Here is a 280,855-nt window from a genome sequence, read left to right as displayed (position 1 = left end):
CAAGTATCAGTTAAGAACTTCACTCACAATTTACAGTATTTGCCTCTGTCTCACATACATATTTTGTAAAAAATGTCACAAAAGTGTTAACGTCATTTACTGTCTCAAGGTGTAAGACTGCAATATAAGGCCAAGATTTGCTTCAGGCATGTAATCATGTTGAAATGAAAGATTATTTTTGATGGATTGAACTCTGCTTGTGTTTTTGCTATAAGCAGTAGTCTCACTTCCCATTCAGTTAGGTATAGGAACATATCTCTCATTTTGACTGCTTTCAAATTTTTAGTGCACACAGGAACAGTGATTACACATTTACTTATTAAGTTCAAACAATGAGTAAATTGCTAAGTAAATAGTAATAAATCACAACCTTAACATAAATTTTTGTCTTTTTTTAAAGAAAGTAATGTTATTAAATAACCTTTTTTTGTAATTCCCCAAAATGTAAATAAATCAGAATTTAATACATTTACTAAAACTTTCACTTGGGCTTTAAACATATATCACATGATGAAGTTGCAATAACTTATTTTCATTCCACCTTGAAAAGTTCAGAAAGGAGTAAACTCTCAACCTGTTAGAAATAAATAGCTGTTAAATTCCCCTAGGCCTCACAGTCAGGCCATAATTTTATTACAATGATTAAGATAATGATGATGATGATGGTAGCAATAATAATAATAATAATAATAATAATAATAATAATAATAATAATAATAATAATAATAATAATAATAACAAGAACAATAAAAATGGTAACTAGACCCTGTGAGTAGGGTAACTGGGATACCTGGATAGTACTGGATCCGTGGAATGAAGTGTAGTGATACTACGCGTGTCGGACTTGTATACTGAAATAGTGAGCTCAAGTCTGGCCAAGGGCATACACCTGTCTCAAAACATAGGCATGCTATGCATGCAAGAGTTATTTTTTGTAGGGTGGGTGGATTACTTGAAACATTGTAAGTGGTCTACATTCTTACAAAAGGAAAGAAGATTATTAACGCGGGAAAGAATGAAAATGTCGAATTACCTCACACACAGGTATTTTGTGGTAGATTATGTGTGTTGTGCGAATAAATGTAACCAAAAATAAACTGTATTGGTGCCACGGATACCTGTTAGTACAAAATGTAGACAGCAGACTGCAGACCGGATACAAAATATAGACTGCAGAGTGGGTACAAAATGCAGACTGAGAATCTGAAGAGTTTTTACGTCAGGTATATAATAACACGTCATCTTACAGCTTACTGAGCGTCACGCAATCGCTTTTCCGCGATCAGCCTTCACGATTATTTGCACTATTGTGGAAAATTCCTGGCCCATTTCTTGATGAAAATCGATCTTAATTTCAAGCCTTCAACATAGTTGGTTGGTGTGATGTCTGTACAGATTTTACCAATGTAATAAAAGTAGATGACGTGAATAATAGTGATGGTAAAGCAAGCTTAAAACGGCAACAATCGCCAGAAACTACAACGGATACACAGGGTATGAGTAAGTTTCATTGATTTTACGAGAAAAATCTTCATATTTCGAAATATTTATCGTTGTAAATCGACCATATTTCGTTCTCTATACTATTCCTTATAACGTGTTCAAATTTTCAACGGTTCCCAGCATAACTTACTCTGAGTCACACAACGCGTGACGCGTTCGTGAATTAATCGTTGACTCTTTCTCGAGACGTGACCTTGGGTCGCCTGTGACAAGACAATTGCGTAAACAATACTTAACATAATAACATTATACACAAAAAACACGGGATTTTGGAACATGTATTTATTAAAAAAGAATATCCATACAACTACAATGAAAAAAATATAAGATTCACCATTCTGATCGTGAAATTAATACCATTCGCACTGTTATCGTAGCTACGTTCCCTAGCATCAAGTGAATCCAGCATGGCGTTTTTTTTCACAAGCAGTTTGCATCCATTTAAATTTTGTTCTTCAGTCTCACGGTAGTAGTGTTGTTCAATAGATTGCATAGAGTATATGCAGTTTGGTTTCAGATTTCAGATTTTGCTTTTTACAACGAGTTAACGTTTTCAACTAAGACATTGGCATACTTAGATACAAGACATACAAGGCATTCAATGCTTTCATGGCTTTCAAAAGTTCGCGATTCAGTCCGTTCCAAAATTACCGCTCAATAACATCTTTTTGTGTGGATTGGCCGCGAACAATACGACTTGTGTCTGCGTTTATAAGTATTTTGAGCGTTTGCGCCATAATGCTCCAGATGATTGTAATCCAAACACATTGAAATACAAAATGACTGACAAAAGAGTTCTGTGGGCAAAAATCTCGTGTTCGTCATGTGACCCGGCCCTGTCTGTGCATGACAACGTCAATCATCATCAAGACAGCATGCGTGATCAGCATGTGAACACCTCATTGGATCACAGTTAGTTGTCATGGTGTTGAGGGCCCAATGACCTCTGGGTACTATTGCGCAATTTTTCCATTTTGTGGCGGAAGGAAAAAAAAAAAAAGACCCTGTGCGCAGGGTAACTGTGATACCTGGATGGTACTGGATCCTTGGAATCAAGTGTAGTGATACTACGGGTGTCGGACTAGTATACTGAAATAGTGCTCTCAAGTCTGGCCAAGGGCATACACCTATTTCAAAACATAGGCATGCTATGCATGCAAGAGTTACTTTTTTGTAGAGTGCGTGGATTACTTGAAACATTGTGAGTGATGTCTACATTCTTACAAAAGAAGAGGAGAATATTAATGTGGGAAAGAACGAAAATGTCGAATTACCTCACTCACAGGTATTTTGAGGTAGATTATGTGTGTTTTGCGAATAAATGTAACCAAAAATAAACTGTATTGGTGCCACGGATACCTGTTAGTAAAAAATGCAGACAGCAGACTGCAGACCGGATACAAAATATAGACTGCAGACTACAGAGTGGGTACAAAATGCAGACTAAGAATCTGAAGAGTTTTTACGTCTGGTATATAATAACATGTCATCTTACAGCTTACCGCGCGTCACGCAATCTCTTTCCTGCGATCCCCCTTCACGATTACTTGCACTATTGTGGAATATTCCTGGCCCATTTCTTGATGAAAATCGATCGCAATATTATTTCAAGCCTTCAATATAGTTTTCTTACTTTGCGCGCGAGTTGGTTGGTGTGATGTCTGTACAGATTTTACCAACGTAATAAAAGTAGATGACGTGAATAACAGTGATGGTAAAGCAAGCTTAAAACAGCAGAAATCGCCAGAAAATACAACGGATACACAGGGTATGAGTAAGTTTTATTGATTTTACGAGAAAAATGTTCATATTTCGAAATATTTATCGTGACGCGTTCATGAATTTAATCGTTGGCTTTTTCTCGAGACGTGAGCTTGGGCTGCCTGTGACAAGACAATTGCGTAAACAATATTAAACATAATAACATTATACATAAAAAAACACAGGGTTTTGGATCACTCATTTATTAAAAAGAATATCCATACAACTACAATGAAAACTAACATCAGAATCACCTTTCTGATCGTGAAATTAATACCATTCGTACTGTTATCGTAGCTACGTTTCTTGCCATCAAGTGAATCCAACATGTCGTCTTTCTTCACAAACAGTTTGCATTCATTATAGTGATGTTCTTCAGTCTCACGGTAGTAGTGTTGTTCAATAGATTGCATAGAGTATATGCAGTTTGGTTTCAGATTTCAGATTTTGCTTTCTACAACAAGTGAACGTTTTTCAACTACGATATTGGCATACTCAGCATACAAGGCATTCAAGGCTTTCATGGCTTTCAAGCGTTTGCGACTCAATCCGTTCCAAAATTACCGCTCAATAACATCTTTCAGAGTGGATTAGTCGCGATTAATACGACTTGTATATGCGTCTGTGAGTATTTTGCGCGTTTGCACCATAATGCTCCAGGAGATCGCAATCCAAATACGTTGAAATACAAAACAACTGACCAAAGAGTTTTATTAGCAAAAACCACGTGATTTGTCATGTGACCCGGCCCTGTCCGTGTATGACAACGTCAATCATCATCAAGATAACACGCGTGATCAGCATGTGAACACCTCATTGGATCACAGTTAGTTGTCATGGTGTTGAGGGCCCAATGACCTCTGGGTACTATTGCGCAATTTTTCCATTTTGTGGCGGAGGAAAAAAAAAAAAAAAAGACGATAAAAAAACAAAGGCATTTTAAGACTGGGCTACCACAGGTATCCCAGTAAAAAAAAAAAGACGACAAAAAAACAAAGGCATTTTATGACTGGGCTACCACAGGTATCCCAGTAATAAGTGCTCACTTTTATTGCCTGTGAGCACCATATTAATTACGCATGAGTGAACTTATGTATTCTTTGGTTTTTTTATAAATGAAACAAGAAATGACTTATGCAGGTTGATGCATGAATTTTCTTCCCTTTGTTATTGATTTCCTTTTCCATTCTAACAAAATACCAAGCGACTTGTTTCATTGTTTGACATTCAAATGTTAGTTTATTCTACTTAGATAATAAGTAAACAATCTAATCGGAGAAACTAAATAAAATCATTTGGCTCCAATTTTCCAGCTCGCTCTGAGCTTCCATCAATTCTTTGTAAGCCATAACTAAAATTATAAAATTAAACTTCTCGTTTTGCCTTTGGGCGATTAGTTTAAACAATTTACTTAAAATGCATCGTTCTGCTTGTAAAAAATAACACAATTTATCGCATTGAAAATTAAAGGAGAAATCTCGGAAAATTAACTAATATCAAGACTAAATCCCTGCCATTACGGCCAAAATCTGTCATTTTAAGTCCAGATAAACCGAATTCTGATCGGAAGAAACTAAATTTAAGTACCAATGACTGAGTATAAATCTTCGAAAAGTTCATCACCATTTTTTATCTGACATAGACTATGATAATCGAGCAATCGGACAACTTATTATTCTCCAGTTCCTATGGAAATTCTCTACACACGCATGTAATAGCTTTATATCACTCATGAGACTAAACTCTGTTAAAAAAAACTCTGGAAAACGTTTTCAAGACGTTTCAACTTCGACGTAAATGTAACGCCCAAATCCTCTCAGTAGAAAATACTTAGATCAAGAATAGCTTCTCACATAGCTAGTCATGATAATTTTAAGACACCATATGAAAAAAAAAACAAACAAACAAACAAACAGTAGTTTGAGAAGGATATCAAAGATTAAGCTCGTAAAAGCAGTTCAGACAAGCAAACAGGCAACTTTCTGAATCAATGGAAAACTGTTCTCTTGTTAAACGTGACTTTGGCCGTCTTTTGCTCCTTCCTGCTTTCAAAAGAAGACTCTTGACAAAGCTTTCATCGGTAGCTTACTGGTTTCTGGTCCAAATATCAGCATTTGTAGGTATCCGAAAACTCCCCGGGATTCCAATGCTCACTGCCTTAACTGAAAAATAAAAGAATCTAAGTTTAGGGAGGATAGTTGAGTTGCCATGAAATATTTCTTAGCACATGAAACGATACATTGCACAACAGGATTATTTTAAAAGAAATTTGCTATTTTACTCCTATCGTGTTTCCAAAAAAGAATGTCATTATCGTAAACGTGTCCACTTGATTGTCCTGCATCTCAGTGTGCGAAGAGAAAAATAAATTCGTAACCCAACTGAAAGGAAAATAACACGCACGTATCACTGCTTACATATGAGCAAAGGTTATGATTTAATGAAACTTTGTATTGAATAGAATTTATCAACAGAATTATTACTTACTGCAGCCTCTAAATCTCACTGAAATCCAGGTTGACGTCGTCACCAATGAGTACAAATGGTGCCCAGTAAATCACCTCTTTGAACTTTTCAATTTCCCTCGTACACTTCATGGCCTGATTGAGAGCTTCACTTGCCTTCTTGCCTTTGGAAAGTGCATCGTAAAAGAAACTCATAAACTCCAGGGTTCCCTCGTCGCCAATCGCCCACAAGGTTACCACAACAGATCTGGCACCGGCACCCAAAAGTGCACGCGCCATGCCGACCACACCCTCGGCCATGACCTCCCCACGAGCAGTGTGACAGCAGCTAAGTACCACCAGACGTGCTCGCAACCCAGCTTCTATGACATCTTTCATCGTCAGTAGATAGTCTTTCTCTAACGGCTGAGGGTTATCTCTTGCGGTGTTTGGTGCCAGAATAACTTCTCCAGTTTCCATTTTACCGTGCGCTGCTATGTGAACTAAGGCCACTGATGATATTCGTTTTAACACTGCATCTTTTGTGGCCATTTCTCCAATGAGAGGGGAGACATTGAGGATACGTCCGATCATCTCCACTTCTTTTCTTCCTTCTGGAAGTTGCATCAAACGTCTTCCCTCATAGATGATGTCTTTGAAACATGGGTCGCCGACAAGCAATGCACCAGTCTTCATATGAAAGTCAGCTGGACAATCATGAATTAGTTGCAAGGTCGTCAGAGAGGGAAGCACACGAATTCTGAAAGAATCACTTAGATAAGACGAGTTGGAGTCCTGCAACGCTGCATAAGGTACAAGGCAAAATGGCCCATCAGGAACGATTGTGATCTCGTCGTTGCCTTCGATGAGGTCAGCAATAGGAGTAACGATGATGTCATGCAGCTTCTTTAAAGCACTTGATTGGGAGTGCCTCACATCAACTCGGATCACGTCATTGGCCACTTCCTCGTCTGTCCGAGGCGAGTCAAGCGGAGGATTTTCGATGGTAACAGTATCTCTTTTACTGATCTCCTTAAGAACAGTTTTGTTCAGCAGCTGGATGAAAAATTCCAATTCATCCCCATACTTGTATTTGTTTACGTGTACTCTTCTCATCTGGATATTATTTTCACTAAGGCAAACCCAGAAGTTAACGTATGGTCCATTAATAGCTATGAAAACTGTGCTCAATGGAACCCACCTCAGAGAAGTGCGGGATGCGCTGGGCGTTAAAGAATCTCCAGGCTGATATTTTGTGACCATGAGATCTCTCAGAGCTTGGGCACGTCCTTTCTCTGAGGCAAGAAGAGCCTTCACAACTTGACTTCGATTGAGATTTATACGCCACAAACCTTTGTATGCTCCTTGGTGCTGATTACGATAACAAATCTTCCACTGATCGTTGAGTTGAAGACTGGCCCTGATATCATCATACAATTCTACACTCGAGTAATAACAGTCAAAGGCCATCATAAGATTTCCTTGGCACTCAAAACTGATTCCAAGGGAACAGAGTGAGCACGCCTCTCCAGTCTTATCTCCCACTTCTTTGGATATTTCTAGGTGACGTTGAAAACACTCAATAGCTGTTTTCAACTCTCTTTGACCTTGATGAATCCTACCGAGAAGGCAATAACTTTTTCCCTCTTCAGCCTTGTCTCCCACTTCTTTAGCAATTTCTAGATGACGTTGGTGGTACTCAGTTGCTGTTTCGAACTGTCGTAAACGTTCATAAGCGTTGCCGAGGCTGCCATAACTTTTTCCCTCTCCAGCCTTGTCTCCCACTTCTTTAGCAATTTCTAGATGACGTTGATGGTACTGGATGGCTGTTTTGAACTGTCCTAGACCGTCATAAGCGTTGCCGAGGTTGCCATAACTTCTTCCCTCTCCGGCCTTGTCTCCCACTTCTTTAGCAATTTCTAGACGACGTTGATGGTACTGGATGGCTGTTTTGAACTGTCCTAGACCTTGATAATCGTTGCCGAGGTTGCCATAACTTCTTCCCTCTCCGGCCTTGTCTCCCACTTCTTTAGCAATTTCTAGATGACGTTGATGGCACTGGATGGCTGTTTTAAACTGTCCTAGACCATGATAAGCGATGCCGAGGTTGCCATAACCACTTCCCTCTCCTGCCTTGTCTCCCACTTCTTTAGCAATTTCTAGATGACGTTGATAGTACTGGATGGCTTTTTTGAACTGTCCTAGACCGACATAAGCGTTGCCGAGGTTGCCATAACTTCTTCCCTCTCCGGCCTTGTCTCCCACTTCTTTAGCAATTTCTAGATGACGTTGATGGTACTGGATGGCTGTTTTGAACTGTCCTAGACCGACATAACCGATGCCGAGGTTGCCATAACTTCCTCCCTCTCTGGCCTTGTCTCCCACTTCTTTAGCAATTTCTAGATGACGTTGATGGTACTGGATGGCTGTTTTGAACTGTCCTAGACCGTCATAAGCGTTGCCGAGGTTGCCATAACTTCTTCCCTCTCCGGCCTTGTCTCCCACTTCTTCAGCAATTTCTAGATGACGTTGATGGTACTGGATGGCTGTTTTGAACTGTCCTAGACCTTGATAATCGTTGCCGAGGTTGCCATAACTGATTCCCTCTCCGGCCTTGTCTCCCACTTCTTTAGCAATTTCTAGACGACGTTGATGGTACTGGATAGCTGTTTTGAACTGTCCTAGACCTTGATAATCGTTGCCGAGATTGCCATAACTTCTTTCCTCTCCAGCCTTGTCTCCCACTTCTTTAGTAATTTCTAGATGACGTTGATGGTACTGGATGGCTGTTTTGAACTGTCCTAGACCTTGATAATCGTTGCCGAGGTTTCCATAACTGCTTACCTCTCCGGCCTTGTCTCCCACTCCTTTAGCAATTTCTAGATGACGTTGATGGTACTGGATGGCTGTTTTGAACTGTCCTAGAATTTGATAATCGTTGCCGAGGTTGCCATAACTTCTTCCCTCTCCGGCCTTGTCTCCCACTTCTTTAGCAATTTCTAGATGACGTTGATGGTACTGGATGGCTGTTTTGAACTGTCCTAGACCTTGATAATCGTTGCCGAGGTTGCCATAACTGATTCCCTCTCTGGCCTTGTCTCCCACTTCTTTAGCAATTTCTAGATCACGTTGATGGTACTGGATGGCTTTTTTGAACTGTCCTAGACCGCCATAAGCGTAGCCGAGGTTGCCATAACTTCTTCCCTCTCCGGCCTTGTCTCCCACTTCTTTAGCAATTTCTAGATCACGTTGATGGTACTGGATGGCTGTTTTGAACTGTCCTAGACCGCCATAAGCGTAGCCGAGGTTGCCATAACTTCTTCCCTCTCCGGCCTTGTCTCCCACTTCTTTAGCAATTTCTAGATGACGTTGATGGTACTGGATGGCTGTTTTGAACTGTCCTAGACCGTCATAAGCGTTGCCGAGGTTGCCATAACTTCTTCCCTCTCTGGCCTTGTCTCCCACTTCTTTAGCAATTTCTAGATGACGTTGATGGTACTGGATGGCTGTTTTGAACTGTCCTAGACCTTGATAATCGTTGCCGAGGTTGCCATAACTGATTCCCTCTCCGGCCTTGTGTCCCACTTCTTTAGCAATTTCTAGATGACGTTGATGGTACTGGATGGCTGTTTTGAACTGTCCTAGACCGACATAAGCGTTGCCGAGGTTGCCATAACTTCTTCCCTCTCCGGCCTTGTCTCCCACTTCTTTAGCAATTTCTAGATCACGTTGATGGTACTGGATGGCTGTTTTGAACTGTTCTAGACCGCCATAAGCGTAGCCGAGGTTGCCATAACTTCTTCCCTCTCCGGCCTTGTCTCCCACTTCTTTAGCAATTTCTAGATGACGTTGATGGTACTGGATGGCTGTTTTGAACTGTCCTAGACCTTGATAATCGTTGCCGAGGTTGCCATAACTGATTCCCTCTCCGGCCTTGTCTCCCACTTCTTTAGCAATTTCTAGATGACGTTGATGGTACTGGATGGCTGTTTTGAACTGTCCTAGACCGACATAAGCGTTGCCGAGGTTGCCATAACTTCTTCCCTCTCCGGCCTTGTCTCCCACTTCTTTAACAATTTCTACATGACGTTGATGGTACTGGATGGCTGTTTTGAACTGTGCTAGACCGTCATAAGCGTTGCCGAGGTTGCCATAACTTCTTCCCTCTCCGGCCTTGTCTCCCACTTCTTTAGCAATTTCTAGATGACGTTGATGGTACTGGATGGCTGTTTTGAACTGTCCTAGACCGTCATAAGCGTTGCCGAGGTTGCCATAACTGCTTCCCTCTCCGGCCTTGTCTCCCACTTCTTTAGCAATTTCTAGATGACGTTGATGGTACTGGATGGCTGTTTTGAACTGTCCTAGACCTTGATAAGCGTTGCCGAGGTTGCCATAACTGATTCCCTCTCCGGCCTTGTCTCCCACTTCTTTAGCAATTTCTAGATGACGTTGATGGTATTGGATGGCTGTTTTGAACTGTCCTAGACCGTCATAAGCGTTGCCGAGGTTGCCATAACTGCTTCCCTCTCCGGTCTTGTGTCCCACTTCTTTAGCAATTTCTAGATGACGTTGATGGTACTGGATGGCTGTTTTGAACTGTCCTAGACCTTGATAAGCGTTGCCGAGGTTGCCATAACTGATTCCCTCTCCGGCCTTGTGTCCCACTTCTTTAGCAATTTCTAGATGACGTTGATGGTATTGGATGGCTGTTTTGAACTGTCCTAGACCTTGATAATTGTTGCCGAGGTTGCCATAACCTCTTCCTTCTCCGGCCTTGTCTCCCACTTCTTTAGCAATTTCTAGATGACGTTGATGGTACTGGATGGCTGTTTTGAACTGTCCTAGACCTTGATAATAGTTGCCGAGATCGCAATAACTGATTCCCTCTCCGGCCTTGTCTACCACTTCTTTAGCAATTTTTAGATGACGTCGATGGTACTGGATGGCTGTTTTGAACTGTTCTCGTCCTTGATAAGCGTTTCCGAGATTGGAAGAACTGTTTGCTATGACTATTAGTTTAGCATTAGTTTTCCCTAGTAATTGAAGCAAACGTTGGTCGTCATTTTCAATCTTAAAACGTGTCAAGGGTCGATAAATCAGCAGATTTACGAAAATGCAATGGAAATGTGTATTTTTAAAAAACAGTAAGAGTATTAGATAGAACCTTAAAACTGGAATGATAATTCGAACGTGGGTTTTGTTAGGGATTTGATTTCAAGTTATTGGAGAGTTTTGTCTAGCCCTGAAGCGTATTTATTGGTTTGGGTTCGGTCGTCATGGTGATGCTGGTCTGAAGACGAAAAGTGAGGGGTATTCAGCTCAAACTCTGGGAATTAATTAATATGGCCTCTTCTCTTAAGTAAAGTTTCGTGGAATAGTCTAAAATACTCTTTAAGAATATTCTAGCTTCTTTAAACTGCTCAGTGCAGTATAAGATAACATTGCTTCCATTATGTGTTGAAGAATCTCTCCGGAACGTATTGATTTCCCTTGAAATATTACTCGTATTGCATCTCGTATGACCTTTGAGACATTCGTTAAAGGATACGGCCAATCCCATATGCAACCAGCTCCTTGCTTCTTTATACAAGCCAAGTTCGACACAAGCTCTGGCTCCTGAAAAGGAGAGAATAATTGTTGGTACGAGGTATTCATCACTGTTAAAGTATAAACGTATTGATAAAATGGACTTAATTTCCCATTTAGCTAGGAACAAAAATTTTGATAATGAAGGAAATTGAACTTGTAGAAGAACTGAAAATAAACAATAAGGAGCTAATGGAAAGCGGCTACCAATTAAGCTTCAATTGATGATGATAACGATAAATTTATCTCGCACATTCTTCATTTAAATGTGCTATTATGCGCTTTTCAGCACTTTTCGAGGAAATTTTCGGGCAGACTGCATTGAGCAGTTTATAATTTTTGAAAGGGAATTTTTCAGGTGCCTCCTTTGAGTTACAGAGAAGATGCAAAAAACGAGGCTTACGGTTTTCCGTTCTTATCCGGGACTAGAATATTAAACCATTTGCAGATGACACAGCTTAGGCGGCAGCACATTGTCCTCAGATATTTAAGACTAAGAGAGATGGTCCGGTCTAGGGCTTGAACCCTCGACCTCCGGCGCTTTACAACGTGAACTAAACAGGCGGCGGTATTTGAGAGCTTATTGACATTCTCTTATGCTTTTTACCCACATTACAGACATTGGCACACCAGATACAATTGACACCTGGGGAGCAGTAACCTGCCACAAACCACACAATCCTCTTTTGACGAAATCAGAGAATAGAATGTTGATGGCTCGTGTCTGAAAAACCCACCTTTCTTAATAGCTTTGATTAAAGTGGGTTCCAACTGAACGACAACTGTTGCATCATCGAGACATTCCACATAGTTTGCTATGAGATTCAGGAAATAAGGCTTAAAAAAGTGGTCATCATATGGAATTGCAACAAAGAAGCCTTAAAAAATTACAATTGCTTAAAATGTAACGAGGATCATTTCTTTGCTTAATTTTCATCCGCTACAGGGCGAGTTATGTTTGTATGCTACTTTTCTACATTTGCTCAATTTTTTCTTTTCTTGATTCAGATTGTGTATTCCGCTATCTTGTAACGCTGCGCGACAGATTTATGTTTACATATGAAATTGTTACCCAAACGGAAATGAGCTGTTGCCCTGTTGCTGTAAAGCTTGGCGTTCAGTCGTTTATCTTTGCAGTTCACTCGAAGTCCTTCCGTGTACGAGTTTATCGCGTTATTAGCTTCTCCTTGTCTGTATTCTTTGTTACCTTCCTCGAGACAAGCTTTCGCTATTTCTAAAAACACAACGTTTTAGTATTAATGATTTAGTAATGAGTGATACGACCCTTGACGGATGGTGCCAACTCTATATATCCAAACGAACTTTTAAGTTAAAGGAGCTTAGAGCTATGAGAAAAAACAACCAGAAAAGTTTAATATCTGTGCATTTTGTTTGTGTGCAAGCTGTTGGGAGTCTGGGCTGTAGCTTGGCTATTACCACAAGTTTATCAATTTACATTTAGGTCGAGAGGCTTTCCAAACTCCTTTTACACCTGGCTTACGTTTTCCAAAATATCACAAGTTTCACCGGAAGATCCTATCTTAACTCAACTTTGTTTACAATCGCCCTTCAGGAGAGTTTATCTGTGTATTTTGTTTTCTTTAAAATATGCAAGCTATTTGGAGTTTTAGCTGTAGCTTGGCTATAACCACATCAAGTCTGATCGGTTTACATTTAGGTCGAGAGACTTTCCAATGACCCTTTTACACATGGGCTACGTTTTTCAAAATTTCACGTTAGAATGTAAAACCACATAAGTTATTGCATAGAGTAAAGCAAAGCCAGGACCGAAAAAGGTCAAAACTTGTGAATGTTCTGATAACGAAAAAAGGAACATCGCGTTGAGAGTCTGAGAGTGACAAGAGTTCGTGGTTTTACCATCGTTCAGAAAAGTGCGCTGGAAAAAGGTTTTTTTGTCTTTTTCTCTTTATCGCTTGGTTTTTCTCATACATGTAATTGTCTATTGAGAACATATTCGAAGAGGCTAACTGGAGAAATTTGATTGGGAAAGTATCACTTTCCCGCGAAGTACCATTTTGCCTGTTGTGAAAGTCAGCGGCTCCACATTTTGTTGGCTAGTGGTTTACAGAGTGGGCCTGGTGTTGACATAACTGTCTAAAGGGGCGTGAAATATTTAGAGGACCAAAACAGGCGATACGGCCGAGACAAAATGCTTCCTCTTCTCCTTAGAATTCTCAAATTGCGTATAATTTCTGTCAAACATGTACTGAACAATAAGGGACAAAAATGTGTTAGCGTAAATGCTTTCCTTTTGGCGGCCTCAAAAAGTTATCCGTTTGTAAAATTTTTCAAAACTTCGAAAATTGGTATTCGTCCACGGATACCAACAGCTCTCTCTTGCCGAATATGACTTTCACACTAAAAATGATCAAATTTACAATATTTTCAAGTGCAAAAGGATAATACTTTTACACGCAAATATCCTCCATTTTAGGTGCAAACTGTAGATACACCGTTAATCTCCAAAACGTTGTGTGTTGATTTACAAGTAAGCACTTCTAAAACCCAGAAAAACCGAGTTTTACAAAGCCTAGTAGGCCAATTTTGGCCCATTCTTCTTTAATTTAGGGCAACTTGTTTTTTTTCCTTTGTTTTTTATTTTACTGGTGACAAAATCTGAAATTTGAAGAAACAATCTTTGCTGTATCAAAAACTTATTCATAGAACATACGCAAATTTTGATGTAAAAGTGAAAAACTTCATGGGGACTTCTTTCAAAAAATCTTTTCTCACCTCTTAAAATGTCATCGTCTACATTCAGTTCAGCGTCACTTGACGTAACTTGACTTTTCTCTGTCCCTGAAATTACTGAGAAGATATTTCAACTTTGTCAGTGATCACAACTATGTGCAATTACAACTAGCGTTCTAATGCTGGCGTATTTAATTAGTGGATTCCTAAAACCATCAAGTCGAAGTAATAAAAAATTGTACATCAGAATTAAGGTATACTTCATCAACAAACAGTATAAAATTACCATAAAGAAGTCTTTCCTTGTTGCCCTTTCTTACCTGTAGCTGGAAACTCATTTTTCACTCCCAGTTCTTCTCCCGTTGTTGGGAGGTTGCTTTCTGCCATAGCTAGAAATAAAATTGAATCGATTGCATTGCGCTACATCGTTAAAAATAAAAAAGAGGAGACTCAAATGAAAGTAACCTAGAGGAAACGTTGTATACTTAATCATAGAGGATGAACGAGAATCTGAAAGTTCCCTCCGTCACGCTATTGTGGTTGCGTGACAGCTCCAGTCAAGTTTAGCGGGTTGTGTCATGTTTGTGTTTTTCATTCGTTTGTTTGTTTGCTTGTTTGTTTTTTAGTCTTTTCTTAGGAATCGTTATTCAAGGCTGTCCCTTATCAAAATGCGTGAGTTGCAATAAACAACCCAATTGTACCCGGTAGGCATGGATAAACACAGATAAAATGTTATGCAATAAAAGACTCTTTCTCTTATTCCTTCATTTCATCGCGCGTGGGGCCGAGAGAATTCGCAAAACTTATTCAAGCCCAAAACACCTCCGAAGGTCTACGTAACTGTCACGAATTCTATCAACGCACCGCGAGCCTATTGCGTAACAAAACACGTTTATCGACCCGTGGTAGCGAGTGTAAGATCTCTGTTCTTCTACAAAGTGCATGTATAAAATTTCCCTCAAAGCTATCGAAAACCTCTGGAAAAAGGTTCTTTAACAAATTCATAAGTTCTAGTAAATAAAATATTCCATTCGAATATTGTTGTCAGTCGCAGGGAAATTAAGATTATGATCTTTCATTGTAAATAACATGAGCTCTACAGCTATAATCAGTTGCAGAATGAAAATTGGTTTGTACCTGTTAAACTGTCGTCCTCTAAATCCCTCTGTTCTCCAAACGATGTCATTTGTTAATTCTACATGCCTGAAAATATAAAGAAAAGAAAATATTAAGAATAATACTTTGCTTTACAAAAATTTCGATAAAAAAATGAAGGTTACATATTCACGAGTTTAGAAGATCTAACCTCGTCTAATTCCCAGTTTCGCGATCAAAATTGGTGTTCTTTTTAGTTATTGTGCTTGTTTTTTTCTTTGTTTTATTCTTCTATGGTTATTATTTGTTTACATGTTTCTGCATGACTATTAATTGATTCAGTTTGTAATTTAATGCAGCTCTTTCTCTTTTAGTGCGAAATACTCGCAATCCGCAAAATCCCTTTTCTCTTCAGAGCAGGAAATGTTACATTCTGCCATAACTGAATCGATAAAGATGAATTCACACCGTGAGTTATATTGTACCAATGCAATTTCTCTTCAAGTTATCAACTCGATATATCCCTCGTTCAATGCGCTCTCTATGACAATAGTAATCCCATATCAACAAGCAGCCAAGTATTATTTTGTTTATTATGTAAACACCATAGGCATTTGCAGACAACTTGAAAGGCGACTTTATTTAGGAATGAGAATTTGCCATTCATTCACGAACGTAATAAAGTGGCGCGAAAAGCGGTTGACGTCCAGCAGTTGATTGGCGATACCAATCAGCGTATTTTATATGATAAAAATTTGTTTTTGGTCATCTTCCCTTTAGCGTTACAGTTCTCTCAAATTTTTATTTTCCACTTTCACCGTGACAACGTTTCTAAATATAATAACGGTCAACTTTTTTTTACCGTAAACAACTCTCGCCAATTCTGCACTTAATATTTTTGCAGTCAAAAGCGTAAGTGTCCAGTGAAATTCAGAAGCGCTTTGGATGTCATCCCGATACAATCAGTATTTGAATAATAAAATCTGTTCCTTCCTTATATGAAAACGATGCTGATTCACAAAATCAAGATGAGTTTGTTCGTGTGTAGTCGAGTCCCGAACAAGTTAAAATGAGCATCCATCCCTCAGTTGTTTTCATTCACTGGCTTTCTCTCACATGCAAAGAAAATTTAATGTCATACCAAGATACTTCGCTATAAGCGATAACTTTCTCTGCTCTCAACGAACACCAATTTTTTTGCTGGTTGTTGCGTTGATATCTACGTATACTTTGTAATAACAAGTTGCACATATTCATCACCGGAGGGAGATACAAAGTTAAAGAAATCACACCAATGATATGTATTCTTTATGTATATTTTTTTCCAATTTTCATGTCTTTCGATTGTAATATGCAACATATTTCTTCATTAGCTTTCCTCACCTGAAGAGTACTTGCAATAAATTTAACTCCAATAAAGTTCTTTTCCAAGAAAAATACTTGACTTCTCGTTGTATCTAGAGAAAAGCATATTTAAATCGTATCGCGTGCTATAAAGAATTAAAGCGAATAATTGTATAATAGTTCCCTACGGATATGTGACGCACTTGATACTGGAATCAGAAATGCCGCAGCTTCGTAAATTCCTCATGGGAAGATAAATAAGCCACCTCAAGGTCTGGTATGTTTATTTACATGTCAGCATTGATATTTAATCTGTCGTTTAACCTGATCTGACGGATAGGGTTTTTTTTTTTCGGTCGTTGGTTAAAAATGATTTTTTCCTCTGTCACGAAAGAGCTTGAAATTTCCTTTCTATCATTATGTAATTTAAGACATGAAACTTTCGACATTGATGATCTAGGCAGTATGCAGGATGATCCTTTATGTATCCGCTGTATGTCTTGGCTCATTAACGAGAAATCCATAGCTATATGTGAGAACTTCAACTCGTAAAATCCGATGGTCTAAGATTCGATCCTGCGTTCGTGACGAGTAAATAAGATCGATATTTCTTTCATTCTAGTGTCTCATGTCTCAAATTATTTCTATTTGTATCTTTAGTCAATACCCGTTTATCTCATTCACTGCATTAGGTCGCTATGAACTTATTCTGTCCTCACCTTAGCTCCTATGAAAATGTGATTTGCCCCACAAGTGTGTAACAAAACGGTGCACTTGGTCACACCAGCAGTATTGAAAAAGCTGAATATGAACTCATCGAGCTCGAAACAGAAAATGGTGTATCATTGTTTATTTCGTGATCCATGATTGTATTTTGGAGCTATGCTGTTTCACTATTTATACGCCAAGTTTGGACAGGGCCTCATATTACATTTTTTAACTTTTCATTTTAATTAATCCGGAGTATAGCACGATGACATAAACATGCTATTTTTTCAATTTAATTTTATTTTTGCTGATGTGATGGTCGTTAAACCATCGCCTGCTTAGGTTGATCGAAGGGCGCTGGATTGCCATACGAGAGGTCCTGAAAGGACTGGGGAGAATGAGAAACACTCGTACTGAAAGCATAGTGAAGGAAATTTTCTTATTAAAGATGCGGGCGATTTGTCGGCCTGGAAACAGGAAAAGTTGACTAATAGTGCTGTAATTCGACGGGTGAGTGAAAAGAGATGACAGGAGGCCAAATTTAGCAAAAAGTTACTGTATAACGAATACGACTAAAAATGTAAGGAAAAATTAAATCTGATTTTCTCCGACCGGATAACGTGGAATTCTCGAAAATTGGGAAATTTCCGTCTGTTGGAATACAAATGGTAATGAGTTTTTTTTGGTTTGCCTAATCGAAAAAATTTCCAAAACGTGGCGGAAAATAATAAAAAACACAAAGGTATTTTAACTTCCCAATTTCTCCTGGCTACTACTATTGTAGGATGGAAAGTGGAGAAGGTATAGAATTAGAGGAAAAAAAAGAAAGGTGGTGCGGTGGATTAAAGCTTTCATTTAGCTTATTTTTTGTCAACAAATTAAACATTCCCATCCATAACGATCCAAACTAGCACAGAGATGACATCCCAACACTTTAATGTGAGCTGTGTTGAAATATATTACTGAAATGGCGTTGATGTTCAAAACTGAATGATAATAATAATAATAATAATAATAATAACAATAATAATAATAATGATAATATTAATAATAATAATAATAATAATGCAAAAGAAGCAAAAAACAGATTGATGTCAAAAGCACTTTGATATTACATCGCCGAACTTTCATATTTTATTTGATCTGTTGTCAATGCAATAAATTAACTACAATGGAAAATCAGTTTAGTAAGACAGGAGAATGAATGAAGCATCTTCATAATAATATCAAAGTAATTCCAAATCTTACAGAAATTTGACAACCTGTCAGAAGGCCATCCATGGTTTAATTGTTCAGTGAGTGAGAAATGTGTTCTTCCAAGGTCTTTTTGCTCTGTGTGTCACTGGCATTCATTTCAGTGTACGTAAAACCAAGCTCTTCACAAACCAGTTTTGCTGATGTGGTTTTACCAACTCCTGGGAAACCGGACACAAGAGCTGCCTTAAAGGACGACCCATCTTGGTCTTTGTTGAAAAAGGAAGCTGTACAAAATAAAAATACTTACAATTGTGATTCCATTACTAACATACTAACTACATGTATAAGTGACTGTCAAGTGAAATAAATTCATCAAAGTTCATAAGTTACAGCTCTTTAAAAAAATGTATCTCTGAATGTGGGAATTTAGAAACAATCTGGATTCAACTCAATTTAAGGTCTTCTGTAAAATATCTGTAGATTAAGGTTAGGTTCATGCACTAAACCCTTTTACTCCAAAGAGCTCACTATTACTTCTTACTGTCTGCCATCAAATTCATATGATTTGGATAATTTGGTATTGTATCAACTAATAATCCCCTAATTAATTTTTTTTATTCTCATAACTTGCCTGCTCAATATTGTATTGATGTTGTAAGGAGAAATCCTGTCTTGGTCTCTTATGGGAGTTAAAGGGTCAAAGGTAAAGTCAGCACTAGAGCCAGAGGACTAATCTTGTCAAAGCTTAAATTAATTTCAGTAGCATCAGGTGACTAGGAGAATTGCTACTCCCCCCCCCCTCCCCCACTAGAATGGTTCCCCTATCTGGTTACAACCCAAACTTTTTCATCTGCTTTCTGCGTCAGTTTGCCTGAACCGTTTGCATACTTGCCTGAAGAGAAGTTACATGTACATGTATTTGAGGGAAAAGCATCTTGACAATCAGATACATGTGTACTCACATTTAGAGGCTTCTTTCTATTCTTTTCCCAGTCTCTCAGCCAGTTCATCAGCTTTCTCATTTAGCTCTTATCACTCTGCTGACCAATAATCTGCTTCACTGCACAAGGTTGATATTTGTCTACCCATAACAGATTTGGTTCTCCTACACACTCACAAAAAAAATTACCTTTACGGTCAAAATTTCTGTAGATTAAAAAAATAAAGCAACAAAAAACAAAAAAACTGTACTTTCTTGTAACTCAATTTAAGTAACACAAACAAGTCTACAGGTGGAAGTACAGTAAAATGATCCAACAGATGAACCTAAAGGTGGGATTGAGTAGTGGTAAAACTGACAGGTGGGTGACTGGACAGAGGAGAACAAGGAGAAGAATTAAACCAGATGATTCTCCACAGCAATATCTTGATGGATGATACCTCTCTTTAACTTGCTGAACCTCTTTAGAAGCTACATTGTCTTTTTGTTTTGCAGACTCTTTAATTTGCTGGGTACAACTTCTTCCTCATCTGTAGAAACCACATCAAAATATAACTCAAGTGCTATAATATTCAAATTCTGTTCTAGGCAGAGTGGTCCAATGGTAAGTGTGTTGAACCCTGAATGAAGCAGATGGATATGTTTTCTTTGGCAAGCTAATACATAAGCAATGTTAAAGGTGATGCCATGTTAAAAAAACTGACATCATCTTACTGTGCCTCAAGCTCACCACACACTAAATATTTCCCTATCCAGCCCTCCCACTCCATCAATAAGCAGAGTCTGCTAAAAACCATTGTGCTGTACTTAGTCACATAAAAATATTTGGCCATCTTATTCATCATGAAAAGTATCCAAAATTTTTTCACATTCACATGAAATTCAAGACCATCACATTTCAAGATAAATAAAACCAAAGAAAAAAATTAAACCAAATTCATTATTTCACTCTTTCCAACTCGTTAATAAAACTGTTAATCCTATAAAAATTAAAAATATACATAATTATACAAAAGATGAAATCACAATTCCTGTGAAGATAAAGTCTCCACATCACCTTTCATGTAAAAAGTATAGGATACTCTCAATAAGTAGACATAATTTCTTTACCTGAGTCCAAGCTGATTGCGACTTCTACTTTTCTTAGCTTTTGAACTCTCTTCCATCTTTACTGATGTGGCTTTTCTGAAACAGAGATGAGTGAAAGAGAACCAGGTTCTGAATACAACCTGACATCAGTATCCATATTCTCCATACTGTTCTCTATGCATATTCTAAGGTATTGACAAGGAGAATTTATTTAATAATCAAGAGCTTCTATAGTTGGTGATCATATCCTTGACTCTTGACTCAGGGGTGATATTAGGGTCAGAGGTTAATTACAACTGTATAAAATGGAACAAAATTGAAAAAACAAATCACATACCTACGTAAAATAGGTATGTATTGTATTGTTATTGTATTGTACCTTATTTTTGGAGGAAGAGGATCTTCATCAGAATCTAACAGAGATGTAAGATTAATCTAGAAATAGGGTCAGGACATCATTGTGATGTTGTACATATCATTATGTGAATCTTTTTACATCATGTTTTCGTAATAATGCAAATTGCATTTGGAATTGACGAGGACACTGTACAGCACAGTACACCATTAAAACAAAAACAGAGGTGTAATAGTTTGTGTGGAGTCTCAACATCTGTTCCTTTTGAAACTGTTCATGTTCACCCTAAGGTAATTGTGAAGAAGAGCTCCCCAAAAAACCTATCGGCCTACCTTACCGACAGTCTACCGACAGCTAACCAACAGGTTACCGACAGGTTAAGAAAAAAGAAAATTGAAATTGTTGGTGTTCACACTAAAACATTACCTGAGTCAATACTGTTTTTTCCTTTCTTCTTCGTCTTCTGATTTTCTTTTGATTTTTGTTTTCAGGCAATGTCATCATCTTCACCTCTTGATAAACTCTGCCCAGCAAATTAACAATCACAAATGTGAGATAAATTAGCTTCTTTGGACCTAACAATGACAACTGGATAAGATCAAGAGGGGAGTTGTTCCTTGGAGCACAACTTTCTTACAAGACATTTTCTTCCAACTCAGAAAATCAAGAGAAGACACCAGGTGTAGAAACCAATCCCTCCCCCCCTTAAAGCCCCAGTCCACGCAGCTAGCCATGTAAGTTTTACTTTCCCACAGATCATGCAAATAAAAAAGGTGTGAGCTTGAGTTAAAAGGTAATTGCTAGTACATTGTTATGACAGCCATATTCCAGAATTGTCAGGTAAATTGCTCTTTTGTCAAGTGACCCATGTTTCATATATTATTAATATTGTCTATGTTATACCTATTTCTTGTTATTTCTATTTCCTATCTTATTTCCAATCTCGTAATTCGTCATTCCGTTCTTGATGTATTATGTTTGTAATACTTTACTTAGAAACCACTGGCAATGGCATGTAGATAGAAGAGTTCAGTCTAGTTATCAGGAAATTAAACTCATCTAAAATTTATTACTGGCATGTTGGTTACACCAGGCTTGTGGAAAAAATAGTCTGGGTAAGGTGAAGCCTCAAGGTTTCTTTATCAATCACCTTTCAAGTTGATGAACAATTTCATTTTCTCTTCAGTCTGAGTAAATGAAAGATTAACTAATACTTGTCAAAATTGTGAAATAAGCATTAGAGTTGCAGATTGCAACTACTCTGCAGAATTAGTAAGCTGCAGTTTGAACAAATTTGTGGGGAATGCTCAAGTCCTGTATATTTCGAACTTCAGTGAAATTTAGGTAGCAGTGTATCACATTACGCTGTTTAACCCTTAAACTCCCGTGTGATGTGATTTACATGTAACTTCTCCCCAAACTATTTATACAATATCCAACGAAAGAGTAGGTCGTTATCTTGATCTAACAACAAATTCCTATAACAAATGTACAAGGAAACGTCTAGAAACTAAAGAGGAGAATTAGCAAACAGATCTTGGGAGTTAAAGAATGAAGACAAAATTGCTTCATGTTATGACCTTGTTTAAGATAAAAAAAAAAAAAGGCAGAACATTGTAACTTGTCAGCCTCACTCAGCTACCCTGACATACTCAGGCAAACTATTGAAAATTATACCTACAAAGTTAGTTAACACACAGTACCATACCATTTCTCACATTTCAGTAAAGAAAGATACCTTGGGTTAGATATATGTAGTTGAATGAAACTCTTGGTTAAAACACGCCAGTGTGCTATTAAGAGGCCGCCATATTTAAATCCGAGGGGGCTCTGGAGCCGGCGGCGTGCGTGGCTAAAAACTGTTGGGGTGTGTTAGGGGGAGGGGACGGTTACATCGAGCTTTGAACCTTTCTTTTTGAGAATAATCTACTTGTTTTAGCATGGAGCCCGTTTGTTTTCTTTTAGAGAGCCAGTATGTTTGTCCATTTGAGTAATTTTGGGGAGATCAATGCATATCTTGAGCCGCAAATGCCATGATGATTGTGCAACGAAGCAGGTTGTTGTTGTTTAGAGTATTACGTCACTTTGTGCCCCGGTCTACCCTCTCCTCTCCTTCCAAGATGGCGAACGAAGCCGAACAAAAGAATCTCAAACCTTTTCCGCATTTCGGAACTTTGGCGATCCATGCTGGCCAAGAACCCGAACAGTGGAATTCTAGGGCAGTTGTGCCACCGATTTCGATGGCTACAACATTTAAACAGGATGACCCAGGAGTTCATCGTGTGAGTTTCTCGTTATCTTACGTGAAAAATTCGCAACGATCAACGCTGCTGTACCTCTGATCTTTCTGCTTCTTCTAGGGATTCGAATACTCGCGGTCGGGGAACCCTACCAGGAACTGCTTTGAGGCTTGCGTGGCGGCTTTGGAGGGTGCCAAGCATGGTAAGGAAATATAGCCTTTATCCTCCACGTGAACCCCACACGTGGATACAATTTTTGTTTTGGTTACTTATAAGGACATCACGATTAGTCCACATTATAAGCTTTAAAGAAAACAGAAATAATTGCTGGAAATATTTTGTCAAACTGGTTTTCAAAGTGATTTCTTCTAATGGAAAACGAACAAACATGTTTCTTGCCCCAGGGTTAGTTGGAATTGCTTTATGAGAAATCCTGGCCGGGGTATGAAAAAGTTTGATGGCAATCCCAATCGTTTTCATAAAAGAGCAGAGATCAGGAAACCCTAACAAATAACCTCAATTGTGAAAACTCTATAATACCTTTGTTATGCTCTCTGACCTCTCTCTTCAATAAACACATCACGTTTCTTTTTTGGGATTTGATGATTCTGGCAAGTTTTGAGACTCCCCCCCCCCCTTCCAATCTGGTGTTTCTGCTGACTATCCTAGGGGTGGGTAACAAGACATTTCCTGAACACGTAGTCCTACTGATGAATGTTACTTATGCAGTTGAGTGTACATGTGAACAATACAGACTTTGGCTTATTTATAAGAACTTTCAATGTGTCTGGTAATTCCACAACTAGAAATAGTCAGACTTAGGGGAGTATAGAGGGGAGAATGAATAATGAGAACTGACTAAGAAGTACCAGTATGTGTTACAAAATTATTATGAAATGTGCAAGTTGATATTAATAATTACTAATGGCACGACCTCTCTATTTCGACACATCCTTAGGCTTGGCTTCCTCTTCTGGTCTGTCAGCCACTATGTTATTGACTCACTTACTTAAGAGTGGGGAACACATTGTTTGCGTGGATGATGTATATGGAGGTATGCAGTGATTGAATAATATTTATATGATACTTAATAATTATTGGATAGTGTTGAGCAAAATCTTGAGATTTGGCAATGGGGAGCTGATAAATCATTTGCTTTTGACTGGGAAAAATAATTGTTTTTTAACACACTGACAATTCACAATATTTCAAGATTATGATGCTCAATAATTGTTTTACCATCAGACAACTGTTTTCAGGAATCACAACTTAAAGTTGTATTGTTAACAGCAAGACACAATAAATCTGTTGTAACTATCAAGAGTGACTTGCATCTTATTTCTACTTACAATATCACCCCTGAATCAGACGTCAAGGTCATGAGAATAAAGGAAATGACCACAAACTAAAGAAGCTCTTGACTGTTAAACAAACTCCCCTTGTCAGTACCTAGAAAAATATATAGAGAACAGTTTGGAGAACATGCATACTGATGTTAGGTTGTAAAGGGTTAAGCATGGGAAAACCATGTTGTAAAGTAGAGACAATGTTTTACCATTGATGATTTAAGGTTTTAATAACTTGATTCCTAATTAAAAAAGTACAAGAGAGATACACAAAAGTTACTGATTAAGCTGTAAGTGAATAAACACAGAAGACATACACAAAACTATTTATTATTATAATAAAGTACGTAAAGTATGCAGATTACGTAAAGTTAATGCTATTTAGGCTTAAGGTTGGAGTTCCTGTGGCATTCGTGAAATCCAAAAGGAAACCCATTTGTCTTACAAGTTTAATGTCTCATGTCACTGAATGCCATGAGTCTTTGTTTATCCTTTTCTTTCAGTTATTTACACTTGCCAAGAGTCTAGGTGGTTTTGAAAGCCTGACAGAATTACCCTTGCAAAATGGAGTTTGGAATTCCTAGGAATAAAGGTGTGAATTTTCAGAGTAAATTCGGACTGGGAATTCCTAGGAATTTGCAACCATAACAACTCTGGTTCCAAAAACCTAGAAATTCCTAGAAATTCCCAGAAATTCCAAGTTTATAGCCAACAGGACTTGGAATTCCTAGGAATTCCAACTCAGAGAACCAATGACTCTCCCTGAAAAGCTGTAAATCTAAAAAATTCCAAGGAATTTCTAGGAATTTTTAGGAATTTTTAAGAATTATTGAGAATTTTAAGCAAAAATTTGAGGCTAACGATAAAAAAAAATACTTTAAATTAAAAAAAACCCAGCTAAAATTCAAGTATTCAATGAAATTTATTTACAAGCTTAATTAAGGCTTACATGTAAAATATTTTTGATTAATTATTAACATCAACATGTGGTAATATTTGGATGGAATTTGATTTATTTTTCTTTACTTGAAAACTTCATACAGATTAATCCTCAACTACAGCTATTCATATAAAATATCCTAATCAATCATTAAATTTGGTTTGACACAAATTGTGAATAAAATCTGTTGATTCTTTTCCATAAAATACAATATCTTAAATTATATTTGAAAACCAAGCACTCCAGGAGTGAAGGGGTTAATTACAGATAAATAAAATTGATTTTTTTAATTAAAATCTTGTTGTAACTGTAACAATAAATTAGAATGAAGTTATCCTAAACTGCAAACTTAGCTGCTATTTGTATTTTTTTCCCTGGGCTCACAACGAGTTGGCCTTGAATGAGGTTGTCTGCAAGAAGCTTGACCATTTTGTATCTGGATTCCATGACATCTGAATTTGAAAAAAAATAATATATATAAATATATATATTTAAAGCTCAGACCAGGCCTTTAAGATGGCTATAAGGAAAAGGGCATTCATTGGATTTTCAAATCAAGAAATCTCTGTTATATTGAGTGACTTTTATATTGGAGTTAGTACATCTCTCCCATAGATTTTTACTAAAAAAAGGGCTGAATACATTATTTTGTTTTTACCAAGGAGGGCTTCTTTATGTAATAAGGTTTGTTTAATAACAGTTCCTATTATGAATCTTGAATGTTCCCAAACGTGACTAAAGGAATCTTGAAACCTTACTGATAGATTTATTTCATTGTAAAGCATAAGCTTAAGAAACTGCGGCATGCAAGTGACCGATTCGATTCTCAGAATTGTTCTAGTTTCAGTTGCACCGAGCGTTAGGTAAGCTTAATTCAACCCGTTACATCTATTCTTTTATATGATTTTGATCACGTAACGAATATCGCAATGTTTACTCACCACAAACTTTCAAAATCGTAGCTTTACAGATGGTCACTCGACCCTTGTTTGTACCAGTCAATATGTCAACTGTTGTCCCTTCTTTTAACTCCACGGCACCAACGGCTTTCTTATTTGTTTACAACACTCACGCTGTTCTCGTTTTCCCATTGAACCAAAATAAAAGCTATCTTTAGAAATGTTATACTAAGCAAAACAGTTGAGAAAAGCGATCAACCGATGAAAAGTAAATTCAAAGATGAGCGCCAAATGGAGTCTTCTTTGTTTCTGACCACGGGCATGATCACGTGGATCTTTTAGAACTTGTCATTGGCTAGCAAAGTGAATCCGCTGGCTTGCCGATTGTTACAACTTCATTCTGACTTCTAAGACCGGTTCTCTGCTTCTAGACGATGGATACCTTGGTGATATAAATAATGATGTGAGTTCACTCTATGTGGAAATAATCGACAAGAATCGATCGTACTACAAATGTACGATTTGTGGCCGAAAGTTGTCGAGGAAACAAAGACTCGAAACTCACTTGAGTTGTGTTCATGGCAAAGGTGAGAAATAACACAAGCCAATCACAGTTTTGAATGCGACTACAAATTGTCTTTTACCCTCACATTTATAAAAGAAGGATACCACATTAGGAAGTAAAAGAGATACATAGATGATCCCAGTGTACCAGTGCCTAAATCTACAAAGCTTGACCGTAGCAAGCGTTCAGTAACACGTTCCAACACCGCCATCTCGATTCCTCAGTCAGTCGTTTCCACTGAACTTAAAGCAGTGGTGACAACAGAGTAGAGTGCGTCTTATAAAGGAGAAACATTTGTTCAAGAGACAGAAGTAACTATATGCGATTATAGAGGTGCGTTGGAACTCTAGTCCAAAAATAGTTATGCACTGTCCGAAGTATAAAACAATTTTGTTGATAGCTGACAGACAGAGAAGAACAACAAGTAAACTTAAGAGCTGTTATTATTGAAATATATAAAGAAGGACTTGTATTTTGCACCAAAAATAAAAAGATGTAATATTTTTTGGGAGATCCAGTGATTGAGACATTTAAGAAATTAAGTTATGAAAGGAAACTTGGTATGTACTTCTCACTACTAACAAGTCTTGTTGACAAATATTTTCAGATCAGAGTTTCAAATAAAGTAAATTGAAGACGTCATTTAAAAGGTGTTTGTTCTAAAAGGGAACATTGACTACCTCTGTCTTGTCTGCATGCCAAATGTTTGCAAAGTGTGTGGATGATCCACAAGTATTGGAACTCTTACAAAAATGTTTTGCAAGAATAAAAACAGCAAAACAAATTACAGCAATTAGTCCCGAAAACAGAGCACAAAACCAAAAAAAAAAAAAAAACAGCAACAACAATCATGAAAAAAGAAAGATTAATTAGGTGTTGAATTTGTTTGTCTAAGGCATGAAATTTCTACTAAAAATAATATCAACAAAAATTCTCTGACAGTGTTTGAGGCTACTGAGCTTGACTGTTCCAAGTTTTTCTAACAAAGGCAACCAGTAATGTAGGTTAGGGAAGTAACTTATGTTCATAACTAACAAAGTTCTTTAAGTGTAGATAACAATGTAATTATTGTTAATTATTGTGGAAGTTGTGTACCAAGGAACAGCTAATGAATGTTTGATGATTTTGGCACATCAGTGAACATGAGACATTAACTTGCATCACAATAAAAATATTTTATGATCATGGAATCCAAGAGTCCTTTGAGGTTAGAAAGCAAATCTGTGATATGAGTACATTGAATTAATTGGCAATTTCCATTTAACATAATTGATTGCTGGTTCATGAGAAAATCAATATCAATGATTTACTAAAACTTAGTTTGATTAATAAATTTCATGATCTTTAAGTTATAAACATATACATGTATGTATATCTCTTGGTAAGTTTTGTATAGCATACCTTTTATTGAGCCAAAGTTTAAAGCCTCTGAAATTACTCCTTTTCTTGAAACCTTCGCATTCAAGGTATTGAGAATTTCTTAGAATTTTTGTGGACCTCAGGGTATTTAAATTGCCTCAAATTCAATTCCCAGAAATTCCCAAGAATTCCACCCTTCTTAAATTTTAGGTAGTTTGTATAGCTGAGAATTCCTAGGTATTCCTTGGAATTCCAAGTCCTCACAAAACTGGAGTCTTCCTTTCACAGAAATTCCCAGTAATTCCAAGCTTTTTAGATCAAAGTTAATTTGCATAGTTGGGAATTTTTTAGAATTCCTAGGAATTCCTAGGAATTCCCAGAAAACTGGGAATTCAGTTTGCAAGGGTACTATAAGTTCTGCATGCACTTAAAACAACTAGCAAAGACTGTAAGAATGATTGGTTGAAAAGATATTGACTTGGGAATGGAAAGAAAAGTTCATGAAAATCATGGATCTTTTGTTGGTTTATTTTCAGGGCAATAATGACCCATACATCAGTTCCTGCAGATCAAAGGGAAGTATTAGGAATATCAGAAACACTGGTGAATATGATATCACTCATGGTCGGCATGGACAGCAATAGTTATTTTGTTTAAGAATCTGAGACTGCCGGCAGTCTCTTTTTCTCTTGTTTTGGACCAAGCTTTGGGCAACAAGAGAATTGGACTTGAAACAACAAGTCTGGTCCCAAGGAAAACATTGATAACATGTTTCATTTTATCAATAGTTTGATACTGCTGGCAGACTTGTTTACTCTTGCTTTGCATTAAGCTGGTCCCAAAGAACACATTAATAAGTTTTGTTTTATCAAGAGTCTGAGACTGCTGTCAGTCTCTTTCTCTCTTTGCTTAGACCAAGCTCTTGGTGAGAAGAGATTTTTCACTTGCCAGTGACAAGTCTTGTCCCAAAGGAAACATTTAATAACAAGTTTTGTTTCATTAAGAGTTTGAGAGTGCAGGCAGTCTCTTATCCTCTTGGCTTGTACCAACTGAGCTCTTGATGAGAAGAGATTCACATGAGACAAAGGCAAGAAAAAGGAGAGTTCTTGTCCAGATGATAACTATTTGTGAATTACCATAGGAGTCCTCTCTAGTTGTAAAATATTATAAGAAGATAAACTGGTTTCTAGTCGTTTTCAAGAATCCTAATATTTCCTGAGATGGATGGAGTAGCAAAGCGTTACATAAGTATGACTAATTACTTCTTTTCCTTCAGCAAAGTAGGAATAAAAGAAATAGGTATTCCTCACAAGCTCCATTTTGGTTTAAATTGGCTGGCTTCGCTGAGATGAGTTAACTCTGTGACCCCTATGAGTGACTAGCAACTTATTTTATCCCTAAAACTAGACCCTGTGAGCAGGGTAACTGGGATACCTAGATGGTACTGGATCCTTGGAATCAAGTGTAGTGATACTACGGGTGTCAGACTAGTATACTGAAATAGTGCGCTCAAGTCTGGCCAAGGGCATACACCTATTTCAAAACATAGGCATGCTATGCGTGCAAGAGTTCCTTTTTTGTAGGGTGGGTGGATTACTTGAAACATTGTGAGTGATGTCTACATTCTTACAAAAGGAGAGAAGAATATTAATGTGGGAAAGAACGAAAATGTCGAATTACCTCACTCACAGGTATTTTGTGGTAGATTATGTGTGTTTTGCGAATAAATGTAACCAAAAATAAACTGTATTGGCGCCACGGATACCTGTTAGTAAAAAATGCAGACAGCAGACTGCAGACCGGATACAAAATATAGACTGCAGACTGCAGAGTGGGTACAAAATGCAGACTAAGAATCTGAAGAGTTTTTACGTCTGGTATATAATAACATGTCATGTTACAGCTTACCGAGCGTCACGCAATCGCTTTTCTGCAATCCGCCTTCACGATTATTTGCACTATTGTGGAATATTCCTGGCCCATTTCTTGATGAAAATCGATCGCAATATTATTTCAAGCCTTCAATACAGTCTTCTTACTTTGCGCGCGAGTTGGTTGGTGTGATGTCTGTACAGATTTTATCAACGTAATAAAAGTAGATGATGTGAACAACAGCGATGGTAAAGCAAGCTTAAAACGGTAGAAATCGCCAGAAAATACAACGGATACACAGGGTATGAGTAAGTTTTATTAATTTTACGAGAAAAATGTTCATATTTCGAAATATGTATCGTTGTAAATCGACCATACTTCGTTCCCTGCACTATTCCTTATAACGTGCAGTTCCTCTCGTAACTTAACACAGAGTCACACAACGCGTGTTGAATTAATCGTTGGCTTTTTCTCGAGACGTGAGCTTGGGCCGCTTGTGACAAGACAATTGCGTAAACAATATTTAACATAACATTATACACAAAAAAAGCACAGGGTTTTGGATCACGTATTTATTAAAAAAGAATATCCATACAACTACAATGAAAACAAACATAAGATTCACCTTTCTGATCGTGAAATTAATATCATTCGTACTGTTATCGTAGCTACATTCCTTGCCATCAAGTGAATCCAACATGTCGTCTTTCTTCACAAGCAGTTTGCATCCCATATGGTTATGTTCTTCAGTCTCACGGTAGTAGCGTTGTTCAATAGATTGCATAGAGTATATGCAGTTTGGTTTCAGATTTCAGATTTTGCTTTTTACAACAAGTGAACGTTTTTCAACTAAGACATTGGCATACTTAGCAGACAAGACATTCAAGGCATTCAAGGCTTTCAAGCGTTCGCGACTCAATCCGTTCCAAAATTACCGCTCAATAACATCTTTCAGTGTGGATTAGCCGCGATTAATACCACTTGTATATGCGTCTGTAAGTATTTTGTGCGTTTGCGCTACAATGCTCCAGGAGATCGCAATCCAAATACGTTGAAATGCAATACAACTGACCATAGAGTTTCATGAGCAAAATCTCGTGTTCGTCATGTGACCCGGCCCTGTCTGTGCATGACAACGTCAATCATCATCAGGATAACACGCGTGATCAGCATATGAACACCTCATTGGATCGCAGTTAGTTGTCATGGTGTCGAGGGATAACACGCGTGATCAGTATGTGAACACCTCATTGGATCACAGTTAGTTGTCATGGTGTTGAGGGCCCAATGACCTCTGGGTACTATTGCGCAATTTTTCTATTTTGTGGCGGAGGAAAAAAACAAAAAAAAACAAAAAAAAAAAGACGACAAAAAAACCAAGGCACTTTATGACTGGGCTACCACAGGTATCCCAGTAATAACATTTTCAGTTTGCAAAACTAAAATGTTTTTTCAGTTGTAAGAACTGTTATCACTCTACTCATTTTCCAACTTAAATTATGATTATTATTTTGAAACCATCTATATCTTTCTTTTAATGCATTTATCTTTGCCAAAATCTGTTCTGTATGAATGAAGAATATCTTATTTGTGGGTAAACCCTCGAAAAAAATTCCCCTGAACATACCTTATTTCTTGAATCAAACCTTACTTGAGTTTGGATTATGAAATCAGTGGTTTATAAAAGTCTGGAAAAGATTTTAAAAGATTTATTAAGTAGTTCATTTTTCAGTGACTGGTAGACCATCCCATTCCAAAATTTATCCAATGTGAATGATTAATAATTTAATGTATAATTTTATCTTGCGAAGAAAATCACAGAAAAGGTTTAAATACACACATAAAAAACAACCTCTGTTCAAATACCTTTTTTCCACTTGGTTATATTCAACTGCATTACATTAGTTCTTCCTTTGATTTCCCTGAAGGTACCTCCACAAGAAAATCAATTATAAAAGCTGACACCAAATTTGATTGGATGTATCCAATTGTGCTGTTTGAAAGCTAGAATCTTGGTCAGAATGAAAACAAACATTATATCAGGACTCTTCCCTTTCACACAATGATTTTGTGTTCACTCCTAACCATCAATTAAAGATTGATTGATTTAACCCATTTACTCCCAAGATCTTAATAGCAATTCTCCTTACTGCCTACCATACAATACTGATGTGGTCAGTTTTGGGAATTTGGTTTAGGATCAACTAATAATCCCTTAATTGATACTTTTCTTCATTTTCATCACTTTCATCATGTTTGCCTGATATTGTACAGACATTCTGTCTTGGTCACTCATAGGAGTTAAAGCATTCATAGCTGATTTATTGATCCGTTATTGTAGATCTGCAATATTTTCTGGCATATATCATAGTTATGATTTTATTCAATGTTTATTCTCAAAATTTAAAGTACTCTAACATCATATTATGTTAACATTCTTTATTAATTAAAATTGATAACTTCCTGCTATGATCTAAGAGACTGTCAGAGCCTTGCCACTTCCCTCTTGATCATCTTTATGCTGTGAGTGTTGTGTACTTTGTTGCATGTCACTTGTGGCTGATAGAACTTCTGGATCAGGTACAGGACTGCTGTGACCAAGCATACGGCTGTACACATTGAATGCGACTATCAAACAACAAAGTATTATTGGTCCCATGATGGCTCCCTCCAGCCCAACACAATAGATACCTCCAACCACAGCTAAACCAGTCAAGTAAGGGTGACCTCCACTGTTAATGCAAAGCAGTCATGAATTGCATCAAACAAACATAAAACAGACAAAAAACATGGCTTGTGTTTGTGATTGAGTGTCAGGACAGAAAGGGATAATGTTTGGTTCTCAGTAATGATGTAAGAACCAAGCCCAGAGGTCAGTAAGTCATGACAAGGAGCCAAATATTTTCCCATTTGACCCCACCTAAATGAGACAAAAAGTATTTTTCATATGACTAAAGTAACTCCTCTTTTCTTTTACCCCTGATTTTGCATGGCTGAATGGCCTTTTCTAGCCCAGCCTATGCCATCAAGTAAAGCCCTCTTGAGCTTATGTTTTAGAAATGTTTTCACAGGTCATAAACTGTGTCATATCATACACATGGGCCATAAGAAATATATAGTGATGTAAATACAAATAATGTTGAAGGTCTTAGACCATGTTTAGATTTACTACTCAGGATAGATAAACCACAAACTAGGAGTCTTACAATACTGTTAAAAAAGGAAAACATTCAAGAAATTGGATAGGAGCAGGGAGTGATTATTTAAAGAGTTTCAAATATCAAATATAAGGTGGTAAATATGCTACCATTAGTTAAAAGCAGCATAGGGTAATCAGATCTTATATATGTATTGGGATGAACATGTTGGAATTGCATTCACAGACCATTTTGCATCAGGAGAGAAATGATGAATACAGGAGGTGCAAATCAGTTTAAAGTTTTATTCAAAAATCTGTTGTTTGATAGTATTGTTTGTCAAAAATCCCTGCCCACTAGAAGTCTTCCCTCCCTCTTTATGCTGACAAGATACATCACTTTACACAAAAAGAGCATGTAATCTTCAAATTAAAGCTTCTAAAAGATACATAGCACATACCCACTGATCTCACTGTAGATGGCAACATCTACAAAGTACGTGGGTAAGAAATGACAGACTGCTAACACAGCTGCCATTATTCCTTGTCCCTGGATTAACCACAATTCAAGTACAGCTGGTACTGCTGCCCAATAAGTGCCAATAAACGGAACAACGGCTGTAATGGCTGCGATTGCTTCAAAAAGATATTCGCCATATGTTAATTCTAAAGTTTTACTGATAGAGGCTTGGGTGGGAAATTGGTTGTGACACACTAAAGGAACAATTAGCTACAAAAAATGTTTTGGAAACATTTTAAGGGTTGAAAATGTTGTGGGCATTTTAAAAAAACATTGTGCTACTTTTACTTCATAGAAGTGCATCTTCTTGGGACATTTATGTTATAAATTAGATTGTTTTCATTGCTCTTTTGTCTGGCTTCCTACCTGATGGGATGTATATAATGTTAACACCAAATGTGGTGTGGGTCAACCAGGTGTAGACACCATAAAAGGCTGCCATTTTAATGGCTGCTCCAAATACATCCCTGGAAAAACAAAGTAATAAAGATCACTCTCATGTCAGTTAATTGTGATTTTAGTGAGAAATTTTACCTGTTGCCTAAAGTTTGTAACTATACTCAAACCAAGAAAAATAAATAATTGCAAGTTGACCTGACAGAGTAAAATAAAAAATTTTGAAAATTCAGCACTGCGGCTCACATTGTCGTCATTTTCCAACCTTTTTCTTTGCTTTGGCCTTAGCATATTTGATAGCTTGGGGAAGGAGAAATAAAAAATGTTAAAAACAGTAATTTAGCTCACTTTCTTTGTTTCTAATCTCATGCTTCAAGAAACAACACCACCTTGAAAAATTTGATAATACTTGACCATACTGATTAAGGTTATCTTGTTAAAAGTCTTTCTCACCTTATTATGTTCTAAACTTGAGATACATTAGGATTGTCATAGATTGCACAATTGCAAGGCTTGTATTAGCTGCCAGTCATCACTTACATATCCATTTGTAAAGTCAGACTAACCTGATGGCTCCATAAGCAGAATCTCCAAACCCAGATGTACCAGTTGCTGTAAGTTTGCCAAACCACTCAACAGGCTTGTACTGTTCACCAGAGGTACTCAACAGGTAAAACAATGCAGTGACAAAAATAATCTGGAACAGGATGAGATTATTACAATTCTGTTGCTGAAAAGCGGTTAAGTTGTCAAGCAGTTATATATAAGAGAGTAAGTGGGGTGTGATAGCTATATCATAATTATTGGACACAATAAGTATAAACTATTAGTACCATAATATGTAACAAAATGTTGAACTCTTTTCTGGAGTATCCAAATTATACGAGAGGATATGAAACTGAAAATTTCAAGGAAGTAGTTCTTCCCTGGATGTGTGATCAAATTAAGTAATTGAACCATTAAACCCATGATTTTAGTGATAATATCAGTAGTTGTACATTAAGGATAATTGTCTGTATGATCAACTTTACAATGTTATTACTCTCAATATTAACATTGATTTAACTACTACATATAGTCAAAATTATGACAGCATTAGCGATTTCGTTTACCATTGATATGCCAGTGTTCAGAAGGTATGCACCGCTGAAGAACACAATGGACAACATTGTAGTAACAAGGTTAAAGGCAAAACTGATGTTTCCCTTGAAAAACATCCAAACAGACTCCAGTAGCTGAAAAAGATGTCACAGTAGTACACTGTCATTTAGCTTTATATTAAAATACTATTTACAAACTCTTCAAACTGCTGCAGGTGTGCTTTACTAATTATTGTTAAATTACATAAATCACTATCTTGTGCCATTGCAGAAAAGTGCCTGTTTTGGCCTATTAAGGTTGATGATGAAAAAATCAGCGAGATTTCAAAAGATATTTATGCACATGTAAGACAACTTAAAAGGAGCAACTTGTTTAAAACAACTCAGTAAAATATACCTTGTCAAAAGAGAAAGCCAAAAATGGATTTTAAATGCTATCAACTTTTGACAAAAATAATGCTAGTAACAAAATTTACTCACAGAAATGAGAGTGCCAAGATTTTCTCTGATCAAGGAGAAAGATACTCGAAAATCAAACACATTAAAAATGTGCATGACATTTTTCCAGGAGATAGCTGCACTCATGTTATTGTGGCTTGGTATGTCTGTTGTAAGTGTTCCATTCTTTGATAATTCCTTTGTTGTAGAAGTATTACCCTAGAAGGACAAATAACGTGTGTACTTTTGTATATACTGATTATTTTTTCATTGTACACATAATTTATACAAAAGCATTGTGTAGGGTATTTTTGAGGGATGCAAGGTAATCCTTTTTATTTTTTTTTTAGTTGAGGGAGGGGGAGGTCACTTGTTTTTCTGATTCATTCCATTTTAACAACCGATCTATATGATACAGGTTTTTAAATTAGTTTTTGTGTTAACTTTTCATATTGTATCCTTCCAATGAATTAAAAATCAATCTACATGATTTCATTTCCAAGAAATACTATATGGTCTGTAATATGCTTCATCTCTTCATCTCTTTTTTTAACCTTGGTGACATTAACTTAACATTCATAACTCGCAGTCAAAGTAGACTTACCCAATTAATCCATGAGTGATAAATGTGATCAGTAAAGTCTAGCACTTCCTCTTGGAGTGCACTGGAATTGCTGTCACCAAACATGGACTGAACCTAAACAGTGGCAACAATAAGGTATTCTACAACTACTAAATTAGGAAGATGTGAACAAAATCAGAGAGCAGAATCACAACTACATCCTCACTTTATGTTGAAGGTACAATGTGAATCCTCTTGTCCTTCTGATCTCTCTAATGAACAACCAGCATTTTGGATCTACTATTATTTAAATCTTGGATTGAAAGGGAATTTCATGGCTTTGGTGACTGTTGTCATTTTTGTGATCATTTGTCCTCAGCAATTCCTCAGGATTCTGAGATATTTAAAGTCCTAGGTGGAGAGAGGCATGTACTGCAAAAATAAAGACTCTTACCCAAGAAAACAGCACAATAACCAGGCAACTGAATGTCTAAACACAGAATCCAGCATGCTTGCCATTAGATTTGACTGTAACTCACATGTACCTCTAATACTTTCCACAAGCCTGCTCATTCCTATAAAGTATAACATATTTGCATGCACCTTGGCAGCAATGTACTTTCTTCCATGCATGTATGATCTCTCCACAGTTGATCCCAATGTTTTCTTCAGTTCCTCATTTTCCTGAATCCAGCTGTTTGACAGGTAACCAAATTTAATCTCAATAACATTAATAATGAACAAATGTGTGAACAACACGAATACTTTATTATTTCTACTTAACCAAAGGAATCATTGCACCTACTTGACAAGCTGAGGATTGTCAGCCATCACTTTGTTCACTAAGTTGGCACTTACAGACACCAGTTGTGCACTCTCATGGTGAACCTGATGAAAGACATAAAGTATTACTTGTCAGTTTGTAGCATATTTTGTTTGACCCAACTCCACCAGAAACTTAAGGCTTGTCATGGAATTTTAGAAGTGGTCAATTGTTCACATGATAACACTTTACAAACTAAAATAAAACATTGACCATAGATATATACAGGCCAAAAATACAGTATGGATGATTTTTACCCAAAATAGCATAACTTTAAAAAAACGAAAGGATTGCAGAAAGACAGGAAAAAAAATCCTAATTTATCTGAACTCACACAGATATTGTGTGATATACTATCTCTATTGTCTTAATACTTCAGCATTAAAATGGAATGCATCACTATCATATACTAACTTATACTGTTGTCTCCTTTGCAGATGTTGTTTGGTCTCGTCACACAATGCCCTCTATTTCCCATTTGGGAGAGTGTGTGTTGTGTGACAAGACCACATAACAGTTGTAAAAGAGACTACGCTTACTGCCATTACTCCAGCAGAGAGAAAATCAAAATTATTTGTCTACAGTTAGTTACCTTAAAAATATGATTCTGCATAATTTTACTATGAAAGGCAAACTGAAACTCTGTTGTTCCTCTAATAGACCCTAACCAGAGCTATATTGCAATCTCCAATAAGTGAAGATACATTGATCAAGAGAAAAGGATAATATTTCAAAGAAGGCTCCTAATTGGTTGTTGCCTATCTGGACTTTGCCCTATATGTGAAATGGGTGATAAAATGTAGGTTGTTTTACAATGAAATTAATACACAATTTGGTTAAGTCCAAGGTAGCTTAAAGCGACTTTAATTTGTAAAAAAAGTCAAACGCGGGAGAATTGCGTGGAAAACTCAATATCAGTAGCATTTAATTCCATGTGAATTTTTTTCAATAGAGTTGGACAATGCAGTTAGAACACATAATAAAATGCAGGTTGTTTACAAGAGAATGACATGTGACAGAGCAAAGTCCAATGTGGCAAAATGAAATTTGATTGGTGATAGTCAATTCAAGCACATGGAAAATTGCCTGATGTTCATGTAGTGCAATGATTAGGTCTGTTCTGATCAGACTTTGGACATTGTTTTCATGGTACGCAATGGAATGTAAGTTGTTTGGCATGTATGTTGTGAGTAAAGGAGTGGAAAAAACATTATTAACTTAAAAATTTATGTGTACCTTTCATATACCAATAAATCTCCACTTTAATCGGTGAGGCCCTCGCAAAGGCCACAGACGATTACACTTATCAAATGAGCTCAGAATTTCTGGTCAATGTCATTCTTAGTGCACAGCCCTGTGATCCATGACATCATTTACAAGAAAATGATACCTAAACACTGTGATTGGTGCAGGATATTCAAATGCTATGATATGATGCAGCAATATAAATCTGATTGGTGCAAGATACATGCCCTAAAGCAACAATCTGATTGGTGTGAGATAATACCCTTATGCTGCGATCTGATGAGTGCGAGCAACATACCACTATCTATGCTAACATAAAGGGTTTTTTGGGGTTTGGAAAAAAAATAACTCAAAAATGAACAAAAAATTGTTGGGGATTTGAGTATGTGTTCATGCAATGCTCTGGTGCATTGTGAATGATGGACATGAACTTACCTTCACTGCAAAAAAGGCTGTGATGACAGAGAATGCCACAAAAAGGAACAGCACCATAAAGATACTTATTATGTTTTCCATTGATTTGTCCATTATGTTGTTGATCTAAAATGCAACATAATTGATTTCAAATATAAATCACATTTGTGAACAAGAGGAGACAGATTGAGCAATCATTCTTACTCTTAAAAATGTTCTTGAAAAAATGTAGCCTTCGGTGCTTCTATCAATTGTTTTTGTTTTGCATTTTTTGATGAAGTAATATTTAAATTTATTTGCCAATTAACATGCAAATAAAATGTACCATTTGTGATAAAAATAAAAGACAAATAAAAGATGGGAAAACTTCACATTTTAATGAAAATGTAATGTACAGTATACAAAGCAGTTTCATTAGTCACCAAAAGAGACATTATAGGTGGTCTGACAGTGGATAAAGTGGTGCTTTCAAAAAGTTGATAAAAAAGCATTCTCGTATATGTACTTAAATATATGGATTTTATATCGTGGCCTACAGCCAATGAACACCACCTGCTATTTCTTTCAATAGCCATTGCACATGCTGCAGGTTAAAATGGAATTTAAATTAAAATGATTCAAAATAGGCATTTTTCAGTGTAAGGATTAACAGTAAGACAATGAATTCAGAACAGAGAAAAATACAGATCAAATTGAGACCTAAATTCATGCTTAAGTTTAACACATGGGGTGTAATCTACAGAAACACAATTATATACCTTTTTATTACTCATATTAAGTAGAAGTACATGTCTAGGATGTTGGTAAAAGTTGTAAACTTACAGCACGATCTACTTTCATTCCTCCTTTGAACAATCCATTAAGTGGGGTTGGAACCAATGCTGGTCTCCTCTCATCAGTCCAACTTTTGAAATTTTTCCATAGAGAATGAAGATAGAGTGCTGGAGAACTTGAACAGATTGAGGAGCTCCAGTAAGCCAGAAGCTGCTTTAAACCATACAGTGTGACTGGTATTATGAAAATCATAATAAAGTCCCAATGAAGCCACAGTCTTGAGAGAAAAATTCCCCAGAAAAGAGCCACAAAATAAACATGACTTTTTCCCTCACAATTTGCTTCTTCTTTAATCTTAATTGACTGCTTTGGTCTCCAAATCTTAGCCCTTCGAAGCTTTGAAGAGACTTTTCCGTCTACAGAATCCTGACCATTTTCATCACTATTGGGGGATGTGGCTGACGGAGGTGTAGTAAGGCTTGTAGATGACCCTCTGCTATCCTTATTATAGGATTCATTAGAATCTGAGGTTGGCAAAGAGGTAACCAGAGCAGCAGCTGCCACTGACAGGCGTCTCATAAGATTATGTCTTTTACTTTCCCCAACTTTCTTACTATCAACTGGAAAACAAAAATAAAAGACCTTTAATGAAGTCAAACCTTTAATCACACCCTTCCTGTTTGACTTAACTCTTTCCACTACATGAGGTAGTTCCATCCAGTCTTTGACTGTTTAAAATATCTAATCATTGCACATTATATGATACCCTGAATTTAGTCATCCTGCATTAAATTTACTGAAACTACATAATTTCAACAAATATCATGAACAGTTTGAATAAAAATATAATTAGTCAATGTCACTGATAGTAGATGATAATTGATGATAGCTGAAACTGTCATCAACTATCATCAAGCTGTTATAACAGTTTGAACAAGGCTATATTGTGAAAAATCACCCTCTCAAATCTGGTCACCTATCAGGGTCCAGAATTAAATATATTTTTTAATCACCTTTTGGTGTCTACATAGGAAAAAATGGTTGAAATAATTAACATTTTCATCACCAATCTAAAATCTGCATCTGTAAGTACCTGTAAGTAATAAAGTAAGTAGCTAGTTGAAATTCTGGGTCAGCCTTAAAGGATCCTAGTCAACTACCAGCCATTGCATGCTTAGTTCACCATTATGTGAAATTTCCACTGTGGGCTATCATCCAGGTGCATCTGAGCGATTTAGGTATGTTGAGTTCATAAATTGTCCTAGCAGTCTACTGAAATTATCAGTCATTTATGCTAAGTACAATTGAACCTTGATTATCTGGACTTGTTGAGACCAGACAAAATAGTCCAAGGATTTGTTTGTACCAGCTGCCTTTTTCTCTCAAGACAGAAGAAAAACTTGACTGTACGAGGTTTATGTTTTAATTCACCAATTCACCATCTAGTCACCAAGGTGGCAACTTGACCAGAACTTTTAGTCACCAGGAGGAAACTTTCAGTCTCATAGGCACCAGTATTGTTTCCAATCTAGAAGCCTGCCTATGCAATGTTTTTCATTAAAGCAGTTGTATTACACCTACTAGTAATGTTGATTCATACAGATAGTAATAATACAATCCTTGTTCACTCTCTTAGTGCTTGTCTGCCTAAAAGTAAATTAAGATTGCCTCTTCTTAAACATTGCAAATATAGCAGAGGTTGTTTTTCAGCAGTTGTAAGTGGTTTTGTAGGTTTTTTGCTCTCAACCATCCAGCCCCACCCTTTTACTATTCTAATTACTATTGACCAGTTCCTGATATTGGAGGTTATTAATGGGTTGCGAAGATTTGCCAGTCAAAATGAGGTTTTCAAGGTTGAGGGAGCTGACTGGACACAGTGAAAGTTCTGGATACCCAGGTACACATTTCCCTTAGTAGAAGAGGCTGTTAGTCAAGAGGATGAACAATTACCATGAGATAGTTGAAAAAAAAAATTATCTTACCTTGATCTTGCCCCTCTGAGACTCCTGTAATACATCCAACAACTGAACAGATTACAAGAAGCATAAAAAATAGAATCCTGTAAGATCCAGTGAGTGATACAAGATGAAGCAGAAACATAATCCACACAGGAAGAGAAAACATTGAGATGACCCCAGAGGAGCTTGGTGTCCAGAGGAATATCAGACTTAAAATGTAACCAATTATAACAGTCCAGACCTAAAATACAAGATAGATAATTTTGTTAATGACAAGGTTGGTGTCCATAAGACAAAAGCAATAGAATAAAGAAGTAAGATGAATTGTCCAGAATTAAATATTTACATTTGTTATTCCAGTATTTGGGTAAGAGAAGAGTGAACAATTGATAAGGCACTTGTCAATGCCAGGTTGCTTGGCGAGATTTTGACTGGCCTCATCTGTGCTCAGCACAATTGAAGACCTTTGTCATAATATCATGTGTATGATTTAATAATAAGGATAAAGATTATGTGGTTTCTGGAGTAGACCTATCCTTTAATTTCACAAATATTTCCAGCAAATGGTACAGGCATAAAATATAATCTGGAAATAATAAAAATTTTCTGTTAGTTTTGTCTCGGTTCAGTGGGTTATTTTCTATGCAAACCTCGACTAAAACACCTTGCAAGAAATAAAGGAGGAAAAACATAAACCAAGAACAAAAACGAATCACAGCATGAGCAAAATTGCTCACCAGATATGGATTATAAAAGAAGTCCAAAAGGCCATGAACAGCTGTTCCAGATCCCTTTAAAATCCACACAATCTCATAAAATGGCTTAATAATGTACAAAACATAGGCAATAACTGCAGTTAGGCAAAATATGGCAAAAATACGGCTCCTTCGTACGACAAAAGACCCAACTACGTCTGACGATTTGTTGGCCAACTGAAAAGGTATCACCATTGCACCAAGCACTAATGGAGTGTGAGATTCTCGCAAAGAACGAAGAAATCCTCGAACTATCTGCGTCAATTTCCACTTAAAAGGATATAAAAAAGCGCCACACAGCCCAGCCCATAGCAGAGGACGTAAGAAAGGTTCTAAAACATAATAAACTGCAACTGCAGCACATCCACTAAGGGACACGAAAACCAGAGCAGCCGTGTTATAGAACGCAAGTTTCACAGCTTTTTCGTTTTGTTGCGCACGAACCGAAGTGAAAACGGCAGTAAAAGAAGAGCTCATCGACTCAAGACTCCTTTGCTTATGTATTCCTCTCAGAGCTGACATTTCGTAAATTTTAACCCGGTGTACATTAAAGGCATGAAACACCAACAGCTGATGCAAACTGCGCGCCACCCTAGTGTATGTTTTTTCTGTCTCGCCATATATGGCTATCTCCTTACGTCACAAAGACTGGCTCTCGTGCCCATTTTCACTACAGCGAGAAAACTGGTATCTAGTATCGCAACACAAGTTACAATGGCCTACCACTCGGCTAAATCAGTGGAAGATCTGCGCTTTAAAGATGACGGTCTTACGACTATAACCTCCGAAGAACAAGAAAAGGTGGAAAACTCGGTAGCAAGAAATTATTTAGCCTACATGCGAGTCTCCAATCTTGATCCCGACCTATCACTGTATCGCCAGAAGCATGTTCAGTACCTCAAGAGAGGCCTTCACGATCTCTCTCAAAGTTACGAATGTTTGGACGCCAGTCGACCTTGGCTATGCTACTGGATATTACATGGTCTTGAAATGTTAAACGTACAACTAGGTGGGGAAGAATACGCTCAAACGGCTGATTTCCTCAAGCGTTGTCAAGATCCGTATGGTGGCTTTTGTGGGGGTCCCCAGCAAATACCTCATCTGGCCCCCACTTATGCCGCTGTGTGCGCGCTATGCATCGTGGGAACAAGACAAGCATATGACGTCATCAACAGGCCCAAGTTGAAGGCATTTTTGGCAAGTTGTCGCACTGCAGAAGGTTCCTTTACGATGCATCAAGATGGTGAGGTGGACATTCGTGGTGCATATTGTGCAGTAGTTGCAGCACACTTAACTAATATTATGACTCCAGAGTTGTTTGAAGGGACAGCAGAATGGATTGCTAAGTGCCAGACCTATGAGGGTGGATTTTCAGGTGAACCTGGACTGGAAGCTCATGGAGGCTACACATTCTGTGGCTATGCTGCATTGGTGTTGCTAGGCAAGCACCACTTGATTGATAACAAGCGTCTGCTCACATGGGTCACTCGGCGTCAGATGCGGTTGGAAGGAGGCTTTCAAGGAAGAACAAACAAATTAGTTGATGGTTGCTACTCATTTTGGCAGGGAGGGGTGTTTCCTCTTCTTCATACAGTCATTGATGCTAGTGGCAATGGGCATTTACTTAGTAATGAGAAATGGATGTTTGATCAGGTAGCCCTTCAAGATTACTTGTTAATGAATTGTCAGCTTCATCATGGAGGACTTGTTGACAAACCTGGGAAATCACGAGACTTTTATCACACCTGTTATTGTTTGAGTGGGTTATCTGTGGCACAGCACTTTGTCAATGAGTATCAAACTAAACTAACATTAGTGGGAGGCCAGGATAATAAACTAGCTCCTGTACACCCAGTGTATAACATTGGAGTCCAACATGCAGCTGATGCTCTGAAATACTTCAGAAAGCTGCCTCTTATTTGATTATTGTTGAAAGGCTTGTTGAAGCTTTAACCCTTTGCACCCAAACATCAGTATGCATATTCTTCACACTGTTTTCAATAGGTTTCCTAAGGTTCTATACTCTTGCATGATACTTAGGTAGGATAATTCTGAAAAATAGACTTTCTTTGTGTATTAATTTCTCAAGCATTTGAAAACTTTTTGTTTCTCTGGTGGAAGCTAGACTCCAATGTATAGCAAGCATAATTCAATTTATGCCAAGCTGAACTTGTACACAGTGCAATGGAAGGAATGTAGTGCAAATAATGTGCCCATTCTCAACTGAAAGTAAACTTCTTTAATTTATTGATCAATATTTGAAGTAGTGATTTGGTTGTCTGACTATTTCTCAAAAACTTTCTTTTACAATACAGAATATGTAGTTCATCATTAAGTATCCCAGGTTTAATGTTTAATGTATACTGGTCTTCATTAAAGTGCCTTAAGATGGCTGTAGAAAATTGAAAAATTGTTATAAACAGCTGTATATAATATACTGCAGAAAGGTATTTTATTGTTAGTAGTAATATTAGGGCCCTATTCCATATTGAAGGTGCATTGTATCTTGTTTAAAATGCTTGTTCAGGAGAATAAACCATGTGCACAGTTTGTGCATGTTGCAAGGAGAATCTTTCAAACACCCCAAAGATTGACAGTAAAGTTTACTGTAGCTTATCTGAAACATAGTTACTAAGACACATTGACATCAATTGCAGCCTCATAGAAGAGAATGATGCTATGAGATTAAATGTTTTAAGTAGGATTGTTGCCATGTGGGACATGTTACTTAGTTTGTCGTGCATCAAGCATTTTTAATTTCAGGAAGAGCACAAAAGACTTCTAATCTTTAGGAAATGAGTAATTTGCCATTAATGCAGTCTCCCTTGCAAGGGGTTTAAGTTCCTTGCGCTGACTATACTTGAGACAATTTATTCACCATATCTTATTTCATTTTGCTTTATTTAGATAAAGAAGGTAGTCATACTTCAACTTATTGCATAGCTTTTACTTGAACGACATCACAAAGTGGTATGGTGAAAGATTCCTAAAAGCAGTATTGATCAAGTGTGGGCCAATATGTCGACCAACACTCGGTCGTTAAGAAGAGGACTACCTTCACCAGGAAGATGGAATTGTAAGACACTCTTGATTATAGTCAGTTATACTTCTTTTACAACAATCCATCGAAACGGCCGATAAATTCTTTACTGTCGTCTAAATTGACTTGAAACGATCAGCATATAATTTTTATGGTTGTGAAGCCACTCGACTAAATACCTTCCTCGTTGTTTAGGACATGTATTCACAAACCGAGCTCTACGTATTTCGACAAAGATCCCTTTAGGAGAAATAAAATGTGTCAAATCACCAAACTGGACAGCCAAGTGGACGAAATGGTCTCTGCATCTTATCCGCCATTTGTAAAGTGACGTCAGATTTCTCCCGGCGTCTCTTTCCTTCCTGATGTCAGACTGTAGCGCATTGTCCAGAAATTTCTGGCTTGACCCAGAACTGCCCAGAATACAATCATTTTCGTTCAGTCATAATCAGTAAGCAAAAATTTGCCTTTCGCCAGAATGCAAAGACGCTTACGAGATCCTTCATTTTAGCAACAATAGATCATTCTAGAAGCAAGACAACAGGTACATAAAGGTGGTTTTCGCAGAGCAATCAACAGTTCGAACAGAAAGATTCTGAGATTCAGGAAGAAAGAGGTTCCTAAACACGGAAGGAAGCCAAAGAAGAATTTCAACCTAAAAAAAGTGGTATGGCTCTAGTTTTCGGGTTTCCAACCTATCGTTCGTGCAGGTAAGTTTTGCACATGAACTTCAGAGGAAGTTTTGACGAAAAAATTTCACAAATTTATTTCTTTAAGCTAAATGCTGCCCTTTGGGGTTAAGTACAGCGAGAAATTTTCAGCTTCAGCCTAATCGATAGGCTAGGTGGTATCAAGGTAAAAGCCCTTACTCTTTGATGATTTGAAGCAGTTCCCTGTGTGAAAAGTCACCATGATAATTCCCTGGAAAGAACAAGGCCTGTTTTGGACCAGATTGGACAAGAGTGGAATACTTTTAAGTTATTTCTGTACTTCATAGACGACTCTGCTCTTTCACTCATTCGGAAATAAATAATTTTCTTTGCGTTTCAGTTACTTAAACCGAGTACCTAGAGGCTACGATGTTTTCCACAATCTATGGGCAGAGATGGCCTTGGCTCAGGGGCAAGAAGTCGGCAAGTCATACCGTCGTAGGAGACGGGAACTGTCCCCTAAGGGAGCCGTGAAGATTGCTTTTGTTCCACTTTATCACTACAAACCTGAAGAAATCACTCTTGAAGTTGATAATGACAATGTGATCCTTCATGGAAAGCATCGATCAGAAAGAGAAGATGGATTCGATACAAGCGAGTTCAAGAGAGTCTTCAAACTACCACAAGAAGTCGATCCAACTGCTATTACGTCACGCGCTACCCAAAATGGCGACGCCCTTATAATCGAGGGCACAAAACGAGTGGAGGGGAAAACAGAAGAAGGAAAATTTGAGGCAAAGTTTGATTTCAGTGGGCTTCAAGCCAGAAGAGATCAAGATTCAACTCCATGGTAATAAGTTGAGTATCAGCGGGAAACACACATCAGAAGATAGCGGAAATTACCGGTCACGTGATTACAGTCGCACTCTCCTGCTTCCCGACGACATAGTTGTCAGCTCCGTGACTTCATGCCTGTCAAAAGAGGGCCAGCTGACTATTGAAGCATCACGCGACCCTGCCTTGTTGCCAGGCGAGAGAAACGTTGACGTCATCATGGAGACAGATGAAGCACGAGAGGCATTGACAAGCACTCAGTCGGGAAAAACTGAGAACTAGTTAGATCTTTCCGAAAAAAGCGAAGACGGTCCGTGAGAATGTGAATCAGTCGATGGTTATTGTAACTTTAATTCTATGTGACATTAATAACAAAAAATGCTCAACTTTACTTGTTAGGTTGATTAAAGTTAGTATTATTTGAACTTTAGCGTGAATGTTATCATAATAGGCAAATGGTAATCCATTAAGAAAAAAAAAAGTAAGTGAAGGCATTGCCGATAAAGGTGATATAGATTTTTAGTGGCATAACAAGCTGTATGCTTTACTGCTATAAAGAAGTGGAATTGTGTAATAAATGTCCAAAATCAAAATTGTAATCGCTGTCTTGGTCTTCATATGATCGAATCACAATGTGACATGTTTCTAGTCAAATGCGCTTAGTTTTTGTAACAGGGTCTCAATAATAGAAACAAGGGAATACGTTAACCCACTGCTATTTTTATTATTTGTTACCAAACAGTTAGTAGTCTCCCTATTCGTTCCATCATCGACCATTCATTAAAAAAGGCCAAAATCACTCTTAAAACGACAAAGGCGCTCTTTGGCATCCAAACCCTCAGAAGACGAGTATTTTTCGGTGTTCTCTTCCGATTTTTATTTGGCCTCCGATCTTTACATTATGTCCCTGTTTCTTTTTTTTCTTCTCGTGTAAGCTGACGTTCATGCTATCGAGTTTGCACGCCGACCGAATGAGAGTGAACACCTGTATCTAGGTAAAGATTCATTCAGCGTTCATCCGCACATCGACCGGTTACGCCGCTCACTATAACGATTATGTGAACGGAATGTGCGAAAAAATAGAAAAAAGAAGAAGATCTTTAATTTAAAAATCAGACAGTAGAACTTCAAATTGCAAATTTTAAATCGTTTTTAATACTTTTTTATTATAACACAATAGTCCTCCTAGATTTGAAAATGTAAAAGAAATGTGCTCACATATCTCTTGTCACATCAGCGCAAGTTAGCGGTTTCAGATGAACTTAGTTTCCCGAGCATGAAATTTACAGCCGAGTATCTGATATAACTTCACGAACACCGTTGCCTTTCGAGTGTTTACGAGATCCAAATTTAGCGGGAAGGGATACCTGAGATCGTTTAGATTCTGTAGAAGAACGAGTGGAACGGAAATGTTTCCGCGCGCGCGATTTTTTCCTCTTAGCCACTCTTCTGTCGATGGCATTTACCGCTTCCATAGTGACGGGAAATACAAACGGCTCCTCAGACTCCATTCCAAAGTCGATACTCACGCAAAAACTTTCAGTATCTCCATTTAATATAGTATAGCCTTCTTTCCCATCATAAGGCAATGTAAAAGTTTCTAGAATGTCTGTGTCCATTTCAGAAGAGCGTGGGGTCTGGAGCGAGCTTGGCATCTCAGTTGTGGTTGAGCAGTGGTCAAGATATGTCGCCGTATGATCCATGGAATACATTTTGCAGCGTGATCTCACGTTATCATCTGAGAAACAGCTGTCGTCATCGTTTCTAACAGCACTGAAAGAAGAATTTGGCTCGAAACAATTAAAACTTATCATGAAAAGTCCTACTACCCTTCAAACCGGTCTGATATTTAATTATACTAATCGGGGTTTAGTCACTCCTGTTTTCCCACACCTCAAGCAGTTTGCCTGTTTTCCCTCACCTCAAGCAGTTTGCCTGTTTCTATTGACAATGGCAATACTTTAAAAAAAGAGAAGGAAAATGAAAAATTGTAAAAGTATCTCTCGAAAGGGGATATTCTAGAGGTTAACCCTATACAAAAGATTCCCCGAATAAAAAGACCAAAAACATTATACAGATAATTGAAAACTGTCTACCATCATCTCAATCAATATTTATGTAAATCTTTAGTCTGTTACGAAATAAAGTCAATGATCCTGCGTGTACAATATCTTTAGGCAAATTATTCCACATATTAACGATCCGTACAAAAAAAGAAAATTTATAGCAATTTACGATAGCTATTTTTACGTAGAGCTTATAATTATGATTGGCTCTCGTTCGATTACATTTAGTAAGTTCAAAAACGTCCGAAAAAGGAAGACTATCTATTCCCAGAACTATCTTGTAGCACTGGATCAGAGATAAAAACTCTCTTCTTTAAGTTCTCATTAGCTCCGTATGAGACATCTTCCTTCGTCGCTGAAATCACTTTGGTTCTGAACTAATGGAGGACTCAGGCTCTAAACCAGTTTTGGTCAGCGGGGAACTAACAAACCACTTCATATGAAACTCTAAAAGAGTGGTATGAACCTATCACATCTTCTTCGACACGTTTTTCTGAACTTACCGAGCCAACATCATCCTTCTCTTACGTATGTGACGCCTAGAAGAAAAGAAAATCCACATTAATCTTTAACCTGAAATACACTTTACTTAGTTCCTTTTTTTGGCGGCAATGCTCACAAAATTTCTCAAATATGAGAAAATTACGAAATCAGGGGTCTTTGGGATGTGCAAGGAGTTGTTTTTCGTATAACAATGAAACACCTTTCAATTCAAGCTGTATGAGTAAATATATAACAAATGCCATTTTGCGTCCTAAATTTCCCTCTCTCGTGGAATGCAGACTTCAATATCTTAAGGAGAGAACGGTACTTTAGCACAGGTTCCCTTTCCTCTCAGTATGAGTTGTTTGTGTTGTTGTTATGTAGCAGAATAAAAGCGTTTTATATGAATAATTCTGACTCTGACCCTCATTTCAGTTTTACAGTGTTCATTTCATTATTGTTTATTTTTCGTTTTTTCGCTCATGAGATCTTTGGATTTTTCCCACAAGAACGCCATTTTTACGCAGCTACAATTACAAAAGGAAACATGGCGACGGACATCGAACCAGTTTAAGTAGAGAGGTAGACAAAGCGAACATTGAAATTTAGCCCTCAGTTTTAGACGATGGATAGACCCTGAAAGTTCCTCATAAAAAGGGATGATTGAGGTAAATATGTCTTCCAGAAATAGTTACGAGCTTTCTTGTTTCTGTTCACAAAAATCAATTTTAAAATTAGATGTTTGCCAAAATGGATAAAAGGGGAGTGATGATCTTACGCAACACGTCAGCGGCAGGTTGCCGAGCAATTGTCAAAATGGCGTCTTCCGTGGTCACCTTTTCTAAGGATGATTTTTAAAAAATTTTGGAACAGTCAGGCTGCTCTCTAGAATCTCAAAATACGATCAGTATTCTCTTAATTTCGAAAGTGTTAGCAAATGTTACAGAAGTTTTAATTATATTTTAGGCGTCTTAAACACACGCTTATCTACTTTTTAAGAACGAGAATGATTCTGTGTGTTAATTTTTGGCATACTTTGTTTAGCGTTGGTATTTTAAGATGCTAAATGAAGATATGGGATGGTCTTTTAACTTTAACTTAAAAAAGAGGAGTTAATGCTCAGAGGGGAAATCTGAGAAAAACTGTTTCCTTGCTCTCTCTTAAAACATGTCAAACATGGCCGTTGTATCAATAATCTACGTCACATAAGCGCCTTTCTGGTTTACGCGACTTCCTTAACTTACCTTCCCTCTCTCCATATGACCAGAGTAAGGATGATGGCAATGATGAGTACAAATACACAGATTATGATTATTATTTTTTTGTGATCTGAAAAAATTAACAGAAAAATTAATCTGCCGGAAAGACGACGAGTTAAGGCATTTTGAAGGTGGGCGGGGGCACGCGCGAAGCGCGCGAGGCGACATGAGAGAGAGAGAGAGAGAGAGAGAGAGAGAGAGAGAGAGAGAGAGATGGAGAGTAATAAGAATAAAGGGAGTGAGATGGAGAGAAAAAGATAAGAAAAAGAGAGAGATAGAGAGAGAGAGAGAGAGAGAGAGAGAGAGATGGAGGGAAAAAATAAGAAAAAGAAGAGGGATAGGAAAAAAAAGAGATAAGAAAAAGAGTAAAGGTGGAGATGAAAAGGTTGAACTGCATTTGTCAGAAGGTGAAAGAGAACCTTCGCCATAGCCAGCTTCTCTAGCAGAATCTGTCATCGCTTTATTCATGTAGTTTTATAAGCGATAGTGGTGACGGGGATCCAAATGAAACTTTCTACAATATTGAAGTTACTCGGACCCTGCTTAATCATTTGTCCTTACCGTAGGAGATTATGGTTTTGTGCTGATTTCTCATAAATTCTCATAATATCTGATTACGTTTCCAAAAATAATCCGAAGTTTTATGACAGAGCAAATGCGTGCATACCTTCTTGTGACACTATCGCAGTGATTGTTGGAATTCCTAAAGCAGTTGCATTTCCATTCCCAGTCTCAATGAGCAACGAAATTATACTAAACAGTGGCGGACTCCCGTGATCCATTGCACGCACTGTAACATTATAGACACACCGAGCAGCTAGCTTTCTAGCCACTCTCAAGGTTCCCGTATATGAATTAATTCTAAATGTCCCGTACGACTCGTTGATACAGTGAAAAGCCTCTTCGTCATTTGAAACGCTTGCGCCCGCGATATCGAGGATCGTGTAAGTTACTTCTCCTCTTAGCCTGGTGTCTGGGTCAGCAGCGGTTAATGTTATTAGCTCTGAGGCTATAGACATGTCCTCTGAAATGTGGATTGGAGACTGGAGACAAGAAAACATTTTGCTGTTGATTACACATATCATACATACGTGTGCATACGCGGCCAAAAACTAACGTAATTGGTATTTACTTTCAAATGAAATAAATCAAATTTCAACCTGCAGATGATGCACAAGTGAAGAAATGATTTGAAGAAATACAAGAACAAGAAACTCACTAAAATTTTTCTCACTCCTAAAATGTGGCTTCTAAGCTCAGATCGTTTTAGCGCCCAACTCGTATTTGGGAAGAACAGGTTTGAGTCCTGTCTGTATCAATGTACGTTTACTGACTTTTACCTGATATGCCGTGGGTTCAAACACAGGATTGTTATCGTTGACATCGATCAGGGTCACGATCACCTTTGCAAAACCTTCATGAGGCACCTTTCCACCATCCCTTGCAATCACGGTGAACTCATACACCTTGCAGAGAAAATATTGCATGTTCATGTTTGCCGAGAAAAAAAGGATATTCGGCAGCAACTGACTTATACCCTTCATACTTCATGCTCTCAAGCTGGAATATTGCATAAAGTTGCACGATGAAACGAAATTTTTTCAGATTCTGTATACTTCTTTTTTCACCAGAAACCGACGAGTAAAGGCGAACAGTGTCCTCCTTAGCGTGTACTAAGCACGCCAGCGGAGCCCTATGCTGAGAAAATGAAGGAAGTCGTCACACCGAATAGAATTGACTGACACTTGCGTGGGAAATGCATGATGGAAGTTTCTAATCATTATAAACCTTTGGGAATTTGAATAAAGCGAATTTCTAAACACAAACTCAGCTAAACCTATAGATTAGCGTCTTAGGCTGGTTAAAACAGAATTTGAGCCATGGGATGGGATGAATACTTCAAGGTTTACAACTAGTCCAACAATTTATCATTAATTTTTTTTAATTTGTTTTCAGATATTTTAGTTAAACATACCTCTTGTTCTTCTCGGTCAAGTGCCCTTGTTGTAAAGATTGTTCCAGTATTTCTGTTAACCTCAAATCTGTTCCTAGCCTCTGGATCGCTATTCGAAGCTATGGTATATGTTATCCTCTGGTTGAAAGAGGAATCCCTGTCATTAGCATGAACTGTCAAAATAGGAGTCCCGGATGTAATGTTCTCATAGACTGCTACAGTATAGGTCTCGGAATCAAACTGCGGTAGATTGTCATTTTCGTCATAAAGAGCGATAGTGACAACAGCAGGCTGTTTAGCTATGAGAGGGGGTATTCCCTGATCAGTAACACCGATGGTCAAGTGATAACGTGACACATTCTCATAGTCAAGGTTTCTTGCCAAGAAAAGAATTCCCGAGGTTTCGTCCAATAGGAAAATGGGATTTTCAGTTTCCGCCGTTATAAAGTAGTTCAGAGCTCCATTTGACGTGCTGTCTTCATCCGTGGCTTGAACTCTAAGCAGCTCCCTTCCAACAGATGTTGCCTCAGAAATTGATACGTTGTAAAGAGAAGGATCAAAGACTGGAAAGTTGTCATTTTCATCGGAGACCTTAATGACAATAGTAGTGAAATCCATGCGCGAGTCAGCTATGCTGACGTCCCGCACAGCCAACTGAAATCGGTAAACCTGCATCGTTTCAAAGTCCAGGGATTTTCGTACGAAGACAATACCTGAGGTTGAGTTCACTACGAATTCAAAGTCCTGGTCTTCATTTATCATGGAGAAAGCTATCTCACCGTTGGAATTCGATAGATCAGCATCTACAGCATGTACACGCAAAACAGCCGTGCCGGGGGGCGTGGATTCTGAAATAGTTTCTTCGTATGACGAGACCTCGAATATTGGTGAATTGTCGTTCATATCTCGAACGGAAATGTAAACTTGAGCTGGTTTCTCCGCGAATAGTTGCATTTCTCCTTTATCGCGAACAGCTACTGTCAGATGATGCGAGGAGTTCATTTCGTGGTCCAAATCTTTTACAACTTTTAAGATACCATCGTCGTCAACGCAGAACAATCTATGAGGATCTCCAGCCACAATTGAGTACACAAGCTGACTGTTAGTCCCAGCGTCCTTATCAGTGGCAGTCAGTTGAAGAATTGAGGTTCCTATCACTGTCCCTTCAGAGATTGACACGTGGTACCTCAGTGGTTGGAAAACTGGTTTGTACTCGTTAACATCAATCACTGTTATTAGAACTTCAGAGAAAGCTGGGTAGTCAGGATCGTGGGCTGATACAAAAAGTGAGTACGCTGGTCGCGTTTCACGATCCAGTAGTTCAATGAGGGTTACTTCACCTGACATTCAGAGTAAGAATGGAAAATTTATTTGCCGGCCCCTGGGAGATGTAACTCGTGCCTTATGCGCGCGACGAGCTTTCGCCTCGTTCGTTATTTGCTTACTTCCGAAAAAATTTACAAAAACGCACGTTTAATCAAGTCACGATTGGGTTTCTTTTTGAAATTTTGTTGCCTGAGATTTTCAAATACAAATCAAAGACCGTAAGGAGTGCTCTGGACCGAGTGCCGTAAAACTAAAACCAGAGTAACTACAGCAGCCAATCGGAAAAAAGAAAGATGTCACAACAAGACAATGACGTGACTGATTCCGAGAAAAAGTAAACGAAAACCGAAGCAATTACTTTCGATACTCAATTAAATTACTCTCGATCAAAGCAAATGTAATATTAGAATCTCAGTTGAAAATAATGGTATTCACGCATTTTTTTCTAAAACGTAAACACTTGCTTCGCCAGCGTAACATTTTTTCTCTAGGAAATTATCATCACCTACCCGACAACTTGTTTAAGCTGAATGTCTTTGCTCCAGACCCTGCCAGAATTGTATAGGTCACGTGTGCATTAACACCGACATCCTCATCTCGGGCATGCAATTGCAGCAACACATGACCGATGGAAGCGTTCTCGAGAAGGCTAACTTCGTATACCTTTTGGCTGAAGATAGGTGCGTTGTCGTTGAGATCACTTACAGCAATGTTTACAGCGGCAACAGATTGAGGCGCATGCTCATTTGCATTCATAGACTCAAGATGTAGCTGATATGTTGATATATCTTCCCGGTCTAATGGACGAGTAGTGTAGATTCCAAAATAACTTGATGTGCTGTTTGGCCGCAATACAAAGGAGTTGTTTACGTTTCCTGAATTGAAACGAAATAACACACTTTCATAAACAATAATCATTCAGTTCAACTAAGTGTTGTAAAATCAAAACCAAATTAAGACTACAACCCATCAAAGAAAAGAAAAATAGAAAAGGAAATGTTACATGTTCTGGTGTCGCATCGAACTGGTTGAGAGGGTGGGGCGAGTTTTCCAAACAAATCCCTGAATCAAAACTGGAGGCATTGGGTTATTAATAGCCCTCAAATGAAATTTTTCTCATTATAACTATACAATTTCAGTGAATGTGATTGGTAACGTGACTTCGTGTCGTTCAATTCGGTCTGTAATCATACTCGTAATTGACAATTTGATTTGATTTGATTTTATCAATTGCTCGTATGATTGGAGAATGAGTTGGACTCCACGCGGTCCAATTACCATCATTGGTAAGAATAATTCTCTCGAAATTTAAAGCAAAATTATGTATTTACAAATAAGTGACACTACTTACAACAAACCTGAAATGATCCTGAGAAAAACTTTTGCATAAGTGCTATGTTTGCTCTCTGCTCTCACTGAAATGTTCAGAATCAGTTGTGACGCAGGTCCGTTTTCATTTACAGATACCGTGTAGTTGAGTGACTCAAATGCTGGTTGAGGATCTGAAATTTAACCTGCTAGTTAGCTTATGTTCAAGTAAAGTTTCTTTAGTAACTCTTTGGGGTCGAAAATTATTGCCGTGGGAGGTTGTTTAAATTATATTTAAGGATGTTTTCCAAAGGCTGTATACATTAATCAATTGTATGAAGGTTCCGTGGCAATTCTCCACCGAATCAGCAAAGTCAGCATTAAAAATTTCCTTATATCATGCGCCGTGATTTTCCTATGCTACTGACTGATCCTTGCGGAGAATTTTGATTACACCTAAAGTATGTTTGGAATAAGCTGTAAATACGTGCTGGGCTACCGAATGGGTACTATTGTACAGTGTCAGTGATTGTACCACTTACCATAAACGATCAAGTGAGCGATGTTTGAGCTCACCGTTAGGGGAGATATCTCGGCAACGCAGGTGTATTCTCCGCTGTCCTGTACAGCTCCATTAATGATTGCTAACGAGTTAGAAGTGGCATTCGGTAGCACCTAACGAGTCAGATTGAGATACCTAGTCAGCGGCATTTTAGTAAAAAGCCAATGTGATTAAATCAACTCAGGGTGAGTGGATCAAATGTTGTTTTTAGGAAACACTAAAGGGGAACTTACCTTTTACGAGGTTTGAGGCGAACTGGGACGGTTTTCCAAACTTATTTTTAACGCAATCTAGAGAACCTAATCCCAAAGGTGAAGTAATTTTCGACTAGATGTCTTGACTTGCTTTGAATTTTTAAACCAGCAGAGTGGTACAACAAAGTTCATTTTAACTAAGTTTCCTTTCTGCAATCGATAGATGTCATCTTTTTCAAAAGTTTTCTCTTAAGTGATAAGTTTCTCGAATAACCATGAACGTAATGTCGTGTCTTAGCTACCTGGTAATCTTTAAGCCAACGGTAAAGTGGTGAAATCTCTCCGACAGCTTCACATGACCACGTGACTGAACTGCCGACCTTTGTTCGGAGGTAAGCAGGAGTCAGCTGTCGGATGAGGGTGGGTCCATTGTCAGGGCATAGCAGAGGACCGCCTGCAGAGGCTACAGTGAAAGATATGAACACAATAAAAACAAAAAAAAACTCGTTTTCCTGTTCAAGGAGTATCTGGGTATAAGCTAAAATCTTAAAACCAGAACTTCTAGGAAATTGTGTAATTCACTTCTTTCATAACGCGGCTTCAGTCAATAACCTGTAATTTTCAATCAGTTACTTGCACTTCCAAAGAAAGATTTAAGAGTTCCCATCATAAACATACCATGCATTACAACTGAGAATGTGCTTTCCTCGAGGACTTCAAATGATGAATCTGAGCGGACAACTACTGTAAGTGAATCCCAGTTAAACAAATGAAGCGCAGTGATTATGTTCAGTGTGTCAACGCCTAAAGAGGACACAGTCTGCCGGGCATACAGACCAGAGCTGAACGAAAGCCTTCCGTTTAGAGCCACAAGCATTTCCAAGTCACTACGAAACAAAAACAGAATGGAACGTGATGTAAAGTTGCAGAGGCGAATTCAAGGGAGGGTCCGAGGGGTCCAGACTTCCCCCCCCTTCTATTTCACTACTTTTCCGCAACCAAAATTATACCAATGACGGGATCAGTAAACTTGTATAAGCATAAGTGTTTATAATTCAATTATCTAGGTTCTGGTGTAAAAGAAACCGTTATGTGTTTTCCGAATCAAAGTTCCGACCTCCCTCTGGGTTGCCATTAAGCGTTGAAATGGGATAAAGCATATGAGAAAATGACAGACCATGGTCACAGACAGAAAGCGTGATGATGTACTATTCCAGAAGAAGTGAAAAGTTCTTGCCGGTCTTCAGTCATTTGAATTTTTCTTCGCGTAGCTCAGTAATTAGGTCCGAGTGATTCAGAACTGCTTTCATTAATTCTTTGTTCCTTAACATTTATGAGGTATGGTTGCTGCAGATATATCAAGACATTCACTTACCATTCCTTTATTCCAGTGCATCGTGAAATCAAGTTTATTGTTACAATATAAACACCTGGGTTGAAGACAACAAAGGCTCCGTTTCCGCAGAAGCCGCTTATCGTTGTGAAGAAGCCAGGACGCTCGGTTATGTTCCAGTTTCCAACTCGCACCCATTTGGCAAGTCTTCTGTCAGGAACGGAAATGTTCGACACGACGCGAGCAAGAAATCCTTGCACGAAAGCTGATGGGGGAACTGGTTTCAAATATAAATTAGACTTGCTGGATTGCCTTGAGACTATCCAGCGGTCTTCATCATTTGAATAAACCTGTACTGACACAACTGTGCCCTTAGTGAGTACTAAAGGAACAGCGAGGTTTAATGAGCAAACCTCGCCAGTAACGCATGTCTTCTTGGATACAACCGCTGTGTCATTTCCGTTGTTGATAACAATAGCAATGATGACCAAACCATCAGTTTCTAAAAGCTGAATGTTTCCTGTGGCAAAATAAATACCACTTTTAGAAACCCAAAACCTGTCCGTGGTCTGATGAATGGATCCAACTTGAAACTGGCCATTCACACCTGTAGTTCTCCAGCTGACGAGTTCTTTCCATCCATTCGAGATAAAGGAGACATCACTGTAACGATCAGCCATGTTCCCTTCTGTTTTATCGCCCTTTGACATAAAGCGCATGGTGAAATAACTACCTTCACTTATTTGGAAAGAGGAATTTTTCGACCTCATCATTACATTGATAGTCATACCTTGTAACAGTTTCATACTACCACTGACCGCAACAACTGCATGAGCACCGCGTTTGATAAAACAACTCGACACCAGTCCACCATCTGGGGAAGTTTTACCGTTCACTGTAATCTGAAGAAAAACCATTTCAGACACCTGGGCGTATTTTATCACCAAACTTGCTGAGGCAAGATAAATTCCTGATAATGGAACCTTAAAGTTGCTTGCAAGAGAACTGAAGCCACGCCCATCGCTATGAAGACCACTGACACCAGATGTTTCCCAGCCAGTTATTTCTTCCCAGCCGGATTGTCCAGTTGTTCGGAAATTTCTTATGCGGGCGTAAAATCCTGGTTCTTCAATTGGGTAGATGAGCCGTGCAACTGAGAATCCGCTGCCCTCCCACACAGTAAATGGTGCAACACTACCTGATCTTACAGCTAAATGAATTCTCCTGCCTTTTTTGAGGAAAGCAGCCCCAGTGATCAACAAAGTGTACTTGCCTTGTGACTTAAGTTTGCGTTCAGCTGCTGCTGTGAAGCCAGTTATGAGATCTTGTAGATCCCTTCCTCTGCTGTCAGAGACCCTAACAGCCACTTCACATAATTCCGGAGTATTCGATACGATGATGTTTACTGATAAGAAGTAAATCCCAGCATGGTTTATGTTCAAGTCTCCACTAAGTGCCTCATAAGTAAAACTACCATCGTTTTTAAGAAAGAGACCGTTTGTGAGGTCAGACTGTGTTGCCCAGCCACCAATTTTAGACCACCTTCTTAGACCTACACTCTTAATCCTTGTGTCACTTTTTCTGGACAAAAATCCAACGTTTCCATATGAAATTTCAGATGGACTCACAAGAAACATTGACAAACTGCTGGTACCTTCAACTTTCCAGTCAGAATCCATATTGGCGCGTGCGCGAATCACAGTATAGTCTCCACGCTTTAGTTGCACCATTCCAGAGACTGTAACGGTTATGACGTCATTACCCATCGGCGGTACTTTCCCCTGTAAGTAATGAGTATTTTGCAGACCATTGGTAAATGATGTTTGGCTATGGCTATTCACTCCAACATAAACTTCAAAATAAGAACTGAAATTGACAACATCAAGATCCTTTATGACGAGCACACATGATATAAAGTAGATACCGCTGACAGGGGCTACATAAACTCCGCGGACGCTGTCAAATCCTTCGCCATTTTCAAATGCAGCTTTTTTCTCATTTCCGGGTTTTGACCACTCATCGATTTCTACCCAATTCGTTGTTCCTATTGTTGACTGACTGCCTTTAATTGCATGAAAACTTGGAATTGCGAAAGATTTACCAATAAAAATTACAGAGAACCCGCTCCTTTCTAAGACTTCAAGAGTGCCATTGTTTTCCACGCGGACGTAAACCGATATCTTTTGTCCATTTTCTAGGTTAAGCGAGCCAGCTATATTAAGTGTCAGCTGGGTTGGTGGATAGGCGTGAGTTGCATACAATCCGTTATCTTCACCTGGTTGTTCATCAATAGCGATTGCAGCCGAAACCTGACAACCTGCAGTGCGCATGATCAGATTTGTGGAAACAAAATAAACCCCAGGAGATGTGGTCAGGAACCAAGAGCTTTTTTTTCGAAAATTTGAACTAAAGGAGAAAGCTCCTTCGCCAGTTTGTTTCCAGTCTCTTATCTTATTCCAGGCACCTCCCTCAGTCACATATCTTCTATGAAGAAAGCTATTTGCCGCCGGCCAATAATGGCGGGTTTTCATGACAGACACTCCACTCCCTTGTTCAATGAACCAGCTCTCAGGAAAACTTGAATGAACGAAAACCAAAACATGTTGACCTTTGCTGAGTTCTAACAGACCTGAAAGGGACAACGAAATGTATGTGGATGTTTCAGATTTGTAACTAGTTGTGTACAGGCCGGCATGTCCGTCCAGTTTGGAAGTGCCACTTGATTTGACCAGCAATTCAAAGTTTCCTCTACCTCCGTGAACAAGCAGAGACACCTAAGATAGAAATATAACACTTTTTTATTGTAGTTTATGCCATGTTTTAAAACGATTCAGCTTTTACCTTTGTTGTTTCAATAAAAATTCTAAACTATTCATATGCCTATCAGACAATCGATATTCCCGCTAAAAACTTACAAAACTATGAGGCGAATCAGCTCCCACGTTTATTTTACACTCCTACTATTGATGTTGTTCGTATTACGAACCATATATACGAACCATTGTTTCAAACTGATTTGATTTGAATTAAATACATACGACGAAATGACCAAATCAGTTTACGAAGTCCCATCCCGCTGGATTTAGCTGTGGAAGAGTTATAGTTTGCTGGTACATTAGTTCTCTTCAGAGAAGGGGGGTATATAACCATTTGGTACCCAATTTAATTTTTTTTACAAGTATAACTCAGGTTACGCCATAAGTGATGATTAGAAAATTGAATAATAAAGAAAGAATAGAACCAAGAGACGAATACTTACAGACACGTAATATATTCCTCCCTGGGTACAGCTGAATCTCCCTCTTTGAAACACTTTTGGGTTGTAAAACTGAACATGTGCATTCAGAGGAATGGCCCAGGTAGATATTTCCATCCAACCAGTACCTGGAATTTCATTAGCAATTTGAGTAACAGTCGACACGCCCTGAAGTGAGCTCTGATTGAAGGCGTCAATGTAACTAAGTGAAAAACCGCTGTTCGGATGAATCGAGAGCTCTGTACTTTGATTAGAAGAGTTGATATTAAGTGAAATTTTGTCTCCTTTTTTGAAGTAAAACGCCCCTTGTAAGTTCATGGTGAAAACTGCATCAGCACCAATAACACTTTTTACAAGAAACGGATCAAGAACGTTGCCGCTGACCGACAAATACAGTTTGTACAAGCCCGGTCCAGCTTGCACCCGGACATTCGAGGCTACAAAATATATACCGTCGCAAATTGGCACAAATTCTCCAGTGGATGTCGAAAATCCAGTGAGGCTTGCAAACAATCCTTGGGAACCACTTGTCTCCCAGTTGCGAATAATTTGCGAAAAGGAAAATGGACTAAACGGGGTTACACCGTCTTTTATGGCGGAAAATGCCGGGAACGATCCAACAGAACCAGAATAACGTAAGGAAAACTGGCTGTCATTTTCAATGAACCAATCTTTGTCCTCTTCCGAAAGAATGAAAACTGAGATTTGATCTCCTGATCTCAGGTCCATGAATCCACTGACAGTCAAACTGAAGTCTGCTCCTGGATGACCTTGTTTGACAGCAGTCATTGCTTTGTTTCGTTTGTCTATCTGTCCATTTAGGATGAAAGCTGCGTGGAACACTCCTATGTCCGCTTGAGATAAATGCACACTCAATGAGGTAAAGTAGATTCCCGACTTTGGCAGCTCAAATCTTGATTCCTTGTTTACCAAAGGTGCCCCAAACAGGAAGTGCCCTGTGTCCGATGACTGAATATGTGTCCACCCACTGACCTCTGACCACCCACTTGTTGACTGAGGCATTCGTGCTCGTAGAACAAGACTGATTCCAATCTCGGGAAATGCTGCAGAGGAAGAATTAGTTGTAATGTGGAATAGCCTTTCCAGATTATAAATTTTGAATGTGAAATATAGCACGCAATTTTTAGCTATGAGCTTAAGAGCTAACAAATAAGCCTAGGATATCTATTGTGAATGCGAGTAAATTCCAGTTGGTTCCGCTCTGTCGTTTGTGGTTCGTAATAGATGGATGACTAAGAAAAAACTTAACGTATGGTGAATTGATTTTCCTAAGAAACGTTGCGGCAGTTACTTTAACTGATATTTCAAACCAACTTCTGGTTCACTTGAGATGTATCGCCTGGCGAAAATTCCGTAAACAGGAAAAGATAAAACTCAATAAAAACAGACGAGTAAATAAAAAAAAACTCCAGAATAAAATGAAACAATTTAACGGCGGCATTATAGGGACATTTCGTTTAATTGAATGCACTGTGTAGACCCTGGGTAATGTCACTTAAATGATGCATTCGGTGACACTTCATGTTCGTGAGTACTCGAAATTCACAGACATAAGGCGAGTGTTGTTTGACTACGCCATTCAGACAAGCCCAGTTTTCAGTCTTTTTCGCTTTAAACAGCTGACTGCAAAGGCACCTATAGATTTAGTAGCCTCGCACGCGCAATATATCTAAGGAAAAATTGCCGTCCGTCGAGAAGGAAAAGTAACCAGTGCTCATTCTTTATTGAAGAATCTTCATATAACAAGACTGAGCACAAACATCTCGATCTGACTATTTCGACAACGCTAGCTTCACAAACAATAAAGATGAGAAATACAATATCCTTTCTACCGGAGCTCACCTGGAATGAAAATCATGAAAATTTACTCTTATCAACGCAAAGCTGTGTTTTTAAAACTCTTGTTATCATCTGATGGTACATGTTATCCAGTAATAGTTTACTTATTAGCAAAGTAATGGTTTTTTATATCAACAAACTTCTGTGGTTGATGAAATAACAAATTATCAACGAGGCATGGTGCGAAACATATATACGAAAGATAAACATCAGATATTTTTAACTGGAGGAGCTATCACAATGTCTTGTTAATTTTTTTATCTAACCTTCTGCCTAGTAATAAATCATTTGCTTCCATTAACATTATCACAACAAAACTTTAAGTTATTCTGCCGAGGAGGAATTCCTCATAGAACGTGCAAGAACGCCCGTTATTTCACTTTCTTATCTCAGTACTGTATTTCATGACAAGAACTCGAACGTTCATTCACGCTTGAACACGGTTGTAGGAATATTTCATTATCATTGTTCTCACGCGGATGGACCAAAGAACATCAAGTGAGAAAAGCGGTGAAAAACTTTGTAGGTGTTACTTAGAGTCAAGTTAGGAGATTACAGGACATAAAAACAAGTCAGAATCTGTCCCACCTGTTAACGTTATGAATTTGCTCAACACAAAAACTAAATACGCGACCAAAATTGATCGTAAGCAGTTATGATGCATTTTCATTCGCTTTTACTGCAACAGCTGTTCTCACTCTCCGTTAAAAGTTCAGGAATTCGAAAGTTTCCCCGCCATCTTCTGGCCAGCTTCCGCCACGATTATCCCATAAACGTTCGAGAGAAGTTATGTTAGAAGATTTCAGTTTTTTTTCGTGCGCGTGCAATTGTTTAGCACAAAGACAAGCCTTCGTTCATTTTTAAAACAAGACCACTTGCCGATAAGTTGCAAGTATTATTCATCAAACGTCAAAATATCTGTACAGGGAGTAAATGGCTCTAACTGAGTCAAAGCTAAGCTTTGAAAATATTAACTCTAACTTCTGCTAATCTAAGTAGTCCTTCGCCAGTAACCATTCTGAAAAACTTCGTATCTCATGGAACAAATTGAATTTAGTTAGTATTCAATCAAACATTTATCTTCTCCATTTTAGAAAACCCGTTATCTTTGAAATGAGTTTTATAATTAGGTTGTTTCGTAAAACTTACATTACCTTTTTTATTTGCAGAAAAATATGTGCGTTTTATGGTTTTGGTGTCTGCATCTATTACATGGCCTGTTTCAAATGTGTGGGTATCTCTAATGCTGCTAAATTTGCTCGCCCGTTTTTCAAAATAATGTCAGTTAAATTAAAAGTTACGTATATGGTTAATTATTGCGAGTAATAGGTTGCAAGCAAATATTTTTGAGAGCCAATCCGATGGATGTTTTGACAAAAACATGCACGGGTAACTAGATGTCCTAGATTGATTTTTCTGAACACTGAGTCACGCAGTTTTGTGGCACAGATCTTTTGTTTCTCTCCTGAAATTAACCCTATTGTTTATAAATGTATCTGAACTTCAAATTTTCAACTGAACAACATCTGCCAACGCTACTTTAAACAAACTCCTCTCGGAAACAAAAATGGGCTCTCTGAACCCTGCCCCGAACGTTTATACAGTACTCACGAAGCACCTCTAAGTGGTGTATATACGTTGGAATAAACAGTTAGTTAGTTATGCAACACGGTCAAGGACAAACAGCAGTGTCTTGAACAAAAACAGTGGTTTGAATAAAAACAACGAATTTCCAACTAGATTAAGGCTTCAATTTGAATTACAAATTCGAATCACGCTGATGAAAACATCCCTTCTTTGATATGTTTTCACAATATGGATCGATAGAGATTTCACCTGCCTATGAAACTGGGCGCGGTACAATTATTCCTAAATCTCTGTTTAAAACTCAAAACAAAAAAAAAACAAATAATACGCAAGTACTGTAAAAAGGAAACGCACAAAATTTGCTAGACACAAGGAGCAGCTCTGCCCGATGTTATGATTACACCAAGTCTTGCTCGTTTTGGATATAATACTTGCCTATGATCTTTTGTCATCTTTCATTTGAGAACTACTAAGCTATTCTTCCAACTTTTCATAGTAGCTCCGCGTTGAAAAAACGCCAATCGATAAGGGGGACCTCTTCTTCATTATCTAAGTTTTTGCTTTGTGTTGAAGATTTTACGAATCGCGCAGAAGCACTGAACTGAGAGGCACTGATGAGAGTAACCTGTAAACTTGCCTAAAATCCTACCGGTTTACAAATTCTGACACTCACCAGGCTCACTCAAGTTCGAAAAATCTGTCACATACTAAACTGGTATTCAAACATATCAACAGAAAGGATAGTACCTTGATTCGAGAACCGCGCGGAAAACTGATTTCTGTGAGAGAGACCTAATTCCAAAAGTCGTTAAATGTCATTTTAATAAACTCACCTCGGTAGTGATCTGCCAAAAGTGGCGATCCTGAGACAGCAAACATTAAATTCAATATTGCAAAATAAGATGATACGCATAGAGAGGACGCACATTGAAAAAAAGCCATCTCTACCAATTTAGAACTTAAATATAAAAACTTCCCCTTCCGAAAGTTATCCCATATAAAAACACCTTGATGTATAGGTTTTGCTCCTTGTGCTCAATCGATTGAATCCAATTAACCAAGCCTTATCTACTTAAGGGAATATCAAGGATTGTCCTTTTCAGTAGGAAATAACCCCATTTAAGACTTTTAAGGGCGTGTCCGTCATTGTAGTAATATGGTTAATCAAATGTCAACTTCTGTAAGAAATACAAATGACACTGTTGGCATCGAAAATTAATTTAACTGGCGTATTGTACTAAAGGATCGTTTGCTTGACATCGCAAATTTCTATTAAGGGATTTTGTGCGTTGATTAAAATCAAGGACAAAGACTGTTTTTTTCCTAGGTTATTATTGATTTTGATAGTCTCACCGACACAAAGAGGGGTCAAGAAAAATAGAGCCCAGTTGTTCAAAGGGAGGATAATGCTATTCAAAGGATAAATCACTATCCAGCGGATAAGTTTTCACAAAACGTACTGCGTTATCCACCGGATAGCGATTTATCCAGCTAGTGGATAGTGTTATCCACCCTTTGAACAACCGGGACCAGCTGTTTAATGTATTGGTGAACAAAAGTATTGTGGAAGTGTTGGTGATTGCGTTTGGTAAGGCAAACTTCCTTCTCCTCGTCACACTCAATAAAAGAAATAAACGAAAAAGATTGGGAGAAACGATTGAAACTCGTACATAAGCCTCATTCAAATCTTTAACAGCCAATCAACTCTAATGCGACATGGTAAAGGGAAAGGAAAGCTTGTAAGAATGACAGTTCATCCTTGAACGCCGTAAAGATTAAATTTCTAAACTGTTTGACATACTCTTCAGGGTTGAGAAACAAGGAGGGATGTGCTTAGAGGCTTAAAATGGTTGTCTTACAAATTTACAGCTGAAAAAAAGTCAAGACTAAGAAAGAGGACGAACGCATTTGCCTTTTTCAGTTAGGGACCTAGCAACTGTCGTAACAGTTTTTATATTTATCCCAGTGTGATTTGTCTCTGAGATTAGCGGGTCTTGCTAAAATTTAAAGTTGTTTAAAATCTCTTCATCTATCGCAAATTATTCCTTGCTTTGAAAAGGAAAAAGATGGTTAAATATTTTGTTTTCTCCAAATGCAGTTAGAAATTGAGCACGAAGGAACAACGAACTCGCCTTACTTCCTTTTGCTCCTTGCGTGCGTTAGTTTTTTGAAACCATCAAATAATCATATTCTTGACAAGAAGAATTCGACAGTATTTTCTTTTAAAGCCCTCAGATCTGAAATCAGACTTCACTCGAAAGCTAGGTTATCTTAACCCAGCTTTGAACAACCCGGCCCTGGGCTTTGCATCATTGTTGACTCTGATTAATACCTTCAGGCTGACAGACAAGAGTGGATTGCTGATTTCTCATTCGATTCTGTGCCATCATAACGTGTTCCGGCAACAGAAACCTCGGTAATTACAAACATGATGAAAATTTTGAAAAGTAAAATTGAAAGTAAAATTGACACAAGGATCAATCATCAATTTGTCCAACTTGTTGACCTGATCACCTATCTCAAGATTTTTTAATGTCATCGGATAAAACATTCAATACAACTTTTAATTCGTGATAAATAATTTCATATACTTAAATTAGGCGGTAGTTTGGGAGAAGAGTCGATTGATTCTTTGAAACGACCCCTTGATGGATCCTAAATGCTATTTCACTCTATTTAAAAGTGGATTATTTTTCCTGGAGTCGTTTTTGTCAATTATTCGTCTCTCGATCTGTAGTTGATAATTATTACTCCTACTACCGCCATGAGTCAGTACTAGTGCCCTCTGACTACCCTGAGCCAGCACCAGGTCATTTTTGACCAGCGGTAAAAGCTTTTCGGACGATTTTGAGGCAGGTGAAGGAAGAGGTATGGGTGAACCACGGGGCGTGGTGTACGGTGATTGTTTTCTCGATGATGGACTCCGACCCCGACTTGATGGATTTATAGCAGAACAATCGGAGCTGTGTGGTCTTGAAGTCCTGGCTAAAATAAATTAAATGATGTTTACTAAATCGCCAATCATCAAACTAATTGCAAACTCACTCACTCCTCCTTCAAAGAATAGAAATATTAGAGGTGATCCATACATCTTCATATCTGTCGTCAATAACGACGAGGCAATTAGCGCTGTCCATAGACTGCGTAATTTTTAATTGAGTAGCGCAAGAAATTTGGCATGGCTTTAGTTTTGCTCTACTTCTTCATGTGATCGGTCTAGAGCACTAGCGAAACTTTCTCGACCATTGAGATTCAAAACTTTATCTAATCACGACTTGGTCACTCGAGTTTCTCGCGCTTCGGGTATGTTGCGAGTTTGATCTTTGAGTTCTCATTGTCTACTCATTATCTTTTCCGTTCCCCTGATAGGCAGTCGTTATTACCTTTATTCTAGTTATACGATACTTGAAATACGCTCCAACGAAAATACAAAGCTTAGCACTACTAACCGTCAACAGCTGGTGCGTTGACTTGTGCAGACTCCCATCCTGCGTCTAGGAAGTACTCCCACTTGGAATTTATAGATGGCCACATTTTTACCGAGCCCAGCGGCGACGGGACTGGGGATGATCTGACCTTATGTGAGCGAGCAGATCCTTTAGCTGTCTCTAGGCGAGCAATGTGCCTTACCACAACATTATCTACAACATTCTCTCTGTATGTCCTCCAGTCGCTCTGCTGAAGATATTTCTGACACAAGAAGCTATCTTTAGGATAAGTGGTTGTTAATTGTTTAAGTTTATCAAGAGTTTCAGCGTCTGAATATTTGAAGAAAACTTCTTTGGCTACTTTGACAACTTCACAGCCGGCACTGACCAAAGTAAAGCGTCTGTCCCTTAGTTTATCCTCCTTAGTCTGCCTTTTAATACTTTTCTTGTTATGGCTGGTCAGGTCTCGTTCATTTTGTTGTGAAGGAGAGTTAGCCTTCTCAGCCGCAGGCAAGCAATGGTCCTCTAGCTCCAACAAAGACCACGCACCCTGAGATGGTGAATAACAATACGATTGTGACGAATTTGAAATAAAGGAAAACAGATTCAGCAACTGAAACAGATCCATATTCAAGCTGTACAGCATCAGCAGGTTTTGCAGACACAGACACGAGAGGATACCATAGGACAAGGTCAGGTTTTTAGCCATAAGACAATTTTACTAGAGCATGCCCAGGCTCAGAAACATGACACCCTAAGGATTTGATGTCAGTCCAGCGCTGGAATACCCTCTACAATTCTTCAAGCTTTGCTGACTGTTTTCAATACCCATTGAAAGCGTTTTGCTAAAGGGCACAACACAGGGACACAACCAGAGCTCAAGCCCGATTCTTTTGTTCCAGAGTGCAACGCACAAGGAAACAGGCCAGCGTTTCTAACACTCATTCGAAAAATAGTAGTGTCACTTTTAAACTTGGGGCATTTGGTCTGCAAGGAATAATGAGAATTGTAGCTTGACTGGTGGTGATGCCACATGAAATGTATATGGCCGGCGGAAGTGGTTATTTCCACAACCTTCTGGGATCTCCGAAAACAGGGGTAATCTGAACATTACTCAAGCAAGTTTTGTCAGTCTCCTAGGTTGATATCCACACGCTTCATAGTTATTCGAGACATGACATGCCCATGATGAAACTTTGAAAATGAATTGGGGCTGCCACAACTCCATATTTACGCTAACCACGGTACTTCAATTCTAGCTAGTTTACACTAAATGTATTATTCACCAGAATAGACGAGGAAATGAACTGACAATGTTGGGTAAGGGGTTATACTTACAAAACATTGACCTGGTCTCAATCGATCCACCATCATATAAACTCCAACACCAACATTCTCATCCATAGCGCGTTTCTCATGGAATCTCTCCTCCTTCTCGTTAATTTGGTACAGCGAGCCCGAGGGCTTAAGAGATCTTGGTGGATTTTCGGAAGGTTGCAAAACTTCTACTTCTAAACCGGGTAATTCTCTATGTTTATCCTGGAAACTCACTAGACCCCTTGGCGATTTTCTTTTTGAGCTTCCCAAGTGTAGGATTCCTTTAGTAACAGGCCGAGACGCTATCATTTCTGACTGATGCGAGCCTGGGTTTGTGTTGGGAGGAGCCGATTTCGCTTTTTCTCGCACCCTTTTTACCGAGCTGGTTGCAGTGGAGTTTTCCTCGGGGCTCTCAGATCTCGGAAGTAATCCTCGTAAAACTACTGAGCTTACAGAGATGTCGTCCACAAAAGGGTTGTAAATTGTTGACCCATCTTCTTTTATTTTCCCCATCCTATATTTCAAGGCGTGGTCGATGTATTCCTTACAGTCACCGAGGTCTAACAGTCTTAATACATTGCACTGACCCTTGATAAAACAATAAAAAAACAGACTTTGAAACCTCTATAGTTGTTTGCCTAATGAATTTTTTTTATGTCTCTATTTAGAAAAGTTTTAAATCCATTATAAATTAAGAACTGATAAACTTTGTGGTTCCCGGAAATAAATTTTCGTATAGCAAGTGAATAATGCGTATATTTTACTTATGTGCTTTTCAACAGTTCTGTTAAGGAGAAAGAGTGAGCAAGGAATGCGTTAACAAAGAACTGCACCCTTGATTCGGCGGAGCCACCTTAAATAATCCAGATTTAGATGTGGAACGATAAATTTTAGGGTCAAGAGCGCAGTTCGATTAAAAAAGAAGGTCACCGAACTTAAAAACAGGTAGAGCTGAAGCTAAAGGTGCCCCTAAGGAAGTGTAGAACCACTAAGATGACTTATTACTCGAGCAAACGACCCTTAACATGATGATGGATTTAGCATACGTTGATGAAAAGACAGTCACAGTCACCGATAAAAGTCCTTTTAAAAACCCTTTTGTACTTAACTGGACTACTATCGGCTAGAAGATCGGACTATTCGATTTACTGTTATTTCTTGTTAAATAAGAAGGAAATAGAACCGTAAAGCTCATTTTCGCTTGATATGCACTCTTTAGAGGCCAAAGTATTCTTTCACGTACTCAGTTTTCATAGAGAGCTACAAGACATTTATTCCCATCACGAAGGAACGTAAAAGGGTACCTTTGGTACATATATGATAAGACACAGTCATGAAAAGCGTACACAGAGAGATCGCCAATCATGATGTGTTGATTGCTTACCATTTTTCTTAGATATAGAGCTACGCTGCGCGCACTATGCGCGCTGTAAACTCCACTAGATAGAAGCAATAAGTTTCTGTTATCGTCAGTTGTAACGATTTGACTTATGAACCAGCAGAAAAGATCAAAGACGATGACCTTAAACTACTTACTGATGACCTTAAACTACTTCAGGTTACCGCGCCAGCCTCCATTCCATGTCCCTAAGTTCTTACCTTAGTGACGAATACTATGCAATGCATCTTAGACGAATCACGAATAATCACTTCATCACTATTGTAGTCCTGAAGTATGCTCTCCTCTGCAACCTGTTTCACCACATCTACAGGCCACGTGCTGAACACGTGATGCTCCCTAAGAGAAAAAAAACATCAGTTAAATAAAACACAGCTGGAATGTGAACAGATGATAAGCATTTGATCGGTGGCGACAGAGATGAAAGAAGAAAATGAAGAACGAACACAGGTGAACAACGTACTCTTTCCCCGTTACGGAATCTGATCGAGTTCACCACTAGGGATAGGTTCTAGATAGGTTATTTTTTCATCCAAGGGTCAAATAGGATTTCTTTAAGTTACTCGTGTAGATGAAAATACTCGATCACAAATTTTTTGTGTCTTATAATCAATTGGGTAAGGATGTTTTGCAGGAAGTATTTCTATTTCTTCAAGACTTGTTAAAACGTTTTATTGAAATGCTTTTGTGGGTCATTTGCGTTTATACCCTTAATCTTAACTGTGGCGTAATATAAACTGAAACACTACTCCTATTGAGACCTAGAAATACACTGAGAAGAGCATTGTCAAAGTTGTCCATCTTAAAAAAAGCTTTGCCAGTTCCGAGTCGTCATCTGGAATAATTGTTAATTTTCACCATTCAACCTCGAGCCATTTGGCATATTTAGACGGCCCTGATGTTTTTCTACATTGAAATACGATCATTTCAGGCTCTCTTTCCTTTAAAATGAAGTTCGTTGTGACTTGGAAAAATGACCCATGGTATAAAGACGCAGCTCTTGCAATTCTTCTAGATTAAAATTACTTGATTACGACAGTAAGTGCATCCTCCTAAAGATTTACACCATGCAAACGTATACTGATGCATATTGTCTTATAAACAGATTATCTGCGCGATGTCTCGAACATAACTAGCATTTTGATGCCTAACGTGTCATATCCATTATTCGACGATTCATTTTCCTTACTTTAGGAGTGCCACTCTCCTTTGCATATCCGCGTTGAAGGACACGTCAATCTTAGCGGAAAAGAAATCTTCTCTCTCCACGGACAGTAACTCAGTTCTTTCTAGACAAACTACTGTGGCTGCCCTTCTCAGTCCACGAATAAAAGCGAGTTCCTGTTGAAAAGAAGCGTTAAATAACGAATTTTGATAATAACAATAGTTTTTGAGCTTAATAAGGATGACATAAAACAGAGTAACGATGGCATGAAGGAAGATAGACCCTAAATTACAATCACACGTGGTGAATAGCTATTTACCCACACTGTTTTACACTATCTAGTGTTAACTGAAGATTCAAAAGCCAAGAAAGACTCTCACAATGCATTATCACGCCAAAAGGGCCTATCTTTTACAAATTTTAGAATTTTATTCGGCCTATTTAACTCTTAGTGGCATACCCCAAAGTGATCCCCTCTTCTGAGCAAGGTAGTTGGTTTAACAAATGCGCTGTGTTCGTCATCATCGATTGTCACACACACTGAGCCATTAAATACAAAGTAGAACCGTTGAGCAACGTGACCTTTCCGAATTACCACACGACGTCGTCCAAAGCTGCGAAACAGACATGCCATTTGAATAGTATTACATTCATGTGCAATGTTGTTCACAGCAAAATGAAATTACCTCAGGACTACTTGCGTCCTTTAATTTTCTATCAACCTCTCATTTTAATTTGAGCGATGTCGCATTAACTTGAACACCAATGAAACTTTGGCTGACTTGATTTGCTTTCAAGAAAACAAGAGGTACAAGATTAAGGGAAACGCTTGTGTTAGTGCTTCAGAAAACAGATTTGATTCCCTCGTAGGGTTGTGAACGAATAATTCAAATAAAAGACATTCATGGTACAAGCTGTTTGTACGATGAAGAACTCACACAATGGGCAAGAACATAATCCCATGGGAAGCATCTAAGCTGGAGTATACCCAACAGTAATTTTTTAATGTGAGTATTCAAATCTTCTTGCGACGAACGAACAGAACTCTAAATTTTAATGGCTGTTTCTTATCGTACCAATCGTATTTGAGTGCCGCACAAATCGCTTCTTGTATCTTAAAGCTGTATCTACGGAAACCTTTGAGTTGCTTCATAAGTTGAACGATGGAATGAATTTCTTGCTTAGTCCTTTGCTGCGGTTCCTTGAGAGTAATTTCCTTGGCCCATCTTGGTATTAGAAACTGAAAGCACAAACGTAATTGTATTCTAATAACAGATAAAAAAAAGTCCAACAACATTCAGGACCTTTCCTCTATGAACGGATAAAATGGTTGGATCATCAATAAATTGCCGTTTCGTTGGGGTATCTACGCCCTACGAAAATTACAATATCATTTTTGATGATTTATAGCAGTTTTCTCAAAACTTTATTTTTCAACAATAACTCTCGCTCTCGTCAAGATCTTTCCCTTTCTTTACTTTTACTTCCCCGGTGCTTATTCATTTTGTTTTCAGGCTTGGCTTGTTACAATAGTTGTTAGAATTCTCTCTCTTATTTCGAGTAACTAGCGATGTGATTATGTGTAAATATTGTTGCACGATGAAATTCTAGTAGATCGTCAGAGAGCAACCATTTAGCTCCTAGTTTATGTCTTTGCATGAACTTTAGCTACCAGTTTTGGCATAACAAATTACGGAAAAAGATTTCACAAGTCACCTCGTGGTGGCATTTGTAATTTTCTGGATCAAACATTAGATCCTCCACAGTTCCCTGGGCGGCGGCACTTTTCAAGCTAAGTGTGGCGTCAGAAGTAACTTCTTCATATTGGCCTTTCTCTACAGCGTGATGTACGATGCTCCGAATTGAAGTGTTGAGAGTTTGAACCTACAACAAAAACACGAGAGGGGCAATACGACGTGCGAGTTTGAATCACATGATTCCAATCAGTAGTCTTCTCGGTGGAGATGGGGCAATTCCGAACGTAAATTGCATTATAGATAAAAACCCGATTATGGTTCGATTTTAAAGCAATGAATCGCACTTTTTTATCGGTTTACCAGCGTAATAACCCATACGGGATGTCAAAAGAATAAAAGAAAAGTTCTTTAAACTTTAAGAGAGTTATACTGACAAATGAAAAGTGTTATGACCGCGGTAAACCGAAAAGAAGTGCAGACCCTTGCCTCTCTAAGGTCGGTATAGTAAACAATAAACAACTCTAACTAACCCAGTTCGAGGTCTGAACTGTGAGTTACGGACCGAATTTTTCTGCTCAAGGTTTCGTAAGTTGCAGTACAGACCGAGTTAACGAGGTCTTAGGAAGATATTTATCATACATCTGGGTTCAAATAGAAGGGTAAGATTTCAATTCAAACAAATTCTCGAATTTAGCGGCCGTTTGATGAAATACGGCCTAATACATTCTCAAACGCACGTACTAACTGAAAGATATACATGTAATAAGTATAAGTATAAGTAAGCTATAATCCATTACATTTTCATCCCAGCCATTAAATACTATAAGTAATGACTCACTTCTTACACCGATTTGAGACTTCTGAGATTAATCTAATTATTCAAAGATTCTCTTCGAATGTGCTGCTAATCGTACTATGGCGTCGCTATTTTGAGAACAATTCTGTAATCTGGCCGCACAAGCAAAACCACGACGTGCAGTTCAAAAATAGCTGGTTATCGCACAAAATGTATCACTTGGGTCAAGAAGTCCTCCTTGTGTAGCTCCTGAATCATACTGATGACCAGTATGGACACATGGGAATGCAAATTAAATAAGTCAGTGCATCATCCCTTGGTCACTGGTAAGCGGCCGGGTTGTTGAGCAGGATTCAAAATGCTGGCTTTCACATTTGAAGAAATTTTTCGAGATTTTAAGTTACTTTTCGGTTGTGAAAACTCGAGTAGTGTCACAGTTTTATACATAATTTTCAGTGGTGGGGATAAGAATCACTTAGCCCGATGAACCAAACGATTTGAACGTGCACATCGACTGCAAGTGATCCCAACTTTAACACAAAAAAATTGGCTCAGTTGCAGTGCGTTAAAAATTTGAATTTCATATTCTTTATTTGTTAAGGGAAAGGATCGTGTAGGGCGGATCGAGCACGCCAAACTTAACCATCGTTAGCATGGAACAACACAGGTATATCTGCAAAAAATGACTTAGAGGCATTTTCAACAGAAGCTTTCACTCAAATGTGACGTGGATAACAGCAACAACAAAAATAACAGCAATAGCTGCGCTATAGGCAAAGATCATCAGCGATTATATCATACTTACCATTCTAACAGCACGTCGAAATCGATCCAGAGGCTGAAAAATAACATACGAAGAACACAGTGGGTCACTATGGCCTTGGGGAAGTCAAACGCGATAAAACCCCAATTCAATAGCGAAGTGATTTTTAAGGTAAGCGTATACTGCAAGCTATGTTGGTCATCAACGTTCCTCATCAAGTTTTTCCCTTAGATCACGGAGGCAAATTTTAGAACACTCTCAGCTTGTCTACAGTACTTTACTTCTTAATGCTGACTCCGAGTACTGCTGATGAAGGTCATCTCGTGCTTGCTCGTGGCGTGAACGTCATAAGCGAGCCATAAACAACATAAACAACAAAAAAACCGCAGCAAACTTTTAAGTTTGTGACAGGTAAAATGTTTTTCTTGTTTCTCTTATTAACAAGAAGCAAGGAAAAACATTTCTACTTGTAACAATTAATTCAACCATCAAACAGGCCAAGCGAGGATCTTTTTAAAATGGATTAACCTCATGACATGCGTCCTATTTTCTATCTTTCCTCTCCTCGCTGCCAATTTGGGTTTGCTGAGGAATTTGTCCGCAAGTTGCCCATTGTTGTTTTTCCTGAAAAGCAGCCGGGCAAGGAAAGAAAGTGGCACATGTCCAATATTCATCCTTTCAGTCCCACAGTATCTTTTTTCAAAGTAATTTTTCTATTGAACTGGGCTCAAGCGAAATGTTGAAGAAGGAATCATAATGGTACTCGAATAAATCAATTTATCAATTGATGAACTACCATATGAGGAAGGTTTTTTCTTTTTTTTGCAATGCGCAACAAAAATGACAAGTATTATTAGTATCACTATTAGAGCGCTTTTCGGTTTCGAGTTGTAAAACCAAACCCAAAGTAAAATATCCACAACGAGCCAATAAGAACTAAAAGTAAAAGAAAGTCAACTGTCTGAAGCGCGGGAAAATGCGAGTGACCAAGTCGCCGGTGGTTTTAGTTTTGAATCTGATTGTTTGAGAAAGTGGCAGGAGCTTTCTGGACCAATCAAAGAGCAAACTAAAGTAAAACCAAAGCACTCGCGAATTACTTTCAACGCTCAATTGAAAACTGCTTTATGATTGCTATAATAGCTATTATTGTTGGTTCGTTGTCTTAATTTGATTAAGAGTTCTTCACAAAATTTTCAAAAGCACCGTTTCGTGTAGTCCCTCTTAGAATGATGTTAGTTTTTTTAAACACATGCACATTTTTTGCAATTTGTTTTGATCAAGCGTTCATATTCGCCGATATGGTTTTATTGCTTATCAGTTTGGTTTAAAGTGTTTTGGTTGGTGCAATTCCCAACCGATATCAAGTAAACGATACTTCAAGTTCTACATGGCATTTGACTGCAATTGTTTCAAAACAGGAAAACTCAATTTTACCTACCTCAAGCTTTACTTTAGTTTGCTTCTGAAGATCTGCCTGTGGAGCAAAAATGACACTGATGGCGCGTTATTCAAACTGAACCACTGAGATCAAACCTGTACCACAGGTCACCCAGAGATAACGATTGAGTCGGTTAAACAGGACTCGACTTAATATGAAAACTCGCCAGCTGAACTGAAGAGTGATTTAAGATGGACAACGATTGGATAATATTTGTGCGAGAAAACATGTACTCATGTTTGTTAAGAAAGGCAGAATTTTCTTAAGCCTACGATTCTATAGCATTTTGTGAGCTAGAATCAAATATTGTATTATTCAAAATGGAAGGTAGTATTTGAGGAATTTGCCAGTGTTGACCTTGGTAAATCTCTTGGATGGCGTCTTTAATTAACACAGGAAACAAATTTTATCTACCCTGATCTATGGTAAGCACTAGTTCAGACATAACTAAGTAAGATAAAACAGATTACCCATAAACACAACAATGCTAATGCGGAATAAGTGGGCAGATAAGGGAAAGCATTTTTATCAACAATTACATCGTTAAAACTGTAAAAAGCTTTGCCAGTGATCAACGCAGTATTTTCTTTTAAAACTTAATCACGTCGGGCCACAGCTTTGTGGCATTTGCCATACAATTAACCTTAGAAACTTTTATGCAGTTTCCGGCTTTTTGCAAGCAAGGCAGCTTATTTCTTTAATTAAATTCTCAGCGGGATTTTCACAGTTTGGGTTGGCAGACTTCTCTGGGGGTTTGGACTCTTTATCTGATAAACGTTTTGCAGTTGTTGAAAGAAATCAGTGATCAGTATCACAAATTCAAAGGAAGAGTGAACAGCAACACGTATTCAAAGGTTCTTTGTAGCGGAATATCCAGACTTTTGTTAAGTCGTTTCATCTGCAATGAGCTGTATAAAGCAACTATTTGAAGTATGTGCTCATCCATCCTTATTATGACTTTTATTAAATGCTTTGTCATGACCTTGCGCATTCTTCTAAAACCAGAAACAAGTGCGCCATCGACCGGCAATAAAGGACGGGATAAAATTCATATAGCCACCAATCTCAACGAATGTATACATTCGCAAATCAGCAGATCTATTTTTTTTAAGGTAATGAGAGAATATTGGATTGTGGTACCAAATTTTTTAAATAATTAACGAATATTTGTCACGCGATTACCTAGGTTACTCACGCGAGCTAAGTCTACAAAACTTAATAGCCCCACAAAAATCCGAGTATAAAAAATCCGCGTATATTAAAATTGAACACAGAAATAGCCTGGAATAAAAATGAAACAATCAAATTATCTTCGAGCACTGTATAGAGATGCATATTAAGGAACTGACTGAATAAAACGTAGACGTGATCTACCAGGTATTTGAGTTTACGAGTGCGAATTGTTGCTTAGAGATGCGGCTCACGGGCTAAGGGTCTTGCAAGATTCTTGAAAGCTTAGCATTAAAAAAATAAACTGAAAAATCTCACCTGCTTTTTCTCATAGTCTCTTAGCCATTTCTTGGGTACGTTCATCTTGATGTAATCCCCTTGCCATCGCCCAGTTTTGTTCCTGTCAAACGGATGTCCGTTATATTTCACACGATGTGATGGCCTGTGCTTATCAAACGTAGCTTTAGATGACTGCGATCTTTTCTCGACTGGCAAGAAATTTTTTCGTAATGCTCCACTTGCCCACGATTTATTTCGTGTCCTTTTCCTAAGTTTTAAAAGATTATCGGCCGAGTCTCGAGGAGTTGTTTCATTCGGCATCTCAAAACTTGAACGACGATCAAACATAAAAGCAACATCAACACTTTTGCCTCGCTGCTCACGTCGCTTCGCTTCATTAGTTTTTTCATTTTCCATATTAAATCGGTATTTTTCTTCGCTGTTGAACCATAATCCTTAACTGTTCATGAGCCCTCAATCTAAATTTCGCTTCATTGTCTCGGGGCGTTAACAAGGGAAATATTAGTACTCAAAGTAACTCGCTATTGTTTCCTATGTTTGCGGAACTGTTTTTTTTTTTCAAGCTCGCGTGGTTTCTACGCAACCACTGTTGCTTGTATATGAGCGCGCGCTTGACGTAGGACAGAGAGGACCACAATTTCAAATTTCAAAGTCGATCGAAACTAATGGTTCATACAGTTGAGATTTTCATACTGACTGATCTTTCACATGTACATCTTATTTTCTTTTTCTCTCTAAGTCAATCTAGCGCCCCATATTCAACAGTTGTTCATCAACTGACACTTAAGTTAAGAAGGTCAACAACAGTGAAAGATCAAGATCAACAAAAACCTTCTGTTATCAGAAATAACGATATCATACTTAAGTCCAGTATTTGGGTAAAAGATGACTTGATTACGGGTAACGGAGAATTTCCTTCGGAAACCATATATCAAAAATAATAATAATAATAATAATAATAATAATAATAATAATAATAACGGTTTAATATCAGTACATCCATGGTATGGCTCTTCGCCTGATATGAGATAAAAAGAAAAATAAATAAATAATAAATAAAAATACATAAATCTGAATTATGAATTTGTAAAAAGCTAGGTAATAAACAGTAAAATGTAACTATGCAATATATACATTATTTAAAACTAGGCAAGAAATTATTCCGCCCTATTCCGGAAGCGCTCCCTTAAAATACATAATGTTTTCTTACTAAAGGATTTAAAATTATCACAGCATTTAACATTGGATGGCAGAGAATTGAAGAGGGCTGCCGCGCTATACTGAAAAGTGTCCGAGGCATAGGGAATAACTAGATTTATAGTACTTGATGGTCGTAAATTTCTGGTATGTTTTACTTGCTCAAGCTGAAGGTTTCTGGGCCAATCATAAGAGTATATAGCTTTGTGTGCGGCCTTTAGAACGTGCCATTCTCTACGTTCTTTCATAGGCAACCAGCCTTACTTAAAAATAGAGTCAATATTGTTCACATAGCGTCCAAAAACAAAACTGGTGGCCGCAAACTGGATACGCTTTAACCCTTTAGAAGGTAATCAGTAAGTGGATGGAATATTATATCACTAAAGTCTAGGCGAGATAGAACCAGACATTCAACTAAATGTTTTCTAAGGTGGTAGTTTGTAAAGTTCTTGATTTTCCTCAGCGCAAGTAGGACACCATAGCAAGATGAGGTGAGATGCTCAACATGATCATCCCTTTTCAAGGTGTTAGTCATGTGAACCCCAAGTAATTTAATAGAGTGAACACTCTCGAGGGGTTTATCTCCTACAGATAAATGTATAGGACGTTCAGCCAGAGAATGGTAAGACGATATCTGAGGAGTTGAGAACAACATACACTTAGTCTTTGCAGGGTTCAGCGCCAAGTTGGAGTCCTGGGACCAGTTTGTGATACTTACAAGAGTCTCATTCACGTCCACAACTCTTGAGTCTAACTCCTTGACATTAAAATAGCTGTACAGTGAGGTGTCGTCCGCATACTGGACGCATTCCATCAATGATGGAGTGAACTCGTATAGATCTGATACATATAAGTTAAAAATCATCGGTCCTTGGATGGACCCCTGTGGAACGCCTTACTGAGATGACTGGTACGAGGACTTCCTATCGTCGATCTGGACGAGCTGGGAGCGGCCAGATAGATAGCTCAAGAGCCACTTGAGAAAGGGTTTTGAGAAACCGAGCTTGTAGAGCTTCACGATGGTCGCGCTAAAGGATATGGTGTCAAAAGCCTTCGAGAAATCGGCTAACACCATAAGTGTGACCTCTTTCCTTTTCATGGCATAGCGAATATCGTCTCTAACTCTCAACAAGGCTGCAGTGGTGGAATGCCCTTTACGGAAAGCAGAGATGCGATCGTGAAGAAGATGAGCGTGGTCCGCATAATTCGTCATTTGAATAGCCACAAGCTTCTCGAAGACCTTGGATAGAACAGGTAGAACTGAGATGGGCCGGAGTTGATCGTTAGAAACTGGGTTGTCAATTTTTGGAACTGGAGACGCCCGAGCAATCTTCCATTGCTTTGGAAAATAAGCTTCCGTAATGCAACTGTTGATGATAGATGTCAGGGGGATTGCCAAGCACTCAGCAACCATCTTGATGAAGCGTGTAGGTATCTGATCCGCGCCCGTAGAACAATCCGATCGTAGATTCTTGATGATCTGGAGAACGTTCTCACTGGTGACAGGTGACGGCTGAAAACACATACCCCCAGAGGGGACGTCAGGCAGGTTACCTATCAGGCACGTGAGATCCTCTATTGGGGTCGCCCGAGTCTCTAGTGTTCTCTGAACAGTCGTTGCGAAGAAATCGTTGAAGTTCGTCCCGATCAAACCGCAGGGGCCTTGCACTTGGCTTTAGCACTCTTCCGCAAGGGGACGTGTCTCTCAAGACACTAGGAAATTAGTGTATTCGGTGTCTCTAGTTGTTCGTCTGGATCATCTGAGTAGTATATAACAGACAGAGGAAGAGTACGAAAGTCATCTTTAAACACGTCCTCGTTAAAGTTCCTAATGTCCCTGATAAATTTATAATGAGGCTGGAACCGAGGGAGCCGTACATTGACGCATGCGTAGATGGCATCGTGGTCACTTACAATAGAGCATGGAATTATACCAGTGTTGGTCACCTTTGCGGATGGTTGGTAATAAAGTGATCAATTAGGGTTTTGGAGGTCCTCGTAGCACGTGTGGGCCGTTCCACAATCTGTGTAAGCTCAAACAAATCCAGTATACCTTGATACCTTTTTGTCAGATGGTCAGAAGGACGAAGCATATCGATATTGATGTCTCCTGTAAGCATTAACATGCCATCCCAATACACAGTTAGGTATCCAAGTAAGTTATCTAAACTATTTAGCCAATCAGAAGGACTAAGCATGCGCTCGGAATTACAGATCAGACCTACAAGAGCCCTACTATACTTATTGCGGCCAGGCGCCTTTATCCATAGGTGTTCAAGTTCTGGGTGGGCATTTTCAATGTCATGACGGCGCTTATAATTGATATTTTCCTTAATATAAACACCGACGCCACCTCCCCTTATACCTTCCCTGTTCCGGAATTCCGCAACAGAGCCAGGGATAGAAACAGTCCAATAACTGGGGTTGATCTCTAAGCCAGGTTTCGCTCAATGTTATAATGTCCAGTGGATATGAATTGACAACGAATAAAAGTTCATTAAATGTCGAAACCATGAACTGAGTATTAAGATGCATTATTTTTAATTGGCCTGAGTTAGAGCAGAGCAGATGAATATCAAGGCCAGGATCAAGAGGTGTGGACAAATCGAGTGTATCATCCAACATTTTCGCTTCAGAGCACTTGTAAAAGGGCAGGGCAAATCCCAGACAGTTACTGCATAACCAGGTAGAGGAGGAGGCTGTCAGGCCGGAGCATTTCAGGTGGAAAGAGCCAATACAACCACAGCAAGTTATGCTTGCTTGATTTCTTCTTATCGTTTTCTCACAACAATCAAATTTCGTTATGTTTCGCTTGGCATTTGTTTTTTGTTTTGACTTTTGGGTGCTTGATGTCGCTGTTTGTACTAGCCTTTGTATTGCAATGGAGTTGCTGTAATAAGCAACCGGCGTCTTGTAATATCGCGGACGCTTGTTCCTTTGTTTACATCGATGAGAGCTGGACCATATAGAATCCATTGTAGCGAGGGCTCCGCCATCAAAAATTATTGAAAAACTTTTACTACTAGCCGCATTTTAGATTTCACAGAGCAATGTAAACGTCTGAGAATTGTCTTGAAAAGTAGGAAAAAAAATTAACCATTTTAAAAACAATCCAATAAGCTCTGTCTACGCACGTAAAACCAAGACGCGCGGTGTCCAAGCAGCTGTTGCTGTGGTTATCCACCCAAAAGGGAACCATGACCATGAGTTACTTCAAAGAAAAGATAGTGTTATCCTGTAAAGAGGTAGAATATTGATATTTCCTTCTTTTTTAGAAACGTATGTAGAACTGTTGATACGTGTGCAACAACTTTAATCTATAAAACTAGATAGAAACCAATGATGTATAATATATCATGACATCTCGTATTATTGGTAAGACTGACTGTTAACTAGCTGTAGCAAAAGGTATCAGTCAATAGCCGATTATCATTCATTTTTTTGATAACATCATTCAATGATTGATTTCCGTTTATCGTCATTGTCGGTTTAAAAATAAACACCGACAGACTTGTTGCTCATTTAAATGTTTCATTTTAGCCTGTAACTTATAATAAAAATATAAACCGTCTTGTAACAGATATGATTTTTTTTTTCACCTTTGTTATGACGACTATTGAATGTTTAACAGGGAAGTTTAGTATTATCAACTGAGTTGATAACGTAAATTGACCACCGTAAATAGTTGAAAAGCTGGTCTTTCGAACGTTAGCCCCTCGTTAGAGCGATTGAAAGAGTTCTGGGTTGCGTGTGGGTTTATATGGAGAGAATGGAGCTACGCTATTGGTGGGAATATGGTCGAAAAAAATTTTTCAGTCAATACAACGCCCCCAAACCTGAACTCTACGGTCGCCACATTGACGACTGCATCGGCGTTACCTCCCCTACCAGAGGAGGTTTTCACTTAGTTTATAACCGCTGTCAATTCCTTTTACTCGGCTCTGAAATATACCAGGGAAGTTTTCGACACCTCTTTAGCTTTTCTAGACATCAAAATTTCAGTTGAAGGCAGCGGTTTATGTTTTAGTGTTTAATACAAACCTACATAATCACATAGTTACTTATTGTATCTATCTTCACATCCATCATACGTCAAGAATTCCATACCCTTTTCCCAATTTCTCATACTTCGTCGTTAATGTAGTGACGACCCTTATTTTTACGAAAAATCAGAGGCAATGTGACAGTTTTTCGATAAACGGGGCTATCCTGTGTCTGTCGTTTAAGTGGGCCACCACCGCGCCCAACAAATTGATCGAAAATCGCTAAACACTTTAATCTCTTTCATCATTCTGAATGAAAGGTGCCAGGAACCTCATTTCAGATAAAATATTCAATGGAAGAAATAAATATTAAATGGCTTTTGGAGCATACTTCTGTAAAACTAAAATATGACCGGCCCCTTTTCTGTGCTGTAAAAAGTTGTCTAATTCCTCTCATTGTTATCCATGTCTTAGCGAATTGTTTGAACCATCAAGAGGCACACAAAAAGCAGTTTTTAATAAGCACAAAACAAAACTTCCAACGGTGGCCAGAAATTTTTTTTATGAGCTTTTTCCAGGATATCGTCTGTGTGCGGTCAGTTTCTTGTGAATTATTTTTGATTCGAATTTTAGTAGTTAGACAATTTTCACACGCACAGTTTATTCTTTGAAATCTAACAACACGTTGAAGACTAAATTCCGTTATAAAATTTCTAATGGTAGAGATGAAAATCATTATGTTTTTAGAACATACTTCTCCTAGGCCCGTGATTAACCTGTCGTTATCCTGTCAATATCCTCAAACAAGTTGATGGTTTATATTAAAGTCCACACGGCAGCCAGGTGGACAACCAGACATGGTTTGATGCTACTCTGGTTTACAGATTTAATGAATGTAACCGAAGAAGTTACAATTCATAGACCCAACGTTTCGACACCCCTGTATAGTGCCTTCATCAGGGGTGATCTAAACGCTGCAACAAGAGGTCCTTTTAAATTATCACTAATTAGCTGCCTTTTTTTTTTTACCAACGAGGTGTAAATAGTAGATGATAAGTGGATGGTTGATCGCCACGTGATGGTTGGGAGACTAGGTACTAGTGGTGGGCCGCCAGCGGCCTTCTGTAGAGACCAGGCGCACTATCGTTTGCAGTGTCATGGCGGATAACCTATAGAAGATAGTTAATAAAGCTTATTTCAGTGGAAAAAATTTTAAAAAGGTTTGTTTTTAAAAGATTCAAAATGGCAAAGGCAGACGTAGAAATGAAAGAAGAACCTAAGCAGAACGATTCAGCAGAATCAGAAGAACCGAAAGCGGAGGTCTCGAAGGAAGAAAAAGAGAGACTCGTTTTGGAAGGTAAGTTTTAACACTGAGTCCAGATGTCCGGCAGCCGGACAGGTTTTTGAAGTTACTCCGTGTTCAGCAGCCGGACAGGTTTTTGAAATAACGCCGTGCCCGCCAGTCGAATTTATAACAGTACAGAAGTAATTTTAAAATAACGAAAAGGACTTTCTCGTATGAGCATTTCTGCGGCCATTTCAAATCGGTGAAAAACGTACGATAGTCTGTTGAATGACCGTTATTCTTTAATGTTAGAGTAGGACTTGAGGATTTTATAAGGGTTAGTTAAGGATTATAAACTTTAAAGATAATTTTACAGATGAGAACTTAAATTTTTGTAATTGTAAAAGAGAGAAAGTCGACGTATAATCAACAGCGATAAAATTTACATTTAGTCGTTTGATTTGATGTGTAATTGTCTTCATGTATTTCTTTTGGTAGATCTCAAAGATCAGGTCAAGTACATAGAAAAGTCAGTGTCATCCAAGGAACCACGGTTTCTAACCCGTGTTCTAAGAGCCATTCCAGCAACAAGGAAGAAGCTTACTCACCCAATTCTCAGAAAGCTTATTTGTGGCTTTTTTCCCAATTGTAAGTAAAGAAGAACAGCTGCAGCCTACTTGAGGCTTTCTTTTACCGATTGTGATTAGAGAAAAACAGTTGATTTATATCACAAACTAAAATTTAGGACCTGTACCTAAATACAGAGATCCAGACAGAGATTATTTAGTAACATTGATTTATTTTTCTTGGAATTCTCTAAAGATTATCTTTTTTACAGCATCAGTTGCAAGAGATGGCTTGTTGGCTTTTCTTGATGAGGTTAGTTGTTTTTTCCCAAAAGTTTTTATAATGCATTTATAAATGACTGTGAATCTTGGTTTTAGATTTTGAAATTAATGTATGAGACTCAGAAGGCAGTTATTAAAACAAAGTTTAGCCACTGTTCAATAAAACCATATTCTTGAATTTAGCTGAATCATTAAGGAACATTAATTTTTGTGAACAGTGTCAAAGGGTGTGGAGAGCTAGCAGTGGAGGGACATTCATTTAATGAAAGCAACTATCTTATAGAGAATACGTTAGCTCCACTCCTTGCATAAATCAGTGATTAAGGTTTGACCTCATGTGTGTAACTGGCCCAGAGGGTCTTTATTGTTTTTGTTGACTGTAACAACTTGATAACAGTGGCAGTATTATTAACAGGTGCCAGCTAAATCTAAGAATGCTATCATCTTTGAAATTAGATTTCAGATTTCTTTATTAGCTTATATTGATTATCAAACCTTTATTTGTATAACTTCAAGTTTATGAAACATCCCTTTACTAACTGAGTTTGTGTTGTATTGTGTGAGTATTGTTATGTGAGATGCAGGGTCAAAAAAGCTTCACAAATTCTTTCAGAGTTGTTTGTTTCAAACTGTTTGTTTGTTTGTGAACCATTTTTCTTTCCATGATGGGCTGAGGAGATCACTGATCTGTGTAGGAATGTGAAAATGACCATAGACATCAGTACAGGGCACAAAATTAAAAAAAAAGACCTTCTGCTTCCAATTTTTGGGTTTGTGGCCCAGAAGTCTGTAATAAGTTGTTGTACCATAATTCCATTCCATCTTGATCAAGGTAGTCCTTATGGAGCTCTAATAAAAACTGTGTAATGCAAAGAATAATCAATTATGAAAATAATGGAAATTTAAGACCTAAAAGTGACAGAATTAGCTTTGGAGTAACGACAAATGCAACTCTTAAAAGCAACAAGGACTATACAAGACTCTACAGCATAACAGATCAAGGCTTTGGAAAATGGGATGGAATGGAAACTGTTACAACTTACTACAGTCTTATACACAAGCCCACAAATATTTGAAACAATAGATTTTTGTTAATATTTTGTTGTTGGGAATGCCTATGCTCATTTTCACATTCCCACACAGATCAATGATCTCCTTGGCCCATCAGGGAGAGAGAATAGGTTTGGCAACATACAGTTTTCAAAGAATTTGCAAGGCTTTTTTGGCTCTGCATCTTGCACAACAACAGCAAAGATTGAGACTGTGTGAAACATGCCCCATGGGGGATCTGGTGAAGGGTTGTTAAATCCCAGCATTCATTTAGACGCAGTATTAGCAAAGTTGAACACTCAAACAAGCTTTGGAATTTGGTGTACTATAAAATGAAATATGTCCCACTAAATTGAGCAATCATGGCATACATACTAACTGAGAGATATAACACAATAATTTCTATGTGTTAGAGTACCAGCAGTGGTACTACAGAATCATTTTAGTGTGTTAAGTTATAGATCTTGTTTTGTGTTTCTAGCCAATGGAATCAGAACCTGGAGTACCATTCAGACCACGTAGTGCTCGGTTGATAGCTGCTGCAGCATTACCTGAAGTTGAATTTTATTTTCACCTGTTGGTTTTGATTCATCTTATTGATACAGAGTGTTACAAGGAGGTAAGACTCCTCAAGTAATTACAAATCTTGATTCAATTTAAATTAATTTAAACATTTTCCTATGCTAAGAGAGTACTGTTAAAAAGTATTTTCACAGTCTTTTGAAACTCAATTGATGTTTCTCCAGAACTGTGAGGATCAAGGCTGTGAAACAAAGGACCTTTTTCCTGTTTAATTTTTCACAGTGCTAAAAGCTTCCTAGGTTTATGTCAATTTCATGGGGTAAGAAATATACTTTTATATTACTTCACACCTGATAGAAGTTTCTCTCTTCAAATGTAATATTTATTGGTGGCAGATAAGTATTAAAAATTGTATGTTACTTTGGTACTTCTCACAAATATTACTAGTTTCAACCTTAGTCTTTTTATTATTATTCTCATTTTTAGATATGCTGAGTTTTATTGTTGTCATAATGATGGCTTGATGTTCTGGGAGCTTTTTTCAAGGGCTTTCCTTGTCAGCTGACTTTGCATCATGATTAATACTTATGAGAGGGTCAGAAAACACACATAACCACCCCTCAGAAGGTTCCAGAAATTCTGAATAGGGGGAGAAGGGATGCCTAAAAATGAATGCGTTATCTGTGTGATGATTAAGGATAATTTGAGTTATTTCACTCAAACATGCTACAAGAATTGAAGGACCAGCTGGAAGATTGAGTTAAATATCAAGGCTCTTTTCTGTAAATATAAAGCATTGTGAAGGATGCCACAGTAGAAAAACCTTCCATAGGAGAGAGCTAGATATCTTGTTAACCACTCAAAACTTTTTTTTTTGCATGACTGTTTCAGGCTGTTAAATGTTCAGAACTGCTGATGCAGCGATCTTTAGGACACAACAGAAGGACGTTGGACCCCCTTCTTGCCAAGTGTTATTTCTATCATTCTCGTGCTTATGAACTGGTTGACAGACTACAAGAAATCAGAAGGTACATACACAGAAGTTGCAGCTTAAAAAATTAAAAAATTTTTCTGTTGTCATGCTGCAAAAATAAGTCCCACCAAAAGAAAATTCCATAAATTGAAATGCCACAAAAAATTTACGGTGATCAGTCAAATGAAAACTTTGCTTGTGAATCAAGTGTTAATTGGTGTTCTTTGTATTTGGACTCAGGCCTCCAGGGAAGCACATTTACTCAGAGCATATGCACTGCCTGTACGCATATTTACAGCTTTACCTTTTGAACAGAAGAATCTTACTAATACAGTAAAATTCAAATTTATGTACAAATTTACTTTGGGTAACAACATATGTGTTGGTCCAGAATTAACCTGTTCTTTTTTTTCTTTTTTTCCTGTCCCAGCTTTCTACTAGCAAGATTGAGGACAGCTACTTTAAGGCATGATGATGAAGGACAAGTGAGTACTCTTCATTATATAAACAACAGATGTGGAACTGTCTCTGCAGTGTGCACTATTTCAGAAAGCCTTTACCACAAAAATGCTGTTAGTAGGTTTACTGTGGGTTTTTAACTTGTTAACTCCAAGAAGTGATGGATATTTAACTTCTCCCTATAATATCCAAGCATTATCCAGAAAACAGGTAATGAGAATACCCAAACTCATTAGTCATAAGATAGAGGGGAGAATTAACAATCATATCTTTGCATTGGGTCAGCTGGGAGGTAATCAGAAAGTTTGTTTACTATAAAGAAAAATGTTGACCTTTTTCTGGAGCTTATAATTCATTATCTTTCCAGGCCATTCTTTTGAATCTCCTCTTAAGAAACTATCTTCAGCTGAACTTGTATGATCAGGTAAGAAGTAGAGCAACCTGATAAAAAACTCCATTAAACATTCATGACACTAGAAAGAACACTGCAGCATTGCAATCCAATTGGTTTTTTGTCTGCTAAATTTATGTCAGCTTTTGTCCTCCTTTGTCAGAGCTTCATCAACTTGTGCTAAGTAACCACAACAAGTTTATTAAATGGTCCTCCAAGCTAGTGGTGAAGATACCAATTGAAGCAGATACAATAAACATCTCTCTCTTCAGATTAACATGAGGATCCCCTTTACTTTTTACGTGAAGCATGATCAGGCTTTTTTTTTTTTTCTTTGTGTGAATCATCTCTGTGGTTAGGTCTTGACCAGGGTTTTGACAAGAGATGGACTCCAGATGGATCAACAAAAGTCAAAAACAGACCAGTAATGATTCTTGAAAAAATGAGATAAGACATCATGTCATCTTTTGTAGCATAAGACTGGTCAAGACTAGATAAAGTGAATTATTAATTCAATGTTATTGTCTTTAATTTTGTGTGAAGAGAAACAAGTTTTTGGTATTTTTTCGTGACACATGAAAAGGTCCAATATTTTTTCAACACAACAGAGTTTTTCAAAGGGGTATAGGGGACCCTCTAACATTCCATTCCCATCCACATGTAAAAGAGTCAACTTTTCAATTGTTTAGGCTGAGAAGTTAGTGTCCAAGTCATCGTTTCCAGAGACAGCCAGCACAAATGAATGGGCAAGATTTCTGTACTATACTGGTTGGTGAAGTGTACACATGTGCAAATTTATTAATTTTGTAAATACATTTTTCCTTGTAAGCTAGTGTGAAAGGTAACAATGATGATTAGATAACTTTAACAGGGCGTGAAATTAAATTTTTTTTTCTGATAGCCACTTGGTTCCTAAATTCTTCAAAGTGTTAGCCAATTAAAAAAAAGTTGGTCGCCATTTTCAAAGACAAACAAAAGCTTTTTTTACGCTGTCAGCATTCTAGATAGACCCTCCAAAATTAAGCTAGGGAAAACATCTTTCACGTTCTACAAAGTAGACACTAGGATGGATGATATACAATGATCAAGCTAACCCAATGGCTTCTAGTTATCGATCGAGATGCAGGTGTTGCGTTTTGGAAACAAACTTGACAAGGAAGTTTGCTGCGGATTTATCTTTTCAAATCTTTTAACGCACTATATCTCTTGGTTAGGTTATGATGAAACATTCCAGGGTTTGGTCACAAAAGTGAAAAGTTTAGTCACATTAGTGCCTGTATTAGGTGCAATTTCACGCCCTGTTTTATGTTGGTTCTCTGACACTTTCCTTTTTCCTTGAACCCCAGGCATTATCAAAGCTATTCAACTTGACTACTCAGAGGCTCACAAAAATCTTCTGCAGGCCATAAGGAAAGCTCCACAGCAAGCTGCTATTGGATTCAAGCAAACTGTGAGTAGATGGAACCAATGGCAAACAAATTTTTTTTATTTTTTAATGTGGTTATTATCATTACAATAGAGTTACTTATAGAAACTTATTTTATGGTATGAAAGTAAAGGCAGATGCTATATTAGGACCTGCAGTTACTGAGTGACAAAACAATAGAGACACTGAGGACAGCACACTGATATCTTCAGTTGCCAAGTGTTGTAATCCTATATCTGTTAAAGTCCTTGGTTGCCAACTTTGTGTTAATATAAATTTTATTCAAAGAAAAATTTTCCGTCTGGCCAAAGAGTATATGACTTACAAAGGAGTCACCTTATTTCAGTCAATGGGTATCTGTTGTTTAGGTAAAAAAAAATTAAAAGTGTTTCCAACTAAAAATGTAGTCATTCTTGTATTTTGTGTTTTGAGCAAAAAAATACCAATGTTACTTTTTTAATATAAATATTGAACTTTAAATTATTTTACCAACATCTAATTGTTGTGTGAGACCTGCCTCATTTCCTGTCTGTGCAAGAGGTCTTAGTTTGCTGGTACCTGGTAGTCCTCATGTAACAATGAATTTTTTCATGTAGGCACACAAATTTGCTATTGTTGTTCAACTGCTTCTTGGTGAAATACCTGATAGAGCCACTTTTAGAGAACCATTTCTGAGAAAAACTCTTGTTCCTTACTTTCAACTTACACAAGGTGAGTATGCCCTGTCGATATGATATAATATGATGTTATATGGTATTGATAATAAAGCACTGAACATGTATGTGAAGTAGTGATTTTAAGTCTTGGGATCATTGAGGGCAGGTATTGAAGCTTTTGTTGTACTCAAGCATAATAGTCAAGATATAGTTGTGTTCACAACTAGTACCTTTGGTGTGATAACAGAAGTTCTCTTTCCGTTCTTTCATCCTTTACTTCTCTCTTTACTTCACTCTTTCCCTCTATGTCAGAGGGTCACACGCTACAAGGTTTGGATTGATATTTAGAATTTGAGCCCTTAAAAATGCTTCTTTGGTTTTCTTTTTGGGGTCAGAGTTGGTTCCTTAGGTGCTCTGTAAAAATTCTTGGGAACAAACTTGCCTGAATTTATCATACCTCATGATTCAAACCAGAGGCTCTAGAAACTTAAGCAAGTTTATATAAGTTTCTCTTTGTAGAATCAAACAATTATCTGCCTCAGGCTCTGTGAATATTGTTAAATAATCCCCAAGAGTAGGGAAGTATTCATCAATATTCACAGAGCCTGAGGCAAGTAATTCTAGTACAATTGCTCTAGTACTTTGAATTCTGTTGGAAATCCATTTTGTTGTTGAAACCATTCTGTCATAATTGTTTTGATTCCACATATCAAGATGAGCAGCTGGTTTTAACTAAAATTTAACAGGTTTATTTAATTCAGCAGGCAAAAACTTTATATCTTTCTTTTGAAAAGGGTAACATCAAACTGAATAGCACCTTTTGTGCTCTTCAGAATTTTGTTTTTTCCTATTGTGTTAATAACTTCCAGCACAGTCATTTTGTAATTTAGCAACCTTGCTATAATCACCCTAGGAGAGGTGATTATAACAAGATATGATACAATCCTTGGCCAATCAGAGTGCACACATTTCTATAATCATTGGAGCAATAATACTAAAACATCTTAGACAAGCCAGGATCCTGACTGCATTATGTTAAATTAGTTGTCTCCCCTTGTCAGAGTGTATGAAGTGACCAGCTCGTGAGGTACACTTTGGGTGGGGAGAAAAAATGATTATTGCTTTCCATGATGAGCAGGCAGGAGATTGTTTCTGTGATTGCCTTTTTGATGGATAACAATACATTTATCTCAGTTAATTCAATAAATGAAAGGTGTTAGGAGCAACAAGTGTTAGATTGTCTCTCTAATTTATAAGCAAATGCTGTAGTTTGCCCAAGACTTGGAAGGGTAATTGAGAAGTTTATCAAAAGTAACTCTGGGCTTCATTGGGTATTGATATTCCTTTTTCCTTATGCATTTTCATTACTCCTGAGTATGATTATTTTTATTTTGTTAACAGCTGTACTGAATGGAGATTTGAAGCTCTTTAATCAAGTTGTGGACAAGTTTAAAGAAAAGTTTCTCTCAGAGAAAACTTACACCCTAATCATAAGGTCTGTTTTTTGTTACATTGTGTCTCAGGTTTTTATCTGTGATAATTACAAGCATTTGTTGCTATGGAAACTATCAATCACAACTTAGTTTTTTTCATGAATGGTTTGGTCAATAGGTTGCGGCACAATGTGATCAAGGCAGGGGTGCGAATGATTAACCTATCATATTCACGCATTTCCCTGACTGACATTGCACAGAAACTGCAGTTGGATAGCCCTGAAGATGCTGAATTTATTGTTGCTAAGGTACTTGTAATTTGTTTGATTTTCTTCTTAAAAGTGTTTGTAACACTTTGTCATAAAGCTGTTCTTGTTCTGTTCATGTTAGTGACCTTCTGTATCCTTGTTTACTTTGAAATAAGTACTCACATAAATTGGCAGCCAGAAACAGCTACCGGTATGTTGGCTTTGTTAGGACATGTCAGCATGTTAGAGCTAATGTGACTGCTCAGAGTTCCCACAAAGAAAGGTGTAAAGATATCAGCATGACATCAACATACATGTAACCATGGGAAAAAAAGGATGAAATTGCTTTAGTACTTATCTTTGGAATTGCTGACTCTTAGTCAAAGCTGTCATCATTTAAAAATAAGGCACAAGAAGTTAAAAAATGAATACACAATGTTCTCTTGGCAGGCAATTCGTGATGGTGTAATTGATGCCACAATAGATCACGAGAAAGGCCATGTTCAGTCTAAGGTAAGGTGTATTCATTTGCTGAGAATAAAATTAGTAACTTTTAACTCCTCACCATTGTATCTTTGTATCTTTCAACGTTCTTATTTTGTGATATACAAGTTACTTCCAAGAAGAGCTACAACAATTGGGGTTCATTTTTAATCAACGTACTGTAACTATGGTATTAGGGTATTTCATGATATATGTAAATTGTCTTTACAGGAAAATGTGGACATCTACTCTACTAATGAACCACAAGGAGCTTTTCATCAGAGAGTTAGTTTCTGTTTGGATCTTTACAATCAGTCTGTCAAGGTAAGCAGTCAATGTATACTTAACCAATAATATAATCAGCCCGTTGGTGATACGAGAGCTTTTTGATAGGATTTGGACATTCCCACGTGCCCGTTAATGATTGTATTCCTTACATGAGGATTGATATTGAACGTGTAACTTCAATCACGTTCTCTGTTTCTAGCCAAGGTCCACAATTTTGACATATAGCGACATAAAATAATCATTGCATTTTTGAGCCCACCTCAATCAATTTTCTGAAACCTTCAAGATCGTCCCCGTGCTCATCATAATAAAACCCTGGAGATTTTTAGCTTATTGCTCTGTAAATTTGTAAGAATGCTTCTATAGAACAGTAATCACCTCCACATTTTACTGGTATAAATTAATATTGCCTCTGTTAGTTAACATTGTTGTATTTGTTACTTTGTCAAGAGATATTTCTTTACTTCTACCATCAATGTAGGCCATGCGATTTCCACCAAAGTCTTATAGCAAGAATTTGGAATCACTCGAGGTATTGCTTGCATTTTTTAATTTCTTCTTGTAAGAATGATAGTTAATATCTGAGTAAATAACGGAAAGACTGTCATGGAAAGGGAGATACTTGTTCTCTGAGAACTTAAAATACATTGTTTTCAACTTAGCGTGTTTTCTCTCTCTATTCCTTCGTTAGGAGCAACGGGAAAGAGAAAAGCAAGATCTTGAACTTGCCAAGGAAATGGCTGAAGATGATGACGATTTTCCCTGATTTTCCCGATGAGCTATTGTCTGTAACCCATGTGGTGGTACTTTGGAGCCAATAAATGCATTTCTAAAGAATTAATTAGCTTTGCCATCATCTCCACTTAAATGAAATGGAATAGTGTTATACGATCTCTGACAGGCTTTGAAAAGTTATTATAAATGAAATGCTGGTTTGGTCAATGATGCGCTCCAACAAGCACACAACTAAACTCCCCAAAATTTGTTTGAAGCTCCTATAAACTAAGAAGCAGAAAAAGTTTGATAGACCCTTACAAAAATAAGAAAAGGTTTGGATAGAAGTCGGAAAACCGGGTTTGGGCTGTTTACAAATTGAGTGACGCTAACCCTGGGTTGCCTTAGGAGACAACACATTGTTATGGCGTTTCGAGTGTTAGCCCCTCATCAGAGTGACTCTGACGAAAGGCTAACGTCGGCCTAGAAACTCTTTACGGTGGTCAATTTACGTAAACCTCTCGGTTGACAAAACCGAATTATTTTGTTGTACTCTCACCGACGCAGCTCCACATTTCCTCTAGAAACTTATCTCCTTTATTTATTTGCGTTGCCAACAAGATTGGATTAGTACTTATCGCCTTATTCTCGCCTTGGCCTCGGACAGGAATTAGAGGAGAAGGGCATTAAACAAAAATTTTCTTAAAGGGTTTCTTTTAATTTTGAAACAATCGTATGAGATAACAAATTGTACACAAGTCTCCGAGGGACTTCCTCAAATTTTTATTTGGAAACACGTTCCATTCGGGTGTTTCAGTAGAAGATGCATCTTAACATGTTTTGCATTGCTACAACACTTGTAAAGTAGAATTCTAACCTTTATAAGGCCTCGTATAAAAACAAAGGGGTTAGGGAAAACTCAATACAAATATGACCCCCCCTTCCATACAGGTGTTATGTTAGTATCTCGTACACTGTTAGGGTTCTCTTTTGATGGCTTGCAACGTTATCTCGTGTACTGATAGGATATTCTTCGCGCTCTTATTAGGAGGGGTTGTTACGTAAATAATTCGCCCAGTGTTACGATTATATTTTGTGGTTGTTACGTTGAAATCTCGCGCACTGTCATTATTCTCTAAGGATGGGTTCCTAGGCTAGTTTCACGTACTGTTGGCGTTCTCTTTCGGTGGATTGTTGCATTAGTATCTCGCACACTGTTAAGAATCTCTTCTGATGGATTGTTACGTTAGTACCTCGCCCTCCTTTAGCATTCTCTTTTGACGGATTTTAGGTTAGTCTCCTTGTGTATACTGTTAGGATTCTCTTTTCCAAGATTGTCACCGACGTTAGTAGTAAATCACGTTAGTATTGCAAACACTATTAGAATTCTCTTTTGATGGATTACTACATTAGCATCTCGTGCTCTGTAAGGATTCTATTTTGTTTTGTTGTAGGGTTCTCGTTGTTTCTAATTTGCCTCGCACTACGGGTTCGTGGAAATACGGCACAAACCGTTAAAAATACGTAGCGATACTACACACTAAAACGTCTAATAAGATATATATCTTGCGCAATGTTAGGACCCTCTCTTGAGGGTTTGTCACATTAGTATCTCGCGCTGTTTTAGGATTCTCTTTTGATGGATTGTTACGTTAGTATCTCGCGCACTGTTTAAGGATTCTCTTCTGATGGATTGTTACGTTAGTATCTCGCACTGTTTTAGGATTCTCTTCTGATGGATTGTTACGCTAGTATCTTGCGCACTATTTTACGATTCTCTTCTGATGGATCGTTACGTTAGTGTCTCGCGCACTGTTTTAGGATTCTCTTTTGATAGATTGTTACGTTAGTATCTCACGCACTGTTCTAGGATTCTCTTTTGATGGAATGTTACGTTAGTATCTCGCGCACTGTTTATGGATTCTCTTTTGATAGATTGTTACGTTAGTATCTCACGCACTGTTCTTGGATTCTCTTTTGATGGATTGTTACGTTAGTATCTCACGCACTGTTCTTGGATTCTCTTTTGATGGATTGTTACGTTAGTATCTCACGCACTGTTCTTGGATTCTCTTTTGATGGATTGTTACGTTAGTATCTCACGCACTGTTCTTGGATTCTCTTTTGAAGGATTGTTACGTTAGTATCTCGCGCACTGTTTATGGATTCTCTTTTGATGGATTGTTATGTTAGTATCTCAGGCATTGTTCTTGGATTCTCTTTTGATGGATTGTTACGTTAGTATCTTGCGCACTGTTTTAGGATTCTCTTCTGATGGATTGTTACGTTAGTATCTCACGCACTGTTCTAGGATTCTCTTTTGATGGAATGTTACGTTAGTATCTCGCGCACTGTTTATGGATTCTCTTTTGATAGATTGTTACGTTAGTATCTCACGCACTGTTCTAGGATTCTCTTTTGATGGATAGTTATGTTAGTATCTCATGCACTGTTTTAGGATTCTCTTTTGATGGAAGTTTACGTTAGTATCCTGCGCACTGTTCTAGGATTCTCTTTTGATGGATTGTTACGTTAGTATCTCACGCACTGTTCTAGGATTCTCTTTTGAAGGATTGTTATGTTAGTATCTCACGCACTGTTCTTGGATTCTCTTTTGATGGATTGTTACGTTAGTATCTCACGCACTGTTCTAGGATTCTCCTTTGAAGGATTGCTACGTTAGTATCTCACGCACTGTTCTAGGATTCTCTTTTGAAGGATTGTTACGTTAGTATCTCACGCACTGTTCTAGGATTCTCTTTTGACGGATTGTTATGTTAGTATCTCATGCACTGTTTTAGGATTCTCTTTTGATGGAAGTTTACGTTAGTATCTCACGCACTGTTCTAGGATTCTCTTTTGATGGATTGTTACGTTAGTATCTCACACTGTTTTAGGATTCTCTTTTGATGGAGTGTTTCGTTAGTATCTTGCGCACTGTTCTTGGATTCTCTTTTGATGGATTGTTACGTTAGTATGTTGCGCACTGTTCTAGGATTCTCTTCTGATGAATTGTTACGTTAGTATCTTGCGCACTGTTCTAGGATTCTCTTCTGATGAATTGTTACGTTAGAATCTCGCATACTGTTCTAGGATTCTCTTTTGAAGGATTGTTACGCTAGTATCTTACGCACTATTTTACGATTCTCTTTTGATGGATCGTTACGTTAGTGTATCGCGCACTGTTCTAGGATTCTCTTTTGAAGGATTGTTACGTTAGTATCTCACGCACTGTTCTAGGATTCTCTTTTGATGGATTGTTACGTTAGTATCTCACGCACTGTTCTAGGATTCTCCTTTGAAGGATTGTTACGTTAGTATCTCACGCACTGTTCTAGGATTCTCTTTTGAAGGATTGTTACGTTAGTATCTCACGCACTGTTCTAGGATTCTCTTTTGACGGATTGTTATGTTAGTATCTCACGCACTGTTGTAGGATACTCTTTTGAGGGATTGTTACGTTAGTATCTCACGCACTGTTCTTGGATTCTCTTTTGATGGATTGTTACGTTAGTATCAAACGCACTGTTCTAGGATTCTCTTTTGACGGATTGTTATGTTAGTATCTCATGCACTGTTTTAGGATTCTCTTTTGATGGAAGTTTACGTTAGTATCTCACGCACTGTTCTAGGATTCTCTTTTGATGGATTGTTACGTTAGTATCTCACGCACTGTTCTTGGATTCTCTTTTGATGGATTGTTACGTTAGTATCTTGCGCACTGTTTTAGAATTCTCTTCTGATGGATTGTTACGTTAGTATCTCGGGCATTGTTCTTGGATTCTCTTTTGATGGATTGTTACGTTAGTATCTCGCACACTGTTTTAGGATTCTCTTTTGAAGGATTGTTACGCTAGTATCTTGCACTGTTTTAGGATTCTCTTTTAATGGATTGTTACGTTAGTATCTTGCGCACTGTTTTAGGATTCTCTTTTGATGGATTGTCACGTTAGTATCTCGCGCACTGTTCTAGGATTCTCTTTTGATGGATTGTTACGTTAGTATCTTGCGCACTGTTTTAGGATTCTCTTTTGATGGATTGTTACGTTAGTATCTCGCACTGTTTTAGGATACTCTTTTGATGGATTGCTACGTTAGTATCTTGCGCACTGTTTTAGGATTCTCTTTTGATGGATTGTTACGTTAGTATCTTGCGCACTGTTTTAGGATTCTCTTTTGATGGATTGTTACGTTAGTATCTCGCACTGTTTTAGGATACTCTTCTGATGGATTGTTACGTTAGTATCTCGCACTGTTTTAGGATTCATTTTTGATGGATTGTTACGTTAGTATCTCGCACTGTTCTAGGATTCTCTTTTGATGGATTGTTACGTTAGTATCTTGCGCACTGTTTTAGAATTCTCTTCTGATGGATTGCTACGTTAGTATCTCGGGCATTGTTCTTGGATTCTCTTCTGATGGATTGTTACGTTAGTGTCTCGGGCACTGTTCTAGGATTCTCTTTTGATGGATTGTTACGTTAGTATCTTGCGCACTGTTTTAGGATTCTCTTTTGAAGGATTGTTACGTTAGTATCTCGCACTGTTTTAGGATTCTCTTTTAATGGATTGTTACGTTAGTATCTCGCACTGTTTTAGGATTCTCTTTTGATGGATTGTCACGTTAGTATCTCGCGCACTGTTCTAGGATTCTCTTTTGATGGATTGTTACGTTAGTATCTCGCACTGTTTTAGGATTCTCTTTTGATGGATTGTTACGTTAGTATCTCGCGCACTGTTTTAGGATTCTCTTTTGATGGATTGTTACGTTAGTATCTCGCACTGTTTTAGGATTCTCTTTTGATGGATTGTTACGTTAGTATCTCGCACTGTTTTAGGATTCTCTTTTGATGGATTGTTACGTTAGTATCTCGCACTGTTTTAGGATACTCTTTTGATGGATTGTTACGTTAGTATCTCGCACTGTTTTAGGATTCTCTTTTGATGGATTGTCACGTTAGTATCTCGTGCACTGTTCTAGGATTCTCTTTTGATGGATTGTTACGTTAGTATCTCGTGTACTGTTTTAGGATTGTCTTTTGATGGATTGTTACGTTAGTATCTCGCACTGTTCTTGGATTCTCTTTTGATGGATTGTTACGTTGGTACCTCGCACTGTTCTTGGATTCTCTTTTGATGGATTGTTACGTTAGTATCTCGCACTGTTCTTGGATTCTCTTTTGATGGATTGTTATGTCAGTGTCTCGGGCACTGTTCTAGGATTCTCTTTTGAAGGATTGTTACGCTAGTATCTTGCGCACTATTTTACGATTCTCTTTTGATGGATCGTTACGTTAGTGTCTCCCGCACTGGTTTAGGATTCTCTTTTGATGGATTGTTACGTTAGTATCTTGCACTGTTTTAGGATTCTCTTTTGAAGGATTGTTACGTAAGTATCTCGCACTGTTTTAGGATTCTCTTTTGATGGATTGTTACGTTAGTATCTCGCACTGTTTTAGGATTCTTTTTTGAAGGACTGTTACGTAAGTATCTCGCACTGTTTTAGGATTCTCTTTTGATGGATTGTTACGTTAGTATCTCGCACTGTTTTAGGATTCTCTTTTGATGGATTGTTACGCTAGTATCTTGCGCACTATTTTACGATTCTCTTTTGATGGATTGTTACGTTAGTGTCTCGGGCACTGTTCTAGGATTCTCTTTTGATGGATTGTTACGTTGGTATCTCGCACTGTTCTAGGATTCTCTTTTGATGGATTGTTACGTTAGTATCTCGCGCACTGTTTTAGGATTCTCTTTTGATGGATTGTTACGTTAGTATCTTGCGCTCTATTTTAGGATTCTCTTTTGATGGATTGTTACGTTGGTATCTCGGGCACTGTTCTTGGATTGTCTTTTGATGGATTGTTACGTTAGTATCTTGCGCACTGTTTTAGGATTCTCTTTTGATGGATTGTTACGTTAGTATCTCGGGCACTGTTCTTGGATTGTCTTTTGATGGATTGTTACGTTAGTATCTCTGGCACTCTTTTAGGATTCTCTTTGGATGGATTGTTAGGTTTGTGACTTGTGCACTGTTTTAGGATTCTCTTTTGAGGGATTGTTACGTTAGTATCTCGCACTGTTTTAGGATTCTCTTTTGATGGATTGTTACGTTGGTATCTCGCACTGTTCTAGGATTCTCTTTTGAAGGATTGTTACGTTAGTATTTCGCGCACTGTTTTAGGATTCTCTTCTGATGGATTGTTACGTTAGTATCTCGCACTGTTTAAGGATTCTCTTTTGATGGATGGTTACGTTAGTATCTTGCGCATTGTTCTAGGATTCTCTTTTGATGGATTGTTACGTTAGTATCTTGCGCACTGTTTTAGGATTCTCTTTTGATGGATTGTTACGTTAGTATCTCGTGCACTGTTCTAGGATTCTCTTTTGATAGATTGTTACGTTAGTATCTTGCGCACTGTTTTAGGATTCTCTTTTGAAGGATTGTTACGTTAGTATCGTGCACTGTTTTAGGATTCTCTTTTGATGGATTGTTACGTTATATCTTGCGCACTGTTTTAGGATTCTCTTTTGAAGGATTGTTACGTTAGTATCGTGCACTGTTTTAGGATTCTCTTTTGATGGATTGTTACGTTAGTATCTTGCGCACTGTTTTAGGATTCTCTTTTGATGGATTGTTACGTTAGTATGTCGCACACTGTTTTAGAATTCTTTTTTGACGGATTGTTTCGTTAGTGTCTCGCGCACTGTTTTAGGATTCTCTTTTGATGGATTGTTACGTTAGTATCTCGTGCACTGTTCTTGGATTCTCTTTTAATGGAGTGTTTTGTTAGTGTCTCGCGCACTGTTCTTGGATTCTCTTTTGATGGAGTGTTTCGTTAGTGTCTCGCGCACTGTTCTTGGATTCTTTGTTGATGGATTGTTACGTTAGTATCTCGCACTGTTTTAGGATTCTCTTTTGATGGATTGTTACGTTAGTATCTCGCACTGTTTTAGGATTCTCTTTTGAAGGATTGTTACGTTAGTATCTTGCGCACTGTTTTAGGATTCTCTTTTGAAGGATTGTTACGTTAGTATCTCGCACTGTTTTAGGATTCTCTTTTGATGGATTGTTACGTTAGTATCTTGCGCACTGTTTTAGGATTCTCTTTTGAAGGATTGTTACGTAAGTATCTCGCGCTGTTTTAGGATTCTCTTTTGATGGATTGTTACGTTAGTATCTCGCGCACTGTTTTAGGATTCTCTTTTGATGGATTGTTACGTTAGTATCTCGCACTGTTTTAGGATTCTCTTTTGATGGATTGTTACGTTAGTATCTTGCGCACTGTTTTAGGATTCTCTTTTGAAGGATTGTTACGTTAGTATCTTGCGCACTGTTTTAGGATTCTCTTTTGAAGGATTGTTATGTAAGTATCTCGCACTGTTTTAGGATTCTCTTTTGATGGATTGTTACGTTAGTATCTTGCGCACTGTTTTAGGATTCTCTTTTGAAGGATTGTTACGTTAGTATCTCGCACTGTTTTAGGATTCTCTTTTGATGGATTGTTACGTTAGTATCTCGCACTGTTTTAGGATTCTCTTTTGATGGATTGTTACGTTAGTATGTCGCGCACTGTTTTAGGATTCTCTTTTGATGGATTGTTACGTTAGTGTCTCGCGCACTGTTTTAGGATTCTTTTTTGATGGATTGTTACGTTAGTGTCTCGCGCACTGTTTTAGGATTCTCTTTTGATGGATTGTTACATTAGTATCTCGTGCACTGTTCTTGGATTCTCTTTTGACGGAGTGTTTCGTTAGTGTCTCGCGCACTGTTTTAGGATTCTCTTTTGATGGATTGTTACGTTAGTATCTCGCACTGTTTTAGGATTCTCTTTTGATGGATTGTTACGCTAGTATCTCGCACTGTTCTTGGATTCTCTTTTGATGGATTGTTACGTTGGTATCTCGGGCACTGTTCTTGGATTGTCTTTTGATGGATTGTTACGTAAGTATCTCGCACTGTTTTAGGATTCTCTTTTGATAGATTGTTACGTTAGTATCTCACGCACTGTTCTTTGATTCTCTTTTGATGTATTGTTACGTTAGTATCTCGCACTGTTTTAGGATTCTCTTTTGATGGATTGTTACGTTAGTATCTCGCACTGTTCTAGGATTCTCTTTTGATGGATTGTTACGTTAGTATCGTGCAATGTTTTAGGATTCTCTTTTGATGGATTGTTACGTTAGTATCTCGCACTGTTTTAGGATTCTCTTTTGATGGATTGTTACGTTAGTATCTCGCACTGTTTTAGGATTCTCTTTTGATGGATTGTTACGTTAGTATCTCGCGCACTGTTTATGGATTCTCTTTTGAAGGATTGTTACGTTAGTATCTCGTGCACTGTTCTAGGTTCTCTTTTGAGTGACTTTTACGTGAGTTTCTCGCACACCCTTATTTAACCTTTGATGCGTTCGGTGCTACGCTAGTATCTTGAGCACTGTTAGCATTCTCTTTTGAGGGATTGTTACGTAGGTATTTCGCAAACCGTTGGGATTTTCTTGTAATGGAATGTTTCGTTAGTATTTCGCGCACTGCTAGCATTCTTTTTCGATGTGTTGTTATGTTTGTATCTCGCTCACTGTTATCCATCTTGTTTAATGGATTCAACGTTATGTTCGTATCTTTAGCACTGTCAGCTTTCTCGTTTGAGGGATTGTTACGCTAGTATCTTGAGCACCGATAGGATTTTATTTTGATGGAATGCTTCGTCATTATTATTCAGCTGCACTAGGTAGAGTACAAATATCCTGCGATATTGCACAGTTATTTGGACAGTTGGTTATTTTGTACTGAATAACACATGTTTAACCAGTCGGCTTGTTAAACCGACAACAATACTCAGCGATACTACACACCAGAACGTCTAGGCATAATAAGATGTGCGTATTTCGCGCACTGTTGGCCTTATCTTTTGATGGTATGTTACGTTGGTATCTCTTGTACTGTCAGGATTCTCTTTTGATGGATTGTCACGTTAGTATCTCGCGCACCAGTAGAATTCTAACCTTCGTAAGGCCTCGTCTGAAAATGAAAAATACGAAAACCCCCCATACAGGCGAGGGTTTGCATAACTCTCAACAATTCGTCCACCACTTTGCGCATCAAGATTAGGCTCTTTACATCTTGAAAACTTCTCCTACTACTTACTACAAAAACATTTATCAAAAAGAGGAAATCTTCACTGCTATGCCTATGTACTGTTATTTAAACATCTATTAATCAACGAGAGCCTGAATACTAACTAAATATTAAATTTTTTGAAATTTTAAAATTCTGTAACTGCTCTGTTTTGTGCAAAGAAGTTCAAGGAAAGAATGAATTCATCACTTCTTTTAATTTAACTGCAAACAGAAATTGGTTGTCAGCTTGGATTAAATTCTACCTCTCATGCTATAACTTTTCAGGGCTTGTTATCATCCCATGAATTCGCCCCGTGGATGGAAGTACTTTCTCCCAATGACAACATTTTCATCCCCATTTGGGGGCGTGTTCATGCTGGGTATCATCCTTTGTGTGACATTAAGTACTTGTCTAATTTCTTTCCTTGTCAGTACAGTTTCTTTTCAGTGGGGGATGCTCTGAAATTTCCTGTTCAGTGGATGGCTGAGAAAACCCTGAACCAATATTTTCAGATCTCACTGTTTCATCTAGTACATAACTGCAAGAACTAGAATTGCAATTCGAGTTTCTCTCCATTTTGACTGTCTGTGTGGTCTTCAATTTCTGCTGTTCTACACTTGGAGACTTCAAGGGCAAGTTAATTGTTTGGCAAATTCCAAATTTTTTGAGAGCTTGAGACATCATTGCATTGATAACCTCAGGGGATGTCATGCAGTTTATGAGATCATCTGTAGAAAGTATATCACTTTTATTTTGATCAGTGTATCTAGGTTGTGTCCCATCCGAGTAAGATGTGTCGACATCACAGCTTGTCCTCTGTTTCATTGCACACAATGCTTGATACAAGTAACTCATGTTTTGTGCATGTGTTCCAATTTCCTGGAAAGCAAAGAACTCAATGCATGAATGCAAATCTCACTTCTAGACAAGTGCACAGAAAGATCTGATTTTCACTTTTTTGTAATAATGATTATGTTTGCATGCAGTGAGTGTAGTTCATTTCATGTTTAGACAAGAACAGCAACATAAATTTCAAGTCTAATTCAATGGTCACTGTTGCTTGCACTGATGTTTAATAATTAGTCAGAGCTCACACAAAACCATATGTTAATTTTGCTGCCTATATTGAGTACACAATTTGATCACATAATGTGCACAATTCCCCATAAGACATCAAGATAAATGCATAGAAATTATTTGAATTTTGAGATAACACAGAAGTCATAGTCACCTCTGATGGGTTCAGCCATGTTACTTCAGCTGCTCCCTCCTCCTTCTTTAAGGCAGACACCTTGAAACAATGAATAAAAGAGGCTATTTTAAGTTTAAAAGGCACTTTACTCCTGGATTATCAAACATGACCCTGTACAACAATAATTCTTTTTGATAGTCATTTCTTCAAATCACAATATTGTTGGACAAATCAAGGGTTTAAGGTAAATCCATAAACATGTTTCTTAAAAAACAAAAAACAAAATCGGACTGTAAGGAGTATATTTTCTCTTTTTTCCACTAAATTCATTCTACTATTACAGTTCAGGGGGGGACTATCATTTTCATTTAGTTGGTGATTTAACAATTTGCAATTCAGATTTGTTCCAGTATCCTTACACTGCAAACCCTTGAAATAGCCCCTCTCTTCAATTAAGCACCTGACCACAATGACAAAACTAAATTAGCCCCTCTCCTTGGTTAGGCACCCAAGGTGTTGCCATTATCAAGGGTTGCTTAGTTTTAAACATGCAATTCTTAGCAACAATACTTAGAGAGCAACAAAATAAGTCTAGAATATAAGACATTTGAACTTCTAGATATGCATTATGGCAGAATACATTTCTACAAACAATTCTCCACCCACCAGAGTTCTGATAAGTGCCTCTTTGACTCTCTCCAAGTGATCACTTTCCTTGTTACGTAAAAAAATAAAAAAACATTGAAAAAGAGGTGATTAACAATATTGTTATTATTTACAACTTTGTGATCACATATCTTATATAACTTTGGTAAATAAGAAAATTCAGACTTTCTGTGGGGAGAACTCGTGTATGTTGGATGCCTGATTTTCATTTGCAAATTTGTTTGACAATAAACATTTGATTACAGTTGAATCACTAAAAATGTATGTATCTTTAAGTTATAAAGTGATGACAGTTTACAGTCATTTAGTCAAAATTCAAAAAGGTAAGACTTCATCTATCATTCACAGCAAGACATGAAAAAAATTGACATCAAATAACATATCATAACGGCATTCAAATATTATATGTTGAAAATCAATCATATCTAGCATCACTCAAAGTTAATTACCCAACTGAAGGCTAATACAACTTTTCCCATAATATTGCACAGTTTGAGAAAGCTTCAAATGGTATAAACATTTCCACTTATGAACCATCACTATTATGATGGCATTCAGATAAAGAGACTAGGGAGTAGTATAAATGTACATGAATGGATCAGAGTAAAATAACCTGTGTTGTTCATACACACCAGTTCAATCCATGTGTTGATGCTTATTGATGTTTCTAATGATTCCACATAATGCCACCACTTCTTAGGCACAAACAGAACATCACCAGGTTTAAGAATTATCTACAAGGGAAAATAACTTTATTAACTCTGACACTAGCAGCCTCTACTTTTCCTTAGCACTTTGTATTGTACAGACATTGGACTCAAATGGGATGTATATCAAACAAAGAGGCTGACAATGACTCTGTGAAAACAAGCTCTCCCATCTCTTAGATATGTGAGTTGTCACCACCCTCCCCCTCCTCTTACATTATAAGCCACAGCATTTTTCTCCACTTACAACAATACGGTGTTGTTGAATGTAACACAAACCAAACCAGAGCTAAGTGGGAGATTTGAGGGGAGCTCAATTGTTCAAATTCAGGACTTAGACAACTGACCCCCTTATACTGGGTAACTGTTTAATACAGTGCCACTTAACCCTTTAACTCCCAAGTTCTGATTGCAAATTCTCCCATCTAGCTTCTACACATTTCCTTGTAAATTAGTGATGAGAATTTTGTGTCAGATCAGGATAAAAATTTCTACCTGATACATTTGAGTGCTGTTGTTATCTGTTTGCTGGATAATGTATGAATATCATGGGAAGAAGTTTCATGTTAATCACTTCTAGGAGTTCAAGAGTTAATACAGGTTCAACAGTAATTAGCCCAGACAGAAGAACAACAAACTACAAATGAAAGTTTTTGTTTAAAGGAGCTAGTTCTAGATAAAGGAGGGGAGGGGGGGCACTTTTTAGGGAGGCTTTAAGAACATTTACTGTAAAAAAGGCAAACACCTCATATTGAAGAACATTTTCAAAGGCTGGAAACCTTGTTAAATCTGGATTGGTGATGTTAACTTGACTAAACACACTGGATTCCTCATAAGGAATTCTGGTTGGATACAAGTTGGAGGTTTCACTTGGTGGAAAGAGAATCCATCTCTTTGTCCCATAGATCTGTGCAACTAAATTACAACCATATGTATCAACATGACATGGAGTTGATGCTTCAGCACTTCCAATCCATATTGTTGATTCATCACCACTTCTCTCAGGAAAACCAAAGCAGCTCCAGTCAACAGACTTGCGTAAATGAGGAAAATCTTTGAATAATTCAGCCATATATTTGTAATCTGCATAGCACCAATAGTTTTGTCTAAAAAGTAAACAAAAAAAAAATTAAAGCCTCTTTTACATCAGTATCTTGTCACACCTAATGATTCATTGTATTTGATTCAAATTTGTTTTCTAATAAAGGTACAGGCTTGATCGTGTATTTGTAAAAACAACTAAAACAAATATATACATTTTCAAAAATGTTGTAAAGTTAAAAATAAACTTAATTTATATGTGCCTTTTCTTTTCTCATCAAAAAGAAACAGTTTTTGAATAGAACAGTAAATATATATATATTCAAAATATATTTTAAACTTTGTAAAATTTTGAAAAAGGGTGTATATATATATATATATATATATATATATCTGGGTATATCATGCCATATATTTTGTACATAAATATTTTTTGGCACCCAATGGAGGATCACATTCTTGTGACCAAAACTGACATAAATTTCCACTAGGTACTACTTTAGGGTTTTACAATTCATGCGTTATTCATGCATCCTATTCAAGGAATGGCAATACTCCTAGTTCTCATTTATTACACAAACCATCATAAATTACAGTTAGATGGGCCACTTGGCTCAGGTACAGACTTCACCTTTATTATTTTACAAAATAGTTTTTCATGTACAGATATTAAAAGTTACTTTAAAAAATGAATAATATGAAGTGACACTTGATTCCCATACAGGGTTTGCCACTTGACTGAGAGAAGAATATAAATTCTAAATGGTATATGCCTGCCTATCTTTTGCTATAATTTCCTTTCATGTATCAACCGAGCAAGCAAAGTCAAGGATAACAAGATCATCCCAGTGGTTAAATGATAAAAGAAAACTTGTTGAAAAAGGAAAAAATAACATGTATGAATTTCCACCAAACACCACAGCTTTATGCCACATTGTTTTTGAAGCCTCACATGGAGGGTAAGTGCCTTAAGACTTCATAATTAAGAGTGAGTGACTTGAGTAGGACCTCTCAGACAATAACTCCTATGTATAGGTCCAAATTAATTAAATATTCATCCAGAGACAAGGACAAGACAAAGAACAGCCACCATAGTAAACTAGATGCATTTACTGTGCTGATAGCAACTGCTCTTGTCAAAGAACTCCCCTGATTTGATGCAATTAACAACCAAACCCTGGAATAAGTTATTCTACTTAGCTCCTTAGGTATCAGTTAGGATATAGAAGTTGTCAAATTTCATCGACAAGAAATGCTATTAACATATTTGATTTTCAGTTACAAAAATAGCGTCATTTATTGTTCTAATAAAAGGTAAAAAGAATGTTTGACTGAGTCAGTATCCACCTCACAACATGTGTTTGTTTAATGCAAATATTTGAGCTAGTCAAATGATTCTAACACATAGATTAGGAAAAGGGGAGGGCTCATGCTGATTTTAATCTGTTGTTCAAGACATCATAGGCTGTAAGAAAGAAATATAAATGTGGCAATTTGAGAACAAAATAGGAAAAATAATGCAGGGACAACTTCACTGAATGAGTAATTTGAAAATGAAAGTATCTTGATGTATCGTGTCTGGTATCCTTGTAAGGTTTTATGCTGTTACAGTTGTTTTTTGTTTTTTTTCTGTTCTGTTTACTTGTCATTAAGGTAAAATTTCCGCACAGCCCCATACTATTGTAAAACAAATCTGTTTTCCCAATGGCAATGTATTGTTTTTGTCATTGTTTTCTCTATTCAAGAACTGAATGCATAATGTAGTATGGGGCTGTACGGAAATTTTACCGGCTTCGGTCGTAAGTATGGTAAGCTTTGACTTGAATGCTTAAAGTTCATGTCCTGAATTAAATATAAATAACAACCAAACCGATCACGTTCGGAGCAGAATTCATTCTTGCCGGCTTTGATTCACGTGAATGGAACAATAGAATTAGGACTACGGTCAAAACAAACTTTTACTCGACCCTTCCATGGCGTCTTATCGTCTACCTGTCCACTCTTGTAACGTTTCAACCAATATCTTTGGTTCTTGTTGCTAATTTGCATCTGCGGTTAAAAACCATTTCCTTTTCGCTGGCGGTGTTGTTGATCTCTCCCACTCAGTCAATATTTCACCGATCATTAAAATGATTAACAAGAGAGGACTCAATACACAAACCTAAAGCCGTATTTTTGGTGGCACGTTTATTGTTCTCTTGAGTGCCGGATTATAATTTGTTTGTTTATGTTTGTATTGGCAAGGTCAAGAGCATGGCCAGCCATGATTGAGATTGGACCTGTGTACAATATGGCGCGACACACCCGCTTTTTCCATATTAGCAGTAGGATACAAGTTATTATCTATCATAATTGGTCTTTATTACCTTTGAAAACGAGACAAACATCCCGATCTTTCTGTGCAGCCATTCAACCATTGACAAAACTCGTCAAAGCTTGCTTTCTCAAATTCACAGTCTGTTTCCATAATGGTTTTCTTACACGAATTTCCATTGACAGACGGGTTCTGTCTCGCACAAAATCGAAAACTTGTTCGAAGATCGCGAAGTTCCTGAGCCAGAAATTCTGGTGTCCAGTTACAACATACCCACTGCCTTGCTGCGCCATCAAAAACTGCCGGATCGTTACGTTCTAGTAGATGGATGCGAAGCTTTTCAGGGCAGGAACTAAGCGATAAGCTTTGCACTTTGCGGTGGTGAGTTTTGTTTATTTTCAAACCTCTCTCGTCCGCCATGTTATATGACGTCGCAGCAAGGATATTCCGCTGTACAATAATAACCACAGATAACAAAAATACCGGAAGTTGTTATGACGCGTATGCGGGGGCATATTGGGGGCGTAGTTACATAGCGTCACGCACGTACAGTTTCAAACAAGAAAACCATCGTTGAACTACATGTCACGATCAAAGGAGTTGTTTTATTCTGTCAGAAACGCAAAATTCCTCGACAGATTCCACTCCAAGATTTCTTAGTATTATTTCTATGATGGCTTTTGGTCTATTATCTTTCCGTGCTGTTTGTTTTCTTTCTTTTTAATAAGATTCCCGGCATGTGATCATATTGTGATATGGAATTTACTACTAAGCTACGTGCAGTTATGTTTGCGTTATCCACTAAAGGACAACGACTTTAAATACAAGCATGGTATCATGGATGAAAATATCATTTCCCACTCTCCATGTATTGGCGGTAAAATGTCAACAATTTGAACAAACGGCGATGTTACACTCAGCTGAAGAGGAACTGAAAAACACGACGTCATTATCAATGGTGCGACATGCTATCAAAACCAAAAGAATGCGAAACACGCGGCTCACGGAGAGATCTAATATGTTATATTTTAATATACAGAGATAAATATAACAAATTTGATCACTATGTTGTTACGAGAAGCTATAGCAAAGATCACATGGATCAGTAGAATACTGTTTCAGCTTTTAAAGTCGTCTGTCAGTTCTGTTTTTAGCACTTATCAGTTCTTTTCTATTCGCACCTAGTTTTCCGTTTTGGTGCGGAAAGGTCGAGGGATCAAGAGCTGTAGCACTCTTGATCATATCAATCCGCTTAAAATCGTTTGGTGAAAAAATTCTTAGGTTTCGGTTTTCTTCGGCCGTAGCATGACGCTTCTTAATTACTTGTACTATGTTACTAAACTTGTTCGCAGTCGGCCGAAAACTCCTATATTTCGGTTGCAGGACAATTTCGCATGGCAGGGTCTTGTTTACTGAAAACGGGCGAGAAAAAAATGGGCTATTAACATTTTTCCATGCCTGTACGAGTAATTTTCTTTCGGTATCGATTATAAGATTAAACTCTCAGAACCGGAAAACAGCTCACTCATTTCTCAGACGCTGATCATAAGGCAAAGTTGGCTATATACCCAAATAAAGTTAAGGTTCTTTGTGACTGACGTTTTTCCTCTTTTAAGGTCTTGCCATTACCTGACTGATGACTTCACTTGGCATTTGTGCCTGATCGAACCGATTTCAAGCCAAGTTTTCGATCGTTTACTCTTACCGTTTTCGTAACGGATGTTTTACTACTTTTAGACACGTGTTAACCCGTTGCTACATTTGAGAAAAATTTGCGCAAAATGAAAGAGAAATCATTTCACTAGAAACTCCCGACCCTAAATAAGAAATCAAAGAGAGCGAAAACCCTTTTTTTTTCTTCCCAAAGGTACAGTTTGGTTTGAGACGAGGGCAAGCATATACAAATTTACTTAGTCATGGTGTACTATGAACGTGATTCAATGTCGCGTTTATTTTCGGTGAGTTAGCTCGATAAGACGGCTGTTTAAGTTGTTGAAAAATTTCGCTTTGTTTTCGTTTTGCTGTTATTTTTATCGTTTTATGGTTTTGCGGTTAAAAAAATCATGTAGACATCTTCAGTTTTTTTTTATTGTGTTCTCCTTCCGAATTGACGGTAAACCTCCAGTGCAGAAGAAAAGAAAAGTTAGTATTTTCCGTTTTAGCCTATGTGTGGGAGTAAGGCATTTGTTAGAAATGGTAGAATTTACAGAGAAACAAAGCTGGATGGTAAACGACGAGAGCGTCTCTAGTCTTCTGCTTTTGTCCGCAACCGACAGCGAAGTTGATCATCGATTTTTTTACACCGAGATCAGGAAATTGAACCGCGCTTTTGGACAGTTTGTGGTTGTCACACTGACTGTCGAACTCATGGTTATCTTTAGAAATCAGCGACTTATGAACATTATTTTATTTTGATTCATAAGAAAACCACCTTAAAGGCATACGTTTAATGAGATCGGATATTATCTCAATATTCATTGCAAAGCATTTCCTAAACTATAGATTTGAAGATGTTATTTAATCACGTGCGTTCGTCAAACTCGGAGGATTAAGAACAATTTTTGTCAGCTGTTGCCATGAATTTCAATCTCCGTTTCCAAAGAATCAAAAGTATCAACTTTGAACATTTGCGCAAATTTTCTGTTTCATTTAGGTAGGACGATAGTAAAGAAATTGTTGTGTTGGGGTGTGGTCAATAGGTTTCCGTTTTAGCGGTACTCTCTTGAGATTAACCGCTCGACTAAATCCGTCAACGGAAGTCGCGCGCGGGAACGTGGTAGCAGCCGAATCCTGTAGCTGACGCTACGGCAATTGTTGACTGAGATAAAGCTGTAAAGAAGAGCGTTTTCAATGAATATATTTGTGTCAACTTACCACTAATGATGACTGTTTTGTGGGGAAGGGTTGTACAATCCCCTCAGGCACTTCATTTTCGTCGTTCTTTCTCAGGTGATTGGGGTTTCCATGGCACTGGTTCAGTGATTAGAAAAGCCAAAGACTGCAATCAGGCCATCTTTTTGTTTCACTTTTCACCTGACGAAAAAATGAAATGTTGACCAAGCTAAGAAAAAAATAATTGAGTTTTCATAACGGCTGCCGGCTTCACCACTTCGCCGGTTTATAATAAGGTAATCATGATAAAATAGTTTTATTTTACAGTGAACCGTATTTGCTCAGAAGTTTAGAACCTTTCAGATCTTTTCTTTACGCTGAAGCTTTGTTCGGCTTGAAGCGTTGGGTAAGAATAAAAGCTATCTTTGCGGTTCTCTCTTTCTGTTCAAAAAAATATGGTTATTCATATTAAAAACGACGTTGCGAAACTTAACGAATATGCCTTCCTAAGCTTTTTATCCTTTTCAGTTTTAAAATTGGTAGCAGCCAATTGTAATATTTTTTTTTTTGGAAGTACACAATCCACTTTGAACATTGGAAGTCCGGTTTCCTTCTTTAGTGGGAAGCAAGCTCCAAACAAGGTCCTTTTAATTTCATGCTTGACAGCCGATACCAAAGGTTTTTAGCGAAGCCGTTTGGCAGCTGCGCACACCAGTATCAACGAAAGCCTCAATAAGTTGGTGCTCGCATTGCCAATGTCGACTCCCTAAGGTCGGCCATTAGTCATCTCAATAGCTGCCATCATTACGCATTTATCAAATGGCATGACGTCACGTGAATGCGTTAAATATTAATGGAACGTGCCGCGTTTGCTCTTGTACTTCTCTTACCGGGCTGAGTGATGTATAACACAATTACAGCCGTGTTTACAATACTAACGACCTTTGGAGATGCAAATTCTCGGCCACTTTATCTGCTAAAATTGCACAGCAGTTAGCGTTGTTTTGAACAGGTATCGGCTGTAAGCAATTTTTGTATTTTCGTTTATCAGCCGTGCGACAAGTTGGAAACGTCATTTGCATGTTTGGCTTAGCCACCCTGAAAGAGGGTTTGTGTTTGAAGGTCCAAGCCTCCCATTTCAATGATAATCAAGCCTTTGTTCCCTGCCAAGCCCACGACAGAATACCATATTTAATTTTGCAAATTATTTCCCCTATGTTTCTCTTTTCAATGGCGGCTATGTACCCGTTTTCGTGACAAAAGCTCAAGCGAAAGGCTGTAGGCGCAGCTGCTACCGTGATGGAAAGGGAAACCACGTGAGGGGTTCATTGGCTGTGCTTCGACAGTGGTATATTTCGGCGGTTTTGGTGGCGAACAGGCCGGTTTAGCTAATTGATGCAATCTGTCATTGGCCGGTCAGCTAACTCGAGGCAAATTTCCACGAACACTGTTCCAATATAACGAGTGACAACGTCGAGGGAAGTAATTAAAATTTCACTTTTCATTTATTAGCTGAACAAAGACTAAAACCACAATGGAAGGCCCGTCAGCTGCCTGATTGGTTCAGGTGTTTTTGAGCGAATCATGAAAGACGAATTCAATTTTCTGTTTGCTAAGAAAATTTTTTCCTTGCTAAAGCTGAATGTTCGCGCTGATCACGATCCGACTCGCCTTAGCGCGCGCGTATTGTCAAGCTTTTAGCTGAATGAGCAACATTTCAAGTGCGGTTAGAACTTTTGTCAAGAATATTGGAAGAATTTTTCAATTCAAAAGAGCCTTGAGGCGAAAGGTGGTGATATTGTAATTTACATTCGCTTTCTGTAGTTGACTCAATATATGGTCAAGCTTTCCTTTTCTTGGTGGTGTTCTCTTGTTTTGTGGGCTGACTCACTCATGACAGTTTGCGATGTTTCCTATAATAAAGATTTGCGTGGAGTCGGATATATGTAGTTTGACGTCATCGATAGTTTTTGCCAGGAGTCCGTGTCCTTGTTCTTTAGCCCTGTGCTTTTTTGCTCCTCTGATTTATAGGACATTTAGTCGTCAAAATATCGAAAAGAGAAAAGCAAGGTTAAATGCACGTTGCTTTTCATCCAGTTGAGTAACTAACCAAATAAACAGAAATTTGGCCCATGAGGCACATGACTAGTTAGTGAGGCTCAGGGTATGAACTTGGTTGCGTCGCAACCAGTAACAGCATTGCATCGATGTAACCGAGGCACCAAAGCTACCCGTTTCAGTCGACAGAAAAAAAAGCAAATAATAATTGATCTCCTTCTGTAAGCTATTCTTGCGTCGAACTATGACCAGTGATTGACTGTTTCGAAACGAAGGAAATTAAATAAATTATAAAGGGATTATGTTTCGGGGCGAATGTCACAGATATGTGGTCCTGGCTAGTAATCTTCTCAAGTCGAGTTCTTTCTCGATTCGACAAGCAGATTGTGACGCGAATCAGCACGCCTCAAAGGTCAATGGTTCTTCACGCTGTAGTGCCCTGTTCCGCTTGCTGTAGTCTGTTGTTCCGCTAGCTTTTGCGTTCTATTTTCTCTTTCGAAGAGATAGCTGTGATAATTATGTTTTATTACGAACACCAGCCCAACTACCAAGAATTCTAAACACGCGCCGGCCACGCTGATTGGCTCGGAAGATGTCATGTCCTATGTGAGCATGCGTAATTCGACGGGAAATGCACGTGTCAAAAGAATATATAAAAACAACAAAGCTTCCTTCTTAGTCTTAGAGATATTGTGTCACTAGCAGGGAGGTATCCTTTATGTTTTTCTATTTATCTAGAGCTTTTATGTCGGCCGCAGTCATTTGGGTCCCTTCGTAAGTGTGGTCCGTTGAGAATAGAATGCCATCAAGCATGTTGGACTCAAATCTTTGTCCACCAAAGGCGAAAAAATTCGCCCATAGTTGCCGAAACGCCAGCTCAGGGAGGCTTACATACTGCGTACCGCCTCAACATAAATTATCAACCAACACAAGGATTTTTCAACCCGAGGAAATGGAGTCTAGGATTATTTTACCGCCATCGTTGTTGACTCATTTAAGCGAAGAAGTTCTTGTGCTTATTTTGGAGTATTTGGACTTTAGGAGTCTTGTAATGTTGGGCAAAACTTGCCGACTTTTTCATCGACTCTGCCTCTCAGATCTCATATGGCGTCATCGATGTAGGGTAAGTTAGTGGTATTTTGAGTTTCTTTGTTAGTTTCGAAGAAGCGAGTCATTGTTTTAATACTTACATCGTTTGGTTACGATTTTCTCTGTAGTTCTGCTTATTTCCTTTACTCTTCCGATCGCCACCCCTAGCTCGTGAAGTTTTAGAAATTCTCGTTCCACGAGTTGCTCTCTTCGCCCGGTTATCTTACTAATGATGTTTGTTAGCCCGCTAAATTTTTAGGACTCTTTGACAGAGTTTCAGTGTAAAATACAGCGGGAAAGAATGAAATAAGGGTGCTGGGTTTGCTCTCCTTACTCTCCTTTGTTTTGTCCGCCTCGGAGGAGGCAGCGAAATGTTTTACATTTCCATTTCCGATCCATATACCATGCGGTAGTTTTACCCGTTCGGGCAGAGTATCTGACAGAAATTTGCTCTTTCTTCTCTCGGAGTGTTTTGAACTTATCGACGTAGTTATTGCTATATACAGAATAATCCTGTTTTTGTCAATCTGTCGCTAGGTTAATGATGGTTTCGTAGAATTCGTGCGTTATAAACATTCGAGTAACGAAGAGGGCAAGTGCCTTCACGAAGATCTAATATATTATTCAAGATATGAAAGCTGCCAAGAAATTCGAGCTTTATTTCTTTTGGATATTTTTCTTTTAAGACTAAGGGATGAAAGTACGATAGAATCTGTTGATTAGGGCGCGAGGAAGACTCGTGGAACGGCTAAAACAGCCGAGCCTATTCACCGCCTGCTGTATCCGGGTTGGGAGGAAAGAGGGTGTTTCGCGTTTCTATTCGTCGGCGTGCCTCGTTTCATGTAATGATGGTGGGTTATTGAAATGGTAATGAAGAGATCGATTTCAGTGAATACAAGTGGTTGGTGTTCAATAGACGACTTGTGTTGAATTCTGCGAGAGAAGAGTTTTGTTCTTGTGATAGTTTATAGCGCGTTTGGCATATTTTACGGACGTGACAATGTGCCCCCATTTCCCCTTTCAACTCTATATGCCTTCGCTACCGAGACATGGGCTTGGTGATTTTCACCATCCTCCGTAAACACGGTGTTGATTTTGTTTGGTACAAGAGCTTATCCAAGTGCTGAAATATGCACAGCTTTTTTTCAACAGAAGACATGAATAAATAAATTGAGGCTTTTTGAAAGGAAATTTTCGCGATATTATCGCGACCGGAATCAATTGTTTTGTGTTTCTTTGGCCAGGTCTATAGCAGCTGCACCGTGTTTAGCCATCGAAATAGAACCTATGTTTTCTCTCTTCAAATTCCCTGCTTGTTGTTAATTACACATAATTTTTTTGTCCTCAAAAGGAAGGAGGCAATTTTCATGTTTATCTTAAAGGCAATCTCTCTTCGTAAGCTGTCTTTTAAGAGCAATGAAAAGAAAGGGTCCTCGTGGAACCGTTTTCTACCTTTAAGGGTTTTTCCCAACCTCCACTTTCGCACGGAAAGCTCTCTGCGCTAAATTTTCTGCGGCTGTTCAAGATATAGAATTTCCAGGTTTAAAAATTGATTTAAAAATCACAAATACAAAGAACTTTAATAATAAAACTTCTCATGATGAAACTTGCCAATTTTTGTAAGAATAATCTTGGGAAAGCAAAGTTAACTTTGAACTGAGTAGCACAACAAAATTTTGCTACAATGAAAGTAGTTTTACCTCACTGCTCATCACAGTAAAATATAATACTAGCTGAATTATAAAAAATTTCATACTCTCATATTTATTATGGAAACATAAACATGGCAAGTAAAGAACTCTTCATGGATGTTTAGGATTTTGTGAAAGGAGAATTTGAAATATTATCAAAAGTCAAATTTGCATTATAGTGCAAAGAGAGTTGTTGAATTTATGAGGAAAAATGTGAATTATGAATTAAAGAAACTTACCAGCAGTATCAGGATCTGGGGCATAACTACACTGATATTTCAAATAGTTTTGGGTTTTCATGTTCTTTGTTCTAAATAAACTACAGTTGTTTTTCTCATAAAAGATCTGCTCTTCTTTGATATTGCAGACTTTTCCTTGCGCTGTCAATCAAAATAATTGAGAGTCAAATTTATGAAACAAATGAAACTTGTAAAACTTGAAAGATATTGTTTTCACCAGGGAACTGAGCTTAGATGTGGTATTACATATGCTTAAGGGTGTAAATCTGTGTATATCACAATAGGCATGGATTGTTTCAATCAAGCTGTTTTGCTGTTGTTGCTCTTTGGAATTCTAATGGTACATTGGTAACTGTGCAATTTTCTTATCTTATGTTAGTTGAAGTGCAGTCAGTCTAGTTGATTTGTTCATGTTTGGGCAAATGTTGTTTATATTTAAGGAATAAATTTTGCGCTAACTTCAATGGTAGACAACTCATATTGGTGGAGCCTTCATTGCAATCTTTTCAATTATTTGTTAATTGTACCTGGAGGATGTGGTCAACCATTTATGGTAGATTTTGTCTAGAACCATGGAAGAACCCTTAAATATATTTAATTTTGATAAAGTTTAAATAACCCCTTTATCTTCTATAAAGTAAATCACATCTGTCAAGTGGTGGTTTTGTCACACCTAAGAATCTTCTATTGGTAGGTTGTTCTTATTACATGCACTTGGAAGACATAAATATGTCATAAGTACCAAAGTAGAATTTATTTGTCTCGAACATTCATGTCATTCAAAATTTGGTATTTTCTTTTACAGGTGGATTTTGGTCTCAGAACAAGATGGCCAGAGTACACTTTCATTTACCTCTACGAAATGTTCTACAAAGCTGAAGTACTTAAAAATGATCATAATTTTTTCAGACCAGTAAGTCAACTTAAAACATCTGTTATTGTTTGGTATCTGTTGAATCCTGTTCCTCCTTCACAAAGCGTGAGCCATTTAACTGCAAGCCAGGCCAAGTCAATATGGGGATTAACAGATGAGGAACTTGAATCAAATTACCATGACACAGACAGAGGTAAATTTTGCTTACTTCCTAGACTTCTACTTATAATAAAGCTTGTGTTAAAAAAGTGGACTCTCTTGATAACATCCTAGGATGTTTAAGTATGTGTTGACTGGTATCCACAGCTTAAATACTCCTTTAATCATGCAATGCAAAACATGTTTTCTGGTTTTTTGCAGACAAGCACACATGCTATAATTTGTTTTTATAGAGTGTTTTTGCTCAGTGATAGCCGTTAACCAAATCAGTTTTGTTATTAGCATGTTCATTTGTTAATTTTAGTATATTTCTGTTATTTTCTTTTGCAGAAAGAGCAATGCAAGAAGATTTTCCTTCTAATTACTATGAATGGACTAGCTTATACAAACTTTTTGTTCGTAAACATGATGGAATCAGACAAATGCAGACTTATGTTCTTAAGCGATGTCTGAGAAATCGGCAAGCCCTTGAGGAACACTTTCAACTTTCTTTGCATTCTTCACGACAACAGAAATGGTATCAATTTTTAGAGGACAGGGATGCTGGAAATAGAAAGGCACTTAAAGCCTTAACAGAGCACATGCCAAGGGTAACTCACAGCTACATGTTACATCAGGTATTACCATTAGAAGGGGTGATACAGAGAAAATCAGTGCTGTTGGAAAAGTTGGCATAGGCATAATATTTGAAATCTTCACTTTTAGTGGTAGTGGAGTCCTCTTTTGTTACATTAGGGAATCATAGCCTTCAATTTTTTTACAATTGATGGTGTATACAAATCTTAGATTTGAACTTTTACTTTTGCCTGCACTATTATTATAAATTCAGCAACAATACAAATGTACTTGTTACATTTTCTTTCATTTTATTGATTGATTTCTACATGTATTTGATTGTTGGACAAACAAACTCAATACCAAAGGGTGAGTGAGCAAAAAGAGTCACTTGCTCAGACGGTGTATCTACTTGCCCTGAAAAAACTGGATATTGTTTCTTGTGCCTTGAATGGTGGCACTTGCTGGTATTGCTTATGCTGCATCTGTCTTTTTTTGTGTACTTCAGATCACAGCAATGTATATAGATGGACACCTCAAAGGTGGTTTTCAGACTGTAGAGGCATATGCTGGATTCTGTGGCTACTTCAAGAACTGGCTGGATACCAAAAGCATCAAGCTAAGCGTGCCGCGCCAAGGGGAATTGGTGGCTGAAGATTACAGAGCTTGTCTGGAGTATGTCAACAGTGAGGTAACTGATGTTTTGAACATACAAATCTTGTGTCAGTATTTTACAGATCAGATTGCTCATTTGAAGGATTTTTACTTTAGGTGGAGATTTTGTTTTGTTCTGGATGTGAAAGGAAAAAAGTGCCATAATGTATTCCTCGGGGAAGTGGTCTCTCTGATAAATGCAATTATCAATAAAAACAAGTTCTATCTATATTCTCTCATTGTCCAAACCAAGCAACATTTGTGCTAAACTGAGATATTATAATTCACAATTTAGACAAGTTCTGGTCAATTAATTTTCTTCGAGGTTTTTAACTTGCATTTTTCAATCTGTGCATGCATGTATGTGCATTAGCAAAGTTGGTGCATACAAAAGAGGATGTTTACTGAATTCACCTATATTTCACAGCTTGCAAAACATGCAGAAGAAATAGAGTTGACTGTGAATGATTTTATGAGTAAAGCCAAGCCATATGTGGAGAGACTTCATGAAGTATGGATGTGGCAAAACCAGAATGACACAGGTTACAGGAAGGAACACAGACCCTCCTCTGTGGTGAGGCGCCACAAGTGTTACAGGTAAGGTGCAAACTAACACACAAAACATAACTTGTAGTAAGGGGGGTATGTTTCTATAAAAACTGTGGTACTGCATCAAGGGGGGTACCATAAGATAATCTGGTTTTATCAAATGAGTAGAAAATGGAAATTGGCCACTGTAAATAGACGGTGTTAGCTGTTTGCTAAAACAAATTACTCCTAATGGCATAGTTTCTTAATTTAAGTCAGTGTGGCTTTCTTGGGTATTTGTTTACCACAAGCAAAGTCAGTTGGCACAAACGGCAAAGTTTTGTGGCAGGTCCTTTTCTTGCATTCTTATTTAAGTGGCACTATTATTTTTTACCAATTTAAATTGGACTGTAGAGGTTAGCCCAATTAAGGAATTTCATTAAATGTTTCTTTGCTTTGATGAGAAGTTCTGCTATGTTGTGGTCATTTTCTACTGCTGTTATGCTTCAGTGAAATAGAATTCTCCCACAGCAGTTTCTTATTAGTTGGTTTTTCATGGATTTCTGTAGCTTCTTAAGCAATGGATCAAATAAAGTAGGGACTACCAAAAACAAGTGAAGTGCTCTCATTTGACATTTTAGAGATCTATTGCAAACACTATGAAGCATATTTGATGTTTTGTGAAAATCAGACCACTAGTATATGAATACAGCTGGCTGTCCATGTACATCACTTTCACTGATAGACAGTAGTAGAAAGTCCCCTTTGTTACCCAGATAACAGCTCTAGGTCCTACAGCGACCTTAATCAATAATGATATTGTGTTCATAAGTAACAGTGATAATCTTTGCAATTCCAAACACCTCCCATCGGTTACAAATTGAAAATATTTGTCTGGCCTGTTTCATACCAATATTGTAGTCTCTTTAATTCTTTGTGGTCAAAAGAACATGGATAGGATCGTTGTGGAAATTTCATATGACATGAGTTCACTTGTTTTTAGTGAGTCTATTTTCCTCTTTGAGCTTCTGTTACTGTGTAATTGTTTTAGTTTTGTGAAATACATCAAAACATTGCCCTCGGCTAAGAGCGGTATTGGTCGTTGAAGGATGCCGTGCTCACAGCTTACTTCAAGTAATCGTTAGTTATTTGCCATTATCAAAAATAATTTGATGGTATTGTTGGTACAGCTGAAGAGAAATCTTGAGATTTTTTAAAGAGATTAGGTAGTTCATTCTGCCCGGTAACGACATCCCTCATGGATTATGAATTGAACAATTATGATCCAGACACCAAATACATTCGCGTAGTTTGTCTGTCCACTTATATTGCAAAACCTCGAGGCGGCCGATGAAAGCTTCGTCCGTTCACTAGGGGCTACATGCCTTTGGTGATTTTTACCGCAATCTGTAATTAACACTACAAACATTGTTGGTGTTTCTAAAATAGTTCTGATGAGGAGAGTATTGAGATTGTGTCGTTTTTGTTTTAATTAATGAGCCACTTGAAATATAGTGAAGGTGTTCTTTTATGTTTATTCACAAGGCACGTAAGTACTTCATCTCAATAGCTTTTCGCTTATAGCGCTGCTCTTTGTTTCGTGGCGGTGGGTCAGTTCATTAGGTAGAGTTGGACAACAGAGCCCAGCTGTTTACCTCTTCACACGTGAAGAGACCGCATAGCTTGATGAAAATGTTACTGGAGTACTTGTTGTCGTTTTTTAGAAGCAACCATGTCAGCATGTTAATTGTAGCTTTTTATGTTACTAATTCCATTCAATGACAGAGTATCGTTACGTTATACAAGCAGTGGTCTTTGCGGAAGTTATTTGGTTTCAACAAACACACATATTGCACGAGCAGTTCATAAGTTCGTCACTTGAACGTATTTGCTTTCAGTCGTGTGCTAAACAACAAGTATCACCAAACCCAACCGAACGTCGTCTCGAGTGCCTATCACTTGAGTATTTTGATGATCCCTGATATTTTAACTTCTGACCACAATCGAGCGATAATTAGTGATATTAGACCTGCATGACAAAGCCACAAGACCAACATCGCAAGCGGACGTTCATACCTTGCATTCAAATTATGGAATTAATACCCAAGGTTCGCTCCCGGCGTCAAATGTGAATGTGAAAGGATTTATTGACCTGAATGGTGTGGTGAACAAGCGCCGCATTCCCCGCAGATTAAATATACTCACCCGCATAATCGTTATTTAATTTTGCCATTCAAGTAGAACGTCTTTTTTCAATTCCGATTCTTTAATATCAAAAGGTTAAAAATGCATTAAGCTCTTATCTAGATAGTTCGATATTACTAAGAGCGGGATTTGAAGTGTTTTCCTGATCACGTCCTCGTAGTGCTCACCATCGTGTTTCAAATTCTTGCGAATTAAAACGTGTTACTTGTATTTGAAGTGTCTGTGTATCATCTACTATAGTTTTTTATTTTCCTATAACAAATAGGAAAGATTGGTGGCGGATGGAAAATTACCTGTTGTCTTCTTTATTACAGAAATCAGACTAGTGTGTCTCTTATTTAACTCAATTAAAATATTTTGCTTCGTTTATTGTTAGAGAGCAAGAGAAGTTTTAACAATCCCTTGTAAATTTGGTGCAATGCTTATCAGACTTGCTTTTTTTTAAAATTTTTCAACTCCGCCTCAATTATTTCCTTTCAAACATTTCGATGTTTACAAAATGTTCACACCTATTCTTTTCCCTAAGGGAATTTCTGGAGAAAGGAAATATGGAGGATTTCAACCGTCTCAAGATGTACTTTGAAAGAAAAGAGATCGTTGTAGCGTGGTTTAAGGACAACAGCTGGTTACACACTCTTCTCGGAGATTTTGTCATGAGACCTTTGAGGCCGGCGTGTTTATCATCAGACCTATCGTCTTCACACTTCTCGTCCGATTGCGTGTCTGGGCTGGTTCAGAGGTAACAAATTCTTAACAGTTGTTCTAGTTTTTGGAATGGGCGATCAATTAAGAATTCTTGATCGTGCGAATCTTGAGTGAACGATACGAAAATGCTCTGGAGTCCGGTCGTTAACCCCAAACCTTCCGCTGATAACATGCGCACATTCTTTTGGTTACTTAGGCCGTTTTAGGAATTTGTACCACGGCTGATTCGTTCTTTATGAAAACATTCGGAATGCGTGGGATATTGGTCACAAGTACCAAAACTTCAAAAGTATTGATGGGTGATCTGTGGCACAGGTGACACAGGTGACTAGTTCACCTATGCCGGTTCACAATCATTGATTGGCGCTAACTAAGCAAATAAGTTCTACCCTTTTCAGTAGATCTGTGCCTACAATGCCACTTTACTTGTGGTTTCCCTCTCAGACTGCCGCCCCACACCGCTAGGCTGGGTTACCTTGTGCTTCTTACCGCCTGGCACTGTTACAACTTGGCCTTTTTAGCTTATCCTCTTTGTGCAATTTTCGTTCTTGTTCCTAATGGCTTATACGTTTGCTTCTCTCAGGTTTTTGGAGACTGGTTACCGTTCAGACTTCAACAAAATCCGAATGAAATTGTCCGAAATGGCTACACTTCAACTTCAGAATCTTGTGCGAAAATCTCGTCAGCTGCGAGACTCAATTCAGCAAGACGTCATGAAGGACGATTGTGTTTATGTAAGCGACTACGAAGAAAGAAACCTGATGAACTTTTTTGGTAGAGATCCGTTTTCAGAATATGGCCGACGGAGAATAGAAGTAGTCACCTTAGATTAACTATATAAAGTTTCATTGAGTACCTTGATTCAGTGTCAGTGAGCTAGAATCTATTCGCGCTTTATTTCAAGGTGACCTTTGTGTGGTGTTCCTATGCTTCTGTGCAATTCCCTTATGCGGTTTGATTTTTTGATTCGATTACCCAATTCCTTGTTACCCTTTCATTGCAGAAAAAAACTATATATATGTATAGATATAGACATATTCGAATTGTGCTCTTGCAAAGTTTGTACGTGGAATCGAGACTCTTTGATTAACTTTAGTTCTTATTATTAGTCAAATTCTTCGACCAGAATTCTGCATAAATTCAAAACGTTTGTTTTTTCCTGTTTCATAATCAATTGTGTATTTAGGTCCAAGATTGATGAAGGTTTCTTTCTGTAGATTTAAGTGAATTATTTATTATTTCAAGTCGAACTTATTTTGTACAGTATTGTTAGCCTCGAAATGAAAAAAACTAGAAAAAGAAATATTTCAAAGCAAAGCATCTAGTAGCCATATTGCGACTATACTGTTGTATTATAGGACGTCAAAATTAACTTGAGGGGAGGGGGGGGAGTCGTGATTGCATGTCCAATGTGGATGGCCCTCAATGACTCACTTACACTAGGCTCTATTGCAAAGTTACGCTTTGTATACTACTTGTGTCGTTAATTTTGTACGAAATATTTTTACACGGAGTTGATATTTTCGGAAGACTTGTATTATAGAATATTTAAGCTTATCGTAATTTGTTGAGAACTTCCGTTCAGTTTTTGAGAGAAAATACTAAAGAAACGTAATTTTTTTTTGCCGACCAAGCGGTCATGATAATGTTGAAAAAGCGTACGAGTTATTTATTATCCAAAGGAATACTATTTAGTAAATTATCTGATTCACTATATGTCATGAAGCTTTAGATCGTGGTATATATATACTACACAATGCCAAATCTCTTTCAAATGAGCAGAGCAGAATGCTTGATTAAAGAACATTGCCAAAGTTTAATTGGAGTGTTGCGTTTATTACTTAATGAAGTGCAGATACTCATCAACCTTTAAAATTCTTTATGCGACAAACCAGCTCACGCTGAAATAAGAATCAACTCATTTACTCTGAAACACTCAACGTGGAAATGTGGTAAAACTGTGTCGAAAGATGGCCAGTTCACGAGGAGTGTTTTAAAACAGACTTACTTGCGCACCCTTCTCTTCCCCTCTCGCACCAGGTGAAATTTGCGTAAAAACATTGAAATCTATCATGCCATCAATTTTTAATCTTTGTAACTCCCCGCTACATGAGAAAGATGTACAACTATATCAACACTCGAAATTGTGAGTTAATTCGCCAACGATTTCTGTCTTCCTTTTGTGTCTCTCTAACTGACTTTACTTTTCTCAGTACCAATAATTAACATGCATATTTTGAACCACTTTCACCAATACGAACGTGAACAGAAAAGCCTCTGATCTCGTTTGCTGGTTACCGAATTTTTCAAAAGATCCAAAAAATAACACGAGAAAAAGTTCTCTCTTCAATGCCGATAAGTATTGCTGAACCTTTTAAATCCTTATTAAGAGTGACCAGCGTCTTCGTTCTTCTCATAGTGACACCACTTAATAATTTACTAAGATCATGACTAGAGGAAATGATCGCCAACCCTAAAAGCTATTGGCGGTTTGAAAAATTCTTCAGTATGGAGAATATTCCTGCTAATGTTAGTGGATAAAGGGTTGTAGCTTTTCAGCAAAAGTTTAATCTTAGCCTGTTTGTGTCGGTGTAAGGGTCTTTTCCCAGTTTATTAAATACTGATCTTTATTTCCGAGTATGCAACGGATTATTTGGTTGCAACTGGTTATCAGTGTACGTATTTACAACAAACTAAAGTGATTACAAATTAGAATCAAGCAAACCAACGGTAAATTCTCCGAGCGGAAAATAAGCATCGCCAATGATACCAAACCAAATTTAGAATTTTTAACACCAATGTCAAAGCAGTCCTCCTCTATGGCTCAGAAACGTGGAGAACAACTAAGCAAACGTCCCAGAAATTGCAGACCTTCGTCAATAAGTGCCTTAGGCGAATCTTAAAAATCAGTTGGACTGACAGGGTAACGAACGAGATGCTGTGGGAATTAGCAGGCGAGGAACCAATCATAACTCAGATCTCAAAGAGAAAGTGGAGATGGATAGGTCACATCCTAAGGAAACCGGCTAACAACATCACCCGGCAGGCACTACGTTGGAACCCCCAGGGCAAGAGAAAGAGGGGTCGTCCCAGGAACTCCTGGAGAAGAGGTGTAGAGTCCCAAATGAGAAACTGGGGCCACACTTGGGCCACTTTAGGAAGATTTGCCCAGGACAGAACCCGATGGAGGACGGAAGTGGTTAATGGCCTATGCTCCAACCGGAGCTAAGGGAATATATATATATATAATGATAGTATCAGTAGCAAAGCGTGCATAGTGATAAGTAACATTTTGACTTTTTGACAACTTGGCCAGTACGTTATTCATCCTGAACCATTACATGGTACCTAGAAATAAGACTGATCTAACGAGTAGATCAAAGGTCAAAGCGCATTATTATGGCCAAAAAAGCGCTTCACCTCAACCTCCATGAACATAAATTGCCCGGCGGCGATGGAATCATCGTTAATTATTGTTTAACGTGAACCTCATTTCAGTTAGAGTAACAGGTTTACAGGAGGTGGAAAAGGTCAACGAAGTTTTGATGTGATATCACTTAAGTTTCTGATTCAGGCTCGTAGACTATCAACCTGTCACTCATGCACCACGTATTCACCAACATAGATTCTGATTTCAAAATGATATTGTTAGTGTTCGCGCCATCAGCGAAGATTTTATCTATGATAATCAGCAATTATGACCGGATCACCCCAAGTAAGCGACTCAGGAAGATCATTTACAAAAATTAAACGTAGTTTAGGCTTAAAACTGAACTATGGGGTCCTTCAAAAAAAAAGAAAAAAAGGTTATGGGCTCGAATCTGTTTCCTTGTAATTGACCAGACCTAACTGTTTGCCGGTGAATATCGTCAGCAAGCTCACTGATTGGTCGCTAGGTTACCTCATGTAGCAACAACCTTTAGGTTGTAATAAAGTATGTGTTTATCGTTCATCGTGGTGTACTATGGATGAACTTTATTCGTATGTCTCACGATGAAGTCAATTTTGATGTTAATCGCGACGTTTCGACTGTGATACTTCTGGTCTTCATCGAGTGATGAGATCGATTGTTTACGTGTCGCTATTTTTAGCACGTTGGTTCGCTGCTATTGGTGCATTTCGATGTTCATGATTATTCCGATCGTTAGATGATGTTCCCTCATAGGTCCTCATTGATTGACTGTTGTGTTGTTTGATCGTGGGTATCGAAGCTTCGGGAATTTCGATTCCACTACCCCTATTGATATTGTTGAGATGTTGGCAGTATTGCAGTCGAAACGTCGCGATCAAAATCCAAAGTGACTCCATCTTGAGACATGCGAATAAAGTTCATCTCCAACCTTTAGGTTTACTGGAGAGATGTTATGGTTCACAGCGCCAAATGCTTTTCACAGGAAATGGTCCAAACTGCACCTTTTTATGTGACTTGAAGTGAAGTACACTGAAAGAAGTCCACTAAATAATTTTTAAGCCTCACTTCTTCTGACTAACGGGCCTTGGGACTCTATGAAATTGTTTTACGAGTTACTGACAACAACCTCCTTGGTCTTTCCTGAGATATGGAGGAATGTTAGTCTATACTTATTTGTAGCAATAGGAAAACCATTCTTGAACATCGCTTAATCAGTTATGGTCTATATATGACAGTATCACCAACCATTAAAGACATGAAACTCAGGACCAGTGGCCTCGTCAGTCGATGGTTTTAGACTAGATAATTTCTTTACCTGATGATTCTAACGACACAAGTGTAAGGAGGGGGTGGGTGGGTGTCAAGCTGTCTGATAAGCTGAATAGTCCATGAAGTAGTCGGTCTGCTTTAGTCAAGGGTTTTTACCTCCTCATCATTGTCAGAGATTGGACAAATCTTTAACATCTTGGGATTCTGTGAGACTTGGCCTAAAAATTTCAGAAAAAAGGGAAAATAAACATAAGACTATCTCTTACAACTGGGAAACTACGACCCACATTTCGCCCCTTGGAACAGGGAAGGCGTAATCACAGGCTGACCACACTTTGTGATCGTGGTTAATTATTGTTGACGTGAGGCGAAAAAAATCTACGAAGGTTATGAATAAAGCTATGAAAATAGCATATCTAAATAAAATCTTGGTATGAATATCTCTATGAAGTTAAATGGAATGTTAGTCGACTCACTTGTCGTCTTTTTTCGCCTTCATGGGCCGTTTGAAGCGTCTTTTTATGAAATTACTTTTGGCCGGGGGCCGTTAAGAGAAGAAGGGGACAAAAGTTCCAGGCCTTTTCCACAGGCAAACCACACTCAAAAATACACTCGAAAATACCACAAATGAGTCGACTAACATTTCATTTAACTTAATGAGATATTCATGCCAAGATTTAATATAGATACACAATTTTCAGAGCTTTTTTCATAGCCCTCGTACATTTTGTTCGTCTCATGTCAACAATAATTAACCACGAACACATAGTGTGGTTGGGCTGTGGTGGGACCCAGTGTCCTCACCGTTTCTGTGAAGAGCCTGACTCTAACGTTTGCAAAACGAATTTCGTCATTTCAGTGTTGTTTTGTTTGCAGTACAGCAAGGACGACAATTTCGGAGATGTGAGCTAAGAGTGGAACAGAAAATATAACAACACAAGTGGTTCTTTTCCACATGGCCTCTGAAGTTTTCAAGTCAAATGCATCCTCAAATAAAAGCAGCTTATTTCTTTAGGAGACAATTAAAAATACCATCGAGCCTGTCAGGATTATATTATTTTTCTTTAATGTCATGTAAGTAATGGATGCAAAGGAAAGAAGCTTATCAGGGCTAGATCCACCTCAGATTTTCCCTACTGAGATTACCTTCAAGATTCTTGGACTGTTAGATGTGGTAACCCTCTGTCATTGTAGAAAACTTTCTCGAAAATGGAAGGATCAAGTGAATGAGTACCTTAGAAGCGTACTTCGCCTGGATTTTGTACCTTATGAATCAATTCTGACCGAACATGGATTGAAGCATTTGCTCATGTATACTAGCAATCTCCGAGTTCTTCATCTTGATTCGTGCTGGCCGTGTGTGACAGAAGAGAACTTGTTTTTGATTGCCAAGAATTGTAAGAAGCTGTCTGTTCTTACAACAAGCAAGTGTAAAGGAGTCACTGATGCTGGACTCGAAGCATTAGCAAGGCACTGTAAGGAACTAACAGAGCTGGATCTCAGTAGCTGTTTTACGGTAGATGAGTGACTTAATACTAATTGTGTTAGTAAGCTGTTTGCCAGTTGTCTTCAGCTGTTGAATTATATGTTACAACACATAACAATAATACACTTAACTTTCCTGTTTTAATACTCAAGAAGCAATTTTAACATGTTTCATCCCAAACAAAGAACTGCAATATCATCATAGGTCCCCTTTTGCTTGTCATTCCTATAATTATCAATATTGGAATGTCACCTGGTCACCAAGCCTTTAGTTAACTATCATTTGGATTCAGCATAATTTAACCCACTCACTCCCAGTAGTAATTCTTCATTAGTAATTCTCCTTCCTGTGTTCCTTAAAATTCTCATGATGTTTGGAAATTTGGTATTGGATCAACTAATTATCCCTTTCTTCATTATCATCACTTGTCTACTGATTTTGTGGGGAGAAATTCTGTCTTGGTCACTCATGGGAGTTAAAGGGTTAGTTTTAGCAGTAAAATTAGCAACTGTAAGAAATTCTATTATAGTTATGGGGAGGCATCTTCAGGGCAATGTTTTGTGGCTAAAGGAAATCTCTAGTTTCTTCATACTGTAATTTTTTAGATCTCAGATGCTGGTGTCATCGCTTTGAGTGAAAGATGTTCTGCTCTTCGAGAACTTCATGTCAGCAGCTGTTATGGTGTGACTGATAAGAGTATTGGTGTTGTAGCCAAGCAGTCTTGTGGCTTAACAGAGTTAGATGTAAGTTGGTGCTTCTATGTCACTGATCAGAGCATTAAAGAATTTCTGTCACCAAGTTGCAAGCTGGAGCTTCTGAGAATTAAGGGTTGCACTGTAAGTACCTATTTGTCTTGTAGAATCAAGTTCAATAAATTTATACTGATAAATTTTAGTCTTCACACCAAAAATTGTAGGATTGAGGTATGATGCATAAGCCATTCATTTAAACACTTCATGGTACAGACCTGGTTCTACAAATGCAATATCTATGACACTAGAATCCTGGACATGATAACAGGGCTCAGTGGCCTGGCCATCAAGTTTGATCATCAAGATGGTTTTGGTAATGCTGAAGAAATTAGTATTGTCTGTTGCAAATAATAGTGCTTACCAATAATATCCTTTTTCTTATGTCAAGTAGAAAGGTTAATGAGGATATTAACAGGTGTTGGTCACATCTGTGGTGTAGAGGTAAACAGTTTGGGGGTGAACATTTCTAATCATCATCAAACCTTAAAACACTAAGAGGCATTTACAGGGCATCAACTGGATTCCTCCATTTCATTCAGTCTATTGAAAGCTGTGACATTTCTTGCAGCTGAGGATTTTAAGTCCTAAGTTCTGTCTCCTCAGTCTTCATTTAGTAGGATTTAGAACGGCTTCTTTTCCTTTTACCCGGTAAACAGATTGTTTTGTTGATAATATGAATCTTAATTTAATTCTTTTACTTTGGGAAATTATGGATGGGTTATGTTTACAAGATGCAGGGGTTAGGAACCAGAAATAGCATCATTTAGTTTGATGAACCTTATCTTACAGGTTTCAGAAGGAATGATCTCCAAGCTTATGGCCAAAGGGATTGTTGTTAACAACTTTTTTTAGTCTTGATTCAACATTTTTAATTTTATTTTACCTATTTAAAGTTATTCTCATTTTATCCCTTTTATGTGAACATCTGAGCTCTTAAACAAACTTTAGGGTTCTCTGACCAATAATCATTCAAGTTCCAAAGTATATTACTTAGATAAATATAACATCCAGGAACAAAAATGCTATCTTAGTTCGTTCTTCTGTCTGAGTAAAGGTTTTAACTCAATTTTTACAGAATTTTTCCCACTTTTTGTTGCAACAGTGGTACCATCAAAAGTTTTTTGACAAATGGCAACTAAAGAAATCTTTTGAAATTTAACAGTAGTGAATCGATACAAAGCAACGAAACATGTACATTGAACTAATTTTGGTCTAAGCAGGTAGAGGCCTCCCCGGGCCTGAATGTGTTTGAAATAAAATTAAATAAAGTGTTGATTAACTACTCTGTGGTTTCCTTGGAATTGTGGACAGGTTAAAGTGTCCGCTCTTACTATTGTCTTTTAACAACTGTTGGTTTTATAGTTAGTGTTAGATGTCAGAGGAGGAAAACTCTTGGAATTGTCAACAAACACACAGATGAGAAACCTGTTGTCAGACATCCAAACGTTTCTAATAGGATATATCTTATTCTTAAATCCTGAATATTTCCCCTTGCTGGTATTGGAGCTTTCACCTCGAAGATTCTCATTTCTGAAATTTTACGCCCTCTGGAAAACAGAATTTGCTGGGGGATGAATTTTTTAATCTCATATACGGTCTAGTTAAGAGTGGAATAGGCAATACATTGCTTTTGCGACTCGAAAAATTTGCCTGTTCGACCTTTCACATGATATAATAAGGAAAATAAAGTTAAAAAAAGAGGAAGGGAACAGAAAAAGGAAGGTCCCACCGAGATTTGAACTCGGATCGCTGGATTCAAAGTCCAGAGTGCTAACCATTACACCATGGGACCCGCAGTTGAAAAGAAGTGGGAAGTTTATGTATAGAATTTTTTTAAGCTAAATTTTTGGAGCTTATACCGCTGATAGATAACTGGCTCGTCAAGCTCGTTGACTTACTTCCGTCCTTCTTTCGTTCAATCGAGCGTATGCGACGTTCTTTACGATTTAGCCGTAAGGTATTTGAAAACATTTGGTCGACACGTCGAATAACTAGCATGATTTTTGCATGTCAACAAGATTCTTTCCTCAGAGAGCTGAGGACACAGGTGTTGTCCTGTAAATCAAGCAAACTTGCCGACAAGGCTGCGTACGAAGTTGTTCTGGAAGACACTGTCTTGTTTCCCGAAGGAGGGGGTCAGGTAGGCAGGGATTATTTCGCGATTTGGTTAGATTTATGCACAGTTTCTTACTTCATTATGCGTATGAAGTTCTTGGAGAGAGAAAACAATGGCGAAAGAAATAGATATGTACCGGAAATCTTTCCAAATAAGTACATGAATGTAAGTATGAAATAAGGATATACATGTAAGATCTCTGGTTTGATGTGTGATGCAAAGATTGGTTTTTCGTAGTGTCAGATGATGGAAATAATGACTGTTATGATCTTCCCAGTCTCTTTATGACTCCCACATCACACCTGTTCTTACAAATTACTAAACAGCATCCATACACTTAGTTGTTGGGTAATTACCTGATGTTCTGCCACACAGTTATCTGAGATGACTTAAAGGTCATTTTGTTCTGTTGGGGGAGGGGGGAGAGGGGGTTGAGTTGACACACATTCACTAATCTTTCTTGAAAGTTGACTTTGAATATCCCCTGCCCAAAGTAGGATTAGAGTGGGCAAGTCCAGGGCCCATCTTGAGTACTCTGGCAGGCAATCAGAACATCAAGATACAGGATTTGCTTCATTGTTCCCATAGGTGCTGCTAGCTTTATACTAAAACCAAATGTTTGTAGCTGGTGAGATTCAGTCTATTAGGACGGTTACATACATGTATATTTGAGTTTCTATATAACACAATGATACTTCTTTTCTTCCTCATGCTGAATGGTCCATTTGTGATTAATCTGCTGACATGAACAGCCTGATGATAGAGGAACAGTATGTATTAGCTTTGAATAACTCCTCTCCACTACTGCTATGGAACTAAGAATTATTTTTTTCATTGATTGACCTTGATTGTTACTACTGCAATTTTAAATCATTGTAGATAACTTTAAAATATAGGGGATTAGATCACAGTCAGCACACAACTGTTTGTGTTTGTAAGTTTTTGGTCAAAAGAGCTACCTACATGGAGTTGATTTTTTTTGCCAAATGTATGGTCCCATTCTTGGCCAGCAACTGGTAAAATTCAGTGATATCTTGAGGAATTAGTACCTCTGAATGGGATCAAGATAAAGCCATTGATTGTCAACAACTTTTAACACCATCTAGGGCTGTCTTCTTTGTAAGATGCCTGATTAGTGAAGGGAAGTGTGCTTCACCTACAATACACTCAGATAGGGAGAATGAATTGTGAGAAATAACAATAGGCTACATGGCACAATGCAAAACTATTATAGTATGCATGGGACCTCTTCCATCGAAACCAAGGTTGCAGTCATCTTTTTTCTCAGTTTTATTCACAAAAAACTTAAGTTTAAATGTATTCACTGAATACAATATATTTTCTTATATGCTTCTCATTAAGGAAGGAGATATATGTTGTCTCCCCAACAGATTAATGGCATTGAAGTCATGAGAGTGGTTAGACAAGGGGGACGTGCTATCCATTACATTCCTGAGGCAGTTCCTGAAGCAACTGAAGTTAATCTTGTCATTGATTGGTCAAGAAGATTTGACCACATGCAACAACACTCAGGTGCTTTTAGGACTATTATAGGACAGTTTTGTTTGTGTAATCTTTTGCTCGTTAGCTGTTTACTGGTATTGTGGATAATTTTTAAACATAATCAATTTCTATCCTAGATTGCAAACTTATCTATGGCATGTAGCCTGAGGAATGTTTATATCTAGGGTTGAAAAATGAGTTTGAATGATCCAGGAAAATGTTTTACATGTTTATTTTGAATATGGGTCAACCAATCAGGAAACAACACAGCATAAATTTTCAATACTTATTACTGTCATCATTTTGTGTCTAACACTTAAGCTTCACACTCGACATATTCTTGATGTAATTGATTTTGAGTGGCAAGACAAACTTCTTTCTCAAAATATTTCCTAAGTGATGGTAATGATAGCAAATAAAATGCTTAAACACTGTCATGTTTAACTTCACCTGCATCATTTCAAACTTCAGGACAGCACTTAGTGTCTGCCATCATTGAAAACAAGTTTGGTTATGAAACAACTTCATGGTAAGCAAGTTATTGTTATACAGAATTACATGTTCAGTTAGATTCTTTACACAACAATCAATTGATAAGATCATCACAAGGTGGAATGCAGACCCAGAGAAACAAAGAATTGTTAATACAGATATTTTAATTTTTTTTGTTGTTAGGGAGTTAGGAAAATTACGTTCACACATAGAACTAAACTGCAAAAAGCTCACTGCAGAAGAAATGGAATGGATAGAGACAACAGCCAATGAAATCATAAGGAGAAATACACCAGTCAATGTTCATATTTATCCTGATGCAACTTCTGCTAAACAAGAAAATGTAAGTTTGCAAATTTTATGAAAGACTGTCCTCTTTGGACCCTGAGCATCTAAGCAGCAAGTATGTCATCTACAATAAATAGCTTTAATTAACAATCTGCTCTTTCTAATGGGGCATGTACTAAAATCTGAAACAGCAAAATGAAACGACAGAAACAAAACAAGTGAAACAAGAGAAACCATCGAAGCAACTAAAACAAAACGACGGAAACTCCCAAAAAAATAAACCAAAAACAGTCAATAATAATAAAATTAACACTCATGGCTGTCAGGGGTGACAGCCATCATATTCCTCTAGATTAGATTATGGTCTACTCCTGATCTATCTTCATATGGCTGGTGTTCTCTCCTGGAAACTACACACTATTGTCAAATTAAAGTTTCAACTGCTCGTGGGGTGGAAAATAAATAATCAGTTTTGTAAGAGAGCCTTGAAAGCAAGAGAATGTCTGAAGTAAAATCCACATTTTCCACAGCATTTCATCTATATTATTGTAGTGGTTTTATTTTGGTCATTATAATTGTTTTAATTTTGGTTATTATGGTTGTTTTGGTTGTTTCAGATGTTTGGTTTTACTGTTTGGGGTTTTAGTACATTCCTCTGAAGGCTGGTTTATAAAAAAAAAAACAAGTACATGCATAAGCCTATATTCATGCATTAAGACAAAGGCCAGAGGGTCTTCTAATCATCAATTCATCCATTTTTGCCAATGCCAAAGCAATCAGAGAAAGAAAAAAAAAACAAAAAAAAAACCAAAGCAGCCTCTTCTTCTTATGCTATCATGTGTTAGGTGAATGTCTCCCCAAAAGGTGTGGTACACATGTAAATGCAATTGTTTGACTATGGATGCTGTGTTTTCAATACACTGTTAACGTGATAGTTCTTTTTCTCCCCAAGGCAAGCACAAGAGGTCTTCCTGACGACCATGAAGGTCCTGTCAGAGTGATTGAAATACCCGGTCAGTGATGTGCAAGGGAAACAAAAGTTTCCCTGGGAGGGGACACAAGCCTTCTATTAGATGTCCCTTGCCATATGTTTTAACCCTTTGCCATTTAAGAGTGACTAGCATTTGATTCCTTCTTGCAATGTCACCCTTGAATCACACTTTAAGGTCTCAAGAGTAAAAGAAATGATCATCAACAAATTCTCCTTGTCAGAACCTAAGGAAATGCACAGAGAAAAGTATGGAGGATATGCATACTGATGTTAGAAGAAAAGGGTGAAAAGAGTTAATCAAAATACTATATCTCCTTTGTAAGGAGAGGTAATATACAATGTGCAAGTCATGAAACTGCGTTGATTTCCAGTTATATATTGATGATTTTTACTTAAATTCCTTAAAATAGTTTCTGTTGTTGTACAGTTGTCATTTAACACAAATGGCAAATTTTAAGACTTGTTATTAAATTTCATCATTTAATCACCAGGTATAGACAGAAACATGTGTTGTGGAACTCATGTTACCAATCTTAGTCAAGTTCAGGTAAATGGATGCCCTAGTTATTTTGTTGTATGTAAGGCTGTAAAGACCTCTTTGTGTTCCTCAACAAGGAGGGAAACAAAAAAGAGCTGGGAACAAGATTGTGAAGATTCGTTTGTCACAAAATGTTGGCATTTTAGTTTTGGAAGCCTATTCCTTTGTCTATTTAGTGAGTGTTACAGACTTGTACAGCGTGACATCAGGTCATGGGAAACTTGATGTTTGTAATCATGTGACTTTATCGTTTTTGTTTGTTCATTTTGAAATAAATCTCTCTCTGTGTGGTTTATATTAATCAATGTGGGAACCTTAAGATCCTTTGATTCTTTCAATAACCAGCATTTGACACCCTATAAGGCGTTACCTTGAAGTTCTCTTATAGTGAGGTTCTTTGATGTGGGAAAAAATGCTGCCATGTGAAATTTCATACCTGTCTCATATCAGCCATTTCAAAACAGTGACAAGTAGATTCTAAATGAAGAGTGATGTCATTTAGCAAAGTGATGATGCCATACACTCAACCAAATTTCAACTAAATGAAGCAAACAATATTCCCAAAATTTTAGGTTCAGGATATGATGGCATCACCCTTCTGAATATTTTTAGCAATTATTCAAACTTTTAAAAAATATCTCCTGGACTTAACCATTCATTGTGCACACACATAGATGTCTTTTCATTTTGGTCGAAGTCAAGAAGATGTGTTAAATAATGAAGAATGCATTTGCTTTTTTGTTTGTTTATTTTATTTGGCAGGTTATTAAGTTGTACCCTGAGACAGAGTCAATGCGAGGAGGTACCAGACTATTCTTTTTGGCAGGAAACAGAGTTTTAAAGTATCTGGGAAAGGCTCTAGATAATGAAAGAGCATTGACAAAAATGTTGAGGTAAAACACAAACAGATTCTTGTCAGTTCTCAATCAGTTGTTTTTCAGTTTAACCTTTGTTAAGCTCACATGGCCACATTTAAGGTGCAGCAGTGAGCTGGACCATAGGTTTTAAGTGGCTTGGTTAAAATTCATGTTGATTAATTGAATGCACTTGTTGATGCCTAGAAAAGTAGATAGTCATTAAAAGCAAATCATGAAGTGTTTGTATAATTTTGTGTAGTGTTGGACCTGATGATCACTCCACAGCTGTGGATCGGATTCAAACATCACTTAAGGCTGTAAATAAGGTAGTGTCTTTGATATGCTTTCAGAGGTATTTGTTTAATACCACCAGGGTAACTGTACTTCTTATCTCTCTGCTGATAGCTACCAAGTTTTTACTCCTGCAATTGCAGCACATCGTTTCTGAAATAAAGTAACTGCTTTGTGCAGGTTTACTTGTTGCTTTTTTGTCAATGTTGCTGGTATTCACCCACTTTGTCCACTCATTGATATACAGGTTACAAAGTCACAGCTAAAAGAGATTGCACAGTTGGAAGCTTACCAGCTTAAAGCAACAAGTGAAACAAAAACATACCTCTTTATACACAGGTGGTTATAAATGTTTAAATGAACTGAGTAGTATGCAGCCATACTGTAACTGGCCCATCATTTTTTATTTTACCAGTATTCCCATGGCTACACAATGAATTAAAAGTTATAGACTGCACTCTTTATTTGTTCACTGGCATTATTGTGTGCTTGCGATGCTGGGAGATTTCTCAAAGTTTTTGAGGGATTTTGTTTCTGCTCATGATTTCTTGTGTTACCTCAGTATCCTATGTTGGCTATGATGTTATTAAACAGACAAAAAGTGCTGTCTATTGTGTTATCAAGGAAAATAACTACAATATTGATATCAGCACTATATAAGCTATATAAGTAACATGGCTCTTCAGTCCAGCATTGTAGACACAGTTACCCTTCCTCTCACAGTGCATCTCTCCACCCTTGTGTTTCCAATTCCACATAAATTGGCAGGGAAACCAGACAAATTTGGTGCTTGGGCTAGTGTGTGTTGGACTAGCAAGCAATCAAAATCCTCATTTTTTCATGCTAAAGAAATAGGGTTAAGTTTGTATTTTCTGAGCTTGTTGTGTGCAAGACTCTGATGCAAGACTCTGATGCAAGTGTGGTTTTGGTTTTTCATAATAGTCAAGGACACTATTTTTCTTATGCAGTTATTTTAACACAAGATTAGCAAAGTGATTATTGATATGAATGAATTCAGGATGCAGGAAGAAGTGTAAGTGTGCATGAATTAAAAATGAAAAGAACATTGACAACAACAAAAAAAATCTTGACAACCATAAGGATTTACCTAAGTAATGTAGGAGTATCTAATATAGCCCTGAATTAGAAAGAGCAGCTGTGTTGTCTAACCTCTGTATCAGGTCCCCTGTGAATTTAAATTCACTTTTATTGCAGAGAAAATGGAGACATGGACTACATGAACGCATTGGTGAATGAACTATCAGACCAGGTAAATGAAGTGTAACAGTCTTAAAATTGTTTCTGTTGAAAAGAGCCTAGCTGTTAGCATGATTCTCAGACATTCTAAGATCCTTTGCAAAAGTGACCCTGGCCAAGCTTAGATTTGGAATTGTTTAATGCTTGGGTATTGCTAAGCGAATTTTCTTTGGTAAATTCATGCCAACAAATATAGTTTGTCTCTGTTTGTAGCCTCTTCCAGTGCTGGTGACAGTTGGCCCTGATAAAGGGCCAGGACAGTTCCTTTTGTATGGCAATGAAAAACAAGTGGCCCAAATAGGACCAAAGTAAGTTTCATTCATTTATTGTTAAGTCTGACTTTGTGTTGAAGTACAACTATTGTTTTTTAGACACCTTATCAATGTAAAATATGTCCACACCTTACTAAACTTTGGGATCACTGTGTTTAAATCTGCACAGATCTTTGGTACTCTAAGCATGGTCAATTAATTCATGGTGAAGTTAATCCACCATTACTTGGAATTGTAATTTTAGATTTAATTCTCAATGTAAAAATTTGTGGCATGTTTTCCATTCCCTAATCTTCTACTATGGAATTTGACTAATGTTAAACATCTTGAATAATGTTAAACCCCAGAATACCATATGTATTCCCTGGTGGATATGGGATGAAAACCAGTCTGACCAATTACATTCATTGTGTCTCGTGGACTTAACACCAGATAATTCCATTTGATATTGCATAAAACACAAGATTCCTTGTCAAGTAGTTTGGGAGGATGTTTTGATAAATAAAGTGTGGTCTCATTTTCAGAATTGCTACTCTTCTGGAAGGAAAAGGTGGTGGGAAAAAAGGAAGATTCCAAGGAAAGGCAAATACATTAAAAACAAGAAATGCTGTGGAAGATCTGTTAAAGGAATTTTTCAAGTTATCAGTAAATGGTAGTGAATAATACGGCAACTTGTATCAAAATGTTAAATTTTAAATTTAGAGGAGTACTCCTTATGCAGAAATCCCAATTAACCATGTCTTTCTTTGAATGCTGTTGTCTTAAAGTAGAATTATTGTAAACCAAAACAATTTAATCAACGGCTTACGTGTTTTACTTCATTTCTTAATCTTAAGAATATGTTTAAAAACTTACCTGTCTGGTTCGCGATATCTTATTGTAACTATTAGTAAACAATTAAAAAAATATTTTAAGTGACCAGTCACTTTGAACAGATTTTTGCCAAAGGAAAGAACACATGCCGTTTTTCAGTAGCTATTCCTTAGAGCTTTGTGCGGCTTCCGCCACAAAATAAAGCAAACCTGGTGTCATCATGCACCATATAATGTCTTACTGATGTGTCTTGGTTGTTAATTGAATTTTGTGCTCTACATGGGCGTAGGACGTGCTTGTTTGAAGTAACGCGCGAGATTCTAACTATCAAGCTAACCAAGGAAGGGGGAAGGAAAGGGCGATATGAGAGAAAAAGATCTGAACAAAAGAAAACGCAAGTGCTAGCAGTATGACAAATTATTTAATGCCAGCAATTTTAATAGCTGCATCCCTTAAAAAATCTTAATAATAAGTAATTATTTCAGTTGTTCAATGTGCCTTCACTCTTCATCGTCATCATCGTCAACAACAATACGCCTGGCTTTTTTGTGAGAATTCAATGGCAAGTTAAATTTCTCGTCGTCATCATCATCATCACTAGGTCCATCACTGTCATCATCTCTTGCTCTTTTCTTGCCAGCCTCAGTGTGTCTGACCCCACTGGGGTTGTAATTAACATCCTCTGAATCAGAAATATTTCTGCTGTATTCTAAATCACTATTCGACGCAGCAGCATTCCCGCTAGTAGCCTTATTTTCCTTATCATCTAGACTCGCGTTTAACTCGCCATGTCCATCGTGAAGGCCTCTTTCTGATTCAGTATCATCTTCATCACTATCATCCAGCCCTCTAACTCGGCGTTTACCTCGTTTTGAAGACTCTTTCTTGTCGGCGCTATTTTGTGCCCCTGGGGATGAGGGAGATCGAGGTTCTTTTTCAGCCGTGCTCTTTAATTCACCTGCACCTTCACTATTGTAAAGAACAAAAACAGAACACTTATTTACCAGGTGAAATAAGCTTTCATACTTTTGTGTTACTTCTCTCTGTGAATGATAAAACACCGAAATCTGGCTAACTACTACACACAACAAAGTTTTAGGCCACGCTCTTCCCTAGGCTGGTGCAATCTTGTCTCCTGTGTCCTTTCTCCATGAGAGACAGTCCAGGACGAAAACGTCAACTGGAAACGAAACTGCTTCTTATGCCACTTATGACATGTCTGGTTGATTGCATTAAATTGGTCAAACGTAAGTCACTCAGTGAAGAACCTTTTTTTTCACGGCTTGCATTCACACACCAAAACATGGGATACCCCAAGGGTGATTACGGTGCCGACTTAAATTTAGCTGATATTACTCAAGACTGACACATACCTGTCACTGTCATGGCCGGGGTTATCGTCTGGTGCCACACCACTCACTGTTTTTCTCCAATCTTTTCCACCTCGTCTCCTGTTTTCCAGTCCAGTCCGTTTGCGTTCTTTTCGCTTCCGCCTTGACGCCGATCCGTTGTTTTCCCGTGCCGCGGCGGCAAGGGCAGCTAAAGCCTTTTTACGTGACTTACTCTTACTACCGGCTGACGGTGTCACAGGATCTGTATTGTCGGCTTAATGTTGTTTAAAATACAAAAAAAGAACTCATTCAGCAAATAAAAATGATAAATAATAAAGTGATTTGAATTAAAGGACGAAAAAATAAACCTGGTTATGGGCCTTCAGTTATGGGCCTTCAGTTATGGGCCTTCAGTTATGGGCCTGGTAGAGCATCGGACTACAGTATCTCTCTCTAGAGAAGGTCTGAGGTTCAATTTCTTGTGGAAAACTTACAAAACGAAAAACAGCTTTCTCTATGGATTGTTTGAACTAATTTGTTTTGAATGTAGAGCAACATCTGACCAAAAAGAGAGTTTGATCAAGTAAACGATTTACTGTCGGCAGACCCCAACACAATGATAAATATTGGACGAAGAACATTTGTCTATTTTCTCTACAGGATTGCATATCAGAGCAGTTTTCAATAGAGTATTGAGGTTATAGCAGCAACCACTTAGAACAAGGTTTACATTATCATCATCCAAAGACTAATGATAAGTGGCGAATGTTTTTAGTTTTTCCTTCCTCTGATTGGTTGAGAGGATGGCGCAAGTTTTCTGGACCAATCACAGAGCAAAGTTTAGTAAATCAAGAGCAATCCCGGATTACTTTCGAAACTCAGTTGAAAACTGCTCTATTGGAGGAACGATCATAAGGAAAGATAGCTGAACCAAACTTTTACTGAACCACCATCCACTAAGAGTATGATTCCATGCATGACCTAATGACTTCCGATCTAGTCAAAGGCTCGCTCTGATTTGATTACAACCAGACAAGAATCTCACGGGCGAAAATTTTCCAAGAAAGGGAGAATCAAGAGATGAACATTTCTACCTTCTTCGTTATCACCAGTACCAGTCCCTTCAAGGTCCTTAGCAGCCATTCGTAGCCTTTCTGGGCTGAGCCTTGTTGGAATTCTCCAGAATGTTTCCTGACGAATGAAACAAGAAAACAAATGATTGAGAAATGTGCGCTGGTGTACTAAACTGTTGGTTTTGTGGTGCGAGAAAATGTTTGTGCTACGAAGCCAAGGTACCCTCTGACAAATCAGTCATCCGTTATATGATGTCACAACTCTGAGACATTTAGCTGACCTGTTCATTAGCTGGGGGCTTCAGTCCAATTTTCTTAAGTGCTTGCCTGAAGAGCTTGTTACCCAGGGCCTCCTCGTTTTCCTCTGTGATCGTCACCAAGGGAAGTGGCTGCCATTTCTCCTTATCTTTGAAAAACAGCGAAATGTACAAATGGATAAAAAGTTGTGAATTGTGTTACCAAAACAAAACAACACAAGCTATTCGGGCGTTGTTGAGAGGCGGCTGTTAGAGGAGGTTTGACTGTGTTCTTTTCAAATTTAGTTGGGCTCTTCAGAGAAAACAGCGGTTTGGAGATGAGGATATGAAAGAAGCCGTTCATAGCTTTCCCAGTTGGTGAATTCTTAGGGGCTGGACAAATAGAATGGCTGTTTTCTAATAAAATGCAAACAATTTTTTCAAGCAAACACACAACTGAGCGAATGAAATGAACTGCTTTATGTAAGCAAACAGAGGAGTGTACTTAATCTTCAACATAACTGATCGGTAAATCTTTACATAGTAAAATGCTCAGAGAAGGTCAGAAATGTTTACCTGTGCTTTCTCTATCATCAGCTGTCCTGAGAAGTTTGGATTGAATCCACAGTAACTGCTCCTTCAACCCTTAAAAATATCAATTTGGAATCTTTCATAAAGAGGAGAACACAAGAGAAAATTGGAATTCGTTCCAGCAATGGTTTCTTCTAAATCTGTGGAATTCTGTGCATCTTAAGAGCTTCCATACCTGTGCTTGTCAGTTTGGTAATGATGTTATTCAGGGATCCTTCACTGATATCAGCCTCTTCTTCATCATCATCATCAGATGTTGATTCTTCTTCATCAGAAAACGGATGATCAAAGCCTTCCTCGACGGCATCGCCACCTAAACAACAAAAAAAAGAAGCATCATTTATGGTTAACAATGCAAATAGACACATCACATTCACACTAACGAGCACAGAACCATACTAAAATTTTTTCTGAGAATGCACCGAAATAGCACATATCTTATCCCCAGTGAAAACATCACGTCAAGAAAGAAGAGAAAACTTTTTTGAAAACGGAAAAATTGAGGCCTAAATACTCTTCAAATTTTTTTCTTTGCGCTCAGGGCGATTATACGTATGTAACTGTTAGACGCAACAACCAGTAGTTTACAAAACTTCATCCACTATTTTAAGTTACCTTCACTATCACTGCCTTCATCCTCGTCATCCTAAAAAAATAACTGATGAACTGTTATGTTCCTCAAAAAAGTGTAAAAGGAGGTGGTAAAAGTGATGCTTCTCGCTAGGTAAGTAGGTGTGAAAAGTTTTCCATGATTTAAAGAGCAACGCCATGACAAAAAATACTTCTCAGAAGTAATTCAACATGCTGTACCGAAATTGTAGAAACAAAAATTTGGAAATGCGTTGTTTTGTAATTTATTTTTAAGATCAGTTCTAGTCCCAAATGAAAGTTGAAAAGGTTTGAAGAAATTAAGTAGTAACAGATTTAAAATCGGGACTGATCTAGGTTTTGTAGCTAGGACAACACAACATTGCGTTAGGTCAGTAACAAACATGAGAAGATCGATGCTGTATCCTGAAAAATTAACAACGGTGCGAATTTCTAACAATAAGTAACGATAGCAGTCCATCCCTTTCAAAGATCAAAAGATGTAATTTATCGACGATTCTAACCCCATAAAGTCAAGTGCATGGAACAATATCTCAGACACAGAGTACTTCCAAACATGACTAAATTACCACGATAAATCCATTATTCTTTTGTTTCCTTTTATCTCCTTTCGTCCTTTTCTTATGAAGCATCTTTCGGTCCTCGACGAGTCCCAAATTCACCAGTTGGTTTATAACCTACAGATAATGAATTTGCAGTCACTGATGATCCGTCTGTTTCTTTAAGGGAACATTTGTATTACTAAAGATTATCATAATACACTTTAAGACCTTACAGATAAATGGAGACCAAGAAAAATTTATCAAGAAACTTGTTAGGTAATTTAATCAAATAGTTCTTGGATCATGTGGAACTTAAACTGCCATCATTATAAACAGCATTTAAATAAGTTTAAGTCAAATTTGTAAGCCTCAAACAAAAAAATATGACTTGAATCAGATGTTTTTCTCCCATCTGGAGAAAAATATTTGATCTAAGGGTCAGCAAATATCGCTAAATTAGAGAGAGTTTGTTTAAAAAAAGACTTGAACATGTGGTGTGTACATCAGTGACACACTCGCCTACAGGATTATAAGCCAACTTTCTTGTTCTCATCACATTTACACGAGACATGCTACAAGTGACCTATTTTCTATCACAAACACTGCACACAGAATGAGTTTGGGTGAATTTGCGATACATCAATTCCAACGCTACTCGCTCTTTCAAACAACACTTGACAAAGTAGACGCAGGTGTGTTTATATACCTGACGTCTCGTCCGTGAGCCATTCAGCATATGCTCCATCATCTTCTCCACAATATCTGACAAAAAAAATTAAAGCCACTAGATCGATATTCTGTTAGTTTCTTTTATAGCCGACCAATAATTTAGTTTAAGTTCCAGATCACAAAAACTTTCAGAGGGTTCTCAGGGAAGCCCTCTCACTGCCTAACCCAACTCTATATTTGAAAAAGCGCCGTGAAGATAAACAAAACCGATCCTTCCTGGTAACATAAAAGTTGGATGCAGTCCATCCAAGTGGGCATCCATGAAAGATAAAAGAGCCACATTTGGAAGAGGGAAAAAGAGAACGTGTTGTTATCCAAAAACCCCTAAAATATTTTTGTAGTCACGATTCTGTGTTCCAATAGACATTACTGCTTCCTTGGACAAAACTGACGGATTACCTTGTTGTTCTAATGAATTCTTATATTCCTCATACAAAGCTCGTAGCTGTTCAACTTCTTCCTCAGGCCATACTCCTTTCTTAACTGGCCTTCTGAGGAAATAACATATGACATACATGTCCTCAGACCAGTTGAAATTTAAACGTAAAAATGAAACTTTTACTACCATGAACATACACAAGCAATCATTGACATCCCCAGCTAGAACTGTAAACTAACAGATCGAGCTCCAACATACTTGGTCAATTCCTTTCTGCTTAAAACCAGCTTCATTGCAACAAGCTTGTTCATGATCTGCAATTTGAAAAAGTAATAGTCAGCAGTGTTATGAACCCATGAAAATATATATCTTTAAGGGTTCTTGACATTTACTGTTAAGTAATTTGTTTTGGAAATCAACCTATTCATCTGTTACAAGGATGTAGCACGTTATTGAAAACTACTGTTACCAAGTTGATCAAAAAGACGTTCATGTTACTGTAAATCAAATAAACCTCAGAAATACCCATGGAACTGCTTGAACAAGTTGTAAATTAAACTTGAGGACTTTCGATAGGTTGATGTAAACATGTAATTTTCAGAGATGAATTCTGCAACATAAAGTTTCCTCGGGTTTCTGTCGCTTTTTGTGAATATCACTTTTAAGACAGACCTCCTAATATCAGATGCTGGTATCAAGTTAAAATGTTGAACAAGCAGAGATTAGTAGATCACCTGTCGCCTGCTCTTGGTATCACTCGACATCTTTTCCATGATGGTATCTACAAGATCTGTTTAAATCACACAATAATTACCCAACACCAATAATAAAGTTCTAGGTGACCTACACCCTTTAACCCCTACGAGTGACGAGCGTCTAATTTCTCCTAGAAATATCACTCATGATCATGATCATCATAAAGGAAATGATCACCAACTAAAGAAGTTCCTGATTATTAAACAAATTCTCCTTGTTAGCACCTTAGGAAATGAATAGAGAACAGTATAGAGAAAATTAATTCATAATGATGATAAGGAGTAAAGGGTTAACTCATAGGTTCCTGGTTGTCATGCGTCTGTTCAGTCCACGTCATAATGAGGTAGGAACACAAAAGTTGTTGGCGCACTTTAGTGTGTCAATAATGCTCTTTCCATATTTTACGTCCTCAGAATCTTTTACAGAACAAGTCCACCTTTAAAGCAAAACATTGTTTAGGGTGACGTCATCTATGCGTCTATCCTCCAATCAAAATGCCTACATATTTCAGCTCATTATACTTTAAGAGGCGGATTAAATTACATACCATCCGAGCCTTTATGTTCCTTATAAAGTTCATGTAACTCTTCCTCCTCCTCAAATGTCCACACTGAGGAACTTTGACTGGCATTTCTAGCAAATGATTGAATTTTTTAGTTGGAATGGCTTTATACAGATAGGGTTGGTCATACCTTTCAAGAATGTAGCATTATTTTGCTTTAACATTACCAAAGAAAAGCCCTTAAAATGACGGCATACATTTCAATTCAAATTCTGAGCGTACTATAAAAAAAAGAAAAACAGAAGTTCCATCTCATTTGACTGAACCTGATTTAAAACATCAATGCGTCCCAAATGGGGAAAGCGCTTTAGTATTCCAGGGAAAAGTTCTTGTGTTGTATTCTATTTTGTAATACTTAAAAACATGATTTTCCACGTACCAATCTTATAAAAATACTAAAATTTTTTTACCTCAGAGCTAAACTACCGTAACCCTCCACTATCTCGTAACAGTCTCCGGAACTCTTCCACAACACAAGCTCAGCTACTAGTGCAGGGTTCTTGGGTAACAACTCAAAAAACTTGGAAACAATGTACCGAGAAAACTTAACCATTTCCTGCGAGTAGGAATAGAATAGGAATAAGTATTTTTATTTTCTTATTGATTTGTCCTCAGAACTGAAAGACATTTCAAATAAAAGCTTCTACCATGCAGTCACAATATAGTTTCCACCTGCTTCTACCGTGTAGTCACAATATAGTTTCCACCAGCTTCTACCGTGTAGTCACAATATAGTTTCTACCTGCTTCTACTGTGTCATCACAATAATATTATAGTTTCCACCTGCTTCTACCGTGTAGTCACAACATAGTTTCCACCTATGCTAACACCATTTGTTACACACACTTTACACACACTTTATTTTTCTTTTTTTTACAAAATAATTTAGATTATGTTGACCCGCAGATAGCAAATTTGCTATTCGAGGCGGGTCAATCGTCAACAAACATTATTTACAATATATAAAGAAAATTAAAAACTAAATAGTTAGATATTGTTAAATTATAAAGAGAAGCATAACTGGTAAATACATCAATAGTTGTTCAATAAAGTATAGAAGCAGATAAATTAGTACTGAAAGCAATCGGATCAATTTGTTTTAATTATGCAGTCCTTAAGTTTAGAGGAGATCTTTTCAACATCAAGATAAGAATCTTCATTATCTAGTATCTGAAATAAAGACGTTTTTATTTGTTTATTAAAGGAATGTTTTGATAACGTTTTGAATTCTTTTGGTATCTTATTCCAAATTTTGACACCAACACGCGAGAAAGCCTTTTTTTGTAGGTTAAGTCTAGAGTACTTTGTACTAAAGAGCTGCGATTTGGATGATCGAGTATTGTAGGTATGAATATGAGATGTTTTAGCAAATAGTTTCAAAATATTAATGGGAGCCCTCTGGTTGTGCACATCAAACATAAGTTTACTTACGGCTTCATAATATAGGAACGTAACAGGCAGAATTTTTGCTTTGGCAAATAAAGGGATGGCATGCTCTCTTCGATCGGTGAAATAGATTAGGCGCAAAACTCGCTTTTGAAGAACTAAAATCTTGTTTAAATAAGCATTTGACGCATTGCCCCAGGCAAGGAGTCCATAAGTTATATAAGGTAGAATTAATGAATTGTAAATATTTACAAGGACAGTAGAGGGAACGAAGTACCTCAGCTTTGCAATCATCCCTATTGTTTTACTTATTTTTACGATAACAGAGTCAACATGGTTTTTCCATGACAAATTTTGATCAATTAAAACGCCTAGATATTTGATATAACTTTTTTGCTCTAAACTAACTCTTCGGTTTGTCTCACAATCTAAAATACCTATTTGTGGAGAAAAATGCATTTTTTTCTGACGAGGACGAAAAATTAAGAAATTTGATTTTTTTGCATTCAATGTCAACCTATTTGTAGTTAACCAGTCATGTACGTTATTCAACTCTACATTAACCGTTTGCTCGATCGCCTTAAGATTCTTATCAGCATAAAGTATATTAGTATCATCCGCAAAGAGATAAAATTTTAGTTTATCAGAACAAAGGTGAATGTCATTTATGTAAAGTAAAAATAGAAGAGGTCCAAGGACTGATCCCTGGGGGACACCACAGGGAGAGATAAGTTTTGTTGATAAGTGCTCTCCAATCTGAATTGTTTGTGTTCTATTTTTTAAATATGATTGAAACCAGTCATTTATCAATCCACGGAAACCGTAAAAGTTCAATTTATCGAGTAATATTTCATGATTGACCGTATCAAATGCCTTTTCAGGTCAATGAAGACACCGCATGAGAAGTACCGTTTATCCATATTACGTAGTATATCTTCGACAATATCAAGTACTGCATGCTCTGTGGAATGTGACTTGCGAAAGCCATACTGTGAGGAGTACAATAGGTTGTTTTTGTCAATAAATTCCTTCATCCGGTAGTACAAAAGTTTTTCAAAAATCCTATTAAAATTAGACAAAAGAGATATTGGTCGATAGTTTGAAGGGTCGGTCTCGTCGTCACTTTTATATATTGGCGTTATTTTAGAAATCTTAAGTTTTGAAGGATAGACACCATGGATAACAGATAAATTGAAAATATGAGAAAGAGCTGGAGATATGATATTGCAAGAAGATTTAAGCAGTTGTGTAGGGCAGGAGTATAAGCCACAGGATTTACTATTTGGTAGGGATAATATTTCCTGTTTAACTTCTTCTGGTGTAATGGGTTTGAAAAAGAAGGAAGAATCAGGTGATTTCAATTTACCAAGATAACTCATATAGTTATCTTTCTTTGGCAATTTACTTGCTAGTAAATTACCAACACTTGCAAAATGCTTATTTAGAATATTTGGTAATCTGGAAGGATTTTGTGTTATTTGATTGTTATTGCTTGGGTCTTTCAGCTTCGTTAACACTCTGCTTTTTGTCCTTTGGTTATTTATTAATTCATTTATTACTTTCCACGTCTTTTTCATATTATTTGTATTTTTCTCAAAGAAATCATAGTAATAACGTTTTTTACTCAAACGAATAAGGTTTGTAACTTTATTTCTATAATATTTATATTTGCTGTGTATTCCATTTACATATAACTTGTTCTTTATTTTTATTGATGTCCTTATTCCTTTTGTTATCCACGGTTTTGCAAGTTGTTTAATTTTACGTTTGGATAAAATTTTAACAGGCGCATGGTTATTTACGACTGAATTTAATTTTCTGTAGAAAGATGAGAATAGTTCATCAATATTATTTGTTTTTGAGGCAATAATAGCATCCCAGTCGATCGCGGACAAATCATTATTAAATTCCTCAGAGGAGAATTGAGAGAAGTCGCGTTTTTTAATTGTTTTCTTGACAGGTTTGTCTCGCTTAGATTTCAAAATACAAAATACAAATACAAAATTGAGATTGTTTTCGTTGATGAGCTATCAAAGATTTGCAACTCTGTTGAGCTACTAAGTACGATAAAGTTGTTCACTTTCCTTCTGTGTATGTGTTTTATGATGGCTTCTGAGTAATTAATGACTCATTCCTTGCTTTGTTAAACACTGACACAAACAGATAAAAATTTTAAATTATCAAATGGGAGGGAAAATGGAACTCACTTTGTATTGATTTGCTGCTGGATCAAAGAGAATCTTTTGGAAGGTGCAAAACAGAGACAACTGAAACAGCATGGCAGGTGTCTTGAGGTCAACAGCAACTCTGTGAAGCATCTTGATAATGGCATGATTTGTTGTGTCCTTGTTCTCTTTGTAATATTTCAAAAGCCAGCAGTATGGTTGGAGAAGAGCTGGAGTGGCAAGTCTAAAAAACAACCACCCCAGTCTTTTTGTATACTCAATTAAAAGGGAAAAATCACAAAACAACAACAAATGGTGTTTGTAGACCACATTCTCTTTTAAATGTGTCATTTAATATAAAACATACTTGTTCAAAAAGTCCTGGATGCTGAACTCCACTTCATGTGTCTGCACTGCTGCCATCTCTTCATCTTCTGTCATGTGAAGCACAAGCCTTCTTCAAAACTGATTTATTTCCATTTGAAACAAAATTGAGTTGTATTGCTTTAATTAAGTCCAACTAACCTGGCTTGGTTTCCTCTTCATCTTCTTCTTCCACTTCATTCTCAGTTCTAACAAGTACTGGAAAAGCAAAATGGTAAACCACATGGATTTTAAATTATTCCTCATTACAGGATGAAAACTAAATTTGACTATATGACTGAATAACAGACTGACTGCTAGCTGGCTTAAACAATAACTGACTGACTGATCAACTGCCTAGCCTGACCAACTGACTGATTATCTGACAGACTAACGGACCAACTGGCGGCACGCTGACTGACAGGCTGACTGACAGGCTGACTGGCTAAGAGGTTTGATTATGCACTGATCAATTTGCAGCTAGTGAATGGCTCAGAAGGAAAGGTCTACAAGGTCAAAGCCTTTGACAAAAAAGTGGGTGAGGCATTTGAAGAGGGGGAATTTGTAAAAAATAATCTTCAAAAGTCCAAAGGCCCAGGGAGTTGCACAGGGGGGAGGAGGGGGGGAGGGCAGAGGGAATGTCAAAGCCTCAAATTGGTTGACACATTACTGACAGGGATGATTGAAGACCAGAACTGTGGAAATCACACCTAAGTAACTGAAGACTGACTCCCTCACTCAGTGAAAGAGTGAAAAATTGGCTGATTAACTGACCATTTCATTTATCAAGAGCCTTAGGCATGCTGTCTGATTGTGAGTCAAAATTACGTGTGTTTTCTCCCTTACCGGAGGGAAGATCCATTTTGAAGATATCAGACAAACACATGAACTCATCCTCTGCACTGATTCCAACTGAACCAAAATGATCATCCTCTGGCCAAACATCTCTGAATTGGAATAATGAAAGAACCAGATTCAATAGGAAACAATGATGGATGAAAAGATTTGATTATATACTACCTTAATTGTTCTGTGTCAATGCAAGTGGTACACTTCTGATTATCCACTCCCAATGTATAATTGCTGTAAGTGTTGATCATACCTGGCCGCCCTGAGCATTGCCACAGCCTCTCTGCAAAGATGACCTCTAAGAAACTGTTGAATTTGGGATAAAGCATTTGTCCTGGAAACAAATATGTGGTTATTGAATAACCTGTGTAACCAAGATGCCTTGATGTCAGAGTGTGAGGGTGTCAGAGTCAAAGTCAAAGCAAGGGACACAAATCATAAGCCAAAAGGAGGAATACTGTAACACTTTTCTAATCTTTTGTTACCTCAGGAGCCATCCTCTTAAAACTGCATACTGTCCTGGCAATATGTCTTTGTGTAGTTTCCATCACACTCCTAGATTAAAGTTTCTTGAGGAGGATAGTAAAGGAGTGTTCTAATCCCATTTCCCACAAAAGTTTTCTTGTGTGTTGCTTTTATTCTAAACAGTACTTTGGGTGTCACAAATTTAAATGGAAACATTCATATTTCTCTTCATTAGCACAATTTTTCAGGGATATCTTGTGGTTTTTTTTGAAAAATCAATGGTTCATGAATACTTAAGGAGGCAAATTATGCTTCACGCTCATTTTGGCCTTATTCCCACATCACGTGTTACCTCTTAGCCACCCTCCCTAAGGGACATTAAGAACAAGGGGTCAGCAGTATATGCAGCCTATCCTGTTTGTATGTTAACTCACTTTTGTTCATCAACAGGGATTTCTGAGGCAGCATCAAAGGGAACAACTGAATCAGGAATGTCCCCTGCATGTCCTTGAAGTGTGGCTGAGAGATCAGAAGCCAGTTCCTGCCACTTCTCTTCACTTTCCTCTGGTGTCAAGTTTACTGGAACTGCAACAAGGGAATGGGGGATTCATTTCTTGACTCAAAAACAAAAAAATTAAACCTCTTTCTTATTGAGTAACCGATATAGGGAATTGAGGAACAAAACAACAAAATGTACTCACCTGATGGCGGATTTCTTTTCTTCTTTTTTGAAATTTTCTTCTTTTTCTAAAGGGAAAACAAAAATAGATCAACATCGCAATTCCATTATTCATCTTTTAAGATGAATTTAATTAATTTAGTTAATTATAATTAACTGAATTACAGGGTTTTCATGATGTCTGTTGTTAAGAAGTTACCTTGACTACAATGTGAGTTTTTCCAGAGCAGTACTTTTCTAACATCTTCAAGAAAATATGGAAAGCTTCAATCAAGTCTTGCAGGTAGCTCCTAAAGAAAAGCATTGACCATATAATCACAATCCATTATCATAACAAGTATTATCCTATGTAAAAATAGATCATATCTAAATACATAATACTTAGACTTAAAGTGAAAGAGCTTTCAACAACAATAACAATAACAATGACAACAACAACAACAAAAGTATTCCCCTCACTTTGTCTGTATTGTCATGTTAAACTTCCTTATAAGACTCAGAAAGGTATCTCTGTATTCTGGTGTGTAGAAAATATTTCCTAAAATAGAATCAGTAAAAAATTCAGAAGTAAAAACTTGAATAGCAGAAAGACACTGTATACCTTTTCTTTCCCTTAACAGTGTGTTTTTTAAACTGTTTATTCATATGTGCACTACATAATAACATACATGGCGTACTCAAGGCTGACAAATAAGAAGAACCCCATTAGTATGATACAAAACAATAAACCCAATTTATAGGGCATGAGCAGTGGAAGGATTACACAGCCTTCCCAAATATAAGGTTATCATGGACTGGCAAGCTATACAGACACCTGTTTTCTTTGACAACACAAGTTTCTGTTTTAGAAACATCCACTACATCTCAAATATAAGGTTATCATGGACTGGCAAGCTATACAGACACCTGTTTTCTTTGACAACACAAGTTTCTGTTTTAGAAACATCAACTACATCTCAAAAATAACTACCCAGTTGAGAAAGTTTATGAACTTTAGTCACAAAGTTACAGTTGTTAGTTAAGGCAAATAAGATTCCTTTTGCACTTTTGAGGTGACAACCACTGAGACAACAGTGACTTTCAACCTTTAATAATCTTGGTATTTTCTTGCAGACTTCCATCCTCAGACTTATCCATGAATGTTAGGTTGATCAACAATTCTTTATAAGCTTGAATTGCAAGGTGAAGCCTGAGGAAACATATAATTAAAAAAAAAGATTGTTGATTCTTAACTTTGGATACTCCTCCACTTTCCATGAACCAATAAGTTCATTGTAGGTCAGTGGTAAAGGATAAGACTGCAGTGACCCCTGACTTAGAAGCTTTCCTTTTTCACGCTATTGACTCATTCAACTACTATAAGCTCAAACATTTTCTGTCTCTATACACATTAAGTATGGTAATTAAAGTAGCTAATCTGTGTTTAGAGCAATTTTCAATTGAATGTTGAAAGTAATTTGGGATTGCATTGGTTTTGCCTTACGTCACTCTTTGATTTGTCCACAAAACTTTCCTTTCTCTCTCAACAAATCACATGCAAAACTTAAAACAATCACAACTTGGTCAATCCTGGGCCTTTTCACACTTTTAGAAGTTTGCCTGTTTTCACACTGGGATTTCATTGGCTCTTAAAGGGATTTTTCATTCCTTCTAATTGGCTGTTATGATTTCTTTCAAATTGGTTTTAGTTCTACAATACTAAATCACAAATTGCTTTTACTATTTATAGTGTTACACTGCTTACATCTAATTTTAGCATATAAGTTAACAATTATCAAATGAAAGTTATTATTGTTTAGCAATCCTATAGTAGCATGCAGACAAATGAGTTTAAAATATGCCACAATCTAACTAATCACAGAAAATCTTGGAAAAAAAGTTATTGTCTTTTAATACATGAAAAAACCAAAGGTGCCAGCCAATAATAGATGGATTTTGATCCAGGAACTTCCTCCTTGGCACAGATCAGGATTTCAGTGACAAAAAGCTCCAAGTTTCATTCCTTATTCTTACCTACGCCCCCATATAGAGGCTTCACTCTTGTTTGATTCCAAGCCATCATAAAACTTGACTATGACATTTAAAAGGTCAGTAAAGGTCACCACACTGAGCGTTTCACTGAAAAAAGTGACAAAATCGAAAGGTTGCAACTGCTGCTAATAAATAAAAATATACAGGTCTAAGTTTGAGATGAAGAGCGAGGGGTAGTTCCCCCCCCCCCCTCCTTCAATCCCAAAAGTGACCACAGATGGCTTTTCTCTACAGCATTGATACATTTTCAAACAGAAGAGTGATAAAAAGACAGAAAAACATCAATAAAGGGTCAGGGTTGTGTGGCACTTAACCCCACCCACTTCATTCACTAATTCTTACCCTTCCCACCATTATATAATAAGCTACATGTATCACAAGAAATAAAACAGAATTATACAAAAAGGAAAATGTTTCAATTGACAACAATAGCGGAAAGTTTTTCATCTGTACCTGATATAATCCACTCGAAAGTCATGATGTCTGCTGAATTCCATGAAAAACCTTCAAGAAATAGAACTATTAGCTGCAATGCTCTTTACATCAACGTAGGACCAAAGCAAGTGTCTTAAATACTGGAACAGTGGTTTGCAGCAGAAAAAATTTATTAATAGCACTACCAAAATGTCAGTGAGTTATCAAACAATTGTGTCTATGTTGTACAGTACAGATTGAAAACAACAGACTTAGTTGGAAGTGAGATTTAAGTTTTCAATTGCATATTTTACTACTTAATTGATGGAAGTGAAAAATTTTAGAGAGAGATTCATACCTCATTGCCCATAAGAAGTAAGATTCATCATTTTCTTGAGATCTCCCATGTTTGATATTATCCTAGGAGTATTGAAGATGAATTCACTTTTGTCAAAGAGCTCATTCATTAAAAACAGTGCTTTTAAGTTTGATTACATTTTATCTAGTCATGAAAATACAACAAATTGTGATCAATGTGAAAGTGCTTGGATTTACACATTTAATTGATATCCTTTACAGTGTTAATTGTGGACTGAAGAAGTTTAAGCAGCTTACCTTTACAATGTTCATGAGTGGATTGTAGCAATTTTGCAGAAACTCCTTACAAAAATTCTTTAAAAACAGCCTAAAAAAAACCAAAGTAATACATTCTGATGGTTGGGAGACTATCACATGTTTGGAAATTGCAATGTTCATCAATCTAATTAAGAAACCTACTGCAAGTACCTTATGCTCAAAGTAGATCTCCTTTCTTCTCCCATTTCTTTAGCAAGCAGTTGCTTTTTCCTCTTCTTAGGTGCTGTTTTGTTATGGTCAAAACTCATGTTTTTCACCTCTAGTTTTGCAAGAAAGCATTGTTTCATTAGATCTTTCATCAATAGAATACAACAAAACTGATCCATACATTTTAATTATACTAAGCTTCAAGGTCAATCATATGTGCTGTGGAAATTATGACAGTGAAATGAACTCTAACTAGGACCTGCAGACCCTAGCAACATGTCTTAAGATGGCCTGATACAGTTTTGAGGCTTTCAATCACTACTTTTTTTTATTAATTGTACTACAAGTTTAAATATGCTTTCTTGACAATATGTATCAATCAAATTCCTAATTATTAATGAAAAAATTGTGATCATTGTTTCAGCACATGCTGCCACCAAGTTACCCTTACCCTTACCCCTCCATGAATCCAGTGACCTCAATTTTTGTTATTGATAACATCAGTCATAATTCTTTAAATTTTTCATAAAAGAAATCTTTTAGATTTTGTTCAGAATCATCTAAAATTATTAAAAGATTGCAGTGGCTCTGGACATACTTTAAAGGTTATAAAATGTATCTGATCCATGAAATAACATTGTAACAGAAAGAGGTGGAATCAGTTTGAGCCTCCCGCAATAGTGCAGCTCAAGAATAAAAACTGGTTGGATTTTTAATGTGCCAGGAACCTTTCAGCACCCACTCTGCACAGGCCAAATGCCATTTCTATGGTGACTGATACAAACCATTGTTTCTTAACTTCATTCTGTCTCAAAGTAAAGCATTAACACTCACCAGCAAGTGGTCTGTGATATACAAGCTGATTTTTATCATTTATGGATTTCATATTCTGGACATAGAATGTTCCGCCAAATCTGGAATGTCTAAAGTGGAAAGTAAAGTGTATCACAAACAGCTGCAGCTAAATCATCTGAATTCAGGTCAGACATGTTTCTAAGTTTCTATTCATTTGTAATATTAAAAACAAACTGCACTGAAGGTTAGGCCTATCATGACCACTTGAATTAAACAAACTTTGAAAGGCAGATTCTTTACATATAGCTGTAAAAACAAAGATTTTTGTTACAATAACTAACCTTCCTGAAAATTTCCTTGCATTGTTTAACTTTTCTGCAAGTTCTTGCTGCCGAATGATCTCAAGCTGCCTGTGATAACAATGAGAGTAGTCAAATTCAATGTAAAATCACTCTCTTTGAGTACTTCACTGAGAAGTATTGGGAATCACACTGTATGATTATTCTATTGTAAAATGAGTATTCAGTAGTTGATTTGAAGCCATAGGTAATGGAAAGAACTATAGTATGATCACACAGGTGAGATGTCAGTAACAGTAAGTATCACCATCAATAATTTTTTTCATCTAACCCTATGCCACCACAGCTCTCACCTGAACAATCACAATCACTGTGTCATCATACAGGTGACATGTCAGTGACAGTAAGTATCACCAATAATGACCCTTTTCACAACTACTCCCATCTGAACAACCACAAAAACAGGATTGATTATTGTTGTAAATACAATGGAAAAATGAAATGGAGAAACATAAATTCTATAATTTACTCCACTCAAAATGAAAAAATTAATTCTATTCTTGGTTCACACAAATTTAGACAACCTAGAACAAGAACTATTTTTGTATCTTCCTTACCTTTCATCATCCTTCTTTTCACTTCTTGATCTTCCCTCACCAGCTTTTGCCAAACTCTCTGGGTTCTACCACAAACACAAAAAGCAGAGCAAAATCTGCACTGACAACAGGCTGGAAAAATTGGGAATTACAGTGTAATTTTTGCACTTTTAAACACTTTTCCTATTGTGTTTTGTTGTCATTTCAGATTAAAGATGTTTATACAGGTTATAGGCATGTAAAAGCCCAATCTCCAATAATATTCAAGGAATTCACATTCTACATCTCAAGCACATGCCATTTTGTAGTCTCATCTTAGATAGTCCAGGCTCCCTCACACTCAATCATTCTGCAAGATTTGAAAACTAACCTGTTCTCTGAGCATCAGTGAAACAATTTCTAATATATGCATACTCCATCGCCTCTACAAGAAAGATGATGAACACTTATTTGGTAAAGAATATCAATATTACAATAATTACCTCACTATGGCATGCATCATCACAAAGATTTTTTTTATAAGATAACAAAAATGAAAGACAAAATTAATATATTTGCTAAGATGTGACCAGTTAAGAGTGGCCCTTAAGTAATAAAAATGGCACTCCAGATAGAAATTATCTTCATCTCATTGTAAACAACCATTTATCCACAGAGCATATGGGCTATATAAATTATCTTTTGTGGGTTTAAAGGAAGTGGAGAACATGCTATAACACTCTACACAAGACAAGGCCACTGGTTCTATTCTTCTTCAAACCAACACCCCTTAAATCATTTAAGCTCAAGATGGTCAATCTCATATATTTAGATGTTCTGCACATTACAAAAATAAACATGGTTATTATCTACCTCATCTGGGGAACATGCCACAAAGAGAAGAAGATCATCAATTCCATTAGTGTGGAGATTCCTGTGTAAGTAAGGCAAAAAGCAAATCATAATTTCAGCTTTGTAGCTGGCTTTTAAAAAAGCACTTCCTTGCATGAGACATACAGAAAGAAACCTGATGTTTGTCCTAAACATGAAAGCAAGTACATCAGGAAGAGTACAATTAGAACAGAAGAAAGTATGATATGTAGGGATGTATTCAGAAACACAGTCTGACAAATATCAAGAATTGTGCTCTTTATGTTGTGTAATTAATTTCATATCAAACAATGAGTACACTCATGTTTTCACATGGTTCCTAACTAACCATATAACTTGATCATGGATGCTGGCATCATCATCTGTTCTCTAAAATGAAGACAACCAACAGTTCTCACCAACATATGATACACAGTATAATTATATCTGATAGTAGTTATCAAATTGAAACAAATATTTTCTCAATTCCAAATCAGTTCCCAAACATCAGCTCTTCGGTCTTCAGTCTATGTTTCGGAAACTAAAGTGGCCACAGGAAATCCAATTCTACTATTTTCTCTATTAAACATGCCTATCACAGTAGATATAAAATGACAGTTCTGGCTCAATACAAAACCTAGGATAAACAATGTTTTGAGCTTCACCCAAAACAATGTTTATCCCTGGTTTTGCACCATCCTAGAAAGTGTCTTATATATCTACTATCACTTAGACAAACATGGAAATCTCAAATCATAATTTTTTCAAAAAATTATGACACATTAACTTGTAAATGTTAAGTATCAGAACAAATTTAATCATGCAGGATCAGCAGCAATGTTGTATCTTCTTATGAAGAGATCATGGTGTGCTGCTACTTCTCCACAGTGAGATCACGCCTTTTCTTCTCTTCTACAGCACTATGCTGGTCTCCACTCAAATACTTTGTGAGATAGCTTCCACCAACTAAGGCAGTCACATTGATGAGCGCTCCTCTAATCATCATTGTTATGCTTGCCATTTTATTTATCTGCACACTCATTGTTGAAAATTGACAACATATATTCATCATGAAACTTTTGACAAAGTTCTTCCCCTTCAAGGCTTGGATCTGCCTCTATATCACTGATATAGAATATTAGGACAGTCTTGATGATTTTGCAGACTTCTGCTAACTTAATTGTAAATCTTTTGATCTCCAAGACACTGTTTTGCCACTATAGATGCAGTGATCACAACAATGAACTTCACATAGTTCATGAGATTTGAACTTGGATCAGAAGTCATTGGTTTCTTTGTGACTTTCTTTGCAACCCATCCGATTGTGGCAGCCAATCCAGTCAATGTAGCTGAGGCAGTCAATGTTTTCACAGGCTTATTATCAGACATTTTATTTTGACAGACAAAAAAAAAGTCCATTGGTTTTACTCTTACAGGAAGCCTCACAGGGGTAAGCCCTGAAGGGCTTGAGCTCACTTTGCTGTACTTGAGCCTGTGGTTTTGGTTTATTAATGAGAGCCATCAACTCTTTTCTTTTATAGTAAAGTCGAGCCAGTGAGAACTACACTTGCTACTGAAAGAATTTGAGTGAGTGAGAATGACGATGATGTTTCCTAGTTCTGGTTCTAATCCTTCCGATTGCTTTGAACCACCTTTCTTCTTCTTTTCCTCCCTCACCCTTCTGTTGTATTCAGCAAGCTTTTTGCCAGCTTACTTGGGGCTTTAGTGGACTTCTACGAGGTCCATTCAAAGGCTTGGCCCTTCAAGTTTAGCGCTACACAGCCCAGCTCAAAGAGCTTGAGCTGGTGCTTCTTCAGTCTTAGTTTCTTTATCCCTCATTTTATTTGTTAATAAATAATTTTAAGTCCTTATTCAAGTTCTCCAAGTACTTGAAAAGAATATATTCAGTTTCTTCACAAATGCTATATCCTATGCTGATAGGATCTGATAAGACACAACTTGCCTATGAATTGACTACCATCAGGCTTGAGTATGAAATCATTCACAGTCAAGAACTTGCTGATAAGGCCTTGTCTAACCACACAAATGGAAGAGATTCATGTACAAGCACATCACTCAGCTCAAGACAATCTCTGTCAGTAGATAAGGGATCAGACACAAAGATCAATGAGAGCATCAATGTCCCAAGGAGGTCAATGACAGGACTTCTTTTTTACAAGCCATATGTTGCTGGTGCTGAAGACAGTGAGAAGACATTCAATCCTGACATCACTGAAGTGAAGGCAGTAGTGGATAGAATTCTGAACAGGGTTTACAGTCAAGGAGTGGGAACAAGAAATATTTGAGAAGAGGTCCTCAGGAGATTTGGAAAGGAAAACAGCACAATGAATGCGACAGACTTTCATCAATCTCAGGAGTATGAGAAACAATGACCTTCATGCAAGTGGATTGAGACTTGGGAATACGAAAGAAGGAGTTCAGCTTGCAATTAACAGGAAAGTGTCAGGCTCAGAGAATGTGAAATATAACATCTTCATCCTCTCAGATGCTCAGCTCAACATCATCAACAGAGAGCTTGAAAGTGTGACTTATAACTAATATAATTTCTCATTTAAAAAGACACTCTTTTGACAGGAGAACAAATCAAGGCAAGCCCCAAAGGAGCTGGGCACAGAGTGGCACACCATGACTTCTTCATAAGAGGATAAAACATTACTGCTGGTCCTGTTGTATGATAATTTGTTCTGATACTAAAGATTGATAAGTTAATATGTCATAATTTTTTGGAAAAAATTATGAAATAAGATTTCTGTGTTTGTCTCAGTGATAGTAGATATATAATGATATGTTCTGGGATGGTGCAAAACCAAGGATAAACACTGTTTTGGCCAAAGCTCAAAACAATATCTATCCTTGGTTTTGAATTGAGCCAGAACTATCATTCTATATCTGTCACCATACTTTTTGCTTGCAAATTAAATTTCTCTGAGATTTATAGGATTGTTTTGGCCAAAGCTCAAAACAATGTCTATCCTCGGTTTTGTATTGAGCCAGAACTATCGTTTTATATCTGTTAACATACTTTTTGCTTGCAAATTAAATTTCTCTGAGATTTATAGGATTGTTTTGTTTGCAGAGTACTGAAAAAGATGCAACAAAATGCCAGGAAATTTTCTGCTGGTCAGGAATGAAGAAATTTAAAATAAAAAAAGAAAATTGCAGTCAGAAGGGGAAAATATGGTCAACTTGCAGTGAAACCCTACTCTGCAGCAACTTTTGTGACTGACCACCTGGCCTGCAAGTGACCATTTTGTACAAATACAAAATGTATTCCTTTGAAATCACACACTACAGTGAGTCCTGTGGTCAACAGGCTATGACCCTAAGTCTGAAAGATCTGGGTTTAACAGGCTAGGACCCAAAGTTGGAAGTCCTGTGGTCAACAGGCTATAACTTTAAGTCTGAAAGGTCTGGGTTTAACAGGCTAGGACCCAAAGTTTGGAAGTTCTGTGGTCAACAGGCTAGGACCCAAAGTCCAAAAGTTCTGGATTCAACAAGCTAGGACACACAGCCTAATTGTTCTTTGGTCTCACTGGCACAGGTGACTTGTGAGAGGTTCAACTAGCTATGATTTTTTTTATCCCAGTCATTGCATGGCAACTTCTATTTCATAATAAAATAAAAATTGTACGACAAAAGATACAAAGAGTAGTGTGCATTAGAAATATCAATATTAACATGTACCTTTTCTGCTTGCTTATTTGCTGGTATGTGGAGAATGTTTCTTATCAACAACAGAATTCTCTCAATCAATAGGGAGTCTTCTTCTAGCCTGTCATCCCATTCCTGGAAAAAATAACAATTCATAAAGTCACAAACAACAAAAGAAGGCAAAGCATTTATATGCATCTCAAAGTGGAGAGGTAAGTGAGTAATATGCAGTTGACATCACATCAAGACAAGAATATCAAAATCAAGCTTCTTAGGGGAAATTGCCCAACTATTTCTTATGGAAAAGACAAGACTATGCGTATAATATTTCAATTAGCTTTTTATGTTTCTCTTTGTCTTGTATCCATTTCAGTCATGATCTGAAATGGGTGAAAATGAAAATGCATTGAGAAATTTAACATGGAAAAAATTGACCTTTACATATTTTTGTCTAATGTTTCTCAAAAGAAATATATACCATCTGAAGCAGCCTTCCCAGCTCGCGTCCAATAACTGACATCACCTCTTTTGCTGTAAATGCCTGAAAGGGCAACAAACATTAACTACCTTCTTCCAGAAAAAATAACTTCTTTATTTCATGTATGAGAAAAATTCAGCTCACCAATTCAACAATTTCTTAAACTTGAAGATATAAATTATACCTCTTTATAGGCCTGCAGCTGAGTAACAAGATCCAAGTAGTAATGTTGGCCTGTTTTGTCATCAGGAATCTTATTTTCAAAGCAAAGCACAGCCGGCTGAGTTAAGTTTACCATTAACCTAAAAATGGAAAATCTATTTTCAAAGCAGAGCACAGCTGGCTGAGTTAAGTTTACCATTAACCTAAAAACAGAGTATGTAATTAGTGAAAGATAATCAATTTAATGATATATATTGAATGATACATCATATATCCCATACTACCCCATGTATGCTTTTGTTGAAAAGTATTATAAATATATCCTGAAACAGGGCATTGCTGGATTACAAAGGAGAGGACTATAAAGGCACACCACCTTGCACTTTTGCTGGTGCAGGTGGAAGGTAAATATATATTACCTGATCAGAGTTCCCATTGATCTCATGTTCAATAAATTACCTTATAACCATATCAAATATTTCTCCTTCCTTAGATGAACAACTCTTAAGAATGGCAACAAGATCCTGAAAAAATATGATGTAAAATTAATACAATTCTAGATATCCAGGAGTTTCTAATCATCATTCAAGTAGCAGCCTATTTTAGTGTGTTAAGTAATTTTCTTTCAATGTTGACAAGCACTTAATTATTTGCCCTATCAATGGCATCATTGTTCTTTTACTAGCATCTAATATTCACATACATTTTGCAATACTTCTGAATATCCCAGTTGACGTCTTATCTCACAGGTGGTGTCATCACGGCGTAAAAACCTAACAAGGTCCTTAAGACTCTCTGAAAAGTGTCAAATAATTTTTTTATTAATGAGTGTTAAATTCTAAATTCAAATGGACTTCCAAAGTAGTTGTAACTGCTCTGCCATTTCATTTATATTCTTGTGTTACTGACTTTTAAAGAGAGAACATGAAAACTAAAAAGAGTTCAAGTTCTCAAGTTATTGAGATTGATTTTATTTTTTTAAGGAAAAAATCAAATAGACTATCATCTGCAAGGGTCATACCAAAGGTTGATTGATTTCAACATTTTCAAACCAGGGATTCTTGGAAAGATTGACATCTTGATCTCAAATTGATCATGCAATACTCAATACTTAAAAATTATTCACCACAGTGGAGGTGAACAGTGGTGGAAATTCACCAAGAATCAAAGAAGTAAATGTCCATCACTCTCATTGACAAAGATTACATAGATATCAAAAAATATTTATTAATATCAGTATACCGCAAAATGATCTGAAATTAAACTCTTGATTTTGTCTCTTTGACTGCTCAGAGGTGAATAGTACTTCCTTATCACCTTCAAACTAGCCAATCTGCACAGGTGAAAAATTTCATCCACCTCTGTGGTATATATTAAAACTGGCAATTGCTGGAAAAAAGTGACCAACCTACCAAGACAATCTGGACTTTTGTAATAGTCATTGCCTTCTGAATACCCAAGACCTGCAAGGGTACATACGATTTCCGTGTTGAGGTAATCTCCCAGATCGTTTAGACTTTCCATCTCTGTAAATAAAAAAAGAACCTGACGGTTTTAGTTTTGAGAAATAAAAATGCAATTAATTAAAAAAAAACAAACAAACATATGGAACAGGTCATCAAATTCATTGCGTGAGAACCCGAAGGGGAGATGAAAATTCGTGCAATACATTTAGCTCTGGCTAACAGCGGCTTTTACATAGAAATCACATGGAACGAACCCATTACGATGACTACATAACTAAATATGACAAAATTCGTTGTTACTTGTTCTTAATTCTTTGAGCAAAAAGTATAAGCTCAACTGTAGAGTGTTTAAGAAGCGATGTTGAAGTAAAGAGTCACCCACATGTATAATATGTACACAGCTTAGTAAAACGATCATTAGCTGTTATTCACGTCACAAGGCAAACTCACCTGAACTACTTGAGGGGAATTCCTTTTAGACGCTCAAAGCCCATAAAAATAATCAAAACGCCTGTAAAGGAACAATTCTAATGGAACGATCATATAAAAACATTGTAGATTCACATATTCAGCGCTGAAAAACGCGCCAAAATTACTGCCTCGTTCTAGCGCGACTTTACTAAGCGACCGCGCTATCTTTCGATCATTAACGTTTGTTTAGAGAAGTTAGAATTAGATCTGACTCTTAAAGTTATGATAACAATGCACTCAGAAGCAGCCAACGTTCTTTCAGGAATCGGCAAGCTTGGAAGTATGGTTATAGAACACTTAAATACAGCTTTGTTTTAATTTATCATAGGTTAACGTGTTCTGAAGCATGTTTGTAAGGTCTTAAAGTAACATTTCAATGAATCATGATAACCTCGTCGTTCAGGGGAGAAGGGACATTAAGTTGTTATTAGATTTGGCACGAGAGGGAAAACTTGATCGCTAAAAATGCGAGGGGGAGAGCAATTGTAAAATAACTCAAATTCTTGGATGTATCAATAGTACAATCATGACGCATGTTATTGTTGATGGGCTTGCAACTAAACAATTCAAGTGGACCAAGAGCTGATTGAAATTTACTTAACTGTTAAATTTTAATGGAAACTGGCTGCTCATCTCGATACGATCAAAACCATTGTACCAGAATGGTTTCACCCACAAAAAACATTTTACAACATAATTCAAAAGCACCTGAGCAATTATACTTAAACAATCATTTGCCTCAGGCTCATTGAATATTGTTCAATAATTCCCTTGCTTTTTGGGATCAGTATTGGGATTATTCAACAATATTCACCTCGCCTTTGGGAAAATTGTTGTGGAATATTGTTGACAGATGCACGGATGATGTCACCACAATATTTTTCATTTTTGTCATATAAACAAGCATATGTGATGTTGCTGTGGGTCTCAGTACAGTAACAGATCACAGAAGACATCAAAATGTGGTGAGAACATCAATGACACACTCAGCTGTGCCAATTTTTTGTTCTTATCATATTTTGACAACATCTGTGACCTACATGTATCATTACACAGAGGCATGACAACATGGAATCTATTGGTAATTATGCTCAGGATGTAGAGAGACTGTGAGACTCTCTAAGTGTCATGCCGAAGACCATAACTAAATAATCTGACCAGGTCTTCAACCCAGACCTCTGAACCCAGAATCCAGTGCTCTAACTGATAAGCCTCTGGATCTCCCACTTTTTTTGTATTTGGCCAAGGGCTTTACTGATATTTGATGTGACAGTGATTTAATAGAAGAATTAGTAGATAGGTATGGATTAAATGGGAAAAATTGAGAAGAAAAACAACAGTATTGTTATTTTTTGTAGGCCAGCGGAAGAGTTCTGAAGGTGGGAAAAAAGGCCATACTCAAGAGAAAGACCCTCTCTTGGTGGATAAGGCAACACTACCTGTAGGTGTTCTTGGAGTGTATTTGTAGTTGAGGGGGTTATTGGACTAATAATTTTAAAAAGGTTTATAGATGGCTACATGAGACAAGCAGAGTAATGAGTATAATTTACACATGTCTGTGAACATTTTGTACAGGGTTCTAATTTTTACTGGTTCTGGTTTCCCTAATGGGAAGATGAAACTCTTGGTTGGTAAATTTTTAGAGAAAGTTGCCAATTTTGGTGACCATGCATTGAAGATGTTCAGTATTGTAAAAAATGTCCTGTTTTGTCATGTTTGTTTTGTGTTGTTTTTCTCAGAGAAGTTAGGGAGATTCTGATTAGAGTGGGAAAAGTTATGGTAGACACAGTGACAAACAATTTTCTAAGAGTTTAATTGGCAACTTAAAAAGTTATTTCTGCCAATCATCTTATGATTTTAAGACCCCAGAAGGAGAAATTAAAAAAGATAGTTGAGCTTGGAGCCCTGCTCAATGGCACACTTAACTTTGTGTTTGAACAATATTACTGATTAATTCGTTTGTTATAGACAGGTATTTTTGCTGTTCATGTGTTTGGCTGCCGCAATTTGTACCTTGATGCAAACTTCCCCCCTGAACACTTTGGAATATATGTCCAAATAACAGTTGGCTTAATTACAAAATGCACTTCACTACAGTTTCCTTTCAAAAAAGGCTGTGTGGTGTGGGATGAGATCAAGAATTTCTCTGTTATTGTAAGTGCTACATCTGTTTCAATGAGTTAAAGTACTTCTTCTGCATTTTTCCCTCTCCAAAATTCTGTGAGCATGTTAATTCCAGGTTGTTGTAGTCATGTACTTTTACTGGTATCTATACTTTCATTTTCTGTTATTCGGTACTCAATAAGATCATCTGTAAAACAGAATACTTTCTTTTGGTTAAACCTTTAACTCCTATAACCAACCAAAATAAATTCTGTCATTACAGTATCAATACCATATCAAGCAAACAAGTGATGAAAATTAAGAAAAATATCAATAAAAGGATTATTTAACAAATGTAGAAGCAATCCTTGCAATTATGAATACTACTTAACTGGTAGTGAAAATATGACCTGAAAAAATTCAGACCCATATGGGATTTGAACCCATGACCTAGCAATACTGGTACATTGCTCTACCAACTGAGCTAACAAGCCAATTGGGAGCTGGTCATTATGTTGGTAACAAATAAAGCCTCTAAATGGTGAATACATGACTGTAAATAATTATATGAAAAACATATAATTATGTGCATTGTGGTTGAAGAAACAAACATAGAAGCGATCCTCGCAGTTATGAATACTACTTAACTAGTAGTGAAAATAGAGGCTGAAAAAACATTCAGGCCCATATGAGTTTTGAACCCCATGACCTCTGTGATACCAATGCATGGGTTCAAATCCTGTACAGGCCTGAATTTTTTTTAGGCCTTTATTCATGACTAGTTAAGTAGTATTCATAACTGTGAGGATCGCTTCTAAATTTGTTTCTTCAACCACAGTGCACATATATGATTTTCATATATATACAGTCAGGGATTATTTAAGTTGATCCAAAACCAATTTCCAAGCCAACATCAAAAGAAGTGTATGACAGATAGTGAGACAAACGATCTCAGATCTCAGGAGTGAAAGAGTTCATTCAATTAATTGTAGCACTGTGATATATCAAGAGCCTCATAATAAGTATTTGTAATGATCATTGTGTTTATATTTTTACCTGAGGTCTCTCCCAAAGCAACAAGTTTGGTAAATGAAGTTAACATTGCTGTCCTGGGGTTTGACAAACTACAGCCAATTCCAAAACACAAACTTCTTGGCAAAACTGAGTTTCACATGCACAAGCTAGCTAAGGTGTGTGATTCAAGGTATCTATTAAAAAAATAAGTTTGCATATCATGAAATTTTTCATTGTGAACAGTGTACATACTTTTCAAATTGTGTAAGATACAGTGATCTATTATGATGCAATGATCAAATGACAGCATTTATTATAAATTTAAGGTTGATTTTTAGGCCATAAAAGTAAAATTATTTTATCATTTTTAACTTGTAGAAACAATGGTCCATGGAGACATTTGAGTTACAGAATAGACAAAAAAAGGTAGAGTAAGTTCTTTGTTATTATTAGGATAGAGGTATAATCAGCTATTTTGTGTTGACTCTTGTACTATACAAAATTGGATTTTATTTATCTGTGTGACATGTTTTTATATGCAACTTTGGGCAAAAATATTTCATGTAGTGTTCATAGCCAGGTTATTTCTGAGAAAAATAATTGTAACAATGAACTTTGCTATCTTGTGTAAACCAGAAACACTGGATTGGACCTGAGAAAAATAGATATAGTGTGGCTTTATGAGTAGAAGATATTTAGGATTGAGAATGAAGTGCCAGTTCTGCTGGAAACTTTAACCTCAAAGCAAATTGACTATTGTAAAGTATAAACTAAGTTAGGGTTTGTCTACTTGGCTGTCATACTCTGTTAGATTTCCTAGATTATTTTTGGCCAATTTTCCTAACCTTTGATTAGTTAACAGGGCAGTAAACTGGAGCCGTCAAAATGAGACTAGGACAGATAACTTTTCTATTTGGTCTAGGAAAATTGTAATCTCACTTGTCTGATTGGATTCCAAAAATAGGGGAAAAACCTCTTTTTTGTTACCTGACTTTGGACTATAGGATATGATACTGTATTTCAACATGATTTATATGTTTGCTACCCATAAAAATAATTGCTGCTTACAGATAGTAAAAGAACTATAATTCTGTGTAGTCACATGTGTTTGATTACGTTATGCAAAGTGTGGCTATTAAATTCCAAGTGAATCCTGTTTTTTACCCAGTAGTCATTCTTATCAGGTTTTTTCACAAATTTTAAACTTGTGATCTAGATAAGCACTATCATGTGACTCTTCTGAAGGAACAAGTGAGTTGAAAAGAAAGTTTCTTGCCCTGCTTTAGAATGAATTCCAAGCATTTCAGTGCTTCTAGCATCAGGTGACAATTAGGCTGGTACAGACAGACATGAGTTAAATACCAACTGAAAAATATGAATTCTATTTTCACAGTATGCTGGAGATCTCCAATTAGAGCTTGCCTTTGCTTATGGTTTCTATGGTTATGGCTTGTGTGATCAGGTACATGTACTAGGTAGCCTCTTGTTTTAAATTTAGTGTGAATATTAATTGTATAGAATGACAATTAGTACCAAAATCTAGAAATTTTGTAGATGTTATTACATGCATTAGGCTGTTGCTAATGAACATTCATTTAAATTTTTTTTTTACTGGAAATATAACTTAGTCTGCACTACTTACCATGATAATGTTACTTATTTCACTAAAAATACTAACAACTGTTATGTATAATTTGCTTACAATACTAACATTTCTTACTTAATTTACTTGTTTATTTAATACATTTTACATACCAATTGCAAATGAATGCTAACATTATTTATTAACACAACTGAAATTACTAACAAAATTTACATTGCCATTAATGTTTATTTAACATGACTAGGAAGTCTACATATTTATTAACTAACTAACATCACCAGTTTATACACAATACTTGTGGCAAACAATAATTATTTCCTGTTCAGCTTACTTTTCATAGAGCAGCAAGGCTGTATTCCAGACTAAAGTATAGCTGTAATGAGCCAAGAGTTTGCCAAGGGGTTGGGAATCGGTTCAGCTGGACTCTTCATGCTAAAATTACTGGTCTTTCAAGGCCTTAACCTCCACTACTTATCATACTTATGCTATGCAAAAGGGATCATTGTATAATAGAGGCCAGTGACTTGCACCATAGCTTCAGCTGACTACAAAACCTTCCTATTTAATGAATAAAATTTGCCTTAAAATCATATTATATTATAGCTGGAAAGCCATCATCCACCCAGATATTATTTACAACAAAGTGCATTTCCACACTTGGAACTTGCCCCACGTGGCTCAGGCAACAGTTCAGGGTAGTGTACAGATGAACTTAAGATATAATTGTAGATAATGAGTGTAGCTTTATTACTGGAGAAGGTTTAGAGTAGTATGGATCCCAAAATTAGCTAGCAATGGTTTCTTTAGTATAGTCAGTATAGATATGAATAGTTCAAGATTGTGCTTTTGGTGAACCAGAAAGACAGGCTGAGCTCAAAATTTGCCTTTGTCAGTGTAACACCCTACAAAATAGAAAAATTATCACAACTGCAGTTCAAATCCTTTTGGAGCTGTACTCTGATTTTTCCTCAGTCCCATACTCCTGAGACATATCAGTGCATTCCTGGAAGAAATGTTTTGTTTTTCCAAACACTCTCAACAGCTGGACTGACATCTGTTACATTGCTAAATCATTTGCTGTTGTTGGTACTCTCTTGGGTTTAGCAAATACAGTTCTAAATTAACTTGCACAACTTTTTTTATTTATAATTTCATTCTTGTTATACAGTATTTTGTATGTTTTAAATTCTAATTTTCAATGTGTCAAATGAAAACACTCCCCCATGCCTTGATTTAATTACACACAGCATTTGAAATTCAATATTTCAACTGTTATCCACATCCCCATGAAACCTGAGCCATTCCCAAAAGCAACCACCACATTTGGTAAAGCATCTTGTTTGGTTATTTCAGAATTAATTTTGCTCCTACAAAAGTGCCACACCCAAGTATGATCACTTTCAAAGAGAAAATCATAGACTTGGAGCCAGAATTCAGCCCACATTATAGTAAGTTTGTTGGAACCCCTGTGAGTCATGAGTGTTATTATCTCTTAACCCTTTAACTCCCACAATCTGCTTGTTAATTCTCCCTTTTCGTTGCTGCACATTTTTTTAGTTTAGCTGAGAGAACTTGGTGTTACATCATCAGAACAACTTGTACCTAATGAGTTTGAGTATCTAATCACCTGTTTACTGCATAATGTGTGGTTTATTCAGGGAGAAGTTACCTGTCAATCATATCTAGAAGTAAGGGTTAAGAAAGGTTACCTGGTGTTCTTTAGCAACAAAACACTAAGGTCTGATTATTTAAATAATGTTTAGATGTTGTTTAACAAAACCATGCTCTAAAAATCCTCAATTTAGCTGAACCTTTTATGTTAAAATTTATTTTTGTTCAAAATGTCAAGAGGGCTGAAAGCCAACAGTGGAGGGACATCTAGAGAAAGCTAAAGTTAGGCAAAAAAACTACAATCTTAGGATCTTAACTAATTAAAACACTTATAAATATTGACCTTCCTTGTAGCTAAAACAAACTTCATGCCAACTGACATCAAGTCAAGACCTCGACTTCGGCAAAATATGACAAGGTAAAAACACATCGATGTATAGTGACTGTCATAAAAATACACCTCTGTATAAGTGTTAAGAAATGCCAGGGATTGATTCAGGATTTTCTATTAACGATATATTGGTACAAGTACATGTTTGTATAATAACTGCTTTATTAGAGCAATGTGGAAATGTTAGCCCACATGGGGTTAACACACTGGCTTTTTGATTCACATATTTCAATGATCTTCCATGGGGGCACCTTTGTGAAACATGGTAAAGAACTTGTTCTTTCTTTGATTCTCTCAGTTTTTGGAATTTTGGTTTTGTTTTGTACATTCTCTAGTTGGTTATACAGTTGAGGAACAGCTGATTATCTTAGCTGTATCACAGGAATTAGTGTAGTTCTTTAATATTATTTTAGGTTGAGTCAGATGTATTCCGAGTATTCTCAAATGACCTCAAGAAGTAAGAGAATCTGCTATTTGGAAAGGCTTCTTCAGGAGAAGGTTTGTTGTGTGAAGAACTAAACTGAAACATGTTTTCTTAGTTATTTTCTTAATTTTTTTTTTAGCAACTTCAAAACACCATCTCCTTTGGCTCATGAGGCAATTTTTACATTTAGGACAAAAAAATATATTTTAGAATTCACAACAAAGCCAGAGTGACTAGACTCAACAGTGCTAATAATTGACACATAAAAAAGCAAGAAATGTAAGATGCAAAGAAGAGGAAAAATTCTTATCTTACCTGTAATAATCTTTATTGAACTAATTGCTGACAGATAAGTGGAGGATAGCTGATTAGGAAATTCTAGTACCCAAAAGTTACAAGCACTAAGTACCATTTACAGCTTTGATTAACTAGAAGACATTGATAACCCTAGTACTAACCAAGCCTATCACCAAACTTCATTTAATTCTTGATTATAAATCTTCAAACCTTGAACACCCATAATCAAACTTTGACAGAAAAATGGAAGACATAACCAAGGTTTGTGAAACAACCATTTGGGTAGTGTTCCTGTTTGTTTGTTATTTCCTTGGTCTTTAGGATAAACATGGTGCTGTAACTGGAGACCAAGAGAGTGACTCTGACTCGACTGAAGAAAATGTTGGTGATGTAACTCAGTTTGGTCTGACAGAAGCACTTGCTCAGATGGCAAATTTGACATTCTCGGCCACAACACCTGGTAAGCTATTTTCTGTTAGTCTTCAGTTTTTTCAAAGATCAAATCAATTTTCAATTAATTTTTTTGGATATGTTAACTGTACCATTAGTCTGCTTTTGAAGATATCATTTTACTTGTTTAGTAGAAAATAGGTATTTTGTAATCCTTCCTCTGTATCTCATTAGTTGCTTAAGTCTTAATTTAGCATAAATTGCATTAGTGTGGTAGTACAAGATGTTCAACGATTAAAGGTTCATACCTTTCAAGCAAATTTGATTAAAGCCTTTGACTCCTATGAGTGACCAAGACAGAATTCTCTCCTTGTAATGTCAATATAATATCAAGCAGACAAGTGATGAGAGTAACGAAAAATACAATTAGGGAATCCATTACCAAATTTTTCAAACCAATATCATAACATTGTGACTGAAAATCCTGTTGAAGGGAGTCTCAATAAAGTATGTGTGTATGTAACAATTGTATAGCAGACAGTAGGGAGTGAAAGGATTTTACAGGGACCATGGCACACTTCTGCAACAAGAACATTCAACTATTTGCCCAATTTTCTTCGATAATTCCCACCTAGCTTGGAGTTTTAGAGAGAATTCATCTGACACTGGTCACTAGTTCCCTTACTGTAGTCTTGCTTATTTCATAACTGATACAAGATGCTGAGAAGCAGATGTCTCAAGGTTCACCAGCTATTGATGAAGCATCAGAGGTATTTACACCGTTGTATCCCGTTCGATCCAAATTCGTATTTTTTCTTCCTTTTCAACATGGTGTGGTGGGAGGGGGGGCTGCTGATTCATATTTGTGATTGTGAAACTCACAATTTGACGTATTTGCACATGTTCCTAAACCCCTTTCCCCAGGTTGTACTGTACTTCTCTTATAGAGACTTGCTGTCTATTATTGCCTTTTCAGTTGCGTTTTGTTGTTTGGGACTTTTAGGATCGGGTCTAAACACTTGTGATGTTCTTTGTATTCGCTGTCCGGTATGAGCTCAGTATTAAGGGTGTCATACCGTATGGGTCCTGTGACACATCTGTTTAGTGATAACCTACAGTGGAGCTTTCCATATGCAAGTTTGAGAAGGGCAACAAAAGCGTTCAGTTCAGTTTGGGGGAAATCATTATTTTGGTATTTTTAAACTAAGAATTCGATAAAATGTGCCTGATATTTCATCTTATCATAGAATAGCGAAAGCGTGGAGATCCATATGGGTTTGGTTTTGTCGCTGATAGAGTAAAATTGAGGAGATTCAGTTCCAAACCGCAGTTGATTCACTACCTCAATTTAGTCATAAAAAAAGTCACCATTACCAAATCTCAAATGTCTCTACCTGCACTGTTTGTCGTGAAATTTGCTATCGATTCGTTTAATGTGATACAGATGGACGCATCACCAGATGATGATACGCAAGACATAGACAATGAAGACTACATTAAGGTAGCTGCCGCCGCTCGTGGTCGCCGATCAGCTGTTGATGCGCGTAGGCCATCGCAGAAAATGAAACCAAGTATTGACAGACGACCTACATTCTAATGTAGCTGGTTCATGCTTTCGTCGTTCTCTTTCGCGGTAACCTCTGGATTTCTCCCTTTAAACATCGGTCCAGAAAATGGCATACAAAAAAAAGCAAACCATCGACGTCGAATTATTGTATTTCGGTTGTATTTTTAAAGACGTTTTTAAAAGGAAAGAATCGTTTATAAAATTGCTGTGGCTTTTTTTCAGTGTTAAACTGCATAAATAATTCAATTTATGTTCAATTTTTCAATTTGGCTTCTTATTTTACATGTCCTCAGGGAGGCTATTGTGGTCTGGTCAGTTTGCTATCAGTTTTAGGGCGAAGTAGAGATATACAGTAGAACCCTGCTAACTCGAGCCCGGTTAACTGGGACCCCCTCCTGTATGAAATAAGATCCGATTTCCCTTGGATTGGACCCTTCTTCTACTCATCTACAATCAGCTAACTCGAACTTCCTGTTTTACTTTTCCTTGTCTCAAATTTTTCCCGTTATAAGCTTGAACTTTGAGTAAAAACGACAGCCTATAGACGTCAAAATGTTAGAACACAGCTGACTGACACGTCCCAATCCTCAATTGCGGTTGATATGGACGTAATAACATATATGAAAACGTAATACATTTAACTCAACTTCCCAAATTAAACGTTCTTCTTAAAAAAAAGAATGGTAAAAGCATGATTCCTCATTAGTTATAAACAGGATACCAATCTCGATATCTAGAACCCCTACAAACTCGAACCGTTCTTTGTTTCTCTTGGGCGGGTTTCTATTATGTACTGCTAACAAAAGATTGTGTGACCCCCTGTGGTCTCTCTCATGACCGTCTCTCACACTGGAAGCTTTCGTAAAATGATCAGGTTCACCGGAAATCCAGCTTTACTAGAAACCTACGCACTGTTTATTTCAAAACTGTATGCTCGTTACATATTACGTGTCCTCTCTAACTCTCTTATTGATTACGAATCAAAAATACCCACTTCATAGTCATGTCTTTGAAAAGCGGATTACCAAGAATCACGTGATCCTTCTGAGCAGAAGTCATGCCTGCGCCAAACTTAGTTCAAACAGTAAACAGCTTTCGTACGCTAACAGTTCTCAGCGTCGTATTAGCAGTATTCTCAAGTTTCTCAGAACAGTCTAAATTAGTTTTCTCATTTGCTTCACAAGACACACTTCTCAAGCGAGATAACTTATGAGTAACGCGTCACCATGACAGAGTCCGTGTTCAAGGCCTGTTGTGATTAGCAACTTCCGGCCGTTCTTGTGAGTGAAGTGGCTCTATTGTTGATCATAGTATCTTACCACAAATCGTTTTTTCCTCGACTTATCATTCACCTGGATGCGAGAAATTTGAAAGTGCCGATTAAAATGCAGGAAGGAATTGCTATATTCTGGTAATATACAGAAGTTTTTACCGCGGTTGTTGATGACAGCTGGAGATGAGGCTATCGTGACCTCTGAAAAGTTGTGTTGCCTTTCGTACGTGATCCAAATTAAATTCCAGAAAATTTGCTAGAATCTAATAAGGTAAATCAGTGTCGCAGTCAATTTGTTCGCTGAGTAAGTTATCCTTCTAAGAGGACGTTTACGTCGGTGCATCGACAGAAATTTTAGTCACATGTCTTCTGTAAGGAGAGGCATTAAAATGTTCGCAGAAGAGAGCTCGTTCAATATCGTACACCATACTTTATTATTAAAAAAATTGCGTCTTTTTATATTTTGCATGTCTCTGATTAAAAGTTTTTAATTGAAGCTTAACAATGTAGTCTGATAACAAGTAAACATACAATCGCAAACAAATAAGACATATACCTTAGACCTTGAACTGAACACAACCGCAATCAAAGCTGTCAAGGAGAGAGGAAGAGCTATGCTTTATGCAGGTTGGCCTCGTCAGTAATGAGGAAAAAACTGGTCAAGATTGCAAATAAGAAATTTATTCATGAATCCCTGTTATCTCTAGGCGGAAAAGTAGGATACCAGACAGGTACCTCAAATTACTTATGACTGTTGTTGGTTCAATGAAATTATGACACCGAAGACGATAGCTTTGTCAGCTATATCAGTTATTGAAAAAAGAAAGTGTTTGTCTAACATGACTCAATTTCCGCTCAATGAAAACGGAACGCGACCCTCAATAATGACATAAATTTTGGCGCTATGTTGATCGAAGAATAAGATTGGTTGAATTTTTGGAGGTGTGCCTGTGGGCGGTGGAGCACGATCAATGTCATGACTGTTGATCGATCATGACGATCAATGTCATGATTGTTTCAGCTATTTCATTTTGTTCCTTTTGTATTAAATGTTTTTAAACGGGTGTCCCTGATCTGAATAGTACAAAGTTGTAGCTGTGGCGTAATAGACTCGACAGAACTGGTTTTCATACCAATGCCGAGTCTTTGAAGCGTTTTCCGTCTGTTGACGCAATATGAGCTGGAACAGTTGACCCCACGTGCTCCTTGTTTACTTTGTGTGAAGATTTTGGATGACACTGATTTTATTTGTTGCCAAAATGGCGATGATACGAGCCCTATTGCTTTATCAACTACGACAAGAAGTTTGGCTGCTGAGTACAAAAGGTGCTCTTGGAGAGGATACTTGAAATTTTCCTTGATCCACATTTCGCGAAATGACGTTGAGTTAAATCCACTCATCCTGATTTCATTGTTAGATTACGCTTTCTGTGGCCATTTGCGACCATTAGCGATCATAAGAATGTGTGAAGGACTGTGCAGGAGCACGTCTTAGCGGATTCGTCTCTTTGTTTGCTTAGTCAATACAATACTCACTGAATGAGGGCTTGTTTCCAGCTATTTTAGATTTTTCTCTGAATACGGAAATAAAAATGGAACTTGCCACTACCTGAAAGGGTACTTTCTCGTCTAATAGAAGGTTTTTAGAGATTTTCTTTCCTGATCTATGATCATCTATTGCATCACAAGGCAAGACATAACTAAACTTTAGGTGGAAAAAGGCTGGCCAAAAAAAACGTATTAAAATCGCTTAAATTTTTGGCTATAGGATATTGGTCTGATGTTACTGCGTAGTTCTTAAGATGTTAGATGAATCTTGGAGAAATTATCACAAACGGAACAAATTTCAAAAGCAAGTTTATGCAAGCTTTTAAACCATTGATTGCTAGAATACGTCATAATATCCCTAAACATCTGCCTTGATAAGAAAACCAGTTTTCGCATGGATAAGGTGATGAATATCGGTTATAATATCCTTGTAGCTTTACGTATCCTCTTTTGAAGAGAAACTGAAATTTAGTGAAACGCAATTATTGAACGTTGGAATGTACAGGAGTCACGTTGATACTTATCTGACGCATGTGCACTTCCCGCTGCAGTGTTGACCGCATGTCCTCAGTACACCAGGATTTCCGGCTTTTCGTGTGGCACCGTATTTACCTTGGCACGTTCTTTGAGTTTAAATTTGTACTCAAAGAAGCAGCGTGAAACAATAACCTCGTTTCGTCTACCAAGAACTGTCGCAAGCGTTAGTTTTTTCGAGGATTTTTCGACAATTTTGTCTTGGAAACTAAGAAACATACTCAAGCCAGATACAAGGGACAAGGACTGTAAGTAAATCGATAAACTCCAACTTACTTAAAAGGCAAACGCTTCCCTGAAAATTGTACCACGTAATTGAATTTTAAAAGATGAGTGCGTGGGATATGCAAACCAAAAACGGGCCATGTTAGTTATCGCGTGAGTTTGATTTATATTTAGATGGAAATCAACGACGTCTTTGCGCGTAGGATGGCAGCTTCATACCATTTGTCTTCGTCATCATTCTGTCCTTTCCTTCCTAGCGAAATATAACTATATAATTTTTTTCAACTCGCTGGTCAGTCTTCTATATTGTTAAAACTTGGGCTTCCCTTCATTTTCAGGTTTGTCGTGAGTATTTCTCAGCCGATATTATTATCTAATCTCTACTCTGCCCCCTTCCAGATTTATCACACTTCATTTGATTGTTTACGTTATTTATTATGCGAACACGCATCTTGTTTGTTTGGGCTACCACAAAAGAAAAATTCCCTGAGTTTGCGTACCTGACTTAAAAGAACTTGTTATTTGAGATGAAAACTAGAGCCACTGCCAACAGCAAACATAAGAAATAACAATCAACTGATGAAAATCAGTTGCAACTATCAGTTGCAATCCCGTTCATTTTTTACAGTCATCACATTAGACGGTTTCACTTCGACATGTTAACTTCGTATTACTACGCAATACAGATCATAAGATGACTTATTTAAGAGATTACACTTGTTTCCTTCATAACTTCTCTCAAACTCTCAGCTGTGTATTAGTAACTCGCACTGTTGTAACCTCTGAGGAATCATCACACAGCAAGGGTGACATTCTTCTGTCAATTTATTGCAGGGGCGAAAAGTGAGAACATAAATCATTGAGACTAAAGCCCGAACAGAACAAAAACGAACATTAATTTCATCATCGATCGCCAGACGTATTAGTGTTTACAATGTACTTTACAACAAAAAAGTTTTCAATCCTTTAAGGTTTCACTTTTTTTTCCCTTTCTTAACTTCTCTCATTAGTGGTGTACACTAGGCTTCAAATTGCCGGAAGCATACCATATGTCGTAGCTATTGAATTTTTCACATGATGACAGTAACAAGTCAACATTTGACTCTCGATTTTACCTTTCTACAGTAACGAATATTTCCCTTTCACTTGAGAAGCTCTTGATTTTTAAACGAATTCTCCTTGTCAACATCTTAGGACATGTACAAAGAACAGTATAAAGAATATGCATACTGATGTTAGGGCGTAGCGAGGAACTGTTTTTTTATTAACTCGGCAGTAAACCTCTCGTATTGGAATTCCTCATGTGCAATGAGCTCGTGATTTGACCTTTCAATATCTCATGAACCTGTCCATGTAATTTCAAGACGGATCCTCATCCTCAGCAGATTACAATCAACAGTGTGTTTGTGGGTTTTAAAGGTAATGATTCGGAGCCCGCCTTGTCAGAGCGTGAGGTAAGTAAGTGCCTTGGAAGACTGTAGGCAGCCTTAGAAGCGGATAACATCTCTATAGTTTTACTGCTCTTGATGGAACCCCCTCGCTGTTGTATATGGTCAAGACGGAAATATTTGGGGCAGATCCCAAGTTAAGAGGGCTTGAAAAAAAAAACCTTAGTTTCTAGGAGTGAGGCTCATGAGCAAGTTAATTACAATAACACTTGTGAATATCCTTGAAAAATCTAGTTAGTCATGCCTTATCAGAAACAACCAAAACACCCTCAGGTCGTTTCAGTGTGGGTGAGTCCTCTTTTTCGGTCTCGGTTGTCAAGCAATTTGAGTCAAAACATCGACGTTTATTTACTATTTTATGTCAATATCGGGTTTCTTGAAATCCTACTTGATATCCCGAGGCGCATTCTTGAGTACTGAACCCTTTCAGAACAATTTTCCAGGAGGTAAATTAAACTTTGCTGCATAAGCCTGCCTTTCAGCTTCTACGTGTCGGTAAGGTATTTCGAATCATGCTTCTGTTAGTGGTTAATGACAAGTGTACAAATGCTTTACTATGTAACTGGGTCAATTTGTTTAAGGCTTAGTTTTACAGATTTGAGACCCGTTCTCTTTCCTTCAGTTTCGCCTTCAACCTGTAGATCGAATTCTTCACCAGACGGAAGCCGTGATGAATTCTTTTATTGAAAAAAATGAAACTCATTCGAACATTTCCTCGTCAAATGTTACTTTCGTCGTTGGTTTGGGCGCGGTTGAGCGAGCAGGGAACAATACGCGTATACGGCATGGATTAAAGAAATTCCTTTAGTCATAGGTAAATAATTATACTTCGGGTTGGAAAAAGCTGAACTTATTTGTTTGGAGCACAACCATAACTGAGGATAAATTAGATCCCTATCTGAACATCACTTTGTAGTTTGATCATTGGTTTGTTCCTTTACACGGTTGGCCTACGTCGCTTTTCTGAGTTAGTCTCAACAGATGATTTTCGATTTGACTTGTGCGGACGCGAAACTTTTGTCTGACTTCGACGTTTCCTTCGCCATTTTGACTTAATCTCTGGCTGAGAGCCAGTTTACTCTTTATATCAGTAACGAAGCGCGAGTAATTATCTAAAGTTGTGTTTCGACTGCTAATTTAGTAACTTTCGGTACTAAGGAGTCTTTTGGTAAAAATACTACGTATCCAGTTCTTCAATACCAAATAATCGCCTGCAAGTCATTCTCCTCAACAGTACACGAGAGTTTGTTTTGATTTTACTTTTCAAACTTATAAACGGGTGAAAAAGGTTAGAAGCAAGGCTCGTTATAATTGCTAACACGTTTGCGTCATTTCTTACAAATGTAAATCCAAACATTTACTGACTGTTGGCCCTAACAGTGAATGTCTTTATTAGCAGCGCGGCAAGGGCGAGTCCTTGACCGCAGATCTCTGAATTGTAATTAAAATTACCCTTTGTTCAGGGATCGGTTTCCGGGGATGAAGTACGTTGTTAAATACATCCTGTTGTTAAATGTCAAGGTTACGTCTAGAACCCGCGGATGAACGTGCTCAATTACCTTTAGTTTAAAAAGGTGTACATGATTAAACGTGTTGATTCGGCCGATTTTGGAAGGTTACAAATTAAACGATAAAGTATTGGAAAGATGTTTGGAGAAGTATGGTAAAGAGAAGGTTGAGATTTTAGGTAATTTATCGACTGATCACCCGTATCCAGTAGCACTCAAATGTCACAATTGAAATTAAGAAGATATAAGGTTATTTTGACTGTACCAAATCAAACCCTTGATGATGGCTCGCAATTAAGGAAATTCATTGAATATCAAAAATAATTGCTTTGGGTAAACTTGTAGCATTTACGAGGCCGGTGTAATTGTTGTGCTTTTGAGAAATGTGAGTATGGCAGAGGAGGGGGGGGGTGGAGGGGGCGTATGGACCCCCCCTTTTTCGGAACGTAAAGTGCATTTATCTCTTTGTAAACGAGGAGAAAAACTTGTTTAAGAATTTTAACTTCGAAGATCTTCAACTATTAAGGTTATGATTTTCTCTTCGAAATCTAACAATAAATTTCATGCAAGTTCAGAAGTACGATATGAAAACAGAAGTCAAATAAACTTGGAATCCTCCATAAATCCATGAGGCTCTCCGCCTCTCCTTCGGTTTTTTTTGTGTTTCGTCTTAGTTGCAATTTTCTTAGTTGGTTTATCGATTCCAAAGATCACTGAGAAGAAGAGCGATATCTTTAGAGGGATAAGTTTGAAATTTTTCTATCAACCATGGACATTGGCGCCATAATTTTATTTCTCGTTTCTTCCATGACAGATGTTTTCAATTCCATTTAAAGAATGGTTGATGTTTTGTTATTTTCAAGCTTTTAAACTGGAACAGAGAAGCATTTGGAAAATAATCGATATTGTTTTGTTTATGAGGATTTCACAAGGTGAGCAACGTACATGTAGAGTATGATCGAAATTACCGCATGCAGCTAAAGCAGCGGGTCCAATGATCAATCTATTCATTCACTTTTTTACAATCGTGATTTAGTCTTCTAGAACATTGCTACAGATCGCCAGATGATTTAAACATTTTATCTGTGCTGTAGGGAGGTACTCCAACGGATTCATCGTTGTTACTAATTTAGGAGGACACTTGATATCGCAAACTTAGAGACGGTTTTCATTTCACAGGACTTAGGCTTACAGTTGGGTAAATAAATTTTCATCATAAAATTCCAATCTTTGAACCATATTGATGTTTTGTGGCCCGTCGTTGAACAGAAATGATAGCAAAAGTGAAATCTTACCCTGACATGAAAAATAAACTGTTTGTAAAGGACCCTTAAGATCGTCAGGATTGACAGCTGAATTACACTATCAAGTCTGATTCTCTTTTTGACTTTTTTTTTTATAAGCTTCTGTAAGGCACGTGTTAGGCGCTCGCCAAACAACTTTAACATGTGATGATCAAGCGCAATTCCGCAGAACTTATTACATAATGATCTGAGGAAAAGTACGGAGGGAAGAAGTATTATCTTGAAGTGTAATTTTCGCTAAAACCTTCCTTTTCTAACTGTGTTTTGAAAAGGAGGGCGTACTTAAGTTCTTCGTTATGGAAGATAGTGAAATTTCATGCCATTTCTGGCATTTCTGAGTCACAGTACCGGTGGTTTCTACAAAAGCCGGTTACCGGCGATCTACCTCCGCCTATAAGACCTTTTGCCGTCGTTTGTTTAGTCTGCGAGTAGGCTCCCGCGTTCCGGTTTTGCCTTACGGCCCCGCGCACTGCCGCCTATTGCACAATTGGCAGCCGTTCATTGAGAAAGTTACGGAAACCCCAGCACAGCACTGCAATACGATGTTTGTCAGTTTACATATCTTACTCCGAGAGAGAGAACATAAAAAGGGAATTAGTTTTAATCATGGCTGAATTTCAGCACTCAGGTCGGTAACCTTTATAAAACCGTCGAATTTCTTTGACATGTTTATTGTCGTTGCTCGAAGTTCATATCACCGTATATCTTACTCAATTAGTTGTTGGAGGTTGTCCAGATTTTTAGCATATTTCTTAGACTTAGGGGTAATGCTGTTGATGGGGCAATGATAATGAATTGACATCTGATTGGACATCATAAAGTTTAATAAGAAAGTTCCCTCAACTACACAAAATGAACAAAGTTTAATCGATTATATCAGCGTTTATTTTGATTGCTGTCACAAGTGAGATGACTGAAACATTAGTACTGAACAATTTCTATTTTTGCTCTTCGTCTTTATTTCATAGGGCATTCAGCCAACCAATTTTCAATCGCTGGTAACTTGGAGAGAAACGCATCACGAGAGTGACAAACTAAGCGAGATAAACTGCTATAAAAAAAGAAGTTTCGTAGTGTCGAGTTAGGTCCAGTTGCTATCTTTCAGAATAGAACATCAAGACAACACACTTACAGAGTAATGGATTAACTGTGAACACTCAGAATTAATCTGCAAGCTTAAGCTGCAAGGTTCCATGTCGGCTGACCTGTTTGTTTTCGCTCTGATTAGGTCGACTATTAGGAGCTGCAATTGTTGATCAGCTCTTCTCAATGTCACATTGGATCGCCACACCACTTTCACTAGCTGGCTATGAATCAGAAATAACACCCTGTACTTCAATGCCGGGCTGTTCGGTTCTGCATAGGGCCAAAGACGGTTTTTTTTTTAAGTCTTTGTCTTTTTATTAATAGCATAAAGAAAAAAATCATTTAAGTAGATCATTAATAACTGTGACTTAAAATTGGATGATGATAAAAAAAGAAATGTAGTATAACTGCAGCAAATATGTTTTGACAAGATCCACGCGCTCGCCTTCTATAAGAGGATAACAACTCTAAGATAAGATTCTAGAATTTTTCGATGACGTTTGAAGCTCAATTTCAAAAAACTTTTTTTAGAAAATTGTCTTACCATTGTACATTGTCGGTTCGCAGTCAGCTTGCAGAGTTCATATCCTGATGTCTCCCAATAGGCCGGTTTTATCTGATAACAAAGATGTCTCTGGTGCTTGTATTATCTTTAACCAGGAAAGTTTCTCCGTAAATCCCTCTTTTTACAACTGACCAAGTGGTTATTCAGGTTGTGAGAAGTGTGAATTTAACTTAATGAACATAAATTGTTTCAGAAACCTTTAAAAAATTGTCAACCGGATAAGGAGCATGAAGACACCCTGTATTGATAACTTGATAGTGAATGGTCTTCATTTCCTGTGAAAGGTGTTGCTCTACACGTGATATGTGAATGATTCCATACTTAACGTCACAGTTTGTCAAATTGTGAATCACCTAAAAACAATTTTCCTGCTCGCATAAAAAGAATGAAAACAAACAGTTGGCTTGAATGTCCATAAAAGACAATATGGTCTAAGCGTCTAAAGTAAGTTATGTTCTGTGTACATAGGAAGTCTCTAAATGCTTTCCGAAGGGGTTGTTTGGTTCTACAAAGATTTCTTGTGGTAGGAAATGTTTATATTCTGCAGTATATAATCGCAAAACCTAATTTTTTGCTTTTGTGATAGGGATGGGTCAAATTTCAATTTTGTCGTTCTTGTTTTTACTGGTTTTAAGCTAGTGAAGCCTGTTTAGGCGAAATATACGAACTAATGAAATCGTCTCCTAAAAGTTTCGACATTCCGACTTTCTTAGTTCCTTTTGTCTTCAGTGTTCACTATAATCTGACTCTAAATGGTGACCAGAAGTTTTTTCACTTTTTCAGAGCTTGGTATCATTCATCGGCGCGGAAAACTCCCGTACGGGCCTGAAATTTTTTTCAGGTCCTACTTACAACTACTAGTTTCAGTAGTGTTCTTAGCTGCGAGGATCTTCTAATTTCATCCTGGCAAGCGTTTTGTTAAACTTTAAAATCAAATTGGAGATTTCAAACTTTTATGTCTACTTAACAATGATGGAAAATCGCAGTGGCCTTTGGACAATTTTAATTGTTACCATGGCAACAACTGACATGAATGAGCTTGACTGTCAGTCAAATAGTCCAGGGTTGACATCCTGCGCTGTTTATACTTGGGCTATGTCAAGCACCTGTGTTACGTATCACGTCCAAATTAAACCCGGGTTATATCATCTTTGCTGACTACTTTAGTCACTACCCCAGTGCTCGCGCCACATTAACTTAAACACAGACGAATTCGTCACGGAATAGCCTTTGAAAACCCTTTCGCGTGTCTTGCTTTATGCTGCTGGTTAAGGTTGGTGTTCTTTCAAGCTATTTCTGGAAGTTCGATTGTGTACGAAGTGAGGCATTTGACATGATTTTACAAGACTTCGCATTTACTTGTTATACTTAGCAATATTTCCGTGCGGTTAACTTTTTAGTCGTGGTTAATTGGAACAAGAAAAGGTAATACTATGTAGTTCTTCGTTTTGGTTTCGGTGTTATAATAGGCGCACATGTACAAACGAACTTGGAATGTCCCTTCGGCTTCAGCCTTCCCCGCTTTTTCTGTTGAAGCTTCTACTATCACGGAATTTGCTTTCTTAATTCCGGCAATAATTTTGTAATCAAATTAAGTCGTATCAATCTTTAAAAAGGAAACTTGTTAATCTTCTATTTTCTGGATGATTAGATTCATCTCCGGATCGAACAGTATCGGCCAGTACATTGCATGTTGCCGCCGGCCGGCTCGAAATTTCTTGAGTGTAAACAGCATGGAAGGCATTTTAAGCATTTTGATCCCTCTGTTTCCGTCAGTTTGTAGGAACTCGTCACATTTGTAAGAAAAAACAAACAACGTACTTGAGTCTAATTCAAATCATGCTGAAACAGGGAACAGTTTGCCGGAAAAGCGTGGCGTCGCCATTCTCAAATTAGGAAGGAGTGTTTTTGTTGTGGGATATGTCAAAATTTTCCCTGTAACCGCACTGGAACATTTCCAGTGTTGTTACGTAAGGCCCTGGGGCAAACTACTGTGGACTTGATGAGTTATTGGATTCATTTTGTAATAAATCATGGACTTCCCGTGAGAGTTCTTTTTTCACATAGTTTCTTCACAGAGTGGAGCGATTTGATGGTAAATTCCCTTGTACCCAGCGGCCGAGGTGGGTTTTAACGGAAGAAATTTACTTTCATGTGTGTGTTGCATCTTGGACGGCGCCCTTTTTAGAGTTACCTACGATTATCTATGGGCCATATCGTCCCCTTTTCTTTCACAAACTATGACAATAAGCACAATAAAACGAGACGCGAAAGACGCCGAGGCAACATTTTTAAGATTTTGGCTTCCTTAATGCCACTGAGAGGCTTTGATGGTCTGTTAGAGCGTAATTACCCATCAGTTTGGCTTTCATCTTTCGTGCGAGCATACGGTGAGACCTAAACGGGAACTTCTGTTTTCGTCTGTTTTAGTGTGCTATTGATGATACATGCCAGGCAAATTGCCAATAGGTGTAACATGTCTTTTGTTGACTGACAAAACATCACTTTTCACCACTCGTTGCCCTTCAAACTTGAAAGATCGTAAAATAGAGCAGGAATAACTTGTTTTCATGTATGTTGGGATAGTTTAACACGTATTTCGCCAGCGTTCGTTTTTTTTTCTCACCCCAATGGTTGTAAAAATCCCGTCGTCGTACCTATGTGTTTGTTTTTATGTCTATGGCGTGCAAGCTAAGAACCGGAAATCTTAACTCGCTGACACAATTAGTGGCTATTAATTGCAAGTGAAGACATGAGGCTTCGATTACTAATAAGAAAATTCCTTTCCTAAATATATGTCTCGGTTTCTACTAAAACGCAAAATCCAGACTTAGGTATCCGCCCTCTCCTACCTCTCCCTGTCTACCCTTTTCCCCCCCCCTGAAATATAACATGGCCTTTCTTCGTCGTTTTCAGCATTCCCTTTTAAAAGCAAAAGCGTTGAACAAGTAAATTGAAAAAGACAAGAAAAACAACATCACAAGAAAGCAAAAAAATAATCAAGCCAAACGCGTGCAAAACTAGAGGTCAGAATGCTTTTCCAACGCTTGGTTTAGCCGTCGTCTTGCCACCAACGTTTTTTGTTCTTTTTCACTCGGTGGAGATGTCGTAAAAGAGCTGTGAAACTGCCAAAATATATTTTTGTATTTGTCCATCTTAGAAAGTCGAAATATAAATCAATATTCAGTTGTTTAAGGGATTTAAGATTTCCCTAGTTCATTCGATTCTTTAATTTTCTATTTTATATTTTCTTTTCAAACCCATGTCAACATAGTAATTTTTGTTCCCACATCTATTTAGAAGTATCGATTTGAATGCTCTATTATTTTAGTCTGAGACTGACTAAATCTATTCATTTAATTCGTGTTACGATTCCGTGTAGCATAATAGAAGGTAAAAGTGATTCCCTTTAATTTCATTTGACTCCTGATTTTCGAGTACAGTCAAAGATTTTATCATAGTGGTTTAAGTTAAAAAACGAGCAATTTTCAATGGAAAGCTATTTCCCTGTGGTATAGTTGACGTGGTGGGCGCGAACCACTTGATTTATTGGGTACTGTTTTGACCTGTGTTGAGTAAAATTTCCTTTCCTCCCTCCATACATGAATACCAAAGCAAACGAAAATCTTTCGTTAATACGGTGAAATTTTTATGGAAAGTTGACGCCGGAGAGAATTACATAAATTGTATTAGTGTGCACAATCATGCGATTAGCTAGTACGGGCAAGGAATGTATTTGAGTGTAAAGAGGAGTAATGAACTAAATAAAATTAAAGGAGTGTATCGCATTTCTTGAATTAGCTGGTCTGCAAACCAAACTAGTCAAAGATATCACCACATATGTGAGACTTTGTATTATCTATTTGTTAATCTAGTTTCATGAATTAGTGGATGTTAAAACGTACACAGATTGAAAATGCTCGTTTACAGACAGGAAGCTTGAATTGTCGGTACAGAAAGAAAGCACCAGGTCATGAAACATTCCAAAATGCTGTAATTAAAAACATATCAGTTAATTTTGCATCAAATTTCTCAAATACCAAATCTTTCCTATACGTTTAGAGTTTAAAATTTGCCATGAAATAATTTTTAAGGAGCTTTCGCGTGGCTTTTGGCAAGTCAGGCATTTGTTTCAAATATGCCTGTGAAATCCACCGGCCGTCAAGTTACTAATCAGAGTGAAATCATTGATTTCAATAATTCTCGTAACAGCTTCCTGTGTTAAATGCAGGTCAATGGGATTAATTTTAGGGTGGAAAATCGTTATTACATTGTTCCGCTGGTATTAATATTACAAATATTATTGTCTAGTCTTATAAGACAATTGTCTATTGAGGGATCGAGACAAAATCTGACAGGCAAGCACCACAACCATATTAATGGGGCGAATAGTTTCACGGAACGGCGCATCAGCTGGAACTCGATTATAATCAATTACGCTCTGAATTCCGGAGTCTGTTGGATCGCATTGTTAAGTCGGCGTTCATCGAAATTTTGCAATTACGTGGGATCGAGTGATCGGGCCTAAAAACAGCCATCTAACTACTCCCCTCCATTCGTGAATAATGGTGACTTTTTGCAAGAAAACACTTTAATTTGGGTTTTTCAATTGAATGCTTCAAAATCAACACGAATGAACGGACCAAACGGATGATCAACCAGAGGAAAATTAAAATAGCGCATATGAAGCTGAGTTAAGTCAAATAAAAACAGCATAATGATCTAAACGCCCTTTTGTTGACTGCCAGTTCTATTGCTCATTGCTCAAAATGTTGTGTCCCGCACTACGTCCGCTCCCCTCATTTATTATAGTGACTTTTCATATCTAACCATGTCACAATAATTTCATCACCATATGCTGCTTTTAGCTAACTCAGTCTTATCTTTGGCGTACAGCCAAACAAAGCCACCTAACAGACCTCGCATTAGTTTGATGGTTGTCTTTTATGAGACACACCATCTCCCGTCGCGAGTGCGGAATAGCTTCTGTCGATTCCTGATGGCAACTCGAATGACTTATAACCTTGGTGATTGTCTCGCTGCCTGCCGAGTCACCGCCTTATGTTACCTATTAAAACAAGAAAAAGTTATCTCGGGCAAGCAGAATATATTCAAAATATTTTTGTTATCTTTCAGATCAAAGAATATATCGCTGAAAATGAAAGAAACGATGATTAAGCTCATTTCACTCTTAGTGGTTTTTTCAAGAGTATCATCAGGTACGCACCTCTCTTCCCTCTCTCTAATTCGTTAAAATGCTTCGCTTCTTGTTTAATTTTACACTCAAAACCACGAGTGCGCTGTGGCTCAATTTGCTCTTTGAAACGTTTTTTTATCTTATTGTTCTTTCATATCAAGCAGAGATATGCGATTCTCCCCTCAGCATTTTAATCCCAGACAGTCAATGGAGTGCCTCTTCTACAATAAACCACACCTTATTCGGTGCTTATCACGGACGAATGAACAATTCTCCGGACACTGTAGGCTGGTGTTCGTCAACTGCCAAAGAAGAAAAAGCATTTATAGAGGTTAGGGCTGAATTTTTTCTGTCGGTTTTTTTACGGGGATTCTTTACTAAAAAGTAAAGAAAATGCGCAAGATTAACAGAAATGTTGCCTCGTTTGCCTGTTTTAGCTGTAGTACAATGGCTTGACGAGAGCTTGAAAAAAGTTTACGCGTTCATGCAGTTTTGCAAAGTGTCATCCTCTAGGCGTAAATAAGATGCTTTTAGAATAACAGCAAGCTAAATAAATGAAACAAGAAATGTAAGAGGAAGTTAAAATAGACTGTTCTACTGATGCTTTCAGGTTGACTTGGGTAGGAACATGCTCGTCAGTGCCCTGTCTACTGTAGGAGTGTTGGTGAAAAACGACTCTACTGGGAACTCTACATTCATGTACGTGTCACAGTATTTCCTAGCCTATAAACGTGATGGAGACTTGAATTGGAGGCGGTACCATAGAAACGATGTATCTGTCACAGTAAGTTGCGAGTCTCTTAACACTCGCTTCAACGTAGAAATGATTTGACTTTACTTTATCCGTTGGTCGATGATTCTTTACTTCAATCTGCTTCGTGTTGATTCTCATTACAGCTAATTAAAATCAATGACTCCAGAGTCCACAAACACCACCTACTGACCCCGCGGATCGCCCGCCGTGTTCGGCTTGTGTTGGACCAAGGAATTGGAGACAGATGGTGCCTGAAGATGGAAATACATGGCTGTTCTTGGACTAAACATGGTACACCACATACTTCCTTTTAAGAACTGTTATTCAAAGAGCTATTCCAAACCAAAGGATACTGATAATTTGGCATCTTGCTCTAAAAACGACTAAGTAACTCCCTTGAGAAAAGCCTCAATTTAGGAGACGCTTTCCCGCTAGTGCCATTTAGGATCCCCTAGCTTTGCAAAGCTGTCAAGCACGACAAATAGCTCGTTGAATCTCATTAAATTTCTGAGCCCTTTACATAGAAAACAAAACCAAAGGAAACGAAACAAACACAAACATACAACAACAAAAAGTGTCTACATTAATGTTGTTTCAGTCAACATCACCATAATTTTTAAAAAGTTTTAGTTTCCTTCCAGATGGCTTGGTTTCGTACCGCATCTCCCAGGGAAATATCCGACAGAATCTACCCGGATGGAATTCTTTACGAGATAACGGCTACGATGGTACGAGGCTCGCTTTTGGGAAGAAGATAGGCGTACTTTACCGGGGACTGGGTCAGTTAACAGACGGAGTGATTGGTCGTAATGCTAAATGGAATGACACTGGTAACCCAATCTGGATTGACTGGATTGGCTGGCAAGATTCCAAAACCTCTGACCCAACTGTCACATTTGAATTCTCATCCTTAAGAAAGTTCTCTAGCATCCGTTTTCACGTGCTTAATCTTCCGAGTCACCATGAAAAGATGCTCTTCAGCAAAGTTGTGCTTTCGTTCTCTCGAGATGGCGAGTATTTTGCTTGGAAGACCATATATGAACCGAGTATGGCTAAAAGATCAACACTGAGAAACAAAGCTGTTTGGATTGAGGTTAACCTAGATGGAAACATTGGAAAACATGTCACATGCGAATTTGTTTATTACGGATGGTGGGTGTTGATCAGTGAAGTGGAATTCAAATCAGGTACTTTCTTGGTTTAGTGGTTTTCATGTGCATCTAAGTTCCCCCAACTCATTTTTTTCTCTTAAAAGCTCTGCAATATTTGGTAGATTGGGTCTTTTTTAAGCTTCACATTGCTGTATGCCCTTTAAGAGAGTCTTTTTTTTCATGGTTCAATTTTAGTTTTCGTCTCTTACAATCGTTTCGGCTGAGTGATAAATTATGAGATCGCGTATTTTTGGAGGAGGGAAAAATCAGCGCATCACAAATATATTTTTTATGTTCTTGGACTGAAGCTTAATGAAACTGACCAAGGCTCAGCCTTGGCCCACTCTGTTATCGAGTAGTACTGCTCAGAAAACTCTGTCATCTGTAATTAAGTCCTTAATGCAATTTTCTTCTCTTTTCTCCACCCTATGTAACGCTTTTCTTATTTCCTATTTGTTTTCGGAAGAAGTATCCATCGATCATATTCCTGAACAAAACATTGTGCCTGTAATAACAACAACAGCCAACACTGTCGACAACGGAATCAATACGACAGACAAGACTGTAGTGGAGGGTAAGTCGGGCTATGTTCTCTTAACCCCTTAACTCCCATGAGTGACCAAGACAGGATTTCTTCTCAAGATATCAATACATTATCAACCAGATAAGTGAATAGAATAAAGAAAAATGTCAATTTGGGGATAATTAGTTGATCCAATACTAAATTCTCTGAACGAACATTGTGAGAATTGTATGGTTGACAGTAAGGAGAATGACAATTTTAAACAGTCTCAAAAATAGTTTTGCTTTAATAATTGTCCCGTCATTAAGAGTTGATAAGTGAACAAAAAAGATTTTTTGTTTCACAAACAAAAGGACTATTTTCGTTTACATGTCTCTCTTTTTAAAAGACGTCTTCAAGCCTTTCAAATTTCTTTTTAATCATGTGGTATATTAAAAATGATTCGAGGACAATAATAGCACCAAAAACGTTGAGCAAGTCTTTTTTACACATTTCTTAAAATTAAGGGTGTTTAGAAAGATGCAACACTTTGTTCTGAAATGGAACATAATCTCATCAAGTCAACTGATCAATCTTTCACTGAATTCTCTCGTGCACAGAGTCGAGTTTTGATGAGCCTTCGGACGACTCTCGGGACACCGTGTTGATAGGCTGCTTGGCTGCTGCAGGAGTAATAGGAGTATTGCTATTGTGTGTCCTCGCCGTGCTGATGTGGAGGCGAAGAAGTCGACGCACGCGAGCCGCTGAACAGGATTTAAACAGCAGAGCAATCAGAATCATCAACCCCGGCAAGAAAAACTCACTAAACAGAAGGAACGATCCTGGTGCGCAGGAAATTCGCTTTGAGAGACTAAAGATGCTGGGGAAGGGAATGGACGAAGACGAAGATGATGAAGTGGAGGAAATGGACTTAATGTTGGAGAAATGTAATTTGAATAACGCCAGGCTACTGATGGGTAAGTGTTATCAACCATACTGTTTTAAAAGATGATATTGATTAAAATAAAAAGGCAACAGATATCCCATGTGTCATCAAGTGAAGCCCAATGATGATTGAAACCTATTTAGATTTTTTTTTTCAGTCTTCTACTGGGCTGGGCTATTTCAACACTTATAAGTGCGCCTATGATCCACAACTCTATCGCCATACCTGATGTGTAATAGAAAATCAAATCTCGAGGTTAGCTGCAAAAACACTGACTTTCAAACTCCACGTCCCATGTGTTTTAATTTCAGTAACACGAGAGTTGACTTGTTTTTGGTTAGTTTCTATAAAAAATATCTTTCACCTTTCAGGTGACCAAGATACCTCAAGGAATCTCCGTCCTCAATCCAGGGAAATTTCCCTGGAGGAAGAAAAGGCTGAAGTTCTTGCAGAAATGAGGAAAGTTAGCGAAAGTAGCGATGAATGAATGCAGGTACACATCGTTCTACGATCCCTGTAGCATTCCTAACACCAAACTTCTCCGCATTGAATAAAATGAAACAAACTGACAAATGCATATAAAAATGGTGAATATGCATCAGAAACCATATCATTTTTAGCTCCGCCATTAAAAGTATATTTGCATCATATTAATTGCTACTTTTGGAGTTTGCAACGGATTTCCTTACCTTCGGTAAATTTCCCTCCAATGAGCCGAAACTTCGACTAAGGAGGACGCCATTTTGAATATTGCTTAGCAACCTGGTCGCTAATCATTGACCTAAATGATAAGGCATGGTGAAATTGAACTGTTTGACTTCACTCTGGAGCGTCGGATAACTGAGAATTTAGAGGTTCATACTAAAGCAGCAACTGTACTCCTATTATTTGAATGAATTTCAAGAAGTCATGATAGTGCGTTCAGGTTACTAAGTCGTTTCCAAAATAGCGGTGTCCGTAAGGAAATTATTAGCACACGTGAAGGCAATTTTTTGAAATGGAAGGTCTCTCTTATGGATCTCAAATGCTGTAGTGTGTCTATTTTATATGCTATATTGAATGGCGGAAATAAATTTAAATGGTTTTTGCCGGGAGCATACTTCTCCAGTTAACCAAGGCTCATGTAAATTTCCATGCGATCAAAGAGCTCAACCCAGGTGATAAATTTAAAGTGATTCTAAGAAAATAGAAATTTATCTGAAGTATGCTTCTGGATTTCTTTTATTTTATAGAATCAACAGTATTCTGAGGAATTGTCAAGTACGATGATGACTATTTATGTTAATTGAAGCAAATACTGAATTATTTAGATGTAGCTGTTAGAGATGTTAACTTTGCTAAAATGTTTCTTGTTGCCCTTGTTACCATAACTTACTTTCTATTGCGCCTATTCCATATTCTTTATGTGCAGAGATACTCCACAATATCTGTATTTTAATCACCTTATCAGAAGCCACACTAGCTAAATACTAACAGAAAGTAGAGTTTGCATTCAAAACGAGTTTTAATTGAGCTTCCAACATAATGTACAATGAAAAATTAGATGCCTGAAACTTTAGGACTTCAATAAGTTTTCCATTATTTTGACTCCGGTTTGTTTACGAACGAGTTTTCGTTTTGATGTCAAGGGTCCCAGTCTTCAAGCGGTGACCTGATTCTAATCACGGCCGTTGGTGTGAAGCAACGGAATCATACGGAACCGCTCTGTCAATGCCCCTTGGGCTGTTACACAAAGTTTGCTTATTTCTATTTCCCGAAACTTTAGCACAGTGCCGCTAAATGTTTCATTATTCACAACACAAAAAGTTACAACTGATATTAAATATTTATTGGATTTCTCATTCCTACCTTGTAAAGAGCACCGGTTTACCTACTAACTTCTTTGGAATCTTGACACCGAAACATACTCTTGAAATTCAGTTAAACTTAACCTAAATGTTTCCAAGTTATCCAAATGGTCTTATTTCCATTACAAAAAAATACAGTAATATTAACTAAGCATTGCGACTTAGAGTAATTAGTTTGCTTCGATTACAACATTAAAACTAAGGTGTATCCTTATATGATTCTAAAATCGTTGTACATAAATGCGTCAGAATAAGTTGTTTGTAGGATTACAAACATGAGGTAGTATTATTTCTTCTCCTTGTACAGTACGTAGGGGTTTTGATAATTAAAGATATATTTTCCACGAATGCAAATACTGCTTTTCAACGAAGTTTAACAAAGGCATATGCCTCCTTATGCTTATATACATATGAGTTAAGGCCGGGTGGCACTAGAGCGAATTCAAACATTTACTAAGTTTTCGCGTGCCAAAAATTGGCAAAAAAATTTTGCAATCGCATCAAACTGACCAAAATTTCATTGATTGGCACAAACGTCAATCACATATCCATCTCCCTCTTTTAAAAGATAAAGAAAAATTCTCGCTCGAATTACTGGGTAAGACTGGATCGCCGTCAAATGATTTGTCTTCGCGGCTTTTGGGTTTTTGTGGAATTTTGCATTTCTTCCTTAGTTAAACAACGTAGCGTTTTTTGTTTGTTTGTTTGTTGTTTTTGTTGTTTTTGTTGTTTTTATTTTTGGTACATTATGAGCCATTTTTTGCGGCTAGAATCAGCTTTTAGACGTAGAAGACGAAGACCTCGCTTAATATAGAGTTCGCTTTTAAAACCGTCCTTGGTCTAGGTCTTTCCCGCGTTTGGCGGAATCATGATTCGAGATTGGAACCATGTATCGTACTTCGCTTTCTTTTTTCGTGCTGATCCTTTTGGTTGCAGTTTGCTCCTCTAGTGGTGGCTTTGATAATTCCCATGCCAGGAGAAGTACTTCGTTGCAGCCGATTGTTCTCCAAATTGCCGCTAGTGACCGGGCCCAGGGTACGAGTCATAGACATTCGAATGAAAACGTCGCTCAAATTCCTCTTTTCCCTCAAACGAAAACCGAGTTTCAGATGAACGAGGAAAAATAATTAATGAGTCCTGTGTAAAATGCCGAATTGAGCACCATGCCGAAAGGGCAAGACGCATAAATTATGGCTAATTATTATATAGATACTGGTGGAATACCAGGATTTTTCCTTTTACTGCAAAATCATGTCTTCATCGCGCTCAGTGAAGATCCTTTTTTTATCTTTCATGTGTGAGGATATTGGTGTCGCCATGGTTACTAACATGATTAGCCAATTACAAGAGAGCTTCCCGCTCAGGCGCACAGTCGTTTTTTTTGAAATCTCATCAGTAAAAATAAAATAAACAGAACATTACATGGCCGCTTGGCTTTCAGAGCGTGACTTGTTCGTTTTCTGTGCATGCTGAATTGAGTGCGAAACTCGAGGCAATCTTAACTTAAACATGTACGTTTCCTGTGTGCGCTGATTAGACTGTGCGCGCCGAATTGAGTACGCGACTTGAGGTCCAAACCAAGAATCTGAAGAAAAGGGTTCTATGTTACTTGGAATACACTAAACAAGGACCGCGCAGCATGTTTTTGAGTAGGGGGGGGGGCTATTTTTGGCTCCGTTATCTTTTTTAAATTATTTTTTGTCTAATTTATTTTTATTTTGCAAAAAGGTGGGGGGGAGGGAGGAGCTAAAGCCTCCCCCCAGCCCCTCCCTCTGCGCGGTCCCGCTAGAGAAGGTGTTCTTGTTCCAAACAAAGCTTTGGTTATTGTATTTTAATAAGGAAAAAGCGCTCGAAATCCTCTACAATATTCATCATATGACCAAAAACGAGAGCCGCTATCGCACTATCGCTATATTTTGAGTGATCAATTACTACTTTTCTAAATTTTGTTGGTTGTTTCCGTCCAAAAACCAAGTGAGTCAACGAAATTGATTATGATTGAGCATTGCATAATTATTTACCGTACGAGGACAGTCCACCTAAATACTTACAAATTGACAACGGCTGCGAAATTATGGCTGAAATTATCAAGAAATTGTGCTCCGGTCCCTGAAGCTTAAGGTGATACATAGAAGACTCTACCATCTAGAAAGTCAGAGTTAAGAAGAAAACTTAAACAAGCAAGAAGATTGGGCCACTCCCTCGCCAGAAATCCCTAGATGAACAGGCTACCCTGTCGGGCCTTAAGCTTGCATGAGTAGATAAATATTTCTTGTTCTCTTAGGGAGAAAAGTTTGCGAGAATGTAATTTAGAAAGGCGCATTTATCTGGCTTGTTTTCGATCCCAACTTAATATGTGTAAAGAAAGTTACCAGTTTCAAACAGAACTCGGAGGAAAACAGACGGATGAAGTCCTTTCTACATCAACTGTGACTAAGGAAGATAAAACCGAGGACCTTGTGGTGGTGCCAGAAAAACTTTATGCGTAGGGTATAAGCTGATGAAGTCGTTTCCTCTTTCGCAGCATTTGAGTTTTTTCAGTTTAGCAAATTAACGTCTTTCTAAAAACTAGTTGATTTGAATTGGTTTGCAATGAGATAAATTTAAAAAAGATTGACTTAAAGTTCGAAATTGTCTTTTTCTGTTCTTTCCTTTATGTGAATTGTTTTCATTCCTGGTAATATGTCTTATTTATACAATTCGTAGAGGAGCCTATCGACTCAATGTTCGTTAAAGGTCTACAGCACAATCACAAGAAAAAAACAAAGGTGTGGTGTTGATTGCAAATAGTACCCAAACTTAGTGTTCATTATATGTTGTTAACTTAAGAAGAATTAAACGCGATCACCTCTCATCACACAACGTTAAGAAACTTGCAGTATAAATATATTCAGTTATCCATGTTACTTAGGTTAAGTTAAATTAAATAAGTTAGTAGCTGTGTATCTAGCGATTAATAGTTTTTTCATGTTCTTTTAAAACGTTATTCTTTGCTTAAACACAACAAAATTGGGGCAGTGAATATGTGTGCGCCACATCGAGAAAAATCGAACGATAATTTTCTTTCTCAGATATATTTTGGAGGTGCTCGCCGAGCAAACGGTAACGTTCCTGTTCATGGAACGGTAAAACTGTGACTATAACACAGTTATGGCTAAATCGCTACGTGAATACAAGGCGTTTTAAATACCATTTACTTAAAAAAAAATGGAGTGAACTACTTCCATCCATCTGTGGCAGTTAGAAGATGGAGAGGTAGATTCGAAGATCAGAGGAAATGAAGAGATTTGAAGAGATAACACGAAAAATAAGATATGATGGCGTCCCTTGCTTGGCGATGGTACTTCTGAAGATATGGACGCGGTGATACTTGCAAGAAAGCAGAAAATTAATATCAGGGATTATTAAAGAGCGTGCACTCTTCTGGCACCCTGATAAGTTCTTTTCTCGTTTTGACAAAAATATGCGAAGAGGATCGCCCGTAAATGACTGACGGGATCCTCATTATTTCTAAACAAATCAAGTCAGTTCCAGAAGGGGAACGATATGAATTGCTGTTGCGTTGAAAAGTCATCAGAATCCTGATGTCGTAAGATATTAAAAAAAAGAAATCGTTGGTAGAGTTCTTTTAGTCTCGCAAGTAATTTCTTTATTGGCTCTCACATTCTTTACCGATTGAACCATTTTCAACTTTGGAGAATTTTTTCTGTCGATTCGTTGTCTTGCTTCTCAACACATTTTTCTCGCGGGTTTTTCCTTTGCCTAATTGTGTCGCCTTTCTCAACGCTCTACTGAGCGATCGTGATAGAAAAACGGCTCTGCCACTATATGGGCTATAATCTCGCATTTGATATTGGGAGGAATTCCTCTACTTTTAGCGAATTTATAGGGTATTTAGATTTGACCGATTTTCGTCAAATTTCCCCCAAAACATTCCAGGAACAAGGACAAACGAAAGTGTGTCGGGAAATTCGAAATATTTGATATTCGAGATATTTGTCCCGTGGCGTCCATTTATGTAACACGCCTCGCATATTTTAGCTACTCCAACTTTAGATGCCGATATCTAGACAACTAATCAGAATATCGAAAACTGCGTGACACACTTAAGTTGATTGACGTCTTGTGAATAAGACTGTGCAGGTATTTTGCTTGTGCTGCGGCATGCAATACCCGATAGATTCATTAGAAGAACCCTCAGTCGTTTCACGCCTTATAGGCTCCTAACACTTCCTAAAAGAAAAACTCGCTCAAATTATATTTTCATCATAAACTGCATTTATTAAGCTTTCTTCTGGTGTATAGTTTGCAAGGATTTCAGAGACACTAGGGCGCGTATGAACTTTTTCCCGAAGGACACCCCCCAACGTGGGACTGGTAACTAGCGTCTCGACAACTTGAGCGAAATTCAACATCTGAGTTGGTTTTAAACTGATTTTAGCTTGGTTGTGAAGTACAAAAAAAGAAGGTCCGTTCTTGGAGCTCCTCCATGTTACACTGACATCCTTGCAATAGTAGTTATACAAAGATATATATGTGTAGATCATGTAGGCCATTTACAAGTAATGACATGAAACAAAAGTGATAGAATGATGGTGTGTCACCTTCAGAAAGATAAGAAAACCTTCATGTTCAGATGTTGATCAGAAGTAGAGATCTTGTGATGATGCATTTCACGGCTGGCCACAACATCAAGGGAGAGCAGAAATCTATTTTTTTTTAAGTTTTTGGTAAACTATTGCCCTGTTCAAGAGCAAGGGAAAATTTTAGCGATTAGGTGATATTAAAATCCATCAGGATAAACGTAAGAACAAATCTGACAATCATAGACCTCATTTCATTCTTGTGACAAAATCTTCCTCTCTGGTTTATGTCAGGCGAGCTCTTAATTTTACTTCTCATGGATGAGCTTCTCTACAGTTAAACTAATTTCGACATATCTCTGCTCAGAATGTTTTTTCATTTTAACAAAAAGGCATTGGCTTCTATTATTACAGTAATATGGACCATTTACGTGAGCACTTATGTTCAATTTCACCTTTCAATATAATATGACAATATTCATCTTCTGTTTAAATAAAACTCGGGCTACCTCTAAGTAGAAGAACACCAGAGATGTACAACGAATATTGCAGAACAAATGACTACAAAACCTGTAATCTGTCTTTAAAATATCGACAATCTAAAACTGAAAGCTTAGGTAACAAGTGATGCGAGAAAGGTTTAAAGATTGTTTATTTCAATGACAATCCTCCTTTTGAAGTGACAATAGAGTGATATTGGAAAACAAGGGAAACACATCTTGGTCAAATTTTGTACGCGACCACGTTCTATTATTTACACCATCCATGGACAAATATTGAGCCCAATAAAGCTATAAAGAAAACCTAATTATAATTTCCTCCATATATTTACAGACAATTGATGAGTTTTTTACACTAACATCTTCGAAAAATGAAATTTTTTATGCAACAAAACTGACTAGTCTTTCCACCTCCTTTTTTGTCGGTAAAAATCTCCCTTGTAAAATGAACAAAGTCTAATATAAGAAATTAAAATGTAACTTTAAAAAAATAGTCTTGGTAATCTGTCTCCAACTGTCAAATTCACTCGTAAATATATTCATATACTCACTTTCAGGCTTTTAGAACAGAAAAAAATAAAATTTAGATATGTTTCTTTTCAAAAGTGAAGTAAATCAAATAATCTCCTATTCCTCTTGGTCTGAGTTCTTCTTCTGCATGCAAGGTAGTCTGTAGATTTTGGGACAACAATCGACTTCTTGCGCGCGAAGTGGGGAATAACCCGATAAAGTCATCCATATTGTACCTCGCGGACCCAAGAAAGGAATCAGCAGCGCCACAATGATCATCACTAGAAAGTCAATGAGAGCAAAGTAGCGAAAATACGGATCCGTACCAAATCTGCGAATCAAAATTCCTCCTATCAGCTGACCGAGCCCTCTGCCAAGACCGTAGTACAGGCCGTGTAAAATACCTTGCAGTGTAGCACCAACACGGGGAGGAGTGCCCACATAGGACGCCAGAGCACACCATACAGACGCCGAGCACAGCCCACGGAGAAACTCAATCGGTAACACCAGCCAAGGATTCTCAATGGCGGAAAAGTAGTAAAACCTCAACGCGTAAATCAACAGCCCAAGTGTGAGCATCTTCATATGGCCGATGCTTTCAAGGAAGTATATAGAGCCGTAATACATCGCAACATTTGAGATACAATGCACGGCGACCAGTGCACTGAATAAGGACGGCGAGGCGCCAAGCTCTACCAAGTGAACAAACAGGAAAGTTTCCGCTGATCCTAAGGCGGCCCCAAGGAAAAGAGCAATCATGGCGAAGATCAAATACTCAATTTTGCCGAATATCTGTAGGCCTTTAAAAAGGGCAATTTTTTCATTCACATACTTGTCTGAATCTTGAAAGTTAAAGCGGGTCGACACAAACAGAGCGACTGCCATTAGAATAGCATTCACGTAAAAGAAAGGTCGGTAAATGTCAAACACGTCTTCTGGACAAATATCCACCTGTTTTTTGTACTGCCCCTGTACAACACAGCCTGTAATGAAAGCTGATACTCCCAAGCCCACTTCCCCCCACAAACGTTGCTCTCCGTAGTACTGCGGACGGTTGTCCAAGTTTTGAAATGTAGCCACATCCGCGAGCGTGTTAGACGTAGCACCGAGAAGTTCACCAACTATGGTGATTATCAAGATAACAAGAAACACTACTTTAGCATTCTTGTAAATCTTCGGATCCATTTCGGTGTAAAGATCGAAAAGCCAGGCTTCTTGCCACATCTCAGTGTTTCCGATTGAAGTAATGTTACCTGCTTCTACGTGATTTTCTTTCGTGATGCCATGGAGACGATGAATGGTGTCGTTTGGGTGCGAAATGTTCAGTTTGTCGTGGACTTCGCTGAGGCAATCTATGCTCACAGGAGGAACCACAGCAACAAGGAGATTCATGACAATGTAACTGAATAGCGCGATTAGTAACACTGTTCTGACCTTGTTGTACTTGTCTGCGATGGTTCCAAGAATTGGCGCACTCACAAACAGGCAAAGAGGCTTCACTGCCAGTATGATGCCCACAAAATGAGCTGGCAGCAAAAGCGAGTGCTTAAAATAAAGTGATAAATATGGTACGAGGCTGCCAAGCGCGGCAAAATAAAAGAAATAAAAAACCTTGTAGACGAGGAGGTTTTGGTTGATAGCAACAGCCTCGCGAATCATGTTGAACCAAGATGTCGTCTGGCTGGCTTGCTTGCTTTCCTGTGACTTGGGTTCAACTGCTTCCTCGTCGGGATTAAATAAATCCCCATAGTTTGTTCCTAATTCGTCGGTTTTCAGAAGCGCTCCTTCCTCAGACATAACTTTGACCGTTGTGATTATGAATTTATATCACTTGAAGCTTCAAAGAACATCAACCTCCCATGCCGAAGCGCTAGCGCTTTAAACTTGCGGTTTCAGTTTTCAGTTTTGCTTGGGTAGCTAAGCTGAACAGATGTTCTTTGATTTTAACTCATGGAAATTTGCATAAGCCAGGAAAAACATCCAACCGCCTATATCGCTGTCTGAGATATTGATGATAATTCAATGGCACATTTCACATCTCTTTCCGCCGCACTTGACATGATTGACAGGCATTGATTATACACAGTTGAACGATTGTAATAATCAACGTTCTTTGTGCGTCAGTGTGACATTGTTATTAATATATTTGTGCTCTTAGCGTCTTATGCGGTAGTAAACGATCGAAAATATAACCGATGTCATAACTATTCGTTTTACGGTTCTAAATGAAAGAAAGATTTTCCTTATCAAAATTCTCAGTCAAACGCCGTTTATGCCGCGAAATACCCAACAAAATGTTCACTTACAAGAAAAAAGTCAAAAAAGCCTTCTTTTGTCGCTATTGTGCTGCTGATGAGGCTTAAGAGCGACAATACCAGTTGGAATATTAATAATTTTGCTATTGTGGGCTGCTTTGAATCCATAATATGTTTCCACACTATGAAGAAATATTCTAAACCCAATTTTTGACGAAAATTTACACGAACCCAAACCAAAATCAACGCAAACTAATTTAGACAACAAAAAGAAAATATCCACAAAAATGTAAACGTAATTATGCCTCAAATTTGTTCAAAATTGCATCAAGTCCTAAAACCTGATTTTGCAATTCAAATAACCAAAAAGCGTCAGTATTCAAGCACTCAATTTTTTTTTTGCACAATTTATGGTGAGGTGGGAACGCCAAACAAATTTATAAAAAAAATGTAATGATGTTTTATCCAAATAGTGTACGTAAGTTGCGGCGAGGTACATAATTTACGGTTTCTGCTCTAAAAAAATTGTCACCAAGCCAAAGCATCCGGTAATTTTGAACTGCTGCATTATAAGTCATTTTTCAATCGGGAACTGGTCTTGTTCGACAGTGGAAAAAGCCAGCTTTGCTTTTGTGCAGTAATTATTTTGGCAATCTTACTGTGATGGTATAAAAAAAAAACCTTCATAGTAACACACGTTCGCATCGCAGTTATCTTTCATTAATTTCCCTATGCTCGCATTTATTTCAAAGAGTAAACCAAAGTATTGAGATCTGGGAAAATGAGAATAATTCTGAGGAAGAGTAAGGTTTCCTTAACATTTCACCGTTGATGAGATTGATGTATCCATATATATATTTTTTTTTTTTCTTATCTTAAGCAATACAGATAAGCATGCGACAATATAGATACAGATTTTATCTGAGAACTGAAATAAAGTCCCGCTCGCTAAAAACATACTACGAACAATTCTACTTGATAACAGCTTATGCTATAAGGCAAGACATTTTATAGCAGTTTTACGTTACTACCATGTAGCTTTCTTCAAATAAAAAGGAATATTTATCTTCAACACAGGAGTGTTTAATGACTTGTTGACTTTGAGAACTGGATATGAAATCAGCAAGAAGCAAGGCATACATTTCATGACGGCAAACGGTTTAAAGCAGCGGCTTTCTTTTGCTACACTAATGAGGCCATGGTGTACATATTGAAAGAAAGTAAACAAGATGAGATAAAATTTTTGTCAAGTAGTTTCCACAACATCATCGTTGTGGTTCTCACTAAAACACTCCCACTAAAAGGAGATAAAGAGAATGTTTTTGAAAGTGAGACTCTTTCAAGGAATGAAGTAAATCTTTTTCACAATAAGGCCACCACAGCACCTTAGTTCGGAATATTTTACAGTGTATTATTTTCATCAAAATCGCTTTCGAAACTGTTGAAAAAAAATCATCTCACTTTTATTAAAAACTACTTAACAAATAGAGAAGCCTTGACTGTGCTCTGTTCTGTTATAAAGCACGCAGGAAGCGGCTAGAGCACGAAAGAAGTGTATGGAGAAACACGAGACGTAGTCGAGTGTTTCTTCCCACTTCTTGAGTGCTCTAGCCGCTTCCTAAGTGCTTTATAACAGAACAGAGCACAGTCAAGGCTTCTCTATTTGTTTTATAATAAAGAATCCGTTAAATTACCCAAGCATTACTTTCAATTTTCAAAACAAACTTTATTTCCAAAGCGAACAACAATGTCGTCAGCATGCTCTATACTCTCATAAAGCACGCTACAATAAGCCAATCAGAATCCTTGTTAGAATGGTTCAAATAATCTGATTGGCTGTACAAGACTAAAGCTGTCAAAAGTGTCAAACCATCAAAGTTCAAAAACCATCAAAGTTCACATTCTACGATAGTTTACAAACTAAAATAGTTCGGCAAGTCGAATTTAACACTTTTGCCTGAAGTTTTTAAGTCTCTAATACAGAATCTCGAAGTGAAATGTTCAGTGAAATTCAGCCGAATTATGGCTCATAAAAACACGCGAGTTTTTTCCACATGACAAGGTAGAAAACAAGCTGTTCAGGGTGAGTGTTTTTGAATGAAAGACAGCCGAATTCACCGGAACATGAAGATCGCTCGTGATGACAACGCCGCAAAACTCGGCTGCAGTGACTGATGTGAATTACCACTCAACGTATCGGAAAGGATATCAGAGCAAGCTCTTATTTTTTCACTCGAAGGGCGGCCGATGTAGTTTCCGAGGCTTGCTTTACTGTGATGACCTGAGATCGCCATGATGAGCGAGCCGCGATGAACTTTGGCATGATCATATTCGCTCAGACACCGTCATGATTAGTATGAATTTTAACAATTATGCAGTTTGGTTATATTTTTCATCATTTCTGTTTTGGGCAAAATTTCCGCACAGCCCCATACATCATTATACATCCATATATGGGGCTTTATTATTCAGTGTATCACCAGTAAGATGTACATGCATAATTAATTATGGGGCTGTTTTGTTCTGTTTTGTTTTTTGAACACTGAACTTTATATACTATACGAGTGTTAGCCTTGTTTGATTTTTATTACCATACGTAAGCTTGCAATCTAACTGAGCATGAAAATCTTTAAAACTCGGAATGTTTATTTTGTTTTTCCTTTGAGGATTTTCGTATCTGCTCACGTTTTAATAACGTAAATTACGGCGCCTGGTATGTTTACAAACCTTTGTTTGATTCTTCTGTTGCTACTTGCCGGCTCGCTTCAGTTCCGAAATTTCACTTTCAATTATCGGGAAAAAGCTAAAAAAAGGCCCGGAAAAGGTCGAACATAGTACGATTGGCAGATGGCGTGACAGCTTTAGCTCAGTTCTATGCTCTATACTCTCATAGAGCACGCTCTTTCAACCAATGACAGCGCGCGTTATATCCGAACTTTATTATAATAGTAATTACTACACCGAAAAACATCTCACACACTTCTATCATCAAGTTGATGGATGACATGGAAAACAAACTTTTGAATTTCCTCTACCTTAGGACATGTTAACACTTTTCACAATTTTCAAGCTTGAAAAAATATTAAATAATGTTAACGAGCTGCTTGACTGGAGTAGAGGATGACCAGTAATCTTTTCTGGCGGCTAGTGCCAATTCCATTAGTCCCACACTTTTGATCACATCCGACAAAATAAGGGACATTGATTTTTTATTTTTTTCTCCTATTTTCGCTTTAGAATACGGGAGATCTTGACTGAGTTACGTAGATGAGCAATCAATCACGCCTATTAATTTATTTAATTTATTTGATTCATTTTGAACTGATCCTTGATCCTTGATCCTTAATCCAGTTTTTCCAGGAAACCGAATTTTAACGTATATTGCCTGTCCGAGGCAATATAGAGAAAAAAAAACAACATAATTTATTCAGATAGTGCCCTCATATTGACCAAAGCAGTCAGATCAATTTGTTAGCCCCTCGTTTCCCTGTCGGATCAAGCATCTGTCAGGATTCCAGCGAGTATTCTTAAGAATTTAAGTCCAAGGAGGCAGCATTGCTAATTAACCTACCCAGTGTTCACTGCGTTACTTTGCTCTTGATTATCCTGTGTTCACTGCATTTGCTCTTAATTACTCTGTTCACTGCATTTGCTCTTGGTTATTCTGTGTTTACTGCATTTGCTCATGGTTACCCTGAGTTCACTGCATTTGCTCTGGAGTTCCACTGAATACATGTAGTCACTCTCGGTGAGAGGCAACTTGTCCACCCTGCCTGATGGCATTTTTTTTTAATGATTAACTAGTGGGAAGCACTGCACAAACTGAAGTAGTAAAAACCTGTTTAAAACACTTTTTGTCTGACAAATTATATCTGACTTTATCAGGGAGTTTTTTAGAAGTACGTCAAAGCTTGTTTGTATACTCTATATACACATAGTAAATATGATAACTATTTTTAACCTTTACACACAGTATGAAGCCAGCGGAAAGTATTCACAAGGGTGACATTGTATGTTACTATGAAAGTTAATTAACTATACTTGTGTCTCACTATATATTACTTAATATACACTCAACCTCAAGTAAAACTGCTAGATGCTAGATGCATGTCTGTAAAGGTCATTTTTAAAATCTTAAACATTACTAAAATAGCTGATAATGAATTTAATCCATCTGGAATGAATGAAAGGAGTTGGACTACACCAAGTGATGAAAATTGCATCTTTAAGTAAAGAATTGTGGCAACTTCAGTGAGTTACTCAATTTTACAAACTTAAAACAGTACTGTTGATGATTCCATTGTGATTCTCCACAATTTCAAAACACACCACAAGATGGACCTGCAAAAAAGAATAGAAAACAGAAAGAAAAAAGGGGACCTGCAATCAAGTAAATTGAATTTATTTGAGTAGTGGTTCGCTGACACAAATTGTATTCCTATAAAGCAGTATGTGTCAAAATTATTTTTTGTCACATTAATAGATCAGTACTTTAGTTGTTGTAAATTGGCTGGTACTCTGGCATACACAGTTGTACAGTAGGTGACATTGTCCCCTTGAACTGTCACCCCAGAAGGTTTTCTTGTCCCCAACTTGAATTTACATCACCGTAACTTTTGACTTAAGTTCAACTGCCCAAGTATCAAAACCATCTCTGGAAAAAGGGATGATAGGGATTGCCAAGTTACTATTACTTACAACTTGTTGGTTATTTGCATTAATAATTTTCCAATTAAATAAATTCAATAACTTTCTCCAAGCCTTAACCTTATGTCAAAATACACTTACACAAAACACAATCATACTTCAGGGTGACAGGACTTCCTTTGGGGTGACAGAACTTGTGGGCAATGCAACTTGTTACCACATACACAGACAGTGGTGGCAGATCACCACTCTGAAGAGTGATCTAACTCACACACCTAGGTAACACTTCAGGCCTGGGTTGTTCAAAGCTGGGCTAAGGAAACCCAGGGTTAGAGTGAAATTTGATTTCAGGTCTGAAAGCTTTAAAAGAAGATTCAGTACAAATCTTTTTGATGGCAATTTGATCATTGGATGTTTTAAAAGGAATAGTGAAAATTTTCCCTAAAAGGCTTTTGAATGAAGAAATACAAAAAACCTGGATTATAATTTAACCTTAGGTTAACGCTAATCAGCATTTGCTGGGCCCAGTTTTGCAAGAAGTGATTATCTCTGTCACCAAACTTTCAATAATTTCCCAAGTTTACTTGTGGAATGAAAACATGGGTAAATAAACAGGTTTAAAGCTGTCAAAAGGCCCAATTTATGCAAATGCTTTTGATGTTAAATTAATCATAGTCTTCCCTGCACTTAAGTTGCAACTCATTAATAATTATTGTCCCTGTAAAATCCTTTATATGACTCGATGAAATTGGTTTTAGGAGATGGAGCCCCTTGCAAAACTTGATCATGAACTTGTAAAAGCAGGGGCTTTGTTATACAGCATCCTAACCAGTTTGGTAAATGATTATTGCAGCAATTAAAGGAAATTTAGTGTTGTGATATCAGAGGAGTAAGGATTATGTTTGTTTGCAACAGTCATTGACTGCGGGACTCAGGCAATTAATAAGTTTGCCTAAAGCAGTTCAACCATTGCCTATGGAGGAACAGTAACACCAACTTATTTCTCTTTTTCTGCATCCATCTATATTTGGCAGCACATTTTGGAGTTCATTATAATTAAGTCATTTCATTTTATGGCACACAACACCACTTACTACTGCTTTAGAACAAATTAAAACTTGATTATCACACTGGTTGTTACAAATATAGGATTAGAGGGGTGATTTCATCAAGACATAAGCTGAGACAGTATGAGAGAAATTGTGACAGCATGGATGTCTAAACAGAACCTAAACAAGAGGGGAACTGTACAAAGCAACAAACCGCCGAGGGAAATCTCTCTCAATCCATGAGGATTGGAATGTGCCACTCCCAGCTATTGAAAACAAAACATCCAAGGAGAAGGAACAGGCTTCATGTGGTAATGGTCTAACCATTTGACCTTATCATCTGACAAAGACTGGCAGAATGCAGACAGTACATGCAAAACAACTCCATCTTGAAACAAAGTGTTAGATGAGACACAATAACCTTTCCACTTCCCCAAAATTTTTCAGTCTTATTAGCCCCTAGTAAAGAATTGTGTTATCTATAAAATTTTACTCATAACAAATACGGCTCTCAATAATTTGGCACCTTCCTAATCATGTGACATTCCACACCTTACACTCCATCATAACAGGGAACCCCACTTTTAAGGACTGGAAAATTTTTTCGAATAGGAGTGTCTGTACAGGTCTATTCCAATCCCATAACATTTCAAATTGTAGAGACAAGTTATGCTGAGATCAGCTTGGAAGAGTAGATAGATTAAAACTTAATACAATCAAAAGTTGCAACTTAAGTGTAACAAAAATTACACACAGTTAAATAACAAAATAGGCATAAACAGTGCTCACCTGGTAGCAAAAAAAAAAGAAAACAGAAGTCAGCTCAAGTGATTGCTGGTTCAATTATCAGACCTGTCTCGAGGACACTTGCACTTCTGGTCTTCAGGTACATCCCTCATTACTGCTTCAGCATGTTTACCACAGCCTCAAATAAGAAAAACAAGAAATCAAATAGACTAAAAGTAAAAATGTCTCCGGTAAAATTTCCGCATAGCTCCACACTATTGTAAAATAAATCTGTTTTCCCGGTGGAAATGTATTGTTTTTGTCATTGTTTTCTCTATCCAAGAACTGAATGCATAATGTAGTATGGGGCTGTGCGGAAACTTTGCCTAAGATGTTACTACACGTACAAGGTGATTATTACAGCACGTTCAAGAGTGTATCCTGTATGACATATGAATTCACCGTATTATTTTTCCTGTCACTACTTTTATTATTATTATTATTAAGATTTTTCACATATTTTTGCCTATTTACTCTTTAAGTGTGTGCAGTGTGCTAGAAATTTCCAGGCACGTAAATTAGGAGTCACCATCAAACTCAAGCAAATGTTACACACTTGGCAGAGCGTGGAAAAAATTTCGACGTGATCTCCGTTGATATTTTCAAAAAAGGTTCTTGTTATTTTTCGGTTGCTTACCTTTCCACGTTGTCTTCTCACACTTGTCGCACTGAACCTTAAAACACATTGTAAGGGTAAAACAACTCGAAAGAGTTTGCTTTCAAGTCAGTCGCTCTTGAGTTTAATTTCACCCCCAGGATCTCCCGGTTTCCAAATCGCCCGCAGTAGAGCCGCGGTGCGTTCACCGTCACCTGTTGATGTGACAGCCATGAACAGTTACAAGGGGTTAAAATAATGCCCTGAATCCCCTGAATTAATTATTTAACCAATCGACGCACGAGACATTCCTTGGCGTCCATAGTACATGTCAATTCCAATCAATAACTTGATTCGGTTTCTTGTTCTTTCAGATATCAGGTATTATGCAATTTTTGACCTTTTCTGTAAGACCTTGTGGAACGCCAGAGCGGGAGGCGAAAATCCTTTCCAGCTATACGATACTCGAGCCACAGCACCTCTGAGTACTTTCTCGAATTTCTCGCAGGCTATCCCTTTCCAGCCTATCAGAATTTGCAAATAGAGTGACGAGATTTTGGCAGCATGCGCGTTTTTTGTAATTTGCAATCGTGTTACATGAAAAATGCACTCGTTTTCAGCCAATCAAAGGCGCGTCATTTTTTTCATGTGTGTTATTAAGGCTATGACTGACCACTTGATGTACAGAATCTCGCTCGAAAATACTATTTACTTTGATTTTGGTAGAGAAAAATGGATTTAAAATATTTTTCTTTTTTTTGAGTGATCCTGCTTTCAGTGACCGTTCAATACATGGGGAGGTAATAAAAACAGGCCGTTGGGACTTAAAAAAAGGGTGACCGCGACCGTTTAATAGAGGTGAATATCACAGTGGGAAAGAAATTTGGGACTTCTAACACTGACCGGTTAATACGGGGTGACCGCTGAATACGGTGCCGCTTAATACAGGTTCGATTGTATCCTCTGATCATGAATTGTTTTTTTCCGCTGTGGTTTTTTGTGTTCTGAATGGAAGGGAGGCCATAGAGACAATTCCTCAATTCAAAGATTATTCGAATTTGTATCTGATTAATTGTAGTGGACGTCAATAAGTCAATACACAGGGGTTTTTTTTTAGCGTAAAAGTTGTCTCCCATGATTAGCATTAGTGTTTTGTTGATTTCACGATTGTGGCGTTCAAGTTATAAAAAATCTTTCGGTATAAACACTATCTGAAAATCTCAGATCTGTTCTAGATATCTTGTTTTGAAGGAGCATCTCTCGTAAAGTACCGCACAGGTTTTGCGTTCAAGGGTCAGTGGGAGGTTTGACTTATGCTGCTACGTCTACTTATTGCATGTATTGCTTTAATTACAACCTGACTACATACAAAAACAAATTGTCAATCGGCGTCAAAATGTCAATTAAAGACAAGTACATTCTCAAGCGAGGAAATTGCTGTAAAATCTTAAAAAACAAATGAACAAACGAGGTAAAATTTCATTTCGACCCAAGATTATCATGTTTTGTTACTTTTCGTCGCTTTTCCTCTCGTTTCTGAATGTATTTTAGACAAACGTTTTTCAAAATAGAAATGGCATGCAGCTGGCAAAGTCTCAAATTAAGACAAATTGGAAACAAACAAACATAAGTAAACTCTTTCGTCCGATCACTTAATCAGATGTGCTCTACTTTGCGTAATGTCCACCTTTAGTTCAGTACTGGCTTGCATTGACGGCTGGATTTCACATTTATCCTTACGAACCGGCTCCCAGTTTTACCCTTTCTTGTTAGTGGTTCGGCCCTTGCTTTGTTTCATCAGTACAAAGAGTCCTTTTAAAGTCTTTGGAAAACACTCAGACCAATTATTCAGTTTCAAGAAGGCTCTAAGTTATATTGATAATTCACGAATCGCAAAAGTGAAAGGATGACTGGAGGTAAGGGAAATATTTCTCAAGAGCTCACCTGTCTTAGTATCTCTCACGAATCTGAAAACACAGGTGTTATGATCACAAGTATGGTTTTACACATCGTCATCTCTATATTGACAGCACTGGAAAATCTTTTGGTTCTTGTTTCAATTTTGGGAAGTTCTAGCTTACGGGTTTCACCGTCGAATATTCTTCTATGCGGTCTCGTCCTATCGGATTTGTGTACTGGACTGATATCGGAAACGTGTTTCATTACGTTGCAAATTTTGGTTTACCAAAACAAACTCAATTCATGCGTGTTTCCAACCGTCCATGCCATCATATCTTCGTTCCTTAAAGAAGTAAGTCTTTTTACAGTAACAGCTATAAGCATTGACCGTTACTTTGCGATATATTTTCATCTACGATACTCAGAAATAGTCACAGAGAAGAGAGCACGGATCGCATTGGTGTGCATATGGTTTATAAGTGGCATAGGATCCATAGCATGGAGTTCTGGCAATGTGGCGTTTTCTCAAGTCATGTTGGTTGTGACAACTGTTTGCCTTGTTGCCATGTTTTACACTTGGACTAAAATCTACCAAGTAATGCGTCGCCATCAGGCTCAGATCCATGAACAAAGGAACACTCCACCACATCAAATTGACATGTGCAGGTTTAAAAAATCATTCACTAATACCATATATATTTTAATGATTTTTCTAGTCTGTTATCTCCCTTATCTCCTAATTTCTTTTATATTTTCTTATAAATTAAATCCAACAGATGCAACATTTTCGTTTGCCATGATCCTTTATCTTTGCCCACTTCTGAATTCATTGCTAAATCCATTATTGTACTGTTGGCGTGATCATGATATTCGCAATGCAGCTAAACAAACTGTGATAAAATTATTCTGTAGTAGACAATAACAGCAAGAAGTGAGCTATTGTTGTATGCTGACGTTATTGTGACATTAGCCATGCAGCTAAACAAACGCTATGTCTTCAGTTTTAGCACCGAAAGGTGCACACAAAGGATGGAGTGGTTCGTGACATCATTTCATGCGTAAGTCTTAGCAAATGGACGCGTCACGTACACTTCTGCTGCAGTAGCACGGATGACCAGTAATAAGTTTAAGGCCTCGCATCCTCCTCTGCTTGTAAATAAACCAAGGGGGTCATGATTAGCAAGAAAAATTTCCGTTTCTCACTGTAGCATGTCATTATTTGTAACAAAGGATGCATTTGTTAAAGATGTTACACGTGTGTTGTAAATGTATCAAGTAACTCTTAACTTGTAGAATTTTGAATGGTTACTGCTAAGATTAGGCAATTTCTAGGGATAAATTTACCTGTACATTTTCAATCATCATAATTCGGCCATAAGCACGAATAAGAAATGGAAATAAATGTTAAAAAATAAATACTTTAAAGTTATGCTCAATGCTTGGTTTTGCTGACCAATTATTTTTGAACTGGTCTACAACTGGTTGATTCAAAGTGCCTAGGTTGTAGCGTTAATCTGTTAAGGATGCCATGTAGAATTCTAAAAATAATTGGGCATGGATAATGAATGAAGTGTAGTTGGGCATATGAAAAAAAAATCCTCCCTTGAAGAATCACGGAGCTGCCAGTATAGAGAACCTTGAAAAAATATTTCACTTTTAAAGAAATTAGAGAAATAGTTCACAAGTCAAGTACATCTCAGCGGAGATTTCATGAATAACGAATCACGTTCCTCGATCAGTATTTGCCATCTCCAAGTGGCTGTGCACTCTCTATTTGCAAAAATTTTAAACCACAGTTGATTCAATCATTTTCAATAACTTAACTTTTTATTATCACGAGTAAAATCTATAGCACACCTGGAAATAAAAAACTGTTGTTGTCATTTGTAACTTTTTCCTAATTACCATGATGCATCAGAGCTACTTCTTGTTGCACTTGAGGGGTCTTGCAGACACCCGTTCCGAACCCTAATATAAAATTTGGTTTGGCTCATGGTTGAATATCCAAAGAAGAACTGGAAATGATGACCGATTAGACACGTAAATGTTGACCAGAAAATTACCCGTATACGGTGGACTGTCTGCAAATTATGGAATAAAATAGTTCGGAACTAGAAACTGGAGTTCAATGAACAAAACTTGAGTAAAACTTGAGGAAAAGTACCTTTAATGACTGTGAAATCACCATCTAACTATTTTTTATTCTAATTTCCGCAACATGGAACTTCAGCTCAACTAGACGTAACCCACTTGACCAAGATTCATGTTCATTCCTCTTCTTTCTATAATAAAAACCGCTTTACATAAACATGTACAAGATATGTGTCATTGTACCTATTTCTTACATTATTACAAGACACTATGAATACATATCACGGTAAATTTGGCTCAAGCTTAGTATTTGAACCTGTTAAGTTCACTAGTAAAATAAAACAAACAAAACAAGAAGTCAAAGCAATAGAAAAACAACAGAAACTAGGAAACCAGTTGTACCCAAACAGAGTTGCACTTCACAGGTTCATACACCAATGAAAACCAACAAATTTTTGTGAACAGTACACATTCAACATCTCCTTATGCAAAATATTCTTCCTGTAGGATGGATAATAATTTACCATAAAAGGTGTAACCCATACCTAACTTTTATCAAGCCTTAGGTTACTTAAAAAATTTTTCTTAAATCATATTTTACAATGGGCTCACAATATTTTTATTTCTGTTGAAACATTATGGAGTCTTGGGAAATGAATATGCCTAGATCATGGCATCCAGTATAAAGCTACAACCTTGGCTTGTGAAGGACTAAGCACCGAAAGGAATTCCATGGAAAATGTTCTTGGAACTTAAAATTAGCTACTATGGATACTCAACAAATTCACATAGCAATGGAGTTACCAGTTAAAGTTAAATACTAATAATCAGTGTTTGAATCTAATTTTTGGCTAGAACTGGAAGGCCAAATTCATCAACTTGTACTCCATCCTGAAACAGATTAGAAGTGAACAAAAAAACCATTAAAAAAAAAGATGATCAAAACAAGGCAAATTACATGCAAGTTAGAACAGAATTTGCTACAATCAATAAGGGAGGGTGGGCTGAGGATGGGGAGGAAGAGAAAGATGTATACTGTCTTGCATTTGCCTAAGGCTCAATTGAAGTATTGATTCAGTTCTGAGCACTCCCCTTGTCCAAACCCATTCTCAGTAACATAGGTAACAAAGCAAGAATAGAGGGGGCAAGTTTTGAAAGAAATTGTGGTGCTGCATCAGTGGGAGAGTATAACAGGGTAATTTAGTATTATCATGTTGATTTTGTAAATTGGACACTGTAAAGAGACTAAAAGCTGATGTTTCAAGCATTAGCCCTTTGTCAGTGTAAGAGTTACATTAATTCTAGTTTATGACATGTACCATGTAAGTAAAAGGCCTGATGAAACATAATCAACAGGGATCAACTGAGTTATATTGACCCTCATAAATGCAGAAAATTCATTTTTTAAAACTATGCATGATATAAAAATCTTGCTTATCATAATATAATATTTTGGATTCCAAAGTAACATCAGTGACCCAAAACTGGAGAAGACTCTTGTGTAAGAAACCAGTGAAGGCTTGCTCTTAGAAATGTGATATACACAGGCAGCTTCCAGTAGTTATCAAGCTGATGTTTCACAAGTCATTACCATGAGTTATTGCTGGATTAAGTTTTTTAGAGGGAAGTTATAACTTGGATCTTGGATCACAAATCTTTCTTGTAAGAAATAGAACAGTCAGAGTCCATTAACAAATTTCACCATTGAAAATATTATATCAGGAGTGGGACTGACATAGAGTGGCTGAAAACAATGACAATCATTTTTAACATGATAAACAACTGTACTTGTGTTTTTGTTCCTTCCTGATCTCCCTCCCCTGGTAAGGTATCTGATGGAGCTGGAACTTCATCTAAGTAGGAGGTGTCTTCATCTAGAGCCAGGTCATCTCCAAGAGCTTCCAATTCTGTATAAAATGTCACCATAATTTTGACAAACAAGTATCACTTGGTCTATAAGCCTCCCAGAATTGCTTTCATTAATCATCTGACTGAATAACAAGCTAATATGTGATACAGCAAACCTGCTTCAAGGTCAGCCTCATCAATGTCTTCTGGCATTCCATACGATCTTCCCAAGGTGTCTTGAACTTCATTAGCAATCTCAAGCATGTCTGCCATGTCATCTTGAAGATCCTTGAGAAACAGTTATGAAATGTCCAAAATGTTTTCATAAATAATATTATTTGTGGAGGTCGTATCTTCATTCTTACAGTAGTATGAAAAAGGTTTCATATAAAGTCAAGTGTATTTCAAAGGGGGTATTATAGTGGTATGATAATTTTGTAATGTTAAATCAGTGATGACTCTGCTGGAGTAACTGCTAAGAACTAGAAATCTCGTTATTCTGAATGTTTCTTTTAAGGCTAGGTTAAAAACTATTCAGTAAATCTTTGTAGCAAGAAGTAATAACTACAGCATGAGGTTTGCCTCATATGTCACTGACTCATGGATAGGTTAGTAATCTCACAAGCTTGAAATATGAAATATTATCAGCGTTCCTGCCTAGAATATCTTAAAGTAATAAAAGCAATTCTTTCCATTAGGAGGGAAACAGTATCACAATGAAGACACAAAACTTTGACTTCACCATACCTCAATTTCATCAATATCCACTTTCTTGTATTCCTTCTTCATTTCTTTAAGTCCTAACTTCATAGCATCAACCTAAGAGTAAAATATTGCAAAACTAATGATAATAACACAGGCAATGATTATTACAATTGTATGCCATAAAAATGCTTTAAAACAAATCATGAGCAAGATAAATTAGAAGTTAAAAGTTCACAAAAACATTTGCAAACTTTAAACTTCTCTATATCTGCATCATTTACAAGCAGAATTACTTACAGTTGTTTTGGTATCTTTTAGTGTCTGTGTTGCAAAATTTGTTTGCTCCATGTTAAAAGACTGCTGCCGGAGATTCTCAAGTTGACTTTCATATCTGGTGGGGCCAAAGAATATTTAATTATTTGAAAGGAACTTGATGCCCTTTGTAGTTAAACATATTTCATCGCTTCATCAGTCAAAATTACCCATCTCTTCTATGCATCATGAGAGAGAAACATTTACCTCTAATGAAAGCTAGAATGTGTATACACTTACTTGAAGCCATGAACATAATATTCAGGACAACAAACCAGTTAGAGACAAACTTTGGAAGAGGGTTTGAAGATTTACTCCTGGATATAACTGACTCTTTTAGTAAAAAGGTTCATAATTTAGAATTTTACTATGGTCTTTATTCCCAGCTTTTCCACTGGTACAGTGTCAATATCTATAATCAAGTAAACTTACTGTTTCTTCTGTTTCAGTACTCTGAGTGCTCTTTGCTTGATCATATTCTGTAATCAATAACCATTCAAAGTTGAACAAGTTGAGTATAGGTTGTGAAATAAATACTACACTGTGTTTGTATGACATAAAGGGAGAAGGCCAAACATTAAGAGCAATTCTGTACTAAGCATAAATATATATGTGTGTGTAGGTGTTTGTATAAATTAGAATCTCTTTAAAAAGTTGGTAGATTTCAAAATTAAACAAATGGAACAAGGAGGGTACAAGAATTGAAAATAAAACATTTGGTACACAGACCATGTAATACAGCTTGTCTGGGTGTTATGTAAGCTTCTTTCAAGCTAGACCTTTACTTAAACAAAGACACATGGAGAATGATAATTCAAATCTTCAAAACACAAGCATTAGGTATCTTGTTAATGCCTATTATTTTACTTTTTTTTTTTTTTGGGGGGGGGGGGAGGGGGGGGGTTGGAGGAGAAGCCCCCAGTCCCTCAGACAGACCCTGCATGGGTTGTTTTGTCACTTTCAAAACTTCCCTAGTTTAGATTCAAATGGGTAAAATCTCAAATTTTCCATGCCATGATGACTTCTCTTCCCATTTTAATGACAGTGCAAAATGTGAAAATGCTTTTTGAAAGAACTGAGACAGAGGCAAACATACATGCCAAACCCCTTCACTTGCAGTTCAAAGCTACAATGAGACATTCGAAATTCCTTGGAACTTTAGTACAAGTTTAATCAAGAAGAGCAGGTATGACTGTAACATTTGTATATATGGGTGTTCACCAACAAGGAATAAGTATGAGGGTAAATTTAAGATATCTTTTTTACATAGCATATAATTTTATCTCAATAAAGTCGTTTTAAACAGTTAGATTAGACTTCAACAACCGTCAAAATTAACTGATACAGACAGACTAAGCCTGAACCAATGAGCCAATTTCCAAACATACCTTAGATGGTCCATCCCTCATTTTCTTCATTTGATCTTTGTACTTCATAAGTTCAGCATCAAGTTTACTAATTTTTTTCTCTATGGATTCTCCTCGACTGTCGACCTAGATACGTAACAAACACAATATTTCATCGAGATTTACATGGCTCTAGCAGACATGTTGAATTCGATTTTCGAACAGATCTCAATCTTACGTTAGCGATAGCATCGGTGAGATTCGGTGGTGGTGCTTTTGGTTTCCCTCGCCCGAAAAGCCTATTCATCTTGCAAAAAAATGTACGCTTTGAGCTCTTCTTGACGAAAACCACAATGCAATCACCACTATTTTCACGATTTCCGTCAGCTTGGAAAGTTTACGAACTGTTACGTCACGTGACCAACTCCAAATATAGACTGGAAACTATGACGTTATGACACATTTTGGAACGTGACGCGTGACACAGTGCGTAATTGACAAGGATGTGTTCAAGCCCAGGATGTCATGAAGCCTTTGGAAGCGAGCTCTCATGCTTGAGTCAGCCTGTATAGAGATTAGAAAGGAAAAAAAATATTGACAATCCATCACGGCTCTCTTTGCACCGATAGCAAACAAAACGGCGTTCATCTCACGTTTTCTGTAGAATGTTTGCCTAGGACTTGCGTAGAATTGCCTTAATTCTCATGATAATTTAATTTTGAAATGAGTGAAGAACAACCGTTTTAGACTCCTAAGAATGTTACCAGTATCGACAAGTTGGGACAAAACTTGACATGACCCCTTTAGAATTTAAAAATGTCTTTGCAGGTGTAAAGATAAAATTTTAGGCAAAATGCCACAGTTAGCGAACTCCTCTGTAACGACTGGAGCATAAAATGTACCTGCTTTAACAAAAATGCGTCATAACATGAGTAAGCTGGAATGCATTTTTCCTTTAAGATAAGGTCACGTGATCCACGTACGATTTGTAAACTTTTATATGGTGACTCAGCCTGTCCTGCACTATCCTGCGAGGTGCTTATTTCCAAATTTTTGGGTGACCCTCCTGTTAACCTAAATTTTCGGTAAAAATTTCAGATTTTTCAGAATTAAAACGAGGAATTCAAACAGGTGAAGTGGACCCTGATTTCTGCTCCTCCCACTTCCACAGTTTTTTGACTCCTGCTTCTTATTCTCCTTCGGCTAAGCGATCAAAGCATTCTTAGAAGAGTTATGTTAGGGAGATATATTTTACTGTTTTAGCCACCTCTCTCAATGTGCATTTAAATGGATCCCGTATTATGTATGGGTCAAATATTTTCATCCAAAATTTTCCTTCACGACCCCGTGTTGTGTGCAACAAAAACAATGTTAATTGGAAATGCTTGATCGTTTTGCTGCGGCGTCAGTCCCGGTTATTTGCTATAATTGGAGTTAAAAAGCCTGGCTCGGAGGAAGTGGAAAACGTTTTTAAATTACCTACTTCTGCGTAAGCATAATTCAACTTTTTATGATATAGATTTCCAACACTTCTTTCGCAAATTTCGGTTATCTTTTGGCGCATGAGTTCAGGTTTTTCATTCGTGCATTTAAGAAGATAAAATAGTTCAAAGTACTTAACTAAGATTATCGAAATAATTAAATATGAAACATTTTCTTTTTCATTTTGAGAGCCTGGGTTTCATCGGGCTGTTCTCTGTCCATTCTTTGTTCAGCTGTTCTTTACGAATACACTACTGTTTTACCTTTTTTCTTCCCAGTAAACGCAGGTTTGAATAAATTTTAAAGAATCTTGATTTTTAAGAAGGTTTGATCAAAATTCCCAAAGATTTCAAGGGTGGAATGTAATTTCATGAAACTAGACTGGAAGAGGTAAAAACATGTAACAAGAAAGAAAAAAAAGAAATTGTCAATGTCCTCAGCTTTCAATACGTTAAGTTAGAAACCTAGCAACCGAAGTAGTCGAGAAAAAATTTATTTCGATCTTACAGCATAATCGTCGTGGGTGCAAAACACGAAATAATTCTTAGATCAATGATTTTTGATAATATCCAAACTAGGTGGTACATCTAAGGGAACCATGCTATAGATACCGCTGGAAAAGAAATATTGGATTACTCATTCAGTCATTGCCATTCTTTAGGGCTACATTTTACACCTAGGAAGCGAAATCCAATCGCTCCAAAACTGAGGGAAACGGGACATCTTGACAGACATATCACTAATCAAGGACAGCTTGAAAATCCACCAAGAGAATATTGAGGATCTGCTTTCAAAAGATTCTGAAATGACGTTTTCTATTTCATCGCAGATGTAAATTTTCCTTCGCATTTATTTACCATGGGAAGGATTCTGAAAGGCGGACATTGGAAAGTAAACAAGGTGCAACTCACAACATGGCTCCCGACTACTTATTACTACATCTTTTTTGGCTCCTTGGGGTCTCTTTTTCCTTTCCTGAACTTGTACTATCGAGCTGTTGGAATGGACCCTTGGCAGATAGGAATCCTGGGAGGAATTCGTCCCCTCATTGCCTTACTTTGTGCTCCAATGTGGAGCTTTGTGTCTAATAGGTATAAAATGAGAAAACTTGTACTAGTCACTTCGCTTGTGAGTTGGATTGTGTTCACCATCCCGCTGATGTTTGTTTCTCATTCGTCAGCCAACGAGCCTTGCTTTAATCAAGGAAATTACACCGCTCAACTCAGCTCGAAACATGAAGATTTCCTGCCCGGTCAGGAAAAAAGGGAATTCGATCTACCAGTCAGTATTTCGCTCGCGAAAGAACAACATACAGTTTATGACAAGAAAAATACTCGCTACTCTCAAAAATACGGTGCAACTGGAAAGGCTCCCAAAGGAAATATCAAAAATGATGTAGAGGGAAAAGAAACATCGCATCATTCACGATTTTATTCTTTGAAAAGGCAATTTTTTAATAGTTTGGAAATGTCGGGACCAGCAAGCACTGATAGTAAAGGCGGAAACGGTCAGCGAAAACCGTATGACTTTAAATCTCGAGGAGTACCATATTACAACAGGAGGAAGAACCCGTACTCCAGTATAATATTCAACGAGATGCTTTTTATCGTGTTTGTAGGAGAAATACTTCAATCGCCTACGGATGATCTTAACACTCATTTTGATGGGACATTCTTGGAGCATTTAGGTGTGCTTTACCAAAACGTAGCCAACAACACTATCTATAGTTCGGTTGGTATTGGACTTGTAGCTTTGATCACAGGTTTATTGCTTCATTTTGCCCCTAAAATAACAATTTGTGACGTTGAATATGCAAATTACCAGATAGCCTTCATCATCTTTTCTCTACTTATGGCGGTTGCCATAGCAATTTCGCTCAAATTTGATTTCTCCTACAGAAGGTGCCGTCGCGGCTTTGAAATCCAAGAGTCACTGCGGCTGCTGGTGTCATCAGAACACATCACCTTTGTTTTCATCGTTTTGATCATGGGAATGCTCCGAGGGGTTCTCTTTAACTTTGTTTACTGGAATATAGTGGATATTGGAGGCTCGGATCTCGTTGTGGGCTTCACGGTTGTCAGTCAGTATTTTTCGGATGCGATCATGACTCTGTCCGCGCCGATTGTTATGACCTACATGGGATATATCGGTATGGTGTATCTTGGTCTTTCATCCTATGCTCTACGATTCTTGATTTACTCCTGGCTTAGCACCCCTCGCTCCTCGTGGGTTACCCCACCGGTTGAGCTTCTGCAGGGAATCTCCAATTCTACGGCCTGGTCAGCATTCCTCTTGTACATCACGAACTACACTCCAACATCGACCTTTCCAACAGGTTTATTTCTTCTTCAGGGGTTGTATTTAGGGGTGGGGGGAAGCATTGGAGGAATATTCGGGGGGATGTTAATCCAGGGTTTTGATACTAATGTGGCCTTCCGAATCCTGGGACTCGTTAGTATACTGACGTGTTTGTTATTTATGATGATCCAGCCGTCTGGGGAACAAGAGAGTCTTCCTTCAGAAGCTGACACCATCTTCTTTCTCGCCGATGAAGACGATTATTCCAGCAACAGTGAGGATGAGGTATTCGATTACAGTCAAAGAGGAGTTGTTTACATTCCTTCCAAAGAGCAAACTAAAGGATCGCTGCAAGTAAAGAAAATGGTTTTGCCTTCCTACAGTTCTCCTTTGGTGCCAATTTGTATGTCACTAGTTAGGAAAGAAGACAAACAGTTACAAACTACGTAAGGTTAACTATGTAATATCTCACGGCACCAGTGCATTAATAAGCTGAATATGATTACTGCTGCTGCCATCGATTATAATTTTTTTGTTCAAGTTGACGATTAGCAAGAAGAAAAACACACGCCTTAAGACTGAACCGTTGAATAATTCATATAGCTGAATCGAAACAATAAAAGAGGGAGAGTGGAGTTGGCGCACAAGTAGTCTGATTGTTTTTGTTGTGGTAGAAGGGGGCATTGAGGTCTATTAGAAACCGCAAAACAGTAGAAAAAAATCATCCAAAACCGCAAAAATAACTCGATCAAAACCGAAAACCGCATGCATAAACGTGAAAAATTTTGGATCCCAGTTATCAGAACCCTAATCGATCCGATGCAGCATACAGAGGTTTCGCGGCTATCCGAAATCAGAGGAGGCGCGTAATTGCCGCTCAGGTAGAAGAGGAACCGGAACCCAAACAGGGAAAACCGAAAACGACGTCGAATACCAAATCCGAAAATTCATTAGTATTTTTGAAGAATATCGAAAACAAAATGCTCAAAAACGGAAAATCTGCAAACCGTAATGAACACCAAAACCGAAAACCCGAAGTTTTCTAATACAAAAACTGAAAAACCGATCTAAAAAATAGCCAAAATCCCAATGCCCTCTCTTATAGCGCAGTTTAAATGAGAACATCAACGCACCAACTAGGTGCTCTGACAAACTTGCGTTTCCCACTGATGCTCACCTACAATGTAATTAATTTTGTTTCCAAAGGATTTCACAAGACTGAGCCATGTCATCGATGGTTTGTATAAAAATGGACCCTTTCATTGTTCAAGTTTGTTCAAAGTATTTTAATCTTTTTCTCAACGTTGTATCGATTCCTTCGGTACTTAATCGATAATCTTTTAACAAAGGTAGAGATAAAACCTGTAAATAAGTAACATGTAGTTGGATTTCTCCCTGGTGATGACCTTGGCTACATAAGTAATGCTGTAGTAGAGAGTTGGAGATTAAAGGAATGTAGATGTGTGATAGAACCCTTGTTTATCCAGGGGAAAGTAAACCTTCTCTATTTTTGAAAAAATTATAACTACAATCAGTGAAAAAAAAAAGTATGTCATACCATTGAAATATCATAAAAACACCAGTGAGTTATCTGTTTAATAGAGAGTTCATTAGTTTGCCTATCAAAGTTTGTTTGCTCCAGTAAGTAGTCACCCATTTTGTTGATTTGCATTCGATTTCTAAATGACGATATACCACTACAATATATCTAATTTTCAACCTGTGGTCGTTTTTTCCATACCAAAACGAACTTAATTACTTTTGTATAATAGCTACTTTTTTGTATGGTAGTGCGTTCTCTGGGGACAATTCGGGTCCTAAGCATTACAAATTGACGTCATGCCGCATGACGACCTCGCCATTCAAGAAGTCTTTGAAATTTACTTTAAAATGTTATATCTCTTAATCACACCCTTTTGACTTCATCATAACATTAGCCACTTTTTAAGGAAATCTAAAGGGCATACACGAAACGTTGCTGTATTTCTTATGACATTAGACTGGCTCACATTTCAATTCACTTCTTTTGAACGATTTCTTAACTTACCGAAAAGGGTTACATTTTAAATGCACAATTTTCAGCGTTATTTAATCGCATAGAAGACAATTATCTCATACTTTTAAATCCGTTCGAAGCGGATAATGAAAGCTGTGATTATGTCGAATCGTTGCCATTCACTGTATTCCTTGATTGCGTAACTTTGTCTGTGAGGACGTCCGGCTGATATTGATGCGCAGTTCCGTTTTATCTCTTAAGAAGGTAGGAACAATACTAAATAACTGAGTTGCGTAAGCCATCTTAATATCTACAATACAACTATTCTTTTCCATCAAGTGGCGTTCAATCTTAGCTCCGGACACGAACAGTTGAGGTTAGATTCAGTTTTCACTGATGGGCAATGCTGACACAAAAACGGGTTGAAGCTTGAATTACTGGACATCTGTATATGATTTTATATATCACTTTTCAGGTAGGGCTTTCTCTCGTCCATGCGATCGTGATTTTGGAAGCAATGAGGTTAATTAAAATCTGCACGAAGACTGCTTTCCACTGTCTCCTGTGTTTTCAGCGACACACTCTTTTAACGACATTTTTATCACAAATTTAATATCTTCCCAGTTTATTTGGCTTATTAGGTGTTTAAAATGCATTTCTTTTTTTCAGTGAAACTTGGTTTTCTCTTCAAGAGTAAAGAGACAAGTTTTTATCTTTTTTATTGATCATCATTGCCTTGTCATGGGCTGCCTTTTGAGTCAAGAGCAAAACATATGTCACTACCAGCGAGCATTTTCTTTTCAACATGATCACGCAAGAAGAAGAAAGTTTCCCACAAGAAATACAAACCGACCATTTTCAATGTTGGCCATGAAAGAACTATCCGACAGGTTAAAAGACTGGCCTTCGGGTCGACCAGTGATTAGAACTTCTGGAACTGACAGGGAAAAGCTTTGGCGGGAATGGCGTCCAGGAAAGCTGATGTGCCAGTAGTTCTTGATAAAAAAATACCTTAAACAATAAGTTGGCTTAAAACTGGGTTTCGTTGGATTATTCATTAATTATATAGGTCACGATCTTTTGTTTTCAACAATATTTGCGAAATATCCATAAAGTATTTAATTGTGAGAGGTTTTTCCTGAAGGACCTGTAGATAAATTTAGGTTACTCGTTGCCATGGTCGGACCACGTCGGACCACTGACTAAGGATTGTCGAGTCAAAGTTATACAATTCAATGCACACGAAATTGTGGAATGTATGAATTTTGTGTACTGATTACCCTGAAGCATTCCACGAAAATTGACCTTGCGAACGCGTGAGAAGAACACTGCAAATGCATGTTATAACATTTTACTGCAGATGCATGCCATAACATCTTACAATCTGCTGATCAAAATGTAAGTGCTTCTTATAGAATTGCTAAAGTGCCGATTCTCGAAGAGCACGGATGCACGTCGCGCCAATATTTTGTGGTGACTTAGGAGAATTTTAGTAATTAAGATAACATGAACGTAAGAAGTCAAGCAGTTTCCTTTTAAGAGATCAGAAACATAGAAAAAAGAAGTAAGCGAATTACTTCCATCCCTACAACTTCCTATCATTAAAAGGTACGAATTAATCAAAATACTGAATTTCGTTTTTTATGGGCAGGACAATACTTGAATGGATAATAATTTTTATGACAGCATTTTCATATCAATAGCTAGTTAAATTTTCAAGAACAATTTTTCCAATGACGAATCTCGAACTGTTGTGTTAATAAACTCCTTCGTTAACAATGCGATGAGCTGTAGCTGTCCGGAATGGACCAGCTGTGATCTGATGACCGCTTTTCAGAAGCCGCCAATCATTGTAAGACCATACGTTCCAACCAATGGCGCCGACCCAGCCACTTTTGGCGGGCAAGTTCGCGCTCCGCCAAGGTGCCCTCCATACGTGTTTGACGTCACTTGTGCGCTCGAGTGAAAAGGTTGTGTGACCAAAGTAACTGGCTTCACGCAACTCGTAACGGGAAAACGGTTTGATACCATCAGGACCGGAGAATATCCAGTTGCCATGGCAGTCGGTGGCGTCGGCCATTTTATTTCATCGATTTTGCAAATCTAAAGAGGATCGAATGGATTGTTTTGTATCATTAAATACAAAAATCGTAAGATTGCGATAACTCAAAAAATAAATTTTTTTTTTTTTCTTGTAAAATGCAGACTTATTGATCTTCTTGAACGTGACTGGTCCTGGCTGCGGTTTATCAAACTTGTAAACCTTAGCCTGAAAACTTCAATTAACTTGATTTTGTTGTTTTGTCTCCTCTTCGTCTAAAAGCGAGCCAAACTCTCACCTTCATTGTAATAAAATGAAGGTATGATACCGTCCACAATTGTCATCCATAACAGACAAAATCTAAGCAAAAATTTTCATGGATCTCAGATAAATTAGACCCGTTTCATACTTTTAAACAAGAATACAGGTAGACTGACATAAGAATATCAGAAATTATTTATTATATGTCAAGACTCTTTCAACAATTAAAAAAAAATTTCAAGATTTGTTTTTTTACCTCAGATGGTTGTTCGATAATATACGTTCCGTAGGTCACTGTGAGTTGCCGAGACCAATCGTGGAGGAAATCTAGTTGCTTTAGTGAGATAATGTTGAGTTAAAAGCCAGAAAACCTGTCTCCTTGGAGACAAATATGTTTTACTTTAAGTAATGCAGAATTAGAATAAGCCTGCAGTCGGTGGTGCATAATTTAAAAGTACTGCATTATTAATACCACGCATTCACACATTATACACAGGTATCTCAAGTTTGGTTTAACCACCTTTGATGATAAATGATATTATAAAGTAAACAGTTATAAATACATTGATATAGCGCCAAAATCGACTTATTCTCCTTTGCATCTTATAGGGCTTTCTACAAAAAAAAATCTATGATTAAGAGATATCAAAATTAATCGTAAATATGGGCATGCTTGTTTTCTTTTGATCCTTACCATGAAAATTAGAGTTACCAGCTGTAATAGTATGAATTGTAGGTTCAGTGAAAACGTGCCGTCGTTAAAGTCTCTCAAAAAAATGTACAAGATGAGTTAGTGAGTCGCTAAACAGTTGTAGACTTGAAGTGCACATCATCGTTTACACAGGCCCCATTTTAAACCAGTTGTAAGCTTAACTGGACCAGGCCGTCTACATATCGCAAATACATTCATACATATACAAATACAATTATCGGTAAAACTGTCTCGCTGAATGTAAGTTCATACTGTGAGCGCCATCCTCTGGAATTTCTGTGTAAATGGAATACGCAGGATCCTTGGAAATTTCCGACCGGAGTTTGAGGCATCCCACTTACTACACGAGGAAACCTGAGAAACAATTGCAGACCTAAAAGTACCTTTGCAACCGCAACTTTTATTACAGTCAGCTCCGAAAGAAATGCGAAGTGAACGCGCTCTAGTGGTTGAAATTAAAATGCTTCACTCATTTTAGTATCAATCGTCCTTACGATTTCATTGTAGTTCTCATGATTTTGTGATCTCACAAGTTTATTTTAATGTGACCTGTTACAGTCTTACAGTTCCCAACTTCTTTAATACACGGTATTTATAAAATTCTAACTTATTCAGTCACAGTTTGAACTGTATAACGTACAACTCACTCAGCAGGATATTTCCAAAGTGGCATGACAAGTTGGAAATTTAAATAGCCACAGGTTCAGTTCCAGTTCCATTTCGAGTTCTATAGTATGTTCCTCCAATTAGCAATTTAGTTGCTCCGGAGTAGCACTGTTGTATTGTCGTTCAATCAATGCCTCGTAACAAGCTTTCACCTGCGTGCCTCTTTTCGCTTGTTCAATAGAAAGGTTAATCCACGGGTTCCGTTTGTGTAGCCGCATTGATAACACAAATAGCATCTTCTTTTTCGTCATAGTGTTGGGACAATGACAGACATGAAAGAGATTTAGAAACTGGCTCCTGATCACATTTCTCTGCCTGTCATTTTTCGTTATGCGTAGGATGAGGGAGTCTAAATTGTCTTTCACTTTCTCCACGTACACTTAGAAAATATTTTCTTTCGTGTGGGATATAATTTTTCAGGCTACTACTCATGCAGTATAGACGGATAAGTTCCAAAGATGAGTTTTTCCAACTCTGATCTCTGGAACATTTGGCCAAAACTTATCCCGCTACTCTTTGAGATCTTTCACCTGCTTTGCTTTGAATTATTCGTGGGAAACTATTCTTTTTATCTAAAACCCCTCAGGGACACATTTAGCAGCCTCCCTTCACTTTTTACCCTCGGAACACCGTTTGCACTCGCTTACCATGGAGATACTTTCTAGACCGATTTCTGCTATGGAAACGTTTGGCCCTCTCTTTTTGAGGCAGTCTTTACCTATACACCTCCACAAAATTGCATCACAAGTTTTGATAATTATACCTAAATCGTCGATTTGATTAACTTTTCTCTTGCCGACAGCTTCTCTGTTCTTGTGTAATCAAATATCCCAATAAAGAACTTTTTCGCTCATGACGACGACTATATGCTTCTCCAAAATAGGAGTTGCTAGTTGTCAATGGAGCAGCTGATTGAAGTTCAACGAAGCTCAAATTCTTTCATGAGAGAATAATTGGTCGGAGTGCGCATATTATCGAAAACCGCAACAAACGAGGAAAGACTCTCCCGGAGCCCACTGTTTACTCCAATACAAAGGTAAAATGTCTTTAATTTTAAATCTATAATTAAAACACGTGTGGGTCATTACGTGCTATTGGCATAGATAGTTTATAACCAAGTGGAATAGAATGAATGGTCGTAATTCTTTTCGTTCTTCGGCTGAGAATCTCGATCACCTCTTCTGGTTACTTCGCCTAAAGTTAAACATCGGTCCAGCCATCCAGAGTTGCTTCGTAATGTATCGATAGAGGTTGCACGGCTGCGGGCATCGTCGGAGACTGTCGCAAGCGACCCGGCGTAACTTCTTACGTCTTCAGGAAACGATCCTAGGTGGAGGTTGAATACATTCTCAGGCCGCTTTCGGAGAAGATCTGGAGTTGATTGGTTCATTCTTAACAACAAGGAACTATTTGCATAACGTTGCGGAATATCTCCAGGTTTCCTCTTTGGCGGCTGTTTTACCATTTTTTCCGCACGGAAAATTATAGTGTACAACTTTGCCGAAAATAGGGGGAATAACACAGCTGAAGCGGCTAAAGGGTGGCTTAACCTAACCAACCTTCCTCGTATCAAGTTTTGGCTGTTCATGGTGCAAACTACAGATAAAACAATTAAATGCAATGTGGCTGCTGTATATATCGCCAAACCTAAACTTTTGGTTTCTTTAAATTGCTTTGGGAGCTTACGGGTTTTGAATGTGTAGACCCCACACAGGACGAGAAGGCTTAGATAGAAGGAGTTGGTGACTACCACGTGCGGGTTTGAGATGTTGCATTGGACAATAACCTCTTTTGCTGAATAGATTCTCAAAACGCTGTCTTGGTAGCTGGAAACAAATAAAAATCGTATGAGGTGAGGTCAATTCTCTTAAAGAAAGAAATAGAGGATACCCGAAGAATTTCTGGAGTTATTCGGTCGAGGAGGGTCACTTAAAAACAAAGAAAATAGTACACAGTAGAAAATATCGCTTTTTATAACTCAATATCGTCCTTCTTTGATTAACCTCGAGACAATTTTGATGGCGAGATGGCACCTTATTCAAAACCCACGCAATTACTTACATGTGAAGTAAAGTCATTAAAATATATCCTACTCAGAATTAATTTCTGAAGGCTGGATGATAGATCACAGTGGAAATTTCCCGAATTTAGATGGCATAGAAAATGGTGGACCAGGCGCGGAGTGTCTTGTGGTTGACTTGGATCCTTTAAGTGGTCAAACATCAAACGCGAAACGTAACTACCACAAGTAAATGAAATAAGTTAACGTTGCCATAACTTTTTGTTAGATACTTACGTGAAAAAGCCCCAAATCGTGGAGAAAAGTAGGGCGATTCCTAAGATGAATCCTATGAATCCTAGCTGTGAGCGCGTGCTGACAAATGTAGGATTCAATGTTTTACGGAGTGAGCTGTTGAAGAGACGATTCACTCTCAGAACCTTGGAGGTCATCACAGCATAGCAAGTGACATGGCCTAAACAGGTGTATCCTCTCAAACTGCAAACGCGTTTATCTAGGGATAGGACATAAACATATTCAATTAAGTTATCAGGGACTATCAGTTTATGGTTTTCTTACCCGGCGTTATAAGGGACAATCTGACAAATGCAACACACCGATACATCAAATCTGTAGAGTCAATTTCCAAATGAACGACTGAGGTTGATGTTAGTATAATTTTAACAATTGGAAAAAGATCCTCATCACAAGGAAAATTAATTGTACATAAAATTTATAGAATTTGGCAACAGCATTTCTATAGATTTTCTCTTCGTACTCTAATTCCAACGCGAACGGAAAATTTGGTGTTGCTTTTTACAATGAAACAAAAACCGGAAAGTATGAACATGGATACATTACGTGGCTCCATTAAATCTACGAAGCTTTCAGCGAAAGATATCATGATTCCAACCAACAAGATACAGCTTAGCCCGCGACTAGACGCTTTGATGACTGGATGATGCTTGAGGATGACGAACACACCCAGCATGAACAAAGTACAAAGAATTCCAGTGGCTGAGAGCGACAAGGTGAAGAGAAGCAGAGATGACGACGGGTCGACATTGATAACTGGTTTAGGTAGGCAGTTTACTCTTTTTTCATCTGGCTAAAATAAACATTATAACATGAGGCCAAACATAACACTTGAGGTCTCTCAACTTAGTGTAGTATAACCAGAAGCAAAGTAACCACATGGGTCAATCAGAGCAGAGTGAAAAATCCTAAACAGCCAACGAGAATTTAAAACGACGCGTGGGAAAACCCGAGTGATTTGATAAGTTTAGAGGCAACACGAGTTTATGAGCCAATCACGGAGCGTTTTGGGGAAAACCAGCGCAATCCCTGATTATCTATGACGTTTTAATGAGAAATGCTCCAAGTACTGTCTTATTTAGATAAAGACTATCATAGAAATTCTGAAAAGATGGTTAAAAGTAGTCCAGATTTTAATTTCATGAAAATCAAAAGAACAGCTCCTCGCTAATAGGTGAGAACACAAGGTTTCAAAGTCGTTGTTTCTCTTCCAACGCCAATTTCTCAAATAGGTGGAACACAGCTGTGACCAAAGTTGGTAAAATAGGATGAAAACGAAAATAAACAAGCCAGTCAAGGCTAAGAGGTTGATCAGTGGTGACATTGCTGACATTCTCTTTTTTTTCGAAGCTTGGCAGAGTAAAGAATTATGATATACCATGGCAGTAAATGTCGAGTTCTAAATCAAAGCTTCCCGTCTGTAGTTATAAAAATTGTTCTTAAATGGGGAATACTAAATGAATAGGGATAAAATTCTTAACAACGATATGAAAAATCATAACTGCAAAGCTATATTACCATGAAGTCTGGTGTGCATGGTGTACATTCCGTTTGATTGCTCGATGTGATCTCATCGGTTTTACATGGTTCGCATCTCCAACAACAAGTCTCAATAGTAATTTTTCTTTCTCCCACATCGCATGGACGACTGCAAAAGGTTCTGGGCAGTACAAGTGCATCCTCAAATAGCTGCACTTTAACAGGCCCTGCCCCTTTTATCGGTGGACCCCAGCGGCCGAACTTTTCGACGCCCCACGATGACCCTTCTTTCTTAGGTCTTAATATGTCATATTCTGCGGAAAGATCTCCGTTTTTGTCGAATTTTATCTTCCGTCCGTTCAACGTCGTATAATTTACATTCAAAATATAATCCAGCAATAGGGTTTGATTGAGTGATTTTTCTTTCAAACACGTTGCGGCGTTAGAATTATTTACACAATAAGTTTTGCACATTTTGTCCAGTGCATGAGCAAAAGCGTACACGGAGTTGATGACGCTTTGAATGTATAAATCTGCGGATATTGTTTTTCCTTCATTTTCAGGGCGGTATTTTGAGGTTTCGTACTTTAGCGCTATTTCTGAGAACCACGGGTTGTGACTAACGTTGTTCCTGTTTCTCCATTCCATGAATCTCGTTGACTTTTCATTACGAGGTGAACACAAAACTATATTTTTAGCGATATCTTCGTTTCCATTTAAGTAAACGGACATCTCTGCGTAATCACCTCCTACAAGCCATCTGAAAAACCTTTCCTTTCCAAACTTTTTAACCGATGTAAAAAGCAAACTTATATCACTTTTGGAACAAAAGAGGACAATAACTTGGGCATTTATTTTTTGGCTCATGTCCATGATTATGTCATCAAATGTTAACACTGTATGACCTTGAGGTAGCGCCCTTGTTATACCAATACAGATGCCTCGCTCTTTCGCCGCTTGCGTGAAGCGTTTTTTCCCCTCTCTGCCAAACTCATCGTCAGAATATAGAACAGACACGTATTTTGTTTCATTTTTCAACAATAGATCCACCAACGCTTGAGCGCGCACAGCGTCAGAAGGAACTGTTCTGATAAAATACTTGAAGCGGCTCTTGTCGCTGAGTAATGGACTGGTTGCGCCATAGCTCACGTGCGGCACTTTGAAAAGTCCAAGAAGATTGGATACCTGAAGCGCGACACTGCTGGAATAAGGTCCTACAACACCAACCACTGGTGATAAAGGCTTTTTCCCGCACGACGGAAGGAAATTAGAAGCTTTCTCCAACGCTATTACGTCTTTTGAGCAATAATCGAAGATTTCAAATCCTAAAGAAATTCCTTGCAATATACTTGAATTTCTGTTTGTTTCATCAATGGCGTACATCATGGCTTCGGCAAAATAAAGAGCGTCAGGGGATCGAAGATCGCCGCACTGACCTTTACAACCATTCGAGCAATAGGAATGGACGGGAAACAAGCCGCCCAGAATAAGATCTCCCGCTTTGAAAGCTCTATCCGTGAGGTTCATTTTGCAACCAAACGAACACAAAATTAAGTTCAAAATGAATACGATTCGAAACGAATTCGTTCGGTAAATCATGCCAATTAACAAAATCTTCTTGGTAGATATTATTCTTCTTCAAAGTTCTGCGTGTGTATGGCAAGACTGTTTCCTTTTGGGATAAAACAAGTCCACTGCTAAATGGCCGCATTAGCAAAGGTTGGAAATTTTTTTAAAAATAGCTTTGTCGTTAAGACCCCTTGAAGTAATTGCAGGAAAGAGGGAAAACACCTTTAAGGAAATCTTTAAGTTTTTTGGCGCTTATACATCCGGACATGTGAATGTGGAGCTGTTGTGGCATATTTACATCGGTCACTTTGATCCCAAATGTATGATACGCTTTCTAAATTAATTGCTTTGACATGCAAGCGAATTATATATGACACAAACTAGGAGTTTCTCTTCTCATCGAGCCTTTGAAGAAAGTCTCAAGCTTCAGGGATGGAATCTCCCTTTAGAAATTTAAATCCTTGCTTCAGAAATTTACTGTAATTTGAAAATGTGGCTGTAAACTGATTCACCAATTTTAGTATTGCAATTAGATACACAACAATTTAACCCATTTAAAATCAAGTAAAGCTTATCCTTTTAAATTTCGCTTTTGCTCCTCAAAACTGAAAATGAATTTGTGGTACACCTGCTGAACTCAGACGTAATTAAAACCAAAATCTCGCGATTGGACAAACTGTAGTCAACACTGAGGAAGCATGATTAAATTGCCTGCTAAAAACATTCTACGTCCTTGCATTTAAAGTATACATCAAGTAAGATTTTAGAACAGCTTACAGTATATCGCTTTGTTTTCACTTAACCAACGTCCCTTTTTACTTTTCAAGTAGCAGTCAAGTATTATTATCTTACAAGCCGTGACTGACGACAAAACAAAAGGCCACAAATAAGCATACTTTAAGAAACTGTTCGAAATTGCTTTAATGATTTGCTCAGTCATTTAATAATTTACGAAGAAAGAGAGAGTCATTGTAGTCTATTAGCTTGAAAGGGGGAAGGGTATTTTTGTAACCAATGCAAGCTCAGCAATTGCATCACCAAGCGATCAAGTTTAGAACTGATAAATGTGTTTCTGATCTTGGCAATATTAATGCTGAGAGCAATTATCAAATATCGGAAATAATATGTCCAACTTCAATTAGTCCGCAGAAGTGTCATGTCGCGGATCACGGTTACAACTGATGATATCTTTGAATAGATGTTACTCGTCCTCAAATGGTAAAAGGTCCGTGAAAAAGTTATGTAACATCAGTTTGACTGGCTTGAATTTGTTTTAAACGGAATAAGAAAATCACTACCCCCCCCAAAAAATTGAAGACACTTGGGAAATTTGGAAACCGATCACGATTATGATTGGATTTTATACTAAAATGAGTTTGAATTCCTGAAAATTAATTTTAATACTCGGGTTTAAATTAAGGGAGTAGAATTTGCATAATAATCAGTTTCTTTGGGGTAATCTAAAGTGGCCTTTTCCTGTTGGCAAAAAAGGGATCTTCCACATTATGGCGGCAAAATACTCATTTCTGTTCCAACAATGGGAGAAAATGACGGAAATTTTTAATAAGGATAATAACAATGTTCATCAAATATTTATTGCTAATACTCAAGGCGATTACGGACTTTCTGAACAGACATTCTTAGCACATTTCCTTATTAAATAGACTCCTATGCTGATGGTCTCAATCTCCTCGCTCAGTTCGTCAATACATCAATCTTAGTCACAAGTGACCAAGGTTCACTAAACGAGAAGCGGGAAGGCCATATAGGAAACGAAAAACGACGTGTGACATGCGTTAGTTAACAATTACATAACATCGGTTTGATTTCGTGAAACGTGATTCTCGCTAGGGGGTTGGCCGGGATATGCCGACTTCACCTAGGTTTCCTTTAGCTTTTGGCTGTGGTTTACTGATGCAGTTCAATAAAGGTGACTGTAAACCTGCCAAGTAACCCGCCATATTCTTTTTTCACTTTCCTTCTCTTTTACTATGCGCACTATGACGCCCGGAAATTATTTGGAGTCAAAAATCTAAAGAAATCATCTTTTGAAGACGAATTTCTAAATGAAACTGGAAGGTCTCAATGTAATAATCTCCGAATAGGTGGAGGTTATACGTACAAACGCTGTAGATAATTTTTTCGGATTCATACAACTGATTCAACCAGACGCTAAGTATAAAAAAATTCAGATGTGTGAACGGCAATGTCGTATATCATGGTCGGTTTTGCGGGCAAACGTTTTATGATGTGTAGAATCACAAATGCTGCTTTGTTACATTAACTTGACGCCAGTAATCACCATCATTATCTCGTAAAACACTGGCCGCTGGCGTTATCTTCAGTGTTAAGATATGATAAGTTAAAACAATGATTTTTAAAGTTAATCCTCCTAAACGATTAAAATCAGCGGATGTTTTCTTTTCCCAAAAGGAAACCAAGAACTTCTTAACGATTTTAACATAGAAAGGTCATTCGATTCGAGCAGAGGGCCTGTTAGTGTTATTATGTTCATTTAATGCTCTTTTTAATCTGATCGAATTTGCATGACATCGTCATTCTGTTATATGCGTTAATTTTCTTCCACATTTTGTATGACGAAATTTAAGGAACTTACGATGATAAGCCTTACTTACCCTGAGAGACTATGTCTTGGAATGGGCAACTAGTTCCTCAACATGCAACAGCTTGCAGAAATGCAAATCTTGGTCTGGCGATGTTTTGGTGGAACTTTAGTTTTACTCCGGGACGAATCGAGAATTTGGTTCTTCAAAGGAAACTAGAAAGCTATTGGATGTTTTGCTTTACTTTGCTTCTCGAGGAGCTAAAATAATGCATTTTTCGTGTTTTTGAGACACGGATATATTACGTAACCAGTGTGTTTCGCAACACTAAAAATTATTTTCATGTCTTTCTCATCTACCTCATGTAGAAATTCTGGTGTAAAGATTGATTACGACCTTTATCAATAAAGGGCAAAATTACTGAGCGCTGATTGGTTGAGAGAGAGGGCATTTTTTCTTAATCGAGGGCATTTTTAGTAATCAAGAGAAGGCATGATTACCTGTTAATGATTGGCTAATCCGTTGCATAATTTTGCCCTTTATTGATAAACAAGTAATCCCATGAGACCTCGTACTATTAAGGATTAATTGCACTTGAGTTTTCAAAATTTTGGAAAATTTTGAAAACTCTCGTGCAATTAATCCTTAATAGTACTTGGCCTCATGTGATTACCTATACTAAGTAGAAAGTAAAAGAACCTTTATCCATATGAGATGCATGAGCAGTGTGTCTATTAAATGAAATTTCCCCTGTTTGCTTTGCTCTCAGCACAAGGAAACACGTTAACAAGCAGAACGTTCTCTCTTAAACTATCATCCTCTTGACAAACCAGGTCTCCTTTATCCCTCCTTTGTTTCTGCAATGTTTAGAGTAACTTAATAGATAAAGAAACGACGAGCTGACATAGATCGAAGTAACCAGACAATTAAAGAATTTACAACACAATATCTTTCTTGGTTTTTATTTTTTTCAAAGCTAGGTATTCATTCTAGAATGGTATTAGATAAAAAATGTTACATCATTAAATGTCTAGTTTTTGACAACTCATGTCTTGCCGATCACGCATGCGTCATGCCAATGAAATTTACGACTGGCTTCATTTGAGAAGATTTCTTGCTCCTTTAGGACGATTTAAAACAAATATTGCAAACGAATTGTCAGTACATCTTCTTGCAATCTATAATTCTGATGGCCAAGAAAACTCGTGGGCGTTTCATTCTTTGCCAGGAAAATTTGAAGCGTTCGTAATGGCTCGTGCTTTAGGCGGAGCGAGTCAGTTTTAAACTGCGGTCGAGTGCTTTGAATGTTGCCTCCTCATCATTTTACTCTAAAAGGAACAGGAAAAAAATGGTCTTTGAAAAAATTACTCGTACTTATTTATTTCAAATTGCACTCATAATCAGCTCAGTACTTGTTCGTGATATTCATTTAATTGCACACTTAATTCCTTCAAAATTCACATTTTTGCACTCAGTTTCAACTTTCCGCAAATTTTATGGTCCTCTTCGTTTAAATCCTCAGAGGATGATAGAATGTTTGATCTCAATTTTCAAAAACCGCTTTCGCTGAAAATTTTTCATTCTTGGGGATTTTGTGGATTGTGTTAGCTCCGCAAAAATGCGTTCCTGTAGAAAAAGAAGCTTGTAGATTGGAACGCTGAAAAATATACCTTTGGTACATTGAAAAATTCCATGAAGGGAGACTGTTTTAAACCTTTAACTTATAACCCTGATTTATATTTGATTACGATTTGGGGAAATGTCTTTGATAAGCATAATGTGCTATAACTCAATTGGTTTATATCTGCTTCGTTCCGTTTTAATGTCCTGCAGCTGGAAGAATATCGAAAAGATATTGCCAAATTTGTATTTCGCCCACGCTCAGTTCCTGATGAAATTTTCCATGCCACAAGCAGATTTCAGCTAGAAAATCTATGAACGTTATTCATCGATAGCGTCCTACCTTTTTGACTGATACTGTCTTTCTATCCTCCATTAAATGCCTCTTTGGCACAGAATTCTTTGAAAAAGCATCTTTATGTATTTGGGAAGGTTTCCTATGTTTAGTCTTGGTGTCCTCCTTCTGGTGTGTCTTGGAGCGCTGAAATTGAAATTAACGTTGATGTCCAACCAAACTGAGCTTAATACGGCTAATTTTTAAAAATGCCTCGCTATTTGTTGTGAAAGCAAGGTAATTGCAGATCGACAAGAACGTTAGCCGTGGCTCACTTGCAATTTTCTTAGATGTTGCCGGTCTTAAAGTCACTCAGAAAAAAAAGGGGTTCATTTAAGTAGATGAATTTGGTAAGAATATCGATGGAAGAGATGAATTGTGATGATGGTGTCCGTCCAATAGAGGCCAAAGGTATCAATTGTTTGTCCTTACGGCGACGTCAAAGTCGTTTTCAAGGCTTTACTTTGTCTAACTGCCAGTAAAGTTAAATCGTTACCTGGAAGTCTCGTGGTCTTGCTATTGTTGACTGTTCAGGGATAAAAGTAAGTCGTCAGTGAGTCAGTAGTATTCTGCCGCAGTTATTGTTATCATTAGTCCGTAGAAATGATGAAAATGTCTTTGTCCATTCCTTTTGAAGTATTTATAAAGAAAGTCATAACTTACTATGTAGTAATAGCTAGCAGGCACATGTGGTGAACTTATGTGTCAGTGGAAGATGAACAGATTTGTGATGTGATAGTAACGTAGCGTTTACGGTACATTTCTGAACACAATGCTTTTTCCTATTCGAAATAACTTAATAGTGTCTATGATCAAACCACACCTCTGATGTACGGACACCCTTCATCTTATTTACTAAGATACAATCTTTCTTTTTCAAACCAAACAAATTTAAAAAATATCGTTTCGTGATTCTTTTATTCACCAAGAACATTTTAACCTTCCCCAAAGATCAATCATGCACATGATTATCCTTTCTTGCGTCTCTGGATTCAAGGTTTGCTCTTCCTTGCTGAATGTATGTTGACTTTTGCCTGTATTTTATCAACCACGCCTTATGAAAAGAGAAAAGCAGTAGTGACAACATGCATAAGTCACGTAAGATTGACGGCTTTCAGTTATAGATAACGTCATTTCGATGTTTAATTTTTTTTTTCGGCTTTTTGCCACAAACCTTTTTAAATGACATTTGCTGTTGTGCAAATTGTCCTCCACCGCCCATGGCCGGCAGGCCTGCCAATCCACCGCCCATCATACCTTGTAAGCCTCCTTGAAGACCACCTCCCATTAATCCTTGCCCTTGCAAGCTGCTAACACCTCCTCCATCAGATAGCATTCCACCCTGCACTTGTTGCCCCCCTGCAAAAGCAGATGTCAAGCTCTGCATCCCTTGAACATCCTGAGCTCCCTGGATTCCTTGCAAGGATCCTCCCGCTGTTCCATCTTCGCTCATGCGGCTCACTGCAGAGTCACTCAATCCTGCCAGACCCCCTTGACCCAATCCTTCCTGATTCACTGCACCTTGCTCCAAGGCACCTCCATATCCAGCTCTTTCGGATGCCACGGGAGGTTGCTCCATCGGTGATACTTGACTTTGTGCTCCAAGTTGCTGCCCCCCCTCTATTCCTCCAAAGCTTGCTATACCTTCACTTACACCTTGGCTTCCACGGGCTCCTAAGCCACCGATTACCATGTTGTTTTGTTGAGATGATCCTCTCATCTCGCCCGGCAGCATTTTGTCGGCTTGGTGAACGAGGCTTGAGATCTCTGTGCGAAAATTTTCGGTTAATTGAAACGCCTAAAGTCGGCTGTATGCTTGTGTGTGTGCTGTTGTTATTGTTGTTTTTTTATTGTTTAGAGTGTATCTTGAATGTAAGAGATTAATTTTGGAATAAAAATGATGACTACCAGCGATACTCGTTAGCAAGAAGGAAGTATGAAATTTCCTAATTTCTTTTTAGATATTTTCGAACTGGAAAAGACGCGACTGAGGAAAAGGGGAACTACGAGATATTTGGACCAACCTGGCTGACCAACGGATAGATAAGGTGATGAATATTCCTGAAATTCCTCTGCGTGGTCAGGGTTTTTATGTGTCCGTCATCATGCAGGCATGCAAAAGGAGAGACACATTCAACAAGATGTCTTGTTAGAATGCTGGAATATGTGTATCATTAGTTTATCTATTAATCGCCAAAGTGAGGAAGCTCTCTGTTGGTATACTGTTCTAGGTAGCTTACTTGTAAGCTAGTTGAGTAAACGTATTTGAAGAAAGTTAACACTGGCATAGCTAATTGCGATTTATAGTCGTGAAAGGACCACCTTTAGGTGGGTTAAGGTTATTACAGTTGGTTAAGATTAGGAAAGTTAGAAGGCATCTTACTGTCAGAGCCCATTTCGGTGGTGAAGAAAAAGATGATTGGTATATAAGTGCATTAACCTTGGTTCTCAGAAGGAGTAATTCCTTTTTGCTGAGCTCCTACAAAGGCCATTGGTTGCCCTCTTCCTCCTTCTGGATTTGATATCCTTGGTTGCATACCTTCTTGATCCTGAACCTATTTTGATGAGCAAATACTGTAAACAATCATCACTGCACTTTGATAGGCAAACATACATAACGAACGACGTTGTTAGTTGGTGTTCAAATGAAAAGTTTGGGGACGCATCGCGCTTTTCATGATAAGTGATATGATACATGGATCTCGAAATGAATCATCTTCTACATCAGGATTTCATGGAAATATGAGTAAAAGTCACAATAAGGGCAAGGTATGCCGGGTTGATGAATATTGATTATCGGATTCAGTTTCGAGGTTGTAGCGTGCACTTTTGCCGACTATCGCATTCTTTGTACTTTACTTAGTGCAGTTGGATAATGACAAACAATACAAACAATGACTTGTTTATTTACGTTTTGTACAATATCGGTTGCTTTTGTAAAAAGAAAAAAAAAATGTTCCATTTAAGCTCGACAAAATAAATCAGTAAATGGTGGAAAGTAGAAAGTGAAAGAGTATTACATACCCCGCCTGCTCCCCCAACTACTGAAGCACCTCCGTTGCCAATTGATGCAGAACCGCGTGAAGATTGAGACTCAGCCGCAATGGCGCGCTGGATCTCGTCCAATTCATGTGCACTTTCAGAGGCAACTTGGGCTTGAATGCTTTGTTTCTATGTATATACAAGGAAAAAGAGTAAAAGCAGCTCCACGGCTCTTAACTAGCTAATTAAAGCAGTGGGGAAACAGATAAATATAATTTGTACGGAAGACCAAAGTTTATTACGTGCTCACAGTACTTTGGTGGAAGAGCTTACGATTTGCAATCCATGTGATACCTTGTCCACTCTCTACCTTATGCTAAGTGAATTGTTTGCTGAATGAAAGCTTTAGCAAGTCCTCGTTAATGAGGCATTTTAGACATAGTCATTTTTACCTCTGCAGCGTCTTGTCTTTGGATATTTGTGGCCCAGTTCACACCTTTTCCTCCATCTTCCCAACCACCACCTCCACCTCCACCTCCTCCTCCTCCTCCTCCTGTGCCATATCCTTCTCCGGTTTCGTATTTCTTTTCCTCTTCAGCTTCCATGGCTAAGCGATCCTCCAGCCTAGTGTCTTCTTTGTACTCATTATTGTTTCCTCCAATGTCTCCCAGTTCACCCAGTCCTAACATCTTTCCCATTCCGCTTGGCTTTCGGTTTACCTTGTGCTCCTTTACTCGCTTTACATGGGGTCCTTCGTCCAGGTCACTTGCTACAAAAATGATGATAATTTTAGATAGCCATTTTGTAACTAAGGTTTTATTGAAGATGATATTAAGTTGGCAACAAAACTGAGGGGCTGATCAAAGACTGCTGCCCTGACACAAATTTTGGTGCTAAGTTTCATAAGGTTCCCACTAATTAGCATAGATTCAAATAGAACAGAGAATCTCACCATTTCAGTTTTAGCATGATTGAACTTAACTAAGGGAATCGCTGGGTTTACCTGACGTCTCATGTTTTCTGGAAGCTGGTGGCTTCTCGTCTGAATTGTGATCATTACTGGCGTCACTTGCTTCAGAGCTTTTGATGCTCTCAACTCTTGTCTCAGCCTTATGTCCATGCTTTACAGCATCTTGCGCAGCTAGACTTGCGTCTAGTTCAGCTTTTTGCACTGCCTCTTTTACTAAGACAAAAACACATTTTTGACCATACTATGACATTACTCACTATAACAGAGGCCAATATTTTTCATTCAGGGAGCAGCTGTACTCATGAATTGCGTCCAAGTTTATGTAAAACACTCATTAAGAAAATTAACAACGGGTTTAAGTCCCACGAACGGGGGAGAGCACAATACACATTCAACTATGAATAGTATTGCTAATTTTTTGCGTGAAGGTTTAAAGTTCGTTTAACCCTTGATCACAACCTTGACCAAACTATGCTAATTTGTTTATTATTTCCGCGGCACATGCATTTGGAGGTCACATGCATGATTTGAAATTACACTTACCTTTATCTTCAAGATTAACCGACTTTGGAGTCGCTGGATGCGCTAAGAACGAATCAAATAAAGAAATTTGCACGCTTTTTTGTCCATAAAACACTCCTTGTGATTTGTTTGACCTTGCACCATAAATAAATTTGGTGCATCCTAAAGATTAGTTAGTTTCCTCTTTTCCTTGTGATTCTTGGGAGCATCAGGCTCAGAGGATAATTCCCACTTATCCCAGCTCCCGTTGCGCTTATCAAATTAAAGACACAGGAAACAGTTCACAAAGCTCACCTTCGTCTTCGCCAGACTTTCCAGAAGATGACTCCAACGGTGCCGTTAATACTGTAACAAGAATAATGTCAATAACAATATACATGTGAAGCGAGCAGACGAATAGCTAAACAAACTGTAAGCATCTAGACAGCATAAAGCTATAAACTGAACAAACAAGCAAACGGGAAAGTATACACAACAGAGCAAAACCTCTGTCAATGATTGTTGCGATTAAATTTTGATTTTCTTCGTTTTGTTACCAAGTTGAGGCCTCACAGTGACTTTAATTAAGCTTCGGGGATTGTCTATCCTCCTTTTTTAGTGGATCCATTGAAAATATACTTAGCAAGCCCAATAAGCAACTTATTGCAAGCATGTCCCAAAAAGACTTTGTCAGTGACCAGATTAGGACGGTCTCCTCTTAAGAATAGAGAGAGGGCAAGTGAATCGAAAAGCACAATAGAGTACCTGTTTCTTACTTTTTCACTTTCAATTTACTATTATTTTTAGCTTAATAAGATTTGTCGCCACTCTTAAACTGTCCGTACAAGCAATCATTTCGATATGACATTGTCCATTTTTCGCTGATCGCGACTGTAATGTCTCTCTAGATTTTACCCGGACTTCTTAAAAACATCACGACTTTACGAGTGCACTAATATTCAGTTTAGCCTAAATTGTGAAAATAAGAATATGGTGGATGTTTATTTGGTCTTGGAGTCCAACAAATATCACTCTCTTGGAAAGATACGTAGAAATTTTTTAGACAGTTCGCTTACATCAATAAAAAGGACGGCAAACTTTTAGCAATAGTTTTAGATACAATACGGTTTCAAATCGTAAATGAAAGGTCAAGTCAAATGGAAAATATAGGATAAGGAAGCTGAGATAGGAGCCAAAAACCATAATTACGAGATTGCGACTTAAAAACAGAACTGATAATTATGATACAAAAAGAAGACAACAATTTCCATCTGAGGGAACTGGGTCACATTTGAAGTTAGTACATCAATCGTTTGTTACTTGTGGCGAGGCTGGTGGAAAGAAATTAGAATATTCAAACATCTCACAGCATGTCAGTACCATCTTATATCCAGGTTGATTGATATTTGTAACATAAAACTTACCCGCGTGCGACAAACACAATGTCAGGCACGTTAGAAGAAGTCTCCTGTTCATTCCACGGCCTTTCCTTGTTCGTTATTGTTTATTTATCGCAAATTTGTACCTGCCAGGAAAATGATATATTATTTTGCCACCAAAAGTTATGTCTGCTCCGGTTATCAGGCCCTGTTTGTTAATAAGTTTGTATAGACTGCTCGCCAACAACAAACTTTATTAGATTTAATCGTTTTTATCAACATGTTTCTACCATATTTTCAACTTTGCTCCAAATCCTCTTAGCAAAGCAGGTTTTTTCTAGATTGCTTGTAATTATTATTGTTTATATAATAAAATCTGTTCCATTCGCAAGCTGAAATATTTTGCTTTGTATATGTAAATAGGAGTTACAGAAAGCTAAAAACTTCAATCACATTCTAACTTACCGTTCAAAAAACAAAAATCCAGATCAAAGAGAACTTGAAAATGTTTCCTATTTGGTCATTTCCACTAAATGACGTCATTAGATTCAACAAGATGTTCTAAAGTCAAGCAAAATTAAATATTTACCACTAAGTTGTGCAGTCCATCGACTTCGCCAATATTTAGCCTGCACGTGGGAGAAAGTAAAGATTAAATGTTTAGTTAAACCAAGGTTATCAAGAAGAAACGAAGGCGATGATTGCTTGTATCCTCTTTCTTCAAGGATTATTCTGGGGTTGCCATGTTGTAGGAGGGTTTCGACTGTGCTTAGTGTTTCGTGATTATTCACCTGCTGACTCCGAACATGAGACTTAAAACTGTTCTTGCTGATAGACTGATAAATCACTTCGCTCTGGTAACGCTTCAGTAACACTGAAATATTAGTCTCTTAACAGGCGGATCGTTTTAAATCGATTGACAGGTATAATAATTTGACTAAGGTGATAAATGCAAACACCAACACAACCTTGTTATGTGCATTCTGTAGAAACATGGTGGGTTTACCTAGTACATAACCGTTGGTTATCTACACTACATGCATTGTAATTTCTTAAATTACGCCGTGTTAGTTGCATGTTTAGAATCCGTAGTTGCGTTGTAACAAACGCTTGATAAACTTTTTTGTTTTGCTTTGAGCGCTTTATACCGAGCAGCTCACATATGGCATGCGCGTACACAGATGAAGTGGCATTGGCAATGCATACAGGACACCTTATTGGACACCGTATTTAACACCCCTATCCAAACTTAGTGAAGCGCTTGGGACATATTTGAATGCTATCGAATCACAATCTTCTAGAAAACATTTGCAATATGTATTTAAAGAGGTCCTGTTTTTGTAAATATATACACCTCATTCTCTGGTTTAACATATAATACGAGCAGATATTTTGCGAGTTGCGTTTTTTTTTTTGCGAGCCTCATAAGGGCAAGGAATTATACTGGCAATGAGCAAGATGTTCGCTCGCATTACATGTTAAACTTTAGATCAAGAGTTTAATTTTCTACCATTTGACATCTAGTTTTGGAAATACTCCCGACAGTTTAAGCTGAGCATCGCACCGATCGCATACGACGTGCGTAGAAGATGAAGTAATTTGAAAAAGTTTTCTTTCCGACCACCAAAAATCTTCTGGGCCTAACGTTCGTTTCTGAGAGAGTCATGCCTGAGAAAAGGAAGAACAATCACTGTCTGGGTAGTTCAGTGCGGCCATTTTGTTGCTCCACTTTCCCCCTGTTCTACTATGAAATATTGTTACATATTTTTCGCGTTCCGTTGTCCCAATATGGTAAAATGGCGTAATAGTAAAATAATAATATGATATAAAAGTTGATAACTCGGGCTATTTAATTAATATAATACAGGGGATTTGCAAGGTTACATAACAAACTCATAGACTTCAGCAATAAGGGAATTGTGGCAGGAATTCACAGGTTAAAGTAAAGTAAAACTTTTATCAGACAGGGAAGCCAATTCAGCTCAGTGCTATAGTACTGTCACTAGACCTTTACCGTGTTAACTCCTAAAATTCTGTTGTGTGATTAAAGCGAAGGAAGTTGTGCTCTAATAAGAGAATCTTTTAGAGACCTGTCCTTCTGATGACAACAATTAAGGGATTAGGATATATTTGCACCAGGTCATTGTTGCCAGAAATGAGGTGCCAGAGTCTCTAAAGAATCTCTCTAAGATTCTGGTCGGCAGGGTTGAAAGTTGGAACGAACGGCAAAATCTTTTAAATGATTTCAGTTTGTTTTTTAAAGCCGTGTTGCGTGATAAAAATTTTGGTTCGGTTAAGATCTTTTCAACGAGGTCCTGAGGGTAGCCTTGTTTTATATGGCGAGTTACAAAATTTTTTCTTCTTCCATTCAAAAGATTGTTGAGATTGTTGAGAGATTGTTCTCAGCAAGCGTAGTGCTTTTCCTTCTACAAAACCTTTCTAAACACTGAGAGGGTGGCATGGAGAGAAGTGCGTTTATTGGAACATTTCTGTCGGCTTATAATATGTGTAAACATCACGGATTTTGCTGTCGATAAATCTGGGTCCTTTAAAAAACCTCAGTATTGAGGAAAACAATTTTTTCTGACGACAGTTCATGCGTGAATATAATAGTGGCGTAGAATGAAATCGTAGAGCGAAATCAATGAAGTTGTTGATTTCGGTTTCGGAAAAGGTCCACACGGAAAAAAATGTCCTCGATGTATCTTTTGCAAAGAAATGGTTCATGTGGGCTTGTAGCTAGTAGCTGTTTCTTAACATGAACCATGAATATGACCGCAAAAGCTACCTCCATTTTTGTTTCCACAGCTATTCCGTGCGTTTGTAGATTGTGTTTGTCGCCGAATTTGAGAATTTTCGTTTTGTTGGGATCGGACGTTTTGACGGAAATGCTCTTCGTAGTTTTGACAGATGACTTTAATTCCCTCTTCTAGGGGAATGTTAGTATAACTGATCAGTAAAAACGTCGAAAGTAGCTAAAACCGCTTCTTCTGGAAGTGGAGTGTTTTCGATGAAGTTTATAAACTGAGTAGTGTCTTTAATGTAAGGCTTGTGTTTTCGCGATCAGTTGTAAGAACTGGAAATACATTCTGTCGGGCCATGTTACTAGACACGATGGGTCTGCCGACAGGAATGGTTTTTATGTACTTTGGTCAGCATATAAAATTTCTGTATTCTAGGTTGTTTTTTAGCCTGAATTGAGCCACTTATAGGTCATGTTGTCAATGTGTTCTTTAGTAAACAAAATGTTGACAATCGTTTTGACTTTTTTGGCTGTTTCAGACACTGTTGGTTGTGTAAGGGGATAATAGAATTTCTCGTTAGAGACTTGTTCGTAACCCTCCTGTATGTTTTGTTGCTGCTCGCTTGCTGCGTTCGCTTGCTGCGTTCGCTCGCAACAACACTAATCTTGACGAGCTTTCTATTGTGCGTAGGTCTAAGCACGAGTTTACAGCCAGTTCTGATTTCGATTTGTGGTCGGGCTACCGAAATATGTTTGTTCCTATGAACACGTCTACATTACATTGGTCAGCGGTAGCGAACCAATGTGTAGCATTGACAGAGTCGACCGCATGCTTTGAAGTGTGCTGGAGTGGGGATTTTCTTATGTGAGGTGAGTTTTACGAAGTTTTGCGGCGAAAGTATATTGAGCTAACCTCGAAGTATTTCACTTCCTATTAGAGACTGCTAGTTTGGTATTCATTATAACTGTAGTGGTTTCTTTGTCGGCTTTTTTAAGATTTATCTCGCTGTTAACTGCATATTTTTGCTTTGCTTTTAGATTATCTCTTCCGTTGAGAATGGTTTTAGAGGCAGTCTCTACTTCCGTGCGCTCCAAATAATTTTCAAAAGCAACCGTTTGCCTATTTGGTAGCGTTTGGCTATTTTAGGCGCAAAGAGCGAGTAAAGTCCGTAAAATCTTTAAGGAGGGTTTTATGTGAAGCCAGTACAGGGGTACTTAGGATTAATTTCAGTCCTTTTACCATGAAAGCTATTTTGCGATCAGTATAAGGTTCTCATTGGACAAGTTTTCAGGGTTGAGCCTGATATCAAATATAAATTATGATTAAAATTTGGTTAAAAAATTAAAATTACGTTAAAAATCTAATTTCTATCAAGTAACTGAAAAAATTCTCAAAAAAATTAGACCCGCATTAAAATCTATTTTGCACATTAAAACTTTTCTCTCAGTTAAAAGCAAAGTGTTTTTACCAAAATTTGTTTCTGCTCCCGGTAACGATAATCTAGTGTTCTGCCTTATAGAATAGTTAAGAATGTTGGAAAATCTAATAATATACGAGGAGAAATAGGCAGGAGCTATGAACTTTAAACAAAAAGAGAAAGTTTGGTCACATGGTAAGAGCGCCTATTGGAAAGACGCGATCAGCGCAAAAGAGACATTGCATCTGGGGAGCGCGTACAGCGCGTAATTACTACGAGCTACTTCAGGAATGGTGGTTTGAATGACTCAGAATTTTATGCTCAGTCAAGTTTAGCACGTTATTTAACAGACCTGGTATCTCTCTGCCATTATATTGAGCTCAACATAACAAGTAATGAGTTTCATCAAGCTTCATCAAATTACGTTATTCTGAGACCAAAAGTTTGAATTTCACATAGTTTAATTTGCATTTAAGGTTGAGATTGCGAAAGGTGTTGACCTACATATTTTGGGTTTTTTCGCCAGATAACACATTTCAGGTTTTCAAATCGATGGTCGCTCGAAAGAATAGTAACATTTTAAATCAGTTAGAGGGTCAAACTTTCTCATAAGTTGTTTCTTGGTAATGAGTGGTGGAGCGTTGTAATTCTATGTTTCCATGAGAAAACATCATGCTTCAGGAAATGCTCGTTTCAGTCCCTCCAAATGCGCGTTAATGAAAGTAAGGAGAACTGAACTAAAACTGTACTATGGTAATAATTTTTTCCTCGGAAAATATAATGCGCTGCACTGGGTGCAGAAGCCAGGAGTAGTTGCTTGTAAAAGGATAAAGGAAAGAGAGAAAATTTCTTACGATTTCCAGTTGTGTTTTTGCCCCGTTCACGAAGGCAACCACATCCGTTGGTCCTTATCTTCTGACCTCAGAGTACACCCCGATCTACATTTATGACGATCCTATTTCTAACGGGTTGGAGTTTACAATGCTCAGAATTAATTGAAGATAGAAAAGAGAAGTGAAAAGGTCGTGATTTGGTGTCAATCTGGATGGTGACAGCAGGTTGTAGCAATTAAATCGATCAAATACTTCACCCCCTCTTACGTGAAAAATAGTGTTTATGCTCCCTCAATTTATATTTCATCCACGATCTGTGTAATCCAGGGTTAGGCTATTTGGCTACAATGAAAAACTTAGAAAACTACAACCCGTAAAAAGGGGAAAAATCAGCAAGTGGTTTGTGTTGGTGGCAAAACATTACGTCATAAAATCTTCGAGCAGGAAACGTAGCTGGTACGTCGTAAGATGTGAAACGGGAAGTGACAGTGCTTAGACGTCTGATTCTTTATTGAAAGCGACTACACCTTGCATCAGCGTATAGGAAAATGTTCCGTGAGTTAAACTTTCTCTTTATCACTCCTGAGATTTGTTTCCTGTAGCAGGTGTCATAGTGAAGTATCATATTTCTTCCCATTAACTTCCATCCTCACCTTTCAATTTGCCTAAAAGTAATTAATTCGTGTGCCTTGAAGTCGAGCATTCTTTGTTTTAAGAGATCTGCAGAGTTGAAGAAATTAGATCTCCTTGAAAAACACTTCCTTTAAGCATCTTTCTCATTATGTGAGAATGTACTTCTCTTTTGTTGGCTGACGAGAGATTGAATTGCCTACAGTTTAGGATAAGGAATTCAGGTCCATGCCATGTTTTCAAGATAATGAAGGGGTTGTTCTTCATAACAGTTTTTGCTTGTCTGGAGTTGGCAGCCGCAGGTAAGATAAACTCCAATTTAATTACAAGAACGCTCCACTGATCTTCTTTGTCCAACAATCGTGATGTTAATAGTGTTTTTCGGATGGTTAACCTTTACTGGTACTAAACTCAACCAGGTGGAACATGCGAAGCCCCAACATCATATGTCATCGCTTTTATTTTTATGTAGCTTTCTTAATTTTTCTCGTCCTCAAGCAAACTGTTTGAGTGTTACTTTTACAGAAATTGGCCAGTTTGGTTTAATATCCGTCAAATAAGGAATCAAAGCTAGGTATTACCTGATTGCTTCAGTCTTGAATCAATTTTCTCAACAGCTTAGAAAATGTAATTGTAGAAAAATGATAATCATTTACCTTTTTCGCTTGGAACGGCATGATTTTAACCGATGTTACCAATTTCGCCCAATAATCTAACCCAGTGAAAGAATCAGATGAAATATTTTATCATATCAATAGCGGATTTTTTAATAAGTATTAGGTATAATACCACTATACTGAATGCCGGTGGGATACAATATTCCATTTAAGCTTTATTGAATACTTACTTTTTCTTCGAGTTTATAACCTTTTGTATTGCTAGTCGAATGCTTTTGATAACGAATTACTACACAAATTGCTCGTCCTATTTTACGTGGCATGAAAGCTCTTACCGTTTTTTAAATTCACTAAATTCTTTCTCCAACTTCCATAGAAAAGATACAAAAACGTGAATTGAAAATTGACAGACGAAGCCCTTGGGAATATGGTATGTTGCTCTACATTCGTGTTGCATGACAGCCTTAGTGGCAACTACTTCTGAAAGGAGAAGTTTACAACAGAAACCATACGATTTTTATTTCTGCCTTTCAAAGTATTTGTAAAATTTGGAATTACTGTCGAAAACATCAAACGAAGGACGCCGCTATTCAAGTGTTTTTCAGCTACCTAGCCCCTTACCACTTACGCATCAAAATTTCTTTTTTCCATCTTGAACATTCAGGAGCTAAAACTAAAGATTTTATTGACTCAAATTACGATTTTTTCTGATATACGGTTGCAATTGATCAAAAGTTACTTACAGCAACCTTGTTATCATTCACAAGGTTGTAAATTTGACCTAAAGGTTTGGTTTGCTCATCTATCGTTCATCGATTTCTTGTTCATGGGTGTACGTACTGTTTTAACGGATTGCCGACAGTCCAATAGCTATATGGAGGAGATTCCCCAGAGGTGACCTCTAATGGGTAAATAATGCTATTACCCATGCAGCGAATATGTTGTCCATTTACGGCTGCATGTTACCAACTATCAAGTGTTGTCACAGTAACAACCAATTCTCGTATTGTCTTGCAGCTTTGCTTAAATATCTTCTAGGAGACCCCAGAGGAAACCGTAAGTTTCCGTAACTTTCTATTTCTTTTATTCTCAAAGTATTTGTGTAAGGATGTCACTCAGTGAAATGACCTCTCTTCCAGCAAACACAGCGAAGGCTTTGAAAGGGGAAAGGAGAACTACTAGACTGCACAGATTGTGCTCTGGGAAAATTCAACTTCGTGATAAATGGATCAAGGATACGTCAGTTTACGACAAAATTATTTGCGGCATGTTCACAAGACAAGATGAGTACAAGAAGCATGAAGCGCACGTGGCGAGGATATTAATGGGAAAAACTAATAGAAAGACTTTGGATGAACAGAAAGATGAACTGATCAGAGCTGTTAATCGGATGGTAAAGGCAGCCGGCCCTATTCCTATTATTAAGATCAAGGGCAAATGAACGGGAAAGAGGAGCCATTAAATCAGTTCAGGAAGTTAATAACAGTGTGGACAACAGAAAACCACTAAAGCAGCAAAGGGTTCTACAAAGCCCCTAAATCTTTTGGGTAAAGTTCTTGTCACTTTCCTACTCTATCATTAGGTCAATTCGAAAACCGTGTGCATGTGACGAAACATTTTCCCTAATTGTAAGATAACAGTTATGTGTTTTTTATAAACCTCTAATGGGATAATTTAGTGGGGGATTTTTAATTTCTAATAAACAAGACCACACCAATAGAACCCGAAGGCAAACATTTCTTTCTCTTTTACTTTCCATTTAAGTTTGGACAAAAATTGTTATTCAGACGGTCAGTGCCTGTTATTCCAATCATTTTCCAACTAAGGATGTTTTTAAAGACATCGATATACTTAACTATTTCTTTCTGAGGGGGTTTTTTGAAGAATACTAAATGTTTTTTCGCTTTTTTAGCGTTGAGTGCTCTTGACGCTCTGAACAAAAATCAAAGGTTAGCACGGGGTTTCGCCGACAAAGGCTTCCAATATGAGGGCCTGAAGATTTTTCGAGTAGTCATAACACAAATTTTATCTCTGGCTACATTTCTCAATTTACTTAATTTATGACATTAAGTGTGTAAAAAAAATACCTGCACGAAATTCGGTAATACGGAGCAACGAAAATGCGAACCGCAACAAGTTTAATTCCATCCAAAAGTACAATTTTATTTTCGATAGAACATTTTCATAGCCCCGAACTGCAAGGTATCGACGCTGCGCCAAATATGTGAAAGGCTGATATATGGAATTATCCCAAATCGAAATACACTGAAATTAATGATACCCCCCCTTCCGTTCGTTTGTATATATTGTAATATTAGGAGGAGGAGCAAGAAGAACGAGAAAAATCGATATAACCTTTGGCTAGGATTTCCTACTGAAACAACTGAAACTCTATAGTAAATTCTTAATACCCTGCCTTAAGAGGAATGCCCGAGTTTTTGATTTGTGAGGAATAGAATACTGATGCGAGTGTTTTGTTATACTTCGAAACACAACAAGGGAAAGGACTTTCGGCATTTTCTATGTAAAAGTAACCATCTTTATTGCCGTAATTAATTTGATTAAACTATCACTATCGCTCGCTGCTCGCAATGATATGATCACGATGTCAAAGTGGGGTTGAAATGCCGGTCTAACTCAGAGTAACTATAATTTTTATTGGAATTATAGCTATTGTTATAATGAGGACAATGGTTTTGTTCGACAACTGTTGTCATAGATTCTCACCATCGAATGCAGAATTAAAAAAACAAAATGCGTGACACATTTTACAAATTTTGAACCCTTTAAATTATTTTTGTTCTATGGGCGCCCGTATAAAACAGGCATTTTAAACACATGCTTAAAAGAACTATTGGAAATAACTCTTCTTAATGCGATTTCTCTTTTGCTTTTCTAGCACTTTTCTTAGACTTATTTATTCTAGCTTTCTTGTGATGATTGTCCTTTTCTGCTAATTTACGTTGAAACTCTCTTCTAAATAGGCCACCAGGTGCGTCTCCCATGGTTGTGATACCTGGGTTATTCATCCCAGTGAAGCCATTAATACCATCCATTCCACCGAATCCGTTCATTCCATTGTCCAATCCACCACCCATCATTCCACCACCCATTCCTTCCATACTAGGTGTTCCTCCCATTCCAGCCATTCCTCCAGCACCATCCATGTTACCCATTGCGTTCATGTCGCCCATACCTCCTGGCATGTCGTTCATGGGTCCTGCGCCTCCCAGGTCTCCCGGCATGTCATTGAAAGGTCCCATACCTCCTAAGCCTTGCGGCATATCCTGCATTGGGCCCATACCTCCTGGCATACCTTGCATTGGTCCCATGCTACCTTGCATGTTTTGCATACTCGCCATTTTGTTCATACCTCCCATTCTTCCCATTCCTCCCATTCCTCCCATTCCTCCCATTCCTCCCATTCCTCCCATTCCGTTCATTGCGGCCATGCGACCCATTCCTCCCCCTCCTCCTCCTATATTTGGCTTTCCTCCCATTCCGTGCGCGTTTTTCCAAGCGGCGCTGAATTGGTTTTGCATCTGCTTTTCAATACCCGCCATGGCCTGGTCCTGAATTTGTTTCATGGCAGAATTGTAAAACATCTCGGGAGTTGCTGGCCCAGTACTCACACCTATGAGATTATAATGACACGGAATTACTCTTTAAAGTGGTTTATGACCGTTCGTTTTGCATCACAGTTATTTAAGTTCGCGCCGTCAAGATAATAACGCTTGCAGAAAAGTGAAAGACAAATTAAGCCGAAACCAAAGAAAGTAAATTTGTCAGGCCTGCCTTATTAAACAAAGTTATGACCTCATTGAATTACTGTTTTCAAAGGTCACTATAATCAATCAGCAAGTTCTTAGAAAAATAAGGATTCTCATATTTCATCATCGCCTTAATGAGTCATTGCAAGTAGGTAGTCAGACACATGTTTTCCTATAAGCTTTCAATTTTTTGGTGCGCATTCAGGCAATTCTTAAACACTTAACCTGCCTTAGCGGCAAGCGCGTGTATGGCCAACAGAGTGCAAAACATTTTATGTGCAACAGAAAGATGTTCGATTTCCCTTCTTGCATTGATTTTTGTTTGAGCACACTAATTATTGAATCCGAATGGACTAAATCCCTTCCCTAAAAGGGTGAATTTAATTATAGGGAGTTTCTCAAATGATATTTAACTGCACAAGGTGAGATTGTTTGAAACACTTCAAACTCATTAAAAACAGAGCTCCGTTCATTTATTGATGAGATAACAAAGAAAATTTATCAAAAGAAATGTTGATAGAGGTAAACCTTATATATGAGAAAATAAGTCCATAACAGTTGAACTTGCCCGGCTGTCATTGGGTGTAGTGACTCCTTTGGAATGTGCATGCTCATCAACAGTTAGTTTCGTTTTATACGAGGAAAGTGTCTTCAGTGTCCTCATAAACTTATTAAGATTGCGATCGCCACGTGGTCTCATGCATGATGTAAAAGACGGTCAGTGCTTTCTTTCGTGCAGTTTACCTGATGTTTTTTCCCGTTTCATGGTTATGTCCTTCTTTGATGCCAGGGTTGATTGATTGTGTCCTTTGTTGAGCTTATGACTGTCGTGCTTTTGTTTTCCTTTCTTGTCAGGTTTTTCAACCTTTGCTATTTTAGCTTTTCTATCATGAGGAGCATCGTACCCTTCGTCGATATCACTCTCAGGGCCTTCTTCCACTGGCTCTTCAAGAGCAGCATGTTCTCTAGCGGGAACAAAATAAGGTTCATCTTCGTCGACATCATTGTCGAATCCCTCATCATCAAAATCTTCCTCGTTGTCGAAGTAATGATGTCTCCGAAAAGGACGAAAATAAGGCATACTGGGCCGGTCTTCGTATCCTAATGGTACTTTGTCCCGTCCAACTGCAGGTTCATCAATCATAGGCATGGGTCCCATAGGCCCCATGGGACCCATAGGTTCCCTGAGTTCTTCTCCAAATCCTCTCGCATAATAACCATTTACTCCATTAAAGTATTCATCGTTTCCTCTTAGATTGTCTCGTTGGAATGCATCGCCAGCATTTTCCATATCTCCCATATCTGCCATGCGGTTGCCATACATTCCGGCCATTCCCATTTCTCCCAGTCCACCAAAGCCAGCCATTCCTCCCATTCCTCCACCCATACCATCCATACCACCCATGCCACCCATGCCACCCATGCCGCCCATGCCTCCCATGCCTCCCATACCTCCCATACCACCCATGCCGCCCATGCTATCCATTCCGTCGCTCATTCCTCCCATGCCTTGCATACCACCCATGCTTCCCATTCCTCCCATGCCTCCCATTCCGCCCATTCCACCCATTCCTCCCATCCCCGGCATTCCTTTTGCTGTCTGCATAGCAGCCTTAAATTGGTTCTGCATCTGTTCTTGTATGACTTGCATAGCTTGTTGCTGCATTTGTTTCACCATCGGGTTGTCAGGCTCCTCATTGTCTTTGTCTGCAAAGAAGGGAAACAAATCAATACTGCGGTGCTTAAATGACTTGTCCTTTACCGATTTGTAGTGTCCTATACGTCAGTATGGTCTGACATCACTGCGAGATACTTACCATCTCCTTGACTTGGGGCTTCGCTGGGCTCTACGGAAGTTGAGAAAAATGATACCGTGTTATTCATTTGTTACAACGACATTTAATTTTCTGTCATGTCACACACACATACGTCTCTTAATTAAATTACAGAAAAGAACCCTTTTCCTAAGGAAAATTCGTTTTTTTGTCAAAATTCTAGACTTAAGCAACAGCTGATATTCAGTTCCCAAAACACGAGATAATAAGAGGAAATGGCCTCCAGCCTTAGAATTAAGTCCTTTGCAACATAACTTAAACTTTCAAACAAAAGAAGATAATGATGAAGATGAAAATGTATTTTTATATCTATCTGTATATGAGATATTCTAAAGGCTAAACTGAAATAATATTTGGTACTTACCATCAGGGCTCTTGTTACCATCGCCACCTTTACTATCGTCTGACAAACCGACAGGAACAACAGGGGGTGCTTCTCCTTCGGCACCGCCTGGAGCAATCTTTAAATCCGGAGGGAGCTTAGGATGGTCTGGTCCAGCAGCAATAGCCGCATAGGGATCTGTTTTACCTTGGTCATTTTCTTTTGGATCCATTGCTGAACCACTTCCACCTTCGGAATCCCCAAGTTGAGTGTCGTTACTGGATAATTTCTTTGCAGCTGCTGCTGTTACGTTTGGAAGAACTCCGCTGACCAACTTGTCAATTGCTTTAAGAGCCGAGGTAGTATTGAAATCTTGAAATTGACTTACATTCTTAATTCCGTCTCGAACCTTGCTTAATGGAACACCTGTCGACACCCCTGTATCGTCCACCTTTTCTGGGTTTGGCTTTATCTGAAAATTCGTAAACTCTTTACGATCAGGCATCACACTGCCAGGCTTAGCGCTTTTAAGCTTATGAAAGAGCTTCAAAAGGTTCTTGTGAATGCTTGTTTGAAGGCTTTTGATTTTAGTTTTTTCTTTTATGGGAGAAGCTCCACTTTCCTCATCTTCCTCACAGTCCTCATTTACGGATGACTTCTTTAGAGCAGCTTCCGTCTCAGTTGGGTGGGGAATGTGAGAGTCAATACTCTTTTGATGCGATTTTAGACTGCGAACTTGATTTATACAACCTAAAGAATTAGAGTAAAGACAAATGATGAGACCATAAGACTGCCGTGCAGTTGATTCGATATATTTTTTCTCCCTTTTCATGGTCCGATCCCTTCAGCTCGCCATTGACAAATTACTATATTATTCTCAACCTTGTCACAATGATTACTTACTTTCTGTTATTTGACATTGAAAAAACAGAAGAACAAAGAGATTAGCAGCTTACCAAAATGTATTCAGTTACTAACATGTTTGCCTTGAAACTTGTATGATCATTGAAGAAAATTTGAAGAAATTGAACGTCATTGAAAGCAAGGTTTATTCTATGCTCTCTTACTCCATACCAAACAACTGAAACGTCATTTAATATGTTTTCACTGCGCTGTGAGTGACTACCCTCGTAATTATCTCCACGCTAAGTGGTAGTATGACCTTTACGATTTACTTCGTATACTCCTTCTGTGCGAAAAGTCACTTTGAAATGTAACGAAGGAGAAGAGGATAATAGTGGATATAGCTGAGGACTTAAGAATACAGATGAAGTTCAAATACCTTTTGAAGGCCTTCCACAAGATAAGTCTGGGAAAGCAAACAATAATGTGATAAAAATCTGAAGATCTGAACGCCGCTTCCCAATTGTTGTTTTTAAGAAACTTATAGTGGATCGTAGAGATAAATTAGAGAACTGTTTGTGACTTTGTGACTAAACTGACGATATCTTCTGACTTGGCTAGTCATTAACAACGTTGTCATCATTATCACTGCTTTTAATGATATCGATTTCTAAAATAACCCACGCATCACTTGCCGCTTAGCGGTGAGACGCTCAGTGAGGAGTCTGAAACTTACATTCAATGGACGAGGAACGAAAGGGGTGCGGTAGGGGGAGGGAACTTACATTAAATGGAAAATATTACCTGTTAATTGTGCATTTTGTTCTGTTTTTTTTTAATTTAAATTAAGAATATAGTTTACTCAAGTTCTTTCAATTAAGGCGTTTAACAGTTTTACAGTATAATTTCTGATTTCTTCTAGTTGTAAACTGAGGTATTATAAACACATTGCATTCTCCTTTTACTGAGTATCGCTTTGCTTAACATGGACCGCCGTTCTTTATAAAATTTGTTGCATAGTAAAGAACTTGTTAAAGACACCCCAGTACTCCGGCCATAAGGCTACTGATTAGTTTTGTAACGCACTGATAATTTTATTGTCAAAACAACTGGTACCAGCTCCTTACCTGTGAACAAAAGAACTGCTAAAAGCAGCGAAAAGATCATCGACCGTTTTCTTGTCATTCTTCAATTCTTCGCATTTGCTATAGAAAATCATGAAGATTGTCTTTACTAAAACAGTTTAGCAAAAGATTTCAACACTGTTTCTACTACATGATATATTTTAGATAAATACAATTGACTCGTTGAACTAAACGTGCGAAATTTACAAGTACCAGAAGAATTATTTGCAGTGTAGCCCAATGGCCCCAAAGCCTTTTGAAAGAGATCTTCAGACTGAGAAGTAAAAGATTTAAGGCCTTATGACATTTCAAATGGATAATTTATTTTCAAAAAGACACGATCCAAACTCGCCGTAACAGGATCGTTTTCCTCGCGATGTTTATATTATGGCAGGTCTCTCAGACTTTGCTGCCGGGATACCCAATATTCCCGTCTGTTTAGGATATATCATTACCTGAAGTAAATAGGTTTCATATACATTATCATGATTCATCGTCAGTGCTTTCTTTGCACTACAAGAAAATAAGTCTCCTAAGATTCATAAAGGAAACTACGTAAAGTTCTCGTAGCAGGTATTGAAAATATTATTATCAGAGAGGCTCAAAATATTATCGTATGGAAAACAATTTACTAATGGCAAATCATCCAAAACCATGAGGGAGTAGGTAGACAATACACAACTTACCATGAGCTGAAGCACTGTTGATGATATTGGTACAAAACAATTGCCGCAAGCCACAAGAAATCACAGCTCAGTTGCTGATGTAAGAATAAAATATTTTGGTAACCCAGATCATAAAATTATAGTTATTTACCAATTAAATATTTACATAAGCAATCCAAAATAATCCCATGTGTTGCCAGGGAATAGGAGATTACCCCAAATTTAACGAATGAAGTGTAATTTTTTGGTCAAAAGGGTCGGACTGAAACTAAATCGATCCACATGATGATAAAAAAAGGACATATATCTACATGGAATTAAGCGGTTAAAGATCGCTATGGTTTGAAAATACAGTAAACTTTTCATCAGCGTTGCATTATGGGGTGAACGAATTCTGTCATGGGCAACTCAATAAGGTCAGGCGTATCACACCTGTTAGTCAAAACTTCAAGGGTGCTTATCAAGAAAATTTCACACCTAAAAGAACCAAACTAGCTTTAACAGGTTCGCCTGCTCTTAGATTCCTGTAGCACGGTCCTGGATCTATGAGCAGCTTTCACAATAATTCCGTGTAAAGGTGTTCATCCAATCCAATGTTTTTTAAGCAGTCTAGTACCATGGGAAGAATGGACACATCAGGGCGATGCTCCTTCTGGTCAAAGGTTGCTATGGTTTTGACGGTGTATTATATTTATCTAATCTACTTTAATCCGTTCTGATGGTGAAGGCATTTCTTACGACGTATTGTCTTTTCCTTTGGCTTACATTGGTTTATCCGTTTAATGATGGACAGAATGATGGATAGCTCTAACCGTTGTCTGGCTACAAGATTCCTCATATGTAGCATTCGTTTTGGAAGTTAGGCAAGCAAAAGCCTGGTCCAGCACAAAATCCTCTTTAAGTTTGCTGCAACTGTTTTCGTACAGAAAAAGAGGATATGCATAAGCTCTGAAGTTTCGGAGGAAATATATGTCACTGACGTTTAAACTTGGTGGTTAAGGAATAATTTTATCTAAAAGATGCACCTTCTAGTTCGCTCAGGATCAGTTAATAAAGCTTCTCATTTATTCATGGTAACTTAAAAAAAATGCATACTCGATAATCTCCCTTGAATATTCAAAATGTGATATCTTGACCTAACCAGTAACCTCCCAAATGAAAAATTATGTTCATAATAAATTTACACCTGCCTTAAAGAATTAGATTCTGAATTTAGATTTTGAATTAGGGTGTTGAGTCAGTTAAAGGGTTGGTATTCACTTGGAAAGAAAAGAGTTTGCCCAAACTGCTTAATATCGAAGCATAATATCTCACTCGTATGATATAGGTTTGTCAGAGGTACTGATTACGTAAAAAGCTGGCTACCCCATCTGGTTATGTAGCCGCAATACTCGTGCCGTCTCATTTCGGCAATCGAATTTAAGGTTTGAAGGACGATGTCTCGTTGTGTTCACGAAATTTTCCACTCTACCATACAAATTTTTAGACCCTTTAAAAGAAAAATTGCATTAAATTCATTTCAGGTGTTCTATAAAAGTTCTCATCCTGCGATATTATCCCTTTCTGGTGTGTTTACTCCCGTTTAGAGTAAGGACGACAAAGAAGCTTGGCGAAAAGAAAAAAGAAACAATCAAACAAGCTAAAACAAAACACGTACAACTACTTTTAAAAATGTACGCCTTAAGCTCATGACGAGGGAATAATTTTGTAACCTACTATTTCTTCGGCTTTCACCCCAATTTGCGTGTCTTGACACAAACGTCCAAGGAACATTTTCATGTCGGGGTGAAAAGAGGTGTTTAGAAAGCAGGTAACGCTTGTGAGATCTTGGGTGGAAGTCTAGAACTATGTTGTCATGGAAAAATCATTTTTCTGTCTGATGTACATTCCCCCGAGTTATGGCAAATATGTGCGCATTAATTTCGTGTTTCATTTCATATAATCCGATTATTGATGAGCATCTAAAGCTGAGATTTTCAACGGCCAAAACATACATAAAGTTGTTTCTAGTTGAAATGTTTCATTCAATTTAATTATGAGTAAAAAATATTTTTTTTATTTAGGGTCATAAACCTAACACTAAACCATAAGACTTTTTCAAAGTGCTCTAATGGTGAGATTCACTCGGACAAAAAGGTCTATTTGATGCTTGGTTTGGCAGTAATTTTGGCCTCTCTAAAATTTGTCCTATTGTTTTCGTTGTTGGTGTATATGCATGCTCTCTTAGTTATTTCCTTTGCTCAGTCAAACTTGTTATTGAAGTACTTATTTTAATCTTTATTTCCCTCCTGCCTCGATTGACTTCGCTATTTCTCGGGAAGGGCAGTCATATATGTATTTTAATTGCGAAGGTGAATAGATTTTTGTTGTGGTGGTTATTGTTGTTGTTTTGAATTACGAGAAATACATAATGCATTATTTATGCTGTTTGGACATCTGCATTGTGATTTTAATTAGATCTAATATGACATTAAGTCATAACATGATCCGGCCTATTTTAGAGTGAAAAGCAGTACTTTTAATTGTTCTGTTATCTTATTAAAAATCATGTTTTGACTCATCTCGTGCCCTTGGACCAGACTTCTGATCAATTCAAGAATTACTTCCTTCTCTTTGGCTTACAGATAACGTGATTAAATTTCTTGTAAAGTCAAACCTATGCAAGGACATGTTCTAATCGCCAGTTGACTGGAAATTTTCTGATCCGAGTAATGCATTCTTTAAACTTTAGTGCATGTTAGTTTCATTCTTCCCTGCCTTAAAAAGCAATATAGGGTCGTCGACAATGTTTTAATCTATGAATATATGAATCCTTTACATTATTCTGTTTGTAGAAAAAGGCGCGCAAAAAGCGCCCTCTGTTGCCTGGAAACATTCCTCTAGTCGACAAAGAGTGCATATCGATAGGGTTTTCATAATTTTCCTGGGAGTTTTCGTTTCCTGTGAATATGTTTACTGCGCCTTGTCTTGTCGTTTTCCCTGGTATTATGATCACCCGAGCTGACTCCACTTTCACCGAATGTATAATTGAAGTTCTTTTCGCTGCGCATGTTTCCTGTCTGAGACGATGTTGTGTCAATACCGCTCGAGTCTGTAACTGACGCATGTTCTGGAATCAGTTGGATTATTTTATCGCGAACACCTAACATGGTGTCCTCCATGCCTTTTGCCTCAAAACTATCTTGATTGTGGTCGTGATAGAACTTTTTTTCGGCTTCTTCGTCGCTGTCCTTAAAATCACCATAATCTTCCGTGTTGTAGGAGTCATCTAATCCATCTTGTCCTGTATTTTCACGAATGGTACCTTCTTCATCAAATGGTCCATCGCCCCCGCCTTTAACAGTTCCAATCGTATGACCTTTCACCAACGCATCGTACATCAGATCCTGTTGAGCCGCTACCTTCTCTTCAAGATGCGCTGCTTCATCAAACTTTTCCTGAGACTCTGATGGCTGTTTCTTCTTATCTTCGCCGCCAAGAGATGGGCTACTTGCAGTATTTATTGGAGACTGGCTTATAGGGGATTGTAAAGGACTAGCAACCGTGGGCTGGCCAGAGATCCTCGACTCTTTTGCATCGTTTTCTAGGCCTGTGTTCAATGGGTATTTTGAACTTTTATTCAACATCTCATGAATCTTGTTAAAGAAGTCAGTTTCTGCTCTATAAAGCTCTTGTCTCGCTAACATGGCTTTCACCAACTTTTGAGCCGTACCAAAGGCTTTCCTTGCATCAAGGCGTTCTTTTGGCAAATTAACAGGTTGAATGTTTTGTTGTTGTTTTTGTTGTTGTTTTTGCTCCTGTGCTGCGTTAGCGAAGGAGAGCTGATGTTCTTGCTGTTGCTCTTTCGGTGTGTTTAACTTCTGTCCTGTAGTTGATATTAATGTGCCTTGTTTGTTAGTAACTGGTTGTTGAGTTTGGGATTCACTGGCCAACCTTACATTTGAGTTTGATTTGACAGGTGTGCTGCTCGAATCTCCCTTAATGTTCTTTAAAGCGCTCAGATGGGCAGCTTTGAGTATGTTAGTTATAAATGAAGTGTAGTTTTCCAAAAGAGTTGGAGTTCCGCTAAGTTGATTTTTATTGCTCGGGTTGACTTTGGAATTCGAGTAAGAGTCTCCTGGCGATGACGAAGGTTTTTGAGTCAATCTGCTTTGTTGTTGATTTCTCATTTTCTGAAATGGGATATCACTGATGAGGACGTGGCCAGCTCCATCGTTTGTTAAATTCGTCTGCTTAAGTTCCTCAAGAAGGAGTTGTCTGAGTATCTTTAATTGCGCGTCATCATGTTTTGACTGGTTAACTTTAGGTTTGGTTTCGGGGAATTTAGGGCTGATGACCCGGTGATTTGCTTCTTGATCAACAGGTTTTGTTTTATTTCGTTCCATTTTCTCAGCTTCTCTGACAGCCATTTCCAGCAAAGCCACAGCATTTGTCAATTTCGTGTTATTAAGGTGCCCTACATCTGCAGAGGTGAGTGGGTCTTGCCCAACGCTATCCCAAACAATTTGCTTCGCTCTTGCGAAAGCGGCTCTGGTCACATCCGGGTTGAATGGCTTTCCATGCTCAACAATGCTCCTCAATTCCGGAAATAATGGAAAAGAATCCGTCACCATGACTTCTTCGTCACCTTTTAGAGTAATGTTACCTCGTGTGTCGACTTTTTTAAGCTTTTGTTTATGATCGTGCAATTTTGAAGTTTTTTCCAGCTGTTCATTGACTCTTTCAAGCAATCGCACTCTGTCCTGTATTGTATTCTCAGCATTAAGTATCTGAGTTGACTTATTTTTGTGGTTTTCATTTTGCTGATTAGACAGTTTGTTTATCCCCTCAGCTAATCTCAAAACGGACTTCAGGCCATCAAATTGTCCGTGTCGATGTCGGTGATGGCGGCGGCGACTTGGTGGAACTTCTGGCCTCATTACCACCCTGATAACGTTTGGAACCCTTCTTACAGAAGATGCATGATTCGAAGTTTTTCCGCCAGATTCCATCTCACGCATAGCGTCTGCCAGGAAGTTTCTTTTCCTATCACTTTGTTTGGTCTTAGCATGGCCTTGAAAAAAATAACAAAGTTCAATCAACTATGCTTTCACTGCTATAATCCGAAGCACTGATGTCATTGTTCTCAACCAAAACCAATAGGGAAAATAACGTATTCATAGGCGATAGACGAATTTCGCTTGGACTTCCTTTGACTTAATTTTTTTCTCTGCATACATGATTGTATGGCCGTAGTTATGGAGAAGTTTTTTTTTATTTTTGCCTTTAAATAGGACAATTACGAGAACACATAAAACAGCAGACTTAGATATGATTCAGTGAACCAGTTCGAGTTGCGAAAAACAAGCATTTATTTTACCAGTGACTAATTATACAAATTAAGGATAAACAGCCTGTTTCGTTTCGCAATTTATAGTTATTGAATTAAGGCCTTATATATAAATCCTACGCTTTGATCAAATAATAAACACTTCGACCCTTACCTGAATGGGAAGCACAAATTTGTGGTAGAAAAATCACAAGAATGAGTGACAATGTTTCCATGTCGGTGTTTACTCTTATACCCTTTGGTTACATTTGTGTGTGTTGTCTATCAAAGGTTAAGACTGCACAAGACAAAACAGAAAACGTATTTTAAGACAATTACTCAAGAAAGAAGTTTTGGCGTTAATCAATGTCAAGAGAAACGGTAAAAATGACTTTGACCTGAAAATAACCTCGACATTCGAAGCCATCCATGTATAGAATTGGCAGGTGTTTGACACAAGAATCGCTCCACTGTAAACTTTAACCTGTTCCATTCTCCTCTATTGGATTGTCTGAATTCATTTTCATTGCGATAAAACAAAATTTCTTCCTTTCAAGGGTCCTGGGCTAGGTGCGTCAAGAAAATATGGCTTTATCTCGCTTTTTTAAAATTAAGATACAGTTATTTGTCTCTGCAGACGTCGACTACGATATTATGATCTCTCTCTAGAGTATTTTTTAAAAATATTTCTCTTGTGTCTTTGGATGTCGCGAAACAATACAGTGGAATTTATTACTAAAGAAAAATCAGAGCTATTGATATCTTCTTGCTAAAAGTCACATCATCCCAAAATTATATAATTAACTAGCAAAGCATTCTCTTGCTTCATTTATTTAAAACAAATAAAACAGAAAGCCGATCGGTGTGTCGTGCTCTGCCTGTAATTTACCGTTATCACCAACCAGTAAGTGAAAGAGAAATTTAGGTCACTAGCTTGCACTGTCCTTACCCGAGGTGGCGACATTCGCCGGCTCATCAGTAAATCCTTTTTTCGCCCGTTATGTTGGCCATGTTTGATCTCAGTCAGACACAATGAGATGATGTAATGTGGGCCTCGGTTTAACGAAAGGTCACCATGCCCGAATTACCAACCGCTGTAGGCTTCCATAGTCATGAACTGAGGCTTCTTTGCAAATGTCCTATGTAGCTTTACCTGCAGTTTTGTAAATTAACAGTATTTAGCACCTAATAAGCATTTCGTACATTATTAGAGAGAAGGACGGGGGGTAGCAACACTATGCTATCTTATGGTTCTAAACAGAACAGAAATATTGCGGAGGAAAACTTAAAACGGAGCAGAGAAAAACTTTAAAACGAAGCGGTTGTTCATAAGCAGTTACTCGGTCTCTAGGCAAATAAAGCAATTGGATTGGACAATATAAGCGCAAAGCTTTTGAAGTGTATACGTAGCGCCCAGTCAATTACTTATTCCATCACGAAGTTTATAAATCTGTCCATACGCACAAGGAAGTTTCCGGGGATATGGAAGTGCTCTAAAGTGACATCTTTATTCAAATCAGGAGACCGAACAAATACAACAAATTATTGCCCGATTTCAATTCTAACCACTCTCAGTAAGATCTAAGAAAGGGTAATCCACACCCAGCTGTACGAATACCTTGATTCAAATAATTTACTTTCAAACAAGCAGTTTTGGTTTTTTTCTAAACGTTCAACCGCTACTGTATTGTCTGGCTTTGCCGATGAAGTCTTATTAAGTATGAAAAAAGAGAAGATTCATGGTGCTGTATTTCTGCTTACAAAGGCGTTCGATACAGTTGATCATGGGATCTTGATGTCCAAATTGTCATCAGTTGGAGTCTCCCCCGGTCTTTGGAGTGGTTTTCTTCGTATCTGAGTAATCGGAATCAGCAAACCTCCTGTAATAGTGAATTATTCGAAGCCCTTCCCGTTACTTTCGGGGTTCCATAAGGAAGCATCTTGGGACCCTTATTTTTCCTTGTGTATGTCAACGAGCTACCTGCTGCTATTCAACACTCTGAGATATCATTGTACGCTGACGATACGGTTCTTTACCGCTTCGCAAAAGAACCCCGCGAGCTGGAGAGCAAGTTCAACGCAAATCTCTACAACGTAGCGTTGTGGATAAAAGCGAATAGACTTACTTTCAACCTTTCTAAAACCAAATCCATGTGGATCGGAAGAAATAGAAAATTGTTTAATATTTCCTCATTGTCTCTGTCTATTTTTGAATGTGGGTTAGATCGCGGAATTAGGTTTAAATATTGAGGGGTTTTGTTGGCCTCAGACCTCACATAGTCAGATCATGTAGAGTATGTAATTACTAAAGTTAATCAACGGCTCGGTCTTTTACACAGGATCAAACATCTCTTAACCTTAAACGCTCGCAACCTATTCTTTAACAGTCTCATTTTACCAGTTTTTGATTACGCTAATTTAGTTTGGGATGGCAAAAGCAATGTGTCTCTTATGAATCACCTGCAGATTCTGCAGAACAAGGCCGTGAAAATTTTCCTAAACATGCCACTTCAATCGTCAGCTACTGATGCCTTTGTAACTTTAAAGTGGCTCAACTAAGAACAACGTAGATTTCATCATTGCTGTTTATATGTTTAAACACGTATTAATGGCCTTATGGATCACTCAGTGGAGCTACTAGCAAACAGAGACGTTCATAATTATAACACAAGAAATAGAGACATGCTTAGACTACCCCTTGCAACCAAAAACTAGGATAAACAGAGAGCGTGTTATCACTCTCTGAAGAATTGGAACAGCCCAGATGAAGCCATTAGAAATACACCTGACATTGTGAATTTTTAGCGAAGCATTTTTAGTAGCTTTTCTACTTAATTCTTCTTGTGTTTCAATTGCAGATTTTTATCTACTCTTGATATAGTTTTTGTATATATTTTTATTTCTAGATATCTTTCATTTTACTGTATATAGTCTAATTTATTACTTTTCATCTATAAATAGAAATATGCAGAAATAATGTGATGAAAGTTTCGTAATAAAAGATTATGATTAGTACAACGAAAATGGTTTCGCTCATGAGTTAAATTGTTCAGTAACCATTTAACCGCGTACGTGTGTATGTTTGTTTGTTTTTTGTGCCCTGCAATTAGTTTTACAAAGCTCTTACCTTTGCAGCTGACTGAAACAACTTCACACAGTGTACTCTTCGACGTACAAATTCAAAAACGAAGAACGACCTTGTAGATTGATTTGATAGCCTTGTACCTTCTTGGCAAGATTAACTGTTGTTCACATCGGGAGATGAAATTCCGGCAATTAAGTTTTGGAATATTTCGGAAGTAACGTTAACCCAAGTAAATAACTGCTAACGTAACGAGAATCCAGAAAGGGCTAGAATAATATCTTGCTCACTTGAGCGCCCTTCGTAGAGTGTTAGGATCACTATTCGTTTTGGATTTTATCACTTACGGGCAAGCTTTCGATTCCAAAACAACCAAACGGTGTAACCCTGAAAAATTAAGGAAATAACTCCCTAAATCTCTTAAGGACCGGAGAAAGTGGACGGCGAGCCACCTAGAGGGCACTTATCGATCCCCTGTAGTTTGTGCCAGAATCCACCAGTTTCCTCACAAAGCCCCTTAAGGCGAAGAATTGTCATTATCGACAATTCCCCGATGGTACTCGGACTTTAGTCGAACGCTGCTTCTAAGCACACCATTGGAATTACAAAGATCATTTCCGTTACACGCGGACATATTGGTTGCCTCATATTCAAGCTTTGGTAGTGTAATTCTGATCTGAATAGAACCTTCGCACAAGTAGCTAGCTTATTAAAGTTGATTCATGAAACAAGCATCCCCCATACGTTTGGTAAACATTTTTGCGACCATGGAAATTTGCACAATAGGTATTTATCCTGGTATTTTAAGTGTAAGTGATGCATTATGCACTTCCTTGACTTGGTCAAGGATATACTTTATTGGGAAACTGCGTTTATAAATGGTTCTGGACTAATGAGGCTCACAATTCATTAGATTGAACTCAAGATTTAAAAATAGGTGCGAATGTCTTCCATAAATGACATGCAAACAGTGTAACGATATGGTAGATATGTATGGTAGATGACATGATAGACATGGTGGATGCGATAAGCATTATAAAATTCAATACATTGCCTGGTGCCGATGATTCAGAAAATTCTTCGTGCGACTTTGGATTATGACGTACTGCTGATCATGACGTACACTCGTAACTTTTCTTAGAGTCGTTTCTAAGGAGATTTTTTTTTTCGTGTGTTACCAAGTCCCGTAATGGCAAATTTCCTTTGTACGCCCTCCGCCAATCAAAATAAGAAAAGAGGGGAAAGAAGGAAGGAAAGCAGTGTGCGATATAATTGACACATTGTATAAGTATTGATCTAACAGGACTGAGTAGTGTTCAGTTCGGTCTGTAACCATACGAGTCATAAAAAAAATTTGACCGCCGCGAAGTGGGAGTGTAATTTGTTAATTACGAGTATAATTATAGACAGAATTATACGACACAAAGTCCTGTCAACAATTAATTTCAGCACACACAATGGATATTGTATAATACATACATACGCGTTCACTGTCCAACTACACTGTTCAATTACAAGCATGACGCGCACACTGTCCTACTAGTGCGCGAATCGGGCTGGTGACAACCAATCACGTTCGAAACTTTCGTTATAGTTTTGACTACGCACTCAAGTAACCTAGAGTTCTTTAATAGTTCTAGCGGTAAGGGTATTGAACATCATAGCATGGATTTCGTAAATATTTGTTTGCTGTTGGTAACAGCCTCGTCAATTTAGTTATTGCATCTATGCTAAAAATCTGTAAATAGTTGATGAGATAATAAGATATGTTTTCTTTTTTTAAGGGGGGAAATCACTCATCTTTGATGTTAAAACTGACTACGTGGTTTCATAAGTCAATATGATTCACATCGGTGCGTGCAAGATAAATTTATGTGAGTCTTGCATGTCAAAAAGGTCTCGCTCAAATATATAACCAGCGTGACAACAAATAGTAAGGTAACCCTGAAGTTAATTCCCTCAAAAGATGCCTAAGGAAAATGGCTTAACAAATAAATCATCTGATATCATTAGTAAACTTGAAAGAAACTCCAGTGGACTTATTGTTCTATGCTGTGCCGTACACAATAAAACAACAATGCATTAAGCATATATTTTCACCACTCTGTGTCCATCAACCTACAAGGACAACTAGAAAGAACCTTTCCTAAGTACTCCCATTCGCCTTTCAGTGGTGGCGATGGCCCCCCGATGATTGGTCTGCACAAGTCTCTATCGCCTCTTATTGTCTTGTGCACCACAGCTGTTCTTTTCGAGCCCTTCTCTTCTTTTTGGGATTGAGGGACTGTCATACGTGAATGCAAAGGCCGCCAAGGACCTGATCGACTGAAAATAGTTGGCAAGCGAAAATGAGCCAAATTTTGCTCCCTGACAGGCATACTGAATGGTGGGAAAGTGTGGTGACGAGAATGAAAAGGTGGATGAGCCATTAACCAGGTTCCTCTCCTGTGACCATGTCGAGACCATGGAACCCAATGTTTTGCTTTCTTTACTTCTACTCCCTTCATCGTCGTCATCGTCATCGTCGTCATCTGGCTAAAATGGCTAAAGCCACGTGGAATGAAGATATTGTGCTGGTAATCCCAGAAGCCTTCATCGCTGTCTTTATGGGCCATTACCACAAAAGGGTGTGGATGGCGGTTGTATCCCCAGAAGTGGCGCCTGTTGGGAATTCCAAGATGATGGCGAAATCCGAGATGATGAGATAAACCAAATCCATGAAAGAAACCGAATGGTTGAATTTTTTGGTGGTAATGACGATTATTTTTCCATGAAGTTTGTCTCACAAAACCTGGGTGAGAGGTAAACGTCTCGTCTGTGTCCATCAAGGAGGAATGTTCAGGAGGTTCCTCTTGAGAATAAGCTTCTTCAGTATCCATCAGAGTACTGCTCGGCATTGTCATATCTTTTAGCACATCCTCGATATCTTTGCTTTCTGTTTTCATTTCCTTGTTAATAGTTGTTTTTACTTGATCGTTTAAGACATTCATCGCCTGATCCAGCTGCAAACCGGGGCTACCCGCCGCTTTTAAGTTTCCAGAATAATCAATACCTTGAAAGGCTGGAAGAAAATTAGCAAGATCATGCTTTTTTTGACATGTCAACATGGTTCTTCCAGCCTTCTCATTTTTTGTATCAGCATGACAATCTAGCTTTTGTTTTCCTTGCTCATTTGCACCTAAAATTTCCTTTGAGTATCCCTCTTTGGCTGAGCCAATTGGTATTACCTTTCCACCGACTGAAAGAGATCCGTCAATTCGTTGCATTGGATTTAATACGATATTCAAGGTAGGTACGTCTTGGGCTTGCTCTGCCGCAAACTGATCCCCTCCTAATAGGAATCCTCCGGCAGAATCTTCCGCAAGCTTCTCTTGCACCTTTTGTTGTGCTTCTTGTAGGTCTGGACGGGAAACCTCTTCCATTTGAAGGTCACCAATATTACTAGTTAGGTCCTGTCCAACCTTAAAAAAATGATGACCATTATGCGTGGATTCCTCTCGGTTATTGGAAGTAAAATTATCTTTTTCATCCATTAGGACATGGGCATCAGTGGTTTGTTTCGGAAGCTCATTCTCTTCTTTCTGAGATGTACTTAATGCACTATCAGCTGAGGAGTGTTTTAGATGTTCTTCTATCTCTTCAGATATTTTTAAGGCAGGTGCAATGTCTTCTTGAAGAAGTGACAAGGGCGCTATCTGTTTGTTAGCACGTGTTCCGTTCCCTTTGTTTTCATCAACGGAGGTTTTATTCACGGCGTGAATGGCTGAATGACTGATGTTAAGACGTTCCCGATCATTGGTAGGTAAAAAGTCATTTTCTCGTAAAAACTGAGATGGGCTAGTTTGTGGTATTAACAAAGTGTTTTCATCAGGCATGGAGGCCTGAGTTGCAGTTGGGCCTGAAATGATGACTGTGACATGACCATTTGCGTTTGTGATCTTTTTACCTGCATCATTTACTATAACATGATATGTCTCCGGTTCCTGAGAGTTCGTACTTATCTTCTTTATTATAGCAGACGGCTGTTGTTTGATTGCTTTTTCTGAATCAGCCGTCACATTTGGTAGTTTAGGGGAATCCCTCATCTTAGACTGGACAGTAGTCATACTTTGCTCTGAAAGTTGGATACCTCCACCAGGCGCAGCGGAATTTGTTTCGCCCAAATGACCCGTGGAATCTGTTAGATTTTGGAGGATGGTTATATTTCCTTCATTTACACTCTTTTGATCGGAATTGATCAGCCTGGACGTGTTATTAATTGCAGAAGTGCTGTTTTCATTGATCTGTTGTGCGAATTCGGGTTCTGTGTGTTCACGATTAGTTCTATTCTCTTTTATCGGGGCCCCGTGATCAATGAACTCGTTGTTGCTTTGCATATCCGATACTGAGTTTGAGCTTACTTGAGTTTTTGTTTCATTCGATTTATCGACCATACTTTGGTATACTGCTTTTCCAGTACCATCCTGAATAAACTCATTCGCTGTGGCTTTTTGACTATCTGAGGCTTCCCATTGTTTTTCAACAGGCTCTGTGTACATTGAGTCCAAATTGTAAGTGTCCGCCTGACTATCTTGGTTGGACTCCATAGATGTCAGAGCACTCTGTAAGGCCCTATAGCCTTTGGTTGCGCTAGGTGCCTTCTTGTCTTTGGCTGAACTAAGAAAGTTTGAAATATAATTATTGACACTAAATGCATTGTTTTCTGTTGCTGTGTTGTGGCGAGGAAAACCGTTTGCATCAGCCGAACTCTGACCACCAAACCATAGAAAATGGTTCCCAAGATTGATAACCTGCCGTGCAGTTGCCTTACGTTGCTTTTTATTTCTTCTTGACGCGGGGTTTCCTCTAAGATAATCTGCGTTTGAACCCAATCTGTTGGTACCTTGATGCTTGGTTAGACGGTGCCAAAAATAACTCCGCTTGTGTCTGTGGTCCTTATCTCTTTTTGCTCCTTTTAGTCTACCCTGGGAGCTCTTCTTCGAGAAAACTTCTTGATCAGTATCAAAAAGAGCCCGGTTTGCACTAAAAATGATCGAAGAGACTGAAGAAGAATTCAGTGCTTTCGCTAAACTTTCGTCTTGTTGAACTTCCGTCTGTCTTTGTCTCCCCTGTAAGTTATTGAGCCTTCGGGTTAATAAAGCTTCGTTTGAGTAAGGTTCCAAGATATTTTCCGAGAAAGTTCGATCAGCTGATGATTCCTCTCGAAATGTTTGATCATTGACCTCGCTTCCCAAGTTAACTTTGTCGAATAATAGTTTCGCCTTGGAAGCTAGGATATCTGAATTGAACTTTTGCAGAAGCTTGTTAGATTTCTCTGTTCGTACTAGCTCTTCCAGCAAGACCTTATTAAGAGTGTCATTCAAAAAGTTGCTGTTGCTTGAGTTACTTTCTATGTCTTTTGGTAAATATTCAGACGAATTCAGTGTATCATCTGGCTCAATGTGAATATGATTACTCTGATCAGAGCTCTTTAATGGTATCGTGCTGGGAATCTGAAAGTCGAAGGACTGTCCTTTTCTTAAGCTTGAGATATTCACTTCAAGTGAAGGTGCTTTTGGATATAACGCAAGCTCTTCATTGTTTTGTGACTGATTTGATTTTTGCGATGAACCGACTGGCTCCATGCCGCTAAGACTTGGTGGTCGACTATTTTGCTCCTCCATGGGTGTCGCATTACCTGAGGTGTTATTTTCCTTAGATCCGAGTTCAGAGAGATGTAGTACTGTTTCTGAAACCGAGACGTTTTGTATCTTTCCTTTAACTTTTTGAGGTCCAGTTAAATTTGTCGTTGTATTGTCTAATGCTTTAGTCTGATTCGCCCCAGAGTCTTTTCGCAGCACTGTTTTGATGAAAGTTGTGTCATTATGTATACTTGTTTTAATTTTTTGAGCTGTGGATGACGGTGGTGAGGAACTACTTGCCGTTTTATTTTGTTTGAAGTCTGGATCCGCTTGTTGCAGTATGCTTTCGGGAATTACTATAAGCGGTGATTTTATTTTATAAACCCCAACTGTGTCTTTACCCGTCTTTTCCAACTTTGATGAAGACGTATTCACCTTCATGGAAATTGGCTCCGCATCCGCTTTATCTGGTTTTAAATTTTTGAACAGATTTGCATTATCTTGATTCCTGTTACTCTTATTCAAGTTCTTCGTCTGGGTCAAGGCATTTGACATATTTCCTCCTGAATTGATAAGTATAATCTTAACGGGACGGTTGACATACTGTGACTGATTTTTAGATGAGATTATTCTTAATGTGCTTGCCACAGTTGAAACATTTTGTTTGATTTCCTTATCATGGCTATTCGTTTTGTTTTCAGCTACTTTTCTCATTTCGTCTAGTGCCCACTTCGCACTATCCTCGTCTTCAGAAATTCCCAAAATTCCATAATCAGCAGTCTGGTGTGTTGCTTGAGAAGATGTGGTAGTACTTGATGCGTTTCTGGAATGCTCATTGTTTCGTGTATTGTTTTCCTTTTTGTTTGTCGTGTTCTCCTCCACCAAACTACTCGTGGTAACGACCGAGAGCTTTCTCGCTTTCTGCTCAAAAGGGAGCCATCTTTTTGTTAATCCTCTTTTATCGTGGGTATGCCCTCCTACATAGGGATGGATCTTCCTTCCTTGTTTCGGTTTCTCACTTTTTTTTAAGGCAGTGGAGACATCTCTTCTTTGCAATTCATTGTTAGCAGACGAAAAGGAAGGTATCGGTTGCTTGTCATCTGAAGGTTTTTTAAAAAAAGATAACTTTAAATTTTTAGTGGTCCCTGAGTTACCAAACTTTTATGATAAACCATTGTGCGGAATGCAAAAAATTGAAGTTGCATAATTCGAGGTCAATTGTTGCATGATCGACTATGCGTGTTGATGTGAATTTCTTTTGGAGTAAACTTGACTTAAAAGGATTGCAACAGGCTATTTTGACGAGGACTGCTTGACATTGAATGAAGTCCTTTAAACTCATAGAGGTGTTACAATTCTGATATACGTTTAATCATTTTACCGACAGTTCATTCAAAAAATGAGACTAATGATAGACAATACATAAATTTACCTGCTGAGGCCAACAGGAATCCCTTCAGGAAAACAAAAACAAACAGGCTCACCGCAAGCCTTTGTCTCACTCTTGAGAGAAAAAAATAAAGTCAGACAGATAAGCAACAGACTCCAGACTACAAATAACTATGAAAGATATGGATTCTATAGGAGATGGTTGGACTCGGCTTTGGATCACAGTAATTCAAAATTCGTCTGCCACCTGCTTTAAGAACAGCGTCAAACATGTGTCACATTGTTCCGTCAGACCTTGCTATAATTGGCTCACAGAGAAAAACTAAACTACGGGAAACTGTGTGATCTTGTTGTGTCTTCACCGCGATTGCTGTTTAATTATTATCACATTTGGGCAATCATGAAAAAAACCATAAGGCTTTCATTGTTACCCCATCTTACAGTAAACGATGTTCTAAGTACCCGAAAATGTCAGAATCCTGACCTAAAAACTTGGAGTAACTGAAGAGTATTTCTAGTCATTACTTTTAAAAGGCGTTCTCTTCTTATCTTACCTCATTTTGATGCCATGAATGGGCTCAATTGTTTGTCTAAAGGAACGAATCTTTCTCGAGATTCTCAGTCCTAGTTTTTGCGATGTGAAATGCATTCTATTTCCATGATCTAAACATGTAAAGGGAATGAAGTGATAAATATTTATTTCTTTTGAGGATCAGTGATTTTTCCCTGCAATACATGATCTTACTGGCTGGTGTTTTGCTATTAACTATCCAGTTTGAAGAGGTTCGACCCGGGAGACTGCATGTGTTTTGAACAGGCAAGAAAGGGCACTGACTTTAATCCGACGCCTTCGATTCCAGAAAAAACTATGGATATTCCCTTAGTTTAGGACTGCATTTGCAGTTATAATTTATTGGTTGAATAGTAAACAACGATATTAGCTCTTCAGAGCGATTATCGACCAAGATAAATAAAGGAAAAAGGCAAGCCATTTAATTGAATGCCCAGACACAATGGTCGAATATCGTAGGGAGTGGGATGTGTGAATGAAAAGAAAACTGCAATGTTAAAAATAGTAAAATTAACACAATTAAGTCTTTTTTATCCTGGCGAATATGACAGGTACCAGCCGATGACTAACTACGTGTTTTAGATTGTCATCGCTCTTGCCATCCGGACAAAGAGGATATAAACTTAAACAAAAGTCAGACCTTAAAGTGGCTCAATAGTGATCATATCTCCATTTGCCAAATGATAAAAATGACCTTCAAATATAGCATTTCTCCGAGATAGGAAGAAAATACAGGTAGCAACTAGCATTGTTTGTCAACCTTATGATACCCAAGAATGAACCATGCCTCAGAGGCATTGCAGCAATAGAGACAGTGGCTGTTGCCTTTTAATGTGTTTTAAAGTGTGAAGCTTAAAGGTATGTGCTATCCTCAAAAAAGGATGGAGAAAAATTTTATTTCTCATTGATCACGAAAGACTACAAGCGCAAGTTCCAGTTTCCTAAACTACCTTGCAGTCTTGAACCCCTTCCAGAGCGCCATAATGCTTTTGTTTGTAACTGGCCCACGAAGAAACAGTAATGCCCTCTCCTCAAGGCAAGTCCGAACTGCCCTGTCCAGAGCCCACCCCTTTGAAAATAAGAGGAAAAGATTCCCTATAACACAACATCACCTTACTGAGAGGTCATCCCTGAAAAATTTCACTAGATCAAGTTTTGTAGTTAAATGTTGAAAATGAATAACAAGGAAAAGCAACGATCTTTGTTAGGCTGCAAAGTTATTTTGCTGAACCCTTACAAATAACTTATTCTTGAAAGTTTCCGAAAGGAAATCCTCATGAAAAGAAATTTTTTAACATAAGTATGATCATTAAGGGATATCTTTTTGTCTATTAAGTGGAAAAGGGGCACGTCATAACTCTTTTGTACACTATAGAAAAGTATTCTTGATGTGATTAAGGAAGGTCATCATAAATGAAAATGATGATGATCATGAGGCAATCCTTTACAACTCACATTTTCCAATTTTGCGCAAGGTCAAGGAAAATGTTCTTTTGTTTTATTCAATCATATATTAATATTCGCAAATACAGACAATAACCACAGATATACTTTTTATCTTTATTTTTTCAATCCATAACTGATAGAAAATAGCAAGATAACTGACAGTTGCCCATATGATACAATATTATTTTTCCTATTTGTTTTTGGCTAATGTGGTTTGCCGATATTTTCATTACGTATTGTTCAATTTCTTCAAGGTTTGTATAACATGTATACACCTCCTTACTGATCAGTTCATGAATGATGTCTGCCCGCTTTTTGAAAGATTTTGACAGTACTTGTTTACGTGCCGTGCTATCAATTTACAGTCAGACCTATACCACCCGTAATACTCCTAGGCTCTCAAATAACCTGACCCTCGTCGACTAAACTCTTATTTTTAGCAGAGACTCTAGCTTGGTTTCCTGCTCACTGTTAGATTCTCTTATTTTGAAAAAAAGCAAGCTCCAAATGAAGGTTCATGATCGAATGCTTTTACCAGCTGAACAGTCATGCACCAGAGGAAATTAATTAGCGGAGTGGATGCCGCTTTTATCCCCTGCTCTTCTTGATATTAGGTTTATTGTTTTGTGACATTTGCGCTTTCTTTGATGAGGGAACCAAATTTTTCCCTCCTTTTAAAACTTTTCCTCTTCTAAATGCAAGGGATCGATCATTATTTAAATCGTTAAAGTTTATGGAATCTTCGTCCTTAGATAAGATAGAGGGCATACCCATTGAGCCAACCGGTAGCTGTAACCCATGTTCAAGATTTGAATCGAGTTCAAGTCGAGCAACCCTTGACATGGAAGAACTTTCTGGTGACCTAAAAGTAGATTGAAGCTTCAACATACGATCTAAATCTGGGTTTGTTTGCATTGGAAGATTTCCTCCTCTCGCCTGATTGTCGCTTATTTCTTCCATTACCAAATTATTACCCACTGATTGACGCAATGGTAAATGCCTTTCATTGGCTTCATTCCGTTCTACAAAATCATCTCCCTGACTAGAAATACCTTGCTCTTCCCTTTCATTTTCCATATACATACGCTGAGTGGGGTTTGAAGTGCGTTGTAGCACTGAAGACGATATTGGAGTGTCGAATCCACCGGCTCTTTGAAGGAGAGAACCTTCTCTCTGAGGAGCTTCCAACACAGAACTCTGAAATTCAGAACTTCTTGATGTTGGAGGGCCCAGTGGCCTGATCATCGAGGGAAATGTCAAGTGGTTTCCAACCATAGGAGATCTTCCTATAGGAGAACGACCTCCTAGGAAAGATGCACCTTTCAAAGGAGAATTACCAATTGGTTGATTGGACATCGGTGCAAGAGCACCATTGTCCAACATTTGGGCATGAATAGGTTGCTCCGACGCCAAAGGTGTTCTCATGTTGCCTTGTAGCTGTAAGCTGGGCTCTGGAAGAAGTGAAGAGCTCTGAAGACCGTTGTTAAGTTGCGAGAAGCTATTTCTATCGGCCAAGTCTGAAAATGCTTCATTGCCTTCCGTCTCTTCCCGGTTGTTGGCAAGAAGAAACTCTTGCATCATCTCGTTTAAAACAGAATTCCTGTCGGAACTTCCAATAGCCTGGCCAAGTATTTGATGAATCAGCTTCGAGCTGCCTTGGGTTGGCATTGGGCCAAATCCATTAAGTCCTTCACCATTCAATGCCTCGTTGAGGCTACCAAAATTACCAGGCGTTCCATGGCCATACAGCTTTGCCTTTAACGACTTCAGCAAGGGAACCATTTTCAAACCATGATGTTGCTTCCTACGTATATTCAGAAGTGGATCATTATCCCAGTTGTCGGATAAGCCATTCTGAATACCTCCTCCAAAAAATGACTCGCTAGGACTGTTCGTGTCATCTAGAAATGGCATTTGATTGTATGATCCTCGACTCAGCTTACTCAGAAGTACTCTCTTTAACCACGGTATCATTCTCGTTGGCCATATCATTGCCTTCTTAGAATGGTGCTTGTTTTTACAAGCCTCACTTTCATTTGAAACATTAAAAAGCGCACATAGAAGCTGGCGAAATTTAGCTTTTTGTTTCTTTTTATCTTGGCTACTGTCATAATAATGGGTTTTTTGTTCTTTAGGCTTAGAGCTGGTGTCATTAATCTCATTTCCAGTTTTATTTTCCTTCTTTCCGACAACTTTTTTTATAACTAGCAAATGATTATTGTATCCTTGCTTAGTTTCCTCCTCTCCCGTGAGGCTCTTGGTTGTTGACAATTTCCTGCCCTCAGATTTTCCCTCTTTTGTGGAGTTAATCACATGTGACATGTTGAGTCTCCCCCCATCTCTGTTTGCATCAGAACTTTCCTGCAAAAGTACACTCCCATTGTTGTCCCGAAAAAAACTAACGAGCTTGTCTCCCTTTTCTTTCTTATCCTTATGAAGTCCTGCAAAGTAACAGTGATTAACTTGCATTAATGTACGTTTAAGTATTATCATTACTTGCAAGATAGCACAGACAAACAGCAGAATATTACCATTTGAAAGCTCACAATAAACCCCAATCAAAACGACCGCTGTCAAAATCACCCTCATCGTAATAGTTGACTGCAAAAATAAAATGAAATGCAAATTAGCAATTGTTGTTTTGTTTATTAACAGAAGTAGTTAAAGGAGCTCTACAATATATCTCGTTGATACGTTCGGTCAATCAGGAAAAGTTTACCGTTATATTTGTCCAAAAAGGTGATTAAGATTATAAAGTTTCGTTTAAATAGCAAAGGAAACCTACTATTTCATTAAATGTTACGGATAAGTTCAATGGAGAAGTCGTGAATTTTCTAACGAAAAATGCATTACGCCGGGCTCTTTCTTAAAAAATTTTCTACGATCTACCGAAAATGTCATCCGGGAGATATTACCTTAATTTCGATCCAGGGAATAGTGAAACACCCTACTACATGTTATCCACTTCCCTCACATCAGAGATCCTTCCGAGAAATTCTAAACAGCGTCAAAAGGACAAATCATGATGATTATAACTATCTTAATGTCTATTGTCGTGAAATAATGATGGTTTTTCCCTCTCAACCAAAATGATGTAAGATATACTGCATTACTTATGCATGAATTAGGCTCAGTTCCTTATCTACCACTGGTTTTACTTCACGAGGTTAGAAACTGTCATTTCCACTTTTCAGTGTTGCTAAATATTTGTCTGATATTTGTTTTCTTTCTGTATCCAGAGTATCATCGATTAAAGCAGACCATTCTGGTGAAATCTCTTCCTTTGAGCTCGAGTTTTACTCAAAAGAAACTTACTAGACGGTAAAACAGAGCATTCAGCGTTAAAATTATCATCTTTCTCGAGAGACCAACATCTATGAGAATATGTTAAGAAAAAAGATTTTCCCTCATTGGCGCTTCTAAGTAATAAGTTTGGCTCAAGTTGGTATCAACTCAAGCAAAACATTGAAATTGCATACTAGACGCTTCGATGAGCAACCTGCTTCATCGGTTTCTGTAATAAAGATGAAGCGAAGCGAAAACACGAAAGGAGAATGAGCTTTCTTCCTTTTTCCTTATTCGTATGGTAGATATACAGTAACATATTGATTTGTCTGAAATTTAATCAAAAATTGTTTAGTTAAAATTTAGTCAACTAGAGGGGTTGTTTAGACTAGTTTTATCCCCACCTGTATTGCCAGAGTTCGCTCAGGTCTCTGTAGCAAGAGGCTACGTTGAAGGAATGTTTCTGTTCATTATCGTCGTTAGGCCGTTGCCTCGCAGCAATGCATTGTCTTTCCCTGACGGTTTCCTTAAATCACTTATACCGCTAGGGAAGAGGTGCATTTGAAGGAAGAAACCTTTTTTCCCCAGAACGCGACATTATTTAATCCTAACGTTACTAATTGTTAACTTAAGTCACATCTTACAACCTTATTTTTCCTTTTCGTTTGTGGGCAGGGTGTGTGGTTATGTCAAAGATGATGGCTTAAATTGTAACAGTGCAACCAAAACTAAAGAATTCGGCTGTTGACCGAAACTTTGACTATATCATATGCATAGAGACACAATACTGTAGCAGCGCAATAGTTGGCGGGTGGGGCTCAACCGTCAACCCTCGCGGTTCTACACGTCTTTCTTTTTCTTCTCCCTCTCTGCCTTCTTCTATTGTGCTCCGCCGTAAAACGAACATCTGATCGTAGGATATGCCAGAGCTAACCGGCCAGGTTTTTTGAGGTTTTCCATTTCTCGTTCTTACCTCTACAATCCTAACCAACAATCCTAAATGCTTCTGTGTAGTGAGTGACAGCTGGAATCAAGGAACAATCATGATATATGATAGCCGTTAGAGCTAGGTTTTTGCCGATCTGCTCCCAGGTGAGAAGCCTGATAACTCGTAAATGAGAAAACTATGCCTCTTTACAATTTAGTACTCAAACCAAATTCAAAGAAACACAACCCTCCACATCTAACTGTACTTTGATAGAATGGTTTCCCGTAATTCTATAATTTAATAAGAGTAAACGAATTTCAGAGCTACTTATAACATGAGTTTCGTTTAGCTTGGTAAGTTATCTTTATTAAGGTCCAAATGAATCCTAAAAGAAGTACTAAGGTGGCAAAGAACCAGAAAATGTTTGGTCTGGGGACCCGCAATATAGTTATCTTCCATTCGACTTAAGTACATCAGATTTCAAACGTCACCGAAACTGTTATTATAAATATCATATTTGCTTGTATTATAGTATCAGTTATTCGGATTATTAACTCTATTTCCTAGAGTTGGTATAATTAATGTGACAAAACTCTTAATTATTCCATTGATGTTTTCTCTTAAGATGGTGCATTCCCACCCGTGTCCTGTGATGGATTGTTCGTTTCTGTGAAAATCGCTTATGAAAAAGCTTATGCTTTACACGGGAGTACTTTTTGTGCTTTCCATGCGGAGAATCATCTTCAACATGAACCATTTTAGAAAGTTCATGGATAGTTTTCATCAGTTTTTTTACTTTTTCCTGAAGTATTGACGAGCTTTTGGACGATGGAACTGATTCCTTTTTAGAATAGCTGTTTTCTGACTTCATTAATTTCAACATTGCTTTGATAGCGACTTCAACGCTTTTCCTAGCCAGAGGATCCTTCACTTTATTGAAAACAGCACCCAGAACTCTAGAAGCCTCAAGGTAATTAGCGGCGTCACTTTCACTGGCACTTGTAGTTATACCTTTATGTTCTTCAGTTTCTGTAGTAGTGACAGGCACTGTTGCTGAGTTAGAACCAGTAAGACTCCCGGACTCGTTTTCCTTTACCACATTTAAGACTCGGTTACTTCCTTTGACAGTTCCAGGTATTTCCTGATTTAATAGACTGGAGATGGAAAACGTAGGTAACGTTGATATTGTTGCTTTGTCAGTATGTACTTCAAACATTTGTTCAGACGGAGGGTTTGCCTCGGAAACCTCTAAAGTTGGGTGATAATCAGAAATACTCGGTATGTTCGCAGTTTTTCCAAGTTCACCTATAGGTTCCATTTTAACACGATGAAACTCGGACGTAGATCCCGTTTGAAGGTGGTTTATGTCTGGTGAAAGAGTTTTAGTTGTCTTTTGGGAGATTTCTTGAGGACTGTTACCCGAATCAATTCTGATGCTTTCAGTTTCATTAGACTTTTCACCCCCATTTTCAATACCTTTGATAATATTCTCGATGTTTTTCGTGTCGACATCAAGTAAAGAAGTGTCATCTTTGTCATTCTTCGGGGAATCTACAAGTGATAACTGAGTCCCTTTAGTATCAGAGAAGGTTAGTGGGAACGAGAGATTAGTTTCGAAGTTTTCAGTTGTTTTGGCCTCCTTATTTACATCTTTTCCAGAACTAAGTTTGTTGTGGTCAGACGGATGGCCGTGTTCCTTCAGAGTGTTCTCGATTTTTCCTACCGTCGACGAATCCAGTTTCAACGTCTTACGCTGTGAGCTGTTCATTTTATCAATTTCGTATATGTCTTTTAATTTATCAACCAATAAAGAGAGTAGCAATTTTGTGACAACATCAGACTTATTATCTTTCTTTTCCTTTTGCTTTTGGCGTGATGTCTCGATCGGAGATGCGGGGTCTGGTGTATATTCTCGAGCTCACTGTTCGGTGGTTCATTAAAATCCATACTTTCATTTGGCGGGAGGGGTAGGCCAAGGCCTGATTTTCCAGATTGTGTTTTGCCAACTTTTCTTCAAGCAAGGGACTGTTAAATCCACTCAATTCAGAGTTTCCAGTCATTTGAGGCGACAATCCATTGTCTTCCGCAGGACTATTAGCAGTTGTTAATCCTCCCACCGATGCAAGGCTTTTAAGATTTCCAAACATCAGATCTGAAAGGACTTCTTTTGTTAATCCATTGGGTCCAGTCAATGGGTTTCCCGCTATATTTCTAAAATAGCTTGGCTCAACTCCTAATGGACGGCTAACACCATTTTCAGACGCTCCTTTCTCTATCTGTGCAGCATACCTAGAAAGCGCTATCGGTAGGCCTTTGCCTACTTGTGTAATGGAAGGAGACTGTGGCATACCACGAAGCTGTTGTGTAAGTTCGTTCAAATGTGCAATTTGATTCTCAATCTGCTGTGAAGGTATCTCAGAACTTGTCTCCGGAATCCCATGGAAGGCCAGAACTGAGGGGTCAGTAGCTGATATGGTGCCGGCAAACGGACTGATCTGATGGATCCTTGGTGGAAGAATGAACTGTCGAGCCACTGCTGTTGTTGAATTATCATTTTTACCTTAAACCAAGACATGACTTGATTCATTTAGATAATAGAGCAAACATTTTGCAGTTGTGCGAAAATTTTAACATACAGGTTCTGGGTTTTTAGGTTTTTAGAAGGTACCTGTTGTGATGGAGGCTCCAGCAAAAAAGTATAATAACGCAGTTAGGAGGAAGCCAAATTTGTAGCCTGTCATCGTTCATTTAAAGTATCATCGTAGTATTCGTGAGCTGTTAGGAAAGAAGAGAAATGAGGATGTCGCGAAGAGATGATCATGCTATTGATATAAATTGTTTCAAAACTGTTTTGTGATTGTAATTTAACATAATCTTCGGCCAATTAATCTAACTGTGCATAGTTTATGTCTGTTCAGCAATGGGGCCAAGTTAATTCTCAGCAGGTGTTTCTTTAAGGACCACTTTAAAGGTAATTTTTCAAGATCGATCGAGCAAACAAGCAAAAGTGGTTGAGGATCGGTCATATTGCTGCTCAGTGGTCGAAAATTACTCAACCAAATCAGAGATACTTCGGATCCCTCTGCTTCGCTGTATCATATCAAGAACTCCTCGTAAACTAAGTCTGCATTGCTATCTATGTTAACACTTTATTCAGTGACTTAGCATTGATTTAATCCAAGTTAATATTGTTTTTTTCTAATCAGTAAGAAGATCTAACAAAACCACTGGTAGGATTATGTGTTAAATAATGTTAATGGTGATTTCTTACCTTTTCCCACAGTTACGCCTGGACAACCGTTTTAAGCTTAAGTAAAATTATCTTCCTTTCGACATTTCAACCGTTTTAAACGTCAGCGAAACTGAAAAAGAAGACTCGCTTGCCATTCAAGATGTTAGCGAAATGACTTCATTCTCCATTTGGAAAACTTCCCTCGTTCGCAATGTCAAACTAAATATTTAATAAGCTACATATCTCTGTCACCAAAAAGAACAAAGAAAACCTATTATACCATATGACATCTTTAAAAAGACTTTAACAAGGGTAAGTGTTAACATACAACGGTGGAATGGTGCTGTGGGAAATAACCAACAATACATTACAGGTATATCATAATATAAAGGAAGGGGTCAATTTTGCCCTTAAGTATTTCATAATTTTAAAGGAAACTGTGGTGGATTAGAAAACGTGTTGGGAATTATTTTTTTAAGTGATCTTTGACGGCTGAAAAAATTATGAACAGCAAAAAATTGACGGCTTCCAACGTTGTTATGACCTTTTCGATGGGATGCATCATCTCCTTATTCAATCGAAAATTTCCTCCATCGCAGTTTGTCTTACAATTTCACTTCAAAGAGAGATTACCACTATAAAGAGAGATAAGATAAAACCGTCCAAATCTGAAAACTATACAAGAATTTTCCTTTCA

General features: G+C 37.7%; 25 protein-coding genes, 2 long non-coding RNA genes, 1 other non-coding gene and 2 pseudogenes across 48 annotated transcripts in view; 13 read left to right on the top strand and 17 right to left on the bottom strand.

Annotated features, from left to right (window-relative positions):
• The window catches only part of LOC131778418 (sperm microtubule inner protein 11-like), a 2,591-nt gene extending 2,400 nt beyond the window's left edge, over positions 1-191 (top strand). Inside the window, exon 3 of the mRNA XM_059094829.1 lies at positions 1-191. This exon is cut by the window's left edge and continues 193 nt beyond it. The gene's annotated coding sequence lies outside the window, so the exon portion shown is untranslated.
• A 4,849-nt stretch (positions 192-5,040) lies between these two features.
• LOC131787126 (tetratricopeptide repeat protein 28-like) lies at positions 5,041-14,393 on the bottom strand. Its single transcript, XM_066172943.1, has 10 exons — positions 14,327-14,393; positions 14,049-14,123; positions 12,367-12,528; positions 12,032-12,109; positions 11,211-11,324; positions 10,556-10,741; positions 8,837-9,067; positions 8,553-8,707; positions 5,752-7,544; positions 5,041-5,426 (listed from the first exon to the last, which is right to left on the bottom strand). Exons 1-9 carry the CDS (start codon positions 14,391-14,393, stop codon positions 5,760-5,762), a joined length of 2,853 nt encoding a protein of 950 aa, XP_066029040.1. The 3' UTR covers positions 5,041-5,426; positions 5,752-5,759.
• A 3,869-nt stretch (positions 14,394-18,262) lies between these two features.
• On the bottom strand, positions 18,263-24,873 carry LOC136283785 (uncharacterized). Of its 2 annotated transcripts, none has more exons than XR_010718906.1 (5): positions 24,324-24,873; positions 21,161-21,257; positions 20,401-20,475; positions 19,313-19,820; positions 18,263-18,634 (listed from the first exon to the last, which is right to left on the bottom strand). It is a non-coding gene; the product is annotated as an uncharacterized lncRNA (long non-coding RNA). The 2 variants fall into 2 exon arrangements; XR_010718905.1 differs by lacking the exon at positions 24,324-24,873 and adding an exon at positions 22,473-22,563.
• On the top strand, positions 22,625-29,789 carry LOC131787035 (cystathionine gamma-lyase-like). 3 transcript variants are annotated; one of them, XR_010718904.1, is made up of 5 exons: positions 22,625-23,016; positions 23,095-23,176; positions 23,933-24,028; positions 24,824-24,912; positions 28,620-29,789. XR_010718904.1 is itself a non-coding variant. In XM_066172980.1 (4 exons), exons 1-4 carry the CDS (start codon positions 22,768-22,770, stop codon positions 28,625-28,627), a joined length of 435 nt encoding a protein of 144 aa, XP_066029077.1. In that variant the 5' UTR covers positions 22,625-22,767; the 3' UTR covers positions 28,628-29,789. The 3 variants fall into 3 exon arrangements, 2 of the variants coding, with proteins under 2 accessions (XP_066029077.1, XP_066029076.1); XM_066172980.1 differs by lacking the exon at positions 24,824-24,912; XM_066172979.1 differs by lacking the exon at positions 28,620-29,789 and having other exon boundaries at positions 24,824-24,919.
• Positions 29,790-31,400: 1,611 nt separating this feature from the next.
• On the bottom strand, positions 31,401-42,919 carry LOC131787024 (transmembrane protein 245). Its single transcript, XM_059104097.2, has 13 exons — positions 42,059-42,919; positions 41,346-41,562; positions 39,412-39,983; positions 38,611-38,715; positions 36,913-36,995; positions 36,711-36,801; positions 36,150-36,242; positions 35,588-35,764; positions 35,120-35,242; positions 34,574-34,704; positions 33,978-34,078; positions 33,553-33,727; positions 31,401-32,687 (listed from the first exon to the last, which is right to left on the bottom strand). Exons 1-13 carry the CDS (start codon positions 42,596-42,598, stop codon positions 32,429-32,431), a joined length of 2,667 nt encoding a protein of 888 aa, XP_058960080.2. The 5' UTR covers positions 42,599-42,919; the 3' UTR covers positions 31,401-32,428.
• LOC131787025 (protein farnesyltransferase subunit beta-like) lies at positions 42,763-44,997 on the top strand. Its single transcript, XM_059104098.2, has one exon. The coding sequence runs from the start codon at positions 42,791-42,793 to the stop codon at positions 43,997-43,999; it is 1,209 nt and encodes a 402-aa protein (XP_058960081.1). The 5' UTR covers positions 42,763-42,790; the 3' UTR covers positions 44,000-44,997.
• A 770-nt stretch (positions 44,998-45,767) lies between these two features.
• On the top strand, positions 45,768-46,882 carry LOC131787036 (uncharacterized; annotated as a pseudogene).
• Positions 46,883-66,298: 19,416 nt separating this feature from the next.
• LOC131787075 (cyclic nucleotide-binding domain-containing protein 2) lies at positions 66,299-77,766 on the bottom strand. 3 transcript variants are annotated; one of them, XM_059104144.2, is made up of 11 exons: positions 77,280-77,766; positions 75,792-75,827; positions 74,396-74,428; positions 72,814-72,981; positions 72,174-72,337; positions 71,558-71,711; positions 71,122-71,273; positions 70,133-70,271; positions 68,555-69,121; positions 67,238-67,766; positions 66,299-66,773 (listed from the first exon to the last, which is right to left on the bottom strand). In XM_059104144.2, the coding sequence occupies exons 1-11, from the start codon at positions 77,655-77,657 to the stop codon at positions 66,451-66,453; spliced, it is 2,643 nt and encodes an 880-aa protein (XP_058960127.2). In that variant the 5' UTR covers positions 77,658-77,766; the 3' UTR covers positions 66,299-66,450. The 3 variants fall into 3 exon arrangements, with proteins under 3 accessions (XP_058960127.2, XP_058960125.2, XP_066029774.1); XM_059104142.2 differs by having other exon boundaries at positions 75,792-75,846; positions 77,280-77,445; XM_066173677.1 differs by having other exon boundaries at positions 66,604-66,769.
• Positions 77,767-78,792: 1,026 nt separating this feature from the next.
• On the bottom strand, positions 78,793-79,323 carry LOC136283751 (uncharacterized). Its single transcript, XM_066172942.1, has one exon. It carries the CDS (start codon positions 79,321-79,323, stop codon positions 78,793-78,795), a length of 531 nt encoding a protein of 176 aa, XP_066029039.1.
• A 4,262-nt stretch (positions 79,324-83,585) lies between these two features.
• On the top strand, positions 83,586-93,344 carry LOC131787106 (26S proteasome non-ATPase regulatory subunit 3). The gene is made up of 16 exons (XM_059104197.2): positions 83,586-83,798; positions 84,225-84,374; positions 84,565-84,605; positions 86,106-86,243; positions 87,038-87,174; positions 87,550-87,604; positions 87,946-88,002; positions 88,659-88,737; positions 89,316-89,419; positions 89,992-90,106; positions 91,453-91,546; positions 91,663-91,792; positions 92,183-92,245; positions 92,447-92,539; positions 92,985-93,035; positions 93,195-93,344. The coding sequence occupies exons 1-16, from the start codon at positions 83,684-83,686 to the stop codon at positions 93,267-93,269; spliced, it is 1,497 nt and encodes a 498-aa protein (XP_058960180.1). The 5' UTR covers positions 83,586-83,683; the 3' UTR covers positions 93,270-93,344.
• Positions 93,345-102,532: 9,188 nt separating this feature from the next.
• Positions 102,533-108,692, bottom strand: LOC131787095 (HSPB1-associated protein 1). Its single transcript, XM_059104175.2, has 6 exons — positions 108,310-108,692; positions 105,648-106,008; positions 104,828-104,929; positions 104,196-104,243; positions 103,569-103,628; positions 102,533-103,216 (listed from the first exon to the last, which is right to left on the bottom strand). The coding sequence occupies exons 1-6, from the start codon at positions 108,675-108,677 to the stop codon at positions 102,749-102,751; spliced, it is 1,407 nt and encodes a 468-aa protein (XP_058960158.1). The 5' UTR covers positions 108,678-108,692; the 3' UTR covers positions 102,533-102,748.
• A 5,016-nt stretch (positions 108,693-113,708) lies between these two features.
• LOC131787094 (uncharacterized) lies at positions 113,709-123,666 on the top strand. Its single transcript, XM_059104174.2, has 7 exons — positions 113,709-114,270; positions 116,972-117,233; positions 117,530-117,816; positions 118,263-118,445; positions 118,836-119,005; positions 121,668-121,880; positions 122,430-123,666. Exons 1-7 carry the CDS (start codon positions 113,947-113,949, stop codon positions 122,677-122,679), a joined length of 1,689 nt encoding a protein of 562 aa, XP_058960157.1. The 5' UTR covers positions 113,709-113,946; the 3' UTR covers positions 122,680-123,666.
• A 3,933-nt stretch (positions 123,667-127,599) lies between these two features.
• On the top strand, positions 127,600-130,465 carry LOC131787105 (F-box/LRR-repeat protein 20-like; annotated as a pseudogene).
• Positions 130,466-130,485: 20 nt separating this feature from the next.
• Positions 130,486-130,557, bottom strand: Trnaq-uug (transfer RNA glutamine (anticodon UUG)). Its single transcript has one exon. It is a non-coding gene; the product is annotated as a tRNA-Gln (tRNA).
• Positions 130,558-130,602: 45 nt separating this feature from the next.
• Positions 130,603-138,423, top strand: LOC131787090 (alanyl-tRNA editing protein Aarsd1). The gene is made up of 13 exons (XM_059104170.2): positions 130,603-130,905; positions 131,634-131,651; positions 132,273-132,414; positions 132,856-132,913; positions 133,060-133,219; positions 134,117-134,177; positions 134,647-134,702; positions 135,456-135,586; positions 135,810-135,876; positions 136,089-136,180; positions 137,057-137,111; positions 137,312-137,406; positions 137,895-138,423. Exons 1-13 carry the CDS (start codon positions 130,693-130,695, stop codon positions 138,031-138,033), a joined length of 1,287 nt encoding a protein of 428 aa, XP_058960153.2. The 5' UTR covers positions 130,603-130,692; the 3' UTR covers positions 138,034-138,423.
• A 117-nt stretch (positions 138,424-138,540) lies between these two features.
• Positions 138,541-163,020, bottom strand: LOC131787092 (protein timeless homolog). The gene is made up of 42 exons (XM_059104172.2): positions 162,894-163,020; positions 162,390-162,503; positions 161,681-161,772; positions 161,437-161,501; positions 161,000-161,117; positions 160,816-160,878; positions 160,371-160,472; positions 157,015-157,055; positions 156,669-156,729; positions 156,187-156,240; positions 155,838-155,902; positions 155,263-155,331; positions 154,961-155,049; positions 154,130-154,238; positions 153,959-154,028; positions 153,702-153,763; positions 153,383-153,433; positions 152,912-153,016; positions 151,984-152,087; positions 151,358-151,436; positions 151,098-151,188; positions 150,921-150,966; positions 150,654-150,804; positions 150,008-150,088; positions 149,752-149,852; positions 149,068-149,124; positions 148,910-148,976; positions 148,585-148,786; positions 145,402-145,547; positions 144,977-145,062; positions 144,408-144,463; positions 143,932-143,987; positions 143,694-143,785; positions 143,272-143,327; positions 142,593-142,700; positions 142,030-142,060; positions 141,590-141,727; positions 141,400-141,468; positions 140,869-140,993; positions 140,609-140,705; positions 139,557-139,788; positions 138,541-139,152 (listed from the first exon to the last, which is right to left on the bottom strand). Exons 2-42 carry the CDS (start codon positions 162,499-162,501, stop codon positions 138,684-138,686), a joined length of 4,068 nt encoding a protein of 1,355 aa, XP_058960155.2. The 5' UTR covers positions 162,502-162,503; positions 162,894-163,020; the 3' UTR covers positions 138,541-138,683.
• Positions 163,021-163,100: 80 nt separating this feature from the next.
• Positions 163,101-172,579, top strand: LOC131787091 (cation channel sperm-associated targeting subunit tau). Its single transcript, XM_059104171.2, has 13 exons — positions 163,101-163,194; positions 164,273-164,355; positions 164,883-165,068; positions 166,079-166,207; positions 166,410-166,457; positions 167,425-167,493; positions 168,238-168,329; positions 168,988-169,082; positions 169,600-169,663; positions 170,050-170,134; positions 170,679-170,817; positions 171,465-171,517; positions 172,192-172,579. Exons 1-13 carry the CDS (start codon positions 163,137-163,139, stop codon positions 172,342-172,344), a joined length of 1,254 nt encoding a protein of 417 aa, XP_058960154.2. The 5' UTR covers positions 163,101-163,136; the 3' UTR covers positions 172,345-172,579.
• Positions 172,580-175,748: 3,169 nt separating this feature from the next.
• LOC131787087 (epithelial discoidin domain-containing receptor 1) lies at positions 175,749-192,541 on the top strand. 7 transcript variants are annotated; one of them, XM_066173388.1, is made up of 10 exons: positions 175,753-175,917; positions 186,942-187,024; positions 187,164-187,333; positions 187,613-187,786; positions 187,900-188,047; positions 188,398-188,943; positions 189,374-189,481; positions 190,030-190,386; positions 190,727-190,848; positions 191,588-192,541. In XM_066173388.1, the coding sequence occupies exons 2-9, from the start codon at positions 186,964-186,966 to the stop codon at positions 190,840-190,842; spliced, it is 1,680 nt and encodes a 559-aa protein (XP_066029485.1). In that variant the 5' UTR covers positions 175,753-175,917; positions 186,942-186,963; the 3' UTR covers positions 190,843-190,848; positions 191,588-192,541. The 7 variants fall into 7 exon arrangements, with proteins under 7 accessions (XP_066029486.1, XP_066029485.1, XP_058960146.2 ...); XM_066173389.1 differs by lacking the exon at positions 191,588-192,541 and having other exon boundaries at positions 175,749-175,917; positions 189,377-189,481; positions 190,727-191,581; XM_059104163.2 differs by lacking the exon at positions 191,588-192,541 and having other exon boundaries at positions 190,727-191,581.
• A 4,879-nt stretch (positions 192,542-197,420) lies between these two features.
• On the bottom strand, positions 197,421-199,825 carry LOC131787078 (major facilitator superfamily domain-containing protein 6-like). Its single transcript, XM_059104146.2, has one exon. The coding sequence runs from the start codon at positions 199,590-199,592 to the stop codon at positions 197,913-197,915; it is 1,680 nt and encodes a 559-aa protein (XP_058960129.1). The 5' UTR covers positions 199,593-199,825; the 3' UTR covers positions 197,421-197,912.
• A 4,436-nt stretch (positions 199,826-204,261) lies between these two features.
• On the bottom strand, positions 204,262-207,280 carry LOC136283991 (uncharacterized). Its single transcript, XR_010719016.1, has 3 exons — positions 207,170-207,280; positions 206,536-206,671; positions 204,262-204,430 (listed from the first exon to the last, which is right to left on the bottom strand). It is a non-coding gene; the product is annotated as an uncharacterized lncRNA (long non-coding RNA).
• Positions 207,281-208,803: 1,523 nt separating this feature from the next.
• Positions 208,804-210,256, top strand: LOC136283975 (melanocortin receptor 4-like). The gene has a single exon (XM_066173601.1). The coding sequence runs from the start codon at positions 209,034-209,036 to the stop codon at positions 209,946-209,948; it is 915 nt and encodes a 304-aa protein (XP_066029698.1). The 5' UTR covers positions 208,804-209,033; the 3' UTR covers positions 209,949-210,256.
• Positions 210,257-211,170: 914 nt separating this feature from the next.
• On the bottom strand, positions 211,171-215,739 carry LOC131787070 (charged multivesicular body protein 5-like). Its single transcript, XM_059104135.2, has 8 exons — positions 215,567-215,739; positions 215,371-215,475; positions 214,415-214,461; positions 213,968-214,061; positions 213,713-213,784; positions 213,142-213,253; positions 212,906-213,024; positions 211,171-212,008 (listed from the first exon to the last, which is right to left on the bottom strand). The coding sequence occupies exons 1-8, from the start codon at positions 215,633-215,635 to the stop codon at positions 211,958-211,960; spliced, it is 669 nt and encodes a 222-aa protein (XP_058960118.1). The 5' UTR covers positions 215,636-215,739; the 3' UTR covers positions 211,171-211,957.
• A 1,600-nt stretch (positions 215,740-217,339) lies between these two features.
• On the top strand, positions 217,340-219,736 carry LOC131787107 (major facilitator superfamily domain-containing protein 6-A). The gene has a single exon (XM_059104199.2). It carries the CDS (start codon positions 217,669-217,671, stop codon positions 219,556-219,558), a length of 1,890 nt encoding a protein of 629 aa, XP_058960182.2. The 5' UTR covers positions 217,340-217,668; the 3' UTR covers positions 219,559-219,736.
• A 7,804-nt stretch (positions 219,737-227,540) lies between these two features.
• LOC131787037 (metabotropic glutamate receptor 4) lies at positions 227,541-230,318 on the bottom strand. The gene is made up of 2 exons (XM_059104108.2): positions 228,617-230,318; positions 227,541-227,891 (listed from the first exon to the last, which is right to left on the bottom strand). Exons 1-2 carry the CDS (start codon positions 230,174-230,176, stop codon positions 227,541-227,543), a joined length of 1,911 nt encoding a protein of 636 aa, XP_058960091.2. The 5' UTR covers positions 230,177-230,318.
• Positions 230,319-233,656: 3,338 nt separating this feature from the next.
• Positions 233,657-245,530, bottom strand: LOC131787098 (spidroin-1). Of its 6 annotated transcripts, none has more exons than XM_059104179.2 (14): positions 245,512-245,530; positions 241,086-241,125; positions 240,542-240,642; positions 239,433-239,483; positions 239,160-239,201; positions 238,650-238,829; positions 238,099-238,415; positions 237,689-237,835; positions 237,105-237,219; positions 236,689-236,736; positions 235,839-236,431; positions 235,161-235,190; positions 234,674-234,811; positions 233,657-234,038 (listed from the first exon to the last, which is right to left on the bottom strand). In XM_059104179.2, the coding sequence occupies exons 3-14, from the start codon at positions 240,591-240,593 to the stop codon at positions 233,991-233,993; spliced, it is 1,761 nt and encodes a 586-aa protein (XP_058960162.2). In that variant the 5' UTR covers positions 240,594-240,642; positions 241,086-241,125; positions 245,512-245,530; the 3' UTR covers positions 233,657-233,990. The 6 variants fall into 6 exon arrangements, with proteins under 6 accessions (XP_058960162.2, XP_058960163.2, XP_058960160.2 ...); XM_059104180.2 differs by lacking the exon at positions 245,512-245,530 and adding an exon at positions 241,503-241,519; XM_059104177.2 differs by lacking the exons at positions 241,086-241,125; positions 245,512-245,530 and adding an exon at positions 240,962-241,018.
• Positions 245,531-245,958: 428 nt separating this feature from the next.
• On the top strand, positions 245,959-249,283 carry LOC131787116 (uncharacterized). Of its 3 annotated transcripts, none has more exons than XM_059104206.2 (5): positions 245,959-246,045; positions 246,326-246,422; positions 247,114-247,167; positions 247,755-247,793; positions 247,877-249,283. In XM_059104206.2, exons 2-5 carry the CDS (start codon positions 246,368-246,370, stop codon positions 248,176-248,178), a joined length of 450 nt encoding a protein of 149 aa, XP_058960189.1. In that variant the 5' UTR covers positions 245,959-246,045; positions 246,326-246,367; the 3' UTR covers positions 248,179-249,283. The 3 variants fall into 3 exon arrangements, with proteins under 3 accessions (XP_058960189.1, XP_058960190.1, XP_066029740.1); XM_066173643.1 differs by having other exon boundaries at positions 245,970-246,045; positions 246,331-246,422; XM_059104207.2 differs by lacking the exon at positions 247,114-247,167.
• A 91-nt stretch (positions 249,284-249,374) lies between these two features.
• Positions 249,375-255,453, bottom strand: LOC131787077 (PE-PGRS family protein PE_PGRS5). The gene is made up of 7 exons (XM_059104145.2): positions 255,318-255,453; positions 254,635-254,712; positions 253,947-253,973; positions 252,707-253,414; positions 252,325-252,354; positions 251,252-252,214; positions 249,375-250,371 (listed from the first exon to the last, which is right to left on the bottom strand). The coding sequence occupies exons 2-7, from the start codon at positions 254,690-254,692 to the stop codon at positions 249,608-249,610; spliced, it is 2,550 nt and encodes an 849-aa protein (XP_058960128.2). The 5' UTR covers positions 254,693-254,712; positions 255,318-255,453; the 3' UTR covers positions 249,375-249,607.
• Positions 255,454-257,291: 1,838 nt separating this feature from the next.
• LOC131787111 (uncharacterized) lies at positions 257,292-261,628 on the bottom strand. Of its 2 annotated transcripts, XM_059104202.2 has the most exons (3): positions 261,554-261,628; positions 260,780-260,902; positions 257,292-260,349 (listed from the first exon to the last, which is right to left on the bottom strand). In XM_059104202.2, exons 2-3 carry the CDS (start codon positions 260,838-260,840, stop codon positions 258,209-258,211), a joined length of 2,202 nt encoding a protein of 733 aa, XP_058960185.2. In that variant the 5' UTR covers positions 260,841-260,902; positions 261,554-261,628; the 3' UTR covers positions 257,292-258,208. The 2 variants fall into 2 exon arrangements, with proteins under 2 accessions (XP_058960185.2, XP_066029484.1); XM_066173387.1 differs by lacking the exon at positions 261,554-261,628 and having other exon boundaries at positions 260,780-260,961.
• Positions 261,629-265,063: 3,435 nt separating this feature from the next.
• Positions 265,064-271,358, bottom strand: LOC131787038 (uncharacterized protein MAL13P1.304-like). Its single transcript, XM_059104109.2, has 3 exons — positions 271,251-271,358; positions 270,740-270,810; positions 265,064-270,407 (listed from the first exon to the last, which is right to left on the bottom strand). Exons 1-3 carry the CDS (start codon positions 271,343-271,345, stop codon positions 265,783-265,785), a joined length of 4,791 nt encoding a protein of 1,596 aa, XP_058960092.2. The 5' UTR covers positions 271,346-271,358; the 3' UTR covers positions 265,064-265,782.
• A 1,455-nt stretch (positions 271,359-272,813) lies between these two features.
• LOC131787086 (uncharacterized) lies at positions 272,814-279,694 on the bottom strand. Of its 2 annotated transcripts, none has more exons than XM_059104158.2 (4): positions 279,595-279,694; positions 275,629-275,710; positions 275,245-275,314; positions 272,814-275,154 (listed from the first exon to the last, which is right to left on the bottom strand). In XM_059104158.2, exons 3-4 carry the CDS (start codon positions 275,300-275,302, stop codon positions 273,302-273,304), a joined length of 1,911 nt encoding a protein of 636 aa, XP_058960141.1. In that variant the 5' UTR covers positions 275,303-275,314; positions 275,629-275,710; positions 279,595-279,694; the 3' UTR covers positions 272,814-273,301. The 2 variants fall into 2 exon arrangements, with proteins under 2 accessions (XP_058960141.1, XP_066029876.1); XM_066173779.1 differs by lacking the exon at positions 279,595-279,694 and having other exon boundaries at positions 273,322-273,575; positions 273,766-275,154; positions 275,629-275,769.
• Between the last annotated feature and the right edge of the window lie 1,161 nt (positions 279,695-280,855).

This window comes from Pocillopora verrucosa, chromosome 10 (assembly GCF_036669915.1).
Source record: "Pocillopora verrucosa isolate sample1 chromosome 10, ASM3666991v2, whole genome shotgun sequence".
Classification (NCBI taxonomy): Eukaryota; Metazoa; Cnidaria; class Anthozoa; order Scleractinia; family Pocilloporidae; genus Pocillopora; species Pocillopora verrucosa.
This window is presented reverse-complemented; position numbering and strand designations above follow the sequence as displayed.

Bases quoted from the DNA above. Each gene is read 5' to 3' on its own strand.
- LOC131787111 (XM_059104202.2), bottom strand. From the start codon at position 260,840: ATGGAAACATTGTCACTCATTCTTGTGATTTTTCTACCACAAATTTGT. The intron at 260,350-260,779 runs GTAAGGGTCGAA...ATTTTTTTCAAG, and splicing joins AATTTGTGCTTCCCATTCAG to GCCATGCTAAGACCAAACAA.
- LOC131787038 (XM_059104109.2), bottom strand. From the start codon at position 271,345: ATGCATTTCACATCGCAAAAACTAGGACTGAGAATCTCGAGAAAGATT. The intron at 270,811-271,250 runs GTAAGATAAGAA...TTTTCTCTCAAG, and splicing joins ATTCATGGCATCAAAATGAG to AGTGAGACAAAGGCTTGCGG. The intron at 270,408-270,739 runs GTAAATTTATGT...AAAAACCTTCAG, and splicing joins ATTCCTGTTGGCCTCAGCAG to ATGACAAGCAACCGATACCT.
- LOC131787037 (XM_059104108.2), bottom strand. From the start codon at position 230,176: ATGATTTACCGAACGAATTCGTTTCGAATCGTATTCATTTTGAACTTA. The intron at 227,892-228,616 runs GTAATATAGCTT...TGTTTATTTTAG, and splicing joins CATGCACACCAGACTTCATG to CCAGATGAAAAAAGAGTAAA.
- LOC131787024 (XM_059104097.2), bottom strand. From the start codon at position 42,598: ATGTCAGCTCTGAGAGGAATACATAAGCAAAGGAGTCTTGAGTCGATG. The intron at 36,996-38,610 runs GTAAGTTCATGT...GTCTTTCATCAG, and splicing joins CAGCCTTTTTTGCAGTGAAG to GTTCACCATGAGAGTGCACA. The intron at 33,728-33,977 runs GTAGGAAGCCAG...ATCTTTTTGAAG, and splicing joins CATTATATACATCCCATCAG to CAATCGCAGCCATTACAGCC.
- LOC131787070 (XM_059104135.2), bottom strand. From the start codon at position 215,635: ATGAATAGGCTTTTCGGGCGAGGGAAACCAAAAGCACCACCACCGAAT. The intron at 214,462-215,370 runs GTATGTTTGGAA...TATTGATTACAG, and splicing joins TGAGGGATGGACCATCTAAG to AATATGATCAAGCAAAGAGC. The intron at 213,785-213,967 runs GTAAGTAATTCT...TTTTACTCTTAG, and splicing joins TAAAAGATACCAAAACAACT to GTTGATGCTATGAAGTTAGG.
- LOC131787106 (XM_059104197.2), top strand. From the start codon at position 83,684: ATGGCAAAGGCAGACGTAGAAATGAAAGAAGAACCTAAGCAGAACGAT. The intron at 88,738-89,315 runs GTTGGTGAAGTG...CTTGAACCCCAG, and splicing joins AAGATTTCTGTACTATACTG to GCATTATCAAAGCTATTCAA. The intron at 90,107-91,452 runs GTGAGTATGCCC...TTTTGTTAACAG, and splicing joins TTACTTTCAACTTACACAAG to CTGTACTGAATGGAGATTTG.
- LOC131787086 (XM_059104158.2), bottom strand. From the start codon at position 275,302: ATGAGGGTGATTTTGACAGCGGTCGTTTTGATTGGGGTTTATTGTGAG. The intron at 275,155-275,244 runs GTAATATTCTGC...GTTACTTTGCAG, and splicing joins TTATTGTGAGCTTTCAAATG to GACTTCATAAGGATAAGAAA.
- LOC131787095 (XM_059104175.2), bottom strand. From the start codon at position 108,677: ATGGCGGACGAGAGAGGTTTGAAAATAAACAAAACTCACCACCGCAAA. The intron at 104,930-105,647 runs GTGTTTGCCTTT...TTTCCCTTGTAG, and splicing joins AAAATGTTCTTCAATATGAG to ATAATTCTTAAACCTGGTGA. The intron at 104,244-104,827 runs GTGTGTATGAAC...TTACGTAACAAG, and splicing joins TCAACACATGGATTGAACTG to GAAAGTGATCACTTGGAGAG.
- LOC131787090 (XM_059104170.2), top strand. From the start codon at position 130,693: ATGCGACGTTCTTTACGATTTAGCCGTAAGGTATTTGAAAACATTTGG. The intron at 133,220-134,116 runs GTAAGTTTGCAA...TTTCTCCCCAAG, and splicing joins CTTCTGCTAAACAAGAAAAT to GCAAGCACAAGAGGTCTTCC. The intron at 135,587-135,809 runs GTAAAACACAAA...AATTTTGTGTAG, and splicing joins GCATTGACAAAAATGTTGAG to TGTTGGACCTGATGATCACT.
- LOC131787092 (XM_059104172.2), bottom strand. From the start codon at position 162,501: ATGGAAAGTCTAAACGATCTGGGAGATTACCTCAACACGGAAATCGTA. The intron at 140,706-140,868 runs GTCAGCTAAATG...TTCATTCGTCAG, and splicing joins AGCCCCCAGCTAATGAACAG to GAAACATTCTGGAGAATTCC. The intron at 139,789-140,608 runs GTAGAAATGTTC...AACAACATTAAG, and splicing joins TACTGGTGATAACGAAGAAG to CCGACAATACAGATCCTGTG.
- LOC131787087 (XM_066173388.1), top strand. From the start codon at position 186,964: ATGAAAGAAACGATGATTAAGCTCATTTCACTCTTAGTGGTTTTTTCA. The intron at 187,334-187,612 runs GTTAGGGCTGAA...TGATGCTTTCAG, and splicing joins AAGAAAAAGCATTTATAGAG to GTTGACTTGGGTAGGAACAT. The intron at 190,387-190,726 runs GTAAGTGTTATC...TTCACCTTTCAG, and splicing joins TAACGCCAGGCTACTGATGG to GTGACCAAGATACCTCAAGG.
- LOC131787075 (XM_059104144.2), bottom strand. From the start codon at position 77,657: ATGGAAAATGAAAAAACTAATGAAGCGAAGCGACGTGAGCAGCGAGGC. The intron at 72,982-74,395 runs GTAAGTATGATA...TTTTTGTTGTAG, and splicing joins TTCGACGTGCTGTTAGAATG to GTTCAAACTCTCAACACTTC. The intron at 72,338-72,813 runs GTGACTTGTGAA...TTGTGCTTTCAG, and splicing joins ATTACAAATGCCACCACGAG to TTTCTAATACCAAGATGGGC.
- LOC131787094 (XM_059104174.2), top strand. From the start codon at position 113,947: ATGCCATCAAGCATGTTGGACTCAAATCTTTGTCCACCAAAGGCGAAA. The intron at 117,817-118,262 runs GTATTACCATTA...TGTGTACTTCAG, and splicing joins ACAGCTACATGTTACATCAG to ATCACAGCAATGTATATAGA. The intron at 121,881-122,429 runs GTAACAAATTCT...TGCTTCTCTCAG, and splicing joins GTGTCTGGGCTGGTTCAGAG to GTTTTTGGAGACTGGTTACC.
- LOC131787116 (XM_059104206.2), top strand. From the start codon at position 246,368: ATGAAGGGGTTGTTCTTCATAACAGTTTTTGCTTGTCTGGAGTTGGCA. The intron at 246,423-247,113 runs GTAAGATAAACT...CAACTTCCATAG, and splicing joins TCTGGAGTTGGCAGCCGCAG to AAAAGATACAAAAACGTGAA. The intron at 247,168-247,754 runs GTATGTTGCTCT...ATTGTCTTGCAG, and splicing joins ACGAAGCCCTTGGGAATATG to CTTTGCTTAAATATCTTCTA.
- LOC131787078 (XM_059104146.2), bottom strand. From the start codon at position 199,592: ATGTCTGAGGAAGGAGCGCTTCTGAAAACCGACGAATTAGGAACAAAC.
- LOC136283751 (XM_066172942.1), bottom strand. From the start codon at position 79,323: ATGATTTTTAACTTATATGTATCAGATCTATACGAGTTCACTCCATCA.
- LOC131787107 (XM_059104199.2), top strand. From the start codon at position 217,669: ATGGGAAGGATTCTGAAAGGCGGACATTGGAAAGTAAACAAGGTGCAA.
- LOC131787077 (XM_059104145.2), bottom strand. From the start codon at position 254,692: ATGACAAGAAAACGGTCGATGATCTTTTCGCTGCTTTTAGCAGTTCTT. The intron at 253,974-254,634 runs GTAAGGAGCTGG...TTGCTTTCCCAG, and splicing joins AGCAGTTCTTTTGTTCACAG to ACTTATCTTGTGGAAGGCCT. The intron at 252,355-252,706 runs GTAAGTACCAAA...CAACTTCCGTAG, and splicing joins TGGTAACAAGAGCCCTGATG to AGCCCAGCGAAGCCCCAAGT.
- LOC131787098 (XM_059104179.2), bottom strand. From the start codon at position 240,593: ATGAACAGGAGACTTCTTCTAACGTGCCTGACATTGTGTTTGTCGCAC. The intron at 239,202-239,432 runs GTGAGCTTTGTG...ATTCGTTCTTAG, and splicing joins AAAGTCTGGCGAAGACGAAG to CGCATCCAGCGACTCCAAAG. The intron at 234,812-235,160 runs GTAACGATTTAA...TTTCAATTTCAG, and splicing joins CAAGACCACGAGACTTCCAG to CGCTCCAAGACACACCAGAA.
- LOC131787025 (XM_059104098.2), top strand. From the start codon at position 42,791: ATGGCCTACCACTCGGCTAAATCAGTGGAAGATCTGCGCTTTAAAGAT.
- LOC131787126 (XM_066172943.1), bottom strand. From the start codon at position 14,393: ATGGCAGAAAGCAACCTCCCAACAACGGGAGAAGAACTGGGAGTGAAA. The intron at 11,325-12,031 runs GTGGGTTTTTCA...TCTCCTTTTCAG, and splicing joins AATCAAAGCTATTAAGAAAG to GAGCCAGAGCTTGTGTCGAA. The intron at 8,708-8,836 runs GTGATCTAGAAA...AACGTCATCTAG, and splicing joins AGCCATCCAGTACCATCAAC to AAATTGCTAAAGAAGTGGGA.
- LOC131787035 (XM_066172979.1), top strand. From the start codon at position 22,768: ATGATGATTGTGCAACGAAGCAGGTTGTTGTTGTTTAGAGTATTACGT. The intron at 23,177-23,932 runs GTAAGGAAATAT...ACACATCCTTAG, and splicing joins TTTGGAGGGTGCCAAGCATG to GCTTGGCTTCCTCTTCTGGT. The intron at 24,029-24,823 runs GTATGCAGTGAT...CTTTTCTTTCAG, and splicing joins CGTGGATGATGTATATGGAG to TTATTTACACTTGCCAAGAG.
- LOC131787091 (XM_059104171.2), top strand. From the start codon at position 163,137: ATGATAACAATGCACTCAGAAGCAGCCAACGTTCTTTCAGGAATCGGC. The intron at 166,208-166,409 runs GTGTGTGATTCA...TTTAACTTGTAG, and splicing joins ACATGCACAAGCTAGCTAAG to AAACAATGGTCCATGGAGAC. The intron at 166,458-167,424 runs GTAGAGTAAGTT...CTATTTTCACAG, and splicing joins TACAGAATAGACAAAAAAAG to TATGCTGGAGATCTCCAATT.
- LOC136283975 (XM_066173601.1), top strand. From the start codon at position 209,034: ATGACTGGAGGTAAGGGAAATATTTCTCAAGAGCTCACCTGTCTTAGT.